We start from the raw sequence: 265,034 nt of genomic DNA, 5'->3' as shown, positions 1-265,034 counted from the left end.
GGTTTCTTGCATTTGCTTTGTTGTTGGATAGGACAAAGAGAGCTGCTTTGGGATTTTTAAATGCTTTTGAACTGCTGAGACAAGGCAGAGCCATCATTTGGCAACAGTATGGTCACAATTACTGGACACCACACTAAACTGCTGTTGTGTGTATGTGTGTGTGTGTGTGTGCGCGTGTGTGTGTGTGTGTGTGTGTGTGTGCGTGTGTGTGTGTTCCTTTGTCAGTGCCAGATAGGCAGAGGGAGAGAGAGAGGAAGAGGGGCAGAGACGGGGGACTCCTCTATAATCGTGAACATTCATCTCCTTGTCAGTTGTCATCAATCAGGAGAGAATGGTGTGTGTGTGTCTGAATATGAAAGTGTGTATGTGTGTCTGCATATCGACGTGTGTGCTTGTGTGTTTTGTGAGTGCACGCACACATGGTCTGTGACCAAAAGGACTCAAGAGATAAATGATGCATTTCAGGACAATAGTGTCCACATGATGCATCACCTACCTCTGTAAAGCCCGGCGATGAAGGTCACCTTTCATACTCTGGTGAGCACACATCTCTCCTGTTCTGAAACATCTGCACCAGCTTTCTTTTTCTGTGAGGATGTGTCCATACGTGTGATTGTGTGTTGACAGGTGTGTTCAGGTGCAAGCTCGGTAGTGTGGTCAGGTGCGCGCTCAAGGGGAGCACCACCTCAGCTTTCAGCTCATTTCTCGAACCTCCTATCAGGGGCGTAATTGCAACCGAAAAGGTCCACTCGATTTTTGCAGCAAGTTTGAACATCCCAGAATAACAGAGGCCAGCTGTCTGCAAACAGATGAAAGCAGGGGATTTTTGACACTTTAAGACTGCGCAGCAGAAAAAAAAAAGCAGCGATGCTGTCCACAGGAGGAATACTCCCTGTTTGCTAATGCGGTGCTTTCATTTCGCTAACGCCATCACCAGTGAACCAGTGAACCGTGGAGCGTGACACAGCCGGCTATTTTTAGTTGATTATTCATAAAATCGGCCACCGTCCCCGCGCGTGTTGATTAAAGAAGACGTACCATTTCCTCCGAAGGCATGCCTTCATCTCATTGTGGAAAATTTGAGCCTGGGGCGTCAGATTCTTGTTAGCGCAGACACTGATCAGAGTTAATTATTCGACGACAACGGTCACAACCTGGCTGTCAGATTATTGGTGTGTGGCTGTTCCGTCTGCCGGTTCTGTTCCGTTCTCCTTGGTTCTACACGGGTCTGGCAGGCCTGTCTGTGGAACACAGTTTCAGGCTCATCACCCACATTAGCCTGTCAGTGCACCAGCTGCTCCCATGACACAAGCCCCACCTGTGCCCCACCTCACTGCTACCCTGGGGGCAGCACCTGCAAAACAGAGGAAAGTGACATTTGTATTGCGCAAGACGTAAAGCTGCAGGTATTCGATATGGTGTGACCTGCGGGAATCCGGGACTGAGGCTGTGTCAGAGGGAAGGAAATAGCAGGATTCATTAGGGGTTTGTTAAACACAAAATCTCCATCATCGTTAGATCATTAGGCACTAAACCGACGTCTTCGTTAGAGCGTTAGACACAAAATCTCAATCATCGTTAGACTGCCGGACAAGCAGCCTTCATCCTTGTTAGATCATTACACTCAGAATCTCCATCGTTGTGAGATCATTAGGCATCAAACCTACATCACCATTAGATTGTTACACGCAAAATCATCATCACCGTGCGATCGCTAGACTCTGAACCAGAATTACTGTTAGATCGATCGGCGTGAAACCTATGTCATCTGCCTCAATGCAATCACAAGGAGGCCGATCACCATGTCTGAAAATTCTCATGTGTTTGGGAATGGAACAGGAGTGTGCGGCCTCTCAGTATAACGGAGTGATTCTCTCCCACACTAATGCACACACTCTGTATTTCTCCACCTGCGGTTTGTGTAATTAGGGATGTAATTATAATGTGACAGAAGGTGTAGAGTCTGTCTGCAGGGGTGTGCCTCTCTCCTTTGTGCACTGTGGTTCAGATTCCACGATCAAATGACTGACAGATGAAAATGGACCTAATTGCAGTAAAACAGTTTCTTCTGGAGAGTGCAGCAGAGTGGATTGTGGGGAGTGTTATGTTTTGTTTTCATTGTTCCGCGGTTCTAAGCTTGTTCAGGTCTCTGGAGTGTGAAAGGTTACAGTTCCCAACCTCAGTCTCAGCTCTGATGAAGTTTGCATTTTTTTCAAGATCACTGAGAGCTTTTCTCGCCTTTGTTTCTCCTACAGTTGGTAAGCTTTAAAGATCAGGGCTGTCTGGGCTGTGACGTGTGGCACGTCTCAGGTGTTTTCTCACCAGTGACGAAATCTGGGACGAGTTCTCTGTGCACCGCTGGACAAAGCCGGCCGCTCTGTGCCCTGGTGGAGTTCTTTCATTGTTTGTCTCCCCAGTGGTCTGTAATAAACACTGAAGGAATGAAATGTCAGGATGCTGATGGGGAATTCCACAGTCATCACAGGTAAAGGTCAAGAATCAAGAGGGAAGGAAGGGGGGCAGCATTGGGATTTCACTCAGGAGCAGAAAAACTCCCCGGTGGCTCTGGAATAATGAGCAGTCACTGTGAGAACATGTTTCCCATCAGCCCTGAGTTGTTCAAATGCCCCTCCAGGAGGCCGGAGATCTGGAGCTCCAGTGGAAACTCTGTTTTTGGTTGGCTATAATGACGTTACCTTACACTGTAACGTGATCAATATTGATGATTACTGGGTAGCCTGAGGAGAAGGGAGAAGATCTGTCTTTATATAGGATACCATATTAATTTGGGGCTCCTTGCTAAATTACTGCATCCTCATATAGACCCTCCATCCATATCCATGCCTTGGAATGTTAACCAGGTGAATCGGAGACTACTGTAAAATTATCCTCCATTTTCTGTAAAGCTGCACAATTTCCTGCTTTCATGTGATTGGTTTGCTTGTGGCCTCCATCACAGACTGCTGTGGACAGCCGACAGTGCTGGACTGTCCACTGTTATCTGGGGCAGTTTCACTGTACAGCCTGTTTTCCTACTAGAAAACATGAACTTCCAAGGTAGGAATCACTGGACGTCAATTCGGCACCAGAATTTGTTGGATTTATGCCATTAAGCAAGCACAATGACATTGTAACACATGTCACAGCATTATATATATTACTTACATACCTAATATTCTCATTTCTAGGCATTTATTAATCTTCTGTCTATAAAGCTTTGGGTTTGTTGTTCGGTGCCTTCAGAAAAAAAGGACAAGGTCTATAAACTAGCAAATCTAGCAAGAAAATTGTTAATACGAAATAGTATGGTTTGGAAACTAGAGACTGGCAGTGTTGATAACCTGACACTGAAGGTGCTCACCAGGGTGGCCATGAGACATCATCATCTGCATTTCCCTCCTGGTTGTTCATCAGCATCTCATAACTATTGAAGGGGAAAAGGACAGCACTGCATGAGGTGAGATTTATCATGGCCGCTTCACATTAATACATTATTCTTTCTGAGAAAAGCTGTTTCCTTCAAGTGCATTTCCCTCTCCTCAGTCGAAACACCAGCTCCTGCTGCAATGTAGCAATTCACCACATTTCAATCAATGACCCTCACAAAGTCACACCAGCAGACAGCCTCTTGCTGAAAAGGTCTGTGAAAAGGATTGATTATTCCGCAACAAAAGATAGTTTAGTGTGGGATTTTTGATGTAGGTGTCTGTGGGTGTGTGTGTTCATGCATGTATGCCTCTGCCCCCAATCCCACACACACACACGCATAACACTCACAAACACGCTTCCAGGAGATGGACCAACCCCATTGCTCTTTCAGGCACTCATACAGAGAGGCTTTTAACCTACAGCCATAAACCCCTAGAGTGTCTTGCTCCTTCCTGACCCTCCATCCACCTCAATGTACAACAGCACACACTCCCACATGGCCAATTCCAGCCCCTGGGGAGGGTCAAAGGTTACAGAGCGAGTCCTTGTTTTCAATTTTTCCTTTATGGCACAATGCTTCTTTAAATTTGAAAGGTTCCACAGGCAGCTCTCTGGAGTTTAAAGCAAACACCACCCCTTACATTTCCTGATTAAAAGAGTGTGGCAGAAGGTTTCATCTGTAGCAGGCATTTCAGGGCAGGAAAACATCATTCTCTTCCAGCAGTTAAACATCATCTGCCGTTAGTGTGGAGCCAGGCGTCCACCTAGCCAGAGAGTGGCTTTATCCCCCTCATTGAGGTATTCCCATGAAGCACTTACAACCTCCTCTCCAATCGGATTCGCCGCCTTTGTGGCGTGCTATTTCATTCAAACATTGAGAGGCATAATAACAGTAAATCTGAAAGATAAATCTGCTTTATTATTGCCGCAGACGCCGGCTGCCTTACTGCAGGTGAAACACAGAGCAGAAAATTGTATCAGGAGCGATCTGGAGCTCGGCTACCATTCATCGCCGGGGCGCTCACGGATGGCTTGATTTACAGCGGCTGTAAAAGATTCAGTGCTTTTGTTAAAAGAGCAATATATCAAGTGCCAGCTGATCCGTAAAAAGGATCAAATAGCAATTATATCTATTCTGCCATTGGAAAGACGAGGGCTTACTTTTCCATGGGCCGGGATTCAGGCGATGTTCTTGGGTTACTGTGAGGCAGAGGGGATTAAATCCTTGTTCAGCTCTAATTGTGTATGTTTAAATGCCCTGGGTGCGCAGAAGCCTCTTCATGTGGCAAAGTGATATAATGTACTGTGAGGCAAGTGGCAGCCAGTGACCTTCAAATAAGGGAGGCAGAGAACTGCCCCTTATTCGAACATCCTGAGCAAATCCAAATGCAATCCTCTGACACACTCACCCACATCCCCCAGTTGTAGGATGTAGTCTGCGCCAAGAACAAATGCTTAAACTGGCTGAGCCACCCGGGAGCCCTGGGTTCCTTTAAAACCTGATTACATCCGATGTAGTAACTGTGTTGACTTTACTTGAAATCGTTTTTAATGTAACTAAAAAATGTAGGACAGTTGGTCTTAAGTTAAAAGCAATTTCTGCTCCCTTTGCAGCTGTGGAAGTGGACACCGATGGGTGATTCGTAGTATCATCAGTCTAAAGGTTCTCTCTCTCTCTCTCTCTCTCTCTCTATCCAGTGCTTGTGTCTTACCAGATGCCATTGCTGAGAGGTAAGACAGATGGTCTGATGGTTTGTATGTGAATCAGACCCATAGCTCAGCTCTTCCTCTCTTCCAGCTCATCAGATCAAAATTAATCAGGTCTATGGCTGTCTAATAGAAAAAGCTGCCAGACACACACTGATGTCAAAGTTATTTTTTCTCATTAACTTCATTTGTTGTCATGGCTGTCTTTCCTCAGCTGGCTCCACCCACCTTTCGGATTTATATTTAATGTACACTGTGGGCGTGGCTTCCAAAATGACAGTGATAGATTAATTGGCACTGATGAGTGTAGATGGGCTTGTTAACGATGTATGTATTAAGGCTGTAGGATTTTACAAGGTTTTTCAGGTAGTGCTATTATTCTTATTGTTATTCATCTGTTGATTTGGACTGCCACCCAAAAGGGTCATTGTGATTATCCTATAAGTCACTATCTAGTGGATCTGTAATGTTGGCAACATGTTCTTTCAACACAAATCTTGACCTTGCATTTTCATAGGAATCCATCCAATGTCAGCACCTTTGCCTAGACCTGAGATTTACGAGGAGGGGTTTGTGACTCAGGGCTCACCACCCTCTGTGTCAGTCGTGTTCTAGAACACACCAGCAGACATTGCACCTCCCTGAGGGGTACTGGGAACAGGGCACAGAGGCTACTTTCTCTTTGCTAGTAAGGAGAGGCACAGTGAACACAGTGTCAGTGGATTATTATTCTTGTCTTGACAGGTGCTGTGAAAATGCTGGCCCTTGTCCTCCCCATTAAAAAAGATTTTTAAATGTCAGGCTCAGACTACCCACTTGGACTGTGAACACACCTGTGTTTAAACTAGAATTGATTACATAACTTGCATGTTTGTGCCCATTCAAACGCCTCAACATAGCTGCACATGGTCTAACACCATAATATGTTGTAATGTTACAAGCATCATGAAATAGCTCTTGTGTTTTTCACATTAAGTAAGCAGGCTGAGTATACGCATGCTCACGCTTATGAATATGCATGTGTTAACATCACTCCAAAATACGTGCCTTGTCAAAGTTTCTGAGCCAAACTGACTCTGTGGACCATTGCGATTACACTAGCCATGGATCCATTTTCAATGCATCAATCCCACGATGCCTGCAGCGATGATTAGGTCTGGGGCCAGCCACCACCAGCCGCAGAACTGTGTCCTGGGGTTCTGTCATTCAGCCTGTCTTGTGATCAGGGTTACAGCCAAAAAAAACAACGAACCCTACAAACTATGAAAAGGCATGGACACAATAAAATCCACCTTAAACAACATTTACTCCAGATAAAGTAATAATAAATATATATATGAAAACTAAACTGGCTTCATACACAAAATTATTTCTGGCTAATAAAACAAATATGACACTTTCTGGTGAAGCTTTTTGGAAGAAAAAAGCTGCCAGCAGTGCAAAACGTTGTCCAATTTAGCTGAAAATGTCAAACCATGCAGTCGTGCTCAGGACTGGGAAGAGCACCCCCTCGAGTCTGCTTGGGGAAAGAGTCTGCCATTAAAACTAAAAACTAATAGCACAGATCAACCAATCAGTCTGCCCCAGGTAGGCACTGAATAAAAAGAGGTAAATGAGAAATTTGACCCTCCCGGGGATTTTCCATCTGAAATTCTGAATTAATTTGCCGTGGCCACTGATTTCACACGCTCATTGAAATTGGCCTAATTGAAATAAAGCTACTCCTTCAATGGAAACAACCTTGTGTGTGTAGCCTCTAAAAGGAGCTGGGAGGGGACTTGTTCTCATGTTTAATTTATGTAGTTTTTTATGTCAAATCACCTTTGTGAGGGGGCGGGGCTTACCCAGATGCTAACCAGCATGGCCCAATGGTTCAACACAGGACGGGGCAGAGTCAGAGGGCCTTCCTTGGAGGTTTCAGGTCCATCTCAACAGTTTAAAACTGCAGTTGTAAGGACTGCAGGGAATCAGGAAACAGAAACACAAAGGCTAATAAAATGCTTCTAATGTGATTCTACACTCACCAGCCAGCAGACAGGCCTGCCTTGTTCAGTCAGCTTTATGCATATCTGGTGACAACTATGCACTTAACTTAGATAAGTATGCATGGACAGTCCCTAATTGCAGGGAGGTGCTACCCGCTCTGCGCTAATGTAATTAGAAATAGCTTGCTGACTGAGCAGTTGTATCACCCACTGCTTCTGACTGATCTATTTTGTAGGGACAAATAAAGTTTACCTTTGACAAATTATGAAATGCAATTAGCAGATGCATTATATTAAACTATTTGTTGTCAAGGCTACTTTCCACCACCAGCCCTTCATCTTATTGTAGAGTACAAATGTAACCCGATATGTTGTCAGCTCTTAGATCATTGGTAAGCATGATTAACAGATTTCTCCATGTGATGTATAATCACAGTGATGTCATTCCCACAATGCATTTGTAATCTGTTAAGATCTATGCTTTTTTTTTTTGCATTGTAATTGTTGGAAAGCAGCAACGACTGTATGTCTCCTTTCGGGAGTGAGGTTGAGTTCTGCTGCTTCAGAACATATTTAGTAGAAGCTTGTCTGAGCTTGTCTGTTGCAGCCAGTCTGAGGAGTTGCTCTGGGTCAAAGACTCCATGGTGAGGACAAGGAAATTAGCCATGTCCATCTTGGCAGAAGGTAGCCGTCTTCAGTCCCCGGAGCTGTTTCAGATACTCATTCCTCAATTAGCATTTTTAGCTCTTATTTTTCTCAGCTGTATTTGTGGTCACATGGGCACATCATTTTGTAGGCTGTTGTTTTGTCCTATTTTATACCGTTACCTGAAGGGATGTCCTCCAACCCGTGCCCTCAAAATTTACCTCACTGACGAGTGAGTGTGCCCTGTGATTTTGTTTAATGCATTTTGTTGATCTCGAGACCATGACTCAAACTGTCACAACACATTTAAAATATCTGGTGTTATTTTGTAATTGTGTACCACCAGAGTGGCACACAGGAATCTGAGACTTCAGCTTTGGGCTAGCATCTCTAAGCTGAAGACTCATGTCCAGGCTTTATGGTGACAAAACCTCAGACTTAAATGAACAAAAACATGGATATTTTTCAAAGCGGGAATGTGGATCAGCCATGACTACAGTGAAATACCTCCTCTGTAATGATTTGGAATGCTTGTGCACACCCTTGTGGATACACAGTGTAACTACATTCCATGTGTTCCTAATTGTCTGTGGATGGTGAACAGACCATTACTCTATAAGCCTGACATGTCACAACTGGGGTGTTATTAAGATCAAACACCTAAAGAGTGATGCAGTGGAGGCCTTGTTTGCATTATTGAGTTGCTTAAATAATCATCAATCCTCTCCTAACCCAGGTAAAAGTGTCTGATCCACACCAAACTCTGCACACACAAGCACACGACTCTGATCCATGCTTACCCTGGGTATGAGAATCTCTGAACCAATTCTCCACTCGTGTAGAAGGCAGACTCTCACAGAAGGATATGATCAGTACTGCCCGTGTTTACACAGAAGTTCAGAAATGCTGAGTGTGAATTTAACAGGAATATGTCTTTGGTTGTCGTTGTAGAAAAGTCCCACTTGCTCTGTGAAAAAATAAAACGGTGTTAACTCTCATCTTTTCACGCGCATGACATGGAGACGTGTGCTGTAGAGGGTACATTCCTGGAAATGGAATGATTGAGGTAGCTGTCTATGTTACAGTTATATCTTATTTTCTTTTTGTTGTTTCTGCTTTTCCACAGGAAGTAAGAGCAGCAGACCGGGTGGGTTGCATCTCAAGTGAGATGAGTGAGTGAGAGCCATACAGACATACAGACAGACACAGATATGAGCCACTCAGCCATTGATGAGCATGTATTGTATGCAGTGGATGTGCACAGGTTTTACTGTTGTTGACCTAAATGAACTCCATGTATTAGTAGCTCACTTTACACCAAAATGTCAATGATGACATCTAGTGGTGTTTAACGGAGTAACAATTGCAAACTTCATGAGAGTTTACCATTTGCATTTCAACAGCTTTGAATTGAAAAATGCATTTTCTTATTTGAATAATTTTTTGTGTGTACATTTATGCTAGTGTGTGTGCCTGTGTTTTTTGGTTGGAATGGTTCATTTAAGAAGGTATTTTTTCTCCCATGCCCTGTCTTTGGGGCTGTGAGGCCACCAGAGGTGACATGGTAATGCTCCTATATGACATGGTAATGCTATTTTCTCCCAGTGATGCGATCTGCCCATGTGAGGCTACAGAGGTGACATCCTGCCGCAGGAATCTGACCACAGCTGAAAAAGTCTGCTGATTCACAGTGAGCACTGCCACCCCCTCGTCTCAAACAGATTCTCAACCCAGAGTCATCCACACATATACTTTCCTCCCCTTGTCTCTCCTACAAACATACACTACCCCCCCGCCCACACACACACCCACCCCCACACAACGCAAGCTTCACAAACACGCTACCCAGTACCCGACCCCAAACACATCCAACCAGCCCCCCCCCCCAACCCCCACTCACTCCTACCCCCAACAGACTCCGAAAAAGACCATGCTGTTCTGAGATCAGTCATGCTTGGCACTCGGTCTCTGTGTGACTCTGTGTTTTTCATGGATGATATTTGAGGCATTTCCTGCCCTCTGTTTTTACTCTCTCCTCTGGCTGCTGCTGGCAGAGTGTTCAGAGGCTGTCAGCACTTGGGGGGGGGCAGTCTGCTCGGCAACACTGGGGTGTCTTCTGCACTCCACACATCACTGGTCACAGGGGAAGATGACTCAGAAGCAACACGCCACCGAAACATGTCCCGCACCTCCATTCACATGTAGGTGCTGGGGGGATGTGAGAGACGGAGACGGAGCGAGCGCTCTGGGCCCGGGTATTCCGGTATTTCAGCAAAAGACTGAACGGGACAGGACAGAGCGGGTCCGCAGGGTCGGAAAGGGTTGGAAATAACAGTTGGAAGGGTTCTCTCTGACAGATGCAAGCTGGCCAAAGTGGTCCTGCAGATCTCACTCCTCTGGAAAACCCATTTCACTTTCCAAAGCCCACCTCCCTCCCTCTTGCCCACCTCTGCTCTATCAGTCAGTTTCCATCCTTCCCTCTCACTGTGTCCCTCCCACTCTCTCCATCTCCACATACTGTCTCCTCTGTCTCTACTACCCACACATGCCACTTACAGTAAGTGATTGAAAGGACAGAAATATGCAGGCCCTCCTGAATTCTGTAACCATGTATGTAACATGATGCCCGATACATGATATTAGATATTGCATGTCGAGATACGCACCAGCTAAATCTATCGTTCTAACCAACATTTCTGTTATATGGCAACCACAATATACAAATGTTACATAAAGAAAGGTAAGTGACCAGCCTCCTGTACTGCCTCTGCAGTGTCTGGGTCTGGACAAAGCTCCGCCTCAACAGAGGTGTCAATTTTTGTATTTAGCGAATAAACGGTGTGCAATATCTGACAGATAATGCGCCAGAAGTGTGAAGCATGAGCTAACTCCTGCATGCAGCAGCTCTGGGGCTCCTAACGTCATGTGTGTCTGTGTAAATCTGGGGTGCCCCTCAGTCTTCAAGGACCTGTGCTCAGGAGACCCTTAGTTACTAAGGTCCAGTGGTTTTGGTTGTGGAAAAGCTTTATTTTATAAAATATAATATATTCTATAAAATATCTAAGATGATGTTATTTTTTATATTGTTGTCCTTGGCCTACAAAACTTCTTGTACCTTTGTGCAAATTTCATGCAAAGCTTTGTGCCTTTATTTACCTGTTACTTGAGCTTGGGGTTACAATTGACCCATACCTCTCTCTTCAACCCCGACTCAAACATCTTTCAAAATTTTTTTCAGCTATGAAATATTGCCAAGATCAGACATTTTCTCTCCATGAGTGACATGGAAATTACTTCACACATTTTTTTGATTAGACTATTGTAATGTCCTTCTATCAGAATACGTGAATGGAACCTTAAATCCCTTGCAACTTGTTCAAAATGCTGCCGCACGAATCTTGATGAGAACAAAAAAAAACATAACCATATTACTCCAGTTCTAGCATAGCTTCACTCATTACAAATTAAACATTGGATCAATTTCAAAGTCCTGCTCCTAATTTATAAGGCTTTAAATGGACTTGCGCCTTCTTACCTACTGGATCTATTAATCCCCCTATAATCTGCCCAGATTACTTTGTTCACAAGAGGCTGGCTTGCCGGTGATTCCAAAAATAGAATAAACTAAATCTTGTGGTAGAGCCCTTTCACACAGGGCTCCTCTGTTACAGCATGGTCGACTTAGTTATGTTAGTGACACAGACAGACACAATCTCAATTTTTATATCTATATTGAAAACTAGGTGACACTAGGTCTTACAGTCACATTGGGTGCTGAGGAGGTGCTGATGATCTGTCTTTGCTGTTGCCTCATTTCCAGTCGGACTGTCTCTTTCTTTTAGCTGGTTCCTGCACTAAATTGGGCAGGACAGTCTTGGATCACTTTCATGGCCACGGCTCCAAACCTTTCTGAACCCCCCCACCCACCACTGTTTGTATGGTGCTGTAGTTTATCTCTGCTGAGGCTACCTAATGTCATACTGCCCCCTACCTTACTGCACCCAAATTGCCTGGTCATCCTATTTTAACTTCTGTCTCTTCTTTACTATCTCCATACCCTTCCTCCCTTGTCTTGCAATGTCTTTCCTCCCATCCAAGCAACTAGTGCTTCTGCAGCACCACCACCACTCACTGGCTATAGAATGGAACTGAACCAGTTCCTTTTATGTTATCCCAATGTTAACGCCTTTTGTCAGGGTAAGGGAATAATTTTCTGGCTTCTTCCCCCAATTGCCCCTGGTTTTATCTTTTTATTCTCTCTGGAAACTCAGTGGGCAGTAGTGTGGTGTAGCAGTAAGGAGCAGGGCTTGTAACTGAAAGGCTGCTGGTTCGACTCCCTCACTGGGCCACAGTGCTAAATGACAATAGCGTAATGTAAAATCTGAGCGAATGAAATTTGATTATTAGCATTATTCAGATGAATCTGGGCTGCAGGACTCACAGACACACACACCCAATGAGTGCTAAACTCAAAAATCATTAAGGTCTAGGTTGTTTTTGAAAAGTTTTTCATTGTGACATCATTAGTTGGCATGTCTGGTTGCCCGGGAGCACAGATTTTCAGTGACACCAGTGCTGGATGGCATTATTACCTGACCCAAATCATTCGTCATTCTACGGGAAAACAGGAGCAACTTCAAAGGCACTCCTTCTTCTACAGTATGTGGAGCAATGGGGCCAGACAGACATCTGACTGTTTGGCTTTCCAGTTTAACATGTGGGGCGCCGCTCTCCACCCTGTCAGGAGGGAAGCGCTGTTACTGTCCCCAGTCAGCCACAACATGCCGCATTCGAACCCAGACTTTTGAAGTCATCTTTCCGTTTCTGTGTATGAGCAGCAAACTGCAGCTCCAGTGGTAAACAACTTGCAGTAGAACAGACTGTTCAATCACTGAATGAAACTTGAGTCATACAAACACTATGGTGAGTAGAGACCTGGCTGACCAGAGGAATGCAAAAATCATAGTTCGTTAGAAAGCACATGTTTTTTGTTAGAATTTCTTTGTCAGGATTGAGCAGTAAGTGATACATAATGAGGTAACGAGGGATTCACAACTGTGGACCTGACAGCTCTGAGGAGGAACAGTAGAGACGCTGAATCTGGAGTCTCCAGTTAGGGCTAACAACATCTCACAGCATTTAAAAGAAATACACAAGCCACACAATTGCTCATGGTAAATAGTTTATATGTTGATTTTTTTTATCTTTGCAAATACTGTATAGAAAACACATACCGTAACATTATGAAACACTTAAAGCAAATCCAAGACTTTTGGATATAGACGTAACACAGTAATCTACCATTTCATAAACATTCCTTCTTTAGGCTATTATTCCCACAAACAGCTAAGGCTTCAACTTCAACTTGAAATTCCAGCACTACAGGATTTTCTACATATTCACAGCTGGCGATTAAACACTGTTTTCGTTGCTTGTTGTTTATTCAAAATAGCTATAAACATTTATGTTGTAATATTTGGAAACAGATACATTTGTATTTACATAAGCTTATTGAATGATTTTAGAAATACAAACTGACCTGTGCCCTCTATATTCAGCTTCCTTCACAGGAAATTCATCAAGGATTGTTCTGCAAAACTGCAGTCTAATTCATAATGGTCACCTGATATGGTGATAAACTCTTGCTCCCACACAAATCGATTGACTCCTGTTGGCCGTTCAGAGGCAGCCCAAACTGAGTATCAGAGACACAAACTCATTAAATCAGCATCAAATTAAAATGAGAAACATTCCCTTTATATTCCTGTCCACACAACAGATTCGAAAACCTGCTGTTGAAATGTAAAAAAAAAATGAAACTGACAGAAAAGAGACAGGTACTGAAAATAAGAACTGAGCTTGCGGCACAAGAAACAATCATACAGCCTACAGAGGACGGGCAGCCATGGGGCCTCAGTCTCTCTGACTCTCCTCTCCTCTTCTCCTTTAAACTCTCAGCTCTGGCCACAGAGGTGGGCTCTTAACGCCCTACCTATCGCCTTCATCTAAAAAAGCAGCACAATAATAAAATTACTGGTCCCTCTCTCTGACAGACCCCAGCAACAGTGCCACGGCATGTAACACTCTCCCCCACCCCCACCCACCATATCCCCACCTCCACATCTAAACTCACTTTTTGTCCCTTTGAGGCTACTCCCTATAAAGGTTACACGTTACTTGCTCACAACGTTCCTATGACACTGTGAGAAGGTTACACAACAGCAATGTGCAGGGAGGATGATTGACTGCAGGACTTTGTTCAGGAATGATGAGACCAGCTCAGAGAGCAGAGGAAATGAGCAGATATGTGGTAGGGGACCAGCTAAGCTTTCATTTACATTTGGTCAGTTAAAGAAAAAAAATCAAATACAGGATACATGATCTGTCAGCCTGGCTGTGGGCTATATAAGAATAAAGTGATAAAATCCTTACAGACAGATACAGAAACACACATCGTCTTTAAAGCCCACACTGCTGACTGCAGACATGCGCAAACACTATGAGTCTGATGTTCTGAGACAGGAAACCAGGAAGTGATGTAAGAAAGACTGGGTCTGTTACGACCCACATCCCCTGCCAAGTCTTCACAGCTTCCTGCCAGCTGAATGTCCTCGAATATCAGTGGGTGGGGTCATTGAGGGACAACACTCCCAGAGACTCAGAGGTGGAGACAGGGGTCCAAGGTTTGACCAGGTGAAAAGACACGAGAGGGTCATTAAGAAAAGCCTTTCCTCACACAGCCAGAGCAACCAGCAGCATTGAGCAGGAGTGTAATTGTCTTAACAAAGCAGATGTCTTAATGAGGCATATCTATAAGCGCTCGACCGGCCGTGAGGACGTGGGGAGGCTGTTTACAAAAGTGGCAGAGAGAGAACGACTTCCTTTTTGTTTGGTCTGTTTATTAAAGTTGTGTTTTTTTATTTCATCTACTTTTCCCCATAACCTACCCCCATATCCTTCCTTCACCAGTTATTACTGTTCTGCTTCGATCAGTCATTATTGATTTGTGTTGGTCAGTGGGTGTTTGTCTGTGTTGGTCCAGAGAGCGCTTGGGGTCCCTGCTTCCACGGGGCAGGGCTGGGGGCTCAGCCGTCATCGGGGGTGGAGTCTTCGGGAAACTCGTCGGAGGAGCAGCTCTTGTGGATGCGCCCGTCGCTGCGCATGCTCTGGAAGGTCTTGCGGAAGGCCTCCATCATAGAGTGGGCCAGGCGCTTGGCCTCCAGCTTGCTCTCGCACTCCACCGCGTGGCAGTCCATCTGGAAGGTCAGGTCGTCGTTGATCTCGCGGTAGATCCAGGCGAAGATGTTGGGGCTGACGTTGTGGTCGGCCGTGCAGTAGGCGATGCGCGCTACCTGGTAGGTGTCCATGGCGACGGTGGCCTCGCCACGCTCGTCCAGGTGGTGCAGCCTCACCTGGAAGGGGCGGATCTCCAAGACGGCGTTGGCGGGGATGAAGGCCTCCTGGGCCGGCGCCCGGCGCTCCCACAGCCCAATCACTGCTGACTCAGTGCACCCTGAGAGGAACTGTGATCCCGCGATTGTCACCTTGCCCAGGTACGTCACCTGCGGATGACACAGAGAAGATTCCTTGATGCCACTCAGAAAAGAACCAAATTAAAGCAATACTCCCTTAAAAATTTAAAATTCACAGAGGAGCTACATCTGTAATACTGAGAATACTCATGAAATACTGCAGTGTTTAAAAAATGCAATGCAAAATGCATGGAAACACAAAATGAAAAAGGACTCATATTTTAAAGTAACTAAATCACAATTAAAGGGGAGTCTACACATATGGTTCATATCAATGTCAATACTAATTACCAGTACGTTTCTGCTATAAAACATTTTAAAATCAGTTTCTAAAGAAACATGAGATCTAACAGATCTGAAAGATCAAATAGTTGATGCCCATGCATTAGTCACAAAAATGGCAAAAAAATTGTCAAAAAAAAAGGCAAAAAAATTGTGTCAAGGGGAAGAGTGTCAGAAATCTTGAAAGCATATGCCAAACAAAGACTACATCTACAAGATGTTCCTACATTCCAAGATGATAACACCCCCATACACACTGCTAAACAGATTCAAGAGTGGATTCATGAACACCAGGGTAAGGTCAAACACCTTCCATGGCCATCACCAGACATTCTGGAACATAAAGTGAGGAGTAAATTTCCACCTTCTTCATCTCTTCTTGAGGAATGGTTCAATATCTCATTAGAAACAGTTCAAAACATGTCCCTCCAAGAAGGACTGACACTGTTCTGAAGGCACAAGGTAGCGCAAATACTTATTATTATTATTATTTTGATTATTAATAATTAATCTTCATATATTGTTGGGTGTTTCTATTTTTTGTCTACCACTTGTACATATGAATATAATGAATAAAAATAATGAAATCAGAATACACATTAAAGTAAAACAGAAGAGAATGGGGAGTATTTTGCTGAACATATGAATTTAATGAATTTTTCTGATGGAGTATCTCTTTAAGGCAGCATTGCGTGAGTGAGAGCTCACGCACAGCACAGAACCTATGACAGGCAGAGGCGCCTTGTGGTCGCTCTCAGTGGGAGGGGTCTGAAGATGTTGACAGGCTAATGCTGTATATGTTCCTATGAAGGGGAGAGAGAAACAAGGACACAAGAAGCCAAATGAAGCTGATGGCTTTTCCCCCCAGTGGCGTTTGATGCTGTAATGAAACACACACTCTCTGGCATATTAGCACTAATTCCTCAGTCTGTGTGAGAGAGGGAAAAAGGAGACATGATTGGAGATGGAGACAGAAAGACAGAATGAAAGAGACAGAAGAACAGAAAGGGAGAGGGAGCTAAACGGAGAATGCCAGAGAGAGAGAGAGGGAAAGGCTGAAAGTGTGCTCATCCACAAGGATCTGTGTGGCAGGACTGACACAAGGACTTTGTCAAACCATGCAGAGACAACTATATTATTTATAAAAAAATGATTCATTCCCAGGAAAGACTACAACACAATCACAAGCATCAATGGGAGGCAGGTCAGGCAGTTCCTTACTTGCTGAAATTCGGAGCTTGCACATTGAAACCTTACCTTACCCTAACACCTTCCTTTGACAGTTGCTTACGAGCACTGATAACCGCTCTTGGATTTGCAAATCCGCGAATGGATTTCTAGCAGGCTTGAAATTTTTCCTGACTCACATTCAGTGTCGGGTTTCACAAGCCTTTAAGGATTAAAAACAGCCAATGAAAAATAAACATTTAATGGCGTAATGTAGCAATAGGAAACAGCTGTTTTCTCTAAGCTGTTTCTGCTACAATCACAGCCAGAGGCAAGGAGGGAGTTGCAGAATAATAATGATACCAGGCAAAAGATGCAAGTGCCAAACCAAAAAATATAGTCTTGACAGAAACGGAAGATAGGGAATTTATTGAGCTGTGGCAAGAGTGTGATGGGTTATTTCATCCATCCGCAAACACATACTATGACAAACAGGGAAAATTACAAGGACCAGAAAGAACTGGCCAGGTGGACTGATAGATGCCTACAGTGAAATTCACTGCATTATAACCTTATAGGGCATTATGAGTGACCAGTGCGTCACACCATATGGACTGGAAACTGTTGCCAAGCCCTGAGGTAATGCTATACAGTATACAAACCTTATATGGTGTGACAGGGTATATGTGGGTTACTTACAGTGCACTTACTTCCAAACTGTACAAGGCCACATACTAAGCAGCTTCAGAACAGTCCCATGCAAACAGACAATTAGAATCAATGAAATTACAACCACATCACCTGCTGGTAATAAAATAAACTACTGCTTCATTGTGACTATTCATAAAATAAATGAACTAATTTACTCATTTTCTTTCTTGCCATAGTTCTTAGCTTGTCAACTTTTAAATTAGCCCTGTAATGTTTGTGTTATAAATGTGATTATGATATGATGAAATGACTCTTTGTCATGTCCATTAAGTGAACTGAATTGAAGATAAATTAACAGAAACAGAAAGAGTGAGACAACAGGGCACAAGAGAGAAAAGACAGAGTAAGAGAAAGAATGAGAGACAGCCAGACAGAAAGTGCAGGGGAGGGAGAAAAAAAGAATGTAGCCAGGCTTAGACTGCGGTATAATTGTGGCCCTGTTGCTGCTCTCTACACAGTGTGATATAAACAGTATAATAACATACAGGGAGTGTTCTAAGAAGAGCACTGGCTGTTTCTGCTTCGGGCCCACGTTTACAGGGGGCAGGCATTTAACTTTCTGGGTCATAGTTCATTACTTCAGGCTGACTGAGTGTGTGGCTGTCATAGAAACAGTGCCCCTCTCTGTGCGCACGGCCTACCCAAGGGGCCACACAGCCCCTCAGAGACCACCCCCACAAATTCACAGACACAGTCATACGCAGGGCTGTTTATGTTTGCTCGTGTGTGTGTATACAGGTGTGAATGATGTTTGGAGCTTTACACTGCCCACAGGAAGTCACAACAGCCTCTCTCAGAGGTCATCCAGAGATAGACGTTCAGACAATGCCGTGAAACTTCCACAGCAAGACACACTGTGACCTTCTCCTGCTCCTCTGAATGGGGCAAACCCATACAGAGCCACTCAGACACACCAAGACACAACAGAGACAATGAGATACCCACAGAGACAGAGACACAAAGACGCAGACCTGCTCCAGACAGATGGGAGAGGAGCCAAAAACCTCGAACTGTTCCCCGCTTTCTCTTTCTGGGTGTTCGGTACAGTCTGTGACCACAAGGTCCAAATTTGGCCACTTGAAATTTTTCCCTTTTTTTTTTCTCCTATTTTTCTCCCGAAATATATAAACTCCCTGTGCATGTTTAAAACTACTCAGGACAAATTACCAGGGAAAACAGCTTCCCTTTCAGTCGCTGCAGTTGGAAGCACGACTACCACAGAGACGCAGCCCGCAGAATGACGGCCAGAGACTGGCTTCACTTCCCAGCGGCTTCCACAGCTGTGACTGGATTTTCCTCAGGAAACAAAATTAACCACCATGAATCTGCAGCAAGCTGAAGCATGACTCTATAGGAAAAATGAAGCATGACTTTGCAAGCAAGCTGAAGCATGACTCCGCACTAAGCCAAAAGCCTGACTCTGCACCAAGCTGAAGCATGACTCCACAGTAAAACAGCATGATTGTGCACCAAACTAAAACACATAACTCATAAGAAAAGAAAAAAAGAAACATACTGTGGGAAACCACATTTCTACACCAAATCTAACAGTAGGAGAGCCATGGCAGTTTAAACCCAAGCACTGCACAACTTCGTCTTGTCTTTCTGGAGACGTCTACAAATACAGCCACGTTACACAGACATTCCACATGAAAACGACAATGATGAAAATTTACACTGGCCTCAAATATGAAGTGGGTCAGTCAAGCCAGCTGGCCTGCATCCAACTGAAACACTCCTATCAGGAATCAACTAGCCTTGGTAGTAACGAGGACACATCCACTCATGAAATTCACCGAGTGGAGGCTGTCCACTCAGTCTCAGATGCCATGGGGATGAAAGCAGCCACAAGGACTCCCTCACAAACACTCCATTACCCCTTTTCCTCAATGCCTCTCATTGATGGAATATTTTGCTGTGGGGGCTGGAATATCACACAGACTGCTGTTCTGTAAATTTGTTTGCTCTGGTCACCCAGTTCATTCATCGGCCTGGGATGAAGGGGAGAAATGTGGCGGTTGCCGTGGTGACAGACAGAGACTTCATACACTTCGGGGCAGCCTATCTGTTTGTCTGACTAGGTAAAAGCAAGCTGTGGTTATTTGTGTGTTTGTGTGATTACATGGGTGCGTGTGTATGTGTATGTGTGTGTGTGTGTGTGTGTATGTGTGCCTGCGTGCATGCGTGTGTGTGTATATGGCCTGTGGTCACCGGAAGGTGATGTCAAACACGCAACGTTAATCTATTTTGGACTTCAGCATCAGTGCACCACTGTCAACAAAAATTCAGACAGTATCACTGAAAACAGCCACCATGACCAGCAGGCTCAATATGCCTCATCTAAGACATATTTATTAACAAACAGGATAATAGGCATGGACCAATGTTATGAACTAGCACAGTCCTGGCTCTGAATTAAACAGTGATACACGGCTGTAAAAGGAAATGGCTAGCATAACCCAAGTCAGAGTGTAATGAATGAGTATAAGAAAACAAAAAAAACAAAACAAAACAAAACAAAAAACGAAATAAGCAGAAAACAGACCTTCCTATCCAAGACAGCAAAGGTGAACGTATCAGCTCTGGGGATCTCCTTGTGGGCCAGCTGTTTTTTGGGCTCCACAGTAACTACAGCCACAGTTGTGTGTTGTTCAGTTCAGTTTATTTCTATTAAAAACGATGGCACATCAGTCCAACGCCTGGCTTCATGGAAAACCAAAAGTGAATAGGTGACTCCCAAAATGCACAGTGTTGCGAGTCCCAGTGACAACAGTCAAGCATTTAAAATGGCGTAGTGCTCCCAGCAGAAACAAACAGCATTTGCAAATCACGGATATCATTATAAGCCACCAACAAATGGCCACCAATAAGACCACTTGCACACCCGTCCAGACTTCATCAAAACTAGCCATCATGTTTGCCATCTCGGATGTGTATTTTTCTCCTCATTTTCTGGTCAGCGGTTCATCTTTTCATGCTCACCTGGAAAGGGAGGCTGCCTGTAGCTGCACGGTGAAGTCGGCATGTGCGAAATAAAAACAAAACAGAAAAAGGTGCGCGTATGTATGTAGCCCAAATTCTAATACCAAGCAGTGAAACCCGGCCCTTGCGGCCTTCAGCCTATTCTGAACGGTAGGACTGGTTTTTGGCAGGATGGGAAGGAAATGCTTGCAACATCTTGCCCCTTCAAAAGATTATTTACTACAGATAAATGACTTCCCTCTTTGGGGAACCAAGGATTTTGGAATGGGACATGTACTGGACCAATCAGAGCACATTCTTTGAAATGGAGCCTTTCTGCCGGGGAAGGGGAAAGATTTACACCCCTGTGAGGGCGGACAGCCACGCCCAGCAGCCTTGTGAGGCCTAAGGTCTCCCTATGGTCCTGTTGCAGGACACCCTCGCACCAGACAGCCTTTGATCCTATGACTGCGTGCACACACACACACACACACACACACACACACACACACATGCCAGTGCTTCGTACTCACTGTCCTGGGGAGAATCTACTTAGAAAATCTGACTTCCAGAGTCCTCAGACTAATTCCACACAAAAGAATGTCTCATTTATCTTTTGTGAGGTGGCACACATCATCTCCAAGAGCGCCATTTAATCTCCTGTGTGAAAGACAAACAAATGGCTCCTCATGTAGAGATGACTGTGGCACTCAATGCAAGCAAGCTCATGCACTCTCTGCGACTTCAAGATTACACGTATTCTACAACACACGATAATTCCCTTGATGACCACACACTTACCTTATGCACAGCGCAACAATCAGACATCTACTTAATCTTGGGGGGGAAAAAAATCAACAAAAAAAACAATAAAGCTCCTGTAGACCTTCTCTTTCCCTTTTTATTAGCTCTAACAGCACCTTAAATTCGCAAAAGACTTGTAGCAGATGGCATAGCTGTGATACTTTGTGTAGAGGAGATTTAAATCATGTCTGTAGCGCAGATATTCTTTTCTTTTTTCCAATCTGTTTCCCAAATGTGCCTCCACTGCGCTGACAGCTCACCGGGCAATGTACTGTAACAGATGAGGGAAACAGCCTTTCCATAGAAACAGAAGGACAAATGAAATTACCATACACACTCCGGTGCAAAACAATGGCAACTGCAAGCTTTTGCATCCAAATTTTGGTTGGGTATCAGTTTACTGACACACACACACAGACACACACAAACAGACAGGCACACACACACATATATATATATATATATACACACACACACATACCTGTGCATGAAGACACACATTTCAGGACAGAATCACAGCATCACTCTCGCACAGCTTGTGTCTAAGAGAACTCTTGGTCCCGGCCCACAACACACCACAAACAGAGAGCAGTTTGAGCACAGTGGCCACCTCTGAGACCCCAGGCGTGTTCCTAGGAATTTATCCCCTGCTCTTGATGCAACCAGCTGCTCTTATTCTTTCCACAGTACGTCATGACATACCTCACTCATATGCACTACACAGCCTTTTGGTATCATTTACGTTGTCTTGGCGTCATTTCACGAAGAGCTGGCAGTCTCACTTCCCCAGGTTAAAGAAGCATGACCTCACCTGGGTGGAGGCGGGACTATGGTTCCTGGTGACTGGTTGAACATGTTGCCGCCGCTGTTTGAGACCTGCGCATTTATCAGTATTGTTTTTCTTAAAGGCCACATCCTTAGATTCAGACACAGGACTGTATTGTTTGGGTTGGTTCTGCCCTCCTTTATCCAGGAACTGTGTACATATTTAATTGATATTTTTCTTTGCAAGTGGGTTTTCTTTTTTAAACTGAACATTTAAACTGAACAAAACACTGGAGACCCAGCTTCAGTCTGTGTGTCTGGAACTGGCTGGCCTGAGTGGGTTGCCAGCAAATGACCCTATGAAACTGCAACCCTCTGACCCTCCAAGTGTCATCCATGCTCCACTGCCCAGCTGAGTCCCCTTTAGCTAAATATGTCCCTTAGGAAAGGTGCAATGCCTTTTACTTTTGTTTTTGTTTTCATGTCTTTCAGTTTATATTGTCCTTCATACATTCATAGACATTGACATGTGCAATATAACTGGTTAAGAACTATATGTTTCATAGGCAATCTAGCACTGGTAAGGCCAGGTATCTGGGCTGGGTATAGTCCTATAACAGATATCAGAGTCTCCATCACTGTACATTACAACAACACTCTATTTCTACAACACTACTCACTCCATGCTCCACACTACTGGTACTGGACTAATTCATATAGCTTGCTGGCTAAATACATTACATGTTTATCATTATTCTCAGAATGAAATATGCAACAGACTGTGATTTCACGCAAGGTGAGTGTGAGTCATGCCATCTAAAATTATGGGGTGCATGAGCACCCTGTGCTGGTGCCCCCTTAACTCCACACACCTGCCTCAGAGCAGCTACAGTGTACTGCCCCCCCCTCCCCTCCCACAAACCGCTCAACACTCCTCAGCCTCCACAGTGGATGTTCCTCAGGTTTTGACATGTTTGTCAGCGTCACACAGGAAGTGCCTATCATGTCTAACACACAGAATGAGAGAAAGGCTGTAGTTTAGTACACTTTAGTCACATTTCTGTAAAAATTGTTTAAGCAATACTACACATCTGTGTGGTTTTGCCAAAGAGAATTATTTGGATTTGATTTTAAAAGACAGACAGAGAGAGAGACAGAAAGATACCACACCCACAGAACTGCCTGCCTAAATTTCACAGGGAGACCACTGCTGACAGCAACATCCAGAGGTGCTCTCTGAAAACCAAGGGGCAAGGGGGCAAGGGGGCACATGGTGGAGTGGGGGCTTAAAACAGGTCTTGCAGTTGCAGGCCCAAATTATTGCCTCAGATTGGGCTTCTTCAGAATATTTACTAAATACACGAACAGCTGTTTTCAGTATCAAAGAGACAGAGATGTGCAGAGAGTGTGTCTGTCCAGCTGGTTAGATGCTTTCCCTGCTGCCGCACACTTCTATCTTTTGCTTCAGCTACATACCATCTACCAGCATACATGGTCACAGGTAGAACTGCAATGTGGCACCCAAAGCCCAGCACCCGTCTAGCACTACTGTAGAGTGCTGCTGTACCCATACCCCTGATTCTAAATCTTTCCCCCATCTCACACTCAGCCCCTTCCCCTCCTCCCCCCTCATACCCAACCCCCCAAACAGCTGAAATTTAGTTCTGCATTCCTGGGGAGGTTGTTAACATTCTTCTCTACTTGATGAATCAGTGTTGTTTGCTTGGCCTTGAACACGGTATGTGTATGGGTGTACTTGTTTTTGTCTGTGCGTGTCTGGTGAAACAGTGTACAGTACAAGCTCTGTTCACCCCAGCTGGTCTACACACCGGTCTCTTCACCTCCACCTCTACAATGGGGGCTTTCACACCCCTACATCCTTACAGGCAAGCCGGAATTCCCACCACCAGGGGGTGCTGTATACTGACAGCAATATCAAGAGCGGACAAAAAATAAACACACTTTCAGACAATAAATATTCATGGGAGATTCACGGGGTTGCCAGATCAGCTCGTTCTGCCACAGCACAGAGACCTGCCCCCTTTGAAATCAACCACCGAAAACGCCTTATGTGTGGTCAGAAATAACGATGCTTCATCTTTACTTCTGACTCAGGCAAAAAAAATTAGCAGCAGGATTATGCAAAGTGTTATAGAGGCGGAACATTAGATTTACATGTGACTTCTAATCCATTTTTTCCCTTCTCTCTCCCTTCCTCTCTGGCTGTGTCCCTTCTACACATCTGTAGCCGCCCCCCTTGCTCCCCCTCTCCCTGTGGATGGCTTTATGGTCTCCACACTGTAACAGTACAACAGTGCTTTGTTCCACATGTCTCTTACTCCACACGTTGAGTTATGTAGCACTGTGCAAACAGTGTGAGGGACAGGATAAATGTGTGGCTCTGGGACTGTGGCTAATACATGAAACCCACGTGTTCTTCATATCAAAGAGAGGAATTTCTGCGAAACCCAGGCGGTTATGGAGATTAATATGTAAGTTCAGAGCCCACAGTTAACTGGAAACGGCTGGGAGCCCAGATTCATCCAGGAACGAATATCTCTCTCTCTCTCTCGCTCTCTATCTCCCTCTCTTTCTCTCTCTCTCTCTGTTGAGCTCTGTGAATCCCCTCTCATACGCATACAGGATTAAACTGCAATGTGCCAGAATCCTAACAGAACAGAATTAGTTATAAAGATGCACCTATCTGCCAAATCTATTTAAAGCCAAGATCAGTACTGAGTATTCCACACATGTGTCATTAAACACACATGCATATGCTGAACTGGCACTAAGCCCTGACATTATCCTGAATATCCAAGAGTGTCATTATACTGTAGTATAATGTAGTACACAGAAAATTTTGAAATTTTCCTCATCTTTAGGAATAAATGTGCAATACAATTTCTCTAGACTTCTGAAACATGAAAACATATTAGTTTAATAAATCTACTACAAGATTAAAAGGTGATACTACGTCAGCATTGTAACATTTATAACAGTTGTCCATTTACACTCAGTCGTGAAGTGCTACACACTTAGAGCAAAAAGGAAAAGGGGGAATACATATTTCATAGGGTTATCTAACACGAGAGAGTTAAGAAATCCCATAGTTACAGTAAATAATGTTACTGCTGTCCATACTTCTTCCACCTACCTACACCTCTGGGCTGACCTTTTGCTTGTTTACAGGTTTTTGGGCTCAGGGGCAGTAGAAGATATCTAACATATAATACCAAAATACCAACAAAGCGTCTCTGGTGTCCCCTATCTGATGCAGCTCATTTAGCTGGTCGAGCTATAAGTAAGAAATTTAACCACATTATCAAAGAAAAATTACAGTGTTTATTCTGTTAATGCATGTTTTTCTTAATGATAAATATAATTTTCTACTATTGTCAATGTTTTATAAAGTTTGAACACCTCACGGTTTACTCTAAATTGAAGGAAAGGAAATCTATGGAGGTATTTAAAACAAAACTCTTGTAATACTTCTCAATAACTACTCTTAGCATAGTGATGCTCTTACTTGGAAGTTGCTCTGGGTAAGACCATCTGCTGAATGACAGAGTTTATATTAATGTTAATGTAAAACATTATTCATTTAGTAAGGTTTATCACCAGTCAGTCTAAATTACTGATTCCATAAAATCCAGGTACTTTGTCCCCTAATAATCTAATTCCCTAATAGTACCCAAACAGGAGAGAAGAAACTAGCTATTAATTTGTCCTGTGATGTGGCTTACTTGAAAATACTTTACACTTCAGACACTTTTCTTCAAAATTCTGTTTGCCTAATTTCAGGTCTTCTACTGATAGCAGGACAGGTATATGAAATGCTAAATGCTGTGGTATATCAATGATCACAAACTTCCTAGTTCAGTTCAGTGTGTTATGTAGCTATCATGCTGCTTGTGAATTAAAAGTATTGTCTAATGGCATATCATTGTATCTGTGAGCACAATTTGTTAGGCAGCTAGCAAGCTACATTCAGATCACAGCATTAGTCGGCAATACAATAAGCCTTTATTGTTCATAACACTATTTAGTAATTTGCAGTTTATTTTAAGTCTAAAAACTTGTAAGATGGTTGCTAAGTATTAAAAACACTGCCATGGATTACTGTTCACAATAAAGGCAGACATGCATCACAAGATTTTACATACTTTATTCTGCATGACAGTCAATGCGACTCCTGAACCGCGTTCTTGCTTGCCTCAGGTTCATAGGAGCCTAGGAACATTTGTCTTCACTTTAATACGCCCCAGGAGGTAACTAAATATTAAGACTACATTAATAATCCCAGTAATAATGCAGTATTTGTAAGACCATAATATACTATATGATCCCCTGAGAAGGCTTGCATTCTGCACTGAAAAGTTGATCAGTGAAAAGGATCCTGAAAAGGCTCAGCGGCTAAGGGCACAGAAAGTTCCAACACCGATTGACAGTCGCGTAAATTTATGCCAGCGCACAGCCCCAGCCACATGGCACCCTGCTCACTTCGGCACTCGCTGGATCGCTGCTGTGTCGCCATGGCGACGCCGTGCAGCTGAGCTCGGGTCGGGTCGTTGTGTAATCACGGAGACGCAGACCCCGGCTAGGCCATTAGAGACAAACTCCCCGTCACAGTCCCACGCTCCTCCTACCCGGGCCTCCTTGAGATTTGTTTTTTTTGGTGGCCATTATTTTATGTATTGGTTTATGAAGGAGCTGCACATTTAGGTGGCACTGCATACTACAGACGACGATCTTGTGAGGTTTTCTGCCTTACCTGCGAAACGGACAAATACTCAGTGGAGGGTGTCACTTTAAAAGCATTAACACACTTCAGTATAATTCTCTCAGTCATTCAGACTAGTTCCTTTGTTACCACAGAATTCAAGGAATTCTGTGCGCTGCGGATTATTGCAATAAAAACTAGAATTTACTTAATTACTTACCACATTAAAAAACTTCACTTTCAGTCTTTCAGACAATGGCTTTTCCCTTGTTTTTGTTTTTCTCCCAGAGTTAATGTGTTATGCTAGCTGATCCAAACCCAGCTAATTCCGCTGGCTGTAGTCTGTTAATGAGGGAAAATTAGGAATGTGGTCTCAACCACAGTGCAGGGGTTGCATGGCACTGTTTCAGTTCTGGAAGTCCACAGTGTCAGCTGCCCGTTCACTTTGCCCGTTAGCTTTGGCAGAGTGACTGTGGCTGTGGGTGTGGGGGTGGGGGTAGGGGGGGTGCACAAAAAGAGTATTAACCATTTCTCTCCATCCCCTGCTTGTCTAAACAAGCAGGAGAGCAGAGGAAATTTTTCTCATTTCTGAGAGGCAGACACGCAGCGCTGCAGCTGTGAGAGGGACTGATTTAGGTTGAATGTTGGCCGTGTGTCAGAGAGCAGAAACACACCGTTTCAGGCTGTCCTCCTTCTCCCGATAGAGCTGTTAAAGACCCGACCCTGAAGCCTTGTTCCGCAGCCCTACAAAATCCCGCTCCTTTAAAATGCAGGCCATTGAAAACGCATGAAAAACGAGAAGACAAAAAAATTCACAGCCCTCCTTTCCAGCGAGTATTCTTGGATAAATGGATGTAGCAGTATCCATGGCAACACAGACTGGCTCTCTCCCAGTTACCTTGGAAGGGAGCGTGTCTGCAAAGCGGGGAGGAGAGGTGGATTCAAACCCTCACACCCACCAAAGAAGCCCACACTTCGCCCCAACACAGAAGCCTTCCCCAGGGCATGTTAAAAATCAAACTAACAAAAGCTGCCCAATCATCAGAGATGACTATATCAGGAGGAACTGAATCAAGCAGAGTAACAATACTCACTGTGAAAGACATTACACAAGATCAAATTTGACTGATACATTTAGTGATTAATTGAGAGACTGACTGACTGACTAATTTATTGATTGATTAAAGCTCAGTTCTGCCCAGTTCTGCAGTGGAATGCATCAGTCAGGCATAATTTAAATCTTCACAACTGCTTACAATCTGATTACTAAAGCCAGATTCTCTGTTCTGTGCTGTCTACACTGTTTGCTCATATTGGTCTTAAGTTAATCAGCCATTTATCTATTTCATCAATCATGCAATCATGACAATCGATTAATCAACAATGGTTTTAATTAAGTGCACTTCCCAATGCAAGTGTTACAAAAACTGTTACACTGTGCAAAGCACAATGCTTTGTAGTCATTTTCTTATGTTTGTTATTGTACAGTATCTGAAATCATGCCTTCCATTGAATGTCAAAAAGCAACTTTCTGATCATGAAATGCATGATAAATGTCCTTTTAAAATGAAAACAAGGACAACAATTACTAACAAGAACGCATGGTCTTATGTATGTACAAAACACATGGTTTATATGTGGCCTGCAGCACCAGCAGAAAAAGCTGATACCTATTTACAAACCAGCTAAGATTTACATTTGTTTGGTTCCCCAATCCCCCAAATGAAATTTGCCACCATGATCAGCGTTGTCTTAACCTGTGGCACTCCTTGTACTCACTGAAGGCTGCAGTCTTCATCTCAGCCTGCAGTGCCATTTCATCTCAACTCTGGTCTTGAGTGGACCTGTTCTTTAGGATGGAGAAAAACTACTGGACTGAGCCCCCCACTCAAACATGGAATCCATTATTTTGATGGTTTGACAGAAAATCAAAAGTAAGTTATACCTTATTGTGATATTTGTGAGTATTAAGAGACTAGCAGCTAGTCCCAGCAGAACTTGTGTGAGACTTTCACAATGTGTTATTGTGACTTGAAGTAACCCCACATGTCAACCCCCTACCACCACCGCCACCACACCCCCCGCCCCCCACCCCACAATCCCATGAGCCTCCTGTGGTGTCATGATGTTTACCGCACTGGCACAGTGTAGCTTCCTGGAAGAGATGCTACAATAACACGCCATATTTACCCTGCTATTTTTACTCCTTGGCGCTGTTTATTTTACTTATAACTGAAACAGACGCATAGAGTAGACTCTGACTCGGGCTCGGACCATGATCAACACCAAGTAACATCAAACAAATAACAAACACACGCACAGGAACACATGCCAGTGCACACCAATGACACACTCCAGGGCTCCAGGGGGTTCAGGCCTCACTCCACATGTCTGTGTAGGATTGAGGGGTTTCAGCAGCAGGGTAAAACTAGTGCATGCTGTACCCCTAACCACTGGATGGTATTGCTTAGGTCAACACTTTCCATCATATTGGACAATATTAGAGTGGGTAGTACTGATTGCCAGTATCAGAGGGAGCAGTACTGGCAGAGAGCAGTATCACATCGGACAGTCTAAGAAACAGAAGTATTGATTGGTAACAGTTAGGGAAGCATTAGTCAAAGTTGAATGCTACTGGGCAGCAGGGTCTGCATGTACAGAACCTGTAACTGGCATTGGTGCTGTGGTCAGGCATGAGCAGCGATAGAGAGGAAAACATAACGGACCAACTCATAGCACGTTCCCTAATACTACCTAAACCATATCACATCAAGGCCACTCCAGAGACCCCGACACCCCTTCAACCAGCCCTCACAAGGACACAGTGACCTTGGGCCTGGTTCCAGTGGTACCTTGTAGCCTGTGTGGGCCCGGTTCTTCACCAGCGGCGTGGTGGAGCAGAGTTCAATGGCCTCCGGCTCATGGAATATCACCGTCGGCAGGGGCTCCTTCTTCAGGGTCAGAACGGTGAGTTTGGTCTTCAGCATTGTCTGGAAGTGCTGAAACAGAAAGATGTAACATCAGTGCCGTGATTCAAAAGCACCGTAAAGGGACTTTTCTTAGTTCAAGCAACGCCTCACACCCTGGCAGATACCATATGGTTACCGCTCCCATCTCAGCACCCCGAAACCTGACAGATAATCATATCCTCAAGAGTGGGAGTGCTGTCACTACGGTTGAGTATGCGCTCTGACTGCCATACCAACGAGCCTGGTTCTTTGGCGTCGCGGTCAAAGTCGCATGTTTGGTACCCTGTAGACCCAGGTTTGAGGCCGGGTGGGGTGACTGCTCTCACCCTTTGCTACAGTGGGACTGTCCTGCCTCTGACCCCTAGTGAAATGTCCAGTCATGACTGGCACCTTTGATTATGACCATTAGCCACTGTACATGTAATTTCCATGTTTAAACTGAAATGAACATTTTGGAGAAAGGTACAAGCGCTATTAATAATTGCAAGCCCATGTCTCTTTGATGAAACCTTAAGCTCTAGGAATAAAATGTGGTTAATGTGCCCCATTGATGCAGACAGACAGACTGAGCCTAATGCAATACCCTTCAGATGAGGATAAAAAAAAAAACTTTTTGCTTGACAACCAGCAATAAAGTATCAATAGCACTTAACACCAAACACTACAGTACAAAAGTGGGTGGACCTACTATGCCAATCTAAACTTCACTACCAACTAATAACCTAATGGTAACTAGCTGACTCACACGATCTGTGTAGCATCTTCCCACACACACTGGCACGAGCTCTAGAAGTATGCGCTCAGTGGCAGCATGCAAATCGCAAAATTATTTCAGTGACTTTTGAGAATGAATTCAACATCTTACATGTTTTCAGTGACACATAAAACAATTGGAAGCCCACTGGTTTCACAAAATGAGAACAAGATCTGGTCAACGGGATGAAAACTCTTTCATCTGCACTTGCTCATTTTTTAGGCGCACTAAAACTTGATTGCAACTAGACTTCATAATGTCTCTTACTGTTGAACAAAATCAACCAAATTAATCTGGACGTAACACTGAACTGAATTAAACTCACACAATGACCAAACTGAACTTTTCAGTAAGCTCTTGACCAGTGCAGTGAAGCAACTGGTTGCATTCAGAATGACTTTGCTTCAATTTAATTGTTGCATTTAGTTTTGAAAATGCCCTTTGTGGAGGGTTTTAATGGAAAATAAGAGCTGTTCTCTGAAAGAATACAGTGGCTCTCTTTGTAGTTAGCACTTTAAATTTTTTGTGTCTCTCCAATCATGGTTGTTTTCTCAGTGCTTATTCATAATCACTGAATTTGGTTATTATCAATTTTAAGAAATACTCAGTGACTCCAACTCCAACATTTTCAGTTAGTTGAATAAGTATACAGTATGACAAAATGCAAATGAATTTGGCATTCTGATGATGGTATGAAGTTGTACAAGATAAACCGAGAGGTAAGTTGAGTTATACTGTCAAACACATACAAGGACTCAACTTCCAGCTCAACATCTGCGTCCCCCAAAATCTCCTAGCACACGGTCTGCCTACAAATGGAGTACAGCCAAGGTAGGAGGTACCATCACAGGGCAAGCACAACAAACCCTGCACCATAAGGATCTCTTCATCTACGTTTTTTAAAGCATGTTCATAAATTAGTTTCCACAACATAATAAAACAAGGAATAATGCAAAACATGGAATCAGCCTTCTACCAAATGGAATCTGGCTATTTTAAGTGGAAAAAGGGTCTCTATATTAGGGAGCCAATATACATTCGTACTCGACTATACTGTTTATATATGTATACTTCACCTAAAACATTTATTACACCCACTGCGTCTAATTTGATTTTTCAATTACACAGCAGTTACACGGTAGGCACTATGTGTGTTTTGACAGCTGTTTTATGATGGAAGTACATAAGAAGTGCTGCGCTTTACTCCTGGAGTCTTTCTGGTAAGGATGCACATTTGGTGATCTCGTTATCTCAGGTTTTTTTTTTTTTTTTGGGTCTCTGTTCCGTCAGAGAGAGCTCACATTGACCCTGCGCCCGCCGGTCTGTACATGTGGCTCTGCTCAGTGTTGCGAAACAGATTCCAGTTGGGAACGGCGAGGCCCTCAGACTAGTGTCCTGTTTTGACTGAGTTTCACACGAAGAGCTCCTCCAGCTGCGCTGCACATTTCTCCCGCAGGATGCCTCTCGCCATGTCATGACCTCCGGCGTCACAGACACCCTCAGCATAGACCGGGGGGCCCCGGGGGGGGGGGGGCAGTGATGGATGGGGCTTGGGTTGGCGGCGGTGTCTCGCAGGTAGGACAGAGACACGCCTACTTTGAACCCAACTTCACAAGCACGGCCGCCGGCAGAGAATGCCCACATCTGAACCGTGAGCCCTGGGGCGTGGCCCATGGTCAGCCTCTCCCACACTTTCCTTGTCTTGCACAAGACACTCAGTGTAAAGGGAGACGAGGATCTTCAAAGCAGAGGAGCATGGGTAATAAAACCTAAGACACATGTGTGTAAACGCTCCGTGACCTCGGCTTCCTGATGGAGGTCGACATTCCTGCGGTCGGCAGGAGAAAGTCTCCCGCCAGTAGGGGCGGATCATGGAGGCACTGCCGCGCTGGAATTCTATTCATAATATTTTCTCTGGGCTTTTTTTTTTTATTCCTTGGACAAAGATTCTTATCAGGTTACTTGTATTATTGATTCTATTTATGACTTATCCTCTTTAAGGGGTGATTTTCTCTGAAACGGATGGGGGTGTTACACTGTGGCGAAAACCCCAGCACTGACACTGCAGATTTAAGCTGTCCAGCCCAGACTCCACAGCTCAGTCTGAGACAAAAACAAAAAGAAAGAGAGAGACCAGTTTCCATGAAAGAGACAGACCTTTCTCTGTGAAAAGGAGTGTCAAGGAGAGACTCTTCACTGAGAGGAAGAGACCTTTCTCATAAAAGGGGGAGAGCCTATTCCCCAAACAGGAGGAGAGACTATTCCCCTGAGAAGGTGAGAGACCACTCTCCACAGAGCAGGACAGATCATTTTTGCAAGAGGGGAAGAGGTTATTATCCCCTGAGACGCTACTATCCACAGTAGGGGAGAAACCATTCTGAAATGAGGAAGAAACAATTTTCCAGAGAAAGAGGAAAACACAATACTTCAGGAAGCGAGACAGTCATATTCTCTCACACATACATGCACAAAATCACTTCTTTTTTCACTTCTCTTCCAGAGAATCTGACTGCTCCCAATCAGTTTCAATATACAGTGGGTCAGCAGAGACAGTGAGTACTTTAACTCTTTCACTTCACCACAGTTACCACAGCATCAAAGCCCTTTAGTGCCACCATCAAATTTCTCAGTTCTGTTCAATATTGAAGTTCTGTTCAATATTTGCATGTGTGTTTTGCGTGTGAGAGTGAGTATGTTTGTGTAACTGTCTTAAGCTGAAGTGGTGATGTGTCTAACAGTTCACAGATGTTAACTTACAGAAACAGTTGCAGCCATTGGGGGGGGGGGGGGGGGTGCACATTCCTTTAGGAAGTGATTCTCAGTACCCTCATATCTCTTAGAGTTGACCCTGAAGCTCATCAAAGACAGGATCAAAAAAATCAAAAAACATACCTAGTCTTGAACACACATGTAGGTACACAGACAAATATGCATACACACACACGCACACACGCACACACACACGCACTCCGGGTCAGGAGGATGTGCAGTGGAGATCAAGGGGAGAGTAAAGCAGACTAACAGATATCAGAGTGTCAGTGTCTCTGAGTGGCTGTGTAAAGCAGTACCAGAGCACCTATAAATGCTCTCAAATCGGCCAATCCCAGCTTTGGCAAAAGTGAAAACCATAAAGGCAACATTCAACTCAATTTCAAGGACCCATTCTTACTAAATCTGTAGCAACAGTCATAAAGCTACAGCTGGTATGTCTTTGGACTGGTACGATATCACAGGAAGGCCAAACACACCCCTGTAAAACAGTCTGGTCCAGACCAGAAACCCCCTGACATCAGGGACAGCAGTATTATAAACCTATCATACTCAGTCTGTCAGCTTCTCTTATGGTATTTTTGAGAAAGTTTACAACTGGAAACTGGGCTTTTCATGAGCGTCCATGAAGACTAATTCAAGAGACCCGTGGGTTGTCAACAGCTCTGATTGGTGGAGAATTCTGTAGGAGGTAGGCAGATCCACCACCAAACCTCAGAGCAAGGGTGGCACTTCCAGGCAATGCTGGTGCCAAATTTCACAGGGTTCCCACGCAAATCAGATTTATATTTTCAAGACATGTATGAATGAGAGCTCATCAAGCATATTCTTCACTGAAACTGTCAAATTCCTGCGACACTGAGCTACTTTGAAGACATAACTATGGGAGAACATACTGCAAAAACACACTGGCTACTTTCAAAAATATTTTTTGTGTCACCACAGACGAATGCAGATGGTCTTAGCAGTGAATACCAGTCAGTCAACAACCGTTCATGTTGGGCTTATGCATCAAGCCAGCAAACAAACCAATTTGTTCACACTATCAGCCTTGCAACATTGCTAGAAATCAGGTAAGCAGTAAAGTTGGATGTATGCATGCAGTAGAGGAAAAAAGTGAGTTTTAACTTATTTCGGCAATTTTTCATGACTTTTCAGGATGAGAATGATTTCAAGCACTTTCACTGATTATTAAGGACTAGGGGGACTCTGTACTTGCCTTCTCACACTGCCACTTGCCTTCTTACAAACAAAATCAGCCTCTCAAACGCATCTACAAGAACACCCTGACTCACTACCAAACATAAACATTCATTCATCCAACGCAACCAACAGGAACTGGGGTCGGCAGTCCTGGGAGAACTGAAAAGCCGTGGATTGGGTGTTGGGGAGCGGACGTTAACAGTTAGAGCTAATGAGAGCGCAGCACAGTTGGGAGGCAGTGGTGCTGTGGGAACAGTGATGAAGAGTCACGGATTTTGGCTGAGAAGCACAAATGGCTGCACAAATGCAGGAACTGGACCAGCTCCAGAGGTTCCAGGTCAAACACATAACAGTCTGAAGAGACACTGCTTCAAGTCCACACTGAAAAAACTCAAATACCCCCTATCATAAAACCCCTCCCTCTTCTATAATGCAGACTCCTCCCCTCTTACACAAACTTCCTAATTCCTTTGTCCTTTTGGGTGTCTCACTACTGAACATGGACATGCTCATTGTGCTGGTTACTATCCAGGCTGAAGTGATAGCAACAACATCTTGGGTTTCAAAAAGTAATCTAAGCTGCTGTCCCCATTGGGAGCATCATCCCTGTTCACAGATAAATCTGAAGAAGGGGCATCAACAGGGGGTAAATAATATTCATGTATAGTAACTCAAATATCTACTCCTCCAGCAGTTAAAACATGTTACTTGTGTAGGCTGACATCAGGGAGTGATACAGTATTACAATGTTAAATTAAACACATTTTTAACCTTTTCTGGTTAAAAAATGAAAAATGTTAAATCTTCATATTTCAGACTTCGATCTTAAAAGCACTGCACAGCCCAAATTCAGTTTGTTCAGAAATGGTGGAATTTTAATCCAGAAAATATGAGAGCCACATTTATTCACATTCCTGTAAATGTATTTTGTAAAATCTCCTCTGGTATGGATTGCAACAAGACACTTCCTGTAGTGTTTTATGAGGTTGTGGTGCTTGTGGCACTGTCTCCACCTCTCTTCTGCACTTTCCTATTCCATGACGTCTACGTGGAGGTCAGCGACCTTGCCATAACAGCCTACTGCAATCCGTTCCACCAGCTCCAAGTCAAAGCTTAAATTTTAACCATTCCTGTGCCAGACACATACAGTGCCTCTCAAGTAAATGACTTCACAACCATTACCACAAATGCAAGCTCTTCATCTGGAAATTATTTCTATGCAATAATGAATTAAATGCAAACAGACGTTGCCTCAAACATGCCGTGATACAGCTGGAACTCAAACACTGTCATAAATGTGAATCAGCTGCAATGAATAACCCTGTTTAATGTACACTGCCAGCATATTTCCATAAGTGTGCTGGCATTGCTTTGATGTGAATGGGGCTATACCCAATGTTGGCATTTTGCTGCCATTTTGTTTCCAGTAATTTTATGCCAAATTTACAGAAATTTTCTCCAGTAGCAAAGGTGGAAAAATGCTGCCACTCATTCAGCATGGTAAACAGCAGAATTTTCACATCTTGTGCACTGACACATGACTACCAAATATCACATACACCAGTAGTGTTAGCATTTTACAGAGCTGTATGGTATGCACTGTGTTTTTGTTTATGGTTTCACCATACTCTGAATGTAAATCTTGCTGGTGGCTTCCAGTTATTTCCACTTTTTAGACTCCATTCTTCTTACTCATCGTCTTACAAGGCACATAATGTGATGTGTCACTTCTACATTACTGCAATCCTGCAGCTTTACGCTGGTGCAATATTAAAAGGAAATGCCAGTGTTTTCAACATTAGTCTGTGGTGTGAGCAACCGCCACCATTTTGCCAAAATCACCCACCTTGGTTCAATTTCAGTCTTTGCTTAGAAATTCCACCCTACCAGGGCAGAAATCTGGTTTGTGGGACCCACCCCAAAATTCTTAGAGCCAAAATGATTCTGGTGTCAAAGCACAACCACAATCAGAAGAATCCATTTGTGGTCTCAGCCCTGTGTGTTTGACACTGACTCTTGCTCACGTGTGGATGATGGTTTCCTTCTTTGTGTAACGTTTTGTGTTGTTTTGCTGGATGCCCTTTGTGCTTGACCTCTGGAGTTGCTCTGGATAAGAGCCTCTACTTAATTTCAACAATGTAAATGTATTCTTAGATGCAGAAATCTTTCTTGGACATCACTCCAGTGCTAAGTGCTAAGTGACAAAATGTAAATGTTAATGTACATGTAACCCAAACTATCCCTCTCTGTGAATCTGAAGCCCTAAACCTCACCAACATACACTTGCCTAGACACAGCAATCTGGCGCGATTCTGTTTGACTTTCTTTCAACACAGAGACCAGCACCATGACATGCTCTCCAAGATTTTGGGAATATGGGGGAGTGCAGTGAAAGAGTGAGAAATGCAAAAGGACATGTGGTCACAGGGGAAGGATGTGACTGTGGTTATATTGTGAAATCTGTTAAAACTGTTGACGAATTCAAAAAACAGGGAACAAAACACTAGAAAGTGCTCTGTGTGCAGGTTTTAATAAAGAGGTTTGAAGGGATGTGAAGACATTTGCATCCTTTCCTTCCTCAATGCGGTTTACTTCCGGTTAACAAAAGAATTCCCTCAGTCTAAAAAAAATAAACAAATGTAGAACCCGCAATGCCGTATGTGCAACCGATTGAACATGATGGCAGAAACATCTGGACAAATACATCCCAAAAAAAGCACACAATCTATTAAGTCAAGAGTCATGTCATGTCTTGGGACACTGGGAGGTGGGACCTTCACTATTACTGAGATGTCTGAATGAAACAGAGTCAGCAAGAGTGCTGGAGAGGAAAAAATGTGGTCAATAAGCCATGGCCTTTATGGGATGGACTGTCCTTCAATATGGAGAAAGCTTCTGCATGAACACAACATCAAAAGCCTCCTTGACAGGACACAAAGACTTTTTGGACACGATGGACGTGGCACACTCCATAAGGCATTCCCTTATGGCACAGCACTCGACTATTGTTGTGTAGCTTCCAGCTCAGTTTGACACCATCTCTCTGTTTGGGATTTCAACCTCCAGCCTTCTGGTTCAAAGTGAAGTTCCCTCAGCCCTCTCCCAGTTAAAGACCAGGCACCCTGTGGTCAGGTCATATGACACAGAGCACTGACAGGCAATGAAATGGAAGAGTTGTATAGTTATTTGATTAATGATGTTCTACAAAAATCGCTCAATTTTTACAGCTAGTTTTGCAAGGATCAATGCCAGGCCATTGAATCTTGTCACTAACTAAACACACTGCATTCATTCAAAACTCAAGAACCTAAGTCCAGTCAGGACACAAAACAAGTAGTCTTAGTTGGTAGAACCTAAATCTGGACTAGCAGAGGGTTCAGCAGAACGAAATAAGTAATTTCCTGTGGCACTATATGATGTCATTTCCGGGAGCTGGAGCAGAACTCTACTGACTGAGGAACCTTTTCTCTTTTTTCATAAGTTTGCTTTAGGTGGGAAATGTGTGTTTTATGAGGTCAGAAATGTCCATTTGCTTCTTCTCATGACTTGTGGTTTGATGTAGGAGCAGCGGATGTCTGTGGTTGGCCTGCAACTGAGGCCACCAAGTACACAGTTTGGATTTAGGAGAATGTCAAGAATGACTGCCTCGGAGCAAAGGTTTCATACAATTCTTCAAGAAAAGGGATAGAGTCAGGAAAAGGAAAGGATTTTTAACCATTCAATTATTTGTATTTATCATTGTCTGAGATGTTTATGGATGCATGGCATATTCCTGAAAATTTTAAACCAATCCATGTATTTGGTCTTACTCATGTCAAACTAAAACAACAGTCAACAGTCAAACAACACTTAACATAAATGATCTGTGGAGGAAGAAAAATGAGTGTGTTTCATAGGATGTCCATGTGTTTGTCTTTTTCTTGTTATATTTAGTCTAGCTTTTTTTGAGCTGTGGTAAATTAACGGTGTACACTATTTTTGTTTTTAAAGTATCTAAATTTCACAGTTTCAGCCTAAAAATGTGTGGATAATATCACTTCAGATACTATTCCAAAGTTTACTACGCGATTCAATCTCCCCTTGGCCTCGCCAGGCGCGAGAGAGATTGTGCAAGTTCATTTGGCAAGCCGTCTCGCGCCATCTGGAGAACATTACGGGAGAAAAGACGTGCAGCCAGCTAACCCCGCGCCCCCAGAGAGCAAAATACGTGTCATTAACTATTTTTTTTCTCTTACAAACAGGTCAAAAACCTAGATTAATTACTGAACTTTGAGTGATTAATAAAATCACGGTTAGTGATGGTATATCACAACAAAAAGGTGGCAGGCGAAGGAGCAAGCCTCAAAAGTATGCTGCATTCTTGTAACAGAAAACAGCTTGTAAACAGATGTGCCTTTAAGTTTTTGTAAATACACACTGGAAAAGATCCTCCAGGCCCGGTATGGCAACTTCATCACACAACAGGCGTTCTTCCCGACGCTATTTCATAAATTTGAAATACATCCAGTTAATACAGTGTAACGGACAATACACTGCAACCTTTGCTTGCATAACATGCTGTATGTGTGCCCTACGAAACTCGCTAGAGATGATGGACAACAGCAGCAGATTTGACTCGAGAAAATGACCATTGCACCGACCATAAACTGCGTGCCGTGCATACTGCCCATTACAGCGACCCGCATACTGTACCTCACTAGTCATGAGTCTATAATAACATAATACCCAGTTACATAAAAACCCCTGGCAAAGGTATCCGCAGAACCTATAAATTCTGCTAGTGCATAAAGGTATCCATACTGAAACCATCTTAAAAATGCACCATGGAATTTCATAGCACAGATCATCTCTTTCGGAAAAAATAACCAAACCTACGCACAGAAACAGAACGTTGCGACTCTTACCTGCAAACGCTCTGTCGCGGGCTGCCACATATTAACACAATCGCAGGTTTCTGTCAATTTTACAGCTGGATCTTTGCTGATGTGTAGTCCAGCTCACATCTGCTTGCTCACGAGGCTAGCGTCCTCTTCCCTGCAATCTGGAGCAATCTGAAGAAAACAGACAGTGAATTCCAATGGTGCGCGAGGACGGAGCTCCGCCTGCGAAAACATGACCCCCCTCCTTTAAGTCAGTTCTAGGTTTTACCTGCAGAGGGCGATAAGTAGCAAGGATTCACAAGAAAAGGCAAAATTGAATTTGTGTTGCAGACCAAGAAAAAAATAAATCGACAAATAAATGCGGTGATATTTAATGGACATGCTACTATTAAAAATTTAAGAAAAAATATATGATTCTTCTATATGTTGTTAGGTCAACAATATGGTGTTCTGGTTTAGGAGCTAAATTAGTAAGAAGAAGGTGTGTTTCACACTCAAGCAGGGTAGTTAACCTGAGTGGCGTCTGCAGTCTGGCTGTATGGGGGATAATATGGCAAATGCACTATATGTAAGTTGGGTGAAGGGTTTTGCTAAGCAAATACCTAACACAAGGGCAGCCAACCTGACTCAGAGCAGGAGCCAGAATGTACCAGTATCATTGTCAAAGGACCACACTAAAAATGTGTACAAAATGTTAAAACCCATTGCATTTATTTTACTTAAAAATGTCAAATGTTTTTGTCATCCTTGCATGTGTTCAGCTGTATATGATGACTTTTGACATGAGGGGGAAGTAATGGAATGGTTAGTCTTCCAAAAATTCATTGCAGTTCCACTGGATTTATGCTTCTGGTGAGAACATAGGTAACCTGAACACTCCTTGCTCGTTAGAGCACCTTCATGTTTTTTATGCTGTAACAGAATTTTGTATGTTTCACAGGACCCAACAATAACAATGATAATCATAGCATTAATTCTATTTGTAATCAATGTTTTTTTTTTCCACGTACTCACTTGAACCACAGACAAAGTGGTATTTGGTATTTATTCTGAGTACTGCCTACTCCAGAATCCCACATTAGAATAGGGGGTTCTCACTCTACATACCTGTGTGGACATTCCATCTGTGGACATTCTGTCAGTATTTCATTTGGGAAAACTTTCCAATTGTGGGCTACCTGCACTAACTGGCTGTGCTAGTGTTGGCAAGCATTATAATACCACCTTTTATCATTGTAATGAGAGAATAAGCAAATATTACATGTTTGCTTGGAAAGACTTCCTGACCCCTGAACCATTCTGCTGTCACATGTGTCAAAGGTGGTTAAAGGTCAAAGGTGTTTTTTTCTGCCTACATGCTTATGATGGTTCACAGGGAACAATACACAAAATGACAGACAGGAAGTGTTCACTTAGATCTTTATTAATACGTCATTCAACACAGAATTTAATCACGTTATTTTAAAAAAGGAGGATGACCCAGGAAGAACATTGGTCAGGTCAGGCCTCGAACAGGAAATGGAGACAAGAGCCCACCCTGAGATGAACAACACTATCGTACACAAACAGAGAAGCACATTACAGCAGACTCACACGTTACTTCTCACTGTACCCCAGCAGAGACATCGACCTCGATGCAAAACCATAAAACACTGTGAAAATTACTGTTTTTTTACTTGCCTCAAAAATAATGAACGAAACAACTGTTTTTAAAAAAAGCACTCTTTGCCTCTACTGTACAACACAGTGGCCTGTAAGATCCTTCTTTAATAACAGCTGGTCAAGAGAAGTCTATGGCACTAACACTAAATAAACAACAATGTATATAAGGTTCCAAATAATGCAGAAACCATCAGATCTACCCATGCACCAATTAAGGCAACCTACCGCAGAAGTATTTTATATATTTTACTGCACTGTAACAAATGCACCTATTACTACTGTACGACATCTGTAATTACTGCTATCAGCTCTGGGTGTTCACATGTCTGATGACTCTACAGTTAGGTTTTAGCCTATCAAGGTGAGGGTCAGACGAGATCACCTCTGACCCCCACGCATAGCCTGCTTAATACTAATCATTTTTTACTAACCTGTGTACATAGCAATTTTACCCACCTCTGATCAAGTTAGCGCACATAACAAATTATGCATACTACAGTCTTATATATAATAGCATCATGGGTTCCAAAAGTAAAATATATTGAAGAAATCCTTCATTTATTTTTATGAATTACTTTTGCTTTTAAAAAGAAATAAATACTGAATGGGTAATTGAAGTGCATGTTGGCTGAGTGAAGAGCCAGTGGCTGTGGGTGGTGTGTTTTATAAATCTTTTGTTTTGATCAAAGTGACAAGTGGTTTGTCGTCAGGGCTGTAGTCTTCGTAGGTGATGGGCGTGGCATCGTACATGGCAGGTCTAGATTTCTTTCCAAATCTGTGGACAGAAACAGAAATGCATATGAGCCAATATGTTCAAATGAAGTAACCCTTTCACCTCAACATCCGTACTGATAACAAACTGCACAGCCTTGACATGATTGCTTCACAGGAACATAAGGCCAGTGTCTGGCCAATAAGTATTCAAGTCCTTGCATTCCACAGCAGGACCTGAAAACAATACTCAATACTCAAGAGGTCAGAGGTGATACAGCTTCACCTGAGAGAGGTCACTGTCCCTTGGTGTTCTGCAAGATATTTTCTCAACAACATTACGTAAAGTACCAGCCAAATGTTTAGACACACCTGATTTAGATAATGGGAAAAATGCATTCAAAGATATTTTGGTGTAAAGACTTGTGCTTAAATGTTTCTGAGAGAAATATAAATAGTGAAGTTGATGCCTATGTATGAATTTCTTTCAGAAAAAAATATTTTAGAAAATATTTTTTGGCTGCTTTGAAGAATCTAAAACATAGGATAGTTTTAATTCATTGAACACTTTTTTTGGTCACTGGATAATTCCATTTGTGTTCCATAATTGTGCATAGTTTCCATTTTATTTCATTGTTTTGATGTATTTATTGTTATTCTAAAATGTGGAAAATAGTAAGATAAAGAATGAAAGTTGTGTGCAAACTTTTGACTGGTACTGTAGGTGCGCAAAATACTGAGTGGGCCACTCCTCACCTGGCGTGGCGGATGGAGGCGATGGCGTTGCTGAACTCGCTGTCGATGCTGCGACAGTTGTAGAACTCCTGGTAGGCATGCCGGGAGGAGCCCTGGTACTCAATGCGACTGATGCGGCAGATTCCCACAATGAGGATGATGAGCATGAGGACGAAGGCCACGCACAGAGCCCCGATGATGATGTAGAGGGAGTGGCGCGGCATGCTGGGGAGTGTGTCCTCAGGGTGAGCGGCCTTCCACTGCAAGTCTGAGAGAGGGGAGGAAACACAAACGCACACACAAACCCACACACATACACACACACGTACATGCACACACACCCGAATGTACACGCTGCTGTCAGAAAGCTTTGCAAGACAAGAGATGCTGAAGGGAATGTGCATCAGGCAAAAGAACAAACAGACAGCCTGGTGAAGGTACTCACGTATCTCACAGCTTGCTCCCACCCACCCTTGTGGACAGTGACAGGTGAAGCCGTTTGATTGGTCAATACAGGTGCCGCCGTGATGGCAGGGGTTGCTGTCACACTCGTTGATATCAATCTCACAGTTTTCACCTGGATGAAAGGAGGGGTTAACTCTGCTACTCTGCATAGGGTTTGGGGCACGTTAAGCCATGACTCCAGGTGGGCACATGCAAGTAGTGTTCAGAGAGAAAGACTCACCCATGTAGCCAGGTGGGCATACACAAGTAGAATTGAGGCCAACCCTCTCACAGGTTCCCCCATTATGGCAGCGTACTTTCAGACACGGGTCCTTGTAGATCTCACAGTGTCGCCCTACAGATATAGATGCAGAAGCTGACTTGTGTGCTCTTGTACAATTACATACAGGCACAAACATACGATCACATACACACACACACACACTTACATACAAATTCATGCACACACACACACATGCTTGTACTACGTGCTACCCACCCTGGTACTGTGGGGTGCAGACACACTCATAGGCGTTCACAAGGTCCCTGCAGGTGGCATGGTTCTGACAGGGTGCTGATAGACACTCGTTATATTCCTCCTCACAATACAGCCCATGGTACCCTGGGAAAAGACAAACACTATCACTCCTCTGCATCACTTACACCTTTTACATTACAGCTACATGTGATCACCAGACTTTACATTTATAACCTAAAAATGCTTAAAGTTTCTGAATCATAATGAATCATATAATTCCTTAATCTATTACTCGTCTTTAAGATAATACAAATAAAGGTAAACGCCATACTTTCACCATATGACAATTTTTTCTCTTTTTAACTGCTACATGCTGTTTGGATACATACTACTGGTGTGACTGTGGCATTCTTTTTGTTGATTTTATTTTGATTGATTTATATTTTCCACATTTGTACCCACCAGCAAACTTAACATACTGGTTCTTCATCTTTGTATCATACGATTTCACTATGATTTTTTTATAATAGAAAACATACAATGCCTCAATTAAATCACAATGAAATTATGGTTCACTTCTGGGCAACATATTATAAAAGTGTTTATGAAACAAGCAATAAGAGAAGGGCAATAAGACTAGTTCCTGTGCTTTAACAGATGAGAAATTTAACATGCTTAACTCAGTAAAAGTGGGATTGCATTGAAGAATCACAATTTTAAAAGAGACTAATAAATTGGATAAATCTAATAAATTTTTTTGCATTGATGCTTGGAAGTATTTTGTCGCATTGAGAATAATGTATGAATGTATAAATGCTTTTAATAGCTTGCTATAATTTTTAATGGAATCATAGATGGATCCATCAAGCCAAAACTGGACCCAGGGATGATTCACTCTAGATTGTAGAAAATGAGGAACAGGCTAATATTATACTTTCTTATTATACATTTGCACTTGTTTAATATGTCTCTGCATATTACTGTAGTTTAATTTGCTTTATAGACACTCTTGGTTAGGGTGTCTAACAAAGCTTATATATTGTCTGTTTATACAGCAGGATATTTACTGAAAAATATTCAGACCCTTGCATAAGGGTACAACAGCAGTACACCACTGGAATATCAAATCAGGGATATTAATTAATTAATTAAGACGCCAGTGAAATGATGGCCAATGCATGGAGTACACCCTGCTGTCCATGGGATGGCAGTATTAGATAGAAGATGGCAAAGGTGAATGCTTGTTCTTTGTGTGCTTGTAAACATGCTCGCGTGCGCGTGCACGTGCCCGTGTGTGTGTGTGTGTGTGTGTGTGTGTGTGTGTGTGTGTGTGTGTGTGTGTGTGTGTGTGTGTGTGCGTGTTCACACGTGTGCATGCTTGCATGAGTGTGCATATGTGCATGCATGCGCGTTTATGTGTGTATGTGTATGTGTGAGTGTTGTTTTTATTAGGAGATATGCAGTCGAGTCCAAGGTCAAAACAGAGCCATCAATGAAATCTCAGGAAGGACATGTTGTTTCCTCCTCAGGAAGAGAGCAGTGAAAAAAGTCCCTTAAGACAGCAACAACAACCTTTTGGCCAGATGCTGAAAAGAGACATTTCTTTGATATGTGGTCATTAGAGACAAAAACTGTCTGTTGCGCAGTACCATACCATTTAAAGTACTGTCTCTGTATGACGTGTGTGTCTGTTTGTGATGTGTGTGTGCGCGCTGTAACACTAATAAAGCCTAGAGCGCACTTACACATGGGATACGAGTAAATGTCAGGCAGTCTCTGTGTCTTTTTTATGCCCCTTCGACCCAGCCCAGGGAGCAGATGGAATATTCATGAGAATGAGAAAAGGTCAATTATCTCCCCAAACACAGCTGCGAGTGCAAATCCCTGCCTCTGCTGCTGTTGTGTCTGCGCAGATCACTGCGTCCGCTACTGCGGAGTGCACACACTGCTGCTGTCCCATTGGACCGGGGCTGTCTGCATGGCGTGCACCGACACCCCATTGGACAGAGCTGCCTGCACAACTTTTCACGCAGGCACAGCCGCGCACAAGGGGAACGACACAGCGCTGCTGTGTCTCCATGGCAACCAGTGTGCCGAGGGAAGGGAACATTGTCATCTTATGAGAGAGAGGGAGAAAAGGGAGAGGAAGACATGGAAACAGACAAACACACTTCATTCCTACACAAAAACACACACACACACACATCTATATTTTTATCACACACAAACACAGACACCAACAGCAGGCAGTGCTCACCTGGCACACAGAGACACCTGTAGCTGGTGCCCACGCTGCGGCAGATGCCATGGGCGCAGGGGTTGAGAGCACAGAAGTCAACGAGCTGGGCACAGGTGGGGCCGGTGAAGCCAGGTGGACAGCTGCAGCCAAATCCAAAGCCACGCCCGTCTGAGAAGCAGCTGCCGTTGTTGTGGCAGGGGGAGGAGCCACAGGGGTCGATCCTCTGATCACACAAGGAGCCCTGGTACCCTGCAGAGAGAGAGAGAGAGAGAGAGAGGGAAGATAAAGAAAGAGAAGGAGACAAGAGGAAAGAGAGTAAAGATGCAGCAGAAAGTGAAAGGCGGAGGGAGCAGAGACAGGGATAGAAAGAGAGGAAACGAGGGGCGGTGTGAAATCTTAATCAGTGACCCTGCTGGCAGGAAATGACCCCCACTCCGCAGTCTGTCTTTGTTGTGTTGCGACAAAAAATGTTGCATCGATCACAGCACTTACAGCTACTTCCAACACTCACATACACAGAGGTTCCTCCTTAAATCTGGAGTGCAAACATCTGCCCCTGCAGGTGAAACCTGATCAGACCCTGCTGTCTCAGCTCTCCATTGCAATCAATAAGAAATGGCCGGTGGGACTGGGGGCACGGCATCCCCAGGCGAAACCCGCGCTGATGGAATTGCTGTGGTCGTATTTCACCTTTAATACGCAGGGCTGGGGAGAATGAAGCCCCGTTACTCTCCTCTCCGCTGCCATGGCAATGACCCCAATAAGGCAGGCTTTGATGGAATATTCTCCCGATCAGGAGGGGAGAGGCACTCCATCTTAAGTGTGGGCAATGGAAGGTGGGACACAGTGGTTTGTTTTTGTCTTTTTTTGGAGACAGAGGTTCTGAGTAAGTGTGTTTTACATGAATAGTTATGCAGCTGTGGTGCCCGGGGTGCTCATTTATGAAACAGTCACAGGCACACGCTGTACCTTTACCCCATTATGTGAACATTTCAGTAAAAAAAAAACAGAAATTTATCAAACCTGAACATAGTGTAAGAAACGTTTTCACCCAAACAAAACATTTCAGACATGACACAAGCATGTTTCCTCTTGGCCGCAGAACCACTCTGGTAGTACCACACCTCTGTTTCTTGTACACAGTCACAAGATGAATATTGTGCGAAGTCAGGCTATTTTGGGGTTTTGAATTGGATTGTTATTGCAAGCTGTGTTTAAAACCAAGCTCAATACTGGGTGCCATCAGAAAATTCTACGTTACCTTAGGTATCCGACTATACATACATTGAATAAATCATTAACAGATGGCACATTGGGTGGCCTTAAGTGTAAATGTCATGCCATATTCATCTGAAAAAAAATTTTACAGCATGAGAACTTTATACATGTCAATACATACAGATTATTTATTTGAAATGTGCTCTAAATTATGTTAAATAATCCAGGCCGTATTTTGGCAGGATTAGTGATACACATGAAGGCACTTTACTTATAACAATATTTTATGACATTACACGATTTTCAGGGAATATGCTGTGGTCCTAATGGTGGAAAAGTACAGCAGGTAGAGGCGCAGGAGGTGGTTTTTCAACGTCACTCTCTGGAGTGATGGCTGACAGTGCACTTCGCTTCCCTTGTCATGCCGTATTTCTCACTTCCAACTTCAAACTGAAGTAGTTCTTTCAGTTTCTGAGCAGAGTGGCACACGTACGAGGCTGACATAAAAGCGCATGTCATTTCCTACCAAACAGCCCTCGCAAATTTATTTGCTACACTACTCCTTAGACAGTCAATCAACAGTTATTATTTTTTTTAATTTTATGTCATAAACACTGCCATTACCATCTTGTATTAAAAGATATTCCTTCTGTCTGCAGGAAGCATGTTCCTTCTGAGACTGTTTTTCACAGAGACATTTTTTGCATGAATGTATTACAATTAAGGGCATACATTACCATTACCAAGTCAAAAGTTTCTAGGTGGAATTCAACGGCTCATGCATGACCACAATGTCAGGATTAGGGTTATACATCTCATAGTCACTCACACACACACACACACACACACACATGCTTTTTGCTGGTTTTGTTTCAGCTTTTTTCTTTGGTATGGCCATACACATCATCACACAGCAGAGGCAGTCTACTCCCAGGTGGAACTATAAATATGATGCACCCCAGAGACTTTGGGGAGGAGTGAATGTCAATGGCGGCACTTTCAAAGTGATGAGAGGATGGTTTGGTTAGTGCATTGAAAATATCACTGATCATAGACTGTGAGCAGAGCCCAATGTGGTTTTCAAGGCCATTAACTATGAAGGGTTTTGAGGACCCATTGCCTAGATTTTGCACCATTGCCATTTGTTTTTCTGCAGTGTGGGAGAAGGGTTTTATACTGTGCCACCACATTGTAAAGTGACATGGCCCCGGCCTTGTGGCCCTCACTCTCAGGGGTTAGGCGTCTATCTCACTAGAGTTAGGCCACATCTCTCTTAGCTCTACATACACTTAGGTAGGTGAATTACAGCTTTCAAGTCGGAGAGGTGTTGGTCTGTGACAATATGTATATAGAATATACAGAATGATTTATCAATGGGAATGTGTGTAGGTGGGTCGTACATACCTTTCATGAATCACACTTGACATTTGTGCACACCACTTCTCAAAATAGTTTCATTCACAATATAGTATGAAGCCTATGAACAATTGATAAATGAAGAAGCCGGGATTTAGCTTTTCTGCAGTTCAAGTCTGTAGACTTATAGTGTGAAAAGAGGAGTCTATTCTTACAGCATGTAGGGTGAGGTCTGTATGAAGAGTGTTTATCTTGGCTACCTGGACATGTACAAATAAAGTACAAATGTACAAATGCAGTCTTACTGTGTGAACTACTTGGGTCTGCAGTCTTACTGTGTCAGCTATGGAGTCTGTGGTCTTACTGTGTGAAGAGTGATGTGTGTAGTCGCACAGTATGACAGCCACAGTGCTCTTTATTATGACACAGCATTGTGCGGTACAGTAAATCACCTGGAGGAAAAAGTAATTTTCCCTCAAGGTGATGTTGGTCTATTTCAGTGTCTGAGAGGCAGAGGGGCAGCCCTGTTTCCTGTCCTGGTTAGGAGATGAGAAGCGACGCGTCGGACACAATACACGGTCTCCCCGGGCTAATCACTCTACTTCTGATCTCCCGCAGGACCGTGAAAAATGCTTTCCAATCACACTCCATAAAGAGCAAAGGGACAAACACTTTCCTCCTCCTCCTTTTTTTTGTGTGGCAGCAGATTTTGTCAGGATGTCCACCCTCCATCTCCCTCTCAAACTGTGTCAAACGCATCAGAGGACGGAGGGGAGAGAAAGAGGGGGGAGCGGGAGCACGGAGAAGAAAAAGAGCAGGTCTATTTTTAGCAGTCTCTGAGGATGTGAGCAGAGGCTGCAGCACGCAGTCAGAACCACTGCCACATGGTTTCGGTGGACCGGCTGATGTAGCAGAGGAGGACTAAAGAATCCAACTTCAGGACCTGGTCAGCGTTGACAGCCCCCCAAGACACTACCCATAATTCATCCTGTCATCAGAAGCCTTGGTCAGTGGGTGGATTGACAGAGGCTGTGAAATAAAAGGGGGCCTCGCTCGCTGCCGGCAACGCGTGCAAAACCCTGCCAGAGCTGGAAAGCCGCAGAAGTCACACTGGACAAGAACAGGAGGGATGGGACCCTCGATGTAGAGACCGCATCCCCACCCTCCCGCCTTTTAAAGCAGAGTCTTTGAGGCAGTGGACACAGCCCTCAAGGGACAGAACTGCCTGGGTGGGGTGGGGCGATAATGCGACAGCAGGGGAAAGGTGAGTGTCAAGATAGGGGGTGCTTGGATCATAAAAGAATCAAAATGAACCATTTCATTTTAATTTATCCAAATGAACCATTTCTCCATCCTTCTCAGGAACAGTTACAGCAAAAATAAAGTTCAAACTTAAATTTATTTTACACCTCATTATATACCAAAATTTTCAGATTTAAGATTTTTAGTCATCCTTACTACATCCTTACTGCTCTTTAAAAGGTGTACCCACTCTTTGTCTTTCAATCAAAAATACTGGCAAGGTTGGCCCTTCCCTGCAGGAAAGGTCATTAATTCTCCTATTGCACCACGTATAGCTCATTAATAAACCTCAGAGTAAACTGAAATTATTCCATGACATTCAATCCTTTATTGGCTAAGCAGACATCCTTATCCAGGGCAACATTCACAGCTCATATTTCACGTGTGATCCATTTACGCTGATTGCTATTTATGGAAGCTGCCGCCTGGGACTAAAGCCTGGAACCTTTGGGTTATAAGCCCAGCTCCCAGCACTGCAGAGCAACCACCCTGCTACACCAACCCCTGTTTAATACAACTGACTTTTAATGCAGCTGTACACTGCAAAGCCCAGAGAGCTCCGCAACGCGCACTGTTACCTAACCAAGGCATTAACTATTTAGAGCTGCGCTCCGCAACTTTACCACGCTGATTAAAGAACGCTAAAGCTGTTCCTCTCTATTGTTGCAGCCGTTTCTGAAAGAGCAGCAGTTTTGTATATGTATCGGAGCACTTGCACTGCGTATAAATAATTCAACGGGGAATTTATTGCTCAGTGGTCCTGACGGAAGCCGTGACTACTCTGGGGACGTTAGAAGGATCGTGCAAGGATTTCTGCTTTTTGTGTTTTATTTAAATTTTATTTGTTTATTTAAGGGGGAGCAGGGGTGGGCAGGGGTCTATAAGACGCTTGGAGCGTATCCTTATTCAGGTCTGTCTTGGCAGTGCAGTATGAGGAGAGGGGCCCAGGGGACCGCAGGTCATTAGAGTGTTGGGGTTTCATTAGAACAGAGGAGGAGGATTTAAATCAGGCTACAGAGTGGCACAGATCGACAGGCAGCAGAGGCAGAATCAGGCTCAGAATCAGGGCGTCCCATCAGAAGCCTGGGGACTGGCTGGTAGCCATCAGCAGTGTGCCACTACATAATTTATACTGGTTTTATCCCATGCTGTGTGTATTGTTATTGAACTGTGTATTCCCTTTGAAACGTTGAACAGTGTACTGTGTATTGAGCAAAGTAAATGTGCCATTGTTGTCTTATATGAAATACAGATACTGGACACCTGGCACTGTGGATTCAGATCAGACGAGGCTGTGGGATTATGATGGTACTGTCATGTACAGCATCTGGGACCAATCTGGGGTAATGCTGTGTTCTGGAATCAGGTCCACATCAAGTTTGGCACTGAACAAAGCTTGAAATTAGGCTACAGTTCTTAAAATGAGTCAAGATGAGGCCGGTTTCTGGAATGAGGTCTACATTTTGCTAGTATTCTGGAGCTGGGTTGAGATTAGACTGAGTTCTGTATCGGTATCGAGACTAGGGTGGGTTCTGGTGCTGGGTGGGGCTAACATCTGGTCCTAACAACAGGGCTGAGATTAGAATAGAGTGCCATAGAAAGGCTTGCTTCTATGACTGGGTCAGTGACAGTGATCCCTACCTTCTGGGCAGAGGCAGGTAGGTCCAAGGAGGCCATTGGAGCAGGTGGCACCATTCTTACAGGGCTGAGAGAGGCAATGATCCACCAACACCTGGCAACGTTCTCCTGTGTACCCTGGAACACACATCACTATGGTTAGCAAGGCATGTACAATACACATACATTACACTGCTATGTATCATGACACACACAATACATGTAACAAGACTCTGTAACACCATTGAAATTCACACGGTACTCCCCTGTGTACCTTCTAACTAAAGACATGTAGCGCAATACTGTAACACATTTAACACCGTAACTCACTCTTATGCCCTGGAATGGACAACACTATAATACACTAATAATACTATAATACACTATAATAATATAATAATATAATAAAGTCTGGTTACTTTTCCCATATGCTGGCAGTTTCTGTGTGGTGAAAAGTCATTCAAATACCAATGTGAATTCTGAGTCAGTACATTCAGTGCAACTAAGCTTCACAGAAAGCCCCAAATTGATTTAGTCAGTAATGTATTAAAACAAGATAAGGCTAAAGTCACCAACACAGTCAGTACAAAGGGAAAATATGACACATCTAAAATGTTTCACTATCACTTGGCTGAAACAGTTAACAAACTTTATTAAAACTGAAAAACTGGACAAGGAAAAAATGAAAGCGAAAATGGTGCCTGAAAAGCGACAGTCTAATTGTAAGAGTCTGGTAACTACAAAGGTCAGCAAACTAATTTGGCAGAGTCCACATTCTCACACACGCTCTCTGGACTTAAAATTCCGACACTGTCAGACAGATCTCGTCAAAACAGCAATACCTCTCACTTAAATGCTTGATGAGACGCCGGAGATGACGGAGGGCAAACCCAAAAGTGTCAGCGGCTGTCTAGGCAGACTCATTAGACTGGGGGTACAAACATTGGCTTTGGCTGGATATGCTAATTTCACACTGAATTCCGCAGGCTAGAATGCGTAAAACCTGATTTGAAACAAGAATGCACTGCATTGTTTTCATCCCCTGTTGCCCATTAATAGGCAACACATCAAACAATTGAGAACTTTGTAAAGGCCAAGAAAGTTGCAACACGAGTAATTTTCAGCGATAGCAGGGGCAACATAGGTTTCAGAGGAGCCTGGAGTGCTCCACAGAGGGGCAGAAAACAAGGATTGGGCACAAGATCTGCACACAGACACCCATTTTTTCTATTTTATCATAGAGGGGCAACAAGACGCATAGACGATTCTATTCCAAAAGAGGGGAGATGAAAAATATCTAGCAGCAGCAGCCAGGGATTTAGAGGGCAGTAGCTGAGAGAGTAAGAGACTTTCAGAAATATAATGAAAACATATTGTGGGTGAGAAAAACTTACATCAGACCCTGCATTGGATGCAGTGTCTTATTGTCATATTGAGTCTTTCCCAGGAGATTTCTTGTTTTTCCTTTCCACTTTCCTTTCCAACTAAAATTTAAGGTGAAAGTACAATGCTTGAAAGTGAAATTGATTACAAGCTGCTTCAGAGCATTATGCCTGAACCATTAAACTTGGATGATGAGATCATATCAAATATTTTTGTAACATCTAAGAACATCATGGGAACCTCATGGAATCTCACACACATATACTGAATTTAAAGGTCAAGTTGGTGTATTACCACCACTTTGAAATGGAATCAAAAAAATTTATGTGCCTTAAAATTTTATGTGTATATGGATTCAGCAAATGTAACAAATTTCTACTACTCAGTCCTGTAGCTTTTAAATGAAGTAAATATCTTACATCTTTACCTGTGCTCTTGCTTGCCACATGAATTGGTATGTGCTCCAAAAATATTAACCAAGACTGTCAATATTAGCTATTCTTACAGAAAATGCCATTGATATTGTACCTTACTGTAGGGATTTGTGAGGACTACAGTATTAGCATTTGAAAGTGTTGGGTTTATAGATCCTACTTCAATTGGTGAAACTGATTATGTACAGGTTTTTAGATTTTATCTTCTATAGTTTTTGTATTACTCTGAGCTATGGCTGTAAAATTAACCCTAGAAAATGCTTTGAAGTTACAAAAAACATATTGACATTCCACCAAGACAGAAGCCACAATTTGTGAGATATCAGCTAGTGTATCTACTTTCCCTAGTGTAAAACAGGAAAAGCTTTCAGATTCTTGGAAAGAGAAAAAATTAAGACACTAAAATTTGTTCAAGGGAAATTTGATTATTTAATTATCATTATTGACAGCATGAAATGGGGCTTTTCCTAGTGGGCCGATAACATTCTTACAACAATTAAATGTTTTCAGCAAAGCAATGCCAAATTTGTGCTACAATCGGATGCATCTAAACAAGGTTGGGGAGCTCAACTTGATGACATCACTACAGGGGGTAGATGGATGGAAGAGGAATCAATGTGGCGTATTAATTAGCTATAATTGACTGCAGCTTTATTTGCTTTGAATACCCTATGCTGTGATACATTCTATACTTTAATTCAGCTTCAGTTAGATAATATGGCTGCTGATGAAAATGTGAATAGTATTAAATAAATTCAATTTCATTCCATGGCATAGGAAATTATGTTGTGACATGTAAAAGAAGACATTTGGTCGCCTACCACTCAAAAAACTTAAATTTACAAATAGACAAATTACTTTCATTGAAGCCTAATCTGTAAGCATTTCACATAGCCCCAGAATATATTTCTGAGTTGCAGACCCCATATGTACTCAGTAGACGGCTCAGATCTTTTGCAAAAGGTCGACTACAGTGTGTGTCCCAAAAACCTGTTTTAAAATCAAAGGGGACTTGGCCTTCTCTGTACAGACCCTTGAATTATGGACTACCTGAACACATTAGAGCCACACAGAAAGCCTACCTATTCAAATCCAAAGACATTTTTTTTTTATTACTTTATTTTTTTATTATTTTTTTAGAACTAATTGTTCCTCAGTTTGAATTGTTCCTCTTTAAGCCAGACATTCTTCTGTGGAAATATAATGTATATCACCTAAAAGAATAGGCTTAAAGAGGAACAATTCAAACTGAGGAACAATTAGCTGGGTAATTGTTTTCATTCAAAGGCCTGGTTTTGGCCACTGGCCACCGTAAAACTAACAAACAAAAAACAACTAGCTAAAATGAAAAACTGATGATAATATCTCATTCCACAGAAAGAATTCTGAATGTAATAGCAGGTATAGCAGGCAACTTTCTCATTTTAAAAAACACAGTGAAAGAATCAAATTAGGTTCACCGCAAGGTTAAATTTGAGATGGCTATTTTGCCTGGCTGACAAAAGATTGTGAGCATGCAATATTGCAGTCAGAGTCCTACATCTTTGAAATAACCCTTGGAATCATGCATTCCAAAGACATCTTCCCCTTTGCTTGGTGAGGAATATGGATTATGGATTTTCAAGGTTCCCTCTTTGCACCATAGGGCTTAACTAGGGCTGAATGATGCTGTGCCTGACTGTCCCTGGATCTGAAAGGAAATCGCACAGATTTGGTGGTGAATGGCATCAAATGACAGCGTTACATCACTGTGAAGGACGGGTGGAAGATGTATGATAGGCTGGCTTGTACAAAACAACCAAAACTTGTTACCTTATTACACCAGACCTTTGCACGGTCTCACTGTTCAAAATGGAGGCATGTGGAAATACGTAGGCAGATTTTTGTGTGGGGGTGGCATGAATAACTTATCCACAATCAGACAAAGGTTCATGGTCTTTTACAGTGTCTTGTTTGTCAATATCTGTGGTTAAAAAGCCTTCCCATTATAAAAACCTGCAACCAACCACAGAAAAAATTGTGAAAACAAGTATGAATGGGAAGGTTTGCTGCTCTATGCTGCTATGCTTTTAAGTCGCAAATTGAACAGGAATGTGTACAAGATTGTATGCAGTATGTGCATATTCAGGCTTTACCTGTAGAGATTTTTTAAATACGAAGTAGCTAAACTTAATCCATATAATAAATTGAAGACCAAGAGTATAAAAATACAGATAATAGAAGGGTGGGAGGGTATGTGACTTACTTAGGCAAGTCAATTACAGAGTGTAAACAGTGAGTAATCACAAATAAGAAAGACACTTTTAACAAAATTAATTTCATTGATCTGATTAAACTTAAACGTTTTAGTGCCTAGCAAATTTTTACAGCAGTAGACAGCCTGCTGTAATTAGGAGAACACACTGGGATAATCAATAAATAAATACATTCCTGACAATTCTGACAATACAACTTTAGTGAATACACTCACTTCATCTGATGAGACTTTGAGGTTATCTGCATTACGGAAATCAGTATCTGTGCAGTTGTTACAAAAGATACGCACATACTGTGTGCTTTCGACGCAGAGGCATCTATACCAGCTTTACCCATTAAGGTTGTGATACACTTTCTGTTAGTACTTGTACTAAAAGATTGAAAAGGTTTAAGGTGGCTGATTATAAACTTCTTATAATAGCTGTTGTGAGAATGTATTCTGGATAGCAGGAAGACTCTCATCCACACTGTATGATTCCAGTTCAATGAAAATCTTAACTGCTGCCTAAAAGAATAGACTTTTGATGTTATTTTTTGTTTTGAGAAAGTAACCTTTTTTCTTTCATTCATACAAATGTTGTCTTCTTGTCACAATTCACCTGTCAGCCAGAACAAACAAGCTACAAACAGATACACACAAACACAATACATTCCAACTTAACACACACCTCAGGTTGTCTGATTAATTCAGCACCTCACATCCAACAGCATCATTCATTTATATTCTGTATAACACAGGCAACATCAATCATTTGCTCCCTCCACGACATTGAGAGTAGACAGTCCTACACTTCATAGACAGGAAGGGAGACTGCTGATGATCATTAGCGTGTTTTAGCCAGCATGCAGCCCTCCTTCAAAAATAAGACCGCCCCTATGAATTTATGAGCAAATTAGAGCTAAACAACCAGGCTAAAGACAGCGCACATCTGCAGAGCTGGTAAAGATAAGACTTATGCCTCAGACTATGCCCCTGTAGAACAGGTACAGATGAGGCTGAGAAACTGAGGTTACACACCTGGAGGACAAGTGCAGGTGAAGTTGCGTCCCTCGTCACCCTGCGTCACATCACTGCAGGTGCCGCCGTTCTCACAGGGCTTCAGGCGGCAGGCGTCAAACTCCTCACAGAAGATTCCAGAGTACTCCTCCTCACACTCACAGTAAAAGGTACTCTGCAACACAAAGAGATCATATAACAGATCCTGAGTCAAAGGGGCAGGATTCTCAGTGACATTGCACACAATCATTGGTCCATCCTAGAGGGGGCGGAGATGAGGGTGCTGTTGGTGTGATACTATTTGACAGCTGTGTTGCACCGCTGTGTTAACATGATGTTAGTGTAATGTTAGGTTGATGTTGTGATGATATAGGTGTTGTATGACTGATGTTATCTATGGAGCTGCAAAGTGCACTCTGATGCCCCTACCTTGGTGGGCTGTGTGACACACCTCCCCTTTCCAGAGCATTCAGGGTCACTGAAGCGGCTCCCCGGCTCCACACAGCTGCTGGCCTTCACTGTGAGGTGGAGGCGCAGTAACACCTCAGAAACACCAGGGGTGCCACTGCGCAGGAAACCTGCAAAGATAGGGCAAGCTCTGAATGACATCCACCATTTGGGGTTGGGAACCCACTGACCAATGAGTGTTAAAATGAAGACAAGTCAACCAGTGCAAGAGTGAGGGCTAACCAGTCAGTAACTTGGGAAATTTTCATGGAGCATATGTGACACAGATTCCTGCTTTATGTGCAAATCAAATGTGGAATGACATTTTTTCTTCATTTAATATTTCCTCTTGAATCCCAGACAGGACTGTAGGCTGTCAACACTGACTGTATGAACATACAGTAGGTATTGCACTAATGTTAGCCATAAATGTCTGGAAAATAGAATCCCAATTACTGGTAAGATTGCATATATATGTAATGCGCTAAATCATAGAAGTAAGGCTTGAGGGTTCAAATCCCAGATAAAGCCTTGGTAAACTACCCTTGATCAAAATGACTTGGCTGTTTAAGATTTAAAAACGTATGTGTTTTGGACAAGGGTCTTTGCAGCTTGGTGTTAGGAAAGCACATAGCAATATATATATATATGAGTGTTCACAGAGTAAACCAAGCTAACACATTTTGTTGTTGTTTTTGTCATGATGTTTGTGTGTATATGAATCATAGCCTTAAGGCCATCTAGGCCATGTCTCCTACTAAAGAGGTACTGATTGAAGTGGTTGGATACCAGGCTGATCATTTAGAAATAAGGAAACAGCTACCCTACAATAAAATGGCAACTGAGGTTTAAATAAGAAATTACCCTTTTCAAATCAGTGAGGAAACTGTCAGTTATCACTGCAATCATGTGATGTTACAATACTAATCTATAATACCTACAAACAATCATTGAAATAAAGCATTGTAATGGTGAAAATATGGATACAAACAAGCACTGTTTGTTTTCCTTAATTTAGTTTTTCTAATGAGCCATAATTGAGCTTACTGACAGACATCCTAGACTGAGGCCATGATTAGAAGTCTGCACTGAGCTGGTTGCGCTGAGCAGGAGGACAGTGCAGCCAAAGGTTCTGCAGACAAAGGCATTAGGAGACTGCAGCTCCAGCCAGCGCAGTAACGTCACTCGCTGCGACCTCATCACCCTTCGCTAAGCCCGGCCAGCCACACACATCCACAGAGCAGCCTCTCTCCCTTAGTGCTGTGACGCACTGCTCAGAGACTCTGAATCACAGACACACAGACACAAGCAGAGCAGAAATCTCACACACTCCCAATCTCTGCTCACTCACAACACTGTGTCTCTAAGAATCACACAGTCACTAGCTGCTTAAATACACACAGACACAGAACCACAGCTCCATCACTGTGCTTTCACACAGACAAACACACACACACACACACTTTGCTCAAACACACTTGGCACCACAATTCAACTTCTTTGTGGACACACGAACACACACACATAAACAGATCCAGACACATTTCCATTATCAATGTAGTACAACTCTCTGTCTGTGTATTCAGTACGCTGAAGGTCACTGACACCTAAACGTTCAGATTTAACATAACCCCAATATACAGCAGGCCCTGTAATGGTTTTTCAGTATGATGTACTCTTTATATCAACTGCACACGTACTTACACACACACACACACACACACACACACATTTTCACGACCAAAAATGCTAAGGAGCATGGGAAGAGAGGCTTACCCAGGAAGTAGCTGTGACCGAGGGGGAGGGACTCATCTGGCAGAACCAGCCCATCAGAAGCCTGCTGGATCCAAACGATGGTGCCGTCCAGGATGGAGCAGCGCTGGAACTCATCCTCACTGACCCGCCACAGAACTGCACTCCCGCTAACATTCACCTGGATCCTGCCGGGAAAAAGAGCCTGACCTGACACATTCCATTCATACAGTACCCTCACCCTGTGCCCACACACACCCTAAACCCACACCCTACATGCACAGAATGTGCTGACATGCCTTACTGCACACCCACACACTGTGAACCCACACCCTATACCCATATTCACGTACCCCCATATCATGTCCTCCATGTCACACTCACCTCACTTGTGGTGCTATTTACAATGTGTGTGCATCGTGTGTGATGGTGGGAGTGGTTAGACAGAAGACTTAGCCAGCAGACCTGTAACAGTAATGGCTAGATTAGCATGCAGAGCCTAACAATGTGCTGGACAGGGGAGAGTCACCATGCCTGTGGATGGATCTGTGTGGTGTTATACAGCAGCTGGGGACTGACATCTTCAGTCTGACTGATCTGACAGTGATTGATCTTACCCTGACATGGGTCATTAAATGAAGATACAAGGCTCAGTGAGCAAATTAAGAAGAGAGTGGCCTCCAGGGGGTAGCACCAATGTGTTTTTGAGAAGTGCGGGCAGGATTAATTTGGTCCATCGGTGGAGACAAGGGTCTGGTGCTGTTGTTGCAATGTGAATACGAAGTAGGTGTTACTTTAGTCTGCGATTGCATGCTAACTTTGAATCAACCCGTGCAAACGCACAACTTATGTTTCTTTGCAATGAGCCCAGGGTTTCCAAAGCTGTGGTCCTTGAGTTCTTTAGAGTGGCTGTTTGCTAAGTTGTAATGACAGAAATTAAATAAGAAGAGACCTTGGATAATCAGCAAAGGATGAACACAGCAATTACTATAAACGCATGAGAAATTACTGTCTACAGTATTTAAAGAATTACGTATACAGCAGGAAGGAGCGTTATTCCCAGAGGAGCACAGTATTGCTAAGCTTATTAAATAAAAAGAATCATTGATCACACAAGCGCTCATGTGCATGATCATAGTTCAATTAAAGGAATAAACATTATGCCAAACATAAAAACTGTAAAAAAAGATGATAAATAAGCAACAGTATGGAACTAGTTCAATTAACAAGGGAAATGGAATATAGAACCAAAGGGCAATTATTATTCAATAATTTTGATAACCAGAAAGATGAGGAGGAGCTGAAGAAGGAGAATAAGGTATTCTTACTTCACAGCTGTCTCCTCTGCCACCTCGAGAGACAAACTAACCACTCCTGTGGACACATTCCCACAGACCGAGCCTTCTGTCACCTGGAACAAGAACACAAAAGTGAACATACCTGGGACAGGTATATACACATGGAGACACACCTGGTATACACACACACATTAATACAGTTGAGTGAGGTACTCATACACACATGCACACACTTAGTGGGACTTGTTGAGGGCATGAAGGTATAGGTCAGACCACATCTGTGATAATGGCCAAACATCTGCCTACACTTTAATGATGAAAGAAAATCACTGCTACTAAATTTGGATTTATGGTTTGATGACAAATTGGTTGGTTGTATTTGAAATTGTCATGCCCTTCAGTTGTATTTCTTCAATTAATTTATTCATTCATCTATTCACTCACTCATGGTTACATGACATGTCTGGTTCAATGATGTTAAAAGCCATCAGTAAGGACTGATCAGAAATCAGCAGGGATCCCTCACACCTTCTCCAACCAGTGGAGACAATCTTACCTGTTCCTCTTCCCATGCAATCTCAGCCACTCTCTGTCCCAGTTTAGGTTGCCATGGCTGCAGTGTGGGAGGGGCCTGGGTGGTAGAAGGAAGTGTGGTGGGCGTGCTGGTCGTTGCGGGCGTGGCATGCTCTGGGGCAGGGGGGGTGGAGGAGGCGTCCCAGGCTGATGTTGACACACTCAGGGCAGGCTGGTCACACTTCTCCCCCTCAAAGCCATCAGCACACTCACAGGTGTATGTGTTACCTTCACCACTGCGGCTGCAGTTACCATGGAGACAGGGGCTGCTGGCGCAGGGGTCTGTAAAAAACTGAGAGAACATAATAATAATGAGCTCAATGTTCGCAGGAATGAAAGAAAGTTTAAATTGCTTAGAGTTCCTACTGTTCAGCATCTGAAGGTCTTCTTCTAAGCTTTTCATCTGCAGAGCTTTCTGTTTCTCAGAGAATGACCCTCTGCTACAAACATCAAGAGCAATCACTTGTGATGCTGGCATTACATTACATTTACATTATTGGCATTTAGCAGATGCTGTTAGCCAGAGTGACTCACACAGGTTACTCTTCTTACATGTTATCCATTTACACAGCTGGATATTTACTGAGCCAGTTCTGGGTTAAGTACTATGCCCAAGAGCACAGCAACAGTGCCCCAGCAGGGAAGCGAACCAGCAACCTTCTGGTTACTAGCCCTGCTCCTTACCACTACGCTATACTGCTGTCCCTTTTTGTTGGTGGTGAGGAAGCAGAGAGGGCTATTCCCCACTTTGGCTGCTGTCTGAAGCCTGGGATGCCTTTAGGACCTTGGACAGAGACGGAGTCACCTACAGGTACACCCACAGCTAACACTAATGGCTAATCACCCCAGGGGTTGCTTCTTGCCTTTGTCAGATCTTTTGGGAGAGGCCTACATAGAAATAGTCACTGCTTGGCATGGCTCACCATCAACCCACCAGTCAGCTGGATGACTACATGTGTTGAAATCTGCTAGTGCTTTGTTTTTTTTTTTTTTTTGTTTCTGTCTTTTTTTGTCTTGCTCTGTAAAGGGAAAATGCAGCCTTTGGCCACTTTGGAATCCCTTGTTTTTGTGTGCATTGTCTAATCACCACCTTGCATGGTGGACACCTGTAACTGCAATACCATGTTAAATATTGACCAGAAACACAAAACACCAGCTACTGCAAAAACTACAGTGACAATAACTAATGTTGATTGGATGCTTCAGATGGCAGATTAATTGCATTTTCAGTTAAATAAATCCATTTACTAATTTGAAAGAATTTACAAAAGCCGGAGAAGATCAATACAAATAGCAATAAAAAGAAATTCCATTAGCCAATTGGGATCATCAATTTCAGGATTAGAAGCCCATTGGATGAGTTCCTGGCATGTTTCCATGTCCATTTGTCTTATTTCCTGTGACGAATGCTTTAATGGGGTTAGTCAAGAATAAATTCTCAGGGCAGGAGAGGGCTCTGAGCAGCATGTGAACACATTCTGACTGAGAGTCAACAAACCAAAATGAATCAGCAAGCTTCTTACTTTCATCTAACAATGTGTATTGATGTCATGAAACTGTAATGTTCATATTGATATATAAATCTTTTTAAATTTTATATCAAATTATGATTTTCCTTATATGACATCCATTCAGGCATAAAATAATACACATAAATCCACTCAGTTTTCCCTATTAGGCAAACACAACAAGAGTGCATATGGTATTGACCACTGCCAATCATAGTGTATCTGATATTATCTGCTCTGGTCTGGATCAGAATGCATCTGGCATTGACTGCTCTGGTCTGTTTCACATGTGTAGAGGGGCCTGTAATGGATTCAGCAGGACTACGATTGTTTATAATTGATTCAGGCCCATTAAGCGAATTTATCACACTATGAATGTTTATGAGCTGTGATTCATCTTTATCGTGGGCTGCATGTGGGGGCAGATGACGGTGGCAGTGGTGCTTTAATGGCAAGACTGCACACCCACCCACTCGACATGGGAGAGGAGGGAGCTGTGAGGGATGAGGGAGGGGTGAGGAGGTTTCGAGGAGCAACAAAATGAGACTTCACACATTAAACCCCCCATACACCAAGCACTGAAAAAGACTGACCTCACCAAGGTCCCAGCAACATACATGTCCATCAAAAAGAACAGGAGCATGACCCAAAGACCACAATTACTGATAAGAAGCGGGTTCACTGAAGCAGCCAGTGCAGGGCATTTTAATGGAACAAACACTCTGTAAACAATTTATATATACAATTTCTATGCACTAAGTTTGTGTTTTCTGTGACAGCCCCTCTTTTGCTCACACAGACAGAAAAGCATATTATGGAAAAACATGAGAGAGAGAGAGAGAGAGAGAGAGAGAGAGAACTGCCCCCATTTCTGCACTGTGGGCTCTGTGACCATTTCTAATGATCGAAATGCCTGCGTTACCATGGTGATGGTAGCTAGGCAACCTGAAAGTGATTACCCTGGAGCCCTTGCGCAAGGTTTGCAAGCTAATCCTGAGAGACGGAGTCAGACAGATTGCATGTGCATGTGTGTAAGCATGTATGTAAGCATGTGTGTGTTCGGTTGTCCCTTTCCTAAATACCCATAAAACACAGGATTTATCTCCTCGCAAACATGCCAGACACACTTCATAGCACGACAGTGAATATCTGCAGTGGAAAACCACAATGCCCAAGGAGCTGTAAACATAGCCATAAAACAGACATGATTGCAGCCATTCACACTGAGGTACATCTGTGAAACATATAGTCTTTGACAGAAGAAGTAAATCATTAATTTCAGAAAATAATAGCACAATCTATCCATGGAAGACCGCCTCTGGGAGATACTGTTATCTCCATAAGCCAAATACATGAGTAATAAAAGAGCAAAATTTAAAATTGCCATCAATTTGCATAAATCCTCAGCACCCAAGAAAATATCAAGGTCTGTAATAAAAGTTTCAGTCATGCCCTGGGCACAGAAATATTGACATGAAAGATTATACACCATCATTGCATTTGCTGAGCTTCACAATTCACACTTACACTGGCAATCTGCTATTTTCAGAAACGTTGCTGCTGATAGTTCTTGAGCTTCACCTATCCTGACAGAGTGGAATTCTCACGTGTCCACAGGTCTGTTCATCTAAAAATCTAAATATGGAACTGAACCTGAACCTGTATTAACAACTGCTGTATATATTTTGTGAACTGATCCCTCTCACAAATAAAACTCTTCTCATGTAATTGTTTTTTCCAATCTTTCTAGGGACTATAGCAAGGGGAACTGTTTTCACTCAAGTTTCACCCTTTATTTGGGTGTTAAAGGAATTTCTCTTGCTTGCACTCCATTGGCATAACCACAAAGACCATTCTACACTTTGCCAGGGACAATGAGAATCATATCTTTTGTGCAGCTGAGTCCAGTGAAACCATGAAGAACAGAGTCCTTTTATTTTATTCTCTGTGTACTCATGGGCAGCTATGTGCAGAATTCATCCTGTTTACATTTCAGGGAAATGAGGAAAAGACTAATGTCTATTTCTTGTTTTTGTGATGAACAATTTTTTTGATGTAGTTTTTTTTTTTTAAACCATCCACTGATGGTCTGAGGACATCGTCTCCTTGTGAGGGAGAGTTAACATGATAGGACGTGACAGCCTCAAAACCAGAACTCCCCTCTCACACTCACCCATCCCACCACCCTTGGGCGCCTGTCCTGAGCAAGGAGGGTGAAGGAGTCGGTCTGGGACACATCAAACCAGGGCTCCTTCTCATGGCGGTATAATCAGTGTGTGTTTATCATCATTTGCATTGGGAGATCTTTTTGTGTGTCACACGTAGCTAGGGGTTTAAAAATGTGCTTTTCCTGACACACATCAGCGCTGCTTTTTCGTCTGTTTCTAGGTGCAAATGCAGATGTTTCAATTTATAGCAAAGAAAGTTCAACTAGAAGTCTATACCCAAAGAAGACCAGGTAATGTCATTACCAACAAAACTAGCAACAGTCATTCCCTAAGACAACCATAAACAGACATTACCAGTTTAAATCAGTTATGGTCATTGCTGAAGAAGATCAGAAAGCTAAGTTACAGGGGAAGTTCATTAGGTAATAGTCAGGCTGCATGTCTACATTTCCCCAATAGCCATGTAAACCATACCCTCCTCTACCCCCTACTTCCATCCCTCTGATGTTATCACACATGGCACTATAGGTAAAATGTGACATCATCAGGATTAAGCTGGACAGTGAGTGATTACTGCTATCAAGGGGTCACAATCTCTTAATAAAGTGGCCATGTTGTTGTGTCTGGCATCTGAGATTCTTTTCCTGGTGGATCCAGTATGCTCTGGTTCTACTTCTTGTTTGATCCATTTTGTAGGCAAGTCTCACATAGCATAGTATGTGCTACAGAATGCCACATACAAATGCAGGTTACCAGATTACCACATGAAACTGGTAAAACTATATTTCTGTTAATGTACACATTTAAAATGGTGGATATGTATGTAATGATGAGAATTATCTCTTTTTAGCATGATACAGTATTCTATGACCCAATTTAGGGTGCAGTGGTTGGGTGTAAAAGGAACAGACATCCATCTTTGCACCTTGTGTAACTGCGTACAGGGAGAACAAATAACAATAGAAATGAGGCCAAGGAAGAGAGCTATCCTGAGGTAGGGAGCAAAATTGCAGTTTCCAGATACAAGACCACTTCCGCTATAGAGCTGCCGAATGTACACAACCAAACAATAAACCTGTTATTGTTAACTGGGTAATGGGTGCTCTGTTCTTCACAGGGTCCTAAGCAGTCTAATTTCCAAAGGGACCTGCAGCAGTCCCTAATCACCACAGTGACCAACAGCAGTCCCTAATCACCACAGGGACCTTAGATTGCAAAGTAACAGTAATTATCACAAAAGCCTCACTTAAAAATCACCCATGTATGGTTCAAAGAATTTTCTGGAATTTTCAGAGAAAATCTTCTTTAGTTCAGAAATAACTTTCTAGTTCTCAGACAGAATGTTCTGGAAATGGGGGAATAATGTTTTTGATCTCAGTGAAAATATTGTAGAAGTAGTTCTAGAGCTAGGTCTAGAGTTTGACGATACCCTTCTAAAGGTGAATGAGAGCTAGAGGGAATGCAGGAAAGTTCAGCTGCAGAGACTCTGCAAGGGACAGAGAGGCCTCTGGCTTTGATTCATTAAGGATGTCAAGAAGAATCTTGTGAAATATAATGATGGTTATTTCAGACTCATAATGCTTTGGCTGTCAGAAAATAAACCACATTTCTGGCTTTGTCCCTTACGGTTTCTCATTACCAGCACAGTTGGGAGGGATGACTCTGATGTACACTGGGTCTCATCTCTGATTGGGCCACATGCTGGAGAAACATCCGAGGGATGACAGATGGAGAGCATGGCAGTATCATGCCAACACTCCAAATGATAATACACTACCCACCATGAGCACACACAAGTCAACATGATTACCCTGCTCACGATGTAACGCTGAGGAAAGCCATCCAACAGTACAAGGAGATTAGGGAGGAATCATACAATTCTGAAAAGGTCTTCTGCCTCCACAGTTGTCATGAGGCAGGATGTAAAGTTTTCACGCAAACACACAGATTTATTTATTATGAATTCATTCCTCCATGTGACATGAATTATTCATATTCATTCATTAACATGAGCTAACAGGTTTGTTCATGCATTAAGTGCAACACTATACCAAATATTGTTTATATCATATGTAAATAAAAGCTTGGAAGTGTGACAGAAAGTCAGTCTGGAAATCTTTTTTTTCTGGTTCAGAAACTGAAATACGTATGGATGCAAACATTCCTCCACTGAGGCAGCCTGCAATGTATTTAACTAACTCATACATGTCTACTTCGTCTCTACTTTGTCTATACTTATGTCCTCTCCATTTCACATTTCTTGAATATATTTTGTCTGGACGCTTCTCATTCATTATACATCCATTTTTTCTGTACTTACTGTCTCTTTACGCATTTCTGTTTTTCTTCACAATCTAGTCATTGGCAACCCAGCATAACTTTGAAGATGCCAGCGTGTTCCTTTTCACAAAGCTGTTTTCTCTGGGTAAAGTTTGGTCACCTCAAATAAAAATAAACCACGGTCTTGAACAGTGATATAATGCGAGGTGACACCTGTCAGAGGCCCTCTTTACGCTCTCTTTTTCTAAGCTGAGATGCCTTTTGTGAAAGCAACCAGAATAGATGGATTTTTTACAGTCTGGAGAGAAAAATCTGGCGTCTACACCAGCTTTGAAAACTTTGTTCTGAAGTCTCATGTGAAGCATCAAAGCTGAGACTGCCAGACATTAGAGATTAGGGTAAAGAGAAGCCGACATAGGGAAATGGTTTGAGGTCACATTCCCTATGCTCAGCATTGCAAAATTGGTCAACATAAAGACTTGATATGTATGATCAATGGGTTATTATTTATGATGACTTAGCACACGCAGATGTTGGTTTGCGGTCTCCTTTGTCATGATCTGTTGGTTGCACTACTGTGGACATCACTTCAAAAGCACATTGCCATGTAATATGATCAATCATTCTTTCCTATCCTTCCATTTTCCCAGCATCCAACCAGAGTACCTGCATTACTGTGACCATTATAATTTAAACATAATTATATGCTAATTTCAGAATTCTGTATATGACATTGTGATGTGAAAGTATCTATAAGATGAATATCTGGTACCGCTGTGTTGTAGTCTTAGGGGGTTTACAGCTTTTAAATGATATATGTCCTGACATAAAGATGGCAGTCAATATTAGTGATTCTATTGTGTGTGATTATTCACCAGCATACACACCTGCAGTCAGGCAAGTGCCTTTGCCTGTAGCCTGCCACTGTAAACTCACAGATATAAATAAAGCAATAAAATACCACACATCCTATGACGCTGCCCTTCAGGCATTTCTGAGTTTCCGCATAACATTGTGATGTCATCATCTAACCCTGATTTGCCATGCTGTTCATCTCTGCATATCAAAATATCAGTGTCCCCCTGCTTCCCTTACCATGCCCCTGACACACGGCATCAAAGGATAAAAGATTGCATTTCTGTCTAATGCACACACGTGCACATACGCACATGCCTGTACATACAGATACCTGTTCATAGAAACACACCCAAGCACACACCCATCTATCTGCAGGTAGATGGATGCACCCAGATGTACTCGCAACACAAACAGATGACTCATTCCTGCAGCCAGAAAAAGGGGAGACGATTACACAACTTCAAGAAAGGACAAAGGGAAAAAAAATCATCCTGTTTTTAGCCTCATCCTCCTCCCTCTATCCTTCCCCCTTTGCTGTTGTCTAGTATACTACACCTAGCTACCCGATGCTGCACCCCCTATCTAAGACACGGACATAGTTTAAGTTGAGATCTGAAGGGAAATTAAAGAGAGAGTGAGTGAGACAGCGGAAGGACGCATGACGTGGCAGATCTATTTTTAGCTGTGCCCAGGTCACAGTAACTGACGCTGTGTCCGTGTCATTCCATTAAAGCACAATTAAAGGCCAGTGGAGGCTGTCTGCTCTGAGGCAAATCTGCAGAAGTTGGGGTGTCCGTCTAAATGTCACTGCACCTCACAACTATGTCTGTGCCTCGGGTCTGCTGAGCGGTATGCATTTACTGCAAAGAATCTCCGTTAAACCCACAAATACCAGGCAGTTATGCCTGCTCAGCCAAGCATGATGCTGTTTAAGCGCTGTAAAGCAGATAATGAATGAGATCAAGAGAGCAATGAAAACATTTAAACTGATCTGAATTTTCAAGATGGGGCAGAGAGGGGCTTACTGTCAATCTTTCAGTAGGGATTTAAAACACAAAAAAAGAATAGGAGTTTCTTCTCTCCATTGAGTCAATCTGACTGTTTCAAAAAGATCCTCAGATATCTCTCTCTGAATACTACTCCACCTACTTGCCCTCTTTTCTTCAATAAAAATATTGTTAATTAAAAAGTATGCATATGTAATTTTCTATTTTAAAATTGTAAGAAAGCCTTTGTGAACCAGACTGCACACTGTTGTCCTTCCAAATCTCAGATGAGAACTGCGTAGACCACAGTATGTGGAAAATTGATTTTATTTCTCTTTTGTCAAAGCTTACAATGTATTTAATATAATAAAAAATAATAACTTGTATGGCAATGTCTCTCTCGTTGAGTGAAATACCAAGAAGAAATTATTTAGTCTATTATTTTGAAGGCAAAATATTTCCCTCAAGTGACTGTTTGAATTTAGGAAATGTAGCTTTTTCTGATCAGTTGACAGTGTGAGGGTTGAGTCTGAATGTTTTATTAGTGTGCCTTTATGATTAGGTAGTCTTTTTGAGGACCTGCTCCATTTCCCTGAGATGTTGATTCAAAAATAATTACATCAGTCTTTTTGTTGTACGCGCTGCCAGAATCTGAGACAAATCACTCTGTTGGCCTTGTTTTGAGCTGAACTAAACTACCGGGATATTTACAGGAGAGGAGAGGAAAGCGAAGAGGAAATAGGACCAGAGTTTGAAGATCATTCTAAAAAGCTAGCTTGCAACAAATAACTCATGACAGCCACAGTTTTTGCACTGTGTTTCCACACCAGAACAGCTTAAAGCGAGTGACGTTTGGGGCAGATCTGTGGATTATTCCACGAGGCTGCTGATGGAATTCTAGCCAAGTAGGGTAGAGATCAGAGAGAGATTTAGACAGAAATCAAACCAAGTTGGGTGATTGCATAGCAGGGAGAAAGTTCAACGCTACAGCAGGGGTGCCGTGCAAAAACCCAATTGACTATGTATTTTTTTAAACCAAAGAAATGATGCCCGTTGGTGTGGAGGCCTTGTAAAACTGTAGTCAGCTCATTAGCGTTTGTGGTGAACATTTCTGTACTAAAGCTGCTGCCCTGTCAGATCAGTCAAAATCAACCCCTCATGTTTCACCTAGGGCATTTCATAGTTTTACTCTGCCACAGTGATACAGGGGGTGATGCAAGCTTCAGTGAAGTATCTTCATTTGAAATGAAGTTGCTGTACATGCTGAGAGCGATGTTTCTGAAAAAGAATTTATTCTTTTAATACACTAATGAACCATTCTGTCCCACAACCATGGATTTTACTTTAACACATTGTTCATTGTTCGTACATTTAGCTTTATGTATAGAGATTTATGCATGATCTTTTTGTTTTAAAATACATTTTTTGAATTATGTATTCCCCTTTAATGCATATCTTGCAGTCAAGACATCTCCAGAACTGAACTTCTGAAAAATATTTGTGTAAAATAAAATACCTAATATAATTCACATTAAATATTCAAATGCATAATGTATGTTATCACTCTACCCTTCTAAAGAACATTTAGGTATCCATTTACGTATCCTCTCATACTCTCATAAAAAATACTAATGGCAATATTTTAGCAAACTGGTGATTGACTTAATAATAATTAACTGTAAATCAGAAAATCATGTAGCTTATTACCACACAGCTTTGAGTAGGTATATCAATACCTGTAGGTATTGATAAACTGAGTATTCGTAATTTCAATAGATGTATGATTATTTTTTCTGATATTAGAAGCTAAAGGTGAGCATACTTAGGTTTTTGTTTTACAAAGTTACACAGTTTATAGTTATACAGTTTTTATCTTTGTTCTGACTTATGAGTGTTACAAAGAGGGACAGACAAAGATAGTGATGAAGGAAGCATTAGAGAGAGGGAGAGATACAATGAAAGGAAAAGAAGAAGCAGTTTAGGAGAGGGTCTAAGGAAGCAAGTGGAAGGGGGGAGAGAGAGAGTGAGAAAGTGAGAGAGAGAGATGGGCTTGACTGACTGTGCAGTGAGTCATGCTGACACCGCCACCACTCTCACATGCATAGGAAGTGGTGGGCCTGCTTCCTGCTGAAAAGCCAGCCTGTGCCACCTGGAAATCAGCCCCCAGTCTGTGAGCTGCTGATTGCCATGGTAACCCTCCTAATGAAGCTGATGGCGTACACCGCGCTAATCGACAGTGATGTCTGTATGGACAAGCAGGGGCGGCAGAAAGCTCCGAGGAGGATGTTTTGGAGACGTCCTCTCCAGCCACACCCCAGGCTGATCCCTATACCTGCTGTGAACAGAGCACAACTTACATTTACTAATGACAGTCTCTTTGAAAAAACCGTGGGATTATTGCATGAGAGTAAAGCTAAAAATAAAGGGATTTGTTGCCAATAAAAGTATGCTTCACAGACCGAGGAGGGGGCTGGTCTTATTGAAAGTGTTGCCAACTTGTTCCCACCAGATCTAGCTAGGGGGACCATGAGTTAGCAGTGGGAAGGGGCAGATATATCATGATATATACATGATGTCACTATACAAGCGTCAATCCATAAAATGCCATGATTTGTCTACTCATGTATCAGTCTCCTTCATTCAGGGACAGTGCATTATTTATGGGAGGAAGGGGATGGTTCAAAATATGGGAAAGTCATTCAAATTTTATAGCTCAGGGGAGGGTCTGCTATTTATATTTTGGGTTTAGAGGAGGGTCCAAACTTTAAGCGTCCCAAAATTCTTAAATCAAATCTCTAAAACAGAGACCAGACCAACACACTACTCAATGTTTTGGCAATGCTTCTCTCCTGTATTTCATTCTTGTGATGAATGAAAGCTTTTTGAAATTTTCTTGTTTGCTTATTTTTGATTTTGCATGTGCTTCCCATGAATTGTTCCTCAGGGGAGAGCTCTGCAACCCCCTTCCCAAATTTGGCACATCTTACACCTTCCGTTCACAAATCCCATTTAGATAAGGATAAATGTAGGTGCAGGCTGACATCATTGCTTGCATACCCATTGTCCTTTTCTCCCATGTGTGATCCCCTGTTGAGGGCTTGTTTGTTTGTTTCCTTCGGCAAAATGACACAGGGGAATATTTTTAAAAAATGAGCATAGTGGCATTGTCCTAAATGTGCGTGTGCATGGTTTAAAACCAAACAGGGGAATCTTGGGCATCACATCCTGTGACTAAGGCAAAAATAGAAATCATGGGATGGGTTAAAAACTTTTTACCAGCATTTCACCACTGACCTTAGATCAGTGATCTGTCACCAGTACAGCACTACTACCCTAGGTAGTAGCTCGGTTCAATAAGATTCTCTCACTTTCAAATTTTTCGGCTTCTCGGTGCAACATGCAAAGCTCACATTCTCCCTCGATTCATCACAAGACCATGCACTCGCAATCCTTTTCCCAAACAAGAAGGGGGAGGGGTGATTTAATACGATTACGTTTTGTAAATTGTAAACCATTGTACAACCACCTTTTGTGTCAAAGCACTTTTCCCCACATTCTCTTCAGAATGGCCCACAGTTGTTGTTTACACATGCAACTATTATCTAAAATGAGAGGTCAGCTGAATTTTTTTTTTCAAAGCAAACTTTCATAAGTAGACATGAAATTCTGGCACAAAACACTGCACAAAAGACAGATTGAGAGTTTACATTTGGATTTTTAAAATATTTTACAAGCACATAGAAACTGCAAGCAACATATCCAGAGCCTAACTAGGTCATTTCCCTCTACTGCTTACTATTAATAAATGAGTTGCAAAATCCTAGGTCCACCTGACCCAGACAGATCTACTCTATTACCTGCAAAAAGCTCTTCAGAGCCACCAGCCAATTGTCCAGAGACCCCCTGGAACAACTAGTTCTCAAACACCAGCTTGGCAGCAACGCCACAAACAAAACCACAATCTGCAAATTCAGAAGATTTGACCTCAGTAGCAAAACCAAATACACCATGCTTTTGGCACAAGGAAGTAACAAAATTAAGCAGACAAATAAATGAGCATGTTATTTGGTCCCAAACAGAGACTTTTTCCTCATACAATACCATAAAGAACCTTATAACGGTGCAAACGGGAAAAAGCTGAATCAAAATGGTATTTTCTGCTTTCGTAATCCAAATGTGGTCTGATAAGGGGCACATACCTCCTCAAATTCTCGAGACAGGTGGTGCACTTAGCACCGCTACAAGACCATGAGTTATCTCCTGCTAAGAAAACAGGTTGAGACAGCACAGCTGGCAATGGCAAACACGATGCAACTGCTTTAAAATATTGTACTGTAAAACTGTAAAAAACTGTAAAAAATTATTGTAGTGTATTGTTCTTTTCTGGTTTCTATGTAACATGTTTCCAGTTTATTTTCCCGTCATTCATGCAGTTCTGTCTTTTGCCGAGAGGGAGGAACGGTCTGTTTGGATGTTCAAGTACTAAAATGCAACACTTTGAAACACTATTGTGCTAATAAACTGTGTTTGTGACCTCAAACAGCATCGGAGCAGATCTTTTTCCTCTGTGGGAGTCAGCCAGAATCAGAGTGGCTATGAGAGGTGCTCCTCTTTCCATCAGAGAGCTTGGGGACAGCAGGCGCACAGTCACACCACCCACAATACAGCTGCATTCATTCACTTTGGTAATGCCTCTAAGCCCTGACCTTGCATCAGTTTCAGCTTTTTTACATACAATGTATGTATTTCAATCCTGGTTTGGCGCAGAGGATGAAACTGCAGTAACATCAGTGCCAAAATATTACAGGTAAACCCACAGGACATGTGCAATGCCACAGTTCCTGTCTGAAAGAAAAAAAAAATAAAACACCTCACATTACTACCCTGCAGAGAAAATTTCAACAGTCACCTGTGAATCATCTCAAATAGCACCACCTAGATGACAGAGGATTCGCAACAGCCTGGAGCGGAATCAAAAGATGAGATTAAAATAAAAAATTTAAAAAATCCTCCCATAACCACCCATGAAAAACCTCTCACTTTTGGTTTGTGTTTAACTCAGACGGAGCAAAATGTGCAAATACAAATAAGAAAACATTTTTAAGGGTTTTGTAAATGCTGGCTGAGTCACGGCGCTGATTTAATCCACCTCCACATTTTGCTCTGTAGAGCAGACGCAGCGTGTCAGTCGAGGTTCTCATTTCCGGAGCGTATTCTCGCGGCCACAGGAAGCAGTCCTGACAGACAGTCCACCGGGCCGTGGTGTTCCCTATCCTCTCCGGAGTCACGAATGTGTCTCATTAAGCGCCACCCCCGCCCCATCTTGTCAATTCCGCTGCCCAGTTGCAAATTATTGCTAATTACTATATTTATCAGTATAAATTGTGCATTCCTCTGAGATAGAGTCTCATTCAATGGTTGCCATCTGAGCCCCACAATAGCCGTATCATTTCACATCTACCCAGCCAACAAAGTGGCTGGGAACCCCAAGCAATAATAGAAATGTAACAGTAATAGTACACAACACAATGCATACTACACACCACACACACACACACACACACAATTCAACACTACACAACACAGTACCCACACCTACAGTACAATACGCATAGCCACAAATTACATAATACCCATACGTTACACACTCCTACACATCTCATACAGACAACCACCACATAGTTCACAGCCTTCTTCGAGTTGAACACACAAAATTACCCAAAAAATGGAGAATTCGGAGAGGAACTTGTCTCTGAAAGCCATTGAAGAGCAAGAACAACAATAACAATAATGACAGCAATAAGCATTTTATTTTGTGTATGCAAGCATTGAATAATGCATTTGTTGTCTCTCTGATATTCTCAGTGTGGATCTGAGGTGCTGAGGGACTCTCATTGTTTGAGGCTCATACTCAATGAAACAAGTCAAAACACTACCCTCTGCGCCCCCCTAGTCCATTTGAGGTGCCTTATGAGCGTGCTCAGAAGCACCACAGAGATGGCAGTAGAATCTGCAGCCTGGTTGCTAAGAGACACGCTCTCCTGGAATAATGAAGGACAAAAGTACAGATTGTGATGACACAGTCTGGCTGGTGGGGTGTCTCAATCTGGACCCACCCCTCAACCACCGGTAGCCACACGCACAAAACACATTACTATCAAATGACAAATGCCTGCGTGACTGTAATATACATATCATTTCTATGCAGGAGGTAGAATAAATTATGCATTTTTGGTGGTACTCTAGGTTTAAACAGTGCAATTAAAATGAGACGGGCACTATGTGTAGCATTGTGGGCATACAGATGTACAGCATGAGGACGAAGGCTGCAAAGTGTATGGGAGGAAAAAAAGTGATTAAGAGGAATAGATTCAGCAGAAGTCTTGTCAGCGTCTATTTCTATCCAGGACAAAACCATCTCCGGAGAGCGAACAAGACCGCTGTGAGTTAACCCCTACACTACCAGCGCTCCAGGGCGCTGCAGTACAGCTTTTTTCCTGCGGCCTGCAGTGCAGATCTGTCACCTAATGGCTCTTCTGACGTACATTGGCGCAGTTTCTTCTTTCTATATAACCCGACTCACTCCGGTTCCCGTCACTCACAGAGATGGTCTGAACCCTCTGTTTAATGCGCGCCTTTGATTTATCCCTGCAATCAATAATCAATAATCAGTTGTGCTTATATAATGCCTGTCATGGACATCAAAGGGCTTTAAAGAGAAGGGGCTGACTCTCTATGCCAACCACCAATGTGTAGGGTGGGTGAGCCATGGTCATTTTGCACTTCAGTGCTCACCAGAGGTAAGGAGGGAGCAATTTATTCAACCAGTTAGCAATGAGAGGTGATTAGATGGCCAGACTGTAAGAGCTAGATTGGAAATTTGATCAGGACACAAGGGAAGACTTTGCGTTTTGCCAATAAGGGCCATCATTTTTTTTCATGTTTTTCTTCCCCGTGTATACCTCATATTGAGTACTATTAGGAAAAAGATTTCAGTTGCCAAATGTCTACAATTCTTTCCATTTTTCTATCTCGGTATATGCAAATTACCTCTGTGATTTGGACTGAGTAGTCTCCTCTTCCAAAAACTGTAATTGTATCAAACAATAATTAAAACACTTTGATGTGAAGTTAGTCATGATTGGAGGTACTTTACTGCTTTTTTTCTTCTGACAAATTTTTATCAGGGGAAACATTTGTTTTTGCCCAACATTTTGCAAATAATTGGACTGATAGTGAATGCAGATTGGCCTCTAAACACTATGGAATAGTACTAATATTTTCTCTTTAAAGCATTCCCCTGTGTACTTTCAATTGTAGCACACTTCAGTGGTGTCTCATCAAAGATGCTCTGATCCACGAATTTTGGCGTACAATGGTATGAATCACAATACATTGTGGAAATCCAGCATGGTGTGGAACCAGAGAACAGTGTAGCATCTAAGTGAGGTGTGGAATCAGAACATGGTGCAGAATTAAAAAATGGCACGAGAAATCAGAGCATGAAGTGGTATTATTGCACAGTGTGGCGTCAGAACGTGGTATCACTGATCAACTGTCTGGCAAGTTTCAGAGAGATATTCACAGACATAGCTGCAGAGAGACGTGCAGAAGTATGTGCATAATTACATCTGTACAGCAGTTGCAGTAACAGAAAGAACGCGGTTATTACGATGAGAACACTGCACAATGAAAGAGGCCAGAACATTCCACAGAGAAAAAAGTGACTCACAGCATGTGACAATCTACAACTCCTCCCAAGGTCACGGTTCCTCCTCCCCTTGTGAGGATGTGACTGTTAAACACCAGAACAATAGACCCCTCCAAGCTCACGGTGAGCTTCTGTCTTTGAAGTTCAGAGTATCAGAGTACGACTGGGGCTCATTTCAACACCTCTAAACAGAGAACACCGTCATCTCTAAAAAGTGTGTGTGTGTGTGTGTGTGTGTGTGTGTGAGGGAGAGAGAGAGAGAGACTGCCTGCTGCATGGCCCTATATCAAGCCACTGATCTTTTAATCAAACATAAGTGTAGCAGGAGGAGTCTTGTGTCACCTCCAGGAGACACAGATCCTAAAGAGGAGCAGATGCTACAGCACTGAGGGTCCTGGCTGAGAACAGGACCTGCCCAGAATATGTGGTTACCTGAGTGGCTAGGTTTAGAAAGCACAGGTGTATCACTGTTTGTGCAGCTGCACTACAACCAATGTGTCCACACTTCTGTAAAAAAAAAAAAAAAAAAAAAAACATTACGGTCATGTCAAGGCTACTCACATGTTGTAAGTTTTTTCTCAATGAAAAAGGCATTAAATTTCCTCTTCAAGCAAATCTGGGCAGTATTTCCAGATACAGTGTGTGTTCCATTCAAAGTCTCCATATGTTCCTAACAGTATCATAACAAAACTCTGTACTGCATATGCAATTTTTTTTTCTTGTTGATTCTTTTGAAGCTGAGGACATTAAAGCATTTCTCAGACAAGGTGAGCCAGGGGACGTCCCAGCCCACCTCTCTGGGTGACATCAGTCCCACAGAAACACATCTGCATGCGCCTAGGGGCCTGGCAATGCTAAACAGCACCAAGCGCAGACCTTCAGCGCATTCAACATGACAGCTCACCAAAACCTGTTACAGAGCTCAGCGCTGGGTCATCACATCTCATCGAATTGTAATGAAGAACCAGGTCCAGTTGCTTTGTAAGTCCTCAACAGCTGCACTCACTCCTTTATCCACCCTTGCCCCTCTCTAAGGGGAGTGGTCCCCAAACCTAAGGCAGGAAGGCAGCTCCCTACCCTCCCACACAACCCCCCGTGCCCCCCACCGGGGGAGCAGCCTCCATAGTTCACCATCACTGCAGGCACCAAGAGAGTGCTGTGGGATTAATGAGCTTGTTAACAACAGTTATTAAAGCGTGATTAAAGAACATTAACAAACGGAAGATGTCTCTGTGCGGGGGTAGTGCCTACTTGCCTGGGGGGCAGGAACTTTATAGTGATTACATCATTCCTATCAGCCAATGACTGCTCTACATTCCTCTCCTCCCAGCTTACAGTGAGTCAGCTGGGGTGGTGGATGGCTGGCTCATGGATACAGCCCCACCCACAGCCAAACCATGGCCCAAATACAAACTGGTCAAACAGTCCCAAACCCCACAATTAATCTAAAACCAAAACCAAGCTCAACGGAACCATCTCTGCTGCTTCTCCAGTTTTCATCTGAAAGTGCTGCAGTATCTTCCAGCAGGGTCTACATCAAACAGGATTAATTACGTACCATCCATTACTTCATATTTCAGAGCCTAACATCACTCTTACAATCATGCAGAGCTCCTCTATCCATTCATCTTTATTTGGCAATTTGATTCTTCTTGACTTCCACCTTCATGTAAGATAAGCTTAATGAACCTTTTAAAGGTCTAATGAACCTTTAAATAAAAGATGTATCAGTTGTTCAGAGTTGTTGATTAGGTTCAGAGATTCGATTCTCCCAGTGACCAGAACATCATGACCCCATGGGAGAGAGGAAAAGAGAGTTCATCACAGTACTGCTGTGCTGTTCCAGTAAGTAGTTATCTCTCATTCTACTCCCCCTCCCTCCTCTCATTCTGTCTGTCTGTCTTTCCCATCTATTCTCATTGTCTTTCTTCCCATCTCCTTCCTTCTTTCACTCCCTCTTTCTTCTTACATCCTTTTAGTCTCCTTCTCTCATTATTTTGTCTTCCCCTGTTCTTCCTTCTCTCTCTCTCTCTCTCTCTCTCTGTTTGTCCTTCTGTCTTATTTAACCTGACACTCAAAGAAATGTGAAAAGCCAGTGTGCTCAATAAAACAGGCCTCTTACCCAATCACTATTGACTACTCCGTATGTTGCCATGGTGAGCAAGAGGGGGAAATCACATCCTCCAGAGACTTCCTCTCCCACTGATGAGAGAGTGCTGCAGGTTTGGGGCTGACACTACGGACTGACACTTCTCAGAGCTACCCTCAGAGGGAAGGACAAGACAAAACCAGGGGACAGTCATGTGGTCCTTCAACAAGCAATCCTCTATGTTGTCTGTCATGAATTAGCTGCTGCCTGCGCACACTTCACACTTAACACTTAACATTTGCCTCTGCTGCATTCACAGTGTCCCGTTTCCTGAAGGATGCCACCTGCGGTTCCTGTCGTCAAGGTTACCATGTCACCTTGCTCTGCTGATTTAGGAGATCTCTCTTCGTTGGCTTGTCAAGTCAGGATTCACAACAGCAAAATTATCAGATGACAAGGTGAAGAAAGACAGGCAACCAGGCAATTCTGACAGCTTTCCTAATAAATGTTCAGTTTGAACTGTTACAAAAATACCTTGTACATTAGATTAAACATTACTGCTGCTTAGAAGAGGCTCTTATTCATGGTGATTTATAGAGCCCACACTCTCTTGTATTATGTATGTATATACTTTGATATTCACTGACAGTCCTCACTAAGCGCGCAACAAAAATGTTCCATATTTGACTCACAGCTTGAGTGTTTTGGACAAAAGCCCATTTCTTGAATCCCTACACCATACTACTGTCACTTTGTGACAGAACGTTCTGCCACGAGTCCTTGTCAACATTTAAGCATGACTAAAACGCTACTTCACGATGACAATTTGTTATGAAGTTTCTATTTTCACCACAGTGAGAGACAGTAATGACTCTCATTCTGCACCTGCACTGTGGGCCCCAGAGACAGCAGCAAAACCCAGTTTTTCACTCAGCAAATAGCATCTCAAAAGAGTCGCCTGCAGTGCTACTCACATAGTACCACAAACAGAGCACACACCTTCAGTTTGTTAAAAATATAGTGCTTAAAAAATTATTCATATTTTACAAGCCGTCTCTCCGACAGTTAGGAGCAGAGGGTCAGGAGAAACATCAGGGGACACAAGGAACAGAAGGCCAACAGGTCCACTTCCACAGGTACAGAACCAAGCTGACTTGTCACACAAGTGAATAGAGCCTCTCTCTCTCTCACACACACACACACATACACACACACACAGCAACACTCAAGAGCACCATGAGGTAGTGGGATTATGATTTTCACAGAGCACATAATTTGCAAGTATAAAAGATCACAGTGGCTGTGGCTTTTAGTCAGACTCCAGCACAAGGAGTGAGCAGCATGGAATGACAGAGCAACTGACCTGCTTCCTGTCTGTTACGTATGCGGTCACTCACCTGTCACAGAAACGTCCTCCAACCAAGACATTCAGGAGCTCAGCAATACTGTCGCTCTGAATAATGGAATTGATGTGAAACTGGTGTTGAGGAATATTTCCATGCAGGTTTACAATATTCCCCCCCTTTCACATCCCTTGTACCCTACTCAGCCAACACAGTGAGGCAGGAGTGCGCTTATCTCTCTCTCTCAGATTCATTAGACGACTCCGTGTAAAACACAAAGCCCACAGCGGCAGCTGTCCCTGCAGTGTTCCAACACAGGCCACCGCTCCCCCACTGCAGCCTCCCTTTCTCACCTCACCCACAGCATGCGCGTATAACGCCACAGGAAGAGAGAGCACATCCCGGGGTACAGAGGTCTCCCCCCAGAGCCCGAACAGCACCAATGACTCGCCTCTTACCTCGCAGTTTCGCCCTGTGAAGCCGGTGCTGCAGGAGCAGGTGTACGCCTGGGTGTCAGGAGAGAATTCGGGTGTCCCCGGAGAGGCGAGCTGGGGCTGGCAGGAGCCGCCGTTGAGGCAGGGCTGACCCTCGCAGGGGTCTGGGACCGGCGTGGCTGAGTCGGCGGCGGCGGCGGCGGCGGCGGAGGTCGGCGCAGGGCTCAGCGTGGGAGTCAGAGGGGAGGATAAGCAGCCTCCGGCGCTAAGCAGCAGCAGGAGGCACACGAAGCGCTGCATGCTGGCGGAGAGGCAGCGAGAGCTGGCCGCGCTGCTCTGTCTGATCTCTGCACTCTTCCTTTCCTCCTCGTTCCTCCCTCTCCTCTCTGCTCCCTCTCTCTCTCTCTCTGTCTCTGACAGGGCTAACTCCTGGTGTTTAGCCGCCAGCTGCGTTAGTGAGCGTGCGAGAGAGAGGGGATGGCAGCGCGCTGGGTGTACGAGCGTGTGTATCAGCGCGTGTGTCTGTAGCAGTTCTGCGTAGTGGCTACTCAGAGACTGGCTCACAGAGACTGAGAGAGAGGGGGCGGGCTCCTGCTCAATTTCAACCACTGATCACAGTGACGACAGGTGACGCCATGCACGCACACACACACACACACACACACACACACACCCCAGCAGGGAAGTCATTTAGAGCGCCATCATTTCTAAGCCAGCCTGATTCTCCTTCTTGGTCCTGTAAAGTGTTGGGGGGGGTGGAAACAGACTGATCAGCTTTGCGGAGATTAACTGCATAACAGCCCTGCAGCCATGCAACACGTCGCCAGCACCACATTCACGGGTCAAAAACACAGTCATGTCACACGTGGCTGTGCACAGGGAACCATGCCTATGTCTGTTGATTCAAGATTCTTCGTACATAATTTCTTCCCTCCCTGAAGAGTGGAAAATGATTTGTTTTTGTTGTTTCAACACCAAGTCATTCACACTGAGTCAGTACTAAATGTTATTTTCACTGAAATATTAGATACAAAACAAAAAAGCACATGATATCTGCTATGGGCTATAAAATTTATTCATAAATTAATATAAATATTTATTTATTCAGATTGAACATAGGGAAGCTGAGATGATTGCTCCTTCTGGTAAACAGAAATCACCGACATGCTGATCCCCAGTTTAGAGAGGATTGGACACAATTTAGAAATGTCATACTGTATCTACCATCAGGACTAACAGTCCAACTCCTTTCCTAAATGTGGTGGTCAGAGCTAAATAACATTAAACCATGAATGACTCATTTGCATCTGAAAGGTTGCTCAATTTCTAAATTCCTGAACAATTTTCAAAACCTGTTACATTCAACACTTGACAAAAAAGTGATTTTTTTCCTAGATAATGGCATAACTTTAGATCCCATTGCTCCCATGGCAAAAAAGGTCACGAGGCCTGTATTTTATGTTTTTCTGTAAAGAGGGTAAGATATGGCAGTAATTCAGGTGACACCAACAATACAATGACAGCAAAACTGAAAACTTGACACTAACTGCATCCCCATCAGTGCGTTGAGGAATATAAGATGAACTGCACCAAAGGTATAGTCTATTCTATCCCTACCCAATTTAATGGTCGAATGGTGCATGAGATTTACTCATTTGCATACTAACAGTTGGCTTGAGGCAGCCATGTTATTTCACCTAGACATCCGAATTGAACAAATCTGAGGACTGAATGTCCATAAATTATGTTTATTTTCTGTAAACTGTTTAATATTCTACCTATTAAAAATTCTATAAAAAAAATCAAATATGGTGGAGCCGATGCCACCTAAGAAATAACTGTTAGCTGAACAGTAGTGAGATTTCAGCTCTCAGTGACTAGTGTTTTTTTATTTATTGTTTTTATTTATCTTTTTTAATTACGTGACTTTTAACTCACTGCTATAGTGCCACCATGTGTCTGATACAGCTGGACTAGGCCTTTGGTACAGATCCCTACCTCTGTTAAATTTGGAATTTTTTACCAAATGAGGAGCAAAAGATCAAGCAAAATAAGAGGAAAATGATCCAGTATTGTGCATCCAGATAAAACTGTAAAATACGTGTAAAATTAAGGGGTGTGTTTGCAAAGCCTTAGACCTCTATGGCATACAACTGATTTTTACGACTGATTTTTCCTTAATCACGAAATAAAAAGCTGAATACGAACAACAGGGTATCACATACCAGAGGCACTTGGTCTCATAATTATAATAATGATTATTATAATTATTGTAATCATTTTAAACAGGGCTCCATCACCTTTAGTGCTCAGCCACCTAACAATCACCTTTATCTGGATTCATGTCTAGAGCATTAGAACATGTAAGTATAGAATGTTACAGCTACACCACAAGCAGTAACATGGAACCCAATTACCCAAATACCCAAATAACAGTAATTGGATTGGTATGCATATGGCAGTCATTTCACACCCCACACAGCAATCTCATGCCTGCCGCCATGGCTTCTTCACCTCGAAAGTTGTTAGTCACAAGGTACGTGTATACACTACACCCGCACAGGCGTATAACCATTGATCGCACTGTATTTAGTTCTCATTTTTGGGTGTGAACTCTCAGCACACAGACTAACACCTCTATTTCTGTAACACAACCCCCATGTTCATGTAGAGCTTGCCACGTCTACGAACCCCAATGGACTCAAACCTGCACTTACAAATAAAATCGCCAAAATATAGCATGTTGAGAGACGACATCTTTGCTGGGTTAAACATACATTCAGTTATCACCTACTGAAAATACATATTTCACACCAGTATGGTGTGATTTACGATTTTAATCTAAGAAGTAAAACATCTCTGCAGCCTGGGGCGCTGCTTGTTTTTATGTCGCAGGCAAGATCGATAGCTCTCCCAGATGGTTAACGAGATGCAGAATGAACCCCGCGAGCCCCGACTCCGCAATTTTCATAATGACCAGCAGACCAGTAAATCTGAGAGACCATTTTCTCTTAGCAAGCTGCCTTAATGGAACTGGTAGCACAGGACTAGGCAGAGGCAGAAACGAGTGTGGGCAGGACTGCAGCAGATGGGTTTGAATCCTACCCCAGTCCTAACTTTGTAGCATTAGTTCTGAGGAAACACCCACAGGGCGCAGAGGGAACCTGTGCAGGTGAAATATGCTCATCACTCACCATCCCTGCGTTTAAGGCTCCACTCAGAGGACTGTGAACTCTCTTGGTCACTCACCGTCCAGCCTTCAGTTTTTTCTCCCCTCTTTTCTCCTTTGTAGATTCCAAAGGCCTTTGTCTAGTTGCACCAGAACAAGACAAAAACAGCACGATAGGAAGGTTGCAATGATGGAGGGAAATGCTTTATCCTCTCTTGCATTCACTTACAGAACTCGGCCTCACACAACTCACAGTTATACTATACTCTTTGAGCTAATACATACACCCTGAGTCTCTCACACCTCACTCATACCAGGGGTGACCAACCTGTGGCCCTCTGAACTGTGTGAAAGCCAGAAAGGCACATTGGAATAATGCTATGATTAAACATTGTTGTTGTTCAATTCTATGAAATGCATAAAATGCCATTACAGCAGACAAACACTTTGAAACTGTCCAGGTTATGATAGTAATCACACAAAGCACAAGGGTAAGATGACAGTGCTCAGTTATAATACATTCATCAGGTAATTTTGAAAACATTTTTATTTTGGCAAAAACAATAATTTTCTACTTCCACATCTCCTACTCAGGTTTAGCTGGACACCTGACCTTGAATATTCACACAGGTTTGGATTTATTTTACTTACTGCTGATAGTGGACAACAAAAGACAATTTCTGTGTTGGGAAAAAGGAAAATTTTAATGAATATTCATTCACCGAAACAATTCTGTCCATATTTGACGGCACAGCCATAATGGTCTAAAATAAAAGAACCTGGAAAACAAAAGGCCCTTTCCCCATAACCATGGGAACAGTAGTATCATCCCACCCCACAGAGTACATGCCATACGTATGTGTGTCCCATGACTGACTGAGCTCAGCATTTCATTGTGATGTTCCATAAATGAATCTACAAGTGTCTTACTACCACATTTTGTTTACTGTAGTCATCAGTGGGCAATTCTAATGGGTTATTGTTCCTACGACTGACATGATGTTACTGCACTGCAAGTTCAGCCAGTTGCCATGGGAACACCAGGGAAATCAAAAAGCCTGGACCAACAAGCCAAGAGAATGAGTAATATGCTGCCCGTGGTTTTCAGGCTCTAGGACCCCAGCTGGCGGATTTGGGAACTAATAGAAACTCAAAAACGATCATCATCAGGCTCTGAACAAAATACAGGAGGGTCAGTGCAGCATCCAAATTCTCAGTCTACAGGCCTATACTTTGGTACCATCCCCACTGCTACATGCAAACAAACGTGAATAAGGTTAAAAAAAAAAAAAAGACAGGTCACAGTCACTGTGCGGCCTCATCAGTGGACCTTTCCAAGAAGCATGGGCTTCACTTTGTGGAACCTTACCTGTCTCTCCCCACAGGTCGCACATTTGACAGTTTCACACTCATCCCCCCTCCCACAAAGTGTACAACTGGCACTATCAAACCACGGCCTGCTTTCTGTTCATAGTGTAATATTTAACACATTTTATTTCAATCAGAGCAGGGATGAATGTCGAAAGAGAGGGAAGAGTCACCTGCACAGGTAATATTGCTGTTTACATGGGGTAGGCCTGTGTTTCTCCGGACCAGTCTAACTCAGCACTGACCAGTCACTCCTCCCAAGTCCCCCTAACACTGTTCTCACATGTCCAGTGTGAGAAAATGAAAAACACACAAATACTGCAATTTAAAAAAAAAATGAACAAAGATGAGTCAAACAGTTACTTTATTTATGTTCAGGTAAAAACATGAACCTGATGCAGTAAATTATTGCAGATCTTAGAAACCAGCACATGAACGACTAGCCAGGAGAGCATACAGTGGCGCCCTCCCCTGGCCACAGACTGCAGGTGCACACCACGGTTTGTTCCAAGCCAGCAGTGCAAAAAAAAAAAAGGAAAAAAAAAAAATCTACGGCAAGAAAAAAAAACAAAAAAAAACAAAAAACAATAGAAAAATTTAAAAAAGGGTAAAGCAGCCATGTCACCTCAGACTGGGTGTGAAACTGCAGATAAACTTTACTTCGTAAATGAACTTGAAATGCTATCTGGCCGTGAACCGATAAAATGAGACCAGCCAAATTTTGTGCTCGGCTACAATATGGGATTGGAGCGTTCCAGGCTTCACCAAGCCTAACGCTTTCCTTCCAGAGCGGGTTGAGGACCCTGCTTGCGCCGGGTCCCTCAGGGTCCAGCAGAGTCACACTACTCTAACAAATTATCAGCAAAAAGTCTACTTATCCAACTCACTGGGTATAGTCCTCAACAGAGAGCTGAAGCGCTTGGTAACATCATTTAACTCAGGTCAAATCCTAACGCTTCGGTCACCACCCTCATTCCTCCAACTACAACTTTCTTTTTCACAAGATTTAGCAACACACAGGGAGGGGGCGGGGGGAAGGTAAGCATAACAGAAATACAGCACACAAACTGGTGGCGTTTTATACAAAAACAGATTGCAAATGGACAAAGTGAACAGAGGAGGACATGAGAATGTGGAGCAATCCCCTCACACGTGAAGAATGAGCAGGTCTGTACAAATGATCTTTGGAGCTAAAGTGAACCTGGTCTGCTCAACGGAGGCATCCCTCAGCACGTCCAGCGACATCACTAACCACTCTGGAGAGAGAAACATCCCTTTTCTTAAATATCACACAGCAATGCAAGTTTAAAATGTCACCCAGATTTTTTCGTTTTTCTTTTTTTTTTTTTTTTTTTAAACATTACTCAACTAAAGATTAGTCTTCAAATTTCTGAATTGTCGGTCATGTAATGCCTTTCAGTTTGTGGGAGAGAAGGGGGCAGCAGATATATTTTATATATCAAGTCTTTTCAATAATGCAAGCTGCTCTCTCTAACAAGGCTGTACTCATTGCCTTGATGGAGGTGATTACAAAAACAAAAACAAAAAAATAATAATAAACCCTAAAAGGAACGTGTGATTTCTCTGCTGCTGTGGAAGGCATGTGAGCGTGCCGGTGAGATCAGGACAGGTGGAAGGACTGCTGTCCCTCACGGGCCGCGATCAGCAGTTTCTGCCGCATGATCTCCATGCTGGAGTAGTCCGGCAGCTTCAGGTAGTTGACGCAGGTCATGACCGACGGCAGGAAGTCGTCCGGGTTTTCTGTCGACTCGAACGTCTTGCGCACGATGGTCAGAGGCGGGTTCAGACTCCGGAAACCTGCAGGACAAACGCGTCACAAGTCAGAGACCGCACAACAACCAACTGCATCCCCAATTTTCCTCTAAGCTCCAGCGTTCGTTTCTTGTGCTTTACAACATGGAGCCTCAAACGAGTGCAGTGTAATGCATTCCATGGCTCCTTTGAAAGTGATACAGTCAGCTGTGAGATAAACACCCCTGACTTTAAGCTGTTTAGCACAAACACAGTGCTGGGATACTAGTCTATAAAACCAGATATACTGTAAAAGCACAATTTTCAAAAAACATTTTTACATGGAGCATCAAATCTTGCCTTCCTTTGATGGCAAACCATGATAAAGTTGTTTTGTGTCTGCAACACAGGTTAGCTTGGCACTTGCCTGGTGTTTAAGTGATTCAACCCAAGATTTCTTTACAAATGTGTGACAATATTCCTCTGAGCACCTGGGTGTCAAAGTGTACAAATTTCTGCATTTTTTAGATAAAATACAAGTATGTAACCTCTTTAACATATATATAGGTGAGGTACAGTGTGGTTTCTGGATTTCACAAGCACACCATCATACAGAGGGCAGCAACAGGGTGAAGCAGGGGGCATCAATGTGTGCTCACCTCCAACAGGTAGTCTGGGGCTCCCTGTGACAAACTGCAGGAACAACCTCTGCTGCTCCGCATCGAAACTACTGAGCACCTCAAACAGGAATCTCACCGCCCGACTGTGGACACAGATTTACACAGGAATCTCACCTTAGTCATGTAATCAGGCTTAAGGTACACACATGCATGTAGAGTTCAACCACACACACACACACACAACACACGCTGCATTACACAAGACTCTCCTTCTATACTTGAGTTTGAGTTTGTTTTTAATCCAGACGGCTCATTGCAGTTCAGTCTGATGTCTGTGTGTGGCTGAGTGCGGACAGGTTTACCTGTCGTGCGTGTAGCCGTGGTCGGGCCTACAGCACTCCATCAGCGTCTTGACATCCCAGGTCTCAGACTTGCTACCACACAGCAGCTGATCCAGCTGGAACGCAGGAGCAGAGCAGGTGAGGGTCACGCCAGAGGCAGCACATACACACACAGGGAAAACCAAGGACACAGGAGCGTGCACAGGACAGCAGTCTCAGCGATGTGTGTGTGAATGAGGGAATGGAACAGGAGAGTGAGTGAGTGCATTAGTAAACAGAACAGACGAATGAGTGAGTCAGCGAACAGAAGCCAGGAGTGAGAGTGAATCACTAAGACAGAGACATAGTGAGAGACTAAGCGCGCATGTGGGTGAGAGGGCCAGTTAGCATAGCTTACCTCTTCAGGGTAGAAATACTGCAGGTGGTGAAGAGGGAAGACTGATTCAAACCCTTCCCGAAATGACTCAAACTGCCGGGACACGCCCTCATTCAGCGTCCAGTACACCACCAACTGCAAAAGGAGAGAAGTTATTGGTCAGAATGCTAAAGACCGTAGACAAGAAAGAGGTGTGTGCAAGAAACAGCTTGTATGTAAGTGCATGTATATGAAAAAGTGTATATGTGTGAATGTATGCATGCGAGACAGCAAGCGTGCATGAGCATATGTGTGCAAGAATATGTATTTGTTTCCGTATGTATGTGAAAGTGCAATGTGTGACAATGAACATACGTGAATGTGAGGGTGAGAATGTGTGTGTGTGTGTGTGTGTGTGTGTGTGTGTGTGTGTGTGTGTGTGTGTGCGCGCGCGTGTGTGTGTGCGCGTGTGTGAGTGAGAGAGTGAGAAAGACACTCTGAAGGTACAAGTTGTGAAAGTTAACGGTGTGCATGAAGGAGGTGCAGTGGGTGATATGCATGAGAGGATCAGAATGAGAGAGTATGTGTGTGAGAAAGCTCGAAGGACAGCCACACACCCTCAGGTACTCCTCCAGGTTGTGGATGGTTACAGGGACGTCCTTGCCCCCCTTCTTCAACTCGATGTTGGGGAACCCGGGCAGCGTGAAGTCCAGCCCCAGGTCCTCCACAGAGCAGCCGTTCATGTTGAGGCCCTCCAGAGCCTGCTGCAGCGTCTCCCGCGTCTGGGGGGGGGGGGGGGTCACCATCACAGAGTCAGTTTCTATCTACTGTATCCACTGCCAACGCCCAACACATTTAGGGGCCAGCCAGCACATATTAGTCTACATCTTAGAAAAGTGAACTTGGCCACTCACATGGGACCTGTCCTGCTCCAGCTGCTTCTTCTGCCGAATGATGTCCTCCAGGTGCTGGATGGACTTGGCCACAGCAGGGTCGATGTTCACCAGGTCGTGGGAGCTAATGGACGCTTCATGACGCAGCATCCACTTGTAGAAGGGCAGCCCCAGGGGCAGGTCGAGCTGAGCGGGGAGAGCAGAACACAGCGTTACAGCAACGTCAACAGCCACTGCGTTCACACCACAGAGGAATGTGAGAGATATGACAGGGCACTGCAGAGGAGAGCTGGGGGGCCGACTATGACGGGGGGCTCTAGGGGTGAGCAGTAAGAGTGACAGTGACGGGACGAGCTGCAGACATACAGCAGGACGGGTGCTTACCAGTCTGAAGTCCATGATGGCTTTGGCCATCAGCTTGCCCAGGAAGCGGAACTTCATCTTCACCTTGGCAATGTGCGCTGGTTTGGTCGTCCTGCCGAAAGGAACCGCAAACAGGCCCCTTGAGCTGAACATATACCTGGTCCCTTCTTGGCTTCCTGCGGGAGGAATAGACGGGGGGGGGTTAAGACAGAGGGAGACAAGAGGGCTGTCTTAGTTCACTATGAGAACATTAGATCATTTATATCACTCATGCAGGGTGAAAGACCCCTGATCTGAAAGGCAGTCAGGGTCTAGTCCAAAGTGATCCCAGGAGCCAGTAGGTGGTGCATAATGTACCTTTAGGGTTTGACAGGGTGACTTCCTCCCCCCTCCACAGACCCAGGTCAGCCCGCTGCAGCTCCTGAGATACAAGTGCATAAAACTCCAGAGTTGGGCCCAGCCCTGTGCCAACCTGAGGGAAAAGAGTGCAAACAAATGAGGCAGTCTGTCAAAACCTCCAGGATGTAATGACACTTCAAGATGAGTGCTTCAGAATTCTGGGGGTGTGTAGTCAGGTCAAAAAGCGCTGATATTCTTGGTTGTACCACATCCTCGTAATGATCACAGAGAACTAGGTATATTAAAACATTTCTTGCACTGCGGTCCTGAGGAGGGAGAAGACGGCTGGTGGTACCTCATTCTCGTACTGGATCTCCAGCATGGCCCTGGAGCTGCCCAGGTCCTGCATGACTGACTCTGCCTGCTTCAGAAGCTCCTCCCGGTTTATAGTGCGCTGTGCAAAGAGAAAGGGGTATGGTCACGGTCACAGTTACTACCCCATCACACACACAAAAAGTTGTATCACGTAGTTGCTGTTAGACACACAGCTGCAGTCATACTTGAATCAGACATGTAGTCATTTTAGAATGCAATATTTTAAACATCCCACAACAGATGGTCAAAGTGAAAAGCCATCACGCACGATGCAGAGAACAGGGGAGAGATTACACCCCAACATTTACCTTCTTCCTGTCGAGGCGGGGTGCTACTCGGCTGTCCTGGGAGTCGGACTGGTTGATCTCGGGGTTGGTGTCCAGTAGCCGCTGCATGGCACGGTCACGGTCGAACGCAGTCACGTAGAAGAGCATCTGTCGTGTGTCGAAGGGGAAGAAAAAGGGACTGGTGGGAGGGAGAGGAGGGAGAGGAAGAAGAGGAAGAGGTTAAGTCCAACAGGACAAGACAAGCAGGTTTTAACGCTGAAGTGTGGGGGAGGTGAGTGTTTGTTAAAGAGGGCTGTGTACCAGGTCTTGCCGAGTTCGGTCAGCCAGCAGGGGATGTTCCCGGTCATGATGACCAGAGGGTCCTGCAGCTGTCGGTTAGCCTTAGCGGTCAGTTTACTGTTGATGAATTCGCTGGTGGGGATAATCTCCTTACATACAGCATTCTGCACAAAAGAGACCAGGCACTGAGAAAGTCATACAGCACTCCATCACGGCTCACTGCGGTCCAAACAGCAAACACACAGCACTCTGGGACACAGACACAAAGCCCAGCAGAGGAAGAGGGAACACTGCAATATCTATGGCTGAAGCTATCCAGATACTGATATTAGAGAATCAGGATCTGCTGAGGGATACTCATGCTTAAAAGGTAGAATCGGTACTTGCTAATGGCTGCTCAGGTGATACAAAGAGAAACCATTTGCTGACAGATACTCACGTCATATAAGTAGAACCAATATCTGCTGATGGAGTGGAGGACCCTGAGCAGCAGGTTGACATCCCTGGAGGGGTCATCAAACGTCATTGTCTCCGGCGGCTCCGAAGTGAGGTACATCTCTAAGGGGTTGGTGACGCTGGGGCATACGCCATCTGCAGACAGGCGCACACAGGTCAGGCCTCACAGAGAACAGAACGGTACAGACAGACACAGGGTACGAGCCAAAGCGTACCGTGCCACAGCTCATCGTGTTTCTTGGCATTGCGGGGCGAGGTTTTGGTGGGGGCAGTCTGCGCGCGGCCCCTCTTTCCACCCACTACATCCTTAGTGCCATCCTCATCCTCTCTCACCGGCTTATACCTGTCAAGACAGACAGTGTGTCACGTGAGCGTGTCAGCATTCTCTCACACACAGAACTGTAATCAACTTATACCAAATAGCATACAACTGTATAAAATATTGTATATTGACCAAGTATATATCCCTATCCGCTGTAAGGACCCTTTGCATTCATACATTTACCAGCCTGGGTTGGTGGTAGGACTATGTATGATGTATGTACAATGAACAGGTGTACGTGAATAAGGAAGATGTGCGTGAAAAACGAACAGGTGTGTGTAAATAATGAGCAGGTGCATGTGAATAATGAACAGGTGTGTGTGAGCGTGAGAATCGGACAGGTACCATATGGTGTGGGTCTTAGTCCAGATGCCGGCCCGCCCGAGCGGGTTGGCCTCGTCATCAGTGGACTCTCGCTCTTCTTCGGCCTGCAGGCTGAACTGTCGCACAGCCTGATACACCGTCATATTGTAGGGCAGCAGGTGCTCGCCCATGTAGAACTGAAGCCTATGCCTCACGCTGCCTGAGTTCAGAAACTGTGCCGCCTGGGAGGGAAAGGGGTAGCGGTTATGGCTCAGCCACTGACCAAGATTTACACAAGAATTGCACAGAAATCACATACCAGCGACTCGTCGATTTCGTCGTCTGATCCATCATCGTCACTGTCTTCATCTTCCTCTCGAATTCGCCCATAGCCTGAAAATGAACAGGTAAGCGCTATCATTCCAAGTGACAGAACAGGGAAAATACTCTGAAGTCAGGGAATTTCTCACACCTCTGACGACCAGGTATCTCTCGATGGCCTGTACCAACGCCAAAGGGTCAATCTTGACGGGACCCCCTTTCCACTGCTTGACGTTGGTACAGTCTGGGTGCCTTTGCAGCTGGCACTTGAGCTGGTGAGTGTTGAAGAACTTCAGAGCCTGGGACCCTCTGGAGGGAGATATACCCATCAATCCATAGAGATCAGCCAATCAAAATACATACACACCCAATCACATCCACCCACCACCCCCAGAGAACATGTTAGGGATCAAGAGAGGAAGAGGAAGGAGCAAGAGAAGCAGTGAATGATCAAGTGTGGGGATGAGTGAGAGCATGAGAACAGCAGAGAGAAAAAGTAGGTGCTGACCTGCTCCCTGTCCCATTGCCGCTGGGAAAGTCATGAACTTTAACAGGGAACTGCTCCATCTGGCTCAGGCAGTTGTTCATCTTGTGCACCAGCGCCAGCAGGGGGCCACTCTCAGAGGGTTCCAGGCGCCCCTCAGGCTCCATCCCCGGCAACTGCAACAGTGTAACAAGGACAGTTAGATCTATACCTGCTGATCTAGACAATCAACATTTTAATAGCATGGTTAATGTGATATAAGATTAGGGTGCCTGGTCAGCTGCAGCTAAATCAATGGTTACGGGAAGAAAGTACTGGAAGCTGGTTAGTAGTTCGGGGAGGAGGGACGAATCACAGGGTGAGGTCACTCACCGGGCAGCCAAAGAAGACATGCAGGAACCTTTTGAGCCGCACATCCCGGCTCACAACGTCCCTGTCACTGCTGGAGGTCAGGTATAGGAGCAGCTGTCTGACCAACCCACTGTGCTGTATCTCAAATGAGGAGACGTCCGACTCGGAGACGATACTGCAGATCTCAACAAGGCACTCGATCCCACCATCCACCTAAAGGAGGAGTCAGAGAGCAATTAATCCATGCCAAAGACTCCTTACTATATTAAAAAAAAAAAAAAAAAAAAAAAAAAAAAACTCAATTTCAGCCCAGATCTGCTGCTCAGTAAAGAAGAGAACGCTAAGCCAAGTGCTGTAAAATGAGGTACCTGTAGGTGGAGCTGTTCTGTAGCAGTGCAAAGCCTTTGTAGTACATTCAGCGCAGGGTTACTACCATCAACGTTCTCAGAGTTGAAGTAACGCTCCACAAATTTACTGGCCTGCTCTTTGATCCAGGCCTTGATCTTGTCTCTGTGGAATAAAAGCAGTGTCAATACAGGGGACAGTTTACAGTCTCCCCAATACTAGAGGTGATACGCCCACTCACAGTGCTTTAAGGTGGAGACACATTTAAGAGTTTTCTGTTCAGGGGGAGGGGACCCAAAAAGAAAAACTCCAAAAAGGCCATTTTCTGCCCTAAAGTGGATTAGTTACCAAATTGGTGGATTTCTCTCATCTTCAACCAATACTTTTTAATCTGTAGCTATCAGCAGCTACTTTCTGTTCAACTGGAAGAATAGCTGGTTGTGACAATTTTTGGCCTTCCCAAAAAATGTTTATCCTTTTTATTTTTTTGATGAGTAGAGGCTCTTCCACTCCTCCTCTCCACACTGACCACAACTGTCCCAATGACCATTTTTTTATCAACTGGTTATCTTAAACTCTTAACTAATTTGACACAGAGTCCGGTCACTATGTTGGCTGTAAACATAAATTTCATCAAACAACAAGACTGTATGTAGGAGGGACTGACTAGATGGTCATGCAGGTGAGCCCTACCTGTTGTTGGAGACGGAGTCCTTGGGTGGAGCGCGTGCCAGGCCACTCACACCCGCTGTGCGGGAGGGCTCAGAGTTAGCACTGTTGGTCTGAGCACCCAGTTTGCCCCAGGTTTTGGGGTTCAGACTTGCCAGGAAGGAGGACTTGGGAGACTGAGTGGTGGTGGGACTCTTAGCTGTGAAGGAAGTGAGATTAGATGGGTCACAGGACAGCTTTCTTTAAAAGCAGTTAAATGGGGCTAGGTACCGTTGAATCTCTCAATTGCAATTTTGTAAGACACCAACAACACAAACCCTGATTGTCAACTTTGTCATCGTCCCTCGGCGGGGAGTACTTTGGCCTTCTAGGCCCTCGTTTGGGAAGTCGTTTTCTCTTCAGCACGTCACTCAGTCGCCTGAAAGACATGAAAAACAATAACGGCACTGAGCAGGGCTGCTGGATGCTGGTACTCAGTGCTGTAACTGGGTGCCTACAGTACGAAGATGGAGATGCCATATCAATGGGAAAGACTATGACTGGATGCCTGAAGGTAGAAGGCCACACCCTCAGCTCATTTTTGGTCTCTCTCACCCTTGTGGGCTCAGGTCCAGCGAGTCGTCCATGCTGTGCTGGAAGCTGGGAGAGCCCAGGTCAGGCGTAGCGTTGGTTGCCGCAGTTGTAGTCACTGTACTAATGGTTGTGGTGCAGAGACTGGCTGTCCCACTCGTGCAGGCCTTAGGGGGGCTGGTGAGGAGAGTCTCTGACTCGGCTAGGTTCTTCACCTGGTGCATCACACCTGCATGAGTGACACACACACACACACACACCATTAGATTTACATGCATAAAATTACTACCTCAGCAAAAGGCAAGACTACATCCAGATTAGAGCCATAAAGCTTTGCCCCATATTGATGACTTTAGACACAGGCACAGGAAACTTCGATGTTCCCCAATGACAGGGAGATCAACCACTTGCCTCAGTGAAGATCTGCTCTATACAAAGAGCGCATCTTCAATGTTGTTTTCAATGAGGGAACAGTTAGAAAAGGATACATTTAAAAACAAAATTTAACTAGGTAATTAGGTTTAAATTACTTTCTAACATTTAACATTCTATTGTAGATGAGTACAGTGAATACATGAATATCTAATAACATTCAATAACAGCATCTTACAGATTATATGTTACATTTGACATAATTTTGTTTAGCCCCTCCTGTGAGCAAATTATGTGCATTTTTATAAGGTTACGCAGGACACATTACCTTCTCTTCTGAAATAGACACTGAAAACATCCGACAGTTTCTGCATCAGTATCTCTGCCATCTGTAGAGCTCCCACTACAATCCTCAGGTCCTGACTAGACAGCATGGAAGCGATGTGACTGGAAAACAAACACACTTTAGAGTTACAGATTTTGTTTGTGGATGTTTTCTCCTACCATTTCTCAGCTGCAATGTTCTCTTGCACATGCCAGGCCAGTCAGAGAGAGGGAGTTGGGCCGTTCACTTATGTGATTCACCACACCCTTTGAGTGAGTGAGTTCATTTATCTCAGAGTACCTGTGCTTCCCGCCACTGCTGTAAGTGAACTCATAACTGAGCCACACCCCTAAACACAAGCTTAGGCTTGAGGATGGGCCGTATGACAGGCCAGTATCACGTGTGTGGTGATCAACCTCTTACCTGGACACGGCGTGGTTCTTCAGCACGTCCTTCAGCAGCTCGGCGTCAGCGAAGTAGATGATCCTCAGGATGGCTCTAAGGCACTTGTGTCTGACGGCCGGGCCAGCGGAGGAGCTGTACACCTCGTACAGGACCCCGAACAGCGTCTTTATGAAGCAGCGGGCCAGCTCCGGGTCATCCTTCATCAGCTGCGCCCGCGCATCCTCCCTCTTCACCTCCACGTGCCCGCCTGCACCAGGAGACAAAACATGAGCCCTTTCGTCATTCACTGCCTGTCTCGGATCATTCCGCACTATCTGAGGTGCCTACGGCTGACGAAAACGGTGTATATTTTGATTTCTTTTAACCGATCACAAGTTGCCATGCAATACGTTTTTCATTCATTAAAAAAATGCTAAAGGGGAGATTTAAATCACACTGACATTTTAGGGTTGACAGACGAGAGACAGTCAAAGGAAAGGAGAGTCAGAGATTTCAGTGCAGTTGCTGGAGCCAGAGAGGTTGGGAGATATGAGACTGTGGTTAGAGGTATTTAGCGGAAAAGAAGAAGCCTTTATAAGGATGGAGTTAAATGAATTCAGTAGAGAAAAGACAGCCTTTGTGATGGAGCCCAAGAGGAAGCTGAACAACCCTCTGACAGGCAGTTACAGCGGGTCACGGGGAACCAGTGAGAGAGCTGTTCTCACCACCATGATTACTTTTGAAGTATCTTCAGCATCAAAATTTTTCACTTTATGGTCACTGAAATCAATAGGTATGTTGTGGTTTCTGCTTGAGTGAAAGCTTGGCTCTTCATTCCTGCTTTCACTCAAAATTAAACTCAAAATTCTTTGGAAAATTCCAGTAATAAAAAAAAAAAAAAAAAAAAAAAAAGACTCAGAGCACAGTGTGTCCAGACTGGAAGAGACTGCATTCAGTGGTGAGTTTTCATTGTAAAAATTTGCCCAGAAAAACCAGCACACATGCTCCATGTCCACATTGGGCTATCCCAAACAAAGCTGGTATACAAACAAGTCAGTCAGCTCAACCACCACAGCATTCTGAAATTAACAGGAGAAGAATGCTAACACGAAACTGCACCTTCTTTTTTTAGAATGTATGATAAAACGTGTTATATACAAATTATAAGGATATTATTAATTTTACATGCTGTCACAAACCATTTTAAAGCTCATCATGAAATTCCATCCTCTGCGGTAACTTTGTAAGGAAATTAGTAACAGCTGAAAACAGCCGTTTTGTTAAGATGAAGAAAATACAAGTGGAGGCAGCATCTGTTGCAGATTAGTGTCATTTAAAATGCTGGTGGCCATATTGCCAGGACTGACGAGGAGCTCAGTGTTCCAAAAGCAGTTGGGCAATGCCAAAGTTAGTCCACCAAAATGGATCAGATGGCAGCCAGTCACACAGCTTTCCAGAAAATCACAAAAAAAGTCCTAGCTGTTTTTTTTTTGCTGCTGGTCATGGAGCAAAAACCACAAACAACTCCAAGAGCAGGTAACCACACTAGATTTGTAGGTCCTAATCTATCAGGTACAGATGACAGCGAGAAAGAACATCATGTATGAGCACGCTCGTCAACCAATTGTGAGCAAGCGTGATGTGTTGTTCTTACGCACCAGAGTTAGGATTCGCCATGGGGTTTGGCTTGCGCTGAATGCCTCGCGCGGTTCCTGTGTCCTCATTGATCTGCTGCATAGAGTTGAAGTCAATGGTGTAGACGCGTCCCAGTGTGGACAGGCTGATCTCGTCCTCACCATTCTGATGTGCAGTCTGTAAGCAAAAACACAACTGATTCACATCCAGTGCATGCTGGGAAAAGCACGGACACTTGCTTCATATTTGGCGATCACCTGAAAAGATTAATCAGGCGACCTTTTACAACCACAGCACATTCATGTTGCAAGTTCCATCCAAAAGGAGTCGAAATAAGGTCTAAAATAGTCATGTTTGAGACAGGTACCTCAATGATGCGACTGTCAATGCGATTGTAGGGGTGCCACAGGCCACGGTCATCTCTCCACTGCCAGATGGCCCCCTCACTGGTTTGGGCACTTCCCTTCTTCAGCATGGCATCAACTGCAAAGATGCCCTCTCGTGGCAGGCAGGGCATCAGTTCACTACCAGAGAGAGCACACCGGTTAGCATACAGCGCTAAAGGACCCACACCAGAGAGCAGCCATTTGCCAGCACAAAGCCCAGAAATGACCACACAGTTCATCTTCTGAAATAGACACTGAAACCCTTTCCATCTGATGCTGTGCTGTGGCGTTTGGCTCACTCACTCACGCTCCCGTGCAACAGGAGGTAGGAAGCATTACACACGATGCAGACGCAGAGGCTCACCAGATGAGGGATGTCAGCTCGTAGAGCTCCTGGGGGCTCCTGGGAACCAAATCAATCTGCTCCTGACAGCTGCCACTCGAAGCACCACACAGGAGGAAACGAAGGGTCTCTGCAATATCTGGGAAACAAATGCACTGTTTATGAGTGTGCTCTCACAACAAACGTTTATGTGTGTTCTCATCCTCTCACTGAAACTCCGTTTTATCCCGAAATACATTTTACCGTTTGGAAATTTAAATTTACACACATAAAATACACTTAACAGCTAGCATAGCGGCTGTCTCTGTATTCCTGGACATTCGCCTCCAATGAGGTGCTTTGCTTTAGGCTCCCTACAGCCAGGGAGAGAAAAGCGCAGAGGTGTGGGGCTGAGGAGGCAGAGCGGGGCAGGTACTCACTCTGCTTCATGAGCTGCACAGCCAGGCAGGGGCAGTTGGAGCACATGAGGGACAGCATGCGCACCACCATGATGAACATTCCAGAGCTCAGCACTGGCGGTGTCACCACCAGCAGCTGCTGGATGTTCGTCAGCAGGTCCCGGGACGCCACCTGCTGCAGCAGGTTCTGCGAAAGGGCAAAGAGGTCACAGGTCACAGGTCGGACGGACAGACACAGTCTGGCTAGAGTGTAGTGAACGTATAAGAGTATAGGAGACTCACTCACCTCTTCATGCTGGAAATTGTCCACAAGTCTGGCAAAACAGAGGCAGGTGCTTTCGACGGATTTCTTATCCTGAACAACCAGAGAAGAAACCGTCAGGTACCAGTGACAGTTTCTCACATTTAGTCATGCTGTTTCCCCATATGTACATGCATATGTATGCCTGCATCAGGTGAGAGTATGCACGAGTTTGTGCGTGCAAGTAGTGAGTGTAGTCATGCGTGTCACATAAGTGTGTTAGTATGTGTGTTATGACTGCGTGCCTCTGTGTGAACGTCAACGCAGTGTCAGACGAGTGTGAATGTGAGTGAGTGTGTGTCTGGTACCTGGTGCGTGAGTCTCTGTGTCAGCAGGGGCAGTGAGTCAGACACAAAGTGGAACTCGTCAGGCGTGATGCTCTGACAGCAGTTGGCAGCGATGGCGAGGGCATTCCGCTGGGCATTGATACTGAAGAACTCCAGGTAGAGCAGGCAGTCTGCCAACCCACCCTGCAGGGGAGAGGAGCCGAATCACACAACTGCCGTTGCTCACATTTCCATTTTAAGCGCTGACCCCTATACTAGAACAGCAGACAGGCGTAGGTATGAAAGCAAAACTAGCATATTGCTCTTGCAAGTTTCTGCCAGTTTCTTTCAGAAAGGCTGGAATGTTTCATCCGCTAGCTCCTACTGCCCTTGAGACACCACAAAGGAGTATTTTCTTTGAAGGCTGTGCCTGCGTTAGTTTACACTCTCGTTGCAGAAACAGCTTGACAGTACCATTACTCCATGTTCCTATTAACCCCTGAGAGAGCTCTCCTTTTATTGCACATTATGCGTTTCAACATTACTAATAAAAATCAATCATATCAGTTAAGCAAGTAGTTAAGATGAACTCTGGAGAGTTTATGAGCATGCTCAAGCAGGAGAACACTAGATCGGAAAAATAGTAGCTAATTTTTGCTTTGAGGAAACAGCGATTTAACATTAAAAAATACAGCAAATGCTAACTGAAAACTATGAGAAGCTTAATGACGCTAATGAAAACCCTGTGTGAATGACTGAGAAAATGACTAATATGATACAGCACGAGACACAGTAAGCTGATAACACGCACTGGATATACTGTATGTGCGCTGAGGGCTGAGACACAGCCAGGGAGGAGCCACAGAACTCTATCACAGGTGCCCATCTATTAGCGGGCTGGACATCGCCATCCTTGCGCAGACAGCTACACTGGTATGTATTCATATATAAAGGCCTGTTGGGCAAACTAACCCTTTACCTCTGTAGTCTCCTCTCTTTCACCACTAACAGTTATTTAACGAGGTCTGCTAGGTGGTTACTATGAGTCCCCAGGGATGTTACAGAATTAGGCAAGACTGCTTGTTCTTATTGTGCACCAGAGACATGGAATAGTCTACAAAGAGCACTATATTTAGACGTATAAGTGCCCCTCGGTGAGTTTAAATATTTGCTTCACAGTGCTGTGCAGGAGGAGTGTGTGTGTTTCCTGTGGTCTGGATCGGTTAATTGATGTTATGTTTCTGTATATTTTAATGCTGTAATGCCTTGTGATGTAATGTCATGTAACTGTTTTAATCTTCCCTGCTGTCCTCTTGGCCAGGTCACCCTTGCAAAAGAGACTTTGTATCTCAATGGGTTTTTTCCTGTTTAAATAAAGGTTAAATAAATAAAAAATAAAATAACTTACTGCCTGCAGGATGGCTTTGCTGTGTCGCCGTGACAACATCTCAAGGGCAGTCAATGCTTGCTCCGCAACGTCAATGAACTGGATCACCTGAAGCTGTGACGGGAAGACAAAGATATCAGTCGCACATACATACAAAGACGATCTGTAGAACACTTCTGTCTGCACAATGACCAGCACAAGAATATGTATGCCTGCCCACACACACTTAGTGTTGAGCACACAAATGCAAAGGAGCCCAACACACACAGCGCAAACACATGGAGTTGCACACGCAGAGGCAAACGCACACACGCGTACACTGAAACTTCAGCATTCTCATGCACAGATGAATGCATGCATGTCAACACGCCAGGAAGCAAAGCTTCAAAATGTCCCACCTTTTCCAGGAAGACAGGAATGGCGTCCACGACGACGGCAGAGGACCTCGGCAGCGCCTCCATCATGTAGGTGAGAGCGCGTGAGGCGTGGTTCATCTGGGGAAGTGCAGGGGCGCACGGTGAGACAACCACTACCACACAAACAAATCATTTAAAGAATGAAGCCAATACCCACAACACTTACAATGTCAAAGTTATGCTCCATCTGCAGCAGGGTGATCTGTAAGAGAGCAGAGAAGGGGGTTGGACTGTCAGTCAGGGGCAGAACTGTCTGTATAACTCAGTCCTGGGGAGGGGGCAGAGGGCACTCACCAGTGCGGGCACCACACTCTTCACAGGGAAGCCCCCCAGCGTCTCCTCGTTGCCCATCACCAGCAGCTGGCACATCTCTATGGCGGCCTGGAGCTGCTGCGACTCGTCCCCTGTGGCCTGGAGACCCTGCAGCAACTGCTGAGCCTTGGAGCCTGACGGTGGGAGAGGAGGAGAGGCAGAAGCAGAGGGGGGGGGATAGATAAAGTGAGGTCACTGCCCAGCTGTGCATAGCGCAAAGAGACACACACATACAAGGCCTAGTGCAGAGAGAATTGAAAGGAGCCATACTTAGCCATACTTTGCCATATGTCTTAGCAAGGCTGAAAACTTCCTCTAAATGAATGCTGGGGTTAGATGAGGACAGGGGGGAAAAAAAATAAAAATCAGCCAGACTGGTGAGATCACTCTGCTGCCACATGCTGTACTATGTTGGGCAAGTTAACTAGGTTAAATTATAAAATATGCACACAATGCACATCAAAGCACTAGTGGGCTGCAATTTAGTTAGGCTAGGTATCCAGCTAATGAGACCAAATTTGATTTAGAATGACTTCCTTCCATAAAAATGCTGCCAAACAGCACTTATCAAAGTATGGATGTGAGTGCATATTAGCCACTTAGATTTCATGAGGACTGTATTTGTTTGCCTTGGAGTGTTACATCGATCTAATATTGAGGAAAATAAACCTTAGCGAAATAGGCTGACTAGTTAGGAAGATCCGTGATAGTTGTGAATATTAAAACCACAGCTAACTGCAAGCTGTGTGAGGACATCATTTAGAACTTTAGTTAACTCCGCTTTAGTTAAGACTTAAGATAAATGTGAAGACATATTTATTCTTATTCGTACTGCACACACTTTAAGCACCGTGACACATGCGAGGCACATTTGATGAATTTTAATGTGTTCCAATACACAGGCAGTTCACTCTCAGGTAGCAGATCTCACACAATGCTCACATCTCACTTCCTTCGTGTTTAAAAAAAAACAAAAAAATATCACCACTGAATGCTTCATTTGCTCAGCATGTGTACCAGAACTGGACAACAATACACTTGTCATTTATAATACCCGACAAGCCTCACACTTGTTTAATAAACAACAACTTTATGATTATAATAAACAAACCGCTTCCTCCTGGGTAGGTCTTGTCCGAGGGTAAATGAGGGTGAGGGTGTTCCAGTGCAAACTGCCCCTATGCTCCCCTCAGTCATGACCCCTTGCTTGTGAAGCGTTCACTTGTGGGACTTACCCCATGTTACTCAAAATGGAAGAATGAAGGGATGCCTGCAATACTGAACATTCTGGAACAGGGCCACAGACACAAAGATACCAGTACAGACAGAACACTTGTGCGAACAGACAGTACTCACTGGCACCACTCCCAATGGTCCTATGGAACAGCTGAGACATGCGGGGTCCCAGGGGCCCAAAGAGGTGAGGAGGGAGGCCCCTGGCCTCCAGGAGAGCTGTGAAGAAAACAAGCAGTGTGAAGAGGAGCCAGGCCCACAGTGACCAATGAGCACAGTCAATACAGTAGTGTCAAAGGCATCAATCTCACAGTAATTAATAAACTGGAGTGGGCAGGTGTTCGTCCTGCTGTACAGGACAGCTAAAACAACATGAAATAACAATGGAAAAATAAAACAATAAAATACCTTGTAGCCTGCCCATTTCAGAATCATCCGATTCACTCTCCCCAGACGTGGTCATCCCCACTGCTCCGGCCACAGAACTGGAGGCTAGAAAAGATATACAGGAAGGCCTTCAACATCAGCACTACCACATCTGAGTGCTGCCCTGCAGTTAAAGTATGAAAGGTCTAGACTAGGACAAGGTTGTGGCTACCCTTGCCAGACCAGGCCAGTTTTAGGAGTTTTTCCATTGGCTCCAACTCCACGCAAGCGAGAGGAGCCAAACATTTTTTACTGGTGCTGGCTTGATTTAACTGGGGCAAGAGGCAAGGTCATGATGACATTCACATGCCATCCATGTTCAGCTTAGTTTCACTAACTCCTGCCATCTTCGAACTTCAGAAATATACAGCAATGCTTTGCAGTAGCACCGGACAATCATTTCACAACAAAAATATGTAGAACAAAAACACAGTGCCTTGGTCATATACTGAAGTTCAGGCGACATGAGAGCAAATGAGAGCAACTGGATCTGACTGAATAAAATGCCATGCCTAAAGGTTAGCCATGGTCTGAGATGTACGCGCAATCTAGGTAACTAGCTAACATATAGCTAATGGATGACGAGCTGTGGCCCACGATAGCAAGAGCCATTTACAGCTCATACCAAAACTTCACTCTTTTTTGCCAGCAGGAAATGGAGACAAGGCGCAGACCTGGCTCCACTTGAACGGGAGAGTGAAAAAGGGGCATACGCTGCCTCCTGTCTGACACTGCCGCTCCTTCTGCGATTCTCAACCCATGTGCAATTTATCAGCAGGCCCCTGCCACCTATTCAGCCACACTTGAATCCAAAGTGCTTACTAATCAGGATCTATTGCCAAAGTATTCCACTGATCTCTTCTTATCCAGAATGACTTATTACCAAGTTTCCATTCATTTTAAAAAAGCTTTTAGCCAGATATTAAGGACCCTGGGTTAAGTGCATTATTCAAGAGTATAACAGCCCAACTGGGAATCAAGTCTTGCCCATTTACAGCTTACCGATCATTATCCAGAATCCACAGAAATGCTGCAAATCTAAAAGAACATTACACTCACCACAGGAAACCGAGCTGTCACCAGTGTCTCACACAAGCAGGTAGAAAATGTTTGCCCTGATCCTGGATAAGTATCCAGCTTCAACATTAATTGGTTAAGTCTGTATTAGAAGTGGGTGTACTGATCCAGGATCAGTTTCTGAAAGGAGTAGCTGCATGCAGTGTGGCATTCCCCTGCTCGCTACACTCCATACCTGACGCTCCCTGTGGTGCCTCATCGGTGCGTGCGGTAGAGGAGTTGGCTCCGTCCTGGTTGTTGTCCGAGTCGGCCATTTTCTCCTGGCGGCGAGTGTCGGCTGCCCCGCGCTTGCCCAGGCCAGAGCCTCGCCGACTGATGGGAAAGACACTATCAGAGATAAACATACTCGTACATACGCAAAATGCGCACACACAAAAATATTCAGGATTTGATCATGTAGACAGCTGACATACATGCACTGCACTTGCGGCTTTACACCACAAACTCTGCACAGCATGGTGGGCATGGTACGTCACTAGCACAGCCAACTTTGGACAACACACATGTGACTTATGATTCTCCTGACAGTTCCTCCACCCCACTGGGGCCACGCCTTACCTGGTACTAGCGCACGAGCCCGTGGTCTTCTGCCGTGTGCTCCGCCGAAAGCTGGGGAGCTCTGCCGGTGGGGACTCGCTGCGCTTCTTAGTGGACTTCCTCAAACCTGGCCAAGAGATCAACAGAGATGGTGTCAGTCCTACAGACGTGTGCACTGACACTCAAGATATATCAACAACTATATACCAACAGTCCCAAAGAAAAAGGCCAAACATACACAAACATGGCAAAAGCTAAAAAGAAAATCCTACTTCTCTCAAGTAAATGTGTGAGAGCAGGCAACAAAAAAGACAACTAAAGATTAAGACTCATAGGACTGAACTAATGACATTTGTGTTTTACTTTCAAATTTCTGACCAATGCACTGATCTGAAATCCAACTGTAGCCCTGCACCAAACTCATTCAACACGGAAAACAGAACTTCGTAAAGCAATAATATGAAAAACAACTTTGTCTACTGGCAGAGTTATGATTAATGCACCACATACCACCTGCAGCAGAAGTTCAAATAAAGCTTATTTAGCGGCTCAGTAACACAAACGACAGAGCAAGACAGGCATAGCTGGGATTCCTGGACACCTCCCTCCACATCACGCCCTCGTCACCACAACCCCCTCCAAAACACACCCGGTGATGTCGACACCACCGCCTCCCGACCCAGGCATCCCTGCCATCTCAACTTGTGGCTCGGCTTCTCCCCTACAACACTACAGCAACATGGCATCAGCCAAAAGCTACCGAGCACTCTGGCCCTCCTACTCAAGAAAAAAAACCCTGCACAGCATAATCAGCATGCCAGCCCCATTCGGAGGATTCCCATAACTCCAACAAGGACACACACTGCTAATCCACGTCTCACTGGTTCTGAACTATCCAGTGTACTGGTCCGTGCCCCATGCAGACGTCAAACCTGACCTGGTTTCTGTAGGCAATGCGAACACTTTCTCCATTTAAAACTGCTGTCCGAGACCTGAGGCCTGCCAGACACAACTCTGGTCCCCACTCCTCCTTTCTACCCGATTCTGAAGCTTCAGTTTCTCTAGACCAGGACCGGACTGACCTGACGGATCAAATCAGTGGTCACTTCTAGTCACCTTGTAGGTGCGACACCACACTAACACCAGTCCCCCCCCCCGCCCCCCCCCACCACCCCCACCCCCATCACCCCCACCCCCACCACCCTTAACCTAACATTCCGCATTTTGGCTCTGCACTAACTCACCATATGTCCATACGTTACTGCAGAGTGGCCACAAGGCATGTATTTTTAGCCCCAGCTCCAGTCTAGCACTGAAAACAGGCTGGGAGAAGTGGGGGGCTGAAACATGAGCCCGCCCCCTGGCTCTCGCAAAAGCCCGCAACCCCCTCCATGCCCGGGCAGCTGAGCACAGCTTTCACACAAGGGCCAACATCTAAAGCACAACCCACCTACAAACCGACCTATTCTGAGCCCTTATTGGGTGTAGTGTAGTGACTAAGTGTTGCCTCCAGGCGACATAATGGAGTGGGCAACTGTGTGTTCCTGTGGCCATGTGTGTGTGCGGGCATGTCTGCCAGCATGTGTGCGTATGCCAGTGTGTTTGAATTTGCATGTGCGTCTGTGAGCGCGTGTGAAGTTCAGTTACCCTAGTAGCAGCGGTGTCTCTCCACAGACCGAGCTGCTGTAACCGAAACCTGCTGAGAGGCCTGTGAGATGCGGCCAGTGACATTTAATCACCACGAGGCACCTCACCCTCCGTCACTCCCTCCTGACACTACTCGCAATGGGATGGCCCCTTTTGAGAGGCTAAAACTGACTTATTTAATATGTTGCAAATTCCTACCAAACATTTAAAAGCGAGGACCAGTTTCACTGTGGAGAAAGCCATAATTCCTTCACAATCCCCCCCCCCCCCCCCCCCACACTAGCCTCATTGCTGATGTGACGTCAGAAGCACGTTCGTTTTTAAATATGAACACATTACAAATTTTCATTTCAATATTCATTTCTCTCTCCATTTATCCAGTAATCATTATTAAAAAAGAAAAAGCACTCCATCTCAACAGACCTGTACCTTTATGTAGCACGATTAACCATAAAGTCATCTATCACCCCCATGATCACATTTTTATTATTTTACCAATTCATTTCTTATTTAATGTCTGACACTGGGATCTTGCTGCAATTGTAAAACTCCCAACTAAAAACAAAGAAAGACTGAGGCGTGGTCACAACTCAGCATTTTGACAAGGGAAGGACCAACTTTAGCCAGCTGAAAAAATCCAGCACTGAAAAGCTATGACATCATTATTCCCTTTGATAGCTATGGTATACTAAGGGCCTATTTTCTGCATGAATATCACTGCACTTGTAATTGAGGCTACCCGATAATGTCACAAATCATGGTGCTGCAGGTGCATAGACTGAAAACTGGGTCTGCTGAAAGGGCATGGGTAAATTTGGATGAGTGTTCCGACAAAGATGTTAAGTTGACATCTATCTGTGTGTACAGATAGATAGTGACTCTTCTGAACCAAAATGACAGCCTTATGATTACTGAAGCACCATTTGAAGAAAGTAGCCTGACCCATACAGACAGAGAGGAGCGGAATTAGTTACCGTTTCTCATGTTTAAGTGCTCAAAACCCATTTTAAACAGGTGTGCCACGAGGTGGAAAGAGGTCCAGACTATTAACTTAACAGATTGACTTCAGTCTCTTCTGTAAAAAAAAAAATATATATATATCTCTCATGGGGTCATTTCCACAAGTGATGTTACCTGATGACGATTCATGTTTATTTTAGGATGAACACATTTTGTGCAATAGGCAAATCAATCAAATGCTGGAGAAGGGTGGCTGCTCAACAAAGGCAAGAAGTGCAAACCGCGTAGATGAATGATGACTCTGAATACAGAAACAGAGTTCAAAACAGACAGGAAACCAATTTTCAGGTGAGCTACTTGAACCGGAAGTAGTGTGCTGCAAGGTGTTTCATCCAGTGTCAGCTGCTACCATGCTTTCTGCAATGGTCAATTACTCAATTACATGAACTGTATCATAGCCACCCCACTTAATAGCAAGATGGTTGTGATTTCAAGTAATGAACTCAAGTAAGGAGATACAGTACTAACTAGACAAACATGATTGTCTTTTTATCCAGTTTTCAATAATTCAATAACACCTCATCACAAAAATGTACCCTTTATCATTTGGTGACTGACAAAAAGGTCCACATTATTGTTGTTCAGCATTCTATCAAAATACCTTAAGTGAATGTTCAATATTTAAGGGGGAAAAAACAGCTTTGATTTAAATTTTCCCTAGCAGTATTGAACAATGTCCCAAGAATAAACCAATAAAATGCCACCAAGTTTCAAATGTTTTCCTATTATATACACTCAATATATACATACACACACTAGGATTTCAGGTATTCCATCTGCATACTGTAAGTTACAGTTTGGTGGGGCATACTGCATACCTATACAGTACCAAGAGTTAGGCTCTTGAGTTTTTTATAGAAATAACCAGCATGCAATACCAGCATTTATTTCTGTGCCATCTAACCTCAACTATTCATACACAGTAAACATCCAAACTTTTTCTTCTCCATCTTAATTTTCCTGCCACATTAAATCAAAATGTTCTGGTAACATAATTCATGTCTCTTTCTACCAGCCTCTCCCAATATTCACTCAATCAACATCTCTGTTCACTGTAGCTAACTACACTGTGCAGAAAATGGATGCTTGTCAGAAGATATGACAGCCATCTTTGTTGTGCATGAAAGCTATCTAGCTAGATATGTAAGCTGTTAACCAAACATTTATAACAATGCTTATATAGTACTACAACCTCAAGAAGCCAGAAAAACCTCTCTTAGTTCACCTTAAAATAGTCTTGTATGTCAACACACAACAGGCATCTACGCTAAAACGTAGGCCTCACCATCCACATTCTAGATTTGTTATTAACGACCAGCTGCAACCTCCTGTCACCTACTGGGTTAGAGTATTTTATTTTTAGGCAATTAATTATTTTAATGGCCAAGGATTTTTTTCTGGGCTAACAGTGTTGTGTACAAACTTGCCCAAGCAAAGACCATTCCCTGCTACTTTTGGTTTTCGTTTGTGTTGTACTTCTCTTTCAGTAAGAGTGCAACAATACCCACCTGGTATAATACTTCAATGTTTTGCATCTAGGTTTTATTTTCTCTTCCAATATCCATACTTGTTTCAATCTCTTGTTTTGCACTAACTAACAATTCATAATTAGTCACTAACTGTATAATCAGTCATGTGCTTGTGCCTATAGGTCTGAAATGGCTGACACTAGTATATATAAGATGGCCTTAATTAGGTTACAAAACCAGGAAACGAACTAGTGTTCTTTGCAATTAACAGATGAAAACAAGTGTGTACTTACATATAGTAAAAGAGCCACACAATTTTCTACTTTCAGTGAATTTCTCACCTCCCACTCACCAGACCTTTAAACCACACCCAATACCCAAACTGGTGTCTCAACTTTTTCATAACCACTGAATCGTATAAAATTGTAGAATTAGCTATTTTGAATGCTTTAGGCAATTCAAAACTGAATGAAATATTTTCCACAGTCCCAATTTCCATCAAGGCAACTTGTGTACTAGAAGTCAAATTAGGTAAACTTCAATTGTTTTAACCAATAAAATGGAGGGCAAAGTGGTTAAACAGGACAAAAAAGTCTGTTAAATTCTGTTAAATGTCATTTCACAGAATTTTCCCTTTTTAATAATAGAAGAGTACAGACCCTACCAAATCAACTGAGGTAACAAAACAAGCATGAAGAACCAGCAGACAGAAGAACTGGAAATCATAAAGGTGTCAGCTCCGCCATTCCAAAATAATTTTCTGAGGGAAGCTGAACCAGGGAAGTACTCACTTGCTAGTTTAGCCTGTAGTCCTGAGGGGCCTGGTTTGGAGGTGTCGGCCTTGGAGGACCCGGGCAGGGACAGTTTTGGCTTTGGCAGGTTGACTTTGGGGCTGAAGCGAGCTGCCCACTCGAACTTTGAGGAGCCGGCGACCTTGGCCTGCTCCTTGTCTCGGCCACTGCGTCGGGGACTGGGGCTGGAGGCGGAGCGGGAGCGCCGCGCCTTGCTCTGGTCTTTGCCCTGCTTGACCCGCGCGCCCGAGGGGGCCGCAGTGGAGGAGGAGGAGGACGAGGATGTGGAGGCAGAAGAGGAGGTGTCCGTCACAGTGCTGCACCCAGCTTTGGCTGAGGCGGCCGATTTAGAAGCCAGCTTGGTGGGTTTTGCGGACCTGCCCTCGGTGCGGGTGAGGAGGGACCCTGCTGTGCTGCTCACACTGGTGGACGAGTCAGTCTTTCTCCCTTTCTGGGGTGGGGACCCCCCAGCGGCTCCACTCTTCCTGCCCTGGACTCTGCTGCTGGAAGCTGGTTGCTCCGGTGCCAGCCGTCTTTTCTTGGACTTAGCTGGACCCCTCTTGGGCTCGGGTGGACCCCTCTTGGGCTCAGAGGAGCTCTGGGGGGGCTGAGGGGCTTTGGGTTTTTTGGCGGGGCTGGGAGAGTAGGAGCTGTTATGTTCTGGAGCTGAACTACGCTTGAACCCTCTGATGCCCTCCCTCTTGGACGTCGGGCCTGGCCTATCTCGTTCGGATGTCCCTGCGGCGTCTGGGTCGTCTCGCAGCACAAATGAAGCCACCGACAGTGAAAGGCCGCTTCTGCAAGGCAGACAGACATGACATATTCAATGTTGTTACAAACAAATTGTATATGAGATCTGTTAAGGCACCTGAATCAAATTCAGAAATTGTCAACCTAGGGTCATCTAAAACAACATGTAAAATTGGTCAAGCAAAGACAGCACACTAAGTTACTGTAGCACATAACTGATGAACAGTAGACTAAATGACACACATTGTGGAAGATAGGAGAGCAGTACCTTTTTGAGCTGTGCCCTCTGGACTGCCCAGGGGCTGAGCTGGGTTGGGCTTTTGAAGCCTTAGATATAGGTCTTCTACTTTCAGGAATGGAATTTGCTTTTTGTTTTACCTGCTCTGACTGCAACCTGTAAGTAAGGTTGAAAATTAAAGAGCAAGTGACAGTGGTTGCTGGGTTTGTTTCCTGACATGGTCAAGATGGTGCAGAAACTACACCCCTGCCCCCTCCCGCTCTGCAAACTACACATTCAGGTATTCTGTCATTCTTTAAAGGCATTTTACATCAGATGCAAAAATACTGAGTCCTACAAAAAAAAGCTTCCGTTTGCTGGTTGCTGTTGGGATGCACCAGTCCCACCACAGCTTCTATAGCAGGCAAAGAGACTCCCCAGCTAAGTCTTAGCATGAGCAGGAAAAAAATTCTGTTGGATCTAAGACATCTATTTAACTCATGTTTAACATATCTAAAATAGATTTTCATACTAAAAATCAGCAAGACAAGTATTCACAGCAGAAACTACTGGAAAAAAAAGACAGACAGAAACATACATGAACACACATACACACACATATAAATGCACTCACACCGATTCACAGACAGGGAGACATCTAAAGACTTCCAACCATCTCTTGCACACAATCACAAAGGCCTGGACAAAAAAAAAGAAGAGGGCTGGTTGTCAGACATACCTTCCTGCGACAGCGTGGTCTTGTGGCTGGGCCGCAGCAGTGTTCCTCTGTGAACGTCGCAGTGACCCCCCTGGATTGGAATTAGGCCGGTTGGACATTGGCACCTCTCTCCTGAAGGGACATACCCTTTCTAGACACTACCATTCACTGAAAGGAAGGAGAGACACAAAAGAAAGCCACATCAAAACCGAGTGGGACATATGCCTGTCTACACTTACACCACTCACTGCTTCAAAAGTATCTTAAAACCCCAGAACCCCTCACACACCCAAAGAGATACAGCAAAGATGCAGTAATCTCTCTCAGACAAAACTCACTGAGGATGAGGTTTACACACACCAAAGGTGACAATTTTATGGCCTACGCTAGTATTACCAAACATTAACACACGGATCAACTACCATACAGGAAAGGAAGAGTGAAATCAGTGAACCATAATTTACACAAGGGCTTATAACCCTTTTGTCTCTTGTACTGTGTACATGAAATAACAAGCACTTGATTTAATCAGAGAGAACAGAGTGAAGGCTGCCCCCAACTCTTGCGCTGCCTCAGATTAATCGCCCCAGACACCTACAGGCTATTGGTTGCCGTCAGTGAGAGATGCCCCAATTGCTGCCACCTCTGACTTCAGGGTTTTCCCTGCACAAACACAAGGTGGTCTGCCAGGACATTTTCAGCATTATGGTCATACAATTGTCTAAATGACACACAGATCCCATAATCTGGTCATCATTTTAAATTGTCTTAATTGCTGTACAAGATTTATTTACTGTTTTGCACATGACCGGTGGGGCACTGTGTAAACTGTGAAAAGAGTACGCTTGTGCTAAACTGGATCAGATCTCTGTATGTAACATTCACTGTAACAACAGTCAAGAGGACTGGTGACCACCGGATGAAGACTCATCTCTGGTTAAAGTACATTCCAAGATTAAGTTATGACCTTGCAAGCTACCTAACTGTATACACCTGGGTAATGCAGGATCTATGTTCTGAGCTCATGGTGGAATAGAGTTTGACCTGCTGACTACTATTCACTTTGTTGATCCAAAGTATGAGCTACAACATTAGCTACATCTCTTTTCGGTAATTAAAATATTAATAGAACCTGAATATTCTATTGCTACTGTTGACGACCTGTAAATATACATATAGACACACACACTTTTTTACTCATTTGAGGAAACACTAGAGAACCTTGAGATTAAAGCTGTCAAGATATCAAATTTTTAAACAAAAAAAAATATACAATTTCAGTATACTCATGCTACTACAACCAAACAACACCTTTCTAAGCACAAGTAACAGAATGGGTAAATAACAGATCAATGTTTCCCTGCAAGGTATGCACTTTACTTTTTTTTGTTGTTTGTGGATTTCTTTGTGCATAGGCTATTGTTTTCCTTGATGCATATTTTCAAACAATGACTTGTTTCAGAAGTTGCCAGAACCCAAAGTTTTCAGCTATAAACAGGAACCTGATCAATATAGTTGAATTCAGCCCCTACTTCAGTAAGCTGTTTTGCCTCCTTTGAGTCCACTGAACATTTAAAGATACCAATACATTATAGGCAGAGAACTATAAGCCTGCTCACAAAGTAACCCATACTGCATTGCATTAAAAAAAGAGTGGGATCTCAAAATTAAATACAATATGAAGTACAGTTTATTCTAACATTCAATAAAAGATAAACGTCTTACCTACATTTCATTAACTAACAACACTTTTTGGAGGGTTTTCTGTTACATTTCCCTCAATACTTGACTCGTTAGGACTATCTTTAAACCTGCATTAAGTGAAATTATGATTATAGGTAAAAGATAAATGAAAACTGTCTTTTCACTACACAACTGGCATATATAATGTGTGCTTTTTGGTAGAAGTATCTCAGACCAAGGATCAACATGGGTGATCCAAACAGATGCTTTGTGGTCATCACAAAGTCAGTGCACAACAGAGGTCATGTATCTTTAATGATGCAATAGGCTTGATGAAAGCATACGTTGACCTACTCCTCATATATACCTGACCATTCTGTTTGTTTCAGACATTAACACACGCTTGACTGATGGGCATCGCCGGCAGTGTTTTAGACAGGGGAAAAGGAAGAATGCCATAAACGAAATTGACACAAGATGCGTTACTTGAATTAAAATGCATTGCAAGACAATGCATTAATATGGTATTGCATCATTGGGAATTAAAAGTAGCTTTACATAGAATTAAGGTCATAGAAATTCTATGTAATTGAGTAATGTTGAAACATATGCAGTGAATGATCTCAGTCAGCAAAAATCACACTCAGTAAAACCCTTTCCATATGATTGCCGCACTTGAAAACACTCAAGCGTGCACCCCCAAGATATGAATGGCAACGCTGATGAATCAATCGCAGGTACTGCAGCTGAATCCTCTCTCCAAGCATGGAAATTTCACGCAAAACTCATGGAAGGATCCTGTAAAAGATCCCATAAAGATAATCCAACAGTATTTCAGTCTCCTCATATAGGGCAACAATAAATTTAATGTCCACGGCAATTGGGCCAACGAGGAAAAAAAAAAAAAAACTGAACATGGGATTCATGGGATTTCACTTGATCAAAATAAGCCAAATGTTCACTGCAACTGGAAACAACCTCAAATTAGATTAGGATGCAGATGATCTTGCACTAAACCACAGCAAAGCGGCTGTTGCAATTGCCTCTCCTAATGCAAGAGCGCCCTCACGTTTGTCTGCGGTGTAGTGTCTTTTTGGACAAGATAAATAGAATATTTCCCCCTTCTCTTATGTTGCAATTATTAATTCATGAACGTGCATTGCTTTCAATGAGATGGATTAACATTCTTCGTTTACCTTCACTGGAGAGGTCAGGCTCTTAAAGTAGCCTTTTCATAAACTAATAAACAGAACTTAAACTCAACTTCCATACATCCATTCCATTACTAGGGTTCACCATTATTATTACTGCCATTATATCTATTACTAGGGTTTATTTTTACATCTCATTAACGTTTCGATTGGTTTAGAGCACTACTATTGTGGCTCAGCAGAAGATTAATACAATGGTAGAGATACATCAACGTTAATAGTTGCCCAATTGCCCAGGACAAGTAAAAACATGTGTCAGGCAAGTAAAACCAGCCATTGACTTGTGCAATTAGACAAATGGGGATTCTGAGCGAATTCAGAATTAGCTTGTAAAATCCCCAGTTTCTCTGTGCCCACCAATAGGAAAGCACATCAGCGGTAATGTGTGCATTTCCTTTGTGTAAATGAGGAATGAGGCAGGTCAAGTTGTGTGCTGCGACCATTCATACTGCTGACCAATAACTATCTATCTGTGACAGTGGAAGAGGACTAAGTCAACCACCTAGTGTCAGAGTACTATAAGCTGTTTTTTTCTGCCCTGAGTGCCTTTCATAGTTACTTATGGGGTCACCTTTCTGGTCTCTCCTAGCTAGACAATTCTCCCTCAGTTCTCAATAATTGGAAACTCTGCACGGACCATGGAAGTTACTGCAATGGGTCACAAGAAAAAAACTCTCCATTAAAAATTTTTACTTCATAAATAGACAACCCCACAGAAGTGCTACTATGGCACTGACGCACACTGTGGTCGAATGACTTACAAAAAGCTACAGGTTTAATGGACCACCTAGTTATTTTTGCAACTAGCCAAAAAGACAGCTAATTATATTGGTAGACAGCTGGATAAACACCAAGCTAACTAGCATGTTATTTTGACCAGTTAGCTAATATACCACTGAAGATGACTTTCAGCAAGAAATGTCTGATCTGTACTCATAGACACTGCTCAGAGGCTCTGAATGCAGATTCCAACAACATGTAACTGGGAAGTTGGATATCGCACGCTTGTATATATGAAAACAAAGTGGAACCAGCGTCACAACTTAACTGATTCGACTGACCTGTCTGAGTTACGTTAAAGTAAATTGCTGTTGATGCCAGCTTCACCTCGGCAGCTCTTTATTTACAAAATGAAATTACGAGTAATATATGTCTAAAACAATAACCACCTAGCTAGCAAATGTATCCTCCGTGGTGGTAATAATGGCAGCTACATTCCAGTAAATTAGTTCTCTGCTTGCTAGCTAAACCTTAGCTTATTTTAGCAAACTAGCTAGCCTGCTAGTTAACCAGCCAGCTAGCAATAGTAGCTAATGTTATGTTTTCACTTAAAAAAGGCAGGGTTTGTACCATGCTTATGGTTCTTGCACTTGCCAAGATATATCGGGCAGTGACATCGGCTCAACATGGACGCACACACGAGACTGACTAGTCTGGAACCAGACATCCCTCTGCTCATGTGTCATCACCTGGGAGAAGGTGGGGTGAGCACAGCAACAACTGGTTAACCAGTCCTTAAAGAAATACTTCAATAACATTAATAATTATGAGTAAAATTTGGACAATTACAGAAAACAACCTAGGGAGCCATGACAACCCTTGAACAGATCCCTGCATGGGGGCAATAAATTGCTTTCCTGACCAGGCAAGTGAGGAAAAAAAAAAAAAAAACCTTAACATTGAACCCTGCTATTACACATGCCATTACCTCATTAAGTATTACATAGTTTCAAAACATCTTAACTGACAACCAAAGCTGCATGTGTACACAGGCACATTCTCAAACTGCGGGAAAAGGCACTGGAGTTAAAAAGTTGGGGAAAAAAAAGACTGCACACCAATCCAAGTGACATGTAAGTGAACAAGTCCATACTTTACATACCATCACAACTGAGGCCAAAGGGGAAGGGTGTCATTTGGGATGAAGTTTGGGATGCACTCATTTCAGCATCGTGGCTCATGACAAAATAAGAGCAACTCTAAGGAAAACATGAAACCCTGGAAACCGCAGAAGTAGTGGCCTCTGGAAATCACATCGGAAGTGTGATTGATGCCGTTAAACTCAGTTAAACATTGATGCAGTTGAACTCAAATCAAATTTCTCTTAATACTACTCATTTTTTAAATAAAATCCTGTCATCAATCCCGACAAGCACTCTATAGAAATTAAGGAACTGCATGGAGATAACATATCAATTCACACCAAGTAACATTAGTAACAGCTAAATACTTGTGAAAGAGAAAAACATTTAAAATACTGCTGGACTCCTGCTTTCACCCATCTACTAGTTTTGCAATGTAACAATTTCAGCGTTACATTATTTACAACTGAAGTCATGTGGCTAGGTGTACAATGTAGTGATGGTCTTGTAAATCCAGCTAAGTGCAAAAAAGATAAAACATTTTGCTTCTCAACTTTGTCAAATGTTGCTTGATAACCAGATGAGTAATTCAAATTAGATCAATTTGCAGCCACAGAGTAATTTATCACAATGTCTGTGCACTTCTAATTAAAGCAAATAAAGATCACTCTGCCCAATGTAACCAGTTTCGAGATGACGTAAAGAAACATTCATTCATACAGTAAACATCAACACCATCTGTGGTAAATCTGGTTAATAAAGCAGTTCTACAGTGCCAGTGCCACTGGATGGAACTCTCATAAAGTTTGGTGAGGTCTCATATAAACACCCACGCGTACCAGACAAAAGGAACCCTGGGATAGCAACCAAACATGAAGAGTACATGCATACATGGTTGAAACGAGCAATGGAGGCCAAGTCAAAGTTCCTTATTCACCACAGGGACATCGTCAAACACGTGACTCAGCGCCATTTTGAGGGTGAGGTGCTTGGGGCATGTGAGGAAAAATGCCATTTGGGATGAAGCCATAATATGGGTCACTACCACAGTCTCACAACTGCTTCAGCAGATACTTCAGCCATTTTACACTTTCCAAGATGTGCAGAAGCCTGATCTGGTGTTAAAGGAGTCTGATAAAAATCCATCAACCTTATTTTCAGTATCACTCAGCTGAATCTAACTGTCACTGATTTGACACAATAGTGACTCCAATGATCACATCAACCTGATCCACAATCCCAGGTGCAGATAGGCTATTTCACTACACTCCATTAGCCTATACCATTCACAGAAAGTTTTAAGTCACAGATCAACATCCTCACTCATTTTCTAAATGAAAACAGAAATCTAACTCCAAACACAAAAAACTTCAGTTACAATACAGTCATGAGTCACCTGCATGGCTTTCCCAGCAATGACTGGACATCAATGCTGAAAGGAACAGTCTAGCGCCCAGAGTACTAACACTGTGTGTGTGACTCATAAAAAGCTGTGTTAGAAAGTCCACAACTTTCCACACACATACATACACATCTCCTCAGGCCCACAATAAAACTGGCAGAGACAGAACTGCCTTATCAGCTAGCATTCTGGGGTGCCCACTCAACACCATTTTACACATCAAATTACACCAACTTATTGCAGGCAAAACATTCAACCATGCATCTATTCATTAAAACACATGTTTTCCTTCTTGGTGGTATAACTTCCCTTATTGTGTGCCCATGTTCTGCAATTGTAGACTGAAAAACAAAATCAAAGCTTTAAAAATACTCAGTAATACATTAATTTGGCTGATATAACCTTGTTTGTGATAGCAAATCCATCTATAAACATGATTTGATTCCATCTGCATCAATGAGCAATGCACACAAAATAATTGTGCAGCTGAGATATCCAGACATTGTATCCATGTGAATATGTAGGATTTCCATGTGAAAACTCTAGCATTGCACAGTTATTTGTTGATGTTTCCATGAAGGTCACTGAGCTCCCCCAACCTGCTCATCTCCACAAATTTAAGGCTGAATTGAACTGGAGTTCTCTTACTGCCTTAACCTATGTTAGATGGCAGGTGCAAAGACCACCATTTTCAGAAAATGGGCTCCATGTGGTACCCCCTCTCACTTTCACTCCTACTCAATGTCTATGATAAACCAAACACCTCCACTGCACAGGAGATTAGGATGCAAGTGACTAACCTTCCAACTGCTATAGCATGAGCAATTCATTATTGGCTTTCTGTACAGCCACTAACAGCAGGACAGAGGTGAGAGTACCCTGGGTCTCTGTACAGCACAGCTATATCTCAACCTAGCATGCACTGCAGATACCAAATCCAGTTGTCCTTCATTAAGTGGCTGGAGTTAGTGGGTCTCCATCTTGAGCAGAGTGACAGGGGTGTCCAGCTGTCAGGAAGCAAGCACGGGACACACACACCTAGACAGGCACCTCACAACAACTTATGAGCCACTCGTAGAACACCCAACCAGGTTGCCCGGGGTGACAGTGGGTAGACACTGGAAGAATAAACTAACACTCAATGTGGGTTACAGCCATTCTGCTCTGCCTGTCTTCAGCACTGCCTGGATCAAATTATCCAGGGCATTTCACACCAATATTCTAGTGAAATGATACAAGATGATCAGATGACCTGAAGATGAGGGGTTTTACAATGACATATTAAAATTATTACACATGACATATTTCCCCATGACCACAATTCTCATTCCCCCGCCTGATAAATTCTGAATTCTGTGGTGATACAAGTGCCTGTATTAACATTATCAAACAGCAACACAGACATTTCATGTCTTAAGACACCAAAGCGGTGTCACTCGAATACTATTCCACAGAGAGAGATAATTACATATAGTCTAAATAATATAACTGCCTGGCACTGTCAAGTAACAAATGTAAACAATAATAAAGGCAGACAGGAGTTATATGTACTGAACCACATATAATTCACAAAAATAATGGTCCAGGTTTTCAAGGCCTCAAGTCTTGCCTACGTCACGAAATGTCAGGAAGCGTTAATATACGTAGGTAACGTTAGCTGGCCAGCTATATTGCGGCACATTCGGCAAATGGTTAAGAAACAAGGCTAATCGGTTAGCTTGTTTAGCTGGTGCTTTCCATTGAACCAGTCATTTTAGCATACAATATCGTCCCCTTCGTCGTACAGAAATATGAGGCTCATTAAAACGTTACTAAGTTGTATTCAAGTAGTTAGATGCTAGAATTCTACTGCAGCTAACTGTCAGACTTTTACAGGATAACAGCTAACGTTAGCCACCAACCTCAAAATACGACATAATTACCAAGGCCCTATTGAGGCCTCTGCTATATGAACATCTTCTTTGTTTATTTTGGATTCAACATTCGTACATTTATGACTTCGTAGCAAGCATAAAGCATGTCTTCGTCCATCTACATCTTTCCATTTATGCTATAACTGGCTATATCAGCAGTACCATTACAATGTACCGATGTTTAATTTCTTACTTTTCCGAACAGCGGCCTGTGTTCCTACGTAGCCAGTCTGAGCCCCGGTCTCGATTTAGCAGACACTGCCACAAAACGGTCCCAAATTAGAGAAAAATCCAGTTCTGAGTCAAACTGAAGTCAAAGACGATTCATTGTTTTTACGTGAGGCATGTTTAAGTAGTTTAAATCTGGTGTGAAACTCTAAATTGTGAAAACAAGGGAGTTGCAAAGGAAACTGCCAGTCTAACAGACAGGAAAATGCGTAGCTAGGTAGCAAGACTGGTATCGATTTGATAGCTAGACGCTGGCTAGTTAGTAATAATGAGTAATATGATAGCTAGGACGAAATACCTAGGCAGCTATCACAGTTAGTTAGCTAGCTAGCTAGCTATATAGGTCTGTCTGCAAAGACTGCCACGGTGGTTCTGCTCCTAAACAGGAAAGTGCAGTGGCACTAGCTAATCAAATCTAGATCGTTAACAGAAGGAATTCGTCTGTCAGTGTCCAATCAGCTAGCTTTATGGCTAACATTAACATTAGATCAAACGCACATTCTCGTCCTTTCTGAAATCACATTTCAGGGTAACGCTGCATTGCTTTCGTGTTTGGCACCTATTGCGCCTTAATTAGAACAGCCGCTTTGCCGACGTGTTTTCACACAAGACTTAGCAACCTAGCTAAATGGACTACCAAGTTAAATACCTGGCTAAACAAGTTAGCTAGCTAACTAGCTGGTTGGTTGACTGTTAGGTAGTTAGCTAGCTACGTAAACAAATGCCAAGATTAATTTTAGCTACATAACTTGTAAACGTTAACGCTAAGTAAATGGCTACAATGAGAATGTAGCGTTTTTATTGCTCCTTTTTTATCATGACCCTGTCTCGAAGAAGACGATTAACAGCTAGCTAGAAAAATCCTTTCAATATGGAAAATCTGACATGTTAGGTTATAAACCAGACGCGTGTAGCCAAACACTGATAACTCGAGCCATGCCGAAAAAGACAACTGGCTGGCAAAGTAGCTAGTTATTGTACCTGTTTCCAATTTGCCGTTCAACGAATTGTGTTTTGATAGCGAGCTAGCCAGCCATGACTATAGTGTTTCGCTGTCTCAAGCTAGCTAGCTAGCCAGCCAGCTAATGCCAATGCAACTGCAAAACGAAATGGCCTCTGAACCTTTTTCGCTGCTTGCATCACTCACAAAAAAAACAGGAAAGCAGGAACAGGATTCGACATGACAATTGGAAACCATATTTTTCGCGAAATTGTATCTCCCTATCTTACACGTTGTTCGGCCACTTTCTTTCAAGACGGTCCCCTAAATCATTGAAGAAGGTCGTAGTGAATGTTTGTTAGATTTTGTTATTACCTATTTGTTCCAGTGTTGTAGTTGCTGTTACAGACAGTGCAGCAGCTCCACTCTCTCAGCTCTTACCTTCACATCAGCTGAGGGACCTGCAACTGCAATGTACCTCCGCTCCCACGTCCCCTCTTCCGCTGGGAACTACTTTAGGTACATTACTGTAACAAAGCCGAAAACGCCATTCATTCCATTCCGTATAAACAAAAATATATAGACAAAATATAATTACAAATCATAATTTTTGAATTTATTTGCAATTATATTCATTTTTTTAAAAACATAACGTGCCATAGAATTGCCTAAGAAATATCCGTCCGCTGGGTCATGACCCTTTAATCTTGGCTAACAACTGTTTACCCGATTATTTTCTTTTTGAGTTTTTCTTTGTGGAGTGTGTTTATTCTACATTATAGTTTTATTACTGGTTCTGACTCTTTATCAATCTTTGGTGTTACATAAACTCTTTCATTTGTATTGTGTTATTCTGAAAAGAGTAGTCCGTTGTCATGGTAACACTTTAGCGTCAGAAAATGGCGTTCTTGACAGGAAAATACTGTTTGAGAAAAGCAGCTAACGTTAGCCGCTGAAGTGGCTATCTTGGTGAGCAGCCTCTTACTCTTTCTACCCGACTTATATTATCAAAACTGAACTAAGCAGGACAGAGATATAAGATATGTATTGTTTTAATGTTCGATTTTATATAGAAAATAGAACAACTTGCTAGATAGCTGTTTGCTAGCGTCATTTTTAAAATAAACACTGTAGTCTTCATAACTGCTAACGATGCTTGTTAGATATTTTGAGATGTCTTCATGCAAGATAGACTATACTCTTATACACTTTAGCTGGCAATGTGTGCTTTTCATCCAGCTTGAAAGCTAACTTATTTAGCAATCTTACCAATTAGCATTTGCAGCTCGGAAGCAGTTGATAAATTGCTAAAATTATTTCATTTCGTCAACAAGGTAGCTGGTCAGTCATGAATCTTGCTTGCAGTCATGACGTTAGTCGGCTAACATTAACTGTTATAGTCTAGCTGGAGTCATTTCTCTTAATACTAAAATGTGATGTTGGTTTACCCAAATTCAAATGTACAATAACTAGATAGCTAATGTGATAGATCACCTAGTCTGTGTATAAAATCTAGCTAGCTTGCTCGCAAAATTATGGCCTTAGCCGTGGCAAAATCATTCACGTTAGCTAGAAGTAAATAATATACATTGTTTTATAATTAGACTAGTATGCATTAATGTTAAGATGGCTAACATTTCACCCGTAGCCTCACTATTGTTAGCTAATCCATTGACTAGCTAACGATAGGTTGCTAAATTATCTTGTTAGCTGCAGAGATAGCTACAGCCAATTGCTGGCTAAACGTTTCTTAAAATGTTGAAACAACCAAACACGTCCAGTGAAATATGTAACTTATGTGTAATGTGTAACATTATGCTGATTCTGATTTAGCTGTACATCCGTGCAGCTGGACAGAGGAGGAGAAGAAACAACGGCCGACAAAGGGTTAAGTATAAGGATACTCGGGCGGTCTTTGTTCATGCTGTCTTTGCACTGTAGTAGTATGCGACAGCCGCTGAGGTTCGAGATTTGGCTCTGCGATCTCGAAAATAGAGAAATTTTGGTGACTTAACCTTGTTTATGTGAATGGACCCTAGGGATGAACAAAGGTCTCTGTTTGTATAAAAAAGCCGTTGTGGACGCTTTTCGTTTCTGTTAGTATACATGCTATGAACTCCAGTGGCAGTATTCTCATTCCATCACTATTGAAAGGATAACCTAACAACTCCACTGAAGAGTGGTGGGAACCATGCCCTTCAGGTCATACAGCAAGATGTACATTTCTGTCTGTAATGTGTTTTCATTGTGGTCTGGTTGTCATTACCGATGTGGAACCACCTACCAGGGTGACCGGGCAGGAACAGCCAGGTGCCCTGAGTATTGCACTCGCAGCCCCAGTCCTAGCTACCTCATATTGTTCCCTCTCTTTATATCTCCCTCTCTCTCTTTCAAAAGCATGTAATCTCGTATTAATATCATCATAGCTCAACTCTGTGTCACGTTAGCAAGTACAGTGTAGGTCAATTTTGAATTAATTAAGCTTTAGATGGAAACTCGAATTAGTGATGGTAAACTGTTGCAGTGCAGACGTGATGTCCGCTAATGTCCAGTAGATGGCACTATATCCTTTACCTAACTGTACTGCAGTTCATCGTCTACGAAAATGACAAACGAATAACAAAACACGTCCACACTTTCGTAATGAAAATGGCTACATGTCCATCTTTAATTACAAGCAGTAAAGAGCAGGCTAGTTTTATCATCATGTATTGGACTTGTTGGGGGGGGGGGGTCTTGATTGTCTTCCTCTTCTCTCTCACAGCTCTTTGATTTCTTTGCTGATTTCATAGTTTTTAACCTTTGATTGATCATAGCACACCATCTGTCTACCTGTTCCAGCTGTATCTACAGGAATGATTTTCCACTAATCTGTAGTAGTCTGAGTGACTGGAACAACACAATTGACAAACACCTGATTGATGTCATTTTTACCAGTCTTTTATAAATGTATGTATAACATTATAACTGGATTATTATATCATAATGTACATATAATAATGAGAAAATGTACCAAAACAGATTCAAATTTTATGCTTTGAGAAAGCGACACATATAAGTTAAACATATATGGCAAGTGCCACTTTTCCCACTATATATATAGCTTGCTTTTGCAAGTTTTTACAATACAGAAGGGAGAGTCAAATATTTTATCTGTACCATTTGACCAGAAGCCACCAAATCTTGCATGGTAATATTATGCAAAGATCTACTTAATAGGATACATTTGATCAAATTCAAATTCAAATTCATGGTTTACTCTGAATTTCCCAATAAAATCAGTGCTTGGCCTAGGATAGCCATATTTTTGGACACATCTTTTGTTTCACAGTTGTCATAGAGCATATGTTGACATAGTCATAGATACCAATTTTTACATCAAGTGGATTTACTATTCATGAGAGGCAGTGTTTAGGGGGTTTTGTTTGTTATTATTTTCAAAATGTTAAAAATTGTAAATATTTAGTTGTTGCTAGCTTTCATAATTAATTTCAAGATATTCAGATTTGGAACACTGTTGTAGAGTGCAGTGTGTGTACACCCAATTTGAGAACAACTGAATGAGCTCTGCTCATCTGCAGGTTTATTTGCAAATGCTACAAACTGGCCGTAATCTTGTGATTTGGGATTTTTCATAATTAAGTTGGCTTGAAAAGCCAACTTGCTGTTCCTCTTAGTGTTTGTCTTTCTTCCTCCTCTTCTTATTTCATCCAGTTTTTTGTATGTGACTCCTTCTACAGCTTTTCAGCTATATTTATGAAACTTGGCCAATACTTCAAATAGTATGGGATTGCATTATTTGTGCTTTTTGTGTCCATACATAAAGTATTTTTGAGATATTTACGATTTTGCATTGATAAACCTCTGATTGACTAACATGGATAGAACATCCAGAATTTGAACTAATTTGATCTAACACATGCAGCCGACATCACAAAGGGCCTGCTACAGCAGCCACAGATATAGACTGTCTCTGCAGCAAAGCTTGTAACTACTAGCTACTACTATGCTAGTATTTTTCAAGCCATCCTTTCTAGTTGGAGTTATTGTTATTGAAAAGAGAAGTATAGTAGTTTTTGAATATTGACCTTTGAATAAACTCTGTGTCAGCAAAACAATATCATTGAGAAGACTTTCGAATGGGTTCTACAAAACTGAAAAGATTTATGTGTTTTTGATTGAGTTAAAAAAAAATCTAAATAAGTTCTGAGAAACCTATGGTTAAGGGATTCATTATGTGAACTGATGAAAAAGTGTTATCGAAAGGATACCTGTTTTTAAGACAAGGCTAGGTGATGATCAAATTATTTTTCAATAATAGAGGAATAAAATTAACAAGCTTTTAAAAAATCAAACACAATTTAAAGCAACAGAAATTAGCCTAGCCTCAAAATACTAGCGCTTGCATCTGGAAGTTGTATTATACAGTGCAGTAGTTTTGTGTCCAAATGTGAATACAGTTAGAGTATATCACATTTGCCATAATTATCAGTACCCCTATTATTCTTCTAGATTAGTACCAAATTGTTTCATTCTTATCTATATAAGCTTGATTCTAGTTTCTACATTTGTTTGTTTTTTAAAATATTTTCTTCATCCTGCTGTAAGAAGCATATACAAGTTACACACAGCTTCTTTACTTCTGCACAAATTATTTGCATCATGACTGTTTTGAGTTATATTGTTTTGCGCTTTCAAACTGAATCATGTATATGGCTGGTGGTAGTGAGTGTGCCTCGGATTAAAGGGTTTGGTAAGCCTTTGGAGAAAATTACTGAAACACCTTCAATACAATTTTGTCCCACGCTTAACACTGTTGGGTAGCGCACGTTTTGGCACATGCACACCCTCTGCTGGAGACAGGTGGTACTATCAACAAACGAATACAAGACGGAGAAGCTGCTTTCTGTGGGAGCCAATCTTCTTATTGAAAAACAGTTGAGGTGGCTCAACGATTTAGGAAGAGACAGGGATGACATCACCCAAGTAAGAGAGAAGTCGAAGTCAGAAGGATCATATATTACATCAAACACATATTTAAACAAGGAGCACACATTCTCATAATTACAGAATTTAAAAAATTGGCATTTACCAGACGGTTTCATCCAGAGCGACTTACATCAGTTACAGTTATTATACAGTTATAATTTCATGTAATAGTTTAGAATAATAGATGAAAGAATAATAAAGAAATCAAATTTATATGCAGTCATGATTTCAATCAAAGATGTAAATGAAAAAAGTTATGTAGTATGAGAATTGAGATCTATTTTTATTATTTATTTGGCAGGCGTTCTTCTATTGAGCAAGTACTAAGCTAACATGTCACAATATGTGTAAATTAATTATTAAAAAATCTATATATTAAACTTTTGTTACTTTGATGAATCTGCCACTAAGGAACTGTGTGGGCCTAAGATATTAGATAGCTGTGTATCAGGGCTGTCAGTTAATCAAAAATGAATTAATAAAGAAAAAGTGTGAAGTATTGATGATAAAATAAATGTTTTGATTATTCTTCTTCACAGTTATCTTCACAAAACTCACAGCTTTACAGCACTCTGTTTAGGGGTTGCAAAGAAATTAGTTCCCTTTGCAAGAGGTCATTGAGTTAAGTTCCTGAAAATAAGAGGGAAAAGATATACATGAACAAGGTATTGTAATAATCACTGTTAGCAAGTAAGTAACAGTCAAAGCTTGGGAACTTGAGTTGTGAATAAGGACATGCTTCCTAACAAAAATGTACCATCCATGAAGTAAGATGTGTACTTCATATTACATATTACAGAGCATCAGTGTTATCATGTTCCCTTTCATTGATTCTTTTATTCTCTATTAGTTGATATTTTAAGGTGTGTGTGTGTGGGGGGGGGGGGGGGGGTGGCTGAGTCAACAACAACAACATTATATGTCCATTACTTACTATACTCATAGTGACTATCAATGATTTACACCAGATAAGAATTCACTAAGGGATGATAGTTGGCATCGGACAGATCCAAATTCTGTGGAACAGCTTAAGTCAGAATATGTGTGTTTTTGCTAATTCATTCCATATTGGGTTGGGAAAAAGAAAGGAAAAAAGACAAGCTTGGGACATGCATCCAATGAAGAGAGGAAAATGCTGTGATGTAAAGACTGATTAATTGAAGGTAATTTCAAAGACGTTTCTCTGAGGGAAGAATGACCTCTGGGATCTCAGTTCATATTAAATAAATTATTACATCAATGCATCTGTGAATCTTTGAGAAGGTTGCATCATTTTTCAGTTTTTTTGCTCAATTCTTGTATGCTGCATTGCATATTTGTAGAGGCAGAAAACACACCCTTATCCTTGAGCATCCAGTAGATCTATAATTGCTGATGTATTAGTCAAGTACACTTTATTTTACAGTGTGAAAAATGAGAATTATGCAATTAGTACAGTTTACTATTAATTAACTCAATCTAGCTGGTGGTTTGAGAACAATAATGATCATATATAATAATGTTCATGGTTCCTAACCCATAAAAGTGATGTTAAGGCAGCAGAATTTATGGTTTGATAGCTATTTTTTCCTCTGTCTTTTAATAGCTGGATGAACCAAAATGTCACTGGCTTTAAAAACCCTCCGATGGGATATTAAGATCTTACTGTCACGTTCATGGCAGTTGCAAGTTTAATTTATGGCGTACAATGCTTTTCAAGTTAAACAAGGCAGGAAACTTGCAAACAAACAAATTTTAATGGAATTCATAGCACCAAAGACTTGTATGGGCTACAAATAATGAATTGTGAAGACTGCCCAACAGAGTTATGGGACTTAGTATTTATTTATTGCTTATGACAGGACAAGAATACAATGGTATTTCAATAGTCATCTTTACAAACAAACTCACCAGATAGTGTGGCCATACTGTTATATCTATGGTCTGTGTGTTTTGTGAAAGCATCAATGACCAGATGTAGCTATAGGTTTAAGAGGCTGTCCAGGCAAGGCATTAATGGTGAGAAGTGTTGTTATGGGTACTGGAGAATTTGTGATTATGTGATGCAGGAGGAAAATTAAGTTGAAAAAAAGGGGCAGAAGGTAAGGAAGAAAGTGCAAAATAGTCCAAGATCGGCCTGTAATTGTGTGGCTACACGTAGTTGTATCTGTATTCTGTTTTAAAATGGGGTTTAATGGTATAGAAGCAAATATTTGGTAGAAGTCAGATCACAATACCATAAATTTTTTGTCAATATGGGGGTATGCACTAATGACCACTACTCACAAGGGCACATGCAATTGGTGGTGAAGACTGTCTAGTCAGACACGATCCAGATTTCTGTTTCCAGGCAACAGGCCAGTCTCTCTGCTTAATCCTAAAGGACTGAATCAGCATTATGTGCATGCCAGCATCCATCACATTAAACACATCGAAAACCACACCTCACTCTACAGTACAGCTGATACTGTAAAATTTAAAAACATTTATTTACACTGTGAAACAGTATTACCTATATTAGTGCCCTTGTAATGATATATTATAGTGGTTTATATCTGTAGTGTTTTCTTTTCCCCCCTCTTTTACTGTATTACATACGAGCCTGTCTCTATGCAATGCACTATACTTACACGATAGTGCTGAAGTGAGACAAATGCAATCACCTGACTCATCTGCAAACAACTAGCAGTATGTTACACACTACAGATCCCATATTGCACCACAGGTGAGTGAACACTGATGGGAGGATTGGTGTATCTCCACTGATGTCATCCAAGCAGAGGCCTCACAAGCCACTAGAGATGGCCTAGTAGTGAACTGAGCAGACACTGACTAACAAAACCCACTCTGCCTCAGCGCAACGCCAACTGTGTTCCACGACTCTGAACTCCCAGTCGCTGTAAGCAAATGACTCAACTCAGCCTGCACAGAACAAGCACCTTAAGTGGCTGGGCTTTTTTTTTTTTTTTTTGTAATCTCATATTTCAGTTATAACAGATGCATGAATGCTCAAAGACCAGTCCTGAAGTCATCTTTTCTGTGGGCCTGTGGGTGTTTGTGTTTTTCCATTGCGGGAGTGCTGCTGTTGCGCACTCTAACAAACCATGCAAGCCTGGGTCTTCACTCAGAGAGCGCTCAGGCAACAAGCAGCCTGCACCAGAAAAAGCTGATGTTTCACTTGTGGTTTTCACTGGTGTATAGGGTGAGGACAACAGGCTGCCCTACTGCTTTGCTGCTGCCCCTATGAGCTGAGAGATGCACACATATCCATCATGACACTGTTGTCCAGTCATCCCTGGTATTTGATTAGTGATCATCTAACTTACGTAGCAGAATTCAGAATCAGCTTTGAAATTAGAACTGCCTGGTTGCTCCATCTAATATGTTTAACTCTAACAGATTTAATTCTAAGTTTTTTTGGTATTGGATGGGGTTGCAGGTCAAGAATTGGCTAATCAACAAAAATGAAGAGATCCACAACTTTTTATACATATTTGCATTAAACAGTATGGCATACGCACCTCAACACAACACTGTAAATGTTATTTTATATTCTGCTCACTGAACTAGTTTTCTACTTAGTCTTCTGCTTTACACAAAAAAAGCATTCATAAAAATGTGAGCTCTTCTAAGGGGAGTCTCTCTAAGATTGTGATGTATTTGTCAACTATAATATAGATTTTACCCTGGAAAACTTGATTTGTAACATTTCTGATTACTTTACTAATAAGTAAATTTCATTATGTAATTTTGTTTGACAATGCATTCAGCTGTGTTATCAAAGGTCAGTATGTTCTCCAGAAACAGCTGGTCCAGGGGATATTTCAGGATCACACCCCAACAAGAAAATTACCCCAAATCTGTTTCTGAGACAGCTCAAGTACAGCCCTTCCCTCACAGGGAGTCTTTGCACAGACAATGGACCCGTCCTGTATTTAATTCAGCATGGCAAATCAGAAACACATTGTCTGTACATGTATCAAGTATTATTTCCATCTGTTTACTGTTTGCGACAGACAGCTAGCTGCATCCAAATATAGTCTGTATTGTGGTTGGTAGTTTTCATGTGACCCTTTTGCTCATGTGATTTCAAACCCTTCATCAGAGATATAAAGATCATTGTTAGGCTTTATTTATACAGTATGTCAGTTATCTTTTATGTACACAGTAAATCTGCTGTTGTTTTATGCTTACAATTTTGCATTTTGTTTTCATATTGACACTCACCTTGTCACTGGTTGGTCTGTACCAGCATATTCATGTTGTTTGAGTTGCACCTGTCATGTTTAATGTAACTTGCCATTGTGGCTTTGTGAGTATTCTGGATCAGAGCATTTGCAAAATAAATACGGTCATATGTGGCCATGAATCTCACATGGATGTCACTTACACTGTCTCACAGTTTCTTCAAAACACACTATTTGTATTAATTTTCTAAGTGATTTTGCCTTTTTTTCCACAATAAAAAGCAAAGTATAGACCATTGTCATTTGTGGGTTTGCTACTTATGGTTTCAAATAGGCCTGTTCAACTATTCATAGCCCAAACTGATCCCATACTCATTGTATGATTTTCTGTCCACATTAAATGTTGGATCGGGGCACTATTTAATAATTTTTTTAAGACAGAAAATATCATAATTTCTATATCAGGTACAAATCCTCCTTTAAGCATTCAATGTTAGTACATTGTTCTACAGTATTCATGGATTTTCCCATTTACAGATAATCTCTAGAACACCCAATGCACGGGGAAGGTCTTTAGGTTTTTTTTTTTTAATTTAAACTGACATTACACTAGAACATGGTTCTACAACAGCAGTTGTCTTGACACTTCATGTCTTCTTTTGTCAATGTTTCACAATAATGAGAGGTTAATGAACTGTGCAAATTGTACATTTCAAAATTACAGCCATATATGATATATTGAACCATTATGGCATTGGAAATTATGTCTGTATGCATGATTGTATGTCTGTATAATCATCTGAAAAGTCCTGCATGGGAAAAAAAAAAACTGATGTGGAAATGTATGTGATCAAGACCAATCATATACTGTACTGCCAAAACCTATATGCAGAGAAAGCATGGCTTAACACCATTTACACCACACCTGTATTTGTAATGGTGGATTTTTGTAATGAAATCCCTCAGTCACAACAAATAAGCCGCATACATCAGGCTTGCACATATGCAACATTCATAAATCCACAGCGCTTAAAATAAATCATTTTAACAAATCCAAGGTTTTCCTGCAGCAGGTAGAAATATACTGTGACAGTGGTATGAAGTTGATGCAATTGTGGTCTGCGATTTTTTTGGAATTAAAAAGAGTTTATTTTCATCCTTTTTAAATTTCATTCAAAAGTACTTTGACCAAAGAAACTATCAAAACATGTTTTATTGTAGATACTCGTCATACGCAGCCCACTCTCAAGTGCAAAGCATGCTCGCACACACACATCGCATTCTGTGTTCAAACAGCACTTACATACACACACAATACTCGCATACATAGACAGCACTTATAAACACAGTCAACACCCCCCCCCCAATCATCCGACACAGCAGTATCTGTGTTAATACAATTCTCTGTATTAATTCTCTTGAACATAGAATAATGTGAGGTGTTTGGTTTCATCTCTGGTCCCTCCTCATCCAACAGTCTGAACCAGTGGTGTGGATTTGTGCATATTTCGCTGAGCCCACAGGCAATACTGTGAGGGGCACTGCTCTCACAAGACAGAGTAAACGTATAAGACTGTATGCGTGTTAAGGGTGTAAGAGGAAAAAAGTGTGCGTGTGTGAGGCAGAGCTGGTGTGTGTGCTTGTGTGCGTGTGTGTGTGTGTGTGTGTGAGGGAGAGCAAGAGGATGCGTGTGATCTCCCTCTGAACCGGAGCTCTGTGCGTGGTTGCATTTCTCACTGTGTCATGAGCTGTGCAAGGTGGCGTGCAATCAGGAGCGCCGCCGAGGTGTTTGTTGTGCTGTGGCGTCTTGTAGCTCGGCGATGACGTGCCGCCAGGCTCCTGCAGACCCCCGTCTCCATTCAGCGCTGGCGTGATGTAGCAGAGATATTCTCCACTCTGTCTGCGCGCAGCCATGCTTAATAAAGTTCCCGCTTCCTGCTTGGCTGCAGACTGCTCTGGTCACCCGGGCAGCTCAGAAGCACAATCCAGCTATTTTTAACCTTAATGCAGTGCAGCTCCTGTGCAGGGTGCTTTGGCCAGCAGCTCGGGAGCCGGGACCAGGGGCACAGGACGGGCAGGACAGGCTCTGGCCAGCCCCAGGACCTGAAGTCTTCAGAGAGAGGAGGAGGAGGGAGGCTGGGACAGGAGAAAGCGAGAGAGAGAGAGGAAGAAGGGCACAGAGAGAAGCTCAGCTCTGCATTTAACAGCACCACTGAGCGGCAACGAGCCTCATCAAAAAAAAAAAAAAAAAACCCTGCTACTTTCGCCTCCAGTTTGCAAACAGTCTCTTTTTTACTGTACGGCACACAAACTGTAGAGGAGGAATACGGCATGGTATCATTTTCCGCTTGCTCTCTGCACCACGGTTTTCTCTGATTGTCTCAGGTACGTTCTGCACGTTTTTACACCATCGACAACCTTTTTTTTAAAAAACGAAAAGATACACGTACACAGTATAGGGATTTGTGGTCCTGTGGCGTTGACTCAGAGATCGATCTATATTTTCGCTCTTTGTTTGACTGGACAGCTTGTGTTCTACTGCGCCGTTTGTCACGCCTCTTAGAAACAGAAAAAGGGATTTTTATTTTTTAATTTTTATTTTGGTTTCGTGAGCCTGCATTGTGAGATATTTTGAGGCACGAAGAAGGGTGTGGCCAAGTCGCTGCCGCTGATGAGAAATATAAAATTTCGCTTAAAAAGAGGACGATCAAAACTCAAACAAGACGAGGCAAATCCTCTCCAGAATAATCCACGATACTTGACGCACAACCATTTTCTGATGAAATTTAGTCTCAGAAACATCAGAAAGCAGGCATGAATATCAAGTGCGAAATGAGGATGGTCTCCGAAGCGACACCGTTTCTGACGGCAGTGGCGACTGTCTCCAGCGCGTTGCATTCTGACTGCAGTTGCCCACACACGCACGCGCGCGCACACACACACAGACACACGCTCATACATACATATACACTCTCACGTGCATACACAAAGACAATCCTACATGATAGGCAGGTTGCTGTGAAGAATGGCACAGCGCTCTCCTTGCTGCTTGGCAGAAGACTCTCCCAGACACAGCTGAGCGCGAGGGAGACACGATCCCCGGCCGCTTAATGCAGCCGCCTGCAGTTCAGCTGAATCCCAATAAGTGCTGCGCCACAGCATGTTGCCGTGACAACGGAGGCCTGTCAGAGGCAGGGTGGGCAAAGCTGGCGTTGTTTTCTCAGTGATCAGACGGCTCTGCCTCCCTCTCACCGGCTGGATGGTAATGCTGATTCACAGCTCAATAATAATGATAACCATAATAACAATAATGGCAATAATAATAATGGCAGCAGCAGGTGTATCTATTCTTACAAATGACCTTTGGCAGGAATGTAAATAGTACTTATACATACTGTATATCTGTAGGCACAATTATTATTTTTATTATTTTTTAAATAAGTGCATCATTCTGTGATGTAAAAATGACAGGAATAATTACGTCAGTGTTCTCTCTATGTTTAATTGTGACTGCAGTCCGCTGTGTGTGCGTATATGTTGTGGCGATTAGTGTGACACGTACGACGGAGGCTGGTGATTCGGGGCAAACTGTGTTGTATTTTGCAGCGTAATTTGCGGAAATTCCCTTTCACATTGACTTGTTTGAAACGCATGGGCAGCCTTCTCGCTTTGAGCAGAATTTCCCTGCCATTCTGAGGGCAGCCGGCAGAAACACTGCGACCTGAAAATCTCGGTCTGTCTGAGCTGCTCTGCAGATGAGCAAACTGGCAAAGCAGCATGCAGTCAAAGGAGAGATCTAGGTTGTTTCGGGGGGGAGGTGAGTGGGGGGTGGGGTGGGGTGGGGTTGGTGTCTCTGTTGTGGAGTAGGGAGTTTGATGATGGGACAGGCACAAATGGACCCCCTCTACCGGCAGCCATTTTGCCTCCCCTCAGGTCTCCTCCACGCAGGGCTAAAATGGCTGCCACGCTCCAGGGAGACAGGCTCGCTGCAGCACCACATAAGGACCTGCGCAACACACACAATGAGATGCTCACAACTCAACAAAACCAGACCACTGCGAGACTGCTACACAACCATGTCACAATTACGCAGCCAACAACACAGTGCCTCCATCTTTTTCCTTCAGTTCGTTCTGCTTCAGTGAAGGAGACGGTTTCGAGTGGGTGGGGGCAGCGTGCAGTCACAGATGGGAAAAATGAGAAATACTTGCATCAGGAAACAGTGTCTAACACGATCCCTCAAATATTAGAGAAACGTGGGCGTCAAAGTCTATGATCAGCAAGACTGAGAAACAGGCGACGCAGAACATACCCTTTTATTCAGACTGATGACTAATGGCGGTCTCTGAGTCTGCTGCAAGATTAGTGACAAATAAACATCTTTAATGTTTTCACCCTGAAATGTAGAATAAAACCAGATCAAAACACATTAGACAGTAAATCAGAACTTAACCGTCTTCTTAGATATTCGTGTGTCTTCGTCAGCTGTTGTTTTTCTGTGCGCTCTGCTGACATTTTGGAACGGAATCAGTCAGATCTCTGTTCTGTGTTTACACCACCATTAAACTGTAGCCCTCAATACCTTTTCCATCCAAACCCTGCTTCTGCTGCTGTTTTATGATGAAAAATCATATAAGCAATAATCACAGGAAGAAAAGGGAAAAATGACAGCGATTATTTTTCATCTTTGTCTCTGAATACAAACCTCCAGGCACTGGGCGAAGGAGAGCTAGGAGATTAAGAGGTATAATAAATGGTAAAAGAGCTAAAAAGGATATTTCTGAATATTTTAAAAAGGGAGAGGTGAAGACAGAGTTCCATTCTGGTTTCTGATACCTCAGTGGGTTGCAGAATAGAGGCATCTTGCCAAAGCTGCTGTCTCTCTCAGGGAGTGATGGTGAACAACACAAACAACTGTCTGTCTCTCTGTGTGCAAGTGACAGCAAATAGCAGAGGCTGCTACCCCATCTCATGAGACAGTGACAGTAAGTGTCAGGTGGTCTCTCTCTCCTGTGTCAGAGTGATGGAAAATGACAGTTGTCCCTCTCTGTGTGAGAGACGATGAATTACAGACTGTTTCTCCTGCGTGAGGCGAAAAAACAGAATGACAAACACTCTCTCTCTCTGACGATGAAGGTGAAGGACAGGGACTTCTCGCTCTCCAGGAGAGTAGTGGCAATGTAGACTACCTCTCTTAACGTCCTCTGACTCACACAGGAAGACACTGACCCACTTCACCGAGCACCTTGTCCCACAGGCCGCGGATAGTCGCATCAGAGGCAGGAAGTGCCGCTGTCATTTATTTCCTCTCATTTGTTTTGTTGCACGAATAAGAGGAAATAAAAACTGCACAGTCATCAGTGGCAGATGTCTGCAAATGCAAGTGTGCACACTCATACATGGTAAGAGTTATCACATTTGTGCAGTTTGTGCTAGAGAAGCGAAACGGCTGAGAGCCGACAATCTGTTCATATTTGTGTGTGGTGTAAGTGTGCATACATTGGGTTAGGATTAGGATTTCTCTAAAGCAAAAACAGGAAATCCATCCTTTGTGGTTGCTGTGGATTATTTGGTTCTGTATCTGTAATAACTTGCAACATATGGTAAAACACAAATAGGACAGACAGAGAACTATCTTTATTTGATGTTTAAATTGAACCTGTTTTGGCAAGGTGCTGCACAAGTAATAAGTATGTTGATTTAAAGAAGGCTCATCCATCAACAGCTGATTCCTTTTTACCTCATTGCATCAAATGTAGTTGCTCTGCTTTTGTACTTCATGCTAAATTTAACAGGTTATTATTATGAAAATTTTTTTTGGTATAAAAACTGATAGAATGTCATTGCTACAGGCTAAATGAAAACATTGTATGAAACAAGATCTTGCCAATACAAAAATGAATCATTGTGAAGGGTGAAAGTTACAACATAATCAAGAATCGTGCAAAAAGGAATCAGCAGCTGATGGGTGCTCCTCAATAAAACTGACAAGTTTGTTAATCAAGACAAACTAGTTCAAGACCACAGTCAGTTAAAAATAAGGCAAGTCCTACCTTATTCTTAGCTCTCTGGGTATCACTGCCCACAGGAATCAGGACTGTTCTATTCTTAAATCACAGAAATCCGAAGAGACACTGCAGTTAGCTCAGTGTATCAGGTGTCCCTTCCCCATGTCTTCGATAAATAGCTCAGAAACTGATCGATCTGAAGAAGAGTGACTGTTTTGGTTGGGGAACATTTCCTGAAACAGATATAAGAAAGATTTATTATGAACTGGTTATACAGAAAAAGTAGTTGAACCAGACTGTAGCTGTGTGGTGCTAAAGACACCCCCCCCCCCCCCCGAAATATACATGGGACCCATAATAATCCATAAAATACTTCAGAAATTAGGCGTGACAACAGAATTGGACAATCATTGTGAGTAAAAGTAATCACATCTTCAAGGCAAGTGTTGCTAATGTGTAAATGTCTAAGGCACCACTGATAGACATATTTTTTCACTGTATATTATACCTTTACATTTATAATCTGACAAACCAGAACCTTTCTTTGACTGACATCATCCCTAATGGTGCTCAGGGAACAATTGGGCATGTAACATTTTAAATTGTGCAAGGTTATGTCCACAGGAGAAGCACTCAAGGGAAGGTTCCAAGTTTTCTCTGTGATTAAGAGCTACTGCCATCTAGTGTTCCAAAACTGTAATGAATAATCCGAGACATTCATTGTTTAGAGTAGACCATTAGGTGTTCAGCTCATTCCAGGTTAAGTTACATTTTTTTTCTCCAAATACTCACACTTACTTCAGAAGCACAGTATTTACATTTTGAACATTTCTACAATTAATGCGCCACAAAACTGAACATGTTCCTCATGCTAGCATATGTATACCAGGCACTAAATATTTTACTGCATTTAGGGAAATGCATTTGTAAAACGAGTTTCATAATTTAGACCAGAAACTCCAATGACTACAGAGTCTGCTGGTTTTGCTCTTGATTTTATTATTCCTAATTATCAGCATTTTTCATTTTTACTAGAGGTGTATTTTAATCAATAAGCAAAAACTGTCCTCCACAGATTAATGTAATTAAACATGCTTTTTTTAATCCAACACCAAATCAGAGCAATATATGGTAGAATAGTTCAATCATGAATAACAATGCAACTCACTGTGGAAACTCCTAGTTTACTTTTTTGTGCATGTGCAAATACATGAGCTACTGCACAGGTCTATGTAGCCTACAATAAGTGTAAAAAACCTGTCCATTAACCATCAATCATTTCAACACTAGCAAGTTCTACCATGAAATTCAGAAAAAGCTTGGTTTGCATATGTCTTCACTTTCAGGTGATCCAGTGAGCAGGAACAAACTGGCCCTGTAATACCACCTCTCCATTAGTGTGGCATGTCATACCCTGTCAATTTAAAGGTGAGCAAGAACTGTGAAAAGCTTCCGTTTAGTACAGGATGCGTCTCTACCAAATGACTTAGAACTGGGAGTTAATACTTAATGAAATGAAGACACAGGTGAATAGTTCCTGAAGTGTATTTCTGATATGCTGAGATAGCAATGTTTTGTTTTATAGAAAAAGCATACACTCTATGTTACCATTGCTCTCTGTAGTTTTCATGTGATGTATGGCAATGGCAAGCAGGAAACTTGGTCATTATTTCCCAAGTCCCTGATCATAGCTCAGATGGTGGAGATGCATGTTGTGCTGAATGAGATTTTTTGCCCTGAAAAATGCTCTGTTTAAATGTAAATCTAAGCCCTTCAAGACATGAGGCCACAAATGACTTGCCTTGCTTATGCCTGCTTTACATTACTTCATACACTATGATTTACCATTTTGATCTAACTTTTGCTTATGATTTCATAAATCTTATACAAGAGTTGATGATTTCTTAACCTTACCCTCTCTTGTTCTTACCCTCATATTTCTTAACCCTTTGACCTGATTCCTTGACTTTCCTATACTTTTATTTGAATTTTTTAGACACCATCTCAACACTGGATGAATTGAATTGTATTTTAGTCTACAGGTAATAAATGGGGATCATTATTTTTTAATGAATCTCTTTGGTTTCCTCCTGCCTGCAGATGACAGTGGCATCTCCAAGCACGAAGGACCTGATGGACAGCACACACCCTCAGGTGCTGCTTGCTGGCCTAAATGACCAGCGGACACGTGGCCTGTTCTGCGATGTTACCATTGTGGTGGAGGATGTCAAGTTCCGGGCCCACAGGAACGTGCTTGCTGCCTCCAGCGGATACTTCCGTGATGCCTTCTGTGCCCCAGAGGTTTCAACGTCTGGCCAGGTGCTGGAGTTGCTGGACCTCCGGTCAGAGGTCTTTGCTGGCATCCTTAACTTCATCTACAGCTCCAAGATGGCACCCGTCAGTACGGAAGACAACAGGTCCCTGGTGGCGGCTGGAAAGAAGCTGGGGATTCCCTTCTTGGAGAAGCTGATGGGGCAAGACAGGCCACACAGCCAGGCTCTGTCCCAGGCCCAAGCGTCCCCTGGACCTCGCCTGCTGAAGAGGGAGACCCCACGGCCAGAAGAGCCAGACAGTGCCAGTGGTCCACGGATCACAAATGCGTTCTCCATCACCGAGGCAGGTGCTGGCAATGACCCATTCACTCCATTGGATCTGCGTACCGATGCACATCAAGCCCCAGACACCGGGCTCCTCCCCGCCGCGAGCATTACCACTGCTGAGAGTGAGCCCACAAACACACTGTCGGAGCACTCGTACGCTGTGACCCAGATGCACAAGGCCAGTGAGCACAGTGAGAGCAGCACAGGAGACAGCAGGAGGGACAGTGTTCAAACACACACAGCCCCTAGACCACAGGCTAGCCAGATCTGCGGCCCACTCAAAAAGCGCCACAAGCTGAGAGGCACCCTGGTGAAAAGCACACCTGCAGTATCTGGTGAACCTGTAACACCATCACAGACTGCTCCTAGCTGCCAGGCCCCCCTAAGCACGTCCATTCCTCTTAATGAATCTTCACCTGTTCCACCATCCCTGAACCTGGACACCCAGGCAAACACTGTAACGGCATTGCCAGCTGGCGAAAAAAAATCCACAGAAGACTCGGGGCCCCCTCCACTTGTCCCATCAGCAAAGCCTAGTGCACCAGTATTGCGATGTGAATACTGCCCTGAGATTTTCCACAACAAATCAGCCCTCAACATACACATGCAGATCCACAAAAGAAGGTTTGTAAGTCATTTATTTTGCAAATTTTGTCGTAGGAAGTTCATGCACTTGAAAAGATTGCGCAACCATGAGCAGGTGTGCTGCAAAGTCCAGAGACCTGAACCTGAGCAGGAGATTCACGGCACAGAAATCGGCTTCCCCCCAGAAAGTGGGTCCACCATGGAGGAGGGTCCAACCCCAGGTCACTGCCCCACTGCTCCAAATGCACCGCCGAACTTCACAGAGGTGTTGCAGGAGGTGGAGAAGGGCACAAAGACAGCCATTGGGCAAAGGAGACTGTATCCATGCAGCGTGTGCAAACGTGCATATGTGACCCTGTCCAGTCTGAGAAGGCATGAGAATGTGCATTCGTGGCAGAGGGCGTACCCATGCCACTACTGCAACAAGGTCTTCGCTCTGGCCGAGTACCGCACCAAACATGAGATATGGCACACCGGTGAGCGCCGCTACCAGTGCATCTTCTGTCTGGAGACCTTCATGACCTACTACATCCTGAAGAACCATCAGAAGTCCTTCCACGGGATCGACCCACGGCTGGCGGTGAACAAGAAGTCTGCCAACGGCAGCTTCAAGGGGAGTGTTTATCCAATCAAACTCTACAGACTCCTTCCCATGAAGTTTCGAAAGAGGAGGTACAAGACATACAGCCAGACATTCTCAGAGGTGCCAGAATGCAATGACCAGATGTTCCCAGTTCCTCTAAGCTGCAGCTCCCCCTCAGCTACCTTTGACGAGAATGTATCTGCCATCAACAGGGATGGAGTTTGTGTGGGACAGCCCATGTTCTCAATGCCTGTGACCTTCATGGCTACTCCAAAGGTGGTTGCGTCAGTGGCACCTCGCATCAACTTTGATCAGCCTTGTGATCAGGAACAAGCTCAGCTCATGTCCTCTGAAGAGGAGGAGTGTGTGAGAGCAAGGATGTCCCCATCCACTGACACTCAGATGCAGACTACCCTGTCAGTCAGCCAAAAAACTCCATCCTCTATCAACTACGGGTACACGCTTCCCTCAGTCACAATGCAGACAGGCAGAGCATCCTCTGTTATTGTCCATGGAAACAGTGAGGCCTCAACAACATTTAAGGACAATGACAGTCGGTCTTTATCATGCCCAGAAATTAATGCTGACAGCACCGTGGGAGCAGAAAACAGGCTGGGGGGGCTCTCAGCTGCTGCACAGACCATTGAGGCTTTAGCTAACCAGCTGTTTCTCCCTGGGGGTAACAGTAACAGACCACAAAACTCTGATAGTAAGAAAACAGAGACATACATCGCTAAGCCTGCATGTCCAGGCCCATCCATCGACAGCCCGGTACTTCCCCTCTGCCAGATCACAGTGAAAATCGGTGATGAGGCAATCATCCGCAGAAGGATCAAGGGTTCCAAGCTGTTCCCAAGGAAGAGGAGGAGGAGCCACTGGAAACAGGGGGAGGAGGAAGGTCAGAATAACCTTGCAGAGCAGACGGACAAGAGTCCAAGCCTGCGCCTGAGAACAGAGATCACTTCCTTCATAGACACAGAACCATACGATGATGCCACCGACCGTGACACAGCTGACCAGCTGTGGCGTCCATATTACACATACAAACCCAAAAAGAGGACAAAGAAACTGAAATCAAAAGACAGGAAAGGCAATCGGGGCAGGCAGCCTGGGAGACCATTAAAGGCAGTTCCACAGCCCTCTGAACCAAATGTCATGAGCGAGTATCTGGAGACAGCATACAGAACGTCAGACACAGCAGATATCAGGAAACACGTCAGAAAGAGCACCCATAAGAAGACGTACACCTGTGACATTTGCAAGAGCCTCTTCTTCAGCCTGTCCACACTTCGGGCCCATGTAATTGGCTGTCATCCATATTTCTGCCGGACTTGTGGGAAGCAGTGCCCCCCAGGGGAGTCGCCTGGCCCCCACTGCCCCCTCCCAGAAGATGGCAAGGACTTCGTCTGCAAGAGCTGCATGGAGGACGGCTCCTGCTTCGACAACTCCGCTAAAAGCCCAAACACAGAGAAGCGCTACCGCTGCTCCTTCTGCCCGCAGCGGTTCCTCTACCTCGCCACGAAGAAGAGCCACGAAAGGAAGCACATGGAGAAGCACGGGAAGGGGTATAACTGCTACTACTGCCCAAAGGTCTGTAAAACTCCCGCCTCACTGGGCGTCCATCAGAAAAGACATTTCATTAAAACAGAGGAGGAGGATGGGGAGAGCAAAGAGTCAGCCAGGTTAGTCAGCAGTCTCGCTGAAGTAAAGGATGGATCAAAACTAGACATGTGGGAGGACTTTCCAGTCAACACTTCTGTGGCACCCAAACTGGAGGACCAGATGGAGATAAACAGCAATGGACACTATCAGGAATTTAAGCAACACCATGTGAAAATGCTGTCATCACCCCACCAAGACACCTCTTTCCCTGACTCCCCACTGAAGGTGCCTCAGAACCAAGTCCAGGACAGATTAGGAGCCAGTCTAGAACGTACTCAAAGCAAGAGCTCTGTGGAGCGGAGACAGGACACTGTGAGAGGACAGGCCTACAACAACAGGGGCAATTACTACAGGCAGCTCTCTCCTTCGCGGGCGACAAAAGACTCCGTGCCGAGCAGCAAGAGTTTCTATTTCCCCTCATCAGAGCTTCAGCACTCATGCAAAGATGAACCATCATTTCACTCCCACTACTGACAGGTGCGGAAGGGACGTCAGCAAAAAGAGTAATAATAATGGTATTGCAATCTGATGTGGCATAAATGTTCAGCATTAGCTATGCTCACAGACAGCTGTCTTATCTTTACAAGTTGACTGCAAATGGCACCAAACCAGAAATCCGTGTTAACAAAAAATATTTTTCTTCAGTCTAAAAATGCAATTGGTAGTTTTTCATGTTTTTTAAAGAGATGTTGTTTTTATTTTTGTAAGTCTTTATTTGTCCATTTGGGACCAGTTCATGTTTCTTGCTCAGTTTTCTTCCCGTTTTGTAATCTATGCAGTATGTTAACTGTGCATAGTTAGTTGCACTTTGTGTGAATAATAGCTGCCAAGTGACTGAATTTTCTGTTTAACTCCACCACTTTAATACGCTTCCAATTACATATCACTTATTTCATTGTACAGAATCTTTACTTATTTTTGTTATTGTTTTGTTAAGATAGCTTACATATAGTAGCAATTGAATTTCTATAAACTTCAATAAACTCTGGGTTTGTTTAACAGATCTGATTAGTCAGTATTTGGGAATTGCATATAACTGCAATCTGTTGTATAATGATGTACAGTTTCAGAGCACACTGTCAACAATAAAGGATAGACTGCGTGACAGTATGACAGTAAATCTTTGTGATACTGTACTACCTGTATTTTATTTTCAAATGCTCTGCACCTTCATGTGTTTGGGATAAATAAACATGAGGATTTTCCTGGTATTGCTTTCACAACTGGTGCAGAGTGGTTCATGTCATCAGAAAGCTAATTCCTCAGGCGCTGGCTGGGACTTCAACCAGGTGAGTGAGTCCAATGAATTGCGTGTGTATTCAATTCTGGAGGCGTCTTGTTTGGAGCTGTTTGGCTGCTGGAGACTATGGGGGCCATCCATCTGAGAAAGTAATTCCTCTGTATTGTTCAGCACAATGTCAAGCTCCACAAGCCCTGCTAACAGAAAGACCAGATGTGCCCTGCTCCCTGCTGCACCCTGCCCTTCGGATGTTTCTCTGATCTGCAAATTTATTTATGCCCTCTCATAACTGCATCAGAATCATGCACATCCACTCTCTTCCTTAAATGTGACCCGTACGATCTCCACTAATCGTCACACAACATTCTCGCAAGGCTGCTAGTAACACTGAAGCTACAACACTCAATTTCTCTGCTCTCTGCAGAGGAGTGGGGTGTAACTTCATCAGTTAGAGGGTGGAGCTTCCTATAATGCCCTGGCTGCATTCCAAATGGATCCCTTGCTGCCGTCTCCCCTCAATAAGACTTATCTGATGTAGGTGCTCATCGTTTTACTCTTGAAATGCATACTTACTGAGCACAACACATCAGTTCAACAGAGGGGAGTAAGCTGAGTACGGAGGGGTGTGAATTGCCTCCTGATAACATACACATTTAAGTTATGGGTAAATACACCAGTGAAAAAGACCACTATAACAGCAGAACATGATTTTTTTTTTAAATACTCACGAAAAATATCAAAGCAAACAAGATAAATGTACCTGAGCCATTTAGCCTGCTAGTTACTAAGACAGCTACTTGACTATTAGGAAATAGAGATATACCACTTTGCTGAAATGTCATTAAAGTGATACAAAAAATACCATCACTACAATATTACCTTCAAAATCTAACATCCAGCCATGTCTGGTCTTAAGCAGAGGAAGAGTGGAGAAGGATCAATTATCTTGCTGAGATATATTTGACTTCTGAAGTCATCATACTGTACATGGAAACAATTACAAATAAGGTAAACAGTGTTCATGTTGCTGTGCACTCCCAAGATAATGGGAAGCCCAACCACTGTGGTAAGGCAAGAAGCAAAGAGAGCAGCTCCACTCTGGAGCCCTCAGTAGTCTGGGGAGAGACTACGCAAAACTGTCAGATTCATGTACCCATGATGCCTTGCAAAGGCTTGTCTGAATTCCAAAGGTGACATCAATAACAATGTGGAGACTAGAACTGCCACTGTCAACCTAGGCTTACTTCATGGGGCTCTGAAGTTAACTCATTTGGTTTTAGTTGCATTATTTTTTCAGTATTTAATCAATAAATTATTCCATCATTTTGTTGATTGATACTCAGCTATGACTCTGGAATTTGTCCTGTCATATGAACCCTTGATCACTGATTGATTAGTTGATCTTCAGCTCAAAAATTCTGCTTTCATTTTTTTTTAATTTTAGGCATAGCAGTAACTTACAGAATGAAAAACTGTGAAGTAATATGTAAGAAATCACTATTAAATGTGCTTTATCAAATAAAAATGGACTAAATCTCCTCTGCAGAGACATGCCTGTGACATTAATTTACATCCATTATGTCACATTCGAGAATCTTTGGCTGTCTCTGCAAGGCATCAGGTATGAGCCCCTGAAAAGTCTGCATAGTATCTTTTCTCTGATGTGTTCTGTCATTTATGGTTGATTATCATTCACATACTCAGTATCACTGGATGAAGTCAAGACCAAGAGCTTTGTTTGTCATATGGGGCATCAAGGCCAAATAGTAGAGAGTGCATTGTTGAAAATAATGCATTGGAGGAAAGAAACACCCTCTGTGGTAACCTTGTAATTTTGACCGTTGTCTATATCATGATTTTGTTAGGGGTTAAGGTTACAACAAACATAATTAAGAAGTTGCACTTTTTCCTGCATGAGCCATAAGCAAAAAAAAAAGACTCATTTTCACATTCTAAACTGTTTCAACAGTTTATTTGAATGATTGATTGCTGTTTATCGGGAGAAGAATTACAGTACCTTCCCCCTCTCTCTAATCCAATCGGAGACAAAAATTAGTATCACCTGTATTCTTTAAGTGGGTGGTTATTCAGGCCATAGCATTTCAACTATATCCTCCTTGAAAATCAGAAGAGCTGAGTTTAAAACAGGCCACCAAAAAATCACCAAACTCACATGAAGTCACACTCCCACTCCCTGCGAGGTTCAGGTGACCTCCTTTTCGTAGCTGAGAGCTGAGTGAGGTCATAAGCGTTGGACAGCTCAGAGGGACAGGACTCCAGCAATGGCAATGTGGTTCAAACCCCACATGACATCTCTGAGAATGGTTCACAACAGCCCAGTCCTCTGTCTTCCCCAAGTTGTTTCAAGGGTGGTCAAGGAAACGAACAATTACCTAATACAAACACAAATAGGAAGTGTTTCATAAGCAGTGCTCTTAAATAAACCTAAGCTTTTTAAAACTGTACACAAACGTTCCCGTTAAAACTCTTACTGAATACAACGCAACAGTCTGGGGATTTTCTTGAATTTCTCTAATGTAATCGTTCGTCTTTGTAAGTGTGTTCCTGCGTCATTTCGATTTGATGTGCTCTCTAACAAAGTCAAAATGCCGTTTGCACACATTCAAGTGACGTCTTGCGCTTTTAAATTTAGTGCCTTTGGTGTTTTAAAGTTAGAACTCCTGCCTGTTCCTTCCCTTATTTCAGTTACTACCACGTACAACGCCCTTGCTGAATTGCAGTGATATGGAACTGCGAAAAAAACTTAAAGCGTAACACTTTCATAAAACGAATGTTAAAAATGAAACATTCCTCCCTCTGCACAACTGTACAGCCTACCACTCCGGCCACTCCGCCCCCCTCCCCTCCTCGGGTCTCCCTCTCTGGTGCAAGCGCAGTGTCTCTGATCTCCTTAATCTGTTCTTAACAGCGAGGCTGCGTGCTTCCGTTTGTTTTACAAACGATGTGCCCGTGAGCCGATTCACACAGATCTGCGCTCTGATGTAACCGTGCGTCTTCGGCCAATCGGCGCGCAGCAGCTCTACAGTGGGCCCATCTTCTGCGTGCATTCACAAACGGATGTGCTAAGTGTTGAATGTACTGTACATACACAGCTCGGACCATGGCGGAAGAGGACGAGACGAGAATTCGGATTTTACAGAGCCTGCGGGGGAAGATCTGTAAGTGTAAACAGCAATATGATTGTGTCGTTAGCCGCCGAGCAAGGGTGTAACAAAAAGTGATCGACTTGGCTAAAAAAGAGGGGCGCGGTACCAGCAACAGAAGCCAGTCAGTGATACTTTCTACATATAGCTAGCTAGCTCGGTAGAGAACGAGGCATTGTTGGGGTGAATGAATATTTACCGGGCCCGACTAACTTATTGTCGTCGTCCTTTGCAGAAAACACAGTCTAAAGAGTTCCATTTAAAAAAACATTTAAATTGTGAGACACATTTAGAAGGCGGTGTCCAGAAAACAAACGCTGAAACTGGCATGCCACGGTGCCATGTTTCATGCAGCTCGCTGGCTATTCTAGCTAACTTGTTAGCTAGCTATCAGGCTAGTTATTTTCGTATTGTAGCAGAGTGGTAGATAGCAAACAACCACCTACCTAAGCCGTTGTCCAGAAAACGGCATCCATGTAGTGTGCCACAATATCAAATGTGAACTAGGTGGACTAGCTATCCGTGTAAGGCCGGGAATGAATCATACTGATCAGGAATATCAAAGAATCGTTTCTCCGTTTCCAACGAAACTTGCGAAACGCTGGAGGCAGGAAGTTGTCTCTGCATTGAATACTGAAACTAGCTATCTGATAGTGATGATAGAATTTCAATTTCATTCCACCAGGCCGAAGAACGCAGTTCGCTAGCAAAAAAAAAAATCTTAGGTAGTAGCTAGCTTTACCTTTGAAATTCCACGACACGTTCGTCGCCGCCAGATCACCAGTGAAACCATATTTCACCAGATAGCTACCTATGTGTAAACAAAACGCCGTGTTTCACAATGTGAAAAAAGGAAGAGCAGTAAAGCCAAATGTGTAAAAATCGAGTAAGCTCACAAACAGCGTGTGAACATCAAATTTGAGACACTGTCGCAACTAATTCAGTTAGCCAACTTATCTCTCCAAACACGAAAAAACCCGGTTAGCTAGGTTTTCTACATGACAGATAATGACAGAAATCATGGCCAACGTCGCATAATGATTTTGAAGTTTTTTTAGGATTATGTTGTGCACGAACTTCAGCTGTTTATTCATGTCCTCCAATTATTTACCCCCTCCTATGACTTAAAATGTGTAACTAACTCCAAATATTTAGGTATGTAAGAATTTTCCTTATACATCATAACAAATTCACAGCGTGTTTATCCATTAATAGCTGTATTTAAGTTGAGAGTTTGAGGCATGTATTAGTGAGTGGTTAATGATATGTTGATTATATAAAGGTATCCACCCTTCACACCTTTTCGCTTAACACTTGAATTTTGTCGCCCTTCTGCCTCAATTACATGAAGTGAGCTTAACTAAGCATGCTGAGGTAACGTGGTTCATTTGCATATGCACACACGTTATATTATTTTACATTCCACGCATAGCCGTGCAGAATATCAGAGGGATGCATTGTTGTCATTAACCCATATATTGTTACCGTTAGCAACGGCGGTGTGCTCGGCAGTGCGCGTGGCTTCGAAGGATACTCTGTTCTTTCACCTGTGTCAGGAGAGCGAGCTGTTAAACTTGTGGTATACCTACGCCGATGGTGCTGTCAGAACACCCGTGAGTAAGGGATGAAACAGAAACATTGTTGTAGTAAACGCTGTGGGGGGCACTGTGATTTAAGTGGTAGCGGGCAGTATTAGATGGGATGGGTTTGCTGTTTTTCCAAGATGGGAGAGGTGGAGGTGGAACGACTGGAATAGGAGAAAGTCAGAAGACATAGTGGACCTGCTTTATTTGTGGAGATCTGACCTGTAGAGCTCACACCCCTCCTTACCTGCCAAAAAATTAAGATCACATATTACCTGCGGAGTTCTGTCCAACATCGCTCATATAGTTACAGAGCAGAGAGCTCACACACCCAGAGAGAGTTTAGGGCTCCATTTACTAGTATAGATCAGACCCCACGTTACAAGTTGTCCATGTGGGGCCTAAATGTTGAGTGAGAGATGTGTCCAAAAAATCTTAATTTCACTTCCATGTGTATGAACCAATGTCCCAAGTCACAAATGCAGATGGTCTTTTAACAATCTGAATTGTCTGCACAACTGAGTGATTGACAGGGGAAAGGTTTAAGGTCAGGCAGAATGGCAGGTCAACTTTTGGTCATCACAATGTCCCCTCTGTGCAGAACTAAATCTGTGGAGTGTCAGATAGAACCCAGTCCAGCGTTATTGCTGAAAACCTGTTAAAGATAACTCGTATTGATTAATCTACACATTGATCTCTTGTGGATCAAGTTAGGGTTTTATCAACCCAATGATTTCTTTTCTGCACACCGGCCCTGTAAATTAAAAAAATATACATGTATAACTTGCTCTTTTTTTTAAATCCAACTTGCTTCAGTCTATAATTCCTAGAGGTGCCAATATTTGACTTGCATCTTTATACCACGTCCTACAGGTGAATAGACTATTCAGCATGAGATCTTTTTAATTGATTTCAGGTAAGATGTGGATAGAGCAGATTCTGTACATAAAGATAAGCAGAGATAAATAAGAGTCCTTCTTGTAGAATTCAGGTAATGGTTAACTTTGCTTACCAGGTTTGTCGTGAATGACTATATGCCTGGTGACACCTCTTCTGAGTACATAGATAATTAGCTGGCAAGCCCCTATCTTTGTGAGAAGAGTTGTTCATTACCCACTTGAAGTTATTTTTTCAACTAAACGTAGGATTATGTGAAGGCAAGACTTCAAGCTGTGGGCGGTATATCCACCTGTATAAATGGATAACAAAAAAAAAAACTCCAACTGATATCTCTGGGTAAGAGTATCCACTAAATGCCAATGAGGTAATGTAAAGCAGCCATTTATGTTGGAAGGTCAGAGTGGTGCTCAGTGTCAGAGAGTCAGAGACTCTCAGCTGGAAAGTTGTTTGCTACTAGCTAATGACCTACAAATGTTGCACTGTATCAGACCGATGTCCTGATGTATGGTCTAATTTTGCAAAATAGGTATCAAGCAAGGTAGTTTACAGCTACCTTACTTGGCCAGCCACCTTAAGTAGCTACATACACTACCGGTCAAAAGTTTTAGAACACCTCCATTCTTCCAATTTATTGAAATTTAAGCAGCTCAAGTCCAGTGGACTGAAATAGAACAAAAGGAAGCGGTAAACTGCCAGAGGTTTTAAAAAAAGTTTAGGTTACCAAAAACTGAAAAATAATGTAATTTCAGAGTTATAAAAGTCCTTTTTCAGGGAACAAGTAATGGGTTAACAACTTACAGATTTTCTGCAGCAATGGAAGTAAATTAAGCCTTGAATTTGATGCAAACAATTCCTACAGGTGTCCTGACTTTTGTTGATTACTTACAAACCCTCTGTCTGTATAAAAGCAGTGTTAGAACAGACTGTGTTACTACACTCTCTGAAGCATTATTTGGACAATATTGCACTGCAGGAAGTAGTATATTGCTTATCATAATGGCGAGAAAAAGGCAATTAACAAAGGAAGACAGACAGAACAGTATAACCCTTAAAAGTGTAAGTCTTTCCTTTACAGAAATTGGGGGTGTTCTAAAACTTTTGACCGGTAGTGTATGTCATTGCTCAAAAAGTTGCTGTTTCATAAACAGTTATAAACTTACTTTCTGCAGGTTTTTGGTTGATTTTGTCTCTCTCATGCGTGCCTATGGTCCAGATTCTGTTTTCACATTGTCTAGATTCTTTTGTCCTATATGAATGTCAATAGTTTTAGTTTTAAGGCCAAATGTTTATGGCCAAATGTCCATTTATTTCCAGTATTGGCATAAACACCCCACCTAAATATATCCACCTGCACCTGGTGTATTTTGGTGTCGCAGTTGCTGTTTGGAAAATAAAGATGGATGAGAAGTGGGAAGGGAAGTTTTCAGGTGATCTGCAGCATTCATGAAGAAAGTCTTGAATTCTGGAGCAACATCTACCACAGGCATTGGGCTAAGAGATCCATAGCCACAATTTTTTTTTTGATTCATTGAATGTCGTTATCTCACTCGGGTGGAGTAAGACCAGACGCACGGTCCACGTAAGCAAGGCTAGGTACTGGTCAACGTTCACATGGCTACATCTCTCCATCTCCCCTGATCGGTTGTGTGAGCTGCATGTGCATACGTGGTGTGTGTGCTGTGTATGTGCTGCAGATAGGCTGTCCACTCACACCGGACTTGAGTCTCTGGTGATGTCATAGAAGGGATTTGGAAGAAACGAGGGTGCTAATCTATATCTGCGCAAACTGCCCTCGGTTTAGACCTTTACTGAATCACTCTGTGGAAAGGGGCATGGAGAGATGAGTTTCATAAGCATACCCTCAGAGGCCCCCAGGAGCTTCAGGGAAATTAGAGGAAGTATGTTGTCAAGTAACTCCATATTGGTTCGCTGTCTTACGAAACTTTGTCCTTTATTTGAGGAAGCAGAAAAGACAGCTGGTAATCGTTGGTGACCAGTCTGGAGATGAATAAAATATCCAGTTTGATTCACAGACAGCCAGAGTCTGACACTTTCATATCCCTGCTCATATGATATGTGGCAGCGGAGACAATGCACTTTGACCTCTGGCAGGTCAAGTATCAGTTTAAGAGGATCTGTCCCAGTTTTGGAAATTCTGTGTATTTTAATGTCTGTGTGTGTGTTTGTATATGTATAGAAGGTATGAAGAAGGTGTAAACATTGATGTCAAATGCTAATTTTGAGTATTACTCCTGTTTGCACAAACCCATGCCTACTTGTACAGATCAGAAGGCTAGACACACCCCACCCACCATGAGCAATGTTGTGACTATGACCTGACATTCTGTGACTCAATGAATTCCCTTTACTTGATCTTGTGGCATACATTAAAACTCACTGCACAGTATTGCAAAACATAAATGATCCCCTCAGTGCAAAATTCTAGTTAAATGGTGATCTGTTCATAATTAATCTTCCATCAATCATTCCCCCTTAAGGTCTTGTTCTATCAGATGTTTTGGTTAAGTGATGAGGGCGGCTGTTGCTACGAACGCTCTTGCGTGAGGGCAGGAACAGGAGTGCAGCGGCAAATGACACCTTCATTCTGTACAGTCTGTTCATTCAAGAGTTGAGGAGTGGTTAACGCTGGCTTCCGGTGACATGCGTACAGTTGGAAGTGCACCACAGACACCTACAAGCTGCTGGTCTGATTTCGTTTGTTTTGCTGTTTGTGTGGGGTGGAGGGTTCCTGCACCAAATACGATGTTGAACGCCTGAGTACATTTACCTGGGGCACGGAGAGCAGGGTATAGGTTTATTATTATTCAGTAGAACACACTGCAATATTAATAGTCTTGGATATTGATATTTTTGTCTAAATTGTTACCACTGTAATTTCTCAGTGTGCTTGTTTCTGTGTTTGCATGAAAATCAGAGGAATAATAACATTTATTACTGTAAAATATTTATTTAGTTTTGGAAAATTGGCCTGTGATCTTTCCTTAAGAATTTTTAATTTAAAAAAAATACTGATGTAATTCCCATTGTTAGAGAGTTTTGTGTCTGATATTAGAAGGTGAGACTGGAAGAAAGAGTTTTTGCAATGGTGTACACTGAAAGTGACAAGATTCTTGGCACGTCGTACTTCTGAGTACTACTACACAGGCCCAACATCCAGTTCCTCTCTCAGGCCTGAGTGTGTTTCACTATTGAGTAAAGCGTGCTTGAGAAATTGGCCCAGCATTTGCTCTGTGAATCAGCGCTGTACAGGAAGTGAGGGGCATGATGGGAGGAAGCTGACACTGCAAGACTTTAACCACATCTTACGTGTGTCACATCTCGAGCTCGTCCACATCCGCCCTGTGGGACAAAGTGCCTGCCCTGCCTGCCTGACAAAGTCCACACATCCACCGGTCCAGAAGGGCAGGGATGAGTAATATCTGATACATGGAAGTATAACACAAAAGAACAGAATATAAAATAATGTCATAGTGAAAATAAAACTCATTCAGTTCATCCCAGAAGAGTTCTTGCTGTTCCCCTGAAAGAGGTTATTCTAGCATTTATCGAGAGGAGCTGTGGGGTTCTGTTGGCTGTGGAGGCAATGCATTGTATAGAACACGGTTCTGGTGGGCTTGTTAGTTTTTACTCACGGTCTGAACACAGTGCAGAGGACCTGTCCATCGGCTGATATTGCTCAGAAAAAATGCTATACATGGGAGCTCAATGTGCTGCCCTGCAATATGTAGGAATATTGAACACCACATACACATTGTGTAATGTAGTATTCTTACTTCTGTTTTGAAGAAATGCTGCTTGTTATTAGAATTCATTTTAAATGTATCTACTTTTATCTTTTTTTAAGTAAGGAGTTCTAGGCAAAGGTATGCTACATAATGAGAGCATATAAACATCTACAGCACTTAATGAGAATTTCATTGCATCATCTGATTGATAAATCGATACCTCTTTAGCATTTAAAAGCAAGAGACTGACTGTATCAAGCAGCAAATTAAAGTGCACCAGACTGATGACAAAAAGGACAACCATGTACTTTATAAGTGTGTATCAAGCCTGTTTTACGCAGTAGCTTATCTTTTTACTTGAATTCTTTATTTAATTGTTTCTGCGAGACTTGCATATTTAACGTATGGAAAACATTTTTGTTTTCAAAGGGCTGCAGCTGAAGTTTCTTATCAAATGCAGGCATTTGATTTTACCATTCAAGACAAATTGCTGCATTGTTACACAGCCTTTGCTATAAATATTTGTTCACTGATGAGCAAACAAACCTCTGGTACACATGTAACTAATTGGGTCAATGTTTTGTGGCTTGCTAGAAAAAGACAAAAAGATGACTAACTTGGCCATCTGACAGCTCACTAGCAACATGTATAAATGGCCATATGATAGCATTACCTATGTAATACATTTGGAGCTATTGCAGTAACTAATAAAATGCGCTTTTAATTTTTTGCTTAGTTTTTGTAATGAAGACTACATGGAACAGGGAGAAGAAAATGTTCATTTCAGTTTTGTTATATATGATAATGTAACCAGACAGCTCAGTTTTAGAAGCTACTGTAGCTAAGATTGAGGTGTAAGCTCTGTCTGAATAATATAAGCTGGCGCAAGTTTATGGGTCTAGCACATCAAGGTGATGACTCCCAACTTGTATTAGTAAATGTTTAAATACTTTAAATAGGCTTTTAAATGCATTTAAAATATTCTGCTGTTGAAATGTGTAACAAAATAGCATGTGTGACAAAGTTGTAACCCAAACTAAAAATGTCACGACCACTTCTACATGCCCACGTTTTATTTGAAAATGCTGTATCTTGCTACAATATTTTGTGTCTCTAGAATATCAAGTACCTTTGCATAAATCTTCAAAACATTTAAAATATGTATTTGATGCTGCTCTGTAGGTCTGTGGGTTACACGGATTATCAGAAAATAAAGTACTGTTTCATTTATTAATAACAAAAATATTGTCTTGGAATATAATTTCAGCAGGTGGCTAGCAAACATTGCTAATTTTTTTGTTAAAGTTTTAAATTAAAATTAAAAATTAAAATTGCTAACATTGGATTAACTGAACATTGCAGACTGGTGATAAGCACAATGTCAAAATGATAGCTAATATTGCATTGCAACAGATGTCACAAATGTCATTTAACATCATTTAAAAATCTGTTGAGATGATTATGTATGTTACACCTGTTATGTTTAATAAAATGCACAGATAATGGCCGGGTCTCAGGCTGTATCCTAAAACAACCCCTCTCCCCTGTCATCTTAACTGCAAGCCCCCTCAGTGTGAACATTTTCTGACATTGCAGAGTGTGCCAGTGAGTTGGCTATTAGCAAGGGGAGGGGGGGAAAATGGTGATGTTTAAGCCGTTCACTTTTTAACATCCTTCATCGTCACTGAGCATATAGCACCACTACATGACATGCCCCTCTGACAGAATTGTTCAAGAGGAAAAGGGCTACACAAGTTTACATGTTTAGTTTTCAGTCCCTTCAAGCATATGGAGAGGAAAATTTTTAACTGACCGATAAATAACAATATTTGGCCTTGAAGTGTACAGCTGGTTACCATGTATTACTGCCAAACAGAGTTTGTATTCATGTGCCACTGATTGCATTTATACGAAGTGTCTGTCATATTTTTTGTTTTGGATTTCTCAGTTTAAGTCGCTGATCGTAAATCCGGTTGTTTGAGCTGTCTCTGCCCACAGTGCAAAGAGATATGGTTCATTGGCTTTCCCCCCTCGCTGCAAAGCTGACACTTTCACAGGCTTGCCCAGGCAGTACAGCTGAGGGTATGACAAGCACCCCCTTTTCCCCCTTGCCTCCTGTAATAAGGGGACACTTCATAGCTGGTGGTGCATTCGTGGGCGAACAGAGATGTAGGGGGAAGGGGGGGGGTGGGGGGGATGGGGGCACAGTCTTTATCAACCCTTTATCAGCCCTACAAGTTATGCAACCAGTTACACAAAGTGTCTCCCTTTTCCCTTTAATTTAATAATGAATTACTTTTCTAAAACACCATAATGTCTGCATTTATCAATGAAGTGAAATGTTTTTTCATGCACCTTCTAGTCTGGTCAGATAGTTCTGTTGCTGGGTGACCTGACTACCATCATTAGTAGACATCAACAAGGCAGCACAGTTGATGCAGGGGGGAGTGCCACCACAGTGCCAGGGAGTGGAGAAGCATTCAGCATCTTACATGGCAGTGACGTGGCTACTTCTGAATGTCCACCAATATTATGTTATCATTGGTCTAATATCAGCCATGCTACTAATGTAGGCACAATTCAGGGAACTTGGTCAAATGATCAGGCATTCCATACACAGGAAAATGGGTTAATGGGTGTTTGTCTGTTTTCCACTATTTCACAGGTGAAGCTAAGAACCTAGGTCCTTGCTCTGGGCCAAACCGCTTGCGGGACCTGTGCACCTTCTGTACAATCAGCCTGGACCAGGAAGAGGTTTTCCGGACCAAAATGTCAGAGAAAAGTCCGAGGTAAAACGGGCCGCCTCCCCTCCACCCCTGTTCTGTTGATTGCCTGATTTGCCTGAGTTTCAACACACAAACATACAGACATACATGGAGACATATGCATGCACACGCATGTAGACATACAGACATGGCCCACATACACAAGCAGGCATAATATGAAAAACATACGTGGCTGTGCAGACAAACACAAAAGTCTGCTTCTGGTGATTGTTGTTGCTGGGGGCAGGGAGGTTGAGCTGTTCAGAATACAGCCTGAGGCAAGTAGGGGCTCCAAGGACAGACCCAGCATATCCAACCCCCCCCCCCCCCCCCCCCACCACCCTCCAAATTATAGAGTGGCTCTCAGCGAACAGTTATGCCTTTGTAATGCTCTCTATAAAGTAAGACACCCAGAGAAGCCTACCTTTCCTAGAACTGAGGCTTTCCCTCTGAAGGTATTTCACAACCAGAGTTTCTTTCAGTGTCAGAGGAACCGTGTCCACCCACGCACACCCCTGCTTTCTCTCTCTCTCAGTTCTCTCTCTCTATCTCTCTCTCAGTTCTCTCTCACTGCGTACTGTGTTCTCTCTCTCTCTCTCTCTCTCTCTTTCTTTCTTTCTGCACACCACTGCGGACATGTCTAGAACAGACGAAGGGCGCATGCAGGGCCCCGGTGTGTAGGGACCGCGCAGGCCGTGGCTTGGAGAAATGTCGGGTGTTGGGCGTTCTCTTCCTTTCGGAGCCTGCAGAGTTGAAGTGTGTGGTGTACGTGTGTGTATGGAGTGTGGGGGGAGGGGTTAAGGGGACGAGGTGATGCGACCCCCCCCCCCACCTCACTCCCCGGGCGAGGCACACTCGAATGGATTGCGGGAGGCAATCCGAGCGTTCTCTGGCCTCTGTTGTCATTTCTCATTGCTGCCCACACCTCCCTGCAGCTCGCTGCCCGGCAGGTCTCCCGCGGCGTGTTGCACGGTGACTCAGCTGTAAAGGGGGAACGCTATTTATAGCGCCTGCCATTTAGTGATGGTGGATGCTGGAGTGTAATGACTGGAGTCTCTGTGGAGCTTGTCACCCTCAGTCCCTGCCAGCCTCACTAGTGCCCCAGGTGAGAGAGTCTTCCGGAGCAGTGGGAGGAAGAGGACGAGTAAAGAAACACAACATTTTATTAGCATCAGCCCAGCGTTGTCTGCCAACCTCCTGAAGTCATGGATGGTGTAGAGGGTTTTTTTCCCCTCCTCCCCCTAAAAAGAATGTGACTTTGTTACCTTTCTTAGAAATGACATCCTTCCCGAGTTTATCATAAACATTGAAGCATACATTCTAAACAACAGTGCCGTGACTGTGGGAGTTTTTTTTTTTTTTTTCCTGCACGGGATTAAAAGAATGCTGTTGTACAAACTTCACTAACTCTATACTTAGCATTACCCCCTTACCTGAAACATCAATGTCGAAACATGTTAATGGAATACAGGAAGTAGGGGAAACTGCTAGTTTGCCAGCAATAACTTAATAGGGAGAAAATTCAGTTTCAGACCAGTGAGTCAAACAAATCCTGAGACGTGAACCAACGAGTTCCAGGTTTGGCTTTAAATTAGACCCCTAAAGAAAAGCAACCGATAAAACCAAAGTTTACTGTTTCTTTTGCTATCAGACTTTTTCCATACTGGATAGTGTGGCTGCTTTAGTGTGCCATGTCATTCATGTGGAAAAAAATCCTTTTGCTAAGACTGATACCTCAGGACAAATCAAGGGAGGCTTCCACAACAGGCAATATCACTGTTTCAGCACGCAAGCGGATGACTTTCACATCCCTCAGGTTTTGTGTCAAAAGCAATGAGTGCCTCGGTATGAAGAGCCGTCACCACCTTATCAAATAATTTATCTATTACTGTGGAAGACTGTGTTCATTCATGCAGACATTCTTAATTACTCCAGTGAAACTGTTAAGGATGTGCATATACACAGGAACACATGCCAGTGAAAATAACCCACTGTCAAAAGTAACACGCTGATCCATTTAATCTGTTTGCCTACTATATTCACTTTTGTACGTCGCTTTGGATAAAAGCGTGTGCTAAATGAATAAATGTAAAATGTAAATCTAAGTCAAAATCAATTGACTATATATGATCATTGTAATCGTTATAATCATTATAATGATGTATATAATATTATTATCATGTATAATTTTTTTTGATCAACCAGCAGCCTAAATATAACGTGTTTATTCATGGCTGCAAATTTTAGATATTGTTTATGGTGGTCTTAATTTATTCAAAATGTATTCTTGATCAACAAAATCAGTATTTTCACACAAATGAATGAAAATATGTGAAATCCTATTAATAACTGCATTTCTTTTTACAAATAATTACAATGGTGTGAATCAAGGACATGAAAACATTTGGAGGCCATTGTGATTGTTCTTGTACGTTGCTGACAAGAATGTCATTTTGTTTGTTTCCAGCCCTTTCTATGGAGAAGACTTTTATTTTGAAATTCCCCGGCCATTTCAGTATTTGTCCTTCTACGTGTATGCAAAGAGTGTGTTCCAGAGGGACCTGCCAGTAGGTGAGTGGTCCTATGTATAATATCACTGCAGGATGCCTTTGCCAAAATTCCGACCTGCTGAGCTCACAAGTAGGCTAATGCTGTGCTTGTGCGTGTGTGTGTGCTCCCAGGGAAGGTAGCGATTCGGAAGGAGGATCTATGTAAATTCAGCGGGAAGGAGCACTGGTTTTGCCTGCAGCCTGTGGATCCCAACTCAGAGGTCCAGGTGGGTAGAGACAGACAGCCACACCCTTCAGCAGGCGGAGTGTGGCTGCTGAATGCTGAAGTCATTGGTTGAGTGTTCCATAGCCCTCCCCTCACAAACGCTCATGAACACAGGAGTGTGAATTGGTGTTCATCTCTCCCCTTTTTTTAGTGGATGCCGCCTCTGCTCTCTATCAGTATTGCAGCAGGCTTTTTTGTTAGTATGTTCGTTTTGTTTTCCTTTCTTTCTCGGCCCTACACCAGTGGTTTTGTTGCTGACAAACAGGATGTAGGGGCGGGCCAGGGCGTGTCCTCAGGGGCATGTGTGGGGCCTGCTGGACATGTAGCTCACCCCAGTACGGCTGCACGGGCTGCATTTCAGCAACACGAGTGGAGGCTCTCTGTGGTTTTTTTTTTTTACCATCCCGCCTCAGGCTGATCGTCGTGGAGACGTCTCCACATCCTGTTTTTATTATTTAAGAGCATGCTGATCATCGCAGAGCTGCCGGTAGCGGAGTGGCACCGTGAAGGAGAGAAGACCTGTTTTCTTTGCTCAGTTTTAATGCATAACCTCAGAATGAACCATTTCTTGTTCACCACGATGGCTGAATTTTAGCACAACCTAACTTTGGTATATGTGGGTATGTTGCTGTATTGGTGAGGAGAGTACCGGGTGTTGTAAATGGTGAGAGGAGTATAGCGCAGCATGAAATAACCACATGTTGCAGCATTCCACTGCCTCTGTGCATAGACTGTCAGTCCACTTCAGATCATTGCAGTGGGAAGAGAAACGTCACCACTGATTTATTCCAGTGTAAACCCAACACAACAGCAATTTACTCCAGTGTGGAAACATCATGCTGATGTACTCCAGGACAGAAACACTGCCTCAGTCATTTCTTTTAGGATGAGGACAAGTGTTACTGTAGCATATACTTTCAACATTTACATTTCTGCAGTGACCTTTTCAAGGTGAATTGTAAGGGCAAGTGCTTTATGACTAAAAATTGATGCTTTATGGTGAAATCAGATGGTTTATTTTACTTTAACTTGGTCTCGTTAAATAACTAACGCTGTATTAGCAGGGTTAGGAAGTCGAGCGCGACAGACGCGCACCAATAACTCCCCTAGCTTTTATTAAGCGGGCTGTTGGCCGGACTTGTGATGAATTGCGGCGGTGTGTTTGTTTGTGTGTCTGTCACTTCCTATTGCAGCCTTTTGCAGCATCTGATCTGATAAGGACTTTGAATATTCACAGATACTAGAGCAGCTTCAGTGGCCGTGTCATTTCCATAAACAGAGCATGTGATAAACAGCACTGACTGAGGGACTGACAGGTCCGCGGAGAGAGAGCAGTTCACCGCTTTCGTGTTACTTCTCTCCGTATGTCCACCGTATCACTGACTTCCGGACATCAACCGTTTACACGGGCCATGTGACATGAGTGTCTCAGTTAGGTGGTGGGACTGATTGGTCTTGTGTGTGTGTGTGTGTGTGTGTGTGTGTGTGTGTGTGTGAGTGAATGAGGTGGTGGGAGTGACGTGGGATGTGCGTTAGTGACTGTGATGTATGGTAGTGTGTGCAGTTGGATTCCCGTAGTTTCTAGGCTGTCTAGTCGGGTTAGCACAAGTTAACTTGTAGGACTTGCTCACACTCACTGGTCTGGGAGTGTTGTTAGCTCGTTGCTCATTCAGCATGAATGGATACGCTTCTGTCCTTTTGTGCTGCAAGTTGCTCTGAATAAGAGTGTCTGCTAAATGAATGAATGTAATGAATGAATACAATGTTTGTCGATCAGGGGGTGAGACTAATTGGTCATGTGACGTGTGTGTCTGAGTGAGGGGCTGTACTGATCAGTTGTGATGTGATTCCTTCTTCCCAGGGGAAGGTTCACCTGGAGATGCGCCTGAATGAGTTGATCACCGAGAACGGTTCTGTCTGTCAACAGCTGGTGGTCCGGTGAGTTCTGCTGTAGTCTGGCAGTCTGGCTCCGCTTGGTGCACTCTATATTAAGTCGGTTATTCCGAGACCAGAAGACACACTCTTCCGCACAACACAGTGCACACTCTGGTGTGATGTGCACTGCCCCACTGTCGCTTTTGTCATTGCCATGGCTGTGTGTGTGTGTGCGCGTGTGCGCGCACCTGTGGCAGCATCAGGGTGTTGTATGTGGAATTTGTGTTCCCTCTCTGTGTGTGTCTGTCTGTGTGTGTGTGTGTGTGTGTGTGTGTGTGTGTGTGTGTGTGTCAATGCCTGTGGCATTGTCAGGGTGCTGTATGTGGAATTTGTGTTCCCTCTGTGTGTGTGTGTGTGTGTGTGTGTGTGTGTGTGTGTGTGTGTGTGTGTGTGTGTGTGTGTGTGCGCGCGTGCACGCACGTGCATTTCTGCGTGTCTTCCTCAGGCCGCTGGCACTGCTTGCACTCATTCACTCTCGTCAGGAGCAGGTTAATGAGGAGGAAGTGATGGCATCTCAACAGGAAGCTGGACCTCCTCAGCCTGCTACTGCAGCGGTTAGGGTTTGGCGTCATACTCTGCGCTACTCTTGGTGACAAGAGGCGAGGTGACAGAGAGCGTGCGTAGATGCATGCGTAGTGTGTGCAGTTCCACGGCAGTTTGGTTTGGAGATTTTTACAACACGGTATCAGCACAGCTGGCTGCACTGGGCCTGTCGTCACGACACCCTGACACATACGCACACTTCCTGCTGCCTGCCGCCACTACTGCTTTTCTCATGGTTTTTTGTTATTTGTGTAGCTATTTTTGCTTATTTTTGGTGACTTCTGCTTTTCTTCCATTCTCCAAAAGGGTTTTGTTTTGAGGGCGTGTTCTTCCTGATCAGTGGGTGGAGTCTACAGCCTGAGCATAGGGTTATGAGGTCATCCTCTGAGCGTGCTCATTAAGTAGTTCCAAAATGCGGACCTGGTTATCACTGATCTTTGAGACATGTTCTGATAGGAACAATCAAGGTGTATCAAGGTTATTGTCTTGTGACAGAAGTTTTGCCCCTTAAAAACTGCTATATGATTTGTAATTGTGACAAAATTTTGAGCAGATTTCAACCTCTCTCATCTTTAAGCCAGTATTAATATTGATTAAATCTGTGTCGTTTTTTGCAGGATAATTGAATGCCAGGGCTTGCCACTTATCAACGGACAGAGCTGTGATCCGTACGCTACCGTCTCCCTTGTCGGACCAGCCAGGTGACTCACCTTGAGTTTCATAGGGTCACCTGGAGTGAGCCCTACTCAGGTCTTTAATGGAGGAAATTTTGAGAAGCCTAACTGTTTTTGCAACAAGAAATAAAAGCAAAGGAATGTGTTTTTTTTTCTTTTCATGAATGTTTTATTTTATTTTTGGTCACTTGATAGCTCTGTGAGGCTAAGCTGTCTTCATCTTCTCAGGTCTGACCAGAAGAAGACCAAAGTGAAGAAGAAAACCAGTGACCCCCAGTTCGAGGAAACCTTCTACTTCGAGGTAGCGAAACATTTTACCTGTGCACAGAATAGCTGAGTCCTTGTCATCACACTGTAGGAGAATAATGTTTAGGGCCAGATTCACTAGGGTTAAATGAATCTGTGTGGGTTGCCATGGGGAGGAAATTGCTTTAAGGGATGAGGCTGTTGTCAGTGGCTCCTTTTCCTCTGAAATAAATTTAATTATTCACATGTATATGTGTTCCTGGGAAGAACGTGCAGAAATTGGAAGGGGATCTTATAAATGGGGCCTGTTAAGTATTCAGTTCTGTTATGAAACCTTAAATTAAGCACAAACCTCATTTTTGCAAACATGACTTGACATTTGAAAACCAGGCAAGATAAAGATTTCTGTGTATGCCTTGGAATTTGGTTCCTTTTTAGTTTTTTTTTAGTTTTTTTTTTTCTTATTGCTGTTCCCAGCCAGTGTATTTTATTTGTGATTGCACTCAGTTTTCTTTTTCTGTTTTATTTCTTTACATTACATTATGGGCAGTTAGCAGACTCTTATCTTGAGCAGCTTACCTAGGTTACTGTTTTTTACACGTTACCCCTTTGTACAACTGGATATTTACTAAGGCAATTCTGACGCAAGTACCTTGCCAAAGGGTACAACAGCAGTGCCCCAGAGGGGAATCGAACCAGCAACCTTTCAGTCACAAGTCCTGCTCCTAACCTTTGTGCTACACTGCTGTCCTTTAACATCGTTAAATGTTATCATGTAAAAGTACTTGTTACATCAGTTGTTTTCATTTGTGGTGATCCTCGTGTTCCGGTGATGTGGTATTAATAGTGTTTTGGAATGTGTAGGCACATAATGTGTATTCCCACTGCAACAGCAGGGTGTCTCCTGTGATTGCAGGTGTAATTACCCACCTGGTCATTAACTTGATGCTGTGACAGCATTGAATATGCCCTTTTAGTATGTGTCTTCCTTCAGTGAATGCTGGTTGACTAACAGGTGCACAGATGGAGGGTCTGGGCAGGCTTTCCTACATCCCTTGTCTGGCAAGAGAAAAAGTGGTGTTCAAGACCTCTCTTTCTGAATTTAACACCTTCTGTTATTTTTGAATTAAAAAAAAAATCTGTGTGCATATAACAGTTTAAAGCAATTACTGTAACAGTTCATAGTACGGAGCTCTTCAGCAGCACTTAGGTGTGATAGCTGGAGTCCTTAACATTCCAGAGCCTATGGGCTGACACTTGTCCAATGATTGGTCTCGGTGTCATCTACTAGTATTCTAAATTGGGCTTAACAGTGATCGGGTTTGGGTGCGGTTCTGGAGTTCCCTGCCAGAGAAAGGTACAAACAGCTTTGATTTTGTGCTTAGGTCACACGGTCCAGCAGCTATACGAAGAAGTCCCACTTCCAGGTGGAGGAGGAGGACATAGAAAAACTTGAGATCAAGTGAGTTCCGTTTCTTTCTTTACAGTCACTCCCCTTGTCTCCCATATACCCCTGCCCTTCTCCCACCACCATCCCAGTCCCAATCTGCCTCAGATTGTTAACTTGCTTTTTCTCCTCTAAAGACCGAAGCACGTGGGGAAAAAATTGACCCACGATGGTGTTCTTAAGCTACCATCGCCTGCTTGCGCCAACTCCTTTGTCTAAATTGACAATATTTCCCCTTTTATTTTAAATCGAAAGCGCCACTTTTTCCGTGTATTAGTGTGCCGTTTCATTGGAATGCTCTTGCGAATGCTATGCACTTCCGCTTTCATACTGACTGTTAGCTGGTCAGTTTGTAACTCTGTAGCTCGAACCTCTGGGGTTCCACTGTGTTCCACCTCCCTCAGGCACCTTCCGTTCTCATTAACCCCTGCCCCTCTTTCATGCCTCTCCCCTTCCTCCGACTCTGCAGGGCCAGTAGATGTTATGTTTTTTTTTTAATTTTTTTTTTTTAAAGGTTGTCACATTTTTTCAAGATTATTTTCTGAAATGATTTGTAGTCACTGTGTCCATGCAACATATTTCTTTGCATATTCTGTGTGTCTGTGTTGTGTTTAAACAAAGCATGATTGGTGCACACGGTAAGTGTTAAGTATTGTGTGAGATCCACTGTGACTGATTGTAAATGCACAGTACGTGATCAGTTGTGTGTTTGGCCCACTGATTGTTTGTTGATGTATAGGAAGTGGGCAGGAATTTATAAGACTCCTTTAGATTGATAGAAGATAAGTGACATTTCTCTTTGCAGTACCCTCCAGCGGACATATCCACTAACACTGCGTTCTTAACTGTCTCACTTAGCACACTGATATTTCAGTGAGGTAAGAACTAGGCTCAGCCAAAAGAGGTAAAAAAAAAAACAGAAACAAAAATACAACCAAATACTTGCATGCGTGTTTGTGCATTTCTCCCTTTTGCCCCCTTGGATTTTTAAATGTTCTATCTCTCTGAATGTTTTTGCTGTGACAATCCTGCGTGTCTGTTTGCAGTAAACACAGACATTTTGTCAAACGCACACATGGTTGCACGAACACACACACACACACACATGAAGGTGAAATTCACAACCACAAAGTGTTTTTAGAGTTTACCTTATGGACTTCAGTGTAATCTCTCATTTTATGAACAGCTATAAGTAATGTTAGGCATTTGAGGCAATGCATTCTGAGTGAAATAAACACTATAAGAACCTTTTTTGCCTAGTGCATTTCTAAATAGAATGTTATTAAGGGTCGTCAGAAGTCATCAGTCATGTCAGACACTTGCATCAGAACACTGAGAAGAGACACAAGGAGCAGAGTGTGTGTTCATGTGTGTAAAATTGGTGAATTGCCAGCTATCTTATTGCTAGCCTAATTTTTTTCCCTTTCTCTCTTTTTCTTCCTCTCTTGCCATTACCCTTCTTCAGAGTGGACCTGTGGAACAATGGAAATCTGGCACAGGATGTTTTCCTGGGAGAGACGCGGGTGTCTGTCAAGATTCTCCGCAACGACTCTATTCACCGTGCCTGGTAAAGAGCCGCCCGCACAGGCTCCGATACATACAGACACTCGCTCACATACAGAAATAGCAAGAGAAACGGACACCCACATGCTCACACAGACCGGTGACAAAAGGGGACAAGACAGACGCCCTATGCACAGACACACGCAGACTCATACTCCTTGAGCGTTGACCTGAGGAATGTAAACACCTGCGATACCTACAGTGGAGCCAGGGCTGAATTCTGCTGATTGGCAGATGGAGGGGGGAGATAAGGACCGTTTGTTGCAGAGAGTCTATGCGCTTCACTGAGCACCGAGGCCCTGGCCTGTGTTTATCTGTTACTCTGACGTCAGCATCCTGTGGCCTCACTCGCTGACACGTTAGCACATGTGCCCTTAGATATAGATTCGCCAGATCAGATCTGTCAGCCTCTAACCACGGTCGAATGCGTGTAAGCGGCCGGAAGCTGTTTTGGACGGGGCCAGTTCCAATCAAAGCCCCGCCGGTTCAAAAGGAATTCCAGCATCGCAGTGGAGGCCGCTTTGATTCTCGAGCGCAAGGCTGCTAATCCAGTTTGCATGCCATTTGAGCAGGGGTTTCAAGGAAAGGCGCAGAAGTCCTTGTTTCCACTTTGCGCTCGGACCAGTGGAAAGGCATCGTGCTGCCAGCGCTGTTGTGTAAACACTGGTGCTGTGGGCGTAGGACGATGAAGGAGAGATACGCATCTGTGTGTGCTTTGCATGAGGGCCGTGGGACGTGTGCGTGGGCGGCAGTTTGTCGTGCCCAGCTCTCCAGCTCCCCCGCTCGGAGTACAAGGCCGCCTGCGCAGACGCTGACTGAGACATACCGTGTTTTATGAGAACATCTGAGCAGACAGCGGATGAGATGCGCTGTCTGCTGCAAGACTGTCTGGGTAAATGCTGGTTGAGACATGCAATCTCTGCGCAAATGCTGGCTGAGTCATGCAGCAGCTGACTGGGACAGAGTCTGCTGTGAGACAGGCAAATTCTGAATGAGACACACTGTCTGCACAGATGCTGTTTGAGGCACACTGTCTGCGCAGACGCTGACTGGGATATAGTCTCCCGTGAGAAAGGCAAACGCTGGATGAGACACATGGGCTGCTATGAAACTGTCTGCAGAGCCAATGTCGGATACAAAAAGGGATTGTTTTCAGCGCTGAACAGATCCAGTGAGCGTGGTATCAGTGAATAGGAGGCGCCATCTAGATCATTTAAAGTTTAATGAATCTGCGCAGCCGAGCGTACCCACAGTATTTGAATGCGCCTCTGTTTATGATCACAATGTGGAGGCAGTGGCTAATGCAAAACCAAAGAGAGTCAGAGGCATCGATTTGCACCTCATTTTTTGTCACGTAGATATTCTTGACAGGAAGTAATCTGCATACCTTATGTTAGGTGACAAGTGAGATTGGTGATCCTCCCATAAGTTCCTCAAAAATACTTGCTTGCTTGACGAACACAATACCATTGTCCCTCTACGCATAAACTGATAGATCTGGACTATGGTATTCCCCACATTTAGCATTGGCTGTGTGGGGTTATAATGTGTGTGGGCCAGTGCAATACTGTTATAGGTCACACGAGGCAGGGCATTGACCACGCAGGATTTTGGTTGTGTGTCTTCTATTTTTTAAGATTTTGGTGGACCAGTGAACAGAATAACCTATCTGCCTTTAACAAGCTGTGCATTGGTATAAATTACACAATTCTGAGTAACATATTTGCATGTTCAGAACAAAAACCACATCAGGTGTCTCTGTGACAGGAAACAGATGGCATTCAACCTATCAAATTTCTCACACCTTCTTTCACACCAAGGTGATGTTTGAATTTATGCAGAGTGTTTGAAAGTGGTTTTGGTAAGACAGTCTGTTAGGCAGATACCAATTTTCTACTGGGATTTGCAGAAATGACAGAAATTTCAGATCAGAGTTTGACTGTTTGATGGCCTCTTGTCTGTAGGTATTTGTTACAGCCAAAGGGCAATGGGAACAAGACTTCGAAGCCAGACGACCTCGGGTCCCTGCGGCTGAACGTGACTTACACCGAGGATAACGTCCTGCCCTCTGATTGCTACAATCATCTCCGCACACTGCTGCTTAAATCCCCCGAAGTGAAGGTACCACAGCACCATGCTACTGTCATAGCTGGATCACTGCATCTGTGATCCAGCTGAGAGTATCTGTGTTTGAGACTGTTTGCAAGTGTGCCTTTTCATTGCTGTTAGTGAGTCTGTGTGTGTCTGCATGAGTGTATGTGTCTGCATGTGCATGTACTGGACATGAGTGTTTAGCCGAAGGTGTGGAACTCCCTGAAGAGCCTGGTGTGGCAGCAGAAATTAGGAGTGTTGTTACACACAGTTACGGTCTCTCTCACTCCCCCTCTCTCCGTCACTCTTCTTCAGCCCATCTCGGCGTCAGCGGCCCATATCCTGGGAGATATCTGCAGGGAGAGGTACGAGGCGGTTCTCCCGGTCGTGCGTCTTCTCCTGCATCACAATCGCCTGGTCCCGTTTGTGTCCGCGATCGCGGATCTGGAGCTGGAGCAGACACAGTGAGTGAGGGGTTCCTCTCTCTGCAGTAAAAAAAAAAACACACCTGTCGCTGCTAGAGTACACCTCTCCCTGCTGTGAAACATACCCCTCTCTGTTAGAGTACACCTCTCCCTGCTGTAAAGCTCTCTGCTACTTGTTTCACGTGCTGTTTATTTTACATGTTGTATCGTGATGTGTTTTGGATACTGTGACCTAGTGACTGATGTATGATAGTATACTTGGCTTCCCTTGTCTTGTCAGGTTGCACAAGTTAACTTGTGGTAGGGTTTGAATGGTGTTGTGCTCGCACTCACTGGTCTGGGAGCGTTGTTAGCCTGTCACACTGTTGTTCATTAAACTTGAATAGATGATTGTAATGTGAAACACTCCTTTCTGTGCCCTACAGTACCACCTATTTTTGTTGGTTCTGTTGGGGTTACTGTACATCAGAGTGCTACTGCACATAGAGCAGCCTGCTTTCTGAAAGACCCCACTGGCTGTGTGCATCATTAAGGCCCTCCTGCCTGGTTTCTCTCCGCCCAGGGAGGCCAACACCATATTCAGGGGGAACTCGCTTGCAACACGCTGCATCGATGACATGATGAAGATCGTAGGGCGGAGCTACCTGACCGTCACCCTGAAGTCCGTTTTGGATGAGGTATGCACAATGGAACGTGGAACACCAGAACAACAGACCATATTCTATAATGTAAAGCAATGCAGTCAGAGGCCAGAACCCCCCAGCAAGAGACTGCTGTCAATCCTGTTGCTATTTAAAGAGTTCCAGTGATGGGCGTCTTTATGAATATTCATTAACAGGGAGGCCTGGAGCAAATATTCTCAATGCTCAGCTGCTGCGGTGTTTCTACACATGTCCATACTGATTATAATCAGAATAAACAAGAGCAGGTCTTTAGCAACATTAATGAATATTCATGAGCACCTGCCTTCATTCAACTTCCAAAGTGTCTACAGTACAGATACAGAATTGTGAAAGTACAGAGATTGTCCCGCTGTAGAATCTCTGCTTTAATTACCCTATGTATTATTTTCGCCAGATATGTGAATCCAACAAAACCTGCGAAATTGACCCTGTAAAACTGAAAGAGGGAGACAATGTTGAAGTAAACAAGGTAAGATCCTCATGTTAGTATAACATTATAGTGTAAAGTCAGACAGTGTAACCAGTATGGGCAAATACTGGTCAGATTTAATAGCAATGTATATTACTTATACAATTTTAGTTAAAATCCAGAATGGTACAGTGTTATTGTACGATGCAAGAATGTATGTGGCTCTTTTTTTCTTTGTTTGCTTTGTTTTTGCTTTTTTCTTTCTTTGTACCTGCAACTATAATGTTTGTGGTGGTGTGTTCTATGTGTATGTTCAATCCCAGTATAACCTCCTACATTAATGTGTGTTTGTGTGTGCGTGTGCGGTTCCACAGGAGAACCTGCAGCAGTATGTACAGAAGGTGTTCTCCTCCATCACTCAGTCCAGTGTGAGCTGCCCTCCCGTCATGTGTGATGTCTTCAGGTCCCTGAGACAAATGGCCTCCAAGCGCTTCCCCAGTGAGTGTGACATCTCCCTCACATAGTCTCCGACAGGTCCCAACTGCTTGCCGAATTGTTGAGTAAACGCGTTTTACACGGCCTGATTTGCTAACCTGATGGATGCAAAGCTACAGAAGCCAGTGCAGTGTGGTCATGGTCAGCCGGGAGTTCACAGCTATTTTCCAGAGATGGAAAGCCGGTAGTCATGCAGTCGCTTTAAATAAAGACCCTGTTCCACCAGTTAGCGACACTCATCCCAGGACACAAGATATAACATCTTGCATGGTTGAAGTTATGATATTGTGTCAATTTTTAAAGCCAAATAGAAATAAGCAGTAGGGAATGTGATTGCACATGAAATAAATTACACTAGGCATTTCATAAAGGACAACTGGAGCTGAAGAGAAATATGTGAGAGCATGCTGTACTGGTGTCTCCTGTGTCTATCCTCTGTAGTCACCACAGGGTGGCAGCAAATTCCTGCTGCCTGCACTGCACTCAGATACCACAAGGTGGCAGTAAAGCCTTGGTAACAGCAGAGCCCTCAGCAGTGAGTGTACTGGCTGAGCAACGATGAGGTCACCAGTGCCCTGTCTTTCCTATCTCTACCTGTCGTCTCCTGTGCCTACAGATGACCCACACGTGCAGTACTCTGCTGTCAGCAGCTTCGTGTTTCTACGTTTCTTCGCTGTCGCCGTTTTGTCACCACACACCTTTCAGCTCCGCCCCCATCATCCTGTAAGTGGGTCCTGGTTCACCTCTCCCCTTGCCCTCCCCCCACCTGTCTTGAGTGCACAGATTATGACCAATAATAACCATTGAAGCAATGGAATGTGGTAGGTGTGTGAACAGGTATGGATGGGGTTTGTGTATATATGAAGCCAAGCTGTAGTTTATATCTTGGTTTGAATGTTGTTTGTATGTAAAAATGGTAGGTTGGTAGGTATGTTTTTGTGTATTTAGTTAAGTGGATATGGTTGTAGAAGAGTGGGTTTGGGTAGAGATTGAAGTTATGTACAGATATATGTTTGAGAGGTGGTAGACGTTAAGGTGTTTGTGGGGGTTTAAAGTGGACACCTTGTCTTTCAGGACCCAGAGGTATCCCGTACACTAACCCTCATCTCCAAAACCATCCAGACGCTGGGGAGCTGGGGAAGCCTGTCCAAAAATAAACTGGTATGGTCAGCTTCATCTGTCCTTCAGCAAATATTCCTGCTAATCACTGTTCTCCCACTAGAGCAATGCCACGGAGCTCATTGGAGAATGCAGCTCTGAAAACTGTTTGTGAAACACAGTTTAAAAAATGTAACAAGTATTTTAAAAACTCATAAAAACTGAGAACGCCTTTGTTACACAACAATGGCACTTGTGGTATCTGTGCTTGTTTATATGTAATATTTTAGTATAATAAAGTAATATTCTAGTATTACAGTTTTTACCATTTGACTAAAACATTATTATGCTCAAAGCATAATATTTTTACCTTTAACGTCAGTGTTTGTGTAGGTGTTATGTAGAGTTTAAACCTTCGTCTCTCTTTTGTTCTTTGTTTGCATTGCAGTCCAGTTTTAAAGAGTCTTACATGTATGATTTCTTCAAATCATTCCAAGAAGAGAAATGCATACAGGAAGTTAAAAAGGTAACCTCTCTTCTCTTCGTCTTTGAACCGTCCATGCATGTGGTCTTAGGGGATGTCGTTGTGTTTGTTTAGAAACTGATCTGTGTTTTTTTTCTCCTCCATAGTTCTTAGATGAGATTTCCTCCAATGTGAGCAAGGAGTCCATCGGGGTGGAGGACTCTGTGGTTCTGAAGGAGGGGTGAGTGATCCGGGTCAGGTGTCCCGTTCAGTCTCAGCCACGCAGATCATTCATTCACTTGGAGTCAAAGGAGGGTCAACAGTGAAGGATCGGCAGAGACTCAGCAGCAGAGTCCCGGGGAGTTATGGGTCTCTGATGGCGATTTCCAGAGCGCTCTTTGAACAATAGGGGCTTTTCCACTGGAAAAGGGGAAAGTGGAACACAAATTATGAATGAACGATCTGACTAAAAATGGGAGAAATGGATCTCAAACTGTGAACTGCAGACAGTCACACCGTAGGTCTCCCTGACATATCATAGTTGTCCTTGCTGCGTGCCCTCACCGCCTGTGGTGCTGGCACATGCTCACACTGTCAATCTTCCCAATATGGTAGCAGGTTGGGTTTAAGTACTGACATCGGTTATGTTCCGCATCGTCTCTTCACAGTGAGGTGCACAAGCGGGCCCAGGGCAGGAAACGCATCATTGGCAAGAAGAACTTCAAGAAGAGGTGGCTCCGTGTGACCAACAGAGAGCTCTCCTACCACAAGCACAGAGGTGAGCCCCTCCCCTGAAAGCACAAACACAAGTGTAATAGTAAGCAGGGTCTTCTAACAGGGCACCACTCTGACCCAATGATGCCCCCACATGGGAGTACAAAGAAAGGAATTTCATCCATCCATGTTTTTATTTTACAGTTAAATAGAGAGAACAAATTAAGTTGCATTCTGTATTCTTTCAATGCCATACTGTACTGCTGTTACAGCATCCTTGTCCAGCAACACATTCTGTTACAGCATAATGATTTAAGATTTAGTCAACCACTGTACAGTACGTCTCAAAATTGCTCAACATTTATTGCAAAAGCAACTGATATCAAACAGGCCTCTGACCAAGCCCTGAGGTCCAGGTTGACAATGACAGCATTGGGGAAAAAAATGTACTTTGTTCTTCTGGACTAGGGGTGAGTTTGTTCGTGGGGCTTCCTTATCCCTCTGCTCAGAGACTGAATGGTCAGGTGCCTATGAGCCTCTCAGATGATGTCAGTGCAGCAGCACCTATTCAGTCAGTGTTTGCTCCACTAATACGCTGTTTATAATGTGAAGAGTAGCTGTTTGTCGAGCGTGCGCGTACCCGAGAATTGCATTCGTTATACTCTTGTCGCAGTGATTTGCACTGTTACTCTTGTCGCAGTGATTTGCACTGTTATTAGCTGTGGTGTTTGTTATTAAGAAGGGGCAAAAGACATCCAAGAACAATGCCATTAAGTAAGCTCACAGAATATGTTTGGTCAAGGTAAATATATTACAGATCGCTGAAGTAAACAACAAGGCATTCAAATGCACATTCAGTACTCTTAAGTCCTAGTCTCTCTTAGACAGTATATTTTAGTGACGGTTGGGTTCTATTCAAACTATACCTGTCTTTATTGACCTTCTCTTGCTGCTTTTCCTCCTGACTTCTCAGTCAGTGATGTAATAGGCAGAGCAGTTGTAGCCTAAGCAACGCAGTAATGTTAGCAGCAGCATGTTGCAGGCTGGTGGTAGTGTAGAATGTTGATCTTACCAGAGAAGCCTACAAATTAAAGGTTTGCTTATCAAGTATGACATTATTTTGAAAGGCGTTCATTGTTGATTGCTTTGACCTGAGTCAACATGTTGACATTTTCATTATGACAAGTTATCTAGCCACTGTTATTTGAGAGAATGATATTGTTCCCTGGACGCTGTTCCCTGGACTTTCAGTGGCTGTTCACTGTTCAGAATTTTCACAACAAAGAATGAGTTACTGGTCAAAACAACTTTTTATTCTGCCTCAAGGGCACAGAAGGACCATAATTGGGTACTCTGGAGGATACATAAATGGATTTCTTAATGATACTGTAAAACTCCACGTAACATTGAAACCAATGGTGAGGAGCAGGTGGTTTAAAAAAATAACCTGGATACTAACTGTGTTGTTATTAAGTAAGGTAATGTCAACCCCGGTTCATCTGTGTATGGCTTTCACCTTTAACTGTGGCACCTGCTGCTTCATGACCACTAAAGCAAATCCCCTGGGACACCAGGGTCCGCTCTGCTTAGTCTCCATTGCGCTCATTAGCCCTGTTTTTGGCCCTGTTGAGGATCAGTTCCCCCCCGCCTTACAGGCACTGTAGATATGTCCTGCTGTTCCACTTGTGGTCTGTACTGTCAGTGCTCAGCTATTCGATTCATGCAGTAGTGTATTGTCCCCCCCCCCCCCAAACTCCCTTCTGGCAGGAGCTTCTGTGTGTGCTTTTATCATTTACTCCCTGCCCAGGTTTACATCTGTGCAGTGGCCCAAAGAGGCGGGGGTGTGGAGGGGCATGTGTGTGGTCTCCACGTTTCATATACCAACACAGAGATGACCTGTTCTGGGACCATATGACCACCTGTCGTGAGGGGTGCAGGTGCTTGACGGGGGAAGGGGCAGTCCCCCTCTCTCTGTTTAAGTGCCCCCTGTCTCACTTTCTCTCTCCCTCAGGGGCCCAACTCCCTGGCCACAGATGATCTGGTTGTGGCTTTTCTGTTGTTTTTTTTTTTTTCAGCTTCATGAAACATTGGTTCTCCTAACATTCCTAACCAGTTTTTGGCATAAATGTCTAAAGTAGAGTATAAGATGTCCACTCTTCCTGCTGTGTCTTGGTTGTTATTCTGCGAATCTGATTAATCTGTAATCAAGATGAAAGCATTCAAATACTGTGAAGAAAATACCTGAGTACAGTGTTTTCAGGAGATGGACTGATAAGTGTGGTGACCATAATCAGGTGAATAGCCCTACAGACCCCGTAGTCTTCTGGGACCAGGGATGAGAAGCCTGTGGATAGTCTGCCCATTTTTGCAGGCTACATGAACAAAAGAAAAAAAAACACTAATTCATTATTTAAATTCATGTTTTGTTCTGTTTTTTTTTTTTTTTTTTAAAAAACCTCAAAGTGTCCTGACAAAGAACATCTGTTTCACGTAATGCACAGCGCTTATTATTTCATCTGATTTAGGTCCATAGTGTGCAGGTTTGGTGGCTGCGTGCAGATGTAGCGCTGTTTGATGGGCTTGCCCGGGAAGCGTGTTCTGTGTGCTGCTCCGCGGGCCAGCGAGAGCAGAGTGATTTCCCCCCGGGACCGCTTCCATAATGTCAGCCTGCCTTTCATGTCCTTTCGGTTTGACTTTTGGCGTAAATTACGTTATGAGCGGAGCTCGTTATTGGAACCGTTTGTAGGTCTGCGCCCCAGTGCTTTCATCCCTCGCCAGGCTGGGCGGGATTTCCGGACCCGCATTGCAGAGGCCTGGACTCTTACTGACCTCAGGAGTGGCACTGCCGAGCCATAAAGCCATCCTGTCCCTGCACCCACCCACCCACCCCCCTCCCCTCCCCTCCAGAGGTTTGGAGAAATGGCCGAGTACTGAAAGTCCAAGGTCAAAGGTCACATTCTTCAAGGTTTCACGTCAGGTCTTACAGGCCTGAGTAGCTTCTTAGGCTCAGGACTGACAGAGAAAGATGCACACAAGCACACAGCATGTACACACACATATAGACACATATGTTGTGCGCATGTGATATTAATTCAGTGTCTTGGCTCCAGAACGGCTGCTCCCTGCTGGTCAGATTCATGCAGCAGACAAATACTCGTCATGCATTCTTTCAGTCTGGTGGTTTATGGGAAAATGCACTATGTAAACGTTTCTCTCTGTTTCTTGGAATTAGTCTTAACACGGACTGCTGGCACCTTGTCCAAAAAGTAGCCATGTTTCACAGTATAACTCTGCATCAGCTCACTGACTGAGACACTACCAGCAATGACCAGTGCACCCCTCACACACACACACACACACACACACACACACACACACACACACACACACACACACACACACACACACTCACTCACCTCAGCTGTTTGAGTATTTCCACCATTCCCACACCTCAGACCAGAACAGACCTAAGGGAGGGGAGTGGGTGTCAGAGAGGTATCAGAAACCTTGGGCACCGAAATAAAGAGAGGTTGAGTGAGAGAGACAAAAGAAGAAGGTCAGACTAAGAGGGAATTTGAGAGGGAAGAGAGGTGACATGGGGATGTAAATGGGGGGATGTTACTTCAACTGCCCCCAGTAAAAGGCGCTCTGCTCCATAATGTTTTATGTGTGTGGGTGTGATTGCACCCCGGCCTCTCACTGAACCCCGCACATTCTTGTCCTTTAGTTTATAGGAATGTTTGGCAAGCAGGAAGCCTCAGTACAGTGAGTGCCTGTGTGATTCCATCCATATCACAAACACACTTATCCCACACACGTGCGCTTGTGAGTCACTCTGCCTTTGCGCATGTGAGAAAAACTTATGACGGGCCCCGTGAGAGAGAATTCATACTTGGTCTCACACACAGCATCATAATCTCACACGTACGCCACCTCTTACACAAACACTACTATACCCTCTTACATGCACAATCGTACTCTCTTTTACTTACTATCATACGCTCATACATACAGCAATAAATGGGGCCTCATAAAAAATAGTAACCTTACGCACAGAGGCTCTGTCTCACACACACACACGCATGAACACGCTGTCTCACATGCTTTGTGTGGCATTCACAGAAACATGCTGTCTCATATTCAAAAACATCTACACATATGTACACATGAAAGTACAAACAAGCAGAAATGCAGTGAAGCATATAAAAATACTGTTTCTCACACACATGCAATCAAGCGAGACAGTGTTGTGCAATTGTCCATGTCCAGCCTCCCAGAACAACAGGAAAAGATGTGTAACTACAGCCAAGGATCAGTGCCATACTGTCCAGGTCCTGGTGTGTGAATTGTCCTATACACCACCTCCAGAAGCTCTGTGGTACAACTGCTTAAGCATGGGAGCATTATAGGACGTCACTCTATTTTCAAACTGAAGCTTGATTTTTTTTTTTTTATTTGTCCTCACAAGTTCTGAAATTCTAAAAAAAAAAAAAAAAATGATACAGCTTGAATGTAGGTTGTCTGATTTCAGGCAGGGTAAGACAAGCAATGTGAGTAAAGGAGGAACAATAGACATGATAAAAGAACTCTCACAGTGCAGGAAAGCACAACAGACAGTTTTTTGCCATTTGAAATATCCACAATCCTCTAAGCCTTCTGTGCAGTCCTGTGAGAGCATGGGACACCTCCAGACCAAATGCTCAGTGTCCGAGACATTTGCCTGGCCAAAGGGGAGAGCTCAAGTGCCGAGCGGATGATAGCATACACTGATGGCCTTAAATCTCTCACTAACCTCGCCTCCCTCTGGGACGTGCTGTGTTTTAGTAAGTAATGAGACAACAGAGTGGAAGGGCCAGGGGCTTCTCAGCTTCACACATAATAATTTAGGAGGGGGAAGAGAAGAACGCCTTGCTTCTCTGCGACTCCTTACTGCCATGAAAACGATTAAGTTCAGCGTAATTTTTTTCTCTATCTCTCCATCTTTTAACCTCTGCCATGTGGAAGCTTTATTGTTGTGGTGATTTGTAGTCTGCTGTGTTGATGGTTAAAGCTGATCTCTCCGTGTCGTGCTCACATACAATAAATAACAGGGGAATGGGGGGGGTGGGGGTTCCAAGAGACGGACAGCTGGGGGAGGGAAGCAAACCTAGCGCTCACACTTAATCGTTATGGCGATGTTGAGATCGATATCCTCAGATATGCAGAGTGGCAAAGGTGGAATTGTGGAGGGTATCGTTTCGAAGCCCACAGAAACTTGTCCAGATGTGCGCGTAATGCAGAACCACAGATTGATCAAAGCAGCAGCAGAGGTCCTCACAATGGCAGCTCTGTAATGCTGCACTTGTGTTTTTTGGCTGGCTATTGTCAAAAATAAGATTCATCAGGGAGGAGATAAAAATAGGAATTCGCCAAATGTAAAGTATGTCTTCGGAAAATAGTTCCATATTTACATTGGATGGAAAAGTGAGGCTGGTCTCAGGGAGGGAAGTACTCTCTGAGCTCATTTCTCAGTTTGAAGAGTCCAGAAGACCCTGCCACTATCACCACCCCATCTGCCCATCACCTCATTAGCTGTTTTCCACCTGAGATGTGCGACCAAGTCCTATCTGAGACATGCCATTGGGTCTGTAAGGACAGGAGCGAGAGTTCTTGGGGTACTGAAGGGCAACGCAATGTTTTCCAGGCAAAGAGGCCCTCTGCATTATTCCTGTAAAGAATATCCTGGGAGTGGAGAAACTGGAAGAGAACGCCTTTAACCGGAAAAACGTGAGTTTGACCCCTGAGCTCTCCCAGTGGTTTTTCGTGATATGTGCGGTTATGTCAGACGTGTGGTATGTGTCGGGTGCATGGTACTTGTGGGTGAGACGTGTTGCCAGCTGGGGGGTTATTGATGTGCAGGTGTGTGACATACAGTATGTGCGTGCGGCTACGCAGATGTTCCAGGTGATCCATGGAGAGAAGCCGCTGTATATCCAGGCCAGTAACTGCGTGGAAGCTAGCGAGTGGATCGAGGTCCTGAGCCAGGTCAGCCGCTGCAACCCTGGGCGACTGAGCACCTTCCACCCTTCCGCTTACCTGAGTGGGTCCTGGCTGTGCTGCAAGGCTACCAGCGAGAGCCAGCCGGGCTGCAAGCCCTGCACTACGTGAGTCAGCTGCACCAGCTACAGTCTGCAGCATGTGCCACACCCACTCGCACCCTGCCACACCCATCCACACCTTAACCCTCCATCATGTACTGAGCCCTTTAAGCACACCCACTCGCACCCTGCCACACCCATCCACACCTAAACCCTCCATCATGTACTGAGCCCTTTAACCACACCCACTCGCACCCTGCCACACCCATCCACACCTAAACCCTCCATCATGTACTGAGCCCTTTAACCACACCCACTCACACCCAGCCACACCCATCCACACCTAAACCCTCCATCATGTACTGAGCCCTTTAAGCACACCCACTCACACCCAGCCACACCCATCCACACCTAAACCCTCCATCATGTACTGAGCCCTTTAACCACACCCACTCGCACCCTGCCACACCCATCCACACCTAAACCCTCCATCATGTACTGAGCCCTTTAACCACACCCACTCGCACCCTGCCACACCCATCCACACCTAAACCCTCCATCATGTACTGAGCCCTTTAAGCACACCCACTCGCACCCTGCCACACCCATCCACACCTAAACCCTCCATCATGTACTGAGCCCTTTAAGCACACCCACTCGCACCCTGCCACACCCATCCACACCTAAACCCTCCATCATGTACTGAGCCCTTTAACCACACCCACTCACACCCAGCCACACCCATCCACATCTAACAACACCATTCAAGACGCGCAAAGCCAGGCCACACTTACCTCCCGGCCCCTGCACCTCACAGAGTCACACCAAACCCCACACTCGTTTTACACATTACCTCAGCACGCTATGCCATGCCCAACTGTGCATTATACAGCAAGGTGGATTAGTGGTAGGGAACTTGTTACCAGAGGTTGTAGAATATGAGTGAGCCGGTTTCCTTTGTGAGGAGTGTCACACCCAGCCACACCCATCGCAGTGTGAGTACCGTATCCCGTTGTCTCTAACCAGGTGCCTCTTTCTGTCTCCTCCCCTCAGCACCATGCCAGTAAACATACAGCTGGACATTGATTGTGACCGTGAGACTGAGAGAATCTTCTCCCTGTTCTCCTCCAACTGCTCCAAACTGCAGAAGATGGAAGGCAAGTCACCTCAGCTACCTTGTCGGTGATTATGGGTACTTCGGTGAAATGTCATGGCCATGTGTGTGTAAGATTATAGTGCTTCTAACTTCTGACCAGACATGGTTCAGAATCAGAGAACTGTTAACCTGATGGCCTTATTATCATAGTTACAAAGGAAGCTCCACACCTTGGTGCCACGCTACAGTTGGAGCCAAGAGCAATTGGTCAAGGCAGGCAGCAGACATCGAGTCTAGCATACAACCGGGAGTGGGCAATTGGCAACCATCACCACACAAAGACGCGGTCAGCATCAAAGGATTCCGCTTTGCATTGGGAACATAGGTTGATGCTGCAACAGTGTAAAACCTATTGTTTGTTGCCATTTGTTTCATGGTATAAAAGGCCGATCACGGTAACAGTTCTCTGAGTTAAAGCTTCGCAGGCAGAGATGCTGCCGGATTCCATCGCCGAATAAAGCTTTTTCTCCAAGCGCGCTTTTGGTCCGGTTCGTTTACTTTTAAAATTAGAACAAAATCCAACATGTGCCAACTAACCATGTCCAGAGGTCTCATTTGCTCAGTTTGTGTCGGTAAGCTCTTGAATGCATGTGGCAGGGTGCACACTCTTGTGATGGGGAGACATGTAACCTGGTCATGTGTCCTGCCTCTCAATTAGACGCCTGTGCCAGCATTGCTGTGTACCAGGGACCCCAGAAGGAGCAGGAGGACTATTCCCTCTTCACCATCCAGGACCCCAAGGAGACCTTCCACACCATCCAGCAGATCCGTCAGCTCCTGGAGCAGCTGAAAAATGACCATGCTGCTATCAGGAGTGCTGTCACTGCCACATATGGCAGCCAGTAAGTCTCGCCCCCAGCAGAACGTAGTCACTAAAGCATGCTGCAAAACTTTCATTATGGTTATTCATTCTCAGCCCCTTTTAAAAGCATTGTCTGTCACTCAGAGAAGTGTCTGATGTAAGGATAACCTAGTCCAGTGTATTACTAAAAATTTGAGAAGGAAATTTCAAGATGATTGGGCTGTTTGGACCAATAATGTTTGGAGAATGTTATCTGACACAAGTTGAGAATGTGTCTGATGTGCAGACTGTAGCTGAACTGGGCAACCTTGTCAAAAAAAATTGACCCTCTGTGTCAGAATGCACTGCTCAGCAGTGAAGTGTTTGCATGTAAGGATTAGGTCAGTACACTGGTTAAGTGGAAATGATTCACTTAAGATATTAAGCTTCACATTCCTCTGTTTATGATCTTTCACACGAGGTGACATTTCCCCATGTGCTTTATCTTTTTAAGGGAAAACCCCATAGTAGGGAAAACCTCCTAAAGAGCACTGCAAAGGGACTTGGTCAGAAAGGGACAGCCAGTCCAGCAGATGGCGGTATACTCCCAGCCAGAGTTTAACACTGGAGCAACACAGCGCTGGGATATGCACTGAGAATGCTGCTGCTTCCGTGAGGAGAAGGAACGCACACCCCTGGCACCGAGATCTCCAGATGAAGGTGGAAATGAGGAAGTAGAAATCCTGACCACTGCATGGTTCTCTTATTAGTTACTTCAAAAGCGGCTCACTCCATTTTTTTTCCTGTGAAAGGCAATCTCTCTCCCTTTCTCTCTGAATCTCTTGCTCTCATTTCAGTTTAAAGAAAGGATTGCAATATGGCAGGCATTAATTTGCGTAATATGAATTTGACCCTTTCACTTTCTCTACAGAGCTGTGGAAAAAAAACGATTTCACAAGTTGTTTTGTGTGAATAGGCTGCTAAAATACAAATGTTTTAAGAAGCATTTTAAAATCTTCACCAATAATGAAGCCGCATTTACAGTCTCTGACATGTGATGTTCAAGGACAGTGGCAATGAAACCGCCATTAGTTTGGTACAGAATCCACAAAGGGAATATTTTTCTCTTTTCTTTAGCTCCCCTCTGCACTTTGGGAAGAAGTGCATGTTTTTATAGAGTACGATTCGAGAGATAACAGATCTGCCTTATTTTATTTATGGATGTATATACAGCATTTTTTGACATCTTTCAAGAGGAAATGATGTCGAAGCACTTTAGATAAATTTGGAATGTTCCAGATTGAATCATTTAGATACATGGTATCAATTGACTCAATACTGATCAGTTAAATGATCATCATAGTTTTGTAATCTTGTACAGTGAGGTTTATATTCTGTAAATTTTAATATCTATTTTCAGACACCAAAGAAAACAATTTCATAGGGTTCAGGACTTGAAAAGGGTATAATTGTATTTTAAATACAGAAATTTTGAAAAGGACCTTTAAAATATTTGATATTTCATTCATGTATACTTTCTTGGCAATATTTTATTGAATGAAGATACTCTGATATAATGACCTCACCTTCTAGCGCTCAAGACTATCATCGCAAACCTGGTGCATTGTGAGTATCTGTGTTCATTTGTGGTGTGACTGCTACGGGGCTGAAAGTGTATTTTAAGCTCTGATCATGTTCTGTGGCTCCCTAGGAGATTGCCTGGTTGCCTCGTGGCCATATCACAACAACACAGGTCAGGTTTGTGACATTGCTATTGCTCGTGCTAGGTCTGTGATGTCATTATTCACATGTGCGCCAGTTTAGCTGGAGCCTGTTTCCTAGGAACGAGACAATCAGTTCCAACTTGATAGGCATCACACATCTCCTTGCTGGTTTGCCTCTGTGGCCTTGTGGGTGCCTAGAGTAAATGGCTCCCCCCACGAACAGCACATTATTCTGTGATTGGACAGATCCAAGATCAAATCCATTTGACAAGTTGTAAGCATTTTCTGTATCTGAGAAAACAAAACCTACAGTCCCACACATTCCTCTCACTTAGTTCTTTATCTCTGCCAGTTTTATCCCTTCACTGAATTGTGTTTTGTAAACAATGGATAGAAACTTGAACTTAAATCAGCATCAGAAGTAAAATGTTTAATACTGTCAGTACAGGGTTAACAAACGTGTTGTAAATTTGCAATCAGACTTTGACGTTGGTCCGCCATATATTTCTAACACGCTTGTTCCTTGTATTTAATATGACGTGTGTTTTTGTTTTTGTATGTTTGCGTTTCACACTGTGATTTGATAACTTGCTAAACTGTGCATACAGAGGTACGAAGGTTTGTCCTCCGCCACGCGTGGCCGCCCGTCTCCTGGTTTCGTAGCAAATGCAAAATTGTGGTACTTGTGAGCTGATGTAGGGTTGTGTACTGTAGAAGTTAAAGGACTGGTTAGGAACTAATATGAAATTATGGTACTGTACTCATGACAGTCTAATTATTTGAAGTAAGACTCATAACCTGATGGGGTTCACACAGTCCACCACCTAATGGATTGGCTCTTTTCGTCATGTAAATTGTATTGTTTGCTTCTTGCATGTTATGTACACTCGATCATGAAGAATTCCATAGGTGAAATGGTATGGATAATTATTGTCAGTTTACCATTCAATCAATCGGAAGACAGTGTTCAAAGGAAACACCTGGATATATAATGGATTTGTCAGGATCATTACTTCAGTATGTTGGGATGGGCAGTCACGTTTCAAGCTTGTTCGCAATGCATGGAAGTTGAAATCTTGTGATCATATTGACCATGTGTTTTGAGAACACCAAGTAGAAGCTGAGGTTCACTTTGCCCTTTACATTAAAAGTCGGCTTATCAGACATACTGCTTGTACCTTACCACTCCACCATCAAAGATTCATATATCGTTGGGAAGCAGCATGGCGGATCGGCCATTGCTGGTCATATACTGCAACTCACTTGTTTATGGTCAGTTGAAACAGGCGATCTTTGACTGTAAAACGAAATCTGTACATTCCACTCCATACTCTCAGATTAAGTACTCTTTCAGAGATACGCCTGTGTTCGGATCCCTTCCCAGTCAAGGTAACTGTGTGTGCGTGTGCGTGTGCGTGTGCGTGTGCGCGTGCGCGTGTGTGTGTGTGTGTTGTGTGGGGGTATGTGGCTGGGGGGGAGGAATGCAGTGAGCTCAGACCTGTTAGGGCACACTTTTATTGCTATCTGTATAACAGTAAGAGCCCCTGCACTCTCTACAGGTAGACATTTTGGATGCAGTCAGCAGCGCCCACTAGTGGTCAGCTGATCATCTCTTCATATGCTAAATGGGGAAAAAATAACATTGTTTTGATTTTTTTTTTTTTTTTATTTGTGTTTTTTCTCTCATTGAGTTCTGGACAACTCATCATGGTATGTTTCTGTTACTAAATGTATTTTTGTTATTTAAACTTTTTATAAATATTTTCATAACAGGAAACTTATGTCTTATTTCCTCTTTTTTATTTACTTGGAAGTAATTTACAATAAACATTTTGCCAACTGTAACTCTGCTTTCTGGTTTGCTGATTCCCTGGGCTCTCTTCTCCAATGAGGGTGAAAGGAATCCTCCTGTAACTTGAACAAATGAGTTCTTCATCCATCACTGCAAACAATGAAGAGCATACAATAATGGCCCTGCAGGGTTTCCTTCCCGGCATATTGTGACAGATCGTACATGCTTTAAATGGGTGAATGGAATCAATGTTTTGTATTAAAGCATTTGTGCTCTCGGGAAAGATGTGTTGATCTGAGCTCTGCTCATCTCTAATGAAGATGGAGAGTATGAGGAAGACGGGAGGGGAAGATAACGGAGAAGGAAATGGCAGCTTGTACACAGACAATGGACTTTGACTTTGGTCCTCTGTGGTTCGAGGTCCATCTCTGTCATGACGGAAAAGGTTCTAAGGTACTAAGCCTGGGTCTTTCATCTGGGAATTTTCGCACATAATGTTGAAAAATATACTTGAATACTTCCATCTGTCCTGGGAAGGAGAAATGGGTTCCTGTAAGTGGGAACATGTGCGAGTTTTTGAGTCTGTGGTCTCATTTGGGTTTAATATGTCAGTGCTGATGATGTGCACTTCATGTGCACTTTCGGACGACCACCTCATGCATGTATCTTCCACCTCAGGTCTGCAGCCCAGCCTGCAGGACGTGTGTGTAACTTAAGAGTGTGTGTATTGTTTGTGGAGAGTGGAACGGATGTGGACTTGACCCACAGGGTGTGAGGAGAAGAGAACTGCCGATGGAAGTAGAGTGCAACCATTTTCTTTGCCACCATAAGCAGTATCTTGTGTACAGTTGGAAATACTCGAAGAAAAGTGTCTTTGTGTGGAACAAATGAAAGGAATTAAGTCAGAAATTGTTCATCTCCGGCCTCCTACACATTACTCACAGCAAAGATCAAAGAGCATTTCTAAACTGCTGGATGACTGAACTTGGTTTGATGCACACCAATCTGTAAGCAAGAATATGCTTTCGCTGTAGAGAGAGCTATATAGAGAATACCATTCTGGTACCATTCTGGCTGGAGTGTTTCTCCTGGTATCTAATAATGCAGAAATTATTCTGAAACAATGACATACAGCAGCAGACAGAATGATCTGAAATGAGTAAAGTGTATTACAAACAACATATGTGATGATAAGAACAAAAAAAGTTCAGTCCAGTAAACATGCTATCTCTACCTAGTAAAGCAATCTTCATATGTGAATTGAGTGCTGATGCCAAAAGTAACATTCTTGCTCTTGGATGAAACAGCTACTCTTTTCTGCCATTGAGGAGGCTCTCCTACCATTTGAGCTGAATCTCAATCTAAACCACAAATATTAATGTTTGACCCATTTGTTTAAAGGGACAACAGGGCCATATTTGGTATTTTCAGCAGAATCTGAACATTTGCAATCAAACCTGACAGATTAAAGTTGATAGTCAATCATTAGTATTAACTGAGGAACTGGTCCTTTCGGGGGGGAAAAAATCTTAATCAGTTCTCCATTCAGTAATTTTTGTCCAAAATATAATCAAAGCTAAGAAAAAAGAAAGTTTACGGTAGATCACGATTTGCCACTGACCCAGTTTTTTGTTGATTGTACATTGAGGGTATATGTCCTGGAGGGCAATGTGACCTAGCTGCATCAGGGTGACGACAGCTGTATCCCTCAGATAAAACCCTCAGACCTTTTGGCTTATCTCCATGAATATTTTGTCTGCTACCACAATGTTGCAAAACTTATAATCAGACAGATTACTCAAGACTCCTCATACCCTCAGAGCTGAGAGAGAGCTCCTGGACCAGCACATCTACCAGAGCGTGGTTTCAGAGACGGAATCAGACGGACAGCCGTCAGCTGTACAAAGGCACAAAGATGAAGGCTGTTGCAAGGATTTGTGTAATGCTGATGCTGAAATTGTGTCTTCCAAGAATACTGGGAATGCCCCATGAGGTGAAGATCGGCAAGGTGAGTGGCTCCAACCTGTTTTACAATGCCACTATCACTGGCGTTTCTTTTCTATTTGTAGTGGTCATGTGTAATAGTGCAAATCCTACAGAGCACAAGACTAATACACAACCAACTACCCTAATTTTTTTTTTTTCATTGTTTTTTGCATATTGCTCAACTGAATGGTTATGTAAAATTTTTCTAATATATGCAAACAGAATACTCGTTTGGGAGGTGTTTTATGTTTGATGTGATTTTCTTTTTTTTTTTTTTTTTGAGAATTTGCGTTTTCACCACACTTCTCTCCAAAGGATACACCTGTGTGTTATTCGTTCGACGAGTCAAAAGCTCCCCACCTCCTCTATACAGGGAACAGCACTGTGGGAAGTGTTCCCATCCTGGAGTACAAGATCTCAGAGTTAACCAGGTACTGTCCCAGATCTCCACTGATCACGTTTACAAATAATTGAGAGACAGGACGTGTGCACAAGGACCAGAATTCTCGTAGATTCAGCCTGAGGGGCAGGACCTGCTCTGAGTGACAGGTGAAGGGTCTGCTCAGGTATAGGGCTCCACTGTAGTTGAGATGAATTATCACATAGGCAGACATGACTGCAAATCAACCTTTAACTAAAGCAAGGAAATCTGCAATCTTCTTGGCTCCTGGTGCTCTGAGTTTTCAGGACATTACACAGGCCCATCCCCTAAAGAGAGCTTGAAATGCCCCATGAAAAGTATGACCACTCGTTTCAGAGTGGCACGAGCTCCCCTTTGATAGCCTTGTCTATTCCAGCTTTGACTCTCAGTTCGAGCTGCGCACTCTGGACCCCGAGGGTGTCATCTTCTTCGGGGATATCGGATCAGAGTTCAACTGGTTCCTTCTGGCCGTGAAGAAGCGGCACCTGAGCGTGCAGACGGGTCACAGTAATGGCAGGGTCATCGTCAGTGCAGGCCCCATCATCAGCGACGGCGAGTGGAAGAAGGTGAGCTCTCCCAGCATGAACTCCTGAAGAGAGCCTTAAGCCTTAACAGAACTCACAACGCTCTGAGCCAGCTCAAATAAAACCCATGTCATCCTGGAGATAGCTCTAACAACCCAAAGCACACCAAGACAGCTTTAACTAAATCTATGGCACACTGAGATAGCTCTAACTACCCACCACACACTGACAGATCTTAACAACCCAATATGCACTGGTTCAAGGTTAACAGAAACTACATTACCTTGAACAATGTTTCACTTTCATTTGTGTTTCTCAAAAAAAAAAAACTTTTATTACCAATGAATATTGATAAGACCCAATTTCTAGGTGTTAGTGCTAAAATAAACATAGTGACATTTATACAGAGAAAGAGCACTCCAGTTATAAGAAAAACATCCATCTACAAAGGTTTGTTTGTGATGAGCAGTTGATTCTTAAACACAGAGTTTCAAATGAAGGGACATTTTAAACAATTTTTAAACAGGTTTTAAACAATGTTTGCTTTCTATTTATTGACAAATATCCTTCGCCAAGTTCTTCAAACATGGAAAAAAAGCATATTTGAAGTGTTAAGTATTTATTCTTTTTTTTTTTTTTTGGAATGCCCTATGCGTCTTTCCCATTACTCTCCTGATTTGGAATGCGTAATTCTGTCATAGAAATGCCGCCCATAGCTGCAATCCCCCGTGACAATGCAGGGGGGTGCAGACAAACGCGTGATGTCACCGCTGCTTCTTTACACACTGCAGTCCCCATGCCAAGCCTGCACAGACAGGAGCCAGAGGAACACAGATAATGCGCAGCTTGATACAGGCAGACCCACTGGTAACCGATTCACCAGCAGGAGTTTGATGGGTCAGACAAACCCCTCCCCAACCAACCCGTCCATTTATCCTTGGCAGAATAAAGCCCATTTTAAAGCCCACAACTGTGGGCTTCTAGTGGCCTAGCTGATATGGAGTCTGGGCCATAGGGCTCTTGCAACGCTCTAACCAAGAGCTTTTACTGAGTTGCTTGAGATCCAGTGTTCCATATTTATATACAACGCTCTGTTAAATAAAATAATTGTCGTGAGCCATGCTATTTTTATTTGAATGTCATTGTGTGAAGTGCTAGCACTGGGCAAACTATGGCAGTCAATGACCTTAACTGAATTTAAACATGAAATAATAACTTGACTCACATTAATTATGCCTTTTTGGTTGACATTAGTTTTCATGATGTGACACCTCTTTAGTTCTTCATAGTGTCTTAGACAGCAGAGGAATGTCCAGTTTCTCAGCTGCATTCTTTCATTGGTCTCAAGACTGTCCTAAGACATCCAAGACATCCCTGCATTCAAGCAATTAATTGAGGGCACTAAAGGATGAGCTCAGAATTCACCAACAGGATCCTTGAATACTTCTCCCAAGACTGTAGGAACTGTAGAATAATGTCAAGATCCATGACCGCTACATTCACAGATCCATTGGCCCCTAGCTGCAAATATTTTGAAGTCAGTTTTTTTTTCCTGACCTCAGAAGTTATGTCAGGCTATATGGGCCTGGAATCATGGTGAGATTGCGTCTATGTGCTTGAGTAAAGAGTTGATCCCGTTTTGGTTCTGCAGATTGTGGTGACCAAACAGGAGGGAGGCGTGTCCGTCAGCGTGAATGGGGACAACATTGTCACTGTACAGCAGTCCCAGGAGAGCATCCATGCAGAGGCTGGAGACGGGCTCCTGAGAATCGCCATTGGAGCCTGCACCCCAAACAGCAGCATCACACTGGCAGTGGGTCACCAGAAAGAAGCGGGGCAGGGGGGTAGGAGGAGGGGGAATAGGAGGATAGGGAAAAGGGATGGTTGAGAGGAGGGGGAGAGAGGAGAGAAGAGAAGAGGAAGGAAAATGGTAGTGCATAGGGGACAAGGTTGTATGAGGCGAGGGCAGAGTGTTTAGGCAAAAGAGGTTAGGACCCAGAGAAGGGGGGTGAAAGTGAAATCTGGCTCACTTTGCTGGGTTGCAATAATAAACTCAGCTCTGGTTGTCTGCTCTTTATATTCAGATAAACAATATTGCCCTCTGAAATGCCCAACAATATTCACAGCTGAACTGTGGTGAGGAAATTCTCCCAGCGGGGATGTTTCACCCTGACTGAAATAACCCAAAAACGTTTCAACTTTTTTTTTTTGGCAAACTGAAGGTTCTGTGTGTGTGTGTGTGTCCCCTCTGTCAGCTCAACCCCCCGTTGGACGGCTGCATGCGGAACTGGGACTGGGTCAAGCAGGATTCCAGCGTGCTGCACCGGCTGCTCCAGGACTCTCAGTCCCAGAGGTGCTGGGAACACATTGTCCCTGGCTCCTTCTTTCCAGGAAATGCTTCCGTCGGGTTCGCTCCGCAAGGTGGGTTTGCATACCTTCTCCTCTGTGATGTGCAGAGTGAGAGCTGAGCTGAGTTTGATGTGTTCAGCCAGAGCTTAGCTGGGTTTGATGGGCTGCCCTTTGTCTGCAGTGCTGTGGAATGCAACAGTGGAAAAAGAGAAGGAGGGCTGGAGTCTTACTGTGGAGCTGGCCTTCCGCCCTGTGGAGGACAGGGGAGTGCTCTTTGCCATTTTGGACCCTCACAAAAATGTTTCTTTTTCCCTGTCCCTGGACCAGCCCACAAAGGTAACACACTTGTGCAAACACACAGAGATACCACACCTGGACTAGCGCGAACGGGTAACACATCTGGAAAAGGACACACACATAACACCTGAATCTGCCTAGATGCAGTGTGTAACATGTCTGAATTGATATACAGCAAGTAAACACACCTCGACAGGTGACATCTCACCTGAAGGAGTCCTAGTCTTACAATAGAAGAAGCTGCCATGAAGCCCAGCCCCCCAGGCTGGTCGAGTTTGCTACTCTTTTAATCCATCTGTCGGCAGATGTGAGCCTCACTGATTTCAGGTCTGTGAAGGAAGTCAATCTCACATGATCTCTGTTGTGGACATTCAGTAACAGACAAGCCGATTGGAGAGCTGGCTGTGGCCAGAAGCCAGTCTCTCTAGCAGATAACGACGCACTGGCTGAGGTACCATGGCGCCTCGTCTAATTCACGACCCGCCATGACCCTCCCACCACATGTGCCCCCGCCCCCTCTGACATACGCACACAATGTCCAGTGATAGCCTTACTGAGGCCCCTGATTCCACTGAGTCTGCTCCCTAATGCAGTTATCTTCACTCTTACATGCAATGTGTCGTCCGGTGCAATGAGGAATGCCAGGTCATATCCGGGGAATCTTGGAAGTATAAAGGATTTTGGACCGTCACTCCTTTTTTCAAAATGTATCAATAAATAAAAATGTTGACCTATTTCTGACACAGGCTTCTTCATCACAACATACACAGAGAGTGCCCACAAGGGTATAAAAGTTATGCTATCAGACTACATAACCATCATTAGTACTAACATGGCTGCATCTGTGATGACTGGGGACAAGAAGAATGTCAACATCCTTTTAGAGAATATTCTTAAATAGAAAATTACATTTAATTTATTAAGACATTATACTGAACCCTTTCAGCTTGATTTCATGATCAATGGCAGTACTTTCCCTTGATTTGTTTCTTTAGTTTGGAAAAAATGAAAAAAGGGGAAGACTGTATTATCCTTGAGGCCATAAGAGTTAAAAAGGCATACGTAAAATAGTCAGGGAATATTCCTTTCTGAGCTCTGGGCCACAGTGTAGGCCAATGATCCAACAAAAAACACTAATACAGTGTATACCTTTGAGAGCTTTGCACATGTTTTTGGCTCCAAAATAGCTTTTGTTTCTGTGTTGTACTGAATTCTTGGAGGGCTGTTCTGCATTATTCACTGCTTTTGGCAACAGCTCCTTTGCAACAGGTTCCTCACTCTCAGTGAATCTGACTGAACCAGAACATCTGCCTAGTGGGCTTCTCATGGCCTCAGTGCTCATAATGACAGGATATGCATGTAGCATGTTCCTCTGCATTGCCACCAGAGATAAATAGACAACTAGCAGCAATGTCCTGTATACTTCAATCAGCAAAAAAGTGTTTAAATACTGTTGTTTGTGTGTCAGGACCTGGTGCTGCATTTGGGGGGCCAGGTGTTTGGCTCACGCAGTGCCCCACCCTCGCTGTGCTCGGGTGAGAGTCAGTTCCTGCAGCTACAGGTGAGGGAGGGCGAGGTGGTGACCATGCTGGGAGCAGAGGAAGTCATGAGGAGGCTGGAGGACAAAGATTTCCAGTACCTGAAGTCTCTGTGGAGCCAGCCAGGGAGCATGGTGTACCTGGGAGGTCTGCCAGGTCAGCCTCTGTGCCATCCTCACCCTCTCACCTTCTTTTCCCTTCTGTCTCCACCTCTTTCCTCTCCCCTTCTCCATCCCATCCTCTGTCACTGTCTTTCCCAGTCCCTCTTCCCACTTCCATCTCCTTCCATATCCTCACATTTATGAATTTTGTCTGGGCCACGGCCACACACTCAAAACAACTCTGTCCTGCTGTCAGACAGGTGTGTGAAACTATGTTTGTGTAGTTACGGAGTGTGGATGTTGATGGTGCGTAGAAAAAGAAAGAACATTTTCAGCTTGATACAGTACAACCGGGTTAGTAAGAGATGTGTTCCCACAGAGGGTGTGTCCTCCTTCCATGGCTGTCTGCAAGTAAAGGTCCAGGGCGTGGATGTGGACCTCGACCTGGCCGAGGTCAAGTATGGAGACGTCCGCTCTCACAGCTGCCCCCCTGCCCTGGACATAAGAGATGGGAAATGATGGACTCTCTCTTCATGCTTCTGATGCACAGCACTTATACACACACAAACACTATGCATACATCAGTGTGCCCCCGTACATACACTGTGGGCACAGTGCTGCCACACACACCTTCACCGTACACTGTCACTGACTTCTGTCATTCACACACACACACACACACACACACACACACACACACACACACACACACACTCACACACATTCAACACACAGCTCTAATATAGTTTTGTGTTGAATCATTTCAATAGTTGTAAGTGAGTGATCATTTCTCTATGGAATAAATGTGTGTCTCAGATAATGTGTGAACATTGTAGGTATTGTGTTTTATGTAGACCTGTCATCCATTCATCCTGAAAATATATGAATCATCTTACTACAATCCTGATTGATCTTGATTGGAACCTTGAACATAATGTAATTGGATATTTGACCCACGTGTCCAGACCTGGAAACCTTGGAAACTGCTAATGCTTTGTGATTTGGGATGTAGTTGTGTCTGGCCTCCTGTCAAACAGAATTGGAACACAGATGGGGAATGCAATGGAAATGGTGTCACTTAGTCTGATATTTCTGAAAACACCGTTAATGCTTTTATTTCTCCCTCTTCACCAAACATCTTATTGATATATGTGTGCAATATCATTGTACACTCCTGGATCTAGAAAAAAGTGTTTTAATTCCAGCTGAATACAGGAGACGTGGATCTCGTGTTATGCTTCGTCTCCTCTTTGCTCGTATCCTGTCTGTAGATGGTGTAATGAAATGAGAGAAATGTGAGCATTGCAGCTCAGGGGAGAGGTGACCCAGGAGGCATGCTGCCTGCCTGCCTCTGAAATCCAATGTAAGAATGACGTTTCTTGCTTAACAAGGTTTTGAAATTTAGTGCAATAAAATTATACCAAGATATTTAAAACCCCCTCAGATAGGTTGTAACAGAGCAACTGTTCAGCATAGCCTGAGAAATGAGGAGAATACAAGAGCCAGGCTGCAACTGACACAGGGTGATAGGACACAAAATCTCTTTAATTCATTACAAGAAAGTATTGATATTCTCTTTAATGCTTCCTGTTCCCTTATCCATAGTTTATTTTTTAGAAGTCCATTCATAGAGATGGATATTTGCTGAAGTAACATGGGTTGAGTACCTTATTCAAGAGTACAACAGCTATGCCTTCCAGTAACTGAACCTGAAACCCACTGGTTATAAGTCTACTTCCTTAACCATGTATATAATGTGTCTCTGCCAAAGTGTTTAGTGATCTGTGTTCCAAACATTTACTTAATGAAGGTAATCCATGGGCAAAATTATGACCTACAGAAACCAATAGCTAATTGCATAAACAGGTTTATTATGGGTTATTTCTACATGCACCACAACTTATTCTTCATGAAAACCTTTTAACAAAATGTAATATCCACATAAAATGCTGTCTGCATGGCTCCTGTAGTAGGGTCAGGCAGGGCCATACCTTTCTGTGCATTCTCTGCCTAACAAACATCTTACTGTGTTCTGTGTACGCGAGGCAGAAGTTGCCCACAAGTGCTGACCTAGGTCTGGATTCCCCAATTACAGGTCTAACTTTAAACATTACAAGCTAATCAGAAAACTGCTCCTACTTCAGCACTTATGGGTAATGTCTGCCAGAAGTGTTCCATGTTATCTCATACTGAAACGGATGATGTTCTGTGTGTGGATAGGCAGGACTGAGCGTTATTTAACAATCCTGCAATCCTCTAGGATCAGTGCAGACACAAGGTCTGTGAGACTATAAACTGGTGTACCTGTATTCATAATCTATTGTTAATTATTTGCATGTTTCATTTTAATTGAGAAAAATTTGAAGTAATGTAGAGAGACATAAGAAATGTTTGAAGTCATTCTCAAGACAAACTTTGTTTAATACTTTACTGGCAAATATAGTTTCAACTTTGGTATAAAAAAGTAAATGTTATCACAGCACTTTGATGTCTTATCCATTTGAAGAGTTGAACAGCATTTCAGATGCCATGTGTTAGAAAGCCGTATAAAACATACAAATTAATAATGACAATAACAATATCATTAGAACAAACATATTTACACGGCATATACATAGATTTACATTATATCTGTGATTTATTTCCCCCAAACCAAATACACTGATTCAGAGAAGTCAAGTTGGTGGAGTTCTAGCTGGCTAAATTTCCACAGGATATACAGAATGAATTTCTAATGGACGAGTGTCAAGGGTTAATTTGAGATCAGGATCTGAAGCTATGAACAAGTGGTGGGCGAGAGGCGTGTAATTAACCCCAAACTGGGCGGAGCTATTACCAGTGATCTACAACTGTAAATCAATCATAGTGTTTTGTTAATGGTGAGCAAAGTCTTTAGTTTGGTTCACACAAGACAGTAATGAACAGCTGGACTCATTAACTGTTCCCATTCTTCACATCCTTGTGTAAGTCCTCATCAACCAGCGCCAGAAGCCTAAAAGATGGCTGCCAAACCTGAACTGGGTACTGGGACTCTAACCTATATGTTGCTGGCTCAGTCCCCCTGGAGCAAAATTGATACAGCAAACTGGCAAGCTTGGACTATTGCTGTTAGTGTCATTATGATTGTGTGGGGCACGGTTTTATGCAGTACTAGCCCAGGTGTAGAGGTGGAACTCGATGAATATGAATATTAACCCTCGGCATTTAATTTCAAGTGGCAATATCTCCGGTAGGTCCCCAAGATCTGTTTCATAATTGAACTTTTTGAGGGGCAATCGCACACTCGTGGAGACCAAGCTGCGCGCTCCTCAGACCGAGAAGCCCTGCGTTTTATAGGGCAGCAGGTTGTAGAGTGGGGCAAATGGAGGAGGGTGGGGGTCCAACCGGGGGGTATCTGACATGCTGCTCTGGGAGACTTCTGTCCCCACTGTAGGCGTGAAGTACAGCGACGCACTCTGAAATAAACAGACAAAACAGCACAATAAACAGGACTCCAGTTCACTCAGGCTGGTCAGGACTGGTATGGAGCACGTTCTGAGGTGGGCCCCTTTGGCCACAGCCCGGTCAGCCGACTACGTCACTCCCTCATAAACATGTTTTAAAAGGTTTTTCCTTGAATGCCTTGTGGCATGAAATTTCCTGGAATCCCTATGATCACGGAGAGCAGAAGCTGATTTAAAACAGCATAATTGTTTTCAGAGAGATCCCGGTCTGCCTTGTTTTTTGGCACCTACAGTACATGCACTCAGAAGGGTATTCAGGCTGGTACCACTCTGCTCCTCTGGGACAATGTGCCAGGACTGGAAGCACATAGCTGCCTTTTAACACGAAGCAGATCAGATGAGGGTGGAGAAAAGGACCCAAAACAGTACCAGGTTTGCATTGGCATGCAGCTTGTGTTTTACAGGTTTAATGGATCCATTACTGCACACTTAAACACTCTGGTTTGTAGAATAAGCTTCATAAACAAGGCTCCACTCTGCATCCATCTGAAACCAATGTGTTTTCCTTACCTACATGAATATTATACATTTACAACAGCATGGATTAAGAATTTCTGATTTGTACAAATGATTATGTGTCTGCTCCTATTCCTCAGAGGAGACAGACCCAGAAATGTCCATGTCACATATTTATCATCCAGTTGTTTTTTTTATCCCTAATATTTCGGAGATGTGTTTTATTTGATACCTAGCCAAGGGAGTTTTTAATGCCCTGTTCCAAGAATAACACAACCCAGCACTATAATACTTGAGAGTGATAAGAGTGTGGAGAGAACTGTGAGTGAGAATCAGAAACTTTAGTTCACTTTGAAGTGCATTCAAAGAAGGGGTGGATTCAGGACAGGGCAGGAATCACAGGAGGCTCACAGGGTTTGATGGGGACACAGGCTATATTGGGAATAAAGTGAGAGTGAGATTTGGATTAGAAAAATAATACCCTGGATAATGATAGTGTTGGATTTGGAATGAAACTGGACTAGGAATAGGATTGGATCAAAAAAGGAGTGGATTGCAAAAATGGGCTGGGTTGACAATAGGATTTGCCGGTAAACAGGGTTGGATTGGGAAAGAGACTAGAATGGGAAAAAGTTAGATTAGGAATACAGTTGGTTTGGGAATAAGACTAAATCTGGAAAAGCATTTTTTTTCAGACAAGATTCTGTTATTGATTTGTGTAATCTGACACACGGTTCTGTATAGATAGAGAATATGAAATGTGACCTGAGCTTCTGTAAATCTGAAAACAGAGCTTTAACGAAGGAAAAGTCATACTCGCTCTGTCTGCATGATGGGTGATGTGTGAGTATGCCCCACACACTCATTGGTGCTCTGATAAATGTTGCTGTTTTTTTTCTGCAAATTAAAAACAGCATTCACAGCTGTCACGGGAGACGCAGTTGTGAGACGGACATGGAGCTCATTGGGATGAAGTGAAGCTGATGTTTGGAATGTCTTTGTCAGATCACAACCATTTCCCTCTCTGCACCACATCAGAGAAATATAGGAATGTTCCTTCTATTTTCTGTGTGTGCTCAACAAACAGACATAAAACTAGAACCCTCCCTTACACATCTCGCTTTCTGAACTATTGGTGATTGATTGACATCTAATCCATGTTGATCTTATTTCACAAACCTCTTGAGAAATCCACCAAAAAGATCGAAGATATTGGAAAGATTCTTTAGAGATTTGCAGACCTTTTGAAGATCCCCTCTCCCTCTTCTGGGTCTAGCAAAGTACAAAGCCACCACCACATAGTGGGTGCTCGCTTTGTCTAATGAACAAGTTAGTGGCATCTGGTGAATGAAATAGCCCATATCCAAGTCTTTATAGCTCATTACAGAAGACTGTGCCAACCTCTGTTCAACATTCTAACTCAATGAGGAACTTAGAGAGACTTTTAAGGAATTTTACCTATAACTGCAAAGTGAGATAATAGAACAGATCATGGACCAGAACTGTTTGGCCATATGTCATTGCTTCCAATACTATCACTCTGGGTGAACTGTTCTCAGCGGCATCTTCGGTAACTCATAATGTTTGTACACACTGCACTCTCTGATAGTCCATTTGTTAAGACAGTTGTAAAATCATGGATGTGCAGAGACTGACCGGGTAGAGGGAGTGTCCCACAGTGTCTGGCAGCAGCGGTGCGGTGGGGGACAGAATGCCTCCACTGTCCTTGGGACCCAGGCTGGGCAGCTGGCTGCCCATGTCAGGGCTGACTGTGCAGATTTTCTGGTAAACACAGACACATACTGCTGTAACACTCACAGGAGGACAAACGGACACCGTCAGGTTTAGCACTAATGTTGTGAAGAGGCAGGAGAAGGGTTGAGGACAGGGACACGCTCCAAAGGGAAGTGGAACAGCCTTGTCTAAAACCTAGATCAAACACTTTAATTTATTTTACTTGTTTATTCAACCATAAAGGTCAACTGGCAGCAGGTTTTCCATTTACAGGGACATTCCCCTGGATACAAGGAAAGAGCCAGGATTATAAAGCCGGTCAACTGACTGTGGCCACAATCTTCCACTGAACTTTGGAGCAGACACCAAACCGTGACCCTTAATAAAATGCTGTGGAATTTTTAAATGACCACTGGGAGTCAGGATATGAGGGTTAAGATCCCATATGAAAAACAGCACCAACCACAAAGTCAAAACTCACTCAATAGGCCTAATTTCTGTCAATGCGTTCAGTGAACTGCCTGCCACCCTAAATCCTCCAGTTAGGGAGGACGTTCTGTTCTAAAAGTATAACAGAAATGTGTTATCATATATTGTATATTAAACCTATTAAAGTCTATCTATGTTTGCCACAATAATGTCCCTGCACAAAAATATGGATTAAAGGGGGATGAGAAAGGTTTCTAGTTTCAACGATTTTGTAGCATTTAAGTAAACAAATTTCCTATTGTTTAACCAAGAACTCAATTCTCTTTCACAGTGACAACTTAGGAAAACAAGGTGTGTAGGGAGATGATCAAGTAGCCAACCACAGGGAGTCAGGACTTCAGTTTAACAAAGACACTCTAAAGAACACTGCCCCCATCACCATACTGGGGCATAAATTTTTAATTGGTCCTGAGAGAAGAGTGAAGCTGCTGACCTCTACTGACTCACCAAGTCCACCTTCAGTGGGAACCTGGTTTTCCCATAAGGTCTCCATACCAAGCTACTTACCAAGTCCACCCCCACCCACATAGCTTCAGCTGTCTGGCAAAAGATGGTATGGGTAATATGGCTGTTTTTTTTTTTTACTCCAATACGATGTACTGCTGCAGAGTCTTAAGCAAAGTACTTAACCTGAGCTGCGTCAGCAAACATCCTGCTGTATAAATGGATAATGGGTATAAATTAGTCATCCTGAGCAGACAAATCATATCACTGCCGTTTCCTTTCAAAGCAGCGCGGGCATAAACAGCTTGGTGGAAACAAGAGGCTGCAATTCAAAGAAGAGATCAAGGACTTGACGTTAATTTGTGTCTTACTGTGCTATGTTTCTGTGTCTTCAACTTGCCACAACAGAGACCTCCCCCTCAGAGCCCTAATGCAATTACAGCTTTGTTAACTAATTTCTGCTGGGACAGGAAACATATGACCAGAGATAGGATCTCTTCCCTCTGCAGTGACGCTCATTGTTGGGATGAAAACAAAGATTTGTTTTGCATTCTTGGTCTTTCTCATTTTCCCATGAAATGCCATTCCAGCACACTGGCCACCTGATTCAGTGTCATGCTTTAAGAATTTTTACACATATTCTGTTTTCCAGATTACTGAGATGGGTTCAATTAGGAATGCCACAGTCCTAGAGCCTTTGAACCAACAGCCATCAACTCCACAGTCCAGTACTCTAACCACTACATCACACACTGCTGGTCCCATCCCACATAATGTGGATGGAGCAGTCTAGAGCATAGCTCATAGTTCTAGGGGGTTTCATGGCTACAGACTGCTCAAAGAGGGAGTCCCCCCCTGCCCCCTGATTTTGATTAACACCCTGTTTTGCATTTATGATCCTTATTAAGTTCCACAAACACCTAAATGCAGCAAGGTAGCATAGGGGTAAGGAACAGGACTTATAACCAAAAGGTTGCCAGTTTGATTCCCTGTATTGTATTGTACCCTTTGGGCAAGGTACTTAACCCAGAGTTGCCTCAGTTAATATCCAGCTGTATAAATGGGTAACATGTAAAAAAAAATGTAACCTATGTTAATTGATCTGGGTAAGAGCATCTGCCAAATGCCAATAATGTAATGTAATGTAATGTAGATGCACTATCACCCTTAATCTGCTTTACCAATGCCATTAAGCTTGCCACTCTTATCACTCCCAGAACATCCCCTCTTCCCTCTGGAAAATCAGGGTAAATTATTATTATATTACGTACACTATCAGTAAACACTAACATATCACTAAGGCTACTGCAGTCAAATATGACTTTCATCTGATCAAGCACATAAAATGTTCCATTTTTCTACCAGACACAAAAGCAGGTTATGTAATTAGCTGGAGGTAAAATACATACTGGATTTTACAAGGTATTGCAATAAATTCCTTATCATTTACAGAAAAAGAACAGTAAATTCCATAACACTATATTTTTTACCAGCTGGCCTTCCAGCTTGCAAAAACAGTGAGAATTTGCTCAGAGTGAGAACACATGTTTGCAGTTGGACTGCTAACGGCTATCCCATGATGCAGTTGGGCTCTCTTACCATGTCCTTGATGCTGCCCAGCACGGCTGTGGTGAGGATGCCCAGGATGAAGGCAGCCAGGTTAAGCAGAGCTAGGACCCAGATAAGTGTGTACAGGTACAAGACCTCCTGGCAGCTCCGCACCCCCACAAACTCATAGTGGTTGTTCAGGTACCCCCCACTGGGACAGAGAGTAAAACAGAGTTCATTCACAGGGTTAGGCCCCGAGACAATGATCATAAAGGCAGGGTACTGACATTAAATAAAAAACCTCAGAGAAGACATGTATTATAGATACCGGTATGTATGTTGCAATGATTGTTCTAGAAAGGATTGTTGTAGAAAGGACTCGGATATATTAGCGTATGTTTATTCAAGTTGCAGCTGACATCCTTAGTCTTTTTTTTACACTCATCCTTGTTCTTAGGATCTGCTTGTAGGCTAAGTTTACACTGTGCGCCTTCTCATAATTTTACTTCATTGCATGAACCCCTGACCATTTTTAAAGAAATATGGGGGTTGCAGGTCAGGATCACTACATCCTGGGTGAGTGTGAACAGGTCAGTGATTATCTTTGTGAGCTCCTCACTATTTTAGTGCATTAATGAAGGCTTGGTAGCTGGAAATACATCTGCTTAATTCCATGAACTTGTCAAAAAAAAAAAACATTTATGAACTGATGAAAGTATATTTTGTTCATTTCTGGAGTGAGTGCATGCATGTGCTTTCACTTTACAGTGAAAGTCTCTTTTGTAGCTACAGAGACTGTGCCATTTCAGTCATCTCAAACTGGCTTCAAAAAACAGAACACTTGTGCGACTATGACTTTGACTTTTTTGCGTTTATGTGTGTATCTGTGATAGAGAAAGTAAGAAAGCAAACTTAATATGTTACACGTGTTGTTACATATGCTACATATGTTATTTACACACATATGGTACATACATCTCATAATCCCATCACATTTCTCTGGTTTACCTTTTGGTGTAGGTGGACAGTAGAACTGCATTAAAAGCAGAGTCTGGTATTCCTTTTTAAAAATGGGTGTTTTATATGGGGTTTGAGGGAAATTTAGGTCTGCAATCAAATAACATTATTTTAAACACATCTTTTCAAGTTGCAAAATTAATTGTGATAAAAATACTAAAAAATATTGATTCATTGGTAGTTCTTACTTAAAAAAACAGTATGTAAAGTTAGATCAAATTTACACAGAATAACTTTTCTTCTCTTGAAAGTTTCCATCACATACCTTTATAAACATGAGCAGGTAATAATAACTAATAATCATATTCTTATCCTCTCTTGTTACTCCAATTTGGCAAAAATGTATTGCCTGTCTAGATCACCTAGTGTATGTACCTCCCAGATCACAAGCCTCCACAATGATCAATAACCATGACAGATGCAACTACCCAAGGATCTCTAAACGTTGTACAGTTTAAGATTAGCATTACACTGATCACTATCATTTCTTATTTCTGCCACACGGGTTCATCAAAATGATATTTACAGATCAATCATAAATGTCTACTCAATTACCATAGCTAATGATCCATTAAATCTGCACATAGTCACCCCTGGCAACAGTCATAAAGCAGACTGCCTGTTTGTCAGCTGTCAACTGCCAGTGTCTGCAGTTCAAATATTTCATTCCAATTATGTCAACCAAGTGTTTGTGTACGTTGTGAGTGAGGGTGGGTGTGTGTGTGCGTGCGTGTGTGCGTGTGTGTGTGTGTGTGTGTGTGTGTGTGTGTGTGTGTGTGCGCGTGTGTGCGCACATGGGAAATGCCAGCAGGCCCCAGGCCAGCAGGTGTGAATGCTGTGGACTCACTTGGCGCAGTCATACAGGTCGCAGCAGTAGCAGGTTCCACTCCTCACCTTCATGTTGCAGGACTCCATCAGGCCCTGACACGGTACCTGCAAGAGGTAAAGCACAACCAAAGCTTAAAGCCTAACCCATAGCCAGTATTTTGTATATAAAAGCATTTGTGTTAATTTACACATTATGAGTCTGATTTGTCATGGACTCAGGGGTGATTAGGCTTACTGAAGCATAGTAGTTCTCATAGATGTAGCTGTTTCCACTGGTGTAAAACTGGCAACGCCCAGCTCTGAGAGGTCTCATGTCCTTTGGGGGAGGGAGAGAGAGTAATGGTAAGACAGGAGAAGAAGGAGACAGGGAGTGGGGGGTTAAGACAGACAGGGCATTCAGACTAAGGACAACAGAGTCTATCTCCACACACACACAAAAAAGTCATGCTGTATGCATTGCATCTGAAATTTGAACTTTCCCTTTCCTTAATGGGTGTGTGGAAAGGACCTCAGTCACAGTTTGGGGAGGACTGGGGGCATTGCCACATCAATACTCTTTATACACAAGCCACCTGATACAAATTCAAACTGGTGGCAGTCACCCCCCCCCCCCCCCCCCCCCAACACAACCAGCCTTAGACATCAGTATGCAAGCCAAAGAGGAAGGTGAACAGAGTTTCGGGGCTGACTGACATGTAACCGCTGGGCCCTGAATGGAAGTGTAGCTCAAAAATCACTCCAGACCGAAGGGAAATGAGCACAGAGGGAACAATTTTACAAGTTTCCAATAGCAAATTCAAAGATGAGCTCACCTCTTTTCACTTTGACTGCATGACAAAAAAATATACATTACATGTAATTTGTTTAATACTGTACCCAATATAAATTCAAGCAATGTATAATTTTAACCAGCTAGATAGCATCAGTACATAGTGTGAACATGTGTGTAATGATGGGATACTAAGATAGTGTTAATAAACTGATTGGAGCTTCCAAGTGTAACAGTAAAATTGTCTAGACCTTGAGCTTGCATAAACAAACAAGGAAGGTACTACTAGCAAGTAACAACAAACAACTTGCTAGCTAGCATATACAAATCATCAGTACATTCAAATACCTTTCCAAATAGATTTCAGAATTTTTCCAAACAGGATTTCACAGGAGTTGGCAGCAGTAAAATGAAATGGCTGAAGAATGATTTCTGAAAATATGCCGACAATAGTAAGCTCTGAGAAACTTGGAGCTTTTTGGAAGAACCTTTATCTAGGGGTCAAACCCTTGATGCTTTTCATCAAATCCATCTGGTAAAATGCATTTCAGACCATCTATTTAGGAGGGGTAGTGGCATCCTCTTTAAACTATAGCAGATTTGGTGCTGACTGAGTTTAGACTTCCAGCTGAGGATGAGATACTTAAGATTTTCCAGTTCAAATCAGTTCAATACCCTGAATGGGGCATTAGGGTCTGCCCTGTATCACACTCCTATAGCAGGGCCAGTACAGTTCATGAGTACATTCATAGATTGGGTGAAGGACAGGGTTTCATATACAGTAAGTTCTTGTCAGAAAGTTGTGCTCTGTTTTTGATCCACAGTCAGATCACAGTCCTTATTTTATGTTTTGTTTTTTTTGGGGTTTTTTTTGCCAAGACCTTGCTGTTTTTTTAATCCCTTCATTAAGCATTTGCTAAACTGTGAATTGTTCTCATAAAAGTCAAGTGAATTCCATATGCCCTTTTAGAGACTATTAGTAGTCATCTTTACTGCTGAATGATTTATACAGCTCCAGTATAGCTGGAGGACCTGGCCTCATTGGTCATCTTCTAAGGTACAATGCTGTTTCACTGTTTCCTCTGCACTCTCCTGGTGCTACTGATGGAGTGGTCCAGTTTATGCAGAGCAACTGTTAGCCCCCCCACAAATGAATGCATAAACACACACAAATACATACAGCACTCCTGACAGCGAGATACTGTTCCTCCTTTATAAATGGAAATCAAAGAGATTGAGACTATGAACCAATGTGGCAACCCTATGGGTGATCCCACCTGCTGCTTCTTGTGGCCACACCCACTCCTTTGCACCAGCTGAGTCCGTACAACAAACACTCTTCACACAGACCACATCAGAGGGATAGTTCCTCAACCAGACCATGCAAACAAACACACAGACACGTCTTCACACACACACAAACCCATGCACACATGCAAACACACACAATGTACATGCAGACACATGAACCCAGATACAGTAAGCCACCTGGTTAATAAAACTGAGAAGTCATTAATCTTCTTAAAGAGGTCTTTCCAATAGCACTGGGAGAGAAAGCACTATACCCTCCAGCAGCAAGTGTAGGAAGGGAGGGTGAAAGTGGACCTCTAGAGATACTCACAATATTGAGCAAGATAAAGACGCCATCCACCACCACACAGAAGAAGGAAGCCATGATCCCGAAGCTGAGGAACACGATGGAAGCGACCAGCTGGAAAACAGTAAGGCCACATTAATCCTTCTGAGTCATAAACTTTACCTGCCTCTTTGAGACTTCATTGGGAGGTGCACAGGCCACTTTGCTACCATACCATTCCCCTCCCTGTGAACACAATGTTCACTGCTAAGGTCATGCCATTTGTTGGTGTCATTTCCACAAAATCAGGGCATAGCTGAACTACTCGTTATCTTTAGCAAATACCAGTGGGATCTTGTAAAATCCGAGATGACATGGAACTCTACGCCTTCTGAGTCCGCGGACTCCCAGGAGCCCCTGCCTCCTGTAATCAACCCCGACCTTACATTTCATCTGAGAACTAAAATTCATCTGGCTTTGAAATTAGCAATAAATCAAGAGGAAATTGCTGAAGAATTTAGTAAAAAGTCACCAAGTGTTTGTTTAGCGAGTGATATGATATCCAGGGGAGATGCTTTCTCAGTCACTAATGCAGTGCGTGCCAAGAGAAGCAGAAAGAAGGGGGAAGAGGGAGGGAGAGAGCTGAGGGACAGAGGAGAGAGAAGAGAGAAAGAAAGAGAAGAGAGAATGAAGGAATGGAAGAAGAGAGTAAGAGGAAGGAGAGGGAGGGGGAAAGGTAAGGGAGGCATATACAAGAAGGGGAGAGAGAGGAAGGATGCATTTTGAGAGAAAAGACAGATTTGAAAGAAGTTTGTGCCAACATGAAAGGCTACAGTTGGTTTCTTATTTAGGGAAAAATTGTTTAATTCACCAGGCACTAACATCCAAATGAAACACTCCTCTAGGTGTAACTGAGAATTATGTTTAAATGAGATCATAAAAATCAAATAACATTGGTATAGTGAGGCTAGCCATACTGTATGAGGACTGTGTTCTTGACAAGTTAAAATATAAAAATACACTAAATGTCAGCATATGAAGATCAGAGAAGCGAAATACCTTTATGGTTCATTTAAACTTTAGATTGGTTCTGCTCAACAATGCTTGCCTTTTTCTCTCTACAGGTACAACGTTATTGCTGCAGGAGCTAGTCAGTCATTCAGTGAGTGAGGGACACAATGATTTCAAGGGCTGCTTCCTCCTTATGCAGACAAAAACATAGCTCTGTCACTGTCAAAATGATTTTTGAGGTGGTCCTCTCAACGATATATCCAGAGATCCAGTTACAACAGAGCCTAAAAAGCCCTCAACCAGTGCATTAGTAAATCACAGTTGCTATAAGTTTTTTTTGTATGTTTGCCTAAATGTTCATATTCATGTACCTGGGCATTTACACTTAAACTTTCTCATCTTGAGAAAGGTGAAGGGGTGGCATGTAATTATGAGTTCTGCAACACTACATGTAGCCCATCAGGAGTGGTGGAAGTGCCCGGATTCCTTTTCACCACGAGGAAGGCATTTCAGCAGAGAAAAGCCTGGGAAGGGGGCAGTTAGCAGGTCTGGAGAACCAGGCAGTCTGCGTTGGATTAGGCTCAATCTGGAACATATAACAGTAAGCATGAGAGGGCCCTGCGGCTGCCCAACCCCCTAATTCCAGCATGAAGCACCGCTCCCATCCCAAACCCACATAGCCAACTTACATGTAAAGTTTTCTCACTGTTCTATAAAGGAAACAAGATCAAACTACACTATTTCTCTGTCACGCACATTTGTATCTTCCCAGTCATACCGTGATCCCTGTCAAACTTGAGTGTGGAGTCTTTTTTTAGGGCAAGAACTATTTTACCTCGTGTAACCCCCAGTTCCCCATTGCTTTGAGCGTGGGCTACTGCTGCTCTGACCCATCTGCAGCCTGTCTGGCGGAGTGGTCCCCCTGGGGGTCAGTCCGCTGGCCTAGTCTGTGGGTCGGGGGGCCCAACTTCATGTTTACGCCTCCATGCTCTGATACACATAATTAGCACTCACTCAGATGTTTCTGAAAGGGATTTTAAACACTACAGTAAACTTCACAGTTATTAATGGTTTATTTAAGTAGTGACTCAGGAGAACAAGTACTGTAAAGGTCAGGCTATAAAACCACCCACCCATTCGATACACAAATACACACTTACAGTCTCCAACCCATACACACACTTCAAGGGTTTTGCAATACTCCATTCTCTGTAACAAAATCTCTGGCAGTTAGTAAAGCCAGTTTGTGTCACTAACTGAGGGAGGGCTGTATGCTTACAAGACCCCGCTCAAAATGAACAGCATAAAACATCAACTTATTCGTGTTATTCAGTATCGCTCTATTGTGGGTCTACCATTTTCTGTCACCAGTAACATTATGATTTGCCAGCAGTGAAAAATGTTTGCACTCTAAATAGTAAACATCTCAGTTTAACGTTCACCCCAAACAACAGAAAGCAAGATTTAACTCAGCTGACCAGCCTCTACATCACTGCTCCATTGCACTACCATCACTACACTACAGTGAGACCCCTGTTTCCAATGAACAGTCTATTTAAGAAAAAGCTCAATACCATCTGCTACAAATGTCTTAAATCAGTCATTTGCATGCTATTTGTAAGTACAATACCGTGGAACAAATGTCCCGCTGCTCTTAATTGTATTTTTTTTTTAACATTTGGTCCTGTCTTTAATGAGGAGTGGAAACAATGTCATCATTTGAGAACTATAAAAAGAAATCTGCAACCTGAAAGCACAACAACACAAAAAGCACTCTATAAAAGGATTTCAGTGTGTCACACAGTCAGTTTGGCAATGTCCTTTCTATCAGGAATGAAACAGATGGAGAATGCCTTTTGGTACAGGCAGAATCTAGCTGGGTTATAGTTCAGCTAGATCATATAGGCATGTGTCAATGCGTCAGGTCCTGTTGTTGTCAAATGATATCTCTTCATTCTCTGTTGGTGGTAATCCACACAGGAGTAGTGAATTCTGGGCTCATCCCTTGTCATGTTTGCAAGTCACTGCCTCTAGAACTCTCTGTCTGTAACTCAGTGCCAACACCACTCAAGTCAAGTTTCTTAATCTTGTACAGCTGCGAGACATTAAGCTCTTTTCAGTCGTTAAACATGTCTAAAGCAATTTTAATCAGCTGTTAACTTTTCTAAGCTTTCATGCATTCTGTCTCTTTTGAGTTCTTTAGAACCGTGTTTCTTACAATTCTTAAACAAAGTCTATGAGGTCCATTTTGAAGATACTGACAACTCATTTGACTTTATAATCACCTGCCACTCTGACTAAAGGCGACCATTATCAAACGATCAGTAAACTCAGTCATCAGTGGGACAAACCCTAATTAGTGACCACATTTAACTAGTCATTAGGTAGTGGAGTCACAGCACTGGCTGTCTGAGATTGATGTGTTTACCTCACTCCTTCTCTGACTTGTGATTGTGACAGCTTGCTGTTTTCTTTGACTAGTGACTGCACCAGCTTACTGGGATTTTTTTTTCCAGACAGACATTGTGAAATGTATTAAACAATACAAGGCACTTCATCATGTTAAAAGTTTCAATCCTACCATCACAGAAATGACAGTGAATTTCCCACCCTCCCTTCTTTCCCAGTCTGTCTGTTCAGGGATCATGCAGTCTGGACTTAGCTCATGACATCACATCCGCACATGTTGCAAAATGCTTTCGCATGCAGAGGCATCCCGCTGTGCTGGAGATAGCCCTGTCTCGCTGTGTCTCCAACATTTTGGATATAATTCATGAGCTGTTTTCTTGTATTGTTAGAAAATAAAACTTTTAGTTATACAGTTCCACATTATATTTTCTTTCTGGATTGTTCTGGCCTGGGCAATGTGACCTTATGGCACAAAGTGCACTTTAATACTAACCCCATTGTCCCTAACCTCTGACTCCAAGCTGCTGCCCCACTAAGCTGATGTTTAAAAATACACAATAGTCAAAATTAAACCTCAACCTAAACATGACCTCCAGCAAGGCAATTTACAACATATCATCCACCTCTTTGAAAGTATTGAAATGACACAGGGGGCTGTAAGACACCCTTTCGGTACCTTCCAACACTGAGGCATAACTTCAGAGCTCCTAGTCTTTGTCAACAGCTCACATCCAATTAACTGGCAGTATTGCATCACTGACATGCACCACCTTCAGTGAAGTCAGGCACAGTATAATGTAGCACCTTCAGTGTAACTGGGGAGTTGTCACAGAACCTCTTCAATGAGTGCATTACAGAGAAGCAATGCAATAGTAAAACATATAAAATCAGTTGCAAAGAAAAAGAAGAAGAAGAGCACTTATACAATCATAGTGCCACCTTAACCTGCAGGTGATGACATAACTACAGGTCAAATGACCCACCACAGTGGCTCCAGTGGCTGTTGGAGTCTACAAGCCAGTGGTGATCCTTAGAGTCAGTGTGTTCACCTTTGCTTTGTTGGTTTGGGAGGTCTGCCTTGTTATGGTTAAAAGCCAAGTTTCTTAACCAGTACAACATGCCCTAGTTATTAATAAACAGATACCTTTAAGCTGCACTAGTCTGTAAAAACAGTCTGTATATGTTACAAAAACACTCACAAAAACATTGTAATAAGTGAAAAATGTCCCTGTGTCCACAAAAGACAACCAAAACTAAACTTTAAGACCCACTCTGCCTTGCCATGGATGCAACAGATGCAAACTATCAGTTATTAACACCAGAAGTGTATGTCAGGCAGCCACACCCCATCATGGGTTTCCACAAAGCAATGTCATCCAACAGAAGCAATTAAATTAGCCATGAAAGGTTGTTTCTGCTGCCCAAGAACACAGAACAAGGAGAAAATATTATCAAATTTTATTGCTGAAGAAACTTCTACCAGCAGTTAATGTGCCCTTAAAATATGTGTGAAAGACTATTGGGAAAGAGTACTATTGTGGTCAGAATATCATAACATCCATTGATATAACATTACACAAGTGCAATTGAGTGTTATCTGGAATATTATTCTAACAGTTTTCATTAACATATATTGTTCAATTTGTGAATTAATTACCACCAGTCTTCCTGGATGGCCTTCAGAACTTAAAGCAGTGTCAAAGGTGGTAGGAGCTACATGGAGAGAACTTGTCAGGCACCTCTGAACCAGCCAATTCTCTCTTTTTTTTCATTACTCCACCATTAAACATTATACACATATCAATATTATTAATGTACTGTACACATCATCCATATCAATGTCATTTCCATATTATATTCACGATCATACATACTGTATGCAGACAAACTGTATTTGCATGAAAAGCTATCAAATACCAGCAGTATATCGCACTGCTCTCTGCATTCTTGGATCCTCGACAAAAGCATATTTCCAAAAAACACAAATTTGCACCCTTAACCCCTGTCCCGTGCTGGCACAGGTATGCAGGGTGAACACTGGGAGATGAGAGATAAGCAAGTGTGCTGCTGTTTGCATTGGCAGCCTGGAGACTGGAAGACAGATGTAAATTCAATTCCAGCTCATATTGCACAGCTGGTAACACACAGCTCATAATGTACAACTCGTAAAGCATAAGTCAAAATGCTCAGCTGGCATAGCACAGCTCAAAATGCACAGCTCGTAATGCACAGTTATTATGGCACAGCCTGCAACACAGAGATCATGAGGCACAGGCAATGCACCGCTCAACCCACATCCACAGAGTTTATGTGAACCCAGCTCTATCGAGTAAAGTTAATTCCTTCATTTATAGCTTTCTGACTGGAACCAATCTAGGCTTCACTGTGGAGACAAATCAGTTGTGTGAAGCCCTACTTGAACATCAGTTCAGCGCACGCCACAGCCACGCAGGTAAAGATTACAATAACCCCAACATACTGAGCCACTGCCCCGCCTCAGGGTAGGCCCCAGGGCTTCTCAGGACAGCTCTCCCAGCCCAGGACACAGGTCCGGATTCATCCCATCAGCCTGGACTCAGCACTGAGAGAAGAAGAAGCCTCACGTACCAGCTGCTTGCGGTTTTCCTCAAGGCAGAGTCCAAGCACGCCCAGGAATGATCCAAACGCCAACTGCAGAGGGAAAACAGGACACGGTTATACGCAGGATGCTTGACACACCATGACAGTCCTGCTGTAAAACGAACACAGATGCATTGCGTTTCCCTTCCCAAAATCTTGTTTTGTTTCAATGCAATCAGGGTGAAGCAAAAATAATGCTTGATGATTAATTTCATCTGAATGGTTTTAATGTTTTACAGGGGGGAAAAAAATCTACAGATGTCAAAGCAACTTCCCAGATCATCATAGGAAACAAAGCCAGTGTTGAGATATTAACGTTAAATCATTTATATATTTAATACGTGGCTCACTTTTTATTTACACTTTTCCCATTGCATAAGCTCTGGTGCTTGGCTTGGGGGAATGAGTGAACTTCACAAGAAGATCATTCTTTTTTTTAGACAAAATCGAATTTGACACTCTTTACCTGAGCAAGGCTTTTGAGGGGAGTCAGCCAGCTCTGAGAGCAAACTGAGGTCACCAACCCACCCAATCATTGCTGTATTTGCTGAGGTTTCAGACCTAATCACCATGCTGTGTTTGTTGAGGTCTCCTACCCAATCACAGTGGTACATTCTGCTGAGATCTCACACCCTGTGTCAGTGTCGCAATTCCAATAATGGTAATAAGGGACAGGCTGAGCTGCAAACACATATTTTACTGGATACTCAAACCAGCTCCACATGAGAGAGACAAATCACTCCTCCGATCGCCCTTTGCAGTGGTCAAAGAAGCTTGCATACCACTCCTATAAAACTATAACGCGATTAAATCCACTATCCACCCTGTCCCACAGTAGAAAATATCATCTTTATTCACACCAATCTCCCTATGTTCATTTCTCTCAAAAAATTTGGAATGCAGGGCTGTTATTTCTAAAGTGGGACAATGTAGCAGACGATGTAGCAGTTCAAAAGTTAACAGTTCAGATTATTTAAACAGCTTACATAAAAATTGTGCTTAAATGACGCTGTTATAATGACACTGTGGTTTTGCCCGTCAGGTGACATTAATAGAAAAACCAAAGTTCACTTTCATGGCATTTAATGACTGAATAATTATGGCTCTCTTGAAAATAAAGAGAGCCTGCATTTATGCATCCATGTGATTTAGAGGAATGCGGTTTGGATGAAGAAATACTAACAAACCACATTTTTCATCACTTCTTGAAAGTTGGATTGTCGGGCTTTGTGTGCCTGTGATTCTGTGCTATTTTTGAATCAGGAATGGCTGTGTTAACTGAGGGAGGATTGTAATGGAAAAGACATTGGTAAAAGAAAGTTATACTAGCAGACATGTTGGTAATGATTTAATGTTTTCAGTTTGGTCATCAAGCCTGCCAGTTAAAGGTAATTAAGGCAAATGTGATTTATGGCCTTGCTGGGAACCAAAGAATTCATCAGAGTTCTTTAAAAGACTACTAAGTGCAGTGTTGTCAACAAATTTCATTGGTGTTTACCAGATGAGAACCCAGCAGATACTATTTGTTTATCTGGCACCTATTTGCCAGTTCCTCCCTGTTGTGAGCTATTTGTTCAAAATGTTAGATTAAGATTTGTTTAAGATTTGTTTTGGCTGAATAATATGGCATTTTATTCAATCTAAAATCATATGTGCTTAGTTGCTGAGTTGTTGCTTATGCCTGAGTTCAATGTACAAGTAAGGTATAGGGATTGATGCAATCCATGAATATAATGTAATGCATTAGAGACAAAACACAGGGGGCAGTATAATTCTGCTGTGGGGGCACAAGCTTGGTGGCTGAAAATGGTGAGTAGTATATACTTCTGCATTTTATGACAGTACTCACTGAGGTAATGTTTCCCACTGTAGCGCTGCATTACAAATATGGCACAGATTACACAATATGGATCCATATGGCTACATGTCAAACCCGATGAATGCACTTTCTTTAGTCACTCTGAGTGACTGCCAAATGAATACATGTAAATTAGCTGTTTGACAACACAACCTTATTAATGTTCTTTGTTTTTTTTTTTTATCTTCTCTGTGTTCGTAGACTTCTTTGTTTCGTATAACGTCATAGAAAATCATCTCATTTCAAAGTGAGTGAAAGACATGTTAAAGTCATTAGCCAATGCCTTCGCTTCCCTGGACTCCATTGCTGGGACTCCATTGCTGAGCCTTTGCTGTGTTGTTGTACCTGTTTTTTTTTTTGTTTTTTTTTAAATAATGAACAACCTTGCCATCCATAAGCAGCTGATTTCTTCTTTATGTGTTTTTTAATTGTGTCCGATGTAGCAGTGCAGTACCTTTGTGCCCTAACATTGTTACCTGTCTCCCCTGTTTGTATTAAGTCAGCCACACCAACCACTGGCACAACTAGTCCATTACCAAACTGATCCTTTTACTTTGGTCATTTGTTAGTTTCCCTAAATTATCTTAGGTGCCACCTGGTGAGACTGAGTTCAGTTTTGTGTTGAACTGAAAAATGTCACCTGCAGCTTTTTGGATTGACATGTAACTACAATAAAATATCAGAGGAAACTCAAACTGAAGGCAAATGGCACAGGTGACCACTAGTTCAGTGTCCAGGTGCATTAACTGTCTTTTAGTGTGGTTGATAAACACCACCATTCATTTACTATCAAGCAAATCCCACCACATTCCAGTAGTAAACTGCATTAGATCCTACTTTGCCAAAACAATCTGATCAGAACATCTTCCTCTCCAAAATTCACTCTAGTTCTTCTCCATTAAAGCTACTGCTCTCATACGTGCCCCACTCCTCCCTGAACAATCACACATATGTGTGTAGTTATGCCAATTTTCCTTTCAGGGAATTATATATTTGACATAATAATGATGGTAAGAGGAATTTGTTGTTTTCCTTTTATAGGTGTTTGCCTGACATTGGCTCATTTGCCTCTTTTTGTGTTTTGTTTGAGCTGAACGGACACCCCTCCCTGAGAACCAGGACTGAGAACAGCCCTGCAGGACCTCACAGCATGGGCATCGCCCTGTCTGTGCTTCTCTTGCACGCTGCAGCCAAGGGGAGCTTAAAGTCAGTAAGATAAGCACAAAACAACACACCACCATCTCAGTTCTTGCTTATATTCACGCTGAAGGCACCATCTGGCAAAAAAAGAAAAGCCTCAAAAACAAATTCAAGATACACAAAAGGAAAAGAACAGGTGGAGGTGCATAAATAACATCACCTAACACCTAACACCAAACCCTCCTCCTCACAGCACTCCCACTGCCAAACACCAAACCCCCCCCTCACAGCACTCCCACTGCCCAACACCAAACCCTCCTCCTCACAGCACTCCCACTGCCCAACACCAAGCCCTCCTCCTCACAGCACTCCCACCTCCTAATACCAAACCCTCCCCCTCACAGCACTCCCACCGCCAAACACCAAACCCTCCTCCTCACAGCACTCCCACCTCCTAATACCAAACCCTCCCCCTCACAGCACTCCCACTGCCAAACACCAAACCCCCCCCTCACAGCACTCCCACCACCTAACACCAAACCCTCCTCCACCTCCTTCTCCTGTTACTTTACACCACCCTAACACCACCTGCTTCTTGCCATTGCCCTAACTACAAACTGTACCCCTGTGTCCTAGCACCAGGTTTAGATACAGTTGGCATGACATAGAATAGGACAAAACACCCAGGACATGCTTGCCAACTGGGGAAAACAAAGCAAGGTTCTGACTGAAATCCATTTAAAATGTCTCATTTTCATCTACAACTTACTGCAAGCTTTTTCCCATTAATATCCATTTTTAGCACTGTTTTGTTCTGTGCATGCTGCCAAATCAATGGGTGTGGTAAAAAATTGGTCACAAAAGTAACCATATATGAAATGCAATCATCTTTTAAAATATTTGATATTAACCTAACGTGTTAATCTTTCCTGAGGTTTGGTAGTTTCATTTTTTCCATAAAGTAAAATCTGTCAAATAAACTCTACTGCCCTCCTCAGTTGAGTAAATCTGCTTCTAATTATATGTAATATCTTCAATGATTTTTCAGTTATTTAATTCTCCAGGAGAACAATGAAGTCTTCATTAATTTCCTTCATGAGTCTGGTTTTGAGTCACTTTGTTAGCAGGCTTCATTTTACTATATGATTTGTAACGTATGTGCATACACAGACATGGAGAAACCATCCTGTTGATCCACGGATGTTCAATTGGTTGTCTAGTCTATGTAGTGATATAGCTTTCATTGACATTTACTGATTTTAAAACCAATGTTGATATTATTAACGTACAAATATATTCTTGTGGTGTTGATTACACAGACTGCATTGATGTTTCAATAGTGCATGCAGGTGTTGATTGTGCTTATGGTGCTATGTGGAAAATGACTCACAATGACCCCCGAGGTGTAGCCAGTGACACTCAGGCTCTCTGTGCGGGTGGTGGTGTAGATTCCCAGAGCGACGGTCAGAAGGGCCATACACAGCATGCCCACCACCAGCCACAGCGCTCTCTTCTTCCTCTTCTTCATCAAGTCTGAACACAAGAAGTACGCAGAGTGGGGCTCAGAAAGATTAAGGGGAACAATGGGCTAAAGTATACTGCACTGCTCTTTCTAAAGAAATGTTAGGTTTCCATTTGGTTGAAATAGCAACCACATGTCTGAGAGCCTCTCCATACGATAGATCTGCTCCAATTTAACTATGCTGGATGGTTCAACTTTGTATGCGCATACTCAAGCCGGAATACAACAGAGGGTGGAAGCCATCCCTGTGAACATATGGTCCGTTTTCCAGTGAAAATGCTTTTACTGGAGCAGACCCAAGCTAAAAATTAAAAAGAAAGAAAATGTATCGCTAATTTGTTTTTAAATTTAATCTGGTAAAAGTCAAATCCATAAATTAATTTTAGAACATCTCCATCCTTTTGTTCACATGAAAGACACTGTTGCATATTTTAACAACTGATTTTCAGAAAATATTACAAATAAATATACATTTTTATTTTCTTTTTATTTGACCCACAAAATTGGTATACTAGGTAAAACAACTCAGGTATTCTGACAGCAACAACATATTTCAGTTTTTAAAACAACAGAAATATTTGTAATAAGAGCAAATCATCATTTAGAAGTGGCTTTGATCCAATGATATCACAGGTCTCTACAACAACCGCGTCGAGGGTTAACTCAGTTCACACACCACCAAGGTGTAGCCACCATATGTGAGATACAGAGCCCATTTCACACTAAAATACTCTACAAACAGTACAGTACTTGCAGTGGACTCAAAACATTTTTGAAGTTTAAGGTAATAATCAGATTCGATAAAGTTGGATAAACACCGTTTTCCTGTTTTATGATTTTCTGTTAAGGCTGTAAATGAGTAATAGCACAACCTATATTAATAATGTTCACAGTCTCCGATGTACCAGTCTTGTTGGGGGGGAAATCAATTTCAGAACCTCCAAATCCTCAGGATAGTTATTACTCATATAATATCAGTATGATAGCATGCATATCTCTTTTTGTTAAAATGTCCCTTTCCCCGCGCCACTACACTTTCATTTGTTGGTTTGGAATTAGGCTACACTGCCCCTATAACATAATACCAAATATGGCGAAAATACTCAGATAAATCAACCATCAGGTGCTATGGCAGACAATGTCTAACACCCCGCTGTGGTAGGTCTGCTTTTATGATGAACGAATACATTCAGAATATCATACATGATCTGCATGCAAGAAAATCCCAAGTAAACTGCTGTTTTCAATTTCATCTGATCATCTGATACAAAATAAGACATAAACTGACACGTTCATTAAATAGTTTAAAATAATTGGATGCTGGAACTTAAAAAAAAAAACAATTTACACTAAAACTCGATATGTAAGCAATCGACTGTATGAATATATACCATATACATATCTGCGGTCAGCCAATAAATAGATAAAAGTGATAATAATGATATTTTAAATGCTTGGTTGTAACGTTCATCTAGATTATAATCTCTATATCGTGTGTATTTTTCAGTCAGATATATTTACGGCGAAACCTACCTGCTGGGCTGGGCGTGGGAGTGGGTTTATCCAGTTCCGTGGCCTCACGCTTGCTCCCAGGTGTCATATTTTCTGAAAGTTCCTTGCGACGCTGTGTATCAGTATCCAAGCGTTACTTCCCACAGTATGTGCAGGTTTGTGCGGCACTCCTCATGGACTAGACGCGCACGGGACTCTGACGGGTTTTATAGGAGAGGGGGCTGTTGGCAGCGCTCGGGCTTTCAGCAGCTTTAAAGGCAATGATGTCTTTTTTGCATCATCCACTTTTAACCTGTAATGACCAAGGTTCATTTATTCATTCTGTACATTTACGACAGAATCGAAAACACAATATTCTTTCATGTCGTAAATAGTTTAATATCGATATTTACAGCTTACTCACAATTTCCATAGGACTTTTTTGTTTCTAGCTCTAGTCCTAAACAACAGAAGCTTGCATTTTGTTGTTCTCGAGAGAGTGGAAGAGTTCCATACATTTTTTACCAGATGGCAAGTGTTTAGTGTGGAAATGGGAAAAAAAAGCTTTCATGGGATAAGGTATCGATTTAAAGCAGGGATATTGATTTAAATATAACTGGCACATCAGCGCTATATATCATATTGCTCAAAAAATATTACACTGCAATAGTAATAACTAAAACACAATCGTCTGCCACATTTTTCAGGCGTTTCTGCATAAAGAAAATAAATACATCACATATTAAAAGGAAATAAAAACATTCATGATCAGTCAAGAACACGTAGTTCTGATAATAATGTTCAGGAAATGTAGCTATAACCATTTATTAATCTTGGCTTAAATCCTTGATTGGTTTCCAGACCATTTATGGAGAACATAAAATATTAATATTAATATTATTCTGACTTAACACAGCTTGCATTTTACACATCAGTTCAATTAATATGATCCAGGTTATCTTTGTGTTTAATTGTGTTGTCCAGCTTTGCATTTGAACTCATAACGTTTTGAATTGGGAAACAGCTGCAACACTAAAATCAGCAGATATTAAAAATACATATCTTTTTCCTAATCCTATGTGATTTGGCATACAACACCATAAAACATTCCACTTCGAGGATGATTCAAGACAAATATGGCAAGTACTGTTAAGTGCATTAAAGATATTTATATCATATAATAACAAATAAAATGCATGGACAGTTACAGACACAGGAATGTTTTGTCTTAATAAACACCAAATTAAATTTGTTTCCATGGCTCATTGTGTCAGGATTGTTTTAATAGTAGGTTGATCAACATTTCATTAATTTTACCTACTGCTTTCCAGCTAGCTCCCTCATGTGGATCAGGTCATAGGTTCAGATCTCAGGTAGGTCACTGCTGTTTAACCCTTGATCATGGAATCTGAGTCACCCCTGTAAAATCGCAGCTGTGCTCATGAGTAATGTCCTCAGATATGACAAATGTAACCAGCCCAGAACAAACGCATCTGTCAGGCAAATGTGGAAACATTTAAGATTTATACGAAAGCCTGGAGTGAAACAGTGCAAACTTCTGCAACCCTCCATCCATGGACAGAAGGATAACCTCAGCCTTGCAGAATGGATCCAGTTGGTTTCAGAAACAGGTGTGAGCTAAGTCCCGTGAAGTGTTTCTGAATTTTCTAACCTATGACACAGTTGATACAAAAGTAGAAACTTCTGGAGGCTGAACTCAAACATCAAATTATGTTTCAAGTGAAAGAGGAACATGCACCACCAAGGTCGGTGGATAAAAATGAAAGGAAGATAAACAAGGTGTAGAGGTGAATTTACTTGTATGTATGTATGCTGTGGGGCTGGGGGGGGGGGTTCCCCATCAGACCTTGAGCAAAGGATCAGTATGGATTGAGAATCCCCCAAATCACACCCACACACACACACTCAATTTGTACCCCTGTATTGACCTCTTGATCCTGGGTAGCCCCTTGCTGCATTATCACTCCTCATTTGGGGCCCCTTCTCCTGGGAGAACCGCACCAGCCCTCATCTGGAATCTCTCAAACACAGGGATCGTCTGCTCTGACAGGTCACTCCTCCACCCCCACCCCAACCCCATCCCTGACATGGTCTTTCCACTTGAAACCGAAGGAGCCCATTTTGGTGATAATGAATGTAAGATGCCACCAACAGTGCAATCCTCTAAATGTGCAATCCTATAAATCCTTCATGTTGGAGCAGATAGATTTCTGTCTTTTTCTCAGCTTTTTTCCAGGGAACATGCTAAATGTACTGTACTGAGTGCACTCATGTTCTACATATAGCACTCTAACAGTAAGTTGGTCTGTCATGTGTTCTGTTAATGTGAGGTCTGATCTCAGCTGTGAGGAATACATTGCATTTCAAGAGAGAAAATGGAATTGCCTCTCTGTTCCTTATTTGCTCTGTTTTATCACTCAGAACCTCGGTAATTACTTCAGTTGTGGACCTCAAAACCTCTTTTTCCCCACATTCTTAATCTGAGTGGTTTGTGGTTATAGGCATGTTATGTTACTGTTGTTTTTTTTTTGTTTGTTTTTTTTTTTGTTGACTTTTTTATGACAGAACTGCAAGCAACTTTTTAAAAACTCAGCAGCAAACAAAGTTTTAAAGACTACATACATAAATACAATTTACATGCTTTACATATAATTACAAAACATACAAATGTGCAAATTCACAAAGATCTAAATTACATTGTTATTAAATGCGCTTTTGAAATGCTAATGTATTTGTTGCAAACTTCAATATAAATGCATTTGCAAATAGTCACTGCTCACTAATCAGGAGAGCACAGTGCTGCAATGTACCCTATGGATACCACGAGTCTTACAATCAGAGCCTATTTTACAGAATTGTTTTGTAATTCTGCATTCTCATCAGTTCTCTGAACAAAATGTATGGATGATCAAAGCAAAGGTTTTGTTGAAAAACCCACCCGGCTGCTGTCACTGATTGGTCTTATCACATGTTTGGTGACAATGTGCTTCGTTGGTGAAAAATATTCCATGATTTTTTTTACAGGTATCTGCTTCAGAAGATGTATTAATACAAACAGAACCTTGGAAAATCTGTGTTGTTGCATGTTTTAGTGGTTTTTCTGCCAGAGAATGTTTTGTTTTATGAGTTTTGAAAAATGTGTCAATAATGTTATTAATTTTGTGAAAGCAATTGTAAAACCAGGAAGAAAAGAAGAAAACCAGACCAGCGATCTGTTTTTGAAGCAACCACTTGCCAGTTCCTCACAGGGCTCCCTCTCAACTGTGATCTGACCTTCTATCCCTGCTTCACACCATGTTCCTTTGGAGGTGCATATAACCTGACTGGAGGAACTGTACTTCAAGTGACAACAGTTTATATCATGAACACAGTCCTCACCGGGGGTTAAACATACAAGGATATGAGGCGACTGTGTAGCGTGTGTGTTTCTACAGCAGTGTCACAGTGCTGAGGGACAGCTTAAATCCACTGAAATGAATACAATACAAATGATAAATTAGAAGCAAATGGGACAGGGAGGACTCTGAAACTGTGACTTGACTAATGCTTGTGTTCTGGAGAGGCCTAATCCTGTGCTGTAATTTCAAACACATCAGCCCTGGACTAAAGCAATCCATGTATTACTGTTGTAAAAATGTAAATCTGTCAATAATGGGCATTTATAAATCAGTTGTCAGTTCTGGATTATTTTGATTAGTAAATTAATGACAGTGTAGTATCATTAATCTCTTCCATATCAAGGGTAATTAGTCCATCAAAAAGCAGACAGAAGCCTTGTTGTTTTACTTTGCCATGGGTGTATGATGCCATGGAAGTATGAAAACAATTTCTTTTATTTCTGTGTATCTGTTTCTGTAGATATATCCCCTTCACATATAAACTATTATTAATTGATTGGACACCTGGACAAATTCTGGACACCTGTGTAAAGAGAAGGATAGGGGTACAAGGGTGTATGGGAGAATAAATCACGTTTGTATGTTATATAGTAGTATATCACTCCCATAGGCATGGGCTACTGAAAGCAAATATGTATATGCTGCCAACATTGGTCACTGGTGTGTATAACATTTTTAATATGAAATGTGTAGAGGGTGACAGATGTAACAACTTCTCAGATCAAGAGGACACCATCATGTGGGGGAAGGTCCAGGGTGGAGGAAGTCCACCACATTCCAGAACAAGGTTTGAAATTCGTCAAACAGAACTCTCAAAGTTTGACAGTCAGAATTTCATTCCAATTTGATATGGTTGATTTCCATGATAGAACTAGTAGCATAAACAATCTTGCCTGATCTCTAGGGGAATAGAGTCCAATCCAGCTTTCAAAGATTCAATGAGACTTGGAAGCTATGGTTCCTCAAGCATTAATTTAATAAAGTGAATTTGCCAGGGTCACATCATCAACAGAGTAGTGACTTATGTTATGGCTGCAGTAACTGCCAACAATTGCTGTCACAGATTAAAATAATAGTCCTCCTGATTCCCAGTTTGGCTTTAGTTATTCAGGATATTGTAAATGAACAATTACAGATTTTATTAGTCACTGTTGGTTGAAGCCCCAAGTGCATGGAGACAGTGGCTGTGGCAGGGAACAGAAATCTGCTTTGGCCATATTTCCTATAGAGAATGAGTTTATGTAAGGTTACATAAGCACAGTCAACCATCAGGTAAGCTTATTAAGGTTTATTAGTCAATAAAGACATGGGTCTCAGATCACAATGGGACCATCACCTCTATTTGATCAACTGCACAGTATTTTATATAATATACAATATATTATATATTATAATACATAAAATATGATGTATTCCTCAGGTTCACAAACATCCATCACTCATTTGACCACTTTGATATAATATCTGAAACATTTCTCTCACTGACCTGTGACTATAATCTGCAAATCCTTTGATTAAATCTTTAGAAAGAGGGAGAGAGACAGACTGTGTTGTTTGGTGCAGGTGAGAGGAAGCCAAGTGGTCTTTTGCTGATGAATATTCACAAGCTAAGGAAGGAACTGGTTAACAGGGGCACAGAACAGATGACGGAAAAGACCAGGTTCAAAGGCTGTGTGTTCCCTTCAATATATCTGATACTCTTTGATATATCACTGCTGTGGGTTTTTGTTACCACCATCTCACTAAATAGAACCATTCACAGTGTTCACAAAAAAAGGGAATGTATAAATGAAAATCAAACCAAACAACTTCCCATGTGCTGTTACCGAGAGCAGACCTCTGATGGTAGCCAGGCCAGTGAGGTTTCTGTCCATAGCTCTGACTCAGTCCCCCAAGTAAAGTTTAAAGGTTTTGTTTACAACGAGATCTTACAGTCAGCTTGGATCAGGCCATCCAAACCCAAACCTGGCAACGTGTGGCGTCACAGGCTCGGTTCTGCTCATAAAGGTTGTTGTGGTCTCCAGTATTGAACAGCAGGGTTTTCCGGGCTCACGTTGGACCCCATGGAGCATTGTGGGCTTTGATCTGAACGCAGGGTCGTATTGGGCTGTGACTTGGGACCAGAACCTAGGACTGGAGCCGCAGGCCTGCTGTGCGTTGGAGACAGCCTTGTTTACCACCTCACCCATCCCAGCCCCAGATGCAGGCAGATAAGCCAACAAACGCCACATCTTGTTAAAAATAAAGCGAAAACGTCCTGACAGAGAGCTCACTTCAACAACGTGAGGGGCTCCAGGCAAAGGACTGTTTTCCTGCCAATCACGTCATTTACGTAAGATGGTTAAAGGAATCATGGCTTTGTTATTGTAGTCATCCTCTGCTGTGGCTTTCATGTGAATTTTTGTGTCTGATGCACTGTTTTTTATACATGTAAACCACTCCAAATCTACTGGTGGGTTTCTTCATAACAAGGTGATTTGTGAGATGAGTTTCCCTTCCTCTGTTTGAATGGTTGTTGTCATGCATTGGAACAGGTTTAAGAGACAGTATCCTGTACTTACTGATGAACCTGATTCTCATTTTTAAAACCAGTCCTTGAGGACTGATCCAGCTGGTTTTTATGAAGCATGTCTGAATGAGTGATTGAGTGAATGAGTGCATACGTGCGTGAGTAAGTAGGTAACAGTCCATTACTATATATAACGGCCCATATCCTGTGTTTCTGCCACTGTGTATTGAGTACTCTCCCCAAAGTCTTTATAAATAAAAATGTAATTATTGTCACTGTAAAGCCTCTGCAATGCCTGTGCAATCTCTGTTTTGATCTCTGATTTTCCAGACATGTTATGGGGCTTGCACTACATCACACTTTTTCTTGACATTGCTATCTCATTTAAAGTCAGTACAGATGCCATGTTTTACAGAAGTTTTACATGAAGTAACCTTCCCCTGGCAAAAGCACTGTGGGCTAGAGAGCACGACCTCTTGCATCCAGTGAGAATTCCAAGCTCTGAATTGATACAAATTATAGCTAATGAGTGGCTAAATATTTAGCAAACAGCTAAAATAATGTACAGAATAAAACAGAAAATAGAATAGGTACTTCAGTATTAATGCTATTATTATTATTATTAGTAGTAGTAGTAGTAGTAGTAGCAGCAGCAGCAATATCAAATAATACTAAAAGAATGCAGCTAATTGTAAGGCCTTATCCCCAACAATAATGGCTACATCCCTTGAGATCTTACTACTTAGATACAATAGCTATCTAGCTGTGCACGGAGAGCTCTTATGAGCTACCTATCTACATGTGATGATGATAGCCACCAGCCATGCATATTACAAGGCAACAGAGAGGTCCCCCCCCCAATGTTCAATCCAAAGTTACGCCCTTGGCAAGCTCTGCACTCATGATCTGAAAAAAAAAACTGCCACATTAGCGTTCCCAAATGAAAACTAAATCCCACACAGTTATAGTAACACATATAAAAGCATTACAACATACAGGAGGATAGTAACAACAAACAAACTTCTGAACAAGCTAGCTACCTGTAGGCAAATATGCCGAAGACATCACAATAATCATTCTGTCTCGTATTCTGATAGGACATCTCTGTAAATTTTTTTATTGATAATAGTCAAACTAACAAAATAATAAAATAATATCTCAAACATTGCAGACCACATTATATTTCTCATTGTTTAGAGTCTTCACAGGAAGAGGTGAACACATTTCATTAAAGGGGTTACTCTCTAAGTAACTTGAATTTTTACGTGAAATGTAAATTTAGGTAATTGTTAATTGATCAGATAATATCCGATTATTTGTGCTAAATTTCTCATAACCACCTTGTGGTAATTGTGTTGCAAAAGTGTGTTTATGGTATTGCCATCTGTGTGGAAAAAAGTGAGAGCATATTCATGCAATGCTTTGATGGACAAATATCTGGTTTTGATCCTCGTAACCACAGTCTTAGTTGATGTATGAAAGTAATTGAGAAAAACTGTAAACACATTGGCACACGCGCACGCAAATTCTATTTTAAGAGAAAATACACGTTCGAACTGCGCAAACATGACGTCTACAGCTATGGCTGCCACTTGTATTCCGACAGCTCTGACTGCACACTGATACACCGAAAGTCACGAGTGGATGACCAATCACGACGACTGCTGCTCAGTGAACCATCTTTTTTTTTCTCGGTAGGAGCCCAAACACATTATTTTTGGGCATTACTTTAAAGCTTGTATCTTTAGCAACAATATGAATATGCCAGTATAACCGTCACTGTCCCCTTTCAGTCCTCCAAGACGGTTATAACATCAATGGACCTGCGCAGCACCTGCTCTGAAATGAGGGCCACGAACATGACGAGCATGAAGAACTACTCAATTCAGAGTGGTAGCTTGTTGCTAGGGCAACAGACGCTTGAGAAGAAGCGAGAAAGAAATCTGGTGAACGGGTGAGTGCATTGCTTGGGTCAAAAATGACTTGATGTGCATTTTGGCATTAAGTTATAAATAACTTATAGCTATAAATAACTTCTCAAAGCTCTATGACATTTTTTGTGACACACCGTCGGAGGAATAGAAACCAACCCTGCTAGATGGCCTAGATGCCTTAAGGTTAACCTTCGCTCTTTGAATAACATGTGTTTCTGTTGTAAGTGCTGGGGTATTTCACTTCGAGCGTCTGGCTTATGTCTTGAATTCGTTGTAACAGGTATGATTTTTTTAGGATTAAGTGAGCGTGTATGTGTTTACACCGTTTCCAGTACTAGCTGAATTGGCTTTTTTCATGCATTCCTACGTTGATCTATCCAGCAACTAGTTTGTCTCCATTTCGTCCTGTTTAGTGGCATAATAGTGAGTCTGTCTGGCATGTAACCAAAGTATCCTATGCACAAGTTCAGGAAGTCCGGTGCAATACCACAATTTGCTACGTATTAAACATACCTGCGGAATACACTGACGATATATAAAACGTGAGCTGTGGATTTTGCACTACAAGCAATACTTATAATGTTTTTGATAACGTCATACTTTATTCTCAATTCAATTAACCATTTTAACTTCTCATGCTTAATAAGAATCAGAATCAGTGTTTATTGGTCAAGTATGGTTTTACACATACAAGGAGTTACACAAACAAGGACTCCGGTTCCAGTGTCTCTCGTAGTGCGTTCACACAATGATTTACAACGTGACAACAACAAATACCATCCAATAGTACTGGAACAACAAACAACAAGAGTAGTGCAGGACACATACATACAATGGCGTAAGGATGGAAAGAATGAGATATATAGAAAAATAAATTTGAACAGATGCTGTACAATACTTTAACAGCTACTGCACAATAAGTTAAAGTGTACAGGAGTGCAGGCTGTGGGTCTGTACAACAATTTGTTTTAGACAGCTGTTGCACATTGAGCGTGGGATAAAGTGTACCTGAGTGCAGGCTATGGGTATGTACAGCTGTAGTTGTACACCTCGTGCACTGTGAGCTGTTAGTTTAACAGACGTTAGAAATTTTAAATTTACTAGAGACATAAAAATTATCTTTGAAATATAACTGAAAATCATTTACAAATCGTTTACAATTGTTCTTGAAGGACTCCCTCATTAAGTCTATTTGCAAAGTGTTATGCGCTAGGTTAAAGCTAAAACCTGAAATTATTCTACATACATTTGTGTCGGACATCATACTTGCATTCAAAAAGTAGCATTCAAAAAAGTAACAAAAAAAACAACAACAACAACAACAAAATTGTTCTTTTTATTCTTATTCAGTACATGACACAGTGGGCTGAGATGCAGGGCTATAATGTAGGTGAAATAAAATGCTAACCTCAGCTCAGCTGTCCACAGACCACTTGTCCACAGTGTGATTTAAGTCCAGTGTATCAATAAAATGTATTATCTCATCAATAATGTGTTTTAACACTGATATGTTCTGGAAATTCATACATTTCCTTCCACTTTATGGTGTCACCCCGAAATGATGGACATCAAAATCCAGTATGATGGAAGTCAAAAGTGAGCCTGAGCAGGTACATATATGCAGAAGGTTACATAGTTTTTTCTATCCATGATATGTTTTTATGAAGGCTTAAACATTGCACAAAAACACATGTTATAGGGCTCTTACTGTCAGGCCAAACAGATGTTATATTGGGCAAGTGGACTGTAAATAACTACTACATTTTCGTAGTTTTTGATCAAAACTGGGTTTTATAGACATTTTTCAAAAAGGTGAGTGAATTTTAAAAATAGTAAAATAAATAGTAAAATTAAATAAAATAAAAAGTAAATAAAGTACAGGAGATCCTTGACATTTGTGGGGACATATTGTTGCCCACAAACAGGGAAATGTGAGTCTTCTACCAATGATAAAGACTTATATGCAAACAGGATTTGTTCTTGACACAAGAATACATTCTCACTCTAAATAAAACTTGGTAATACAATAAAATAAGTGAGGAAGTCAGGAACAGGAAGAACGGCATGCAGCATATATTCAAACTAGCAAAACACAGACCCACCAATGCCAATGGTCTCCTCCTCTATCGTAAAGATGTGAACAAGAACACAAGAGTGCCCAAGCACCTATAGTGCTTGGCCCCATAATAATCAAAGTTTGTTTTTCCATTACTTTCAGCCCTCTTTTTTAATTTATCAGGGTAGTAGTTACAGGCTTCTACTTAATACTAGCTGACAACCAGTGTTTTTATTATATTTTATTTTTTTGGCAAAGCATAGAGAGGCACGGGATGTTTGAAATAATAAAATGACTGAGGTATTGATAAGTGAAAGCAGACCACATTAAAATTAAATGGCAGAGGCATGTTTTTTCTCTTCACAGACAAAGCGCGTGTGTCTCAGTCATCTTGACTGTGTCATAGGCGATGTCTAGCCCAATTACAGCAAAGTGTGCTTTGTGTGCTAAGAGGAATGGAACAGGGCTTGGTCATTTTTACCTTAAGCCTCAGCAATCATTTAACTGTAGCTAGATTCTAAAGGTTATGATGTTGGGGTGCACACAATCGATACCTTCTTGTCAGTGTGCGAAATACCTGGTGGCAATTGGGGGGGTCCCCCCTACCCATACCTGCTAACATTTAGGTTGCAAAATATAGGAGGTTTTTTTTTTCGGGGGGGGGGGGGGTGGATAGTAAATAAATAAGTACATAAATAACTGTAATGTGTGGATTGTGTGTGTAGATTGTGTTTCACAGACGATCTGGCAACTTGGGTAACGTCAGGCGAACATACAAAGTTTATGGATCCATGTATGATGATTATTCATAATAAAGTTTGACATGCAAATAATGGAAGTTTCCTGGGAAAACCTGCGCACGTCTTTTGACCACAACTTTTGAATCATTGCAATTGTGTTTATTTTTCAAACAAAGTGGGATTTAATGTCAGCTCTATGTTGGAGACAATTCAGAAATTTGCTGTGATTTCAAAACAAAGCTTTGTCACACAGAGAAACAACTAATATCATCGGAAAGGGTAAGTTCTACTGTTTATTTTGATATGTGGTATGTTGTGAAGCAATAGGGACTTCGTGACTTAGAAGCAGGAGTGTGAAAATGGGTGAAGAAACTAGTTATTAAGTTTCTTCGTAAGTACAAATATGTGACTGGCATCATTACAAAGCTCTGGTTCCGCTATTTCTTGTGATATGAGTTCCATATCTATGCAATGACAAGTTCATGAGTAATTCAAACAAGAGTAATGGGTGTGGAGGTGGACGCAGAGCTGTATGCAGATTGTAACTATGATTAAATTTGATGTAAATTCAAAATTATTATTCTCGCCAACACTTTGCCGCATAGACAAAAAATTAGCCCCCCCCCCCCCCGAGACCCCCCGTATTTCACACCCTGCTTCTTGTTTATTAGTGATGCCCAATCCCTTTCTATCGGTTTCACTCTTGTGCTTCTCTCTTGAAAATCGTACTTCAAACCTGCATGTCAGTGTTATGCAGCTGCACCCCAGGGTATTAAGTGCTTTGGTGGACTGATAAGTGCTGTAGGATCTAGGCTGATCACAGCTGGTCAAAACCTCTGTGTGAAGTCTAATCTGCAAAACCACCTCCTACAGTACAGTGTCGCCCCCCCAATCACTGCACTGGATTTACTTGCCTCAGAGGGATGAGTGCCCTCTACTGACCCATAAATACCTCTTCCAGCAGCAACCTTTCCCAAGTCTCTCGTCAAGACTATATCAATTAAAAACCATCCATAGCTCTGCCTGGCTTCAGCCATTTGGTATGGGTAGGCTACAAGTTGACCATTGGTGAGAGGGGGCTTAGATTTACTGTAGTGCTTTAGACAGATAGGCATTTTTAAAGTATGTATTCATAGTAATTTTAGTTATTGCTCAGCTTTAACTGGTTAATGGACATATCATTCATGCGTGTCAACAATGGGCTTTGGGCCTGTATTTGAAATTGGCAAGATGAATACCAGAAAGACCAAATGATTTTGTGTAATGATGTATAATTTCCTGTTAAAGATCTAAAAGAAATGCTGCATTTTCATTCCATATAATGAGTACATAATTAGGGATCAGCTGTTTCATATAAAATGCAGACAGCATACAGGGCAGACATTGTGGGGCTCTTTAGATTAATTCTTTCTGGACAGAATCCCAACTTGGCTCTTTTTTATAGAAACATTTTAATATTTATGGTATTATATACCATACAAATTATTTGTGTTTTATGACTTTAAAATCTGCAATTTATTGTTATTGTAGATGTAACAGAAAAGTATTAGTATACATGACGTAAACGTATACATTTTTAAATCTCCCTTGTAAAAGTCTGTTTTGCTAAATTTTTTTGGGTGATGTATTCATGTGATTTATGATTTATTGGCAGCCCCTTTACTCATTTTACTCATATTTCAACTTGGATGTGAATTTCCCATAAATTACCAGACACATGGCACAATCAGCAGAGTACCCAACCATATCTGATTTAATAACAACCAAAAAATGTAAGGACTTTATTGTTTCTTTTCTTCCCTTCAAATAATAGGTTGTGAAATCTGTGGGGAGAAATATGTTGAGGAAAGAGCAGGCAAAGAGGGGCAAAATGATGGCAAAGCCAGGCTCGAAGGCCTCTGTTGTCTCCGCCAAACTCAGAGGGTTCTGGCAATCATATGAAGGACACTGTGCAGAAAGCGGGAGCTGTGTCGGTCCCTCAGTGAAGCAGGATGTTCTGCGCTGCATTGAAGATGGAAAAAGCATGACAAAGGTACACACATGCACAAACTCATACACTCACACACACACACACACGATCGCACACGCACGCTCCCACATGCAGTCACTCATATGGGGGCACATAAGTATGTACTTAAGCACAGGCACACACACACTCACTCACACATGGACACACACACCACTTACATGCACACACTCACTCTCTTTCTCAAATACACACAAACATACATACCCATACATACGCACGCCCGACTCCAGGTCCTGGATCAGTGGGATGGGCAGCTTGTCATATCTCCACAAGGCAGGATTCATCAACTTGATGGTCTAGATCTTCTGAGGGTCTTTTTATGTGAGATAACCACTTATGTGCTGAGAGTGGAAACATTCAAAGTGCAGAGTCCTCTGTGGGATATAATTTTTATTTATGTCTTGTTTATGTTTGGTATACCTGCTAAGAAGCCTTGACAAAAGGGAGCTCCAATTAATTTTTAAAAAATTTTTAATACGTGCCAAGCAGGTAATAGGTGCAGAAGGGTCTCTGCCAGATCATGTGACTCTGTGGCCTTTGATTTAACTACAGAGTCATGTGTGTAGATGTATATAAAATCAGAATCTCTCTGAAACTGGTTATGGCTGAATGCTCTGAAATCAGGCGTTCTCTATAATCACGCAGTCTGCAATCAGGCTCTATCTGAGACCAGTCTGTGTAGGCTATGTCTGACATGTTTGTTTCTGTGGCAGATCACTCTGGCATTTCCCCATAACACATCTGGGGTGGAGGTGTCCTGCAGCCTCCGGGCACTGGTATTAGCTTTGCGGGACACACGCTACACAGAAGGACGAGAGCTGGTCATCTGGGGCCTTTCACCAAGGCATCAGGATGTTGCCGAGCTTGTAAGTGACTTAGTGCTCGGCAGGGTAGTTCTGGAATTCGTAGTCTATTGTTAGATTTTATTGACACTCGTGTTTAACACTTCATGATGACAGCAACCATTGCCAGGACAGCCAGCAGGAAAAAAAAAAATATTTCTGCTCCACAGCCTCTTTAAGGCACTGTTTTCCCAGGCATAAACACTATGGGGTTTCTAAAAGATGTGTGGAAAATGTCTTTGATATTTTTCTCCCCTGTAGTTGATACAATAATACAGTTCTGTGTCAACTACAGTGACGATAAATGTAGCAGATACTTGTGAGGCAACCCTGTGGTAGCTCAGATGTATGGTACACATGCTGTGCTATTTCTAAGTTAAGGTAGAGAGGAATACTACATTCTTGGAATACACTTTGCTCTGTGATAGAACATGAGCATCAGTTACACACACAGCAAACAAATTATGCACTCACAACATACGGTGTCCACACACTCACAGAATCTGCACATACCACAAGGACAACACACTCTACACTTCCGTTGTCATGTTTTATCCACACAGAGATTTCAGTCCCTTTGAGCTCTAGACTAAACCATCTGTTACTTATTCCCACTGTACAGGCATGCAATGCTGAGGACTCATGGCACCAAGCTGCTGCTACAGAAACGCCCCAGCAGAAACATTATTTTTACTATTATGTGCACATCAATAATTTTCCATTAACTACCAGCTGTTTCATCTTAACAGTTTGCAAGACGGATGTATTCATTCGGGACTGGCATGTCCATCATAACATGGATTTTCCTTTCTTTTTTAATATGGTACCCCTCAGTCCCTATCTTTGAGTTACACAACACAGTTGAAATCTCTCCAGATTTCATAACTCCTCTTTTTATGAGTCACGATCAACTAATCATTGCAACACATCCTTGTTTTAAGGCCCATCTGGGGAATGTGGAGCTGTTTACTCCAAATCCCTGTATTCTCCTCACTCTCTAAGTTTCTGTGTGCCTGCAGACAGTCACTGCAACTATAACCAAAGCTCTCTATCACATGTTCAAAGGGTGGACGCTGGCTTTTAAAGAAATATCTTCACAGATCTTCATTTTTAATCTTCATTTTTAATGCACAGAGAGTGAAATACATCGAATTGCACACGTGTTACTAGTGATAAAATTATCCACAGAAAATGACAGCTTAAAATGGGTATTAGGTGTTATTGATACTAATGGTTAACTGTGTTTAATCGTAAATAATAATAGCAGGAGTACTATGTCATTAAAGCAGTCTAGCATTAAAATAAAATTATTGGTGCCTTTAAGGTGAGATGTGATAAGCTAGCTGTAAAAGTTGTCCTATTGCCACTGATAAGTTGTCATTGGGACGTGGCGTTTGGCTCAGTATATCATGTCCACAAGCTACTCCAGACCACAGCAAGTCAAATTTTTTAAATCTCAAGGGTCGTTGGAGTCTGAACAATCCCCTCATTCACTGACTTGTCTCTCCTGCTACAAAGCGCACAGATTCCCAGAATTTGGTCATACACTGAGAATGCTGAGATTTTATGAGGCAAAATCAATTTGAGTTTAGCTTCTGAATGGTCTCTTTACCAGTAAACCAAACCCTATTTCCCACGTTCTGATTTTCTGATTTTCCTCAGATCAGACATGCCTAGAGGCATATGAAACCTTTGCGTTTATCTAGGCTGGGGTCAATTCCAATTTACATTGAAATTCCAAGTTCACTCATGAAGTGGAGAATTGAATTTCAAGAATCTTGAAACTGGGGCCGGAATTGGAATTGGAATTGGAATTTTTGAATTTTTGAATTGTTGAACTTGAATTTAATTGCATAATTTGGAATTGGAATTAATATATTCTGGTTTAAAAAAGAGAATGCATGTTGTATTTAATTTAATATTGACTGCACAATGTTTTGAATCATTTCATGTTCATTCAGATGTTATGGATAGCTCAGATGACATTACATGTACAGTATACATGTACAGTATACCCACTTGACCAAATTAACTTTTAAGTATCCAGCCATATGAGCATCCTCTGCACCTGTTTAGAGACTATTTAGTGTTCTTGGGCCTGAGCATTGCAGCTTATCTAATGTTATGTTTGAAGAAGTGGTGCATATCAGGTGTAATGAGCTCAGACATTAGCATTGTGCCTGTACTGTTTGCTGTAGAAAGTTTGTACATAAGGTTTGCAACTTGTCTGACCTTGGAAGGTATTATTATGTCTGTGTATTATCTTGGTGTGAAAGGAGATTGCCCCTACCCCTGGTGTTTAGTCTCTGAGAACCTTACCTTTGGCAAATGGACCCCTGTGTTGACAAGTGCCTCTCTCTTCATGGCTGCACAGTGCCTCCTTCTGGAGAGGCGGGGGCAGACAGAGTACCCATTCAGGCAGCTGGAGCTGCTGGATTGCAGACTGGATGCCTGGTCTCTGGGGCGGCTGAGCAGGGCGGTGGCGCTTAGCTCCCTCACCTCCCTCTGCCTGGATTACACTGCGTGAGTGACCCTGTGCATGTGTGTGTGAGTGTCAGAACACCTGAGATGAAACACTCGCACACATTAATTACACTCTGGATTACCCTCCAGGAAATTCTAGGAACTGGGTGTTCCTACAAAAGCATCAAAGGATCCACAGTCCTGATTGTAATGTATGGCAAGAGTTCATGTGAGGATATCCTTTACTTTTCTCTCTCTCTCTCTCCCTCTCATTCTCACTGTCTCTTACTGTCTCCCTCTCATTCTCTCATTCTTTTTCTGCTTGTTGTGTTTTTGGGAAGACAGAAATAGACAGAATTACACTTTTGTTGACAGGTCTCTGAAGTTTACCTTGGTCTCATATTTAGTATCAGACATTAAGCATCTTTCTTTCAGATGCTTTGTACATTGTAGTACATATTGCATGCCGATTTATCCAAATCCAAGCACCATTTGGGATCTAACTGTGAGGATTTTTTACAATCACCACACAGCTGTCCAAGTGTGATATAGTGATCACTTGTCTGTCTGAGGGGGTTACGCTTCCCACACATCTGTCTGAAGATGTGTTTCGATTAACACAGGTCTGTCTGAGGGTGGTCCAATTCCCATACATCTGTCTAAAGCTGTTACAGTCACCACACACATGTAGAAGGGTGTGCTACAGCTTTACCTCAAACAGTTCTTTCTTCAGTTCATATACTGTACCTCGATGTCTCCTTCTCCCTCTTCCTCACTCAATCACTCACTCACCCTCTTCCTTTTGCATTCCAGCATTGAAGAGGAAGGAGTGAGAAGGCTACTGTGTGGCCTTGAAGGGGACAAACATGTTGTTTCCCTGAGTTTGTGTTATTGTAACCTGGACCCAGGCAGTGGACCTTTGCTGGCTGCACTGGTCTCCAAAAGTGCTATCAGGTGGGCACACGGTTGTCGTTTTGTTGTTTTTTATATCATTGTGCATCTCATATAGGTTCATTTGGTACTTTCATGGCTGTTGAAATGTATTCCATTTATATAGCACATTCCAGGGATTCTAAACCCTTTGTAGTGAATAGATGGTGACTCGCCTCAACTACAACCATGGGAATGAGTGGGTGAGGCATGGCAGCCATTTTGCACCAGCACACTTACCACACATCAGCAGAGGTAGAGAGGGGAGCAATTTATTTAGCCTATTAAACTGGGGAAGAGCCAGAGTAGGAATTTGGTCAAGACATTGGGGAACCCCTTAATCTTTGCAGTACAATGGGATCTTTAATGACCACAGTTAGTCTAGGGCCACAGTTAAACTCATTCAAAAGTTGGCATCTAAAACAGCACAATGTCCCTATCACTGCACTGGGTTGGGTTTCTGCTTGGTCAATAGGGAAGACTGCCCCCTACTGGTCCACTAATGCAATTTCAAGCAGCGACCTGGCTTTTCTGGGACGTCTGCCATCCAAGTAGTAACAAAGCCCAACATACAGTGATTTTTGATGTTTTGTATAGGCACATGTATTATTGTGTGTTTTTATTGTGACTTGTATATGGAGCTCTCACATCAAACACAATGTTGAGGTGTGTCAGGTTTAGGGGCACTGTCCTGTCAGCTTGCACTGTTGTAATCTATACATTGTGAGGTTATTTCTCTTCCTTCCTCTTTTAGAGATCTATACATAAACGGCAATAACCTGCAATGCGAGGGAGCCACTGAGCTCGTTGGTGTGCTGGCAGAGTATGCAGAGAGCCAAGCCCAAGAGGCCCAAGAGGAGCCCAGTCACCTGGCAGGCAAGGGAATGCGGCTGTGGACAGTCTCATTCAGCTCCAGAGCCAAGAACACATGGACTCAGTTCTAACTGCTGCACACCTATAATGACAGATGGAATTGTTTCTGTGATCAGATTTGGGTCCAGCGACAACTCATTCGCACACCGTGCGCCATTCTGCTTCAGGTCACTGGGACGTGAAGTGGGAGCCAGAAGGGATTGCGCAATCACACAATTCCCTCCTGTACTTCGTTGCCAACCTCCAGCGTTCTCTCCTCCAATCAGATCACTGCTCCCACCACACCCGAGCCACAGAGAGCCGTGTCATGCTGTGCAGCCAAAAATTGAGTCTGTCTGCAGAGTGTCTGCACTGTGTGTTCACTGTTACATCCTTCTGCTTATCTAGAGTCAGACTCAAGACTGTAGCAAGTCTCCTTCCCTTAAGCTTAAACACACACTTCCACAAAACCAACCATAGTCCCTAACTGTGAGTGGAGTGAGGTGCTACCATTTGGCAGTGATGATGCTAGAGGTGATTATGGGCACAGTAAGCTAAGTTATTTGCTCTTCTGGGACAATTATCAGCACAGTAGTAGCCACTACTGACAGAGGGTGGGGCAGTTATTGGCACTGTAGTAGAAAACGTCAGCACATATGGGGTGGTCCACGATGTTTCATCTGTCTCCAAGTGTATTTCTGATGCCTGATTTAGCTGGTGGAAGTAGCTGGATAGAATGTGTGAGTGAGTGTATGCACACATGTGTGTCCGTGTGTGTGCGCGTATGTCTGTTTCATGACCTGACAGTGAGTATGTTGTGCACATTTGCTCCCTTAATTCACGTCACCTGAAATCACTTAAATCTGCTCTTAGAAACACACCTTGTAAAGAATGAGCAGCGTTTGTACAGAACGCTCTGAGACATTTCAGAGTAGAATTTGGAACAGGCTAAGTACTGCAGTCGGGTGAGGTATAGGTCTCCCTAGCAACAGAAAAACAAATGCAAAGAGCTAGTGCCAAACCCTGACAACAATTTCTGTTGTTAACGGTTCACCAAATCACATGAGTTGAAAAGTGTGGAGTTACATCTTCATTATACCAAAAGAACTCCTAATTAACACCCAATATAAGTTACTAGGATGGATTTGGGTTCAAATGCGGATCTTTGCATTCCCAGTGGCCTGCAACACAAGAAACAGCAGATACCAAAATCGTCAGGGCTCACACCCTGGCCTGGGTCAGTGTAGGACAGAGAGCCTTTAGAATCAGGAGGGCTCTGGTGGAGCACAGGTCCAGGCAGAAGTGTGAGGGTGTGTGAGCGTCATAAGCGCCCTGTAGAGTGGCGAGTGCTGAGCAGAATAACACTGTGATGATTCATGAGGACAGAGTAGCACCAGGTGTCTGATCTAATGGGTGTGTTCTCCTCACAGGCACTGCCAAATCAAACACACAGAAGACCAGGACAGCATCTTCAGAGGGAGGAAGAAAAAAGGGCAAAGGTACTCAATACACTGTCTTTGTGCCTCTCAGATGCTCAACAGAGAGAGGGCGGGGGAAAGAAAATTAAAAAGTGTATTTTTCTTAAAAAATGGGTACATACATGGCTTGCTAACAAACGACGGTTTTGATCTAATGTCTGCTACTACAGTAGGTCTGAACCAAACACACACTACTAGAGTAGGTCTGAAATACACAATAAAGTAAAAAGTAAACAGCCAGTATTTAGTGATCTTTACGTAGATGGACAAACTTTTTAAATCTGTGAAATAGTCAAAAGCAGGTTCAGAACCATTATTAGTTAAAAGGTTATCTCTCTGTTACTGTGATTTCTTGCTCAAGGGCCACTGCTAAAAAGCCCGTGGTGGCGTGCTTAGCAGGACAAGGCAGCACTGTAAGATAAAGTGCGCAGTAGGTTGTAACCCATATGATTTTTAAGCTTTAGTCAGGTTCTTGACCCAGTTTACTTGACCCAGAGAGAGAGAGACGGATGAGCAACCTCATCAAACAGACCTTCCAAAAATAAAAACGTCCTGAGTTGAGAAGTGTCCTGTCTGTCCATGACTAAAATGCTAACTGACTGACGTGATGCGATTTTGTGGCGTATCCAGTGGTAGGTTATTGGTTCAGGCTGCTTTATCCAGTCATGTCTCTTCCTTCTCCTTTCTCACACCTGCACCACCGCTCTCAGTGAGCGAGTATGCCTGGTGGTGCTGCGTGCTTCCAAAGGATGTACTGACAAGGAGATAATCCTTCACAGGAGGTTAAATGCTTGTTGGGAAATCATTCCCATGTGTTCACGGAAAGGAAAACAAGCCATCACATCCTGTCAATGCTCTCTGAGTAATGCTGCTGGATTAACACAAATCCCCCAGAAATTGTTCTGCCTTGCTTCTGTCTGTTCCTCATTTTAGACTCTCCTCTGAGAGAGAAAGGGGGTGTGGGAGGGCTACAGGGGGCTCAGGCCCAGCCACTGGAAGGCTGTGTCTCAACTTGTGGTTTTGTGTCCCAGAAGAAGTGATGAATGACCGTCCCCTTTGTGAGGCTGATTTAGGACTGAAACCATTCATACTAGTGAGATGGAATGAATAATATTGCTTCAGTGTGTTTCAATTTCCCTTTAAAAGAGTACAAATAAAAAAGAATTATTGATATGAACAGCTGTTGCAGGGTGTTCACTCTCTTTTTTAATGATCTATTTTAATGTAGGTTAGTATGATTAAGTGGCATGAAATAGCGTCTTTTTAAACAGCAGTAATTTCACTGCCATGCTATTGGAAAGTAGAAAATTCCTGAAACTGAAATCTGGGTTACTCTATGTCTTAAGGAAGAAAGAGAACAAAGAAGAAGACTGTTATGACCCCGGCAGACATCGGACCATGGCTTGAAAAACTCCACCTGTCTGATAATGCCATTGACAGGTTAGGACCAGAGAGAACTCTGGGAACGCTGAACTTCATGCAGACAATCTGTTCGTGAGTATCAGTGTTCTCATGGCCTGTTAATCCTAGTGGTGAGATGAGCTGTCGGTACAAATGAAAACAAGGTGTGAGTCATAGTGTTGTGATGACCTATCAGTTTTAGTGTCCAGTATCATTGTCTGTGAAATGTTCGGTAAGTCTTAATGAAGATGTGTCGTGTTAAGATGTCATGCTCTGCTGGACATGTCTGTCAGCAATGGTCAGTGTTAGCGTGTCTGTCAGAGGCATTGTGGGACTGTAATGTGTCAAGGCCAGAATGTTCAGCACTATATTCATTCAACTTGAAAGAAGATTCCCCCTCAAAATAAGAGGATATCCCTCTGTAAAATGTTATGACTCACGAAGAGACAACATCCTTAACAGCAGGAATGAATTCCAAAAGGGGAGATATTTTTGGAAGTTCCTATTTTCCTGTGGTCTTTTTTTCCATTGCATTTGTTCACATTTTGTGGTGAGCATACTTATTTGTGTGGTTGTTAACTTGATCATTACTGCTTATGAATCCTAACAGGCCCTTAATGAGCTCGGCCCATGCAGCTTACCACTAAATATAAGGAATAAACAGTGTTAGCCACAGAGATCTGGATTCTGATCGCCAGGCTACAACTCTGTGGCTTTGTTTAGAGTACGTAAGAGCTTGGTTTGGCTGCAGGCCTTGTGTTCTCACCCAGTCCGATCAGACATCCCTCCCCGCCCCCCCCGAGGTTCCTCAACAATGATGGGGTCAGTCTCACATTAGCAAGTTCGCCTACCCGGAGAGGCTCTTCACTGTGTAAAGAGGCATATTACTGTAACGCCTGGACAAGCTGCGGTCCTCCATTTCTCTGCCCTTCCACCCACTCACAAGGAGAGGATTGAAGTACAGCTCATGTTCACCACTTATAGTAACAGTCGGTCCTCAAAGTCAGACTGCAGTATTGTGACAAATGAGGTTTAGGGAGCACTGAAGGTTTAAATCAAACAGCTTGGTAGAGACAGGGGAGGGCAAAGACTGGGGTGTTAGTGCAACACACATCAGACAAGGCCCTTCCATCAGCATAGGAAATGTTTTTTTTTTTTTTTATCAGACCCACTGACCTCTGCTCCCCTTTGTACCCCAACTGCATCACTCTACACCCCTCTGTATTTCTGAATACCCCTCTAAGCCTATCTACCCCCTCTCAGACCCTATCAGCTTGATGAAGAATCTACTGGCCTCTGTCCACCTGGTGTCAAACCACACAAACTTAATCACTTCTGACTGCAGTTCATTTTTTGAATAGTTTACTGAAAATGCTCCTCAGACTGAAACATATTTTCTTTTTCTTTTTGTGTTTGCGTGTGTGTGTGTGTACGCATTTAGATGTAATTAAAAACATTGTACTTCAGATAAGTGTGTGAATGCATGTGTTCACACATTTGTGTGTGCTTATTTCAGTCTAATTAAAAACACTGTAGTTCAGATGATAAATTATGCTGAAGAACTCTCCTCCATGATTCCATAATAGTGGTCAGACATTACTCTAGATTTATCTCTTTGGTGATGTGTGGTCGTACTGTTGTAGCTGTGACTGCTTACGAGAAGACCTCCAAACATACATCTCTTTTGTCTTCCGCGAAACGATGATGAAGCAGTTTCCTCCAAATTAGGGTTTCTCAGTGTGGGCGCAACTGCTCTCCAGTAGGCATGCTGGAACTTTTGAAGGTTACTGAGGGCAAGAGACCTGGGGTAGGGGATGAAAAAAAATAATGAAAAAACACTTCATTTATTACACTGTGGGGGCTGAGGCTAATAAAGAGGGCACAGCATTTTAATTAACAAAGACATTCTGGAGATGTTTATTGCATCCTTTAGTTGGTTTAGAACACTTTACACCATTCACAAATGTTTTTCCCCTTGGTTACAATTAAAAGTAGTGTCAAATTGTGAAACGTTATTCAAAGTGCAATCTAACACAACTGAAAAATTCAGCTCTGTATGGCATAACCCCCAAGGAGCACCCCTCAGCAAATTAAAAATACACCACAAAACTGTCATGTTAGGGTTCCTGCAAGTTCCAAACAGCCCAACTTCCCTTAAATTGTATAACATGAAATGAATGTAGCCAACATTTGCAGCTACCTAGCTAATAGACTAATCTACAATATGTTTTGTAGAAAAGGAGCTGGCTGATCATAGCTATCAAGTGCTATCTAGCTAATAGCTTACTTGCAGTAAAAAGTGCTGGTTAGTAATTGATAGCTATTTTCAGCTAATTTAGAGTAAGCAGAAATCCACATACAAACATTTCCAAAGCATGACATCATCAGGTGGCTACATCAGCAGATATGACAGAAAAAGGAGGATATAATTTACTATTAAAGATTTGATAGTAGAGGGGAGGCTGGAGTAAATAAAACTAGTATTGAATGACTTCAAGCACCTTGGGGTGTATTGGTTTTCTTGCATTCCATAGTAATTTTCAAAAACATTTCAACAGTATCATAGTCTATCATAGTATCATAGCCTGGCAGTTGGTTGACTTGCGGCAGCTCTCACAGGTGGGAATCCCTCTGAGTTTAAATAGCCCTCTTTAAGTTTGAGGGAAGTGTTATTCCTTATTTGGAGTTTTGTGAATTCTTTAAATTTTACATATGTTTCATGAAGTGGTTCAGTGAAGACAGCTGACATGAAGCAAGTGTCATAGTTGATAGTTGTGTGGCACTAAATTAATTTTCAGTATTTAAGTTTGAAGGCACTATGTTGTGTATGGATAACAAATACCGTTGCACTTGTAGACTTAACAGTGTGTTGTTATGATGCTCAAAGTGGGTTATTAGGTTCACACTAACAAACTTACCACACAAAACTATTAAAAATAAACGTGCAAAACATTTTTTTTTTTTACAAGAGAGGTACTGGCAGTGCTCAGACAAAGTGGGCTTCATGGCAAAAAATAAGAAACACTGCCCTATACACTTCTCCCCCCAGCCCACCTCATGCTACAGTACGCTGGCACTCAGTAATTTGTCTTCCTCTCGTTACTCCTCTTCTCTATTCCCCTCTACCTCTATATTCCTCTCCCTCTCTCTGTTCCCCCCCACCCCCTCTGTTCCTCTGCAGGCTGATTAAGTTTTCAGCTCATCTGTGTGAGCTGGACCTCAGTGAGAACCACATTGGGGAACTCAGTGGAAAACTGCTCCTGGAGGCCTTGCAGGAGAGGAGAGAGGGTATGGCTAGGGATGGGTATAGAGGGTATGGGGGTGGGGTTTAGAAAGTAGAGGTGTTTGACCATGTGGTAGAGTCAAAATATTACATTTAGCCATTTTGCAGACAGTGTTATCCAGGGTGACATGAAGTAAAATGACTCTCAGTCATGCCTTGTGCTCATTAAGCTCTTTCGATAAATTAGTTGTTTGTGATAATTTGTGGGAAAAGGTATGTACAGCAAAACTGTGAAGTGATTTTAAAGGATTAAATTTTTAGTCTCAGTGAAAGGATTTTACTCTCATGTTATTGACTACTTGTTTATTTCATTCATTCCTGCAGCTGAATTGACACCGTTAAAAGTAAAAGTCAGCACCCAAATGAGTGCAGACATATTTGCCAACATCATGAAGAATTCCAAGAAACTGAAGTCCTTGAAAAAGAGAAAGAAGGTAAAAACATATGAAGAGTGTGCCTGTCAATTTCCTGTATTTCTGTATTTTTGTATCTTTTATTTCCACTACATGGCAAAAGTTGACATGTTTGCACTCATCTTACTGCAAAGGATATACCATGGAAAATTAGCTTGTGTTTTAATTATAAGGCTGCACTAGGATGTATTAAAACATGGAGGGAACCAGGTCTACACACTGCAACATATTAAAAACAAAAGCACGGTGTGCAGGAGTGCATCTCTACCTCCCACAGTTCCTCATCACAGAGCAAACACACAGAAACGAAACATGCACCACAAACCACCGAGACCCACACAAACCCCACCCAAACACCACAGACCTCCCAGAAATCCCTGTTCTTTTGTTACGCACTAAAGCTTTACAAGCAACACTCAGTCCAATTCATTAAAACTTTGACACAGGAACAAATAAAAAGAAAAAATGTCTTATTAAAAGATAATAAAAGATATCACATTGCGACAAAGTTACAAGGAAAGTTTTACTGGATTGGCTGCAGTCTTTGTGTGTGTGTGTGTGTGTGTGTGTGTGTGTGTGGTGGGTTGGGAGGGGGGGTGTCAGCTCAGCAGCACCCTTGGTCACAGCGCCAGTGGAATCCGCAGTCAGTAATTGGATTAAAATGTATTCAACAGAACGCAATACAAACAGTCAAGGAAATGCAAGCATCTCATCCTTCCCAGCCTTTGCCAGCACAACAATGCTCTCCTTGTCAGGTTGGACAAACTGGACACTCAGTGATACAGCAGTCCACCACAGGGGCCTAACATCTGGGTGTGTTCTAGAGGTTTCCTTCACATTGTGAATAGGTCTGTCTTTCAACTATACTTACCCCCTTGCAGCCGTGTAGGCCCAAATGTAATGCTGTAATTTGCAGTGACACTGCACTACAGAAAAGCTCAAAAGAAACCCACGTCATAAGTGAGTCACAAGTATAAACTCTGATTACAGACACATATACAGATGCTGATACGATATCTGTGCAAATAATGTTGATGATAATGTTGTCTCTTGCAGTCTAATAATACTTTTTTGCAGTTTGCAGGCTAAGCTGGCAAAGGCCTTTGTGAGACCCGCAGCCCAGGACATCACAACTTAAAGTCAGGGCTATGTCTTTAGCTGAACTTATCAGCTCAACATAATTGGATTTTTTTGACTGACAACTGCCTAGACCATGTGAACGGTGCCTAAAATGCCTGGTCAATACTTGACAGAACAGACCACCATGTGACCTATCTGACCTTTCAAAGTTCCATCTGCTCATGCCCTCCTCACCCCACACTGATGCCTACACGCAGTGTGGTTCCACCCTATGCCCTGACACTCAGCCTTGTGTTGCACCAGCTCTGGGTGCGGGTAATTCTCAGGCTCACCCTTTCCAAATTCTGTTCTTTCTGATTCCATTTAGGCCAAAAAATGAGGGTCTGCACTTCTGGGAGGAATTCAGTGAAAATGACCGAGAGACAATTCAGAATGCCTCAACTCAGGATGTAAATACGGACAACGGAGCTTTGCTGAGGTTATTGCAAAACTTTAAACTACCATCCAGAACCTAAGGCCTGCAAGAATAAACTTAAGCAAAACCGGAATATCACATGCATGCAAGCAAGGTTTGAAAAAGAAAAAAAAAAAAAGTTTTCATAACTTTACACCCTGGGTTTTTGAGTGTGTGAATCTTCTTACTTGGTCTGTGACCCTCACCTTCTGAGTCAAAATAAACAGCTCATAGTTTCAAAGAAAACTCAATGTGAGACACGCTGTTACACCCTGTGTCTTACATCAGCTGGGCTGGACTTTTCCAGGGCTCATAAAGCACAGAGCACAGGATGAAAACAGTAATGACATGAAGAGACACCATGGGCAGGCATTAACTTCCCTTTATTTGCATTTCTAGATTGTATCTTTTCAGCTGAACATTCTTTGGTCATTACACTGTAACATTGCCATCTTGGCTAGCTGATAATGGTCATAAATCAGGGTTGGTTCATCAGTGAAGTTTGCATTCACATCGTTGCACTTTCTGGACATTGCCCATGGCTTACCGTGGAATTTTCAATAGTTCCTCCAGAGTTGCATTTTACAAGATCAGATAAAGAAGTTTGTACCCCCAGAATGTGAAGGTCATAATGTCTTGGCTCACAATGGCGGATGGATGAATATAAAGTTAACATGTTTTTCATATTACTCAAATACATTATGTGTGTGCAAATGTTCAAAAAGTGTGGAAAATAACAGACATGAGCTTTGTACAGTTGACCCAAGGACAACACAGGGGTATGGTTGAACATTAAAAATGAGAGATAAGGAAGACCACTGGATGAATTACAGTCAGCTACTTGATATGTCAAGAACATATGCTCACTTGGGCAGCACCTAATCAACTGATGAAGGTCAGGAGAATTTGAAACGCCTTTTCAGTATTTGACTAAAGAGTATGTATGATGCCTGTGAAGTGCTGTGATTTCTCACTCTAAGTTCTGCTGACTCAGGGTAAGTTAAAAGCAGATGAATAAAATAAGATCATGTGGTTCTTCAAAGCTAATTGTTCTGCTGAAAGTAATCATCAGAGAGTTAAATTAGCCAGCTTCAATATTGCATCCTCCCCCCTCTGTAAGTGCTAACAGAAGAGACACCTCATCAAGTTGGTCCAAGGTTTTTTCACGAACCAATTTTCACAGGGCTTCCACACCAAAAGCCAGTTTTATCTGGGTTTTAAAAATATATAAATATAAATCCTTAATAGTGTTGTCAAAGCCATCCGTGTTGTCGCATGAATTTCTCCCAGTTATGCCATTGCTTAGTTTGGTTTGATTTTTTTGTTTGTTTGTCGCTTACTCCTGCCTTAGCAGAATACTGTAGAAAGCCATCAGTATTCATGGACCTGTTCATGGACCTACACAGAGAATCACCTGCATCACATAATTCTGGTATGGACACAGTGCACAATGCACAATTGCATGTGCACAAATGCACTGTTGCCAGCAAACTTTGATTTTGTTACACTGTGACATCAAGCGACTTTCGTACAGCACCTTTCCAACACAAACAGAGTCTACCACATTATAAAACGGGACTAACTCTATTTCATCAACTGCTATGCTCTATAAGGACACTAATTGTGACAGACTATGTCGTTTCAATGAAAAAGGCCGAGACTTCAGCATAGGTCTGGCTCACTGAACACACACTGGTATTTAAACTCTCCTCCCAGAGAGGGTAGTTGGCACCCAAGCTGTCTGCCCCATGACCTAAAGACAGAGCTACATTTCATTTTTAAATGAGACATACCAGGACTGGATCCAGCTCCCTTAAATAGAGGTTGGCAGCTGGCATACTGGCTGAAACATGGTCAGTCAGAAATGTTTGTCATCAGCTGAAATGCTTGGAGGAGCCAGGTGAAAGTGTAGAGGAGCCTGAGAGATATTTAGAGGAGTTGAAAATGTTCTTTTTTATTTCTTTAAGATATGATCTTATGCATACATTTACATCTCTCATTACAAAATTGTAGATCAACATGTTAGCTATTAATCATGTTACGGTAAAGAATATTATTTTACTCAGTCACATTTTTCCTTATATTTACCCTTTTCCAAAGATATTTCAACAAAATGCTATTCAAAAATAAATGGAAAATTAGAAAAATCCAAAGCTGTTTGAAATAAAAGGAAACACAAAGTGAGAGAGAAAAGAGCAAAAACCACAAGGAACAACAGCTTTCCCAGTAAGATTATAAACGCTCTCTGCATAGTCAATGGTTAGTCACATTTTGATTTTAACTCAAAATTTTAAAAATCTTGTCAATTTGTTATATTCGTCTTGTTTGAGTTTTGTGTAACAGGCAGAAGATAATGGTCTTTTACTAGCTATGTCCAGTTTTGTACAGAACTTTGCACGTGAGAAAACCGTTCTAAGGAGGATGCCTCGATTATCCACGGTGTACAAAGCAGAGGAAATTGCCATGAAACTGCTGAGGACACAAGTCCCCTGGGTCTGAACGGTACCCAGAGAGAAATGCTCCCATGCAGTATTTCATACGGGTCTAATGCAGTTTAAGATTCTTGCATTGTCCCCTTCTCTCACAGCTCAATTTCAGTTGAGGAATGCTTTAATGGCGCAACATATTAGCATATACAGCAATTGTAAAGCTTTAACAATAAGTCGTCATAGTCTTGCGCATCCAAAAGGTGCACGTGGAAACCAGAACATGTGCTCAACGTTTATATGCACGTTTGTACGTCGCTTTGGATAAAAGCGTCTGCTAAATGAATAAATGTAAATGTAAACTAGTGGACTATGGCGATTCATAATACAGTAAACACCTGATGTTGACAATAAGACAATAAGAAAGACTAAAGAGATGGGTTTTACTTCGGACGTTAACACTGCGATCGATATTGCAAGCTTTAGAAGACAGCGGTAGTAAGTACTTGTGTCTCTGGTGTTGGGATCTCTAAGTGCTCAGTTTTGGTCTGTGGGTCCATCGCATGGCTGATTGGTGGTACTACAACTAGTCATCCGGGGCCCGTCCATTTTGTTCCGCCGTCCTCTATTGATATGGCGGAGATGGATGACGGAGACGAGTCGGGTTTGGTTCATACACACAGTGCCGCAGGGTCAAAATCTGGAGGCGACAAAATGTTTTCCCTCAAAAAATGGAATGCTGTGGCAATGTGGAGCTGGGACGTCGAGTGCGATACCTGCGCAATATGTAGAGTGCAAGTTATGGGTAAGTATTTAGCTAGCTAGCTTGCAAAGTAGACATAATTGTGCCTGTGTTAGTTCGCTTGCTAGCTATTTGGGTAGCTAACGTTAGCTAGGTAGTCATAGCCTCGTTACGGGTTGTAAGTGTGGAGGAAGTGGCTTATCCCCCGCCATGCAAGGCGAAATGGCTTTGTAGTTAACTAGTTAATGTTTCTAGCTAGCCAGGCTTGTTAGCTTTCATACAACGCTGCAATAATTAAGCAAGATAGTGAGCTAGGTTTTCTTGTATGGCCTTCTAGACAGCTAGCTGGTTAGGTAACTATGGGAGGTTGTTAGCTGAACAAACCCTTTTTAGGTACGCAGCCTGTGTAAATTTAAATGATTATAATGTAGCTAGGTTATTCTGTTACTGAAAACAGTTCGATACTAAGATAGCACTTGGGAAAATGCCAATCAAAGAATGAAACAAGTCTTCTCCCCGCTGCCATATAGATGCCTGTTTGCGTTGTCAAGCCGAGAATAAGCAGGAGGACTGTGTCGGTAAGTTGTTCTTGCTCGTTAGTTACCTACACGTTATTTACATGTAGGCAGTTGAATGAAAAATGAATGAAAGGCTAAAGATGACCACATCTCACAATTATAACGTTAACCTTTCTATTTCTCATTTTCTCTCTCGCTTAGTGGTGTGGGGAGAGTGCAATCACTCGTTTCACAACTGCTGCATGTCTCTGTGGGTGAAGCAGAACAACCGCTGTCCTTTATGTCAACAAGACTGGGTGGTCCAGAGGATCGGGAAGTAATGCGGAATGAGACACAACAGACTGTCCTGCCATACCGCTTCCACGAATCCTTTAATCCCTAGGCACCAAGCGAAGTCGTGCCCCAGACACGGAACATGGACTTGCCTAAGGCAGATCACGTGTTCCAGTGTGCCCTTGTTGGGCATCGGAGCTGCATTTGTTCAGTGACTTCTTGTTTTTCTTTTGGGGCCTACATGTATGTAGAAGATCAGAGACCTGTGTTTGTTCTGGATGTCTGAATAATTTTTTTGTGCCCTGAGTAACATGGTCGTAAAGTATGTTCTAATAAAAGTATTGAAATGTAATTTTTTTCTCTTGAAACATGAGAGAATGGATTTGGTTGTGGTCCTAAACAATATATGGAAGAGTGCATGTATTAGCTTGTTCAGCCTATCTTGCGACATGGTGGTCTCCACAGTAACCACATGCGCTTGCTCTGTGATGTTCAGCATTTTATTGATGCTCAAGATGACGGTGTTTTATAGATGGAGGAGACATATCACTGCCTACACCTATTGTATGTAGTGACAGCCAGGGTCTGACACCCTGCGTCCCATTTGTACTGTTCAAAAACAAGGGCACCAGCAGATTAAATTAGTTTTAAGAGACTTACTTAGCTGCACAGACCCTTAGCTGTGGTGTGTGTGCCAACCAATCAGATGGCAGCTTCCAGATATAAAAGCCACTGTAAACTGTCCATCGGAAAATCTTGGCACTGAAATGAGACAGAACTTCTGTGCTGTTGAGTCTGTCCCTCCAGTGTGACGTGCATATTGTGAATAAACAGAATCACAGGGTATTAAAAGTGCATAAAGTGAGAACTGAATTCACATAATTTTTCTAGCTGTGAATGGAAGAAGCAGACATGGTGGTGTCTGTCACCCTCTCACAGGTTCTCTGAATGACTTACTGACTGACTAACAAATGAGCAGTCTGTCTTTCAGACACTACTGCTTTGTCAGTCCTGATTTTATTCCCTGAGATCAGTATTACCTTGAGGAGGAACTCAAACTTGCAGCAACATTTTAAGGACCAGTTTTCATTAACTGATATAAATGTCCATTGTGCCCTCAAAGGTACCTCATATTAATTGTACATTTTCTGTTTCTGAGACCTGTTACAAAAAGTTTGTGTTGAAAAATGATATGCCAGACAGCTGTCTGGGTACATTTATTCTTTAGGAGAGGGAGAAATTATATGGAAAAATGTAGGGGAGTCAGTATTCACAGAGTTAAAATGCAAACTGGTATTATCATCAGCTATATGACCAGGCGCCCACAAATTACCTTTTAGATTAGTTAATTTTAATACCTAATTAGAGCACCTTTAAGACAAAGAATGATATGAAGGGTTGTCTATTTCTGTGGAAACATTATTTCACATTACATTATCTAGCAAGCACTCTTACCCAGAGCAACCTACATAGGTTACAGTTCTTTACAGTGTTATACAGCTGCTGGATATTTACTGAGGCAATTGTGGGTTAAGTACCTTGCCCAAGGGTACAGCAGCAGTGTCCCAGTGGGGGTCGAACCAGCAACCTTTCAGTTACGAGTTCTGCTCCTTAACCACTATGCTACACTTAACACAATGATAATATTAATTTAAAATAACTACAAATAACCTTGGGCTAGTTTTGCTCTGCTTGGGTTACACCTAAGAGTGAAATAAGTAGAGTAGTAACACTTACATAAATGTTTCTTAACCAAATAAATTGGGACTTGATGACTACCCTGTATTATGGAATATCTCAGCATATCTCAGCTGTAATCTATGTAATATGAGCACTCACTTTTTGATCAGTTCTTAATTTCATCTAGTAATTAATAAATAAACACCTACTAGAGTCATGTTAGAAAGCAATGCACTGAAAAATGTCACCAGGCATTTGGTATGGCAATATTTCACACCATATTTATTTACATATTTCTTCAGTGAAGAAGAAAAGCATTTCTAGCACATACAGAGTCAAAAATCCTTCATCTATGGAGCACTTATCTGGCTCCCTGACTGGCTTTAAGTTTTATTGTGTAAAATACAATGTGACATAATAAGTCTGTAATGACACAGCACTCCCAATTAAAAGTAAACAACTAAAATTTGCAATTCTAAACCTTTGAAGTACCATAAATGAATTTCATCGTCATTACCAGGATTTGACATTTCTCTCCAGTGCTAAAGAACCTAATGCTGAGTCAGGGAGGGGGTTAGCATGTCCCTCACTCAACCAGAGGTTGAGACACTATACCTGAACACTATCCTAAACACTTCACTCTTCACACAGCTTATCTTAAATACTTTTTTTTCTCTGCACAGTATGTCATAAACACTGCTTATTCTTCACCTAACATATCCTCTTCCAGCTCATCCTAAGCGCATGACTTATTTTAAAGACTCCTCACAACTTAACCTCAAAATTGTTTTCATTCTGCACAGGTGAGTTCTTTGAAATATAAGTGGTGTCTGTTGGACGTCATACGAATAGATGTAGCCCCCGGTATTTTTGTGTGGGATGTCCAAGTGATGGTGTGGGATGGGGCTTACTGCTGTGGGCTGCATACGCTAATTAAAAATGTCTAGGATCTGTGCGTCAGCCAGGTGTGTCCCATCGCCTTGGACCTCTCCTCACCACACAGCAGCAGTAAGATTTAGCCTTCTGAGACAGACTCATCTCCACCAGCGTGTCTTTTGTCCATCGTTTTTGCGCCCTGCTAAAAATAGTTAGCCCAAAGCTTCTTATGAGCCAACCCTGGTATAAGTTCTTTTCTGTTAATATGGTCTGCAAGTAAAGCACACAAAGATACTTAAGGGAAAATCCTTTTGAGGCCTTTAATTCTAAAGGAGTAATTACCTGAGTGGCACAGAGTGCCTTCCTGCCAGGTTGGCAGCGAGAGCTTCTCAGTTGCACCCGGGCCCCGCGGTTGATCAGACACACCGCCTCCAGCAGTGCTGAGCCAGGCGCGGAGCAGGAACCCAGACGAAGCCACCGCCATGTGCGACTTTGGTGGGCTGGAGAACCTGGTGGCCAACACAGCTTACCTGAAGGCCCAGTGCGGGGATGACAGGGAGATGAAGAGGCGTCGCCGCAGCCTGTCGCTGCCCAAGCCGGAGCAGTGCGCCGCCCTGCGATCCACCATCGAGAGGGACTTTGAGTCACTCTGCGAGAGGCAACCTATAGGGAAAAAGCTCTTCCAGCAGTTCCTGGCCTCAAACCCTGAATACGCCACGGCCGCCAAGCTCCTGGACGAGCTGAACGAGTGGGACCTGGAAGAAGCCGGGGCTAAGGACAAGGCTCGGCAGAATATTATCAACAAGTTCTGCAAGGCCGAGTCCCAGATCTCTCTGTCCTACCTCACCGGTGAGGCAGCTGACAGGTGCAAGGCTGTGACTGACAAGGACTTCGAGGAGGTGATGATGGGCAAGGTCAGGGATGCCACGCGGGAATTTCTGAAGGGGAAGGCCTTCCAGGAGTACCAGAGCAGCACATTCTTTGACAAGTTCCTGCAGTGGAAGCAATATGAGCGGCAGCCCATCACTGAAAAATATTTCTACGAGTTCCGGACTCTAGGCAAGGGAGGGTTCGGAGAAGTGAGTGAAAGTTAAATCTCCTCTGATACCTTTACCTGTGCATATTCACATATATGCTGTTACCTGTACAGCTTTCATTTTTTAAATAGATATTTTAACTAGAGTTTTTTTCCATGTAGAATTTCCCCTGTAGTTGTTTACCTGTAAAAGTTCTACCTGTACATTATTTGACCTGTTAAGAAAAAAATGTATGTTTTCTCCTGTGTATGCAGGTTTGTGCCGTGCAGGTGAAAAACACCGGCCAGATGTATGCCTGTAAGAAGCTAGACAAGAAACGACTGAAGAAGAAACAAGGGGAAGCTATGGCTCTGCTGGAAAAGCAGATCCTGGAAAAGGTGAACAGCCTCTTCATCGTGAACCTGGCGTACACTTACGAGACTAAGACCCACCTGTGCCTCACCATGACCTTGATGAACGGTGGCGACCTCAAGTACCACATCTATAACATAGGAGAGAGGGGCATCGAGATGAACCGTGTCGTCTACTACACGGCACAGATCGCCACAGGCCTCCTGCACCTGCACGCCATGGACATCGTGTACCGTGACATGAAGCCCGAGAACGTGCTGCTGGACAGCCAGGGCCAGTGTCGTCTCTCTGACCTGGGCCTCGCTGTTGAGCTCCCTGCTGGGAAGACTATCACCCAGAAGGTGAGGTAGCCATTTCCGGGCATCATGACCCATCATAACAGCCAGGAAGGTGACAGCAATGAGGAGGATAGTAATTTCTATGTGCATGGGGTGGGGGGTTAACGTTTGATTTTTGCTGTTGGAAGTGTCACATATCCACGCAGCACTGTAGGCAGTGGAAATGGAGAATGAGTTGATGTTCTGGGTCTAAATGCCAGCTCCTCTGTGACACGATGGTGCAACTCACATGTTATTAAAAAGACAAAATGTAACATCTTTTTAATCCTCCCTTGATCCCATTGTCTAATGCCCTCCTGCAGCTGGAGTCATCAGCTCAACAATCCCAGGGGGTGCCAAGGGCTTTGTTAGCATTAGATAATACAATCAGTCTGCACTACAGTGACCCATCTCTGATTGGACTCTGCAATGTACTTCTACCTAGAGCAAGAATGGAGCAGTCCGGTCATCCAGCCCTAAACAGGAGATGAGTTTTGTACATTTCTGTAAGTTCAGAGAGCTGTCAAATGGCTGATGTTTCCTAAGTTCTGTCTCTCATCAACTTTTACTTGTGATCACACCAGTCTGATCTCACCCATTCACTGTTAATTGGGAAAATTACTTCAAGACTATATAATACATGGCAATGAAAATGGTTTTTATCATAAACCCTTTTTTTTCCAAAATCTGAGGTAAAATTAATGATAATGTCCAAGTGCTTTGTTTTTTGGTACATTGTCTTCTACCTCATCGGGATTCTGTCCCATAGTCTCTTGGATGAACCCACCTGACCCTGAACAGCCCTCTATTCTCCTCATCATAGAACATCTATCCAGTTTGAGGATGTCCCTTTGGAGGGACAGAACTATTGATGATCTGACGTGGAGTTTCACAGGTTCTCATCACCTCTAATACAAGGCTAAATTATTCTCAGTAACAATGTGGTATGATCAAAGTGGTCAGCCTCAATGTATTCCCCATGATAATTAGAAAAAATGAAGAGCCCCCACATAGTAGAAAATGAAGTGAGGATAAAAAAAGACGACAATCAACTGTGTAAATCCTGTGTAAAACTGTTTAAATCCCCCCTTGTCTCCCCTCCTTTCTCTCCTTTTCTCTTACTCTCCTCCACAACTCCGATCCCTTCTACATCACCACTCTCTCCTCCCCCCAACTTCTCTTCAGTCCCTTTCCCTCCTCTCATCTCCTCTTCTCTCCCTCTCTCTCCCACCCTCTCCCCCGACATAGGCCGGCACTACTGGTTACATGGCTCCTGAGATCCTGAAAGAGGAGCCATACTGGCTCTCGGTGGACTGGTGGGCGCTGGGGTGCACCATCTATGAGATGGTGGCTGGGCGTTTGCCCTTCAAGGGCTTCAAGGAGAAGATTCAGAGGGAGGAGGTTGCACGCCGCACCCTGGAGGAAGAGTGCCAGTTTGACCACCCAGGATTTGACGCTGACACCAAGGACATCATTAGCCTTTTCCTGAAGAAGAAGATCCCTGAGCGGCTGGGCTGCAAGTAAGGCAAAAATTCAGCGAAGTGTTCTGTTCGGTTCCAGCTGGTTAGGTGGCCACTAGTTTAGTGAACTGGTAAGATATGCATGACGTTGGTGTAGTAAACCGGATATTGCAGAGCATTAGTCTGTTAAGATAATCTGTGATCACAAGATCCTGTGGTTTGAAGCAGCGTGACTGTAAGAAGTGTGTAACAAAGTGCCTCCACATTATTACTGAGGCTTTGGTACAGCAGGGTAACTTAAAGTGACTGACAACTTTTCAGTATCAGGTGGGACTTGTTTGAGAATAGCTACCAGGGGTATGTCTTGATTGGTTGCCTGACTCCAGTGTGTTTCTGTGTGTCTTTGAGGGGTGATGACCCTCGAAAGCACGACTGGTTCAAGTCCATCAACTTCCCTCGTCTGGAGGCAGGGCTCATCGAAGCACCCTGGGTACCCAAGCCCAACGTGGTCTACGCCAAGGACACGGATGACATCCGTGACTTCTCCGAGGTTAAGGGCATCGAGTTTGATGCTGAAGATGAAAAATTCTTTAAAGAGTTCAGCACAGGTGCAGTGTCCATCCCCTGGCAGCGAGAAATGATTGACAGTGGACTTTTTGAGGAGCTTAACAACCCGAGCCAGAAACAGTCCATCACCAGTCTGGACCATGAGAACAAATCCAACACCTGTACACTGCTGTGAAATGCACATTATCAGATTCTTAATTAACAAAACATATACAATCTACATTTGCTATAACTGTAGTAATAACTAACATTAACAACTATAGTACTTTTCACATTTCTATAAAGAGAAAAACAGGGCTGGTGGGTATTTGTGCCTGCATTGCCTTCTTCCGTGTCTGTCTGTTTGACAGAGGTTGAGACAGCTGGACAAGCCTAATCCAGCATGGCATTGAGAGAGGACATAATTTTAGTTACTCAAGTGCACCATCCAGCGGACAAATCATGAAAATACAAAAAGTAACTATGGCTCACCAGCAGATGTCGCCAAAATACTGCAGTGTTCCACTGAAGAGGCCTTGGAGAGTGTAGCGTCTTATTACTCTTCTATAATAATAATAATAATAATAATAATAATAATAATAATAATAATAAAATAAGAATAATAATAATAACTACATTACTCCACACGAAAGTCATTATTTAATTGCTTTTCGTCTGTTTATATCCACAATCTGGAAGCTAAATGTATGCTTGGCTGTAACGGGAGAAGTTGCCCTGTGTTTCTCACTCCTTCACTCACTCACTGCTTGAGCAAGCGGCACCGGCAGTACCGTTTTACCACCAGAGGGCGCTCATGGCCGTTCAGAGTATGTGTTTAGTCATTGTTGCGGTGCAGACTGTAATTAAATGTTATTGTTAGCTTACCTGCACTTTAAAAAAATAATAATAAATATACTTTAATACATACAGAAACTCACACATATCCGACAATTGGAGGTGGGGACCCAGAATTCATCATTAGTATGACAGTAGAAGCTCATACACAGTTACCAGATTTTATTGTCTTTGTACCTCGCTTTTCTTTGAGATTCTGTTACTTGGGCGGATTAACTATCTTTGCACTTTTCAGGATATCTCTAACATATTTTGTTCATTAGTTTGTATTCAATTAAAATTTAAAGTACATTAGTGTTGGTAGAAATTTCTTCTGTTTGAGGCAAACATTCTTTCTGTACGTTATCCTTGTCATTTATCTCCCATGCATTATTTGAATTCATATTGTATTTTCCCAAAATGGTACAGCAGTCAAATGATTTAATACTATATGTTTTTCCTCTGAGATTTAACACTGTTTAACATATGCAGTTTCTTCATTATAAGTTTACGGTGGGATACGGAGAAATTGTTCACGATTAAGCTATTCCATCTAAGGTATCTAAAGGAATCCTTGTTGACTTTGTATTCCCCTGAGGTCAGTAAAGGACATGACTATGTATGTATGTATGTACGTATCCTATATTTTGTTAATGCCTGAAGTTTCCCATAAGAACCAACTGAATTGTTTTGTTTAAAAGATGAACCAAATATTTATATCCTTTTATCAACTTGATTCAAATGGGTAAATTGTTATTTATAATAAGATTATGTAAGTTTATACCACTTTTTAGAAATCATTTTTCAAATACAGGTTTTGGGCAAACTTGATCAACTTCCATGCTGATTAATTGTTCTTCATCTGACTAATTAATGATGTGATACAGGTAAAAGTCAGGTAAAAATTTGTTCATAGAATTCCAACTCAAGAAGATGTTATTATTTTGGGAATTTTTGGTAATATGAAGGCAGATGTGTGCAATAGTTTAGAGATGTCTGTTTTGGATAAACCCTCTTTGGTTTTAATGTTGGTAGTCTTGACTGCATTATTATTAATCAAGTTTGACAATAATTTCATATCAGAATTAAATAAATGTGTCTGTAATCAAATGGTGAATTTCCTCAGTGGCCTGGTTTTTGTAAGACTGACATCACTGTACACTGTACAGAAAGTCTGGAAGTGCATTGCTTTTGTGATATTTTTGATCACTTCCATAAACAGTAGGGGTAAGTCATGCAAAAAAATGCCCCACAAAAAATCCTTTGGGGGCACTTTATCACATTGTTTGAAATTTACATCAGAGGTTCAATGTAAACCATCTTTGCTGCAATACAAAAACTTTACTCAATTTGCTTGCAGATAGCTGGGGGTTGAATCAGACTCCTAGTGTTACTGTCATTTTAGCACTGTTACATCTTGCTCTGCAAGATCCAAAAAGAATGAGGTAATCTTCTTGTCTAGTCAGAGTAAATTGTATTGCACCTTCGGTTCCACTTCACTTTAAGGGGTACAAATTCATGGGTTATTTATCTGAGTAGGTACATGTACAGTGTGTGCATGTACAGTTACGTACAGTAGTACTTACAATTGCTAAACCTTTTTATGGCTAATTTAATTGTAACATTCACAATGCGCATGTACATAATGGATACTATGTAAGTATAGAGCAGGACCTAAGTAGATGTACAGTAAGTACTAAATACATGGGTATTATGGCCTTTTAATGTGAAATGGAGCACACTCAGATTATGGTCAGGTTATGTTCTGTGACAACTATGATTCCAACCCTTGCTCCTTTTCAGAGCCTCTGTATATCTTTAAATTATCCAACACAGACTGTAGCCACCCCTGTGTCAGGCCACACAACACGCCTGGTGATAAATGTGCAAACGCACATAATGTATGCATAAAGGCTGAGCAGTCGAAGGCGCCCGGTTGAGTCACCCGCTCAATCAGCACTAGATGCAGTAGGCGTTCCTCATTAAAATTCAAGGTTTGTTTGACTGGATCGAAACTGGATGGGAAAATAAGGGGCAGGTGGGAAAGGGCAATGCTACTCTCAGCAATTAGAGGTGGTCCATTTAGCGTGCTAACCACTATGCTCATCTAAAAGCACTGTCGCCAGATGCAAGTGAAGATGGTATACACAGGCAGATCTGAGACATGGCTGATGATTGTTCAGCATTAAGAAGGAACAAATTCAGTTTTTACAGCAAAAATTATTTGGGTGGCAATGCCATCCTGTGGTGGTGTTCTTTGGAGGTACGTGGTAACACGGTGAAATTACTCTTCAGTTAGTAATGTTTCCATAGGTAAAGAAATTTCAAATTGTGGCTTGGGCATGTTTCTATATAAAAACAACAACAGAAAAATGTACCAGTATCCATCCATGTATGTACATGCGTCAGAAAGAACAAACACACACACTGTCTACACATCCTTGTTGTGAACACACGAATACACTGTTTGTTTAAAATCACCTTTATTTCAGATTTTCTCCATACAGGTCTTAAGGCATCTGCAGAAACCAAGACTCCTGCAGAGGTTAAAAAATCCCTTTAAACATTTGTCAGGTTCAGCTTGATTTATATATTTTTGGGCTTTTTAAGTGTTTTTTTTTTCAATACTTTAAAATTATTTCTTATTTTTAAATTTATTCTGATTTCTTACAGTGGTCAGACATTGTGAGCTATGACAGAAAAACAGTGGTTGCTTGGATCCATTAAATATGTACACAGAAACTTCACAGCACATTCTGCATGATACACCGCACGAGAGAGGAAAACACAGCAATTCGAGGCTTCAAATACAGCTATTTACAGGTCCCGGGTACGACACAATGTTGTTGGACGCTCGTGGTCTTGTTCAAGACAGCAGGAAGTCAGGGCAGGATGTTTCCAGTAGGGGGCTGGGGGGGAGGGGAGGGGATGGCTGAGGGAGAGGCAGGCAGGGGAACGAAGGCAGCAACACACTAGGGGGTTTAAACGGAAAGTCCGGAAGCACGCCATCGTGCTACCGACAGCAACCCCTCCCCAGACACACTCACACACAGCCCGGCCCTTCAGTACAGGAGCGGTGCCAGTCCCAGGCAGAATGGGAGGGGTGGGGGGAGCGGGGAGGTGGGGGCGGGGTGTAGATACACACAAGGTTGGGCATTGTGCAGTTCCGGTAGCCCCGGCCTACTCTGTCACCTTTACTTTGAATGTCACGCGGCCCAAGAACTTGTCTCGGTCATCGTTGTTCCGCAGGTCAGAGCCGTCAATTCTGCACTCGACTGTGATCTCCGTGTTGTAATCCTCCTTCGTCAGCAGCAGCTTGACCGCAACCAGAGGCTGGACATATTTTGGCTGAGAGAGCAAGCAGGGGGGAGAGAGAAAGGGGGGGGGGGGGTGAGAGAGAGAGAGAGAGAGAGAGATAGAGGCGGGAGACAGTCACTCAACCCCGGCAGCACCACCTCATGAATCATATCTGTGCACCTTGGTGCTGATTAAATATGGTCATCAAAGATCCTATGGTACTTACTGAAGAGAGAAGGGAGTTCCCCTGTGTCCTAGTAAAATTCCCAACACCTTTCTCTCAATCTGACCATGTGATCAGCCTCTACTTTAATTATCTGAATAAATCCCTCCCTGCCCACTTTTAGCCAGTGTATGGTGAGCATTCTGGTGGTTAAGGCACCATCCTACTCACTGCAATGCGCTTTGATATCCACGAAAGGTGCTATATACATATCCTTAACTGCCATTAATACATATTTAAGGCACACATGAGTCTGCAGAGACAGGTAACACCTAAAGGACAAGCGCTCTTTATGTTATATCAACCATAAGTGCACCGACGTGTATTCCTACAAAAGTTTCCTTTCATTCCATCTAATCGTTTGCTTTCAACTCTTTACCATCACACACCAAATATCTGTTAGGCTGATTTTTTTTAAATCACACACTTTCCTTTTCACTTGAAAGTCTGGGTAAAGCTGTACTTACGTGGGCTTTTTTCCCATAATAAGGAAAGTACATCTTGTCAAACTTTCCTTCACCGGGGAAGTACAGCATCTGCAGAGGGTGTTCTCTCTGTGTGAGGAAGAGGAGGATGAGGAAAATTCAGACCATTGAACTAGACTGTGTATATAGGGGGGTCATGCCAGGTACCCCCTGCAGGGGTTCATAGACTGACACCTGCTCAGGACTGCTTCACTGGCTCCCAGCTTCCACAGAATTATACTGCAAAATCTCACACAAACATACACGCTCATAGAAACGAGCATGGACATGCACACCCAGACACAGAGCACTCTTTCACTTTCTCTTGACTGCATACACATATACACAGTCACCAACATACAGAAACACACAGCGTGAGGTGCATTAGCCCATGGAATCTCATCTATCCTAACCAATCAGACATGTGGTCTTAATAGGACCTGTGAAGGAGAACCGTGTTGCCATGGTGATCTCGGTCTCTATGCACACAGTGTTGTTGTGATGTGAGTTTCATATGCCAATTGGTGGCTGTGAATTATTCACAGCTAAAGAGCAATCTGGGTAATGTGATGGGTCAGATCACTCTTTCATATCTGTTCCTGAAATTCAGGCGGGGTCAGCACAAAGCTCATTTGGTTCTGGGTTCTGGACTAAAGAATACCACATGGTTGTGGGCTCAAAATTTGAGCTTGGCATGTAGCATGTCTTGCAGCAGGGTGGAGTCATACGCATGACAGAATGTCATGGCATCAATTCACACGCTGCAATTTGCATCAGCAACACCTAAAGCAGTGACATTCCGTAAGGTGAAACCACTGTCAGCTTGCTTTGCATGTGCTAGTACAGTTTCTGCATGTGCACAGTAGGACTATTTCTGAGTAGAAGCAGAAGATACAATCTTACACATTTGCTCCACCAAAAATACATGTTCACAACCACCACCATATGCATGCGTGTTCAGTTCAACTGCTAGATTAGACCAGCCAAGGCCTGTATACTCCCCCCAACAGGTGAGGAGGGGAGAAGCAGGTTCAGTTATCCCAAAGCTCTTCTCTCAGTGTCTCTTCTCTGAACAGCCAAAAAACTTTGTTAGGAGGAAGGCACTGTAGCCAAGAGTGATTAGCGATTATACAATTTTACACCCGCAGGGGAGACGTGGCTTGCCCAATCCCCCACATAGGTGGTGTGATGTCACATATCAGAGCCCCCACATAGGTGGTGTGATGTCACATATCAGAGCCTCTGGAAGATCTGTCAGAGAGAGCTGTGAGAAACAGAAGTTCACACTGAGGATAAATAATCACAAGGTTCCTCAGCAGTAGGTAGCAGTAGTTCCCATATCCTGATACTTGTTTATCACCTATCATAAGCATATAGTATCTTCATTCGTGACACTGTTACTTGAAATGATGCTCTCATGGGTGGTTGTTTTATAGAGAGTGGGGGTGGATGGTAGAAGCCTGATGTCAATGTAAACATTTTTTGTTTTTTACTATGATTTTTGGCCAGCCAAAAAAAAAAAACAGGTCTCTCCCAAAATTGCCCTTAATGTTCAAAAATCTAAGCTGTTCCACAATTGACATTTTCTTCTATGCAGGCATTTAGGGCCAAGAGTCAACTAAAAGTCTGAGAGCACCGAATGTAGGCAACTCACAGACCAGACAAAACAAGCATTTTCTTTTGATTTGGAGGATTGTCACCTAAAATTGTGAACTGCTGTTTCAGGGCATCAGAATCACAAATCTGAGTTTCATTTGTATTTACGTGGATTATATCAGTTCCATTTTTTTGCCAATTTATCTGGTATGTCTAGTACATTAGTCCCAGGGAAACAATGGACCTGAGCATTCATGGTAGATCCAGACACAACATCCACGTTTGCCCCATCTGTACCACAAGGCCTGCCCACGGACATGGCCAGCACTAAGACCCAGGCTTACTCTCCATTTTACTGCAGTCAGCATGGAGCGAAGTTAAGTACAAACATAACAACTCACACTGTGTCTCACAGACTCACCCACATAGACTCACACTCCATTTCATACAATACAGCACAAAAAAGAGCACAAACACACACACACACACACACACACACATATGTGTGTGTGGATAAATCTGACCTACCTTGGCAGTGCAGTTGATATACGGATTACCTTGTGGTTTCAGACCGATAATCTGGGTGGAAGAGAGACAGAAATCAACAGATTAAAATGTTTATTTTCAGCTTCTTCCTACCTTCTTTATATGAATGAGGCTTCAAAACTTGTGAAGAAAGGAATATTACAAATGGAAAAAAAAAACAGTTTAAAAGCATGGGGAAAACAGCAGTCAGGCTACAGAAACTGTGTACACACATGTATACATGCATAAATCTACATGTGTGCTTGTTTGTAAGTATGTATGCATGTGTGTTGTCTGTGTGGGCATGCATGTGCACCTGTGGTGTGCGCGCCCGTGTGTGTGTGTGTACATTTCTGTCCATGTGGGTGTGAATGCATGCTTGAGTGCTCAAGCATTTGCAGAGAGTATGTGTCTGTCTGTGTGTGGGTATGTGTGTTGCTTAGTGTGTGTGCTTGTGTGTGTGTGGGTGGGTACATAAGTATGCATCTCTGGGTGTGTGTGCGTGCTCGCATGTGTGAATGCCTGTACGAAGAAGATAGCCCTGCACCTGCCACCAACTGTCCTAGGGCACGAGGGGGAGGGGTGTGAGAAAGTACGTCTCGCCTCAAAACACGTCTTCCTGCCAATGCCAAATAACCTGATACAGCTACAGATAACCCTCAGCTGCACTAACACTGATGACACAGGAGTGGCCCCTTATCCTCCGGGAACTATAGCCAGGAACCTCAGCGGTAAACCTTACCTTTAATCTAGTGTTTGTCCACTGAGTCTCTGAGTGCTTTATCCCCACTACTCCCAAGAAATGGCTAATTTCAGACACAGTCACTGTTTACTTTGAGAACGCACAGCCACCAGAGGCTGAGGCCATGTGGGGAGACTCTGTTTCTGAAAAACCCCAAAGAGAAAACTGGAGCGAGAGGGAGGGATCGAGGAGAAATAAATGGACTGAAGAGAGGCGGGAAGGGTGGCAGAGCGAGAGGAGGAGGACAGAGGAGGCACTCACTCTGTTCATCTTGACCAGGACGCAGGGCTTTCCAGCGGAGTACCCGAAGGTGGTGTCAGACAGGCCCGAGCACTGCCTGAGGAAGCTGCGCTTGAACTGACACACCTTCTTCTCCTCCTGCGCGTCCTGGTCGAAGTACCGCCCCGCCAAACACATCTCATTCTGCTCCTGCTCCGTGTCGTTATACGCTGAGAGACAGCGCCAAGTTGGGTCAGCATGGAGAGAACACACACACACACACACACACATTTACAAACAAGCAAACTCAGAAATACAGACACACACACATGCACGTAAGAATGTCACAGCGATAACCCTCTGCCGTACTCACAAACTCTCTCACACTCAAACGCTCTCATATTCCCTTACGCACACTTCCAGACTCCAGTCTGCTTACACAGCTTACACCAGTTCACATCATCTTACATCAGCTGATATCAGACATTTTCAGCAGTGTCTGGGTAAATGAGTAGTTCTCAGCTTTTCAGAATAAATAGGATCAGAGCAGTCAGACTTTCTTCAGATAATAATGGTCAATACAATGAATAAATAAACAAAACCTGGATGCATTATGGACTGATGCTACATATGATTACTTGCACGTGCTCCCACACTCTCTGGCAATAAACCCTGCAAGTCCCGTAAGTATATGTTGAACAAACCCTGTATGAAAAGCAATTATATATTTACTGAACGAAAAGTAACTACACGTGTACAGGTAGGCTGGGACTTACGCTGCAGGAAAGACTCCAGGTGCTGGACATACTTCAGATACTTGGAAGGATCCGTCCGGTTAAAGAGAATTTCCATGTACTTGGGCCTAATCACCAGTCCTGGGAGGGAGATACAGGGAATGGCCAATGATCAACAAGATACCAATTCCCTCCTGAGACATCATAAAACTGTGTTATTTCTCTTAAGCCTCTTTCTTTGCAAATGCAATATAAATGCTTATTATGTAATTTGCTTAGTAGATGCTTTTTTAAGTATTACCAATTTGTATATCTGGACATTTACTGAAGCAGATCAGGTTGAGCACCTTTCCCTAGGGCACAACACCACAACTGAGATCTGAGCCTGGCTCCAAACTTGGTTTCCTAACCGCTACATCACACCTCAATCCTGACATGAGAGGAGGAGTGAAAGGAAGATGCAAGGGGAGACAGAGTGAGACAAAATGAGAGTGAAAGAGAGACGTGCAACGTTAGTAGTAGAAAGGAGGAGAGGAAAGTGTCTGTGTGTGTGGGGGGGGGGGGAGTTACAGTGTGTTGGAGATGACAGATGCGACTGAACGTCCCACAGGAGGGTGACTGGAGCGATGCTGACGCATTGGTTTGGGGGGGGGGGGGGTTAGGGGCAGGCTGCTCCAGCCCAGAGCTCCATGTCAAGACACACACAAAGTCCATGGTCCATGCCCACTCCCACTCCATCCCCAGGCTGTTGCGTAATGACACTCCATCTTAATCCTGACTCTGAGACCATGGACAATGACACAAAGCAGCTGCATACCAGGCTGTCAGTACTGCACACCTCTGCTAATTCCAAGCGAGTAGATGTTCTATCCATGCCCTGTAAGGTGTGAACTATAAAAGAGTTTCGTTATCTTTGGCGTTTTTTCCCTTACTCCCCTGTACTGCTACTTTTGTTATGACGTTGTGCCTGTTGTGTGATCTCGACTTCTTGTTGCCTACAAAGCGAGCACAGTCTATCAAGGTAGCCTGCTAATGATGGTTAATCCCCTGTCTGTACTCTATTTTTTAAATACAATTTTCTCCCTTTCCCCCCACCTCTTTCACTCTTTCTGGGTTACAACTCCTCTCCCACTGTTCTATAATGGGGTTCTGTGTTTGACAGCCTCTCTGTTACGTTGCAGGGACATTACATTGCGACGTGGGTCACCTGGATTGGAGACTCTGTCCCGGTACTTTGGAGTGTAGTCGTCCAGCGTCTGCAGCATAACCCACATGGTGAGCGAGAACATTCCTGCCAGGAATCCATAGAAGATCAGATAGAAGAGGAAGATGAGGGCTAGGGAGAGAGAAAGAGAGAAAGAGAGGGGGAGGGAGCAAGAGACAGAGGAGGAGAAAGGGAGTAATTATCCTGCACATAATCAAAAGCATTCTTCCCAGCACTGCAGATCACATGACCTGATTATTTGACCCAGTATTCTGTTCAGCCCTACTCATTCACTCAATCACATGAATGATTTCACTCATTCATAAAAAAAAAAAAAAACAGCATAATAATAACCCAGCAGCCATGCAGCTTCACTACTGTCATTCTGCCTGGGGAGAGATACAAATGCATATGAATCCACCTCATCAACACTACTCCCTTTCCCCTACAAAACTTCCACCACATCAATCACACATTGAGCTTTCACTGAAACACTGTCCATCTGGAACTACAGAGAAGTTTTCTCCATAACAGGGGGTCTGTTCATGGGGGCAGTAGTGTTTTCCACTACGTGAAGAAGCTGAGGACAGAACATAAAGTATGTGGTTGGGTGCACTTTCACAACATCTAGAGAAATGTGATCCAGGGAAAAACACTGGGCCTCACGCAACAGCAACTGACACTTTCTTCAGTGCAGAGATTGACAGAGAAAGAGAGAGTTTAATTATAGATGCATTTCTCCTTTCTGGAAGTCTCAGAGGGAGACTGTTTCTATATATAGAATGTGGGGGAGGACAGTTGGTTACAACGCAGCAAGAATGAAGGAGTGTTACAGCACAGCAAGACAGTGGGACCGTTACAGCAGAGCAGCAGCAGGGGGGACGTTACGTCACACTGAGGACAGAGGGAGTGTTACAGCACAGGGAAAGCAGGGCGTGTGTTACAGCACTGTGAGGAGAAGGGGAAAGTTACAGCATGATAGGGGAGCATTACAGTACAGTGAGTGTAGGGAGTGTTACAGGCACAGTGAGGGAGTATCACAGCACAGTGAGTGTAGGGAATGTAACAATACAGTGAGGGTAGGGGGACTGTTACACACACATACAGAATTCAGGTGCTGTTTGAGATATTTCCAGGAGGAAGGGGGGACTCCTAAGCCCTCTTAAAGAGGGGCAGCTAAGAGACAAATTGTCTCACTTTCCATCCATGTGTCAGGCCTGTCTTGTTCAGCTAGTCATGCATATCTCCAGTGACAATCGCACACGTAACGTAACATAAGTATGCACAGACAGACAACTATTCAAGACCCGACCAAACAAACCCTATCAAATTTTAATGAGAACCACTGGTGCGCTGACTGAGCAAGTGAATCACCTTCTACTTTTGACTGCCTCGCCTTTATGCAGTCATTATCTGCATATCCATTATCGTGATGCCGCTTGGTTTTAAAAGGCCGTTTTTGTCATTGTGTCACAGCTCCTCTATTTCCTTTCCATTTTTTCTTACATCTTTTATAATTTTCACTACTTCTCCATAATGCACTCTGTGAAGCACTGTTACTTTGTTAATGTCACCACATTCAATGCAAGGTAATTGATTAATTGATTGATTGTTGATTCATTGGCTGACTGGCTGATTAATGCAACCAAAAACAGACATGTTTTATTTTGGCTATGTTTGCTTGAAAAAGAACTTAGATTGGTCGCTCTTCAGTGAGGCAAATCACATCACGATTTTGGTGTCTGTTCATTTTATAGAGTTGAAACGAATCCCAATTCAATGCTTGCCACCAGAACATTTATTAGAAAACTGTGCCTCACACTACATGATCAAAGAGAAACTGTAGTTCAAAGCAAAATCATATTTCTGGAAACAACAACTTTTAGTTTAGTTGTTGTCACTGGTATCGTGTGTGAGGATGTGACATCTTAATTTAGTCCCACAGAAAAATATTCCAATAAACACTGGCTCCAGGAACAGATCACAATTAATTTCATTTTATGACTACAGGCAAACCATTTAATGGTCATTAACAGTGAGATAGGCCAGGAGCTGTTCAGTCATCTTATCTCTGACGGACCGCTGCACGTGATCATAGGGGGAGCTCCCTGACCAAGAGTGATCATAGCCAGCCAGCACTGCTCACTGGGGGCGTATTAATACCGAGCTCTGATCAATATGTGGTGGGTTGGAAGGGGGCCAAGCCCGGGCTCAAACTCCGCTTTCCCACAGACACGCTGAGTCCCATTAGAGTCCTTCCTGCAAGACATACTGGTGCCTCAAATTTCCTCTCCACACATGGGCACTTAACTCATAAACACAGCAGCTCCATTAAGGGTGAGACTTCCACTCATCCGGGCATCCCTGCGGCTCCAACCACACCCGAATCCGGCCCGGCTCCACAGACAGTTGTTGCATTCACGACAAACCATCAAATCCGTTAAAAAAAAAAAACAGAGCCCATTTCACCTGGAGTAACGCACTTCAGAAGGAAGACTTCGCTGGAGCAGTCAGAGCTCAGCTGTACTTGATGTACAGCTTTGGTGTGTTGACTGTAACTAAATACTTAAAAATGAATACTTGGTGCGGTTCAGACGCCCTGCTTGCCACCCTGCTAGCTTAAAAATAGCCCAGTGTGGGACAGAGACAGTGGGTGAGAGGGTGGGCGGGTTAGGGGCGGGGGGCGGGCAGCATGTGTGTGAAACTCAAAACGCTTGCAGGCACGTTCACTGATGCTCACGGTGCCTGGCGTGGCCCGAAAACGCTGACAGCGAAGTGAGATAATTATGCCCCTTCACCCTCACTGCAATTGGACAGAAGCTCCGCACAGGAGCACGTATCCCACTGGACGCCTCACGCAGCCGTCCTTCACCAGGACAGTGCGTGGGGTTAGCACGTTCTTTCACCGACAGCACTGGCGCTGGCGCTGCTGCTGGATTTGCATCACTAACGGAGACCTGCTGTGCTGTTGTGAGATCCTCGCTGAGTGAACGTCATGGCACCTCCGAATACATGGGACCTGTGCTCCCTTTTTAAGCTCGCAGCTCCTGAACCTACCCCTCTCCAAACACAACCACTCACCCACACACTGTACTTCTACTACTCTCACTGATGATGTATGTTTCTCGGTCCTTCATGCAATGTATCATCGTGACCCGCAGGACGCCTCTTCTAACTCCCTCGAACAGTACAAAAGGAACAGCGTTTCTCCCTGATAAAGAGCTATAACTGAGTCATTGTGCTGATGTGAAGGCCTACATCAATGCCACATGGCTGCCTCCATTGGGGAAGAGCATGCTTTTCAAATCCAGAACTCCCCCGGGTGAACACCAGCTCATGAGTAACTGCTCATCCTCTGACTATTACCCCCCCCAATCATCAAAAAATTTAAACACCTGTGAAACCAACGTTCAAGAATTGGATGAGCAGCTCTTTTCTGAACCAATTTTTCATGGACATGGCTGCACGTGTATTTGAGTTTATAGCACCTGTTATTAGCCCGGCGATTTTGTGATTTTCCTAGCATATGCGCAGTGCAGTTTAATGGTGCTAAGCCTCTCTAATCCGCAGGGACACATGGCCTGCTTGGAGAGCAGGAGCTGTCCATTATCTCTGACCCAATCCACTTATCTCTTCAATACTGTCTTGCTCTCTCTCATCGACCTATCTGCCTGTCTCCCTTTCCCCATCCAGCTCCCACTTCGGGGAAACTGCAGCCTACATCACAGGGGTATGATGTAGACTTCCCTGTAACAGTGTTGACACCCTGTCACCTGTCTATGGCATCACATAGGACATTTTGCATCAAGTCAAGCCTCACAACTACATTTGCTTCCTGTGAGGCCCACCTGCTGCCCCCAGCTCAACTTGTCTTTCTTCAGTGTCAGTACCATACCTTTCTGACTCCCTATTTCCAATCTGGCCACTGCTGCCATCATTACATTGTGTATTTGTTAACACACTTGCCCAGGGAGAGCTACATAGCTCACATGTGCACATAGTTTTTATTATTATTATTATTATTATTATTATTATTATTTATACAGCAACTAAAGCAATTCAGCAACTTCAGTGCCCATCTCACGAGTTCAACAGAAGTGGCCTTCCTCCAGACTGAACCTACATCTTTCAGGTCACAAGCCCAGCTCCTTAAGTATTACATCACAATAGCACTTTCTATGGCAAAACATTCATCTTTTGATGCTTGATTCACATTCCTGGCTCTGGGCTGTGCAAAGGTATGCTGTGCATTGACAGGAAATACTTGTGAAAGCAGGTCTGATGGGCTTTGGTGCCCATACCAGGACTTACACATGCAGACACACTTGAAAACAGAGAAACAGGTCCCCCAAAAAGTCTCTTGTAGCTGCTGCATTTCCCATAAACCGGTCATAAATCGGTCTGACCTTGAAATAACACAGCTTCCCCTCCACCAAACCCCATCCTGATGACTGCAGAGCTCTCCTTCACTGCACTGGCTGTCAATCACAGCGTTAGCTTCGAGCAAACGCAACGCAGCCACCGGTGCACCTTAGCGACTACACAAAGTTGAAATGTTAGGTCTAAATTTGAGCGAGGAATATAACTGCCTGTTCACTGTTGTGGTAAGCCTTCAACAGACAATAATGCTAAGAATTGAGGACTAAATAGACATCGATTTCCAGAGAAAGCATAAAAGATCTGCATTTATTTTTCGACGCTGAACAATATTTTTTCAGCTACAGTCTTATTGCCTTGACATAGTCCCCTGTATGGCAAAGGGGATTGGCTGATTCATGGCATCATTCATCTTGTCGTCGCTTTCCGCCGGCACCGGAGAAGTATAAGCCCCCCAACAGCATAGGAATACAATAGGTTCATTTCAAATTCAAATGAATCTGGAGTACACGTCAGGAATATGGCAATTGACTGACAGCGAAAAGGGCCGGCGGACGTCTCCCCCCGCCTCCCGGCACCCCCGCTCCACGCGCACACACACACGCACGCAAATCGTAAGGTGTCTGAGACCCCCATATCCTGGATTATACATTCATAACACGTCGATGGCACACCTAATACTACATTCAAATTAGTAAGCAAATTTATTTTCAGTGTTATCAAGACGGCAGTGATGTCATTAAATGTCGAGGCAAGGCTATACTTAGATTATGCCCCCCCCCCCCCCGCATCCGTGCACAAGTCCCAGCCGCGTGAAAAACCCCTTCTAAAGAGCAGCCATGAGGAACATGATGAATCGTGCCGAATGGTCCTCAAACCCAAATATTTTTGTGGTGCAATCCCCCTCTCTTATGAAAATTCTAATTGAGATCATCGCAACAACACAGTTAGTAAAATATAAAACAATAAATTACCGTAATTGTTATGTGCTGTGTAGATATGCGGTTAGCTTTTGACTTACAAAATTGATATTTCAATCGGGTGTACAGATTAGCTGTAGCCTACCGGCAGGCCTTCTATTCACCGTTGAAAGATTAATTTGATCTCAAATCGGTTTAAAACGTTAATTCCTCGGCTCTGTTCTCAATAGCCAATAACATCAGCTAAATCTCTTAAGTTAAATAGCTAGCTAGGTTCCTAATGCGTGTTTTGCTTGCAACCGGGTGGTGACAAATATGGATCAAAAAAGCAGCCTAATATAGGCTATTTAATGAACCAGTTAGCATTACTGAAAAAATGATCAATGTACCTAAGAAATAGCAATTCCGGTAGCTGGCAGCGCTGTAATCCCAAAAAAGGGTGAAATGTTAGTTTAGTCCATAAACTGCTCAGTGGACATGTCAAAAGCCAAGGTTTATTATTATTTTCAGATATAGGCCTATTAAAACAGAAACATCTGTATTCTTGCAAGTACAGTAAAAAAAAAACGAGGAAATACCTTACGATATAGCTATACTAACCGTTAGCTAGGAAAAGCTATTTATCCTTAGGGAAAATTTGCCACGGTTATTTCTGTGCTACGTCTCCAGGGAATCAAGGGAAAAACCATAAACCTGCGTAGCCTATGTTAATGCAATTTCGAAAATCACACAAGTCAACTCAATAATTAGATTTTATGTCGCACAAATGATTCGAGAATAAATTAATGCGTGAATGCAATTATAAAACAAAGACCGTCGTCATTTTCATACATAAATAAATGATTCATATTTCGGTTATCATTATTTACTAGGATTACCAACCCCGTTTGCACCACTCAACCCCGGCTTTTGCTCCTCAGCTGGCTCCTTACCCCAACTGCTGGCGGTGCGACCAATGAACTCTCCACTCCTTGGATTGTAGATAAAATCTTTCCAATTTGTCTGGTTTTGTTCTCCGGTTTTTTCCTCCTTGTTCGACATAGCTGGGTTTTGGGTTTAACAAATTCAGGGGGCGCTGGCGTTTAAGGGTCACGAAATAAGATGCCTGTATAAGTGATAGGAATGATGGGGGCGCCTGTGTAGCTGTGATATTTTATAATAAGATTCACTGACGTTTCCGAAGCGACGCTGCTCCGCTCCAATTTCCCCTCTCCACACAGCGACACCGTAACAGCGAACCAACACCGGCGGAGCTCGCGTTTGAAGGAGGGAGTTTGAGGCTAAGTAGCGCAGGCGCAATGTTCCACCTCCGAAATTCCGAGATTGGCATATTTTTTGACAGCTAGGAGGGGACGATCTTTATGACCCATACAGGAAAGAACTGCAACATTTTCGTTGCTGTCTTGTTTCAGGATGAATGTTTAGGATTTAGCCGTTTGGGTGTTGGTGGGGTCTGGAGTTAAACTGATACGAAATTAAATGCATTTTTATTCTCTTAGAGCATAGTAGACAAGTTCTGATGAAAATCTAAGACATATTACAGTCAATGTCCTCTTTTATGATTGGAAGTGCTTATCATGTTAAAGACGCCTTCATTTTTGGAAACAGAAATAGAGAAACAGGCTTCTCATAGAGGTCAATTGCTTACTCCTGTTTTCACGGGGTCTTAAATAAATCTCAGCTAGTTTCGTGCATGCCGTCAATTACACTTGTCTCAAGGAAACGTGCCTTTAAAGAAGTCAACACAAAGAGAGAAGTAATCCCATGCTGTCATTAAGTTCTTACACTCTGAGAAATCTACTGTTTTTTTTTCTATTTTTAGCTGAATAGGCAAATATAAAAATCTCAATATCAAGCTACGTTTGCACACGATAACGTAGCCTATCCATGAAATAACTGAAGTTT

At 42.9% G+C, this 265,034-nt stretch overlaps 10 protein-coding genes and 1 long non-coding RNA gene across 13 annotated transcripts; 5 read left to right on the top strand and 6 right to left on the bottom strand.

Moving 5' to 3' along the window:
• Positions 1-13,088: 13,088 nt before the first annotated feature.
• On the bottom strand, positions 13,089-39,514 carry pid1 (phosphotyrosine interaction domain containing 1). Its single transcript, XM_036536868.1, has 3 exons — positions 39,308-39,514; positions 29,561-29,707; positions 13,089-15,328 (listed from the first exon to the last, which is right to left on the bottom strand). Exons 1-3 carry the CDS (start codon positions 39,335-39,337, stop codon positions 14,852-14,854), a joined length of 654 nt encoding a protein of 217 aa, XP_036392761.1. The 5' UTR covers positions 39,338-39,514; the 3' UTR covers positions 13,089-14,851.
• A 1,213-nt stretch (positions 39,515-40,727) lies between these two features.
• On the bottom strand, positions 40,728-80,123 carry dner (delta/notch-like EGF repeat containing). The gene is made up of 13 exons (XM_036537396.1): positions 79,587-80,123; positions 60,169-60,477; positions 59,643-59,725; positions 58,339-58,502; positions 56,545-56,693; positions 56,137-56,290; positions 51,070-51,183; positions 45,571-45,801; positions 43,335-43,457; positions 43,077-43,190; positions 42,837-42,968; positions 42,413-42,659; positions 40,728-41,720 (listed from the first exon to the last, which is right to left on the bottom strand). The coding sequence occupies exons 1-13, from the start codon at positions 79,860-79,862 to the stop codon at positions 41,609-41,611; spliced, it is 2,208 nt and encodes a 735-aa protein (XP_036393289.1). The 5' UTR covers positions 79,863-80,123; the 3' UTR covers positions 40,728-41,608.
• A 3,328-nt stretch (positions 80,124-83,451) lies between these two features.
• Positions 83,452-119,624, bottom strand: trip12 (thyroid hormone receptor interactor 12). 2 transcript variants are annotated; one of them, XM_036536058.1, is made up of 42 exons: positions 119,549-119,624; positions 109,956-110,102; positions 109,268-109,393; positions 108,250-109,046; positions 103,344-103,449; positions 102,961-103,097; positions 101,691-101,774; positions 101,406-101,501; positions 100,032-100,183; positions 99,904-99,939; positions 99,720-99,815; positions 99,343-99,435; positions 97,977-98,138; positions 97,654-97,722; positions 97,389-97,554; positions 96,991-97,108; positions 96,608-96,764; positions 96,264-96,417; positions 94,645-94,873; positions 94,225-94,343; positions 93,549-93,753; positions 93,272-93,372; positions 92,979-93,153; positions 92,309-92,450; positions 91,962-92,153; positions 91,614-91,765; positions 91,257-91,414; positions 91,104-91,177; positions 90,827-91,026; positions 90,375-90,502; positions 90,143-90,294; positions 89,725-89,867; positions 89,446-89,602; positions 89,118-89,216; positions 88,781-88,895; positions 88,445-88,599; positions 88,082-88,246; positions 87,785-87,949; positions 87,210-87,323; positions 86,834-86,928; positions 86,511-86,614; positions 83,452-85,917 (listed from the first exon to the last, which is right to left on the bottom strand). In XM_036536058.1, the coding sequence occupies exons 2-42, from the start codon at positions 110,051-110,053 to the stop codon at positions 85,721-85,723; spliced, it is 6,183 nt and encodes a 2,060-aa protein (XP_036391951.1). In that variant the 5' UTR covers positions 110,054-110,102; positions 119,549-119,624; the 3' UTR covers positions 83,452-85,720. The 2 variants fall into 2 exon arrangements, with proteins under 2 accessions (XP_036391951.1, XP_036391952.1); XM_036536059.1 differs by lacking the exon at positions 109,268-109,393.
• Positions 119,625-129,568: 9,944 nt separating this feature from the next.
• On the top strand, positions 129,569-140,618 carry zbtb38 (zinc finger and BTB domain containing 38). 2 transcript variants are annotated; one of them, XM_036536023.1, is made up of 3 exons: positions 129,569-130,713; positions 135,683-135,764; positions 136,437-140,618. In XM_036536023.1, the coding sequence occupies exons 2-3, from the start codon at positions 135,741-135,743 to the stop codon at positions 140,238-140,240; spliced, it is 3,828 nt and encodes a 1,275-aa protein (XP_036391916.1). In that variant the 5' UTR covers positions 129,569-130,713; positions 135,683-135,740; the 3' UTR covers positions 140,241-140,618. The 2 variants fall into 2 exon arrangements, with proteins under 2 accessions (XP_036391916.1, XP_036391918.1); XM_036536025.1 differs by lacking the exon at positions 129,569-130,713 and adding an exon at positions 132,165-133,730.
• Positions 133,740-144,760, bottom strand: LOC118782630. The gene is made up of 3 exons (XR_005005167.1): positions 144,617-144,760; positions 143,180-143,399; positions 133,740-134,569 (listed from the first exon to the last, which is right to left on the bottom strand). It is a non-coding gene; the product is annotated as an uncharacterized LOC118782630 (long non-coding RNA).
• rasa2 (RAS p21 protein activator 2) lies at positions 143,853-177,967 on the top strand. Its single transcript, XM_036536026.1, has 24 exons — positions 143,853-144,185; positions 153,065-153,188; positions 155,632-155,735; positions 155,846-155,940; positions 157,801-157,877; positions 159,035-159,118; positions 159,320-159,392; positions 160,723-160,799; positions 162,250-162,351; positions 164,312-164,468; positions 164,754-164,902; positions 165,426-165,540; positions 165,941-166,015; positions 166,330-166,453; positions 167,067-167,173; positions 167,525-167,611; positions 167,997-168,074; positions 168,179-168,252; positions 168,680-168,789; positions 174,409-174,491; positions 174,660-174,868; positions 175,856-175,959; positions 176,617-176,800; positions 177,254-177,967. Exons 1-24 carry the CDS (start codon positions 144,101-144,103, stop codon positions 177,282-177,284), a joined length of 2,508 nt encoding a protein of 835 aa, XP_036391919.1. The 5' UTR covers positions 143,853-144,100; the 3' UTR covers positions 177,285-177,967.
• A 4,129-nt stretch (positions 177,968-182,096) lies between these two features.
• LOC118783863 (vitamin K-dependent protein S-like) lies at positions 182,097-188,133 on the top strand. Its single transcript, XM_036537822.1, has 8 exons — positions 182,097-182,263; positions 182,557-182,672; positions 183,039-183,228; positions 184,838-184,999; positions 185,442-185,607; positions 185,717-185,871; positions 187,301-187,526; positions 187,851-188,133. Exons 1-8 carry the CDS (start codon positions 182,171-182,173, stop codon positions 187,988-187,990), a joined length of 1,248 nt encoding a protein of 415 aa, XP_036393715.1. The 5' UTR covers positions 182,097-182,170; the 3' UTR covers positions 187,991-188,133.
• A 2,477-nt stretch (positions 188,134-190,610) lies between these two features.
• Positions 190,611-212,033, bottom strand: LOC118782559 (transmembrane protein 255B). Its single transcript, XM_036535909.1, has 7 exons — positions 211,928-212,033; positions 210,263-210,405; positions 199,881-199,970; positions 197,726-197,806; positions 197,510-197,595; positions 195,697-195,856; positions 190,611-190,926 (listed from the first exon to the last, which is right to left on the bottom strand). The coding sequence occupies exons 1-7, from the start codon at positions 211,992-211,994 to the stop codon at positions 190,780-190,782; spliced, it is 774 nt and encodes a 257-aa protein (XP_036391802.1). The 5' UTR covers positions 211,995-212,033; the 3' UTR covers positions 190,611-190,779.
• Positions 212,034-240,807: 28,774 nt separating this feature from the next.
• Positions 240,808-242,087, top strand: rnf7 (ring finger protein 7). The gene is made up of 3 exons (XM_036537291.1): positions 240,808-240,999; positions 241,467-241,514; positions 241,656-242,087. Exons 1-3 carry the CDS (start codon positions 240,828-240,830, stop codon positions 241,772-241,774), a joined length of 339 nt encoding a protein of 112 aa, XP_036393184.1. The 5' UTR covers positions 240,808-240,827; the 3' UTR covers positions 241,775-242,087.
• A 2,678-nt stretch (positions 242,088-244,765) lies between these two features.
• Positions 244,766-248,190, top strand: LOC118783180 (rhodopsin kinase grk7a-like). The gene is made up of 4 exons (XM_036536918.1): positions 244,766-245,362; positions 245,575-246,012; positions 247,237-247,508; positions 247,857-248,190. Exons 1-4 carry the CDS (start codon positions 244,766-244,768, stop codon positions 248,188-248,190), a joined length of 1,641 nt encoding a protein of 546 aa, XP_036392811.1.
• Positions 248,191-251,335: 3,145 nt separating this feature from the next.
• On the bottom strand, positions 251,336-264,396 carry atp1b3b (ATPase Na+/K+ transporting subunit beta 3b). Its single transcript, XM_036536714.1, has 7 exons — positions 264,062-264,396; positions 257,836-257,964; positions 256,671-256,769; positions 255,937-256,124; positions 254,937-254,987; positions 252,816-252,902; positions 251,336-252,176 (listed from the first exon to the last, which is right to left on the bottom strand). Exons 1-7 carry the CDS (start codon positions 264,168-264,170, stop codon positions 252,009-252,011), a joined length of 831 nt encoding a protein of 276 aa, XP_036392607.1. The 5' UTR covers positions 264,171-264,396; the 3' UTR covers positions 251,336-252,008.
• Between the last annotated feature and the right edge of the window lie 638 nt (positions 264,397-265,034).

The sequence above is a fragment of the Megalops cyprinoides genome, chromosome 9, assembly GCF_013368585.1.
Source record: "Megalops cyprinoides isolate fMegCyp1 chromosome 9, fMegCyp1.pri, whole genome shotgun sequence".
Lineage (NCBI taxonomy): Eukaryota > Metazoa > Chordata > Actinopteri > Elopiformes > Megalopidae > Megalops > Megalops cyprinoides.
This window is presented reverse-complemented; position numbering and strand designations above follow the sequence as displayed.

Excerpts from the sequence above, each read along its gene's own strand:
- pid1 (XM_036536868.1), bottom strand. The coding sequence starts at position 39,337 with ATGTGGCAGCCCGCGACAGAGCGTTTGCAG. Across the intron at positions 29,708-39,307 it reads CCGCGACAGAGCGTTTGCAG|CACTTCCAGACAATGCTGAA; the intron begins GTAAGAGTCGCA and ends TTTCTGTTTCAG. Across the intron at positions 15,329-29,560 it reads GGGCCCACACAGGCTACAAG|GTGACGTACCTGGGCAAGGT; the intron begins GTACCACTGGAA and ends TGTCATCCGCAG.
- atp1b3b (XM_036536714.1), bottom strand. The coding sequence starts at position 264,170 with ATGTCGAACAAGGAGGAAAAAACCGGAGAACAAAACCAGACAAATTGG. Across the intron at positions 257,965-264,061 it reads TCGCACCGCCAGCAGTTGGG|CCCTCATCTTCCTCTTCTAT; the intron begins GTAAGGAGCCAG and ends CTCTCTCCCTAG. Across the intron at positions 252,177-252,815 it reads ATTATGGGAAAAAAGCCCAC|CCAAAATATGTCCAGCCTCT; the intron begins GTAAGTACAGCT and ends TTGCTCTCTCAG.
- dner (XM_036537396.1), bottom strand. The coding sequence starts at position 79,862 with ATGCAGCGCTTCGTGTGCCTCCTGCTGCTGCTTAGCGCCGGAGGCTGC. Across the intron at positions 56,291-56,544 it reads GTGTCACACAGCCCACCAAG|AGTACCTTTTACTGTGAGTG; the intron begins GTAGGGGCATCA and ends TTTGTGTTGCAG. Across the intron at positions 42,660-42,836 it reads GGGAGCAAGCTGTGAGATAC|ACTTGCAGTGGAAGGCCGCT; the intron begins GTGAGTACCTTC and ends CCCCTCTCTCAG.
- LOC118783180 (XM_036536918.1), top strand. The coding sequence starts at position 244,766 with ATGTGCGACTTTGGTGGGCTGGAGAACCTGGTGGCCAACACAGCTTAC. Across the intron at positions 246,013-247,236 it reads GGAAGACTATCACCCAGAAG|GCCGGCACTACTGGTTACAT; the intron begins GTGAGGTAGCCA and ends CCCCCGACATAG. Across the intron at positions 247,509-247,856 it reads CCTGAGCGGCTGGGCTGCAA|GGGTGATGACCCTCGAAAGC; the intron begins GTAAGGCAAAAA and ends TGTGTCTTTGAG.
- zbtb38 (XM_036536023.1), top strand. The coding sequence starts at position 135,741 with ATGTCATACCCTGTCAATTTAAAG. Across the intron at positions 135,765-136,436 it reads CATACCCTGTCAATTTAAAG|ATGACAGTGGCATCTCCAAG; the intron begins GTGAGCAAGAAC and ends TCCTGCCTGCAG.
- LOC118782559 (XM_036535909.1), bottom strand. The coding sequence starts at position 211,994 with ATGACACCTGGGAGCAAGCGTGAGGCCACGGAACTGGATAAACCCACT. Across the intron at positions 197,807-199,880 it reads TCTTTATCTTGCTCAATATT|GACATGAGACCTCTCAGAGC; the intron begins GTGAGTATCTCT and ends CCTCCCCCAAAG. Across the intron at positions 195,857-197,509 it reads GACCTGTATGACTGCGCCAA|TGGGGGGTACCTGAACAACC; the intron begins GTGAGTCCACAG and ends TCTCTGTCCCAG.
- rasa2 (XM_036536026.1), top strand. The coding sequence starts at position 144,101 with ATGTACTGTACATACACAGCTCGGACCATGGCGGAAGAGGACGAGACG. Across the intron at positions 168,790-174,408 it reads CTCCTACCACAAGCACAGAG|GCAAAGAGGCCCTCTGCATT; the intron begins GTGAGCCCCTCC and ends AATGTTTTCCAG. Across the intron at positions 175,960-176,616 it reads CAAACTGCAGAAGATGGAAG|ACGCCTGTGCCAGCATTGCT; the intron begins GCAAGTCACCTC and ends CCTCTCAATTAG.
- rnf7 (XM_036537291.1), top strand. The coding sequence starts at position 240,828 with ATGGCGGAGATGGATGACGGAGACGAGTCGGGTTTGGTTCATACACAC. Across the intron at positions 241,000-241,466 it reads ATGTAGAGTGCAAGTTATGG|ATGCCTGTTTGCGTTGTCAA; the intron begins GTAAGTATTTAG and ends GCTGCCATATAG. Across the intron at positions 241,515-241,655 it reads TAAGCAGGAGGACTGTGTCG|TGGTGTGGGGAGAGTGCAAT; the intron begins GTAAGTTGTTCT and ends TCTCTCGCTTAG.
- LOC118783863 (XM_036537822.1), top strand. The coding sequence starts at position 182,171 with ATGAAGGCTGTTGCAAGGATTTGTGTAATGCTGATGCTGAAATTGTGT. Across the intron at positions 183,229-184,837 it reads GCGACGGCGAGTGGAAGAAG|ATTGTGGTGACCAAACAGGA; the intron begins GTGAGCTCTCCC and ends TTGGTTCTGCAG. Across the intron at positions 185,608-185,716 it reads CGTCGGGTTCGCTCCGCAAG|TGCTGTGGAATGCAACAGTG; the intron begins GTGGGTTTGCAT and ends CTTTGTCTGCAG.
- trip12 (XM_036536058.1), bottom strand. The coding sequence starts at position 110,053 with ATGTCCAACCGGCCTAATTCCAATCCAGGGGGGTCACTGCGACGTTCA. Across the intron at positions 91,027-91,103 it reads ACGAAATCGACGAGTCGCTG|GCGGCACAGTTTCTGAACTC; the intron begins GTATGTGATTTC and ends TTTCCCTCCCAG. Across the intron at positions 88,896-89,117 it reads AGATCCAGTACGAGAATGAG|GTTGGCACAGGGCTGGGCCC; the intron begins GTACCACCAGCC and ends CTTTTCCCTCAG.